The 244,240-nt window shown below is 36.7% G+C and overlaps 17 protein-coding genes, 1 long non-coding RNA gene, 1 other non-coding gene and 2 pseudogenes across 21 annotated transcripts; 13 read left to right on the top strand and 8 right to left on the bottom strand.

Annotated features, from left to right (window-relative positions):
* The first annotated feature begins 993 nt into the window (after positions 1–993).
* Positions 994–5,172, top strand: LOC140828932 (serine/threonine-protein phosphatase PP-X isozyme 2-like). Its single transcript, XM_073191808.1, is given in 9 exon segments — positions 994–1,415; positions 2,996–3,115; positions 3,117–3,149; positions 3,306–3,368; positions 3,444–3,529; positions 3,798–3,873; positions 3,957–4,225; positions 4,301–4,379; positions 4,767–5,172. Coding segments are annotated over 9 exon segments (918 nt in total). The 5' UTR covers positions 994–1,274; the 3' UTR covers positions 4,818–5,172.
* A 1,915-nt stretch (positions 5,173–7,087) lies between these two features.
* Positions 7,088–7,957, top strand: LOC140829881 (uncharacterized). Its single transcript, XM_073193165.1, has one exon. It carries the CDS (start codon positions 7,198–7,200, stop codon positions 7,810–7,812), a length of 615 nt encoding a protein of 204 aa, XP_073049266.1. The 5' UTR covers positions 7,088–7,197; the 3' UTR covers positions 7,813–7,957.
* A 1,180-nt stretch (positions 7,958–9,137) lies between these two features.
* On the bottom strand, positions 9,138–12,337 carry LOC140828930 (protein HOMOLOG OF MAMMALIAN LYST-INTERACTING PROTEIN 5). The gene is made up of 6 exons (XM_073191807.1): positions 12,105–12,337; positions 11,851–11,951; positions 11,346–11,455; positions 10,634–10,709; positions 10,321–10,461; positions 9,138–10,018 (listed from the first exon to the last, which is right to left on the bottom strand). Exons 1-6 carry the CDS (start codon positions 12,196–12,198, stop codon positions 9,290–9,292), a joined length of 1,251 nt encoding a protein of 416 aa, XP_073047908.1. The 5' UTR covers positions 12,199–12,337; the 3' UTR covers positions 9,138–9,289.
* Positions 12,338–13,314: 977 nt separating this feature from the next.
* On the bottom strand, positions 13,315–17,743 carry LOC140828929 (65-kDa microtubule-associated protein 1-like). The gene is made up of 9 exons (XM_073191806.1): positions 17,631–17,743; positions 17,305–17,508; positions 16,950–17,198; positions 16,628–16,843; positions 15,995–16,150; positions 15,589–15,900; positions 15,111–15,198; positions 13,889–14,037; positions 13,315–13,789 (listed from the first exon to the last, which is right to left on the bottom strand). The coding sequence occupies exons 1-9, from the start codon at positions 17,700–17,702 to the stop codon at positions 13,487–13,489; spliced, it is 1,749 nt and encodes a 582-aa protein (XP_073047907.1). The 5' UTR covers positions 17,703–17,743; the 3' UTR covers positions 13,315–13,486.
* A 5,965-nt stretch (positions 17,744–23,708) lies between these two features.
* On the bottom strand, positions 23,709–24,962 carry LOC140828928 (ethylene-responsive transcription factor 3-like). Its single transcript, XM_073191805.1, has one exon. It carries the CDS (start codon positions 24,843–24,845, stop codon positions 24,174–24,176), a length of 672 nt encoding a protein of 223 aa, XP_073047906.1. The 5' UTR covers positions 24,846–24,962; the 3' UTR covers positions 23,709–24,173.
* A 6,875-nt stretch (positions 24,963–31,837) lies between these two features.
* LOC140828925 (small ubiquitin-related modifier 1-like) lies at positions 31,838–34,113 on the top strand. The gene is made up of 3 exons (XM_073191804.1): positions 31,838–32,024; positions 33,622–33,771; positions 33,851–34,113. Exons 1-3 carry the CDS (start codon positions 31,944–31,946, stop codon positions 33,914–33,916), a joined length of 297 nt encoding a protein of 98 aa, XP_073047905.1. The 5' UTR covers positions 31,838–31,943; the 3' UTR covers positions 33,917–34,113.
* Positions 32,131–33,615, bottom strand: LOC140828927 (uncharacterized). The gene is made up of 2 exons (XR_012117370.1): positions 33,275–33,615; positions 32,131–33,148 (listed from the first exon to the last, which is right to left on the bottom strand). It is a non-coding gene; the product is annotated as an uncharacterized lncRNA (long non-coding RNA).
* Positions 34,114–36,232: 2,119 nt separating the features above from the next.
* Positions 36,233–39,982, top strand: LOC140828924 (endoglucanase 11-like). Its single transcript, XM_073191803.1, has 5 exons — positions 36,233–36,492; positions 36,601–36,813; positions 37,280–37,480; positions 37,919–38,179; positions 39,218–39,982. Exons 1-5 carry the CDS (start codon positions 36,235–36,237, stop codon positions 39,887–39,889), a joined length of 1,605 nt encoding a protein of 534 aa, XP_073047904.1. The 5' UTR covers positions 36,233–36,234; the 3' UTR covers positions 39,890–39,982.
* Positions 39,983–52,291: 12,309 nt separating this feature from the next.
* Positions 52,292–53,975, top strand: LOC140829880 (alpha-1,3-arabinosyltransferase XAT3-like). The gene is made up of 3 exons (XM_073193164.1): positions 52,292–52,452; positions 52,544–52,654; positions 52,765–53,975. Exons 1-3 carry the CDS (start codon positions 52,347–52,349, stop codon positions 53,961–53,963), a joined length of 1,416 nt encoding a protein of 471 aa, XP_073049265.1. The 5' UTR covers positions 52,292–52,346; the 3' UTR covers positions 53,964–53,975.
* Positions 53,976–58,463: 4,488 nt separating this feature from the next.
* TRNAF-GAA (transfer RNA phenylalanine (anticodon GAA)) lies at positions 58,464–58,536 on the top strand. The gene has a single exon. It is a non-coding gene; the product is annotated as a tRNA-Phe (tRNA).
* Positions 58,537–59,384: 848 nt separating this feature from the next.
* On the bottom strand, positions 59,385–61,125 carry LOC140828923 (autophagy-related protein 8C-like; annotated as a pseudogene).
* Positions 61,126–66,768: 5,643 nt separating this feature from the next.
* On the top strand, positions 66,769–70,613 carry LOC140828922 (NEP1-interacting protein 1-like). The gene is made up of 5 exons (XM_073191802.1): positions 66,769–67,077; positions 67,393–67,544; positions 69,497–69,580; positions 69,712–69,876; positions 70,249–70,613. The coding sequence occupies exons 1-5, from the start codon at positions 66,930–66,932 to the stop codon at positions 70,369–70,371; spliced, it is 672 nt and encodes a 223-aa protein (XP_073047903.1). The 5' UTR covers positions 66,769–66,929; the 3' UTR covers positions 70,372–70,613.
* A 455-nt stretch (positions 70,614–71,068) lies between these two features.
* LOC140828921 (uncharacterized protein At5g41620-like) lies at positions 71,069–73,871 on the bottom strand. The gene is made up of 3 exons (XM_073191800.1): positions 73,831–73,871; positions 73,512–73,606; positions 71,069–72,462 (listed from the first exon to the last, which is right to left on the bottom strand). Exon 3 carries the CDS (start codon positions 72,317–72,319, stop codon positions 71,243–71,245), a length of 1,077 nt encoding a protein of 358 aa, XP_073047901.1. The 5' UTR covers positions 72,320–72,462; positions 73,512–73,606; positions 73,831–73,871; the 3' UTR covers positions 71,069–71,242.
* A 10,733-nt stretch (positions 73,872–84,604) lies between these two features.
* Positions 84,605–88,211, top strand: LOC140828920 (uncharacterized). Of its 2 annotated transcripts, none has more exons than XM_073191799.1 (5): positions 84,605–85,092; positions 86,137–86,707; positions 86,803–87,025; positions 87,638–87,700; positions 87,867–87,928. In XM_073191799.1, exons 1-5 carry the CDS (start codon positions 84,744–84,746, stop codon positions 87,906–87,908), a joined length of 1,248 nt encoding a protein of 415 aa, XP_073047900.1. In that variant the 5' UTR covers positions 84,605–84,743; the 3' UTR covers positions 87,909–87,928. The 2 variants fall into 2 exon arrangements, with proteins under 2 accessions (XP_073047900.1, XP_073047899.1); XM_073191798.1 differs by lacking the exon at positions 87,867–87,928 and adding an exon at positions 87,996–88,211 and having other exon boundaries at positions 84,606–85,092.
* Positions 88,212–98,394: 10,183 nt separating this feature from the next.
* Positions 98,395–101,306, top strand: LOC140828919 (purple acid phosphatase 18-like). The gene is made up of 5 exons (XM_073191797.1): positions 98,395–98,659; positions 99,103–99,771; positions 100,074–100,262; positions 100,339–100,427; positions 100,854–101,306. Exons 1-5 carry the CDS (start codon positions 98,528–98,530, stop codon positions 101,071–101,073), a joined length of 1,299 nt encoding a protein of 432 aa, XP_073047898.1. The 5' UTR covers positions 98,395–98,527; the 3' UTR covers positions 101,074–101,306.
* A 1,801-nt stretch (positions 101,307–103,107) lies between these two features.
* LOC140830296 (fatty acid desaturase 4-like 1, chloroplastic) lies at positions 103,108–103,856 on the top strand (annotated as a pseudogene).
* Positions 103,857–112,924: 9,068 nt separating this feature from the next.
* LOC140830295 (fatty acid desaturase 4-like 2, chloroplastic) lies at positions 112,925–113,629 on the top strand. Its single transcript, XM_073193581.1, has one exon. The coding sequence runs from the start codon at positions 112,925–112,927 to the stop codon at positions 113,627–113,629; it is 705 nt and encodes a 234-aa protein (XP_073049682.1).
* Positions 113,630–115,777: 2,148 nt separating this feature from the next.
* Positions 115,778–117,582, top strand: LOC140829879 (NAD(P)H-quinone oxidoreductase subunit L, chloroplastic). 2 transcript variants are annotated; one of them, XM_073193162.1, is made up of 5 exons: positions 115,778–115,973; positions 116,108–116,197; positions 116,290–116,397; positions 116,803–116,897; positions 117,260–117,582. In XM_073193162.1, exons 1-5 carry the CDS (start codon positions 115,839–115,841, stop codon positions 117,405–117,407), a joined length of 576 nt encoding a protein of 191 aa, XP_073049263.1. In that variant the 5' UTR covers positions 115,778–115,838; the 3' UTR covers positions 117,408–117,582. The 2 variants fall into 2 exon arrangements, with proteins under 2 accessions (XP_073049263.1, XP_073049262.1); XM_073193161.1 differs by having other exon boundaries at positions 116,108–116,212.
* Positions 117,583–117,937: 355 nt separating this feature from the next.
* Positions 117,938–123,099, bottom strand: LOC140828918 (uncharacterized). The gene is made up of 10 exons (XM_073191796.1): positions 122,476–123,099; positions 122,231–122,368; positions 120,907–121,095; positions 119,953–120,090; positions 119,726–119,847; positions 119,483–119,615; positions 118,895–119,024; positions 118,719–118,798; positions 118,348–118,482; positions 117,938–118,251 (listed from the first exon to the last, which is right to left on the bottom strand). The coding sequence occupies exons 1-10, from the start codon at positions 122,917–122,919 to the stop codon at positions 118,024–118,026; spliced, it is 1,737 nt and encodes a 578-aa protein (XP_073047897.1). The 5' UTR covers positions 122,920–123,099; the 3' UTR covers positions 117,938–118,023.
* Positions 123,100–123,872: 773 nt separating this feature from the next.
* Positions 123,873–126,101, bottom strand: LOC140828917 (probable serine/threonine-protein kinase PBL19). Its single transcript, XM_073191795.1, has 2 exons — positions 125,126–126,101; positions 123,873–124,785 (listed from the first exon to the last, which is right to left on the bottom strand). The coding sequence occupies exons 1-2, from the start codon at positions 125,675–125,677 to the stop codon at positions 124,261–124,263; spliced, it is 1,077 nt and encodes a 358-aa protein (XP_073047896.1). The 5' UTR covers positions 125,678–126,101; the 3' UTR covers positions 123,873–124,260.
* Positions 126,102–145,150: 19,049 nt separating this feature from the next.
* On the top strand, positions 145,151–233,082 carry LOC140830294 (uncharacterized). The gene is made up of 65 exons (XM_073193580.1): positions 145,151–145,500; positions 146,532–146,635; positions 148,179–148,313; positions 148,400–148,450; positions 151,071–151,165; positions 151,293–151,410; positions 152,144–152,245; positions 152,315–152,503; positions 152,611–152,771; positions 152,923–153,093; positions 153,405–153,497; positions 153,592–153,910; positions 154,026–154,130; positions 154,204–154,299; positions 162,740–162,807; positions 170,105–170,225; positions 170,306–170,512; positions 170,612–170,815; positions 170,913–171,022; positions 181,950–182,046; positions 182,134–182,232; positions 183,246–183,401; positions 183,496–183,570; positions 183,638–184,123; positions 184,648–185,046; positions 185,135–185,266; positions 186,722–186,835; positions 186,919–187,103; positions 187,222–187,330; positions 187,596–187,739; positions 187,992–188,285; positions 199,264–199,908; positions 200,008–200,199; positions 200,441–200,541; positions 202,100–202,389; positions 202,494–202,578; positions 202,660–203,001; positions 208,844–209,200; positions 209,296–209,785; positions 210,778–210,941; positions 212,043–212,199; positions 212,394–212,669; positions 213,201–213,398; positions 213,482–213,536; positions 214,708–214,749; positions 217,010–217,131; positions 217,283–217,747; positions 218,051–218,818; positions 218,911–218,984; positions 219,077–219,422; positions 219,500–219,598; positions 219,669–219,824; positions 220,495–220,676; positions 224,511–225,020; positions 225,477–225,654; positions 225,756–225,892; positions 226,506–226,632; positions 227,719–227,940; positions 228,011–228,370; positions 229,317–229,475; positions 229,591–229,872; positions 229,954–230,166; positions 230,263–230,315; positions 230,785–230,893; positions 232,113–233,082. The coding sequence occupies exons 1-65, from the start codon at positions 145,404–145,406 to the stop codon at positions 232,461–232,463; spliced, it is 13,143 nt and encodes a 4,380-aa protein (XP_073049681.1). The 5' UTR covers positions 145,151–145,403; the 3' UTR covers positions 232,464–233,082.
* The last annotated feature ends 11,158 nt before the right edge of the window (positions 233,083–244,240 follow it).

The following is a 244,240-nucleotide window of genomic DNA, read 5'->3' as shown; positions in this document are numbered from 1 at the left end:
TTGACGTAAAATTATGTTATAACGATATCTGGTGAATAAAAAATTATTGAAGATTATAGAAAAGCAAAAATCATTTTATCAAATGAGACAAACCTATAAATTGAAAATACACTAGCAAATTCAATAGACATTTGTTTAACTTTAAAAACATCTGTCATAATGGATGTCATTTTGAAACATTGTACGATGAGGCTCATGATTCTTGCAATGAACATGGATGAATCAGATAGCAATGGCTCGACTTGTGATTATACTACATGATTGCGAAAGATGTGGAACTTAAGGACACAAAATAAAATCAAAATCCATGCTTGGCGGTTGCTATTCGATGCCCATGAGGGTAAATCTCTGTATAATAGGAATGTCAGTTGACATCAAATGTCTCGTATCATGATGATATCACACATATTTTCAGGTATTGTAGATTTGCTCGAAAAGTGTGGAGAATGTTATTTCAATAGGTAGTTGATCATGGACAATGCAAAGATCTTGAAAGTAAAATGAATGTTGATGCAGCCGTAGTTAAATCAATATGAACCAAGTCGGAGTGGGGATCGTGAGTAACGGCATGTTGATATCTGCATAAGGATGACTTCTTCTTGGAGAATTCTCTTCCCATACTGCTGAATTGATTGCTGTCAAGGAACGGCTCGAGAGGACCATCAACTCAAAGTGGTACGAGGTAATAATTGAGACATATGCTATCCATGTTTTTCAAAACATAAAAGAACAAGTCCGGTCTTGTTCAGACAACACGATTGCTGAACAAATCAGTAAGCTAACTTCCAGACTTCAAGGCGTTCAGATATATCATTGTGGGAGAAATGCAAACCAAGTGACGAATGATTTGGCTCGACAATTTTTACGGGTTTTTAGAAACTGTGTTTGCGCAAACGATTCTTTTTTTTTTCGCCTCGTGCGTAAAACAGGACTTGATGAATATGTAGTGTTCATTTTTTTTTTAAAAAATAAACTCATAAATTAGGGTGTAAAAAAACCCATAAATTAGGGACTAAAATTACGGTTTTGTAAAATTCGCACCTGAGCGATTGCGAATCTCGAAAACCCAGACGGAGTGAGAGAGGGGGGGAGAAAAAGAGAGGTCACTCAAAAAAGTAGTGAACCTCACTACTGCTAACGTCAATTACGGATGGGAGTAATATTTGCCAATATTAAGTTATGGGAATCACGATTTCTTCGATTATTCATTAAGGGTCTGATTTATTGAGTGAAATTGTAGAAGGGTTTGTAGTTCGAGGTTTGAATCTGGGAAGATGTCGGACTTAGACCGGCAAATAGAGCTACTGAAAAGATGCGAGCCGCTCAAAGAATCGGAAGTCAAGGCTCTCTGTATGAAAGCCATGGAAATCCTCGTCGAAGAGAGTAATGTTCAGAGAGTTGACGCTCCTGTCACTGTAAGTAACGAAGAAAATTTTGAATATATTTTCTTAGCAGGTTCATGGTATTTATGGTCTGCGTAATTGACACGAAGACAGTGAATTAATATTAGAACTTGAGTAAGGAGGCGAAATTAGTGGAATTTCTTGTAGAAGTTTGATGGCTGCATATGTTCAGCTACCCGTTTCATTTTCTGACAAATATTAGATTGGAGGATTTGAGAATTTTGAAAATTTGAGACTCTGCAAAAAAATAGCATTACAAGTAGATTGCCGCTGAAATTGTGCTGTAATTTTTTGGAAATAAATGAAAGGAAAAGGCTTTATTGTCGTTTCTAGACGTGGAATGGCAAATGGATTTTGAAAAGTAAATATTTTTGGAGGTTTTGCTTGAAAACAGCGGTCCTAACCTACAGAAACGTGGAGTTTTCAGAAGAAAAAATTAGTCCTGACCACAAACCAAGTAACCAACCTCTGCCATGATATTTTTTTTCAGACTACTTTTCTTACAGTTACTGAATCTCACTAATTTTTAGTGTGTTTATGATAGTCGGTTGCTATGAGATGAGTGAAATGGATAACAAGTTGTCAGTCAGCCAGCAACTGTAGTTGTAAGAGCTGTTTAAGTTAATCCATGTATGATAAATCTTGGTGATACGTAAGAAGACAGATGAACACCTTCTAGCATCGAGAAACAAATAATGATAACTCAAAGAATCATGACAACAATAAAGCGATGTCCGAGGGAGGGAGTCTAAGTAGTAGTTTCATGCATGATGCAACCAGAAGTTCTTTTACCACATATATTAACCGCCCAATTTAATGACTATGACATAGATTCACTCTATGAGATTTCCCTAGTTGCTGTAGATTGCTGATTCATATGTGATTTCATACACTTATTGTAACTATTCTCTACCTATTTTGACAAAGGAAGGCAAAGCAATTACTTAAATGGTACTCCAACCATGACCTTACATTTACTTGAGTTCCCACGTAAGTGGCCAGGAGACTGATTAAAAATGCCCACAAATCCACAGAAAGAGATGACAGTAACCTCTGACTATATCATCAGTGGTCAACATCAAATAACTTTGGAGGTTTTAGGTGGCTGATATCATCTGCCAGTACTGTTCAGTTTTGCACTTGAATCTCAACGCTGAATACAATGGCATTCTGAGCTTCAGAATCACCTCGATCTGATTTATGAGACTGAAAATAGTGGAGCTAATACTTTAAAATTGACACCCTTTTGAACTGTTGGATCTCGAGAAACTTAATCTGTGAACTAGGAAATTATTTGGGCATTGGCATCCAAATGTAGCTCTAGTTACGAAGTATCCTAATTAGTTATTTAGTGGATATTGTTGCTATGCATTTGTTTTGAAGTGATTTCATGCCCTAATCATCCAAGAAAATTAGAGAGTAAAAAACCCCTGAGAGACCTCCCTTCCTTTGTTTATTTTCTGAAGGCACAGAGCTATATTTCTGATACACGATTGTAGGTATAAATATGGGGTGATAGCTTTTTCCTTTTAGTTTCGATGATATTTTACCCCTTGCCAGTATTTCTTATCTGGATTGTTGTTTTTATGTAGATATGTGGTGACATCCATGGGCAATTCTATGACATGAATGAGCTTTTTAAAGTTGGAGGTGATTGTCCCAAGACAAATTACTTGTTTCTTGGAGATTTTGTTGATAGGGGGTATTACTCAGGTTGAGACGTTTCTGCTGCTTCTCGCGCTGAAGGTATTGGTTTTACTTTTTTGAGAAGAGCAAAGCATTTGAAATTTACATCATGTTTCCTGACAACACGGACAGTTACTTTTGAGTATCAAATATTTTGTGTTTCCAGACAACAGATACCCACAATCGTGACTCAACTAATAGATAGTGCATTGGCAGGTAAGATATCCAGATAGGATAACTCTGATAAGGGGAAACCATGAAAGCCGGCAGATAACACAGGTTAGGAACTATGTTTTTCCTGAGTTTTGAGCTATTATATGGCAAGATGTCCTTATCATATTCCCCCTTTTCCAGGTATATGGTTTCTATGATGAGTGCTTGCGAAAATATGGTTCTGCTAATGTTTGGAGATATTGCACCGATATTTTTGACTATTTAAGGTTTGAACTTCTCTAATTTCCAGTTAGATCTTTGCTATGAATTTGTTTGCTTGTATCGGTTCAATTTTGTGCGAGGACGGTAGGAAAAAAACTTTGAAAATGTGAAGGTGAATTATCAATTCCCTCAGATTATGCATTAGTGTCGTCAAATTAAGTGTTTAAATTCCTCATACACCAACATTCTTGTCAAATTTGTATTATTCTTGGGTCATTGCCTTGATTTCTTTTCGAGGCATTAAATGATACTTGTGATTCCAACATCTGGCAGCCTGTCTGCGCTTATTGAGAACAAGATATTTTCAGTTCATGGTGGGCTATCTCCTGCAATATCCACACTGGACCAGGTTTCAAAAAATGTTCTGCTTCAGTATTTTTTGCCCGCTTAGTTGTGAAATGCTAGTAAATTATTGGATCATCTGTGTGTCAGATTCGAATAATTGACCGTAAGCAAGAAGTACCTCATGATGGTGCCATGTGTGATCTCCTTTGGTCAGATCCAGAAGACGTTGTTGATGGTTGGGGCTTGAGCCCACGTGGTGCAGGTTTCCTATTTGGAGGCAGTGTTGTCTCTACGTTTAATCGTGCAAATGATATTGATTATATCTGTCGTGCCCATCAGTTGGTAATGGAAGGCTATAAATGGATGTTCAGCGATCAGATAGTTACGGTTTGGTCAGCTCCAAATTACTGCTACAGGTAAATGATTTCAGTTGTTATTGATTCTTTAGTTTTTTTCTCCTTCAATGTTGAAAAAAAAAGGTTATGATGCAGATGTGGGAATGTAGCTGCAATTCTTGAGCTGGATGAAAACCTGGAAAGGAAGTTTCGTGTCTTTGATGCAGCTCCGCAGGTGTGTGCATATGTTGTTTCTTGTCTTTGAATTTCCGCCCTGGCCCCTATCGACTGTTTTTCTTCTACTGTGAGGTATTACAGACTAGGTTGACGTGAGATTGCTATTGAAACTTTCAGAAGCATATGGTTTTTGGCATGCCGCATTAACTGTGTATCAATTCTAAGAAGTGTGTGCTTCTAGTTGAGGCATGTTTTACAGTCTAGTTATGCGGGTATCCACTTCTATGCTACTCCACACTTGACATTAATATAAATGAGGAACATGCATAAGAGTCGAATGAGAATGACAATATCAACATGTAAATCTATATAGTATGGTAGCATAGGAAATAAACCCCACTTTGCCTCGTGAAAGGTGTTTTGAACGGCTTTTGGTGAAATGCAGGAAATAAGAGGAGCACCTGCCAAGAAACCACCTCCGGATTACTTCTTGTAGGAATGAAGTCCACAAACTTTATAAATCGAAACTATTGAAGGAGCAATCTCATACTCGGAGTGGATACTGTGGTGTGGCAGAGGATGAATGTTGCTTCAGCTATATGGATGAGTTAAAACATCATGTTTCAGGGGTTAAAACAACAAGTCACGCAAGATGCTCGCAAGTCGCACTCCTCCTCTATCCATCTGAATGCGTTCTGTATTCTTTAATCCTTTGGCCTCTGTATTCTTGTAATAATAGTGTGCTAAACGCAATGAACTTAGAATTCTGTCAAATTCACAGAATTACTGTATATGCATGCATATAATTTGCCCTCCTGGAGGAGCGAACATTTATAATTTTTTTGATATTCGATTGTGCCAATGCCCAAATGTTGAGATTTTCCGTGTGCCCATTGATCACAATATAGTGCATTCTAGCTCATCCACCGTCACGTGGCTTCTGTAAAATCATTTACCTGTGTTCTTGTTTTTTAAAAAATTTTCATACTGCAAGTCCTTGAGTTGGAGTAAGTGATCCATCACATATCTTTGACTTTTTGTGAGTTTATTCGAGAAGCTACCTTGCATGTTCACATGAACATCCTTCTGTTGGGGGCCGAATAAATGTTTAGCCAATAACCTCGAGCGACTGTTACAATACTTCTAGTCCAAAAATTAAATGGTAGGATGGGAAAACAGGAATATTTCATGCTACCCCTGCAGGCCGTGCCTGCAGGGGTGCATCCAAGGGCCAGAATTTTGGTTCGTTCGACTCTACCCGTGCAGGTACTGTCTGCAGGGGTCGATCCAACGACTCGGATAAATCCGAGCCATTTTTTTTTTTTACAGGGAAGTGGGCCCGGATCACTCATGTGGAGTGATCCGGGCCGTTACTGCCTGCACGGGTAGGGTGAAACAAACCCAGAATTTTTTCTGGCCCATTTTTTTTTTTTTAATTCCCCCCCCCCCCCCCCCCAATGAAATGAAATGAAATCCTGGCCCTTGATATGGTGTGGGGGCATCGAATCAACCGGGAAAACACGTCTCAAAATCCTAGTGATTAGTAAATAATGTACAACCGAATCACTTGGTTTGAGTAGGTTTTTTTTGAGATGGTCTCACGAATCTTTATCTATGAGACGGATCAATCCTACTGATATTTACAATAAAAAATAATACTCTTAACATAAAAAGTAATATTTTTTAATGGAGGATCCAAATAAGAGATCTGTCTCACAAAATACGACCCGTGAAACCGTCTCACACAAGTTTTTATCACTTGGTTCAGCAGTAAAGATGGGACTCTGATTTTGGATTCAAATCTCACTAGTTTTATTAGATTAGATGTTTTTTAGAAAAAAAAAAAAAAAACAAATCAAATCTACGAGAAATAAAACATTTTTACTCGTCTCACAACGACCCTGCCTAGGCCACGTCCAACTTCTAGCGCAGCGCTATGCGGCGCCCCAACATTTATTTATTTTATTTTTTAAATTGTGTTTATTGTTTTAGAAATAATTTAAATAAGGAATAATTAAATAGAATAAAAGAATAAATTACTTAAAAAATAAAGTTAATACATAAATATTTTAACAAAATAAGAAATAAATATATGATAATACTCTTTTAAAACAAAGTTGGAAATAACGGGCTTAAGTTAAAATTTAATATTTGATACAGAAAAAATATAATAATTCTAATATGAAAAAGAAACCACCCTATTTCATCATCCTAAATGATAGGAATTTGGACTTAGTTAAGCTCTACATGACAAGTATTTATTGCAATTTAAAGCCTATATAGTGACACATCCGTATTCATGACTTTTCTATACTTTACACTAAGAAAATAAAACCCATTTGAAAAGTAATATCAACTTATTGGTATTAGTTCAATCTCATTATCATATAGTAGAGTAGGACTCTACGAATATTTATCGGTGGAACAGATCAACTCTATCGATATTCACAATAAAAATTAATATTCTTAGCAAAATAAGATATATGTCTCACAAAATACGATACGTGAGACCGTCTCACACAAGTTTTTGCCTAGATAATAATCTTCTAACAATTCTCAAAAAAATATTCATAGGATAATAAATTCTTATATTTTTTAAAAGTAAAACACATTTCTTCATTTTAACAAAGAATTTGATGTCTGATTTTTTAAAATATGAATCTATCATATTTATTATTAATTTTTCATGCTGCTTTTTTTTTTTATATATATAACAAAGAGTGGTGATGAAATTAGCCAATAATAATTGCTTTCACAACCGCCCATCACCCGACACCTACTACCCACCACCATCCCCACCCCTTAAATCTCCAAATCCACTCACGAAAAAAATGTAGTGTGGTTCTTGAGATTTTCTTAGCAGAAATCTTTTACGCATGGATGTGGAAACACAGCCATTAGCATACAAGAAGGAGCGTAAACTCACCAGAAAGCGAAGAAAGAGATACATATGCTTGTGCTTGATCGCCTTCATACTGGGCCTGGGTCTGCTCTGCCTCATCCTCGGCCTCACGGTTTTCAAACCCAAGCGTCCCACCACCACCGTTGATTCCATCACCCTCTCTGACGTCGATTTCTCCGTCAACCTGCTCCCCCTCCGAGTCTCCATCAACCTCACCCTCGACACCGGCGTCACCGTCAGGAACCCCAACCGCGTGTCCTTCAAATACTCCAACAGCACGTGCTACCTCAGGTTCAAGGGGAACGACGTTGGGGAGGTCCCCTTACCTGCAGGAAGCATCGGCGCGCGGGATACACGCGGTCTGAACCTGACCCTCTCCTTGATGGCAGATCGCTTGCTTTCCAACTCCGAATTCTACTCCGATGTTGTCTCCGGAACGCTGCCGCTTCAGACGTACCTCAGAATCTCGGGGAAAGTGCGGATTCTGTTCAGTTTTCACGTAGTCACCTACAGCAACTGTGATTTGATAATCGATCTCGGGAGCCAGAGAATAGTGAATCAGTCTTGCCATTACAGAAGCAAGCTATAGATGGATTTTTCCTTGGGTTTGTTCTCTTTTTTCGATCACTTTCCATTATTAATAGTGTCCCTTTTGTATAAGCATGGACTCCTTGTAGATATTTTGATCAGTTCTTCAGAAACTATATTAATTTTCTGTTCGTTGGAGTTCATAATATTGTCTTTTAAGTAGTTTTTTTTAGGCCGTTTCATGTGTATATATTTATAAGATAAATCGATTTGATATATATTTGAAAAAAAAAAGTTTAGTAATATTTTTTATATCAAGATCTATAAATAATATCACAAAATCGAGGTTATTATAAGAGTTTCTGCTCATATTTATTATTATATGAAATCATTGTATATTTCCATAATCATATTGTACATTATTTCAAAATTTTCACGCTTATAATATTAATAATAGTAATGTCAGCTAAAAACATAATATAACTTGTAACTTTAGGTTAATCAAATTTGGTCTATTTTATCTGCTTTGTATCGAAATTTCTTAGTTTCTTCCTTATTCGTAACAGTCTTGTGATATTCGTTCGTGAGCTTTTTGACATGAAAAAAAAGGGTAAGGTTTCTGTTTATAAATAATATTCACATGATATGATATCACGATTTATAAATTTCATTAATTTTTTTAATAATTACAATTATAATTAAATATGAAGTGATAATTGTAATATTGTGGTAATGTGTAGTGATATATATCAGACTAATTAATAATATGGCTCCTTTGAGAGGGAGAGCAGTAACTCTACTCGCTATGGCATTAACTGATTTTTTTTTTTGGTAAACAAAAGTTCGTTAACTGAAAAACTAATTAATATCAAACCTAACTGCATGTGTCTGTTAACATAAATAATAAGTTGATGATATGTTATTTTGCTCGAAAGTAGTATAAATTTTTTTTATTTGATTGGTTTCCAAGTCAAATTCAATATAGTTTATTAATTTAAAATGAATTAAATTAATTTGGTACATTCATTTCGAAAATTTTAAATTATTACAATGATTGCAACAATAAATCTGTAAACTCAATTTTACTGTCTGACATACTGTACTTATCATTGTCTCGTGAAAATTTTAATACTTACGACTTCTATTAAACATGTTCACGCAATAAACCCAAAAAATGGCAATATAAACCCAAAAAACGATTTTTTGGGAAGCAAAATTAATTTGAACCAATTTATTGAATTTCGGAAACAAATTCAAACTCGCTACTAAAAAAAAATCACATATTCTATATGTCCATTGGCTTCTGGAAACATATTATCAAACGAGTTTCAAACTTAAATATCACTTTAAAAAAACCTGTCGATTGGGAAAGCAGAAGAAACGACGTCGAAACAACACTACTATTGTGCAATCAAACAGAACTACTCTATGGTTTCACAAGCGTTTTGGCAGTTTTCAAATATATGTTCAATTCCAAGCATCTGGTTCACAGCCAGAACAAGCAAACATCAGTACTAGATCATAAAATGTAACATGATTCAGTGCCCAGATTGTGGATTTGTCAACAATTCAAGTGATTTCTTAAGGTGCTCAACGGCAGTAACAACGTCGTCAAATGCCAATGCCCCAACTGCAAACCTTGCCGCTTTATGTGCCTCAGCGATTTTCTCTGGTGGAGGCTGGTAATTGCTGTCATATTGGTATTTATGTGGTGAAGTTTCTGAAATACTACCATTTATCCCACTCGAATTGTATTGAGCATTTGAGTGATAGTTTGCCGTGCTAGAAGGTGGAGGCGAATTGGTATATGTAGTATCAGAACCTTGATAATAAGAAGGTACATGAGATGGAGCAGTAGGAAGGCTGCTCTCTGCAAAACTTGGGTATGACTGGAAATTTGGATAAGAATACGAGGGGGCATCATGTGAGGAGTAGTGTTGTGGCAAGTGAGGTGGTGGTTCTTGCTGATACGGTTGATGGTGATATGTTTGAGGATAAATAGAATGATCAGGACCGTTGTTTGAAGGTGGTTGATGAAAATTCTCTGATGGGTAAGTGTCAGTGGGATATTGAGGTGGTGGTGGTATGTTCGGGGATGGTTGAGTTGCAACATTAGAAGGTTGTGGTGAGATATTAGGAGAATGATTAAAATTAACTTGAAGGTGTTGGTTAGGTGATGAATCGGAATCTGGTGCAATGCTTGTACTGTGATCTCTTCTGGTTGGGTCAGGTCTGATGGTGGAATCACTCCTGTTTAATTCTAGATCCTGCGCCATAACAGAGCACAACAATTACAAAATAATTTTTTTAAAAAATAAACAATTACATAATCAAACCAGATTGATATGTAGCTTATAATTGCTATAGTTTGAGAAATGGCAGACAATCTGATTAGAAACGAAAATGCAAAAGAACATTGCTGGAACAGAAAAAAGAAATTGTCATAAAACTGGCAGGTAAGTATCTTTAGTTTTCTTTAGAATTGACGAAAGAAGAAAAATATCTTCATTTTGTGACGTGTTAGGAAAGAATGGGTGACAAAACTGAGAGGATATATAAATTCACATACGAATTCACTGCTGGATGCACCAGATGGTACCGATAGATCGTCATCCCCACCAGGAGGACCTGGCACAGGCTTCCTCCCTTCTTTTATAGCCTTCCTTATATCTGCTGCTTTCCATGCTGCATACTTCTGTTTCTGTTCGAGCTGGGGAAGAGGGGAATCATAAAAGAACAAGAGAAGAAAAACGAGAGAAGCTTGAAAGGTTAAAAAGTGAGAAACATGAAGTAGAAGAAATCTACGTGAATAAAGTGTCTGAAAACCCATGCTTCTCAATAACTAATAATGCAGATATTCAGAAATGCAGTGGAAAACTTACATCGGGCTGAAGTTCACCAAATTGATTCAGGATTTCAAAGAAAATGCTTGCAGCATAGAAAGTTTTTGCTGTATTCCTGCAACAAATGGAAGATAGCAACTAAGAAGAAAAAGAAATCTCCAAATCAAGTGCATTTAATATGGAGATGGAGATTCAATAGAAAATAGTTCAAACAAACCAAAATATGAAGTTAGGTAAACTAATAGTGAGCTAACTTTTATACTGATTTCATTGCTATATCTTGGTGCTTTGGTGTGCCAATTACATGTATGACACATTAGAGCAATCGCACGCGAGCGCGCGCGCGCACACACACACACATGGATTCATCGTAATTATGTGAGATGTTTCCAGTGATTAAACTGCAATCACAGACCCCAACCAACATGAACTGATGGAGTGCAAAAAGCATTGAACTGCACACCATTTTCTAATTTTTAACAGATTCAAACAAACTTTTATTTCAAAATCTAACTATGAACCCACAATATTGTGTATCCCAAAATAAATGATGATGAAGGAATCATTTATGCATATCGTATACCAAGAGCCTTGACTTGATGCTAGACCTGAACTCATCAAACAACTCAGGATTGGGTACAAAGAGGACACAATTTTGTCCATGTGAAAATGAGAAAACAATTTCCATTCAATTTCCATAATAAATCCAAAATATAACAAACATATCACAAGTAAAATAGAAATGGAGTACAAATCAGCTCGGTTTGCTCTGTCTTGCTTATCTGCCTTTGCAAAAACATTCAAGCCAAATCCCTCCAGATGTAGCTGATCATCAGGGCCCAGATCCAACGACTTCTTATCCTGAACAAGAACATATGTAAAAGTTAACAAAGAATGAAATCCTTGAATGCATAGTTTCAAGCATCACTGGATTGATATTTCAGCCATGTATCATATTCATATATACCCCTCTGAGGCACAGTTCCAATCATCTAGCACGAAACAGGTTAAGAAAAAGCCAAGTCACAACAACTGAATGATATAAAACAAGCAGATGAAATCTGAATGGAAATTATAACACCCACACCCACACCCAAACCCAAATGCAAAAAATATTAAAAAATGACTTTGTATCTCCATTTCGATCCATCGCATATGATTGACAGGTCTTCCATAGCCACTGAAGTGATCAACCTCCAAAAACTATAACATAATCATTCGGCAACTAGCAAATTTGCTCAAACTAAGAATCGAACCTTTTCCAGCTGTTTCATGAGGGAAACAAGGAGAGCGTTGGTAGTCTTAGTACGCCCGCTCTGAGGAATCTTCAAACCTCGTTCCATCGCGTACAACCGACCTGTTCCAAAAACATTCCACCAGAAAAAAAAACAACAAATTAACGAACTCCGATGTTATCAGGGAGGCACAATCGCTCAATCAAAACCTCGATCATAAACAAAATTAGGGTGGTTCAAAAGAGGAGAGCGTGAGAGGAATAGACGGAAGTTACAGTAGTAAGCGACGAGTGGTTCGTGTTTCTGCAACTCATCGGCCCGCTGTAGGTAAGGCAGCAGAAGCTTCGCCGGTTCGTTGTCGCTCGCCATCGGAATTCAGTTCCCCGATCAGACAATACGACGTCGATTTATTATCTGTTGTGTCGCAAAACAAATTGGGTATTTTCTTTGATAGCTTAACTGTTAAGTAGGCATAATCTCGATTTTGCGTTGCCCAAATTTTATCATAAGATAATTTATATAATACAAGCGTATTTGTTGACAATTGACGTAAATTTCTTGGGCCAAATTTGGATTCGTTTGTGTATACCAACTAAAGTATACAAGTCCATTTTTTATCATATTAATAAAAACATAATAAATAAATATCGATAACTAGAGCACGAAAATATTATTTTCTGATGATCGAAGCAAAAATAATCATCCTTTTAATTTTCCACAATCTGATATTGATATGATGGAATCAAAAAATATTCGACATGAAAGTTATAAATTGGAAATGAGTGAGATTTTTCTTGCTTTGGAACTTGATTTAAATTTAATTTAAAGTATCAGTAAAAAAAAACCACGAAATTTAACATAAATGTCTAAATCAAGGGCAGAAATTTTTCGGTCATTGGAGTTATGTAAATCAGGAATGTGAGATTTTTCATGCGCTGTCGTAATAGTGCTTCGGTCTCCAAGTGTCATAGATTTTACAAAAGATTTTGTCTTTTCATGATTTATAACTTTTGTGTGGAACGTTTCCCAAATTCCAACGGACTAATACAAGATTTTAAAAAACTAAAATGATGATTATTTTGTTTTAGTCATCCGAAAACAATGTATATAGACTCATGTGATAGATATCTAGCTCTTTTAATTTTATCACTATGATAAAAAAAAATAATAATAGTAATCGTATACTCTAGTTGATAATTATTTCTCAAACATCTTAAATAAATAATTTATTTTAATATTTTTACCTAATTAAATTTATTATTGATATTGGACTTAATTGCATTTAAATTAAAGATAAAATTAACTTTTAAATTTCGATTTATCAATTTATAAACAATTCACCAATAGTTCGTATAAAAAATGAATTTTACTCTTTCTATTTCAGCAATCATTTTAGTTTTCAGATAATTTTCGTTGTCAAATTACTTGAATATCAGTCGTATGAACTAGCTACTTATAAAATGTAAAGGATCGGCTAGTAAAACGAGTCGAAAATGTCTGGCTGCATTACTCCAACATCACATCTTTAGACAATCTCAACCCAGAAATCATTCACTCGCTGTCGTGAGCCAACCATAATCGGCCTACATCCAGAATCTCTAAGTGGTAAACAGGTTACAAAGATGTATGATCTAACAAATCTCAGCTTCGAACGTTTTTAGGGTGTACTGGGAGTATGTTCGGTCCCAGAAACATTGGATGCTGCCGCATCATCTTTTGATATTGCTACATAGTTCACAGGAGCTACTGGTCTTGTGTCTCTCTTCACATCTCTATTTATAGATCGCGAACCATTCTGGTGAGCATTGAGAGAGAGCCGTCTGCCGGTTGAGCCATTGGCCCCGCCGTTAGCTTGTGGGCCAACCACTTTCTTGGTACTAATCTGTCTAGCTGGGCTTGGTGTTGAACCAAAGATGGGTTCTTGTTCTTTGCTCACTTGTTCGCTGAACTTTTTCTGACCCTGTATGGTACGTGAATTAAAATTTGAGACTCTGAAATTAGATGTTCCATAATGGCGGCAAGGATGATGAGGTGAAGTGTGCACAGATAATTAACTTACCCTTAACCTCTTTTTCTCCTCCTCTCTGTCTTGCCTAAGCAATGAATACTCATCTAACATGGCAAGGAGAGGAACACCATCATAGGTGAACGTTACACCACGATCTTTCTCCCATGCACGAGTTTTAGCAACCAAGCCGTCAACCAGGGCTGAGTGACCAAAAAAGTAAATATTGAATCAACAGTAATGAATTTATGAGGCTTGTAGAAGCAACTCATGTCTAGATCACTCACAAGTGATGGGCTTTAGAAGTTTTATACTCTTAACAGCTAGACTGCTAAGTATCACATGCTCTCTATTAAGTATTCCACATTTAACCAACTAATATCTGCCCTTTCATGAATTCATTCACTGCAAAAGTCGATTTATAAACTATTACAAATGAATTTCTTCCCGTGGCTTGCATTCTCCAACTTGAGTTCCGCTTGAGATCTCGAATATGAACTCAGGTTTTCTGTTCTACTTTTGATTTCTAAATTTAAGCGGCTTATTTCTGAGTGCCCTGAAATGTTCGACATTCCACAAAACGTTTTCATTCTTCAAAACTGAATTTTTGCCCATTTAGGTTACAAATTCAAGCAGTAATAAATGGAAATTATCTACAGTGGAATTGAACAAGAAACTAACCATGAATTCAAGGACATATTGGCCTTTTATGCCCTACCACCATCCATGGTGTTTTTAGCAGCCTACTGTTAAAAAAATACCTCTCTGGCTTTGCCTGACTCACAGACAACAGTATAATGTAACCCACATATGTGAACATTATGGTCACTCAGCAACGAGGTTCCCTATTTTCATTTCAGTGGTGCCAACGGCAACCTTGTTGACAACTAATTTGAACGAAAAGGATAACATTGATAAACTTGGTTATAGCAACAGAATATTGAATAGTGCATGCTGTCATGGGATTTTTGTGGGCTTACATGTAGTGATGCACCAAATCTTCATGGGTAGTAATGGTGACATAAAACCGATTAAAAAAGCGGGGAGAATCAGTTACGAGCACATGGAGAGGGAAGTTCAAAGTGAGTGCATTGAGCGTGGAGGGAATTAGGGAGGAATTTTGTGAGTTAATGGCTATCATTTGCTTGGGGAGAGCGAATTTATTCTGTTAGGATATTTTCTGCCCTAGAGGTCATTCTGTAATTTTTCTCTTTCGATTAATGACATTACAGTTTTCGTTATAATTGTGGTTTGAGTTTGAAACACATCCATATACCTGGAATTTTATTGACCAAGATACGTGCCTTTTCTGCCCTCTTCAGATTTAAGTGTGCACCTCTGCTCGCATTATACCTGTTGTCATCCTGTTTCACAAATGAAACATCGCTAACATTAGCAAAATCGCAAAGCCACCCCGACAGAGTAATCAAAAGCTATACAAGAGGTCACGTCCACAAAGTCGATGTAGCACATGAATGGACATTAGATAGGTGTGAACGAATTCAACTATTAATAGTTGTTTGATGATGAAAGACCCAGATCTGCATATGGGTGATGTACTTATCAGAAAGAATATTTATGGAAAGGTGGGGGACCCATGCGAAAGAAACTTCCATGGTGATTACAATAAGCATGTTCAATAGTTTTTTTTTTTACTTGGGGGGGTGGGGGTGGGGGGGGGGGGGGGGGGGTTGGGGTGCGGGCCGCGGGGAGGATGGGGGTCGTGTGGTGTTGAAGAAGTAAAAATCCATTACCCGATTGTAATCTTCAAGCCAACTTTCTTCTTCACAAGTCAACATCCATTTCTCAACCTTTTCCAAAATATCCTTCCTACTCAGCGCCTCTTCTTTTGCTTTTGCTATCTGATTATCCATGTCAGCCAATAACTCGACAGGCTCAACTTTCCCCGAATCAATGAGTGCCAATATGTTCTCTCTAACAGCCTCGGTATCAATCTCTATATGAGCACTAGTGAAAATATCCTCGAGTTCGGCCTGCCTCTTAAAAGCAATTTCTTTCATTCTGCTAGCTTTTAGCTGATCAAGTCTCTCAACTTCCACTTCAGCCTTGAAAATCAAATAAATGAGTAATTTAATTAATAACAAATGATGGTAACTATTAAAGCAAAATGACTTCCACAAAATGAAGTATTCAAGTTGCCTGTTCAATGAGATCCAAAGCAAGAGCCCCGGGAATAGTAACTTCATCCACTGATACCGAAATATTGCAAGTGACATGATCAAACAGACTACGTTCTTCTTCTGGTGTATCCATCAAATTCCAAAGATCAATTAGCTGGGTCGCAAGTTCTTGAAGCTATAGTGGTGGGCACAAGTCACAACACAGACAGTCAATTAGCCTAATTAAGTTATAAATTATCCAAAAGAAAATCCTCTCTGTGCTATAGAAAAAGATTTCACAAGAATAAAGCTCTTCGGCAAAAAGTAAGCACCCACGCAAAGCAAATTGTAATTACAAGAACTTCCTCGCAAACAGATATTTACCAACATGAAGAAACTTCTCAAAATAGGAATTAACAATGCAAAATCAAGGGTAAAGAGTTGGACTTGGTCAAGCATTTTCTGAATCTGTAAACAAAAAACTTAAGAACTAGTTTTCAAAAATCCTTCCTATGGATACTATCAGGAAGGTTGTAAAAAATTTTGAAGAGTCATTTTAAGTGATTTGCACGATATTTTGAAGTAATATTCTCCTTAACAAAATAACGAGCATTTCGTTAACATATACAGGTGAAATGTCTCTGGAAAAATCAGCTTGGAACTAGCATAATACCTTCTTCAACCTCTGCTTCTTATCTTCCTTCAGTGCTAAGACAGTCTTAGCCAATCTAGATAATGTATCATTGCTTATGCTTTTCGACTGCATGCCCCTGGAGTCATTTAGGCTTGGGTGGACTTCACTGACAGTAGTAAAGAAGTCCATGCCAAGAACAGCACAAAGATCATGTACGGTGCTCACGAATTCAAGAACCTTGTGCAACCTCTCACTCTGCAAGAAACAAATGGACAAAACCATGCACTTTTCTAATTGCTGAAACAGCCAACAAGAAAAAGGTACCCAATAGTTAATTTAACAAAAAAGTTTAAGGCTCCACCTTTTCTTTCTGAAGATCTTGGAGCTGAGCCTGAAATCCATCTAATTTCTTCACAGAAAGATCAGATTCGTCAACCGCTGGACTGTCCACCTGCTCGCCAGATCCATTGATTTCTGCACTTATTTTCTGTATCTGAGATTGAACGTCGGAAAACTCTTTTATTCTTTCATCCTTCTGTTTCCAAAGCTTTTTCAGCGCTGGATCTATAGCTGCAAGCTGTTCTTTAATTGTTCCCGATGTCTTATCAGGCTGCAAAAGAAAAAAAAACTATTATAACAACTCTCATTATCATCATCTCTAGATCCCTTCATAATGTACAAGTTTGAATCCATACAATTGCATAGCAACCACTCACAATTCCAATATAAGTCTTCTCTCCAAGTGCTGACAAGAGGTTGGTGAGTTCAACTCTAGCATTTGCCAGTGTATGAAGAAGGTTAGCCCTAGATTTCACAGCTTGGTCAACCTTTCTCTTATATACATCCAAGCACTCTTGCTCTAATTGAAGGAGCATCTGGTCCCGTTCCTCATCTCCTTCACCAACTTCATCCCAAATTTGCTGCATTAGAACAAGTATTGACATCTATCAGGCAGAGGACAGTTTCAGAAACATAACAATTAGCTGAAACCATAGGGTATAAAGGCTTTAGTGTCATAAAATTTTTAAAAAATAAAAATTGCCTGCAACTGTTGTAGCAAGGATCCACAAGTAATTTGTCCATGAAGAGGATTTTCCGCTTCAACTGCTGCCATTATTTTGCTATTGGTCGAAGCAAACCTGAGAAAGGAAAATTCTCCAACATTAACCATTATTTTCCGCAAACCACTCGTCGCTCAAATACAAGTCATGAACCAACCTTGATTCGTCAGATTAAAAAATAAATCGACTTCAAAGTTCAGAATACCAGATGCTTCTTATGAAAGTAAGAAAGAAAATCATAATTTGAGGTCATCCCAGGGTGTGATTTATATCATCACTAAGCAATCACAGGCAAAAAGAAAATGCAACTGCAAATAACAATTTACGACCTTCATGCCAAAATCTCATGAAAAAACACGCAGCAAACCACAATCAATTCCACACCAACAAGACCAATTCCCAACTAAGTACAATCAACTCACGGATCTAATAAAAACCCGAAACTGAAATGAACCCACTAACTAAACAGAGCATTAACGGAACAGTGAAATCAATAATAATAAATTCAAAACGTAGCAAATGATAAACTATTTTAAGCACGAAACATTTAACTTCAAAGTTTACATCCTGCATCCAAACCGAGGAATAACTCCATCAAACAACAGCACGCAAACCCAGCCCCGACGTTCACACAAATCCATAAACAACACTCACCACATTCACCGCAAATCATGGATAAAAACAACTCCTACATACTCAGATCTCCACGGAAAGCCATTTTCGACAGGGAAAAGACAATTGCACAGCAAGGAATCAAAACGAACACGTACGACAAAAGAGTTCACATCACACAAATCGCTTCCACAAAAACCAGAGAAAATGCAGCCACGGAGATCAACGCTTACCGGACCGTACTGGTCGGGTCGGGTCGGGGCTCGATAACTTTCCACACAGATCTAAAGAATTACTATATTAACTTTGCTGCAGTGTGTGTTCAAGTTTGAAAGGACGGAGTGTATTAAGTCAGTAAAAGGACAGAGAGAGACGATAGCGTCAGGGTGGAAAATGTTTCGGGGAACGGGATATTGGGACCCACTCGTTCGGCGTCGTTTTTGGAATTACACAATTATTATTATTATTATTATTATTATTATTATTATTATTATTATTATTATTATTATTATTATTATTATTATTATTATTATTAATTAATTAATTAATTATTATTATTATTATTGCTATGTTCAAGGGATAAGGAGAAAGGGGATTACCTTCTTGTCGGGATGAGATCCAAGCAGGGACTGAGCCAACCCCACAGCTCCAGCTGGATCTCAATTTTTTTTCTTAGCTTTGTTCCTTCAAACTTCTTTTATAACATTGCAATTATTATAAGACTGTGTTGTAATAATTTTTGATATTTTAGTAAAAAAAAATAAACAAATTTTTTTTATAAATATATATATATATAAGACTGTGTTGTAATAATTTTTGATATTTTAGTAAAAAAAAATAAACAAATTTTTTTTATAAATATATATATATATATATATATATATATTTTGTACCTCTTACTAATGTAGATCCAAAGGCCCATAACATATACTGGAATTTATAAATAATATCTAAATCCATATAAATATAAATATTTAATATTATTTAAAATATATCAGTTAAATAGTTGAACTTAGAAAAACAAAATCAAAACGAGATTTAATCGATATTTATTAAACCTAAAACCGAATTAACTGAACCAAATTTTTCCGGTTGATCACATTAATGCCCATATCTGACCATTAGAGCAAAGACTGTTTGGTGTAGATTATAAATGGATATTTCGTATCTGTTCTATGCCATGAAAATTTGAAGTCTTTAATAGGGATGTCAATGGATCCGCCCGGACGAGTTTGGGCATATTAAATGTGTCATGGGATAGGTCTCGGGTCCAGTTTTTCATACCCGTATGGATATGGGTATGGGGCGGGTCATAGATCCTATAATACCCGTCCTATATATGTGGATATATTCTAAGATTTAATTTTATTAATTTTTATTTTTTTAGTATCTCACCTCAAGGTCAACCATAGACATGTCTGATTCTGTTTTGGGTTGGACTTTAGTTTATTATCCAAATAGGTAGACCAATTATAAATAAAGCGGTACTGTCCCTGCACCACCATAACTATACGCTAATGCTAGTGGTTCAAGCCTCAAAGTATCTCTCAAAGAAGATTAATGTTTTCATTTTAAAAAAATTCGGGTCTCACGGGTCTTATGGGTCTAACCCGCCCCGTTTCGTATTCGGAGTGGAACGGGTCCAAAGAATATTTAATCGGAGTGGAGTGGGTAATGGGTCAAAATTTTCTTCATGGGGCGGGTCTCATAGCCGTACCCGTCCAATTGACATCCCTGGTCTTTAATGACATATCCCCTAATCTTAAAATATTTTAATTAATCGAGTTAATTATTTGAGATGCTCTATTTCTTGATGTCCCCTGCAACTACAAGACAAATTGATATCATTTTTTTCATTTGGCCCATTTATTATAATATTATCAACAACTCGGGTGGAACGGAGCTCCAAGCACAACGGTACCAAATACACCACTTTTATAGTGCGATTTTTATCTGTTTAATTCATAAATTTTCTTTATGAAATTGTCTTGGGTCTCAATTTTGAGTATATCTCTTATGAAAAGGTCTCACGAATCTTTATCTATAAGACGGGTCAACCATATCGATATCCACAATAAAAAATAATAATTTTAGCATAAAAAGTAATATTTTTTCATAGATAACTCAAATTAGAGCTCCGTTTCACAAAATACGACCTGTGAGACAGTCTCAAACAAGTTTTTGCCCTTCGATTTTATGAGAAAAATTTCGTTAATATTATTATTAATCTAAAAAACATTATTTTTTACATAAAAATATATGTGTGACGGTCTCACATGTTAATTTTGTGAGACGAATATTCACTTTGAGTCACCCATAAAAAAATTGATTTTTATATCAAAAATATTACTTTTTATTGTAAATATAAACACGGTTGATTTGTTATTTTTATTTAAAAAATATTATTTTTATATTAGAAATATTACTTTTATGTTAATTATTCAACATCTTTTCCAAACAAAAAAAAATACTTAAATGATCAAATATTTTTAATATTCATATGGATTTAATTACTAAAAAAAATGAATTTTGATCACAAAAGTAAAAACAATAATTTAATTCGAATTTAACGCAGAATTCAACATAGAATGACTTTTAAATACAGAAATCTAAAATTCAGATATTTCGTTTTGAAAATGAACATGTCGTCCTGAAGCTCTTGGCTTTATGACAATGTCTCATATTTAGAGAGTCGTGTTATGTTCAAATCTTCAACCCATTATATAAAAGAAGAATTGATTTTAAAATCTCGAGTTACATTATTTTACATGTAATTACGAGGTAATTTTAATTTGGATGGATATATATTTTCAATTACGCAATTAAAATATAAGCATATTTTTAAATTGAGAGTTGATATTTACATTTCATTTCGTTTTATCTACGCTTCACTTTATGTGTAAAGTATATGTCGAATATATTCACAAATAAAGTACAAATAACGAGAAATAGTGTAAATATCAATTTTCTTTTAAATTACATTATATTTAAATTGGATTAGCATTTTAAGTTAAGTGGATAATTTTTAAAATTTTAAAATAAGCAGAGTAATTAAATATGAGTAAATTACCAATATGAAAGACTTAAATGTGGACGTAGAAATTGGTGAGAGTCTAACTAAAGTTAAAAGTTGAATGAATCGTCACTTGTGAGGTCTTGATCGAATGGTTAAGGTTGAAATTTTTATACTTGTTCGTCTAAGTTTTAAATCTTATTGATTGCAAGTAGTTTTCCTAATTTATTTAGATAAATTTAATTGTTTATTTGTGATTTTTTTGCCTGAGATAACAAAATCTCATGTCCAAACTCAAGTTTCATACGGTCAATTACGTTATATATTTATAGACTTTTACGAGATCATAATCATCATGCATAGAAATGATTAGCGTTTATTAGGTATTTATATTTATATGCTCAAATAAATAAAAATAAATGAACCACACTGATTGTGGGCTGTTCGAAGCTCGATTCTATAAAAGCTCGTTTGTTGAAACTCGTTAAGATAAAAAAAATATTCGACCTGCTAGTTTATGAACACGTTCGTTGGTATATTGATGAAAATGAAAAATAATAATTTTGATATTTAATTCATTGAATTTGTATGTTACTTATGAAACCAAAAAAAAATCTATTAAATTTATTTATTATAATAAATTTACAAATTTTTATAAAAATAATATATTTTTCTCTAAATATATAATTTATTTTTTAATAAAAATTTAAATTATAATTCATATTTATTAAGCTCATTTAAGCTCAATAAAAACTGACTCGATTACATCCCTAAAACTATCTAATCGAGACATTGAGAACGGGGAAATATATACACCTTCCAATATACATATCCGGACGTAAATTGGACCCTTAGTCCAACGAATAGCCGAAAAAGAAGACTATCCATCCATTCTTGATTTCTTTCCTAAATAAACAATAACAAAAGTCACTCTCAAATTAATAATTATTTGGAATGTAATTAATCATTTATGATCAAACCAACAAGCTGCCATTTGAATAGCTTCGAACGATTGATTTAGGTTTATTGACAAATATTGAAAATGAAACATAAATCACTGATTCTCTCACACCAAGATTCGTCTGAATTTTATCATGGTAGCATCAAAATTCCGCGTCACTCGCTAAAATATTTCAAGAGGATCCTCCATGTACTGCAAACAACAGCAAATTAACTTGGGACAAAATCCGATATAGCGTTTGGAGATTCAGAAGAAATGCATCAGTTACACGGACGAAACACATTCATGCTAAGCACTAATACTCGGGGGATTGGATCATTACCTCGAATGAATCGTTTTTCGGAAGTAATATTTCGCTACCTTGCGATGACTTACCCAAGTTTTGAAGAGATGAGAATATAATTCTGAGCAAGAAAATGAAGGAAAGGAAAAACCCATCACAGAAAAGAGACAGAAGGCCCAAAATCCAGTGAATGGTAAAACAAACCTGCAGCAGCTTCGTGAACAAGCCGCCAAGAAATAAAGATATGGGAGTTGGGAGTCTGTACCGCACAAAGTTAGCAAGGGGAAACAACGAAGCAACACAACCAGATACAAACAGGTAGAAGTAGCAAAATGCAACCGTATAAGTATTTCACTATTCCAATGTGCATTTTTATAAATCCCGTGCGGAAGAATCAATCACCAGGTGATACAGCAACTAGCCATAGATTGCGAAATTGCACGATTTCATGCATAGGTGTATAAAACATGTTCAATGACTAAAAAAATTGGCACTCAATTTTCTAATTAAAAACATGAGAAGACAGTAAACAATTTACATCATGAAACTAACAGTAAATGTATTTCGATTACAACTAATTTCATTTTTGTTGGAGTACAGAAAACATCTATCACAAACAAGTTATTACAAACAAATCACTTAAAAAATCTTACCAAAGTGATCAACCAGTAGTTCAGGTCTTCAAGAATCGGGGGATCTAAAGTGAGGATGCGATTCGTTACGGCTTATTTATGACAATATATAATAAAACTAGCTGTAAACTACACAAAAAATGACACAAAACATTTAAAACTAACTACAAATGCCATCCATAATAATCACAGGTCAGATAGTGTAGATTTAAAAAGCAAAGTGAGAATCACTCGAGCAAGTAAAATGCTATACTAGGAAAAGAAATTATTTGCTAGCCAAATACATAAGGAATCCTTGAAGCAATTTTGCACTTGAACCAAACAAAAGACAGCATCAAAATTTTACGAGGTTCCACACCTTTCATTAATGCAAGTCTTTGAACAAATTCAACGATCTCCGAGAAATTTAAGACATCATCCCACAGTATAGGAAGGCAGATATATATGATAAGATTAAATTATTTAAAACTAACAATGACAAACCATACAAAAATATCTCTAGTGCCGCAAAATTTACATACATATATAAAGCTTAGATTTTTAAATTAGAAACTGGAAAACAGTTTAAGGCAAAGCAAGATTATTCAAAACCATGGAAGAGACGCTAGATAACATATCCGAATTGTTTCCACCCAAGTCAAGTGCCACAAAAGTAGACTTTGACGAGAAGAGGGTTCTGTTTGTATACATTCCATAGAACAGCAAAACAAAAAAGTCAATTAACACCAGAGAAGCACACGAAATAACAACATAATATCCTCTGTCATCCTTATCAGTAAAGATTTTGAATCCAACCAAGTAAGTCTCTTCAAACAACAGAAACCCGTAGACGCCGACACCTTAAGAATTATCTCAGTTAGCGTAACATCTCAGTCCTCGCCATCAGCCAAGGAGAAGAGTCTATCATCTAATCTTAATCTTTCGTTCTTCTTATCTTTTTCCGCCAAGTAATTAATTAAGGGAAAAAACCTCGAGGAAACCAAATAGATTCCATAAGAAACTATCCTAGTCGCCGGAAACTTCTCACAGTCGGAGGTCAGTGCAAGTGAGCTCATTCAATTCGGCGGAGGCGGTGTCCTCGGGTGGCGGCATGTTGAGGTCAAAAGGCAGGGGCTTTTTACAAAAAGAGGAAGAAATGTCACATTCAGTATCATCAACCACTGAAGATGACGAACCGCAATCACTGCGACAGTCATTAGGAACTACGGGCCGCGAGAACGGATGTCTCCTCTTCTGCACGAAGCGAGTACGCCGCGGTGGCAGCTGCCTAGGCCCGCTGCACGACTCGACGGTGTTGCTCGTGCAGCTGGACGTGGGCCTCAGCTGCGTAAATATGCGCGGATCCTGGGGATAAAACGGGGAACCCACAAACGGAACGTTGGGGCCATCATTAATTTGAAGTAAATTAGGAGTTCGAGGGCCGAAATCAGGAAAGGCGTCTCCGTCACGAGTCAATGCGAAGTTAGTTTTAGCCTTTGCCCCGCGGAGAGCGCGCGCAGCGGCGTCGTAAGCGCGAGCGGCTTCCTCGGCAGAGTCAAACGTACCAAGCCAGACACGTGTCTTCTTCCAAGGATCTCTAATCTCAGCGGCAAACCTCCCCCACGGCCTCTTTCTAACTCCTCGGAATGTGAGCTCCTTGGGACCTCCAGATCCGTCAGCTCCGCCGCCGCCCGCCGCTGCTCTGCCTCTCCGCATGGCGCAAATTCCCAATAGAAAATACTGAGAAGGGGAAAGAAATGGCTAAGAACGCATAATTACAAATTACAAACTCTGAAAATGGATAGATCCTAATTCCTATTATTATTTTGTGGGAAAGGGAGAGGGAAACGCCCTCTCATCTTTTACACATTATCGTGAAAGACTAAATTACCCTTACATATAATATTTCATATATTTTTATTCGGAAAAAACTCATAAAAATTATCTGCACTTTTTATACACACCTCCACAATAATATTTTTATTTTGAAACAAAAATAACTTTTATTTTAAGCTAAAGTTAAAATCACAGCACATATACCATAATAATTAAAATTAGCGGTGAACACAAGTGTATAACAGAATATATACGTATGATATATTATATTGTGTAATGTACATTTACTCGTCGACATATATATGTCAAAAATTTGTGTGAGACGGTCTCATGAGTTGTATTTTGTGAGACATATCTCTTATTTGGGTCATCTATGAAAAAATATTAATTTTTATACTAAGAGCATTACTTTTTTATTGTGAACGTGACCCACTCCATATTGAGCAAAAACTTGTGTGAGACGATATCACATGTCATATTTTGTGAGACAAGTCTCTTATTTGGGTCATCAATGAAAAAATATTAATTTTTATGTTAGAAATATTACTTTTATTTTTTGTGAATATCGATAGGATTGATTCGTCTAATAGATAAAGATTCATAAAATCGTTTGGATGATGGATATGTTTGAGTATTATATATAATTTTGAAGATTTCGATATATTTACGAAATTCGACAAAGTTAGATATAATTATTTATTAAAATTTTCAATTTTAAAATTCAAGTATACTCTATAAAAGTAAATATACACTATAGTTAAACGTGTGAAATGACAGTTGTGAAATTATGTTTTATTATCATTTCTATATATTTACCTTTGAATTTGTAGTCAAACTTACGACTGTTGGAAAAATCTTAATCTTAAATATGAGAGTAGAGAAATGAATGGTATGGTTATGAGTGATGTCCTTTTGTATACCCAATTATTAATTACTTACGTGAAGCAATAAAGGGTGGTGTGCACGTTGATCGAGCGTGATAGAGTTATTGCGTGTCCATTTTATATTTAATAATAATTAATAATTATTTAATAAACATTTTTAATTTGTTTATATTATATTTATATCCAACTTACTTTTATTATTTCCAAATGTGGAAATAATATTGTCGTGATTTGATAATTTTAGCATATGTATATTTTTTAATTTTGACTACAATAACTAGAGTTTCAAGACATTGGGCATGTTTGATTTTTTTTAATGAACGATTTATTAATAATAACACATATATATTATAGTATTTTTCATACCACGTTTAAAATATATTTATATATATATATATATATATATATATATATATATATATATTTCAAATTTCATAATGTTAATATACCGAATATTTCGATATCAATGCCATATCGCACTGAAAATTTTGATATTTTCGATATGGTATCGCCGATATACTGAAATTTTGATATTTTCGATATGGTATCGCCGATATACTGAAATTTCGATATTTTTCTCGTCCCTAATTATATAACATATTTATAGACACACACACACAAATATAATGTGTGCGTTGTGTGATTCAGCTGCCAAAAATTCATTTTTATTAGAAAAATAAGGATGATTTAATGGATGAATTGGCGCCAAACAACTTGAATCACACAACGCACACATTAAATTTTCTCGTTACGGAGATAAATGTCATCAAACTTACGGGGTGCATTCGTACTATTCTATTAAATTATTAGATCGTACTTTTTAAACAATAATAATAATATATAAATGTTAATTGATATCGTCCACCATTTATTATATAATATATATGTATATATATAAAAATTAAATTTTAAGATCGTTCAAAATTAAGGATGACAACGAGACGATTCTGAAACGAGTTTGGCTAAACCGGGTTCCTCCCAAACTCACTCGTAGGCCCTTCCCAAAACCCGCTTGGTCCAATCCGGGTTGGACTTGTTAAATAATTTTTATTTTTTAAAAATTATAATTTCTAAATTAATCACTATACAATAAAAAACTTTTAAAATAATAAAATATGGAAGTATTTTTTCGATTTTATAGTAATAATTTTTAGAAGAAATATATTTTCACACGTTAACATCTATTAACTTATGATATCATAATAAAATTATATTATTTCAAACTTAATACATCATTAATTAAGATTAAGGATTAAAATATTTGTTATTCGATAATCTATATAACAAAAATAAAATATATGAATTGCTAATAATTGAGCCGAGCTCGACCTATTTATTTGATTGGATCTATCCTAGTAGATTTGCTAAATCCTAAGACATTTCTCGCCTCATTTGTGAACATGATTGATTATGCTTAAATCTCTATCAAACAAGACATATTTATGTAACTCGACTCATTATCATCTTTATTATAAATGCACGTGATAAGTGAATTTGGAAGAGGGTCATTAGATAATCTAGAAATTGAAAAACTGTGTTTTTCAAGTACCAGGGCTCGTTAGTCTATCAAAATTATTATATTGATACTATTGGTAAATATAGTGTGGGTGCTGTGATTCGAAATCGTTTTGGAATTATTGTTGTTGACTCACCCATAGGCATACGTAAACCGGGATCAGTGTTGGAGACAGAGCTCTCGGCTATTCATTTTAGTTTGATGCTTGCTGTGAGAGGTAACTTTTCTGATGTTTGGGTTTTCGCGGACTCCTGTAATGCTGTTAAAGAGGTGACGTCGAAGTCTGACACTCACAACCACAAGGACCGTTAGTCTTGAACATAATAGATATCTTGGCTTCTGGTAGATTTAAAAAGTTAGATCATGTTAGTAGAAATGCAAACAAGTTAGCGCACTGTTTAATGCATTTTGATTTATCTCATCTTTCTCGTTCATGTTGGATGGAGGGTTTTTACTATCGTGGTTGATGAATATAGCTACTATTGATTTAATTAATGCATAATATCTAATTTCTCTTAAAAAAAAATTATTATATTGATATTTGGGTATTAAAAAAAATAAAAATATATATATATATATATATATATATATATATATATATATATATATATATATCGAAAAAGACACGATAGATAGAAAGCAAATTTGACCATTGACGGGTCAAAATTTTGACTCCTTTAATCTTAAATAAGAAAATATCGATGATGTCATTTAATATAGTATCATAAATAGTCGGTGTTGGCTGAGACAATGTGACCCACGAATATAAATTTTCATAAATTTTGCACTCGAACCCTATGTCGGTCATAAGTAGTAGGTCGATACCGTCTTATATATTTTTATTAATAAAACAAATTAATTTTATTCATATTTACAATAAAAATAATAGGTTTATACCGTCTCACAGATTTTTATGAAATTAGTCGATTTTACTCATATTTACAATAAAAACAATAATTTTTATATAAAAAATAAATTTTTTTACGAGTAGCTCACATAATATATATGTATCACAAAATTGACTTGTGAAACTGTATCCAGTTTTTGTGTTTGAGTATTTAATCTATGGATTAATTCTCTCTTGGCGCATTTACTTAATGAGACGTGATTATACATTAATAAACCATATTGATACTATTAAATTAATTTTATAATATGTGGAATAATGATGGATAAGTGATAATATGCTTATTTAGATGGATCAATTATATAATTGAAATTACGATGAAGTGACGAGTTACGATTTTTTTAAATAAATAATCTTATTTTAGTTTGTATTTATAAAATTCAGATTGTGATTTTATTGAAAAAATGAAAATTATTATTAATTCATGTTTAAGTTATTTTAATTCACCAAAATTATCGAGTATAATTTTATTAAAAATAATAAATAATAAATCGAATAAAATAATAGTAATTAATAAGGATAAAAAATAAAAAGAAATGTATCGGATAATATTTTAAATTATTTGATTTTTTGTTCATATTTTAAAAAAGTTTAAAATGAGTTTTTCATATGTCGTTTTTTTTTTGGAAGTTATTGTATTAATGTAAAATTTATGTTGTTCTATAATTAAATTATCTCAACAAAAAATCTTGTTTTTTTTTTACAAGAAAAATACATTTCAAAGTATCAGATAAAACTAAGACACGAAAACTCATGTGAGAGTGATGAGACGATTTCACAAGTCAATTTTTTGATACAAATATTCTATTTTAGTCAATCATATAAAAAAATCATTTTTTTATTATAAATATGGATAAGATTAATCCGTATTACAAAATCTATAAAACCATATCTAAGAGACGGTTTGTTTCAACCTACCCGTGCAGGCAGTGCCTGCACGGGCAATGAACGACCCGGATCACTCCATATGAGTGATCCGGGTCCACCTCCATGTAAAAAAAAAAAAAAAATTGACTCGAAAAAATCGAGCCGTTGGATCGACCCTTGCGGACAGTGCCCGCAAGGGTAGGGTTGACTTAACCTAAGAGACATACTCAAAATATGCTGTATTTATAATTTCATATCAATCATTAAACGGGGAGATGCTACAATCGGAGAATTTTCGAATTACATGGAAAGTATCCATGGATTCTAGCAAGGCCCGATCGTAGAACTGAGACGCAAATACAAATAATACATTTGTCGGGCCTGTGCCCTTTTCCAGCCCATACTGTAACTTTCTCCCTAGTTCACGGATCATAAGTAGGGGTGTTCAAATTTCGGTTAAAACCGAAAAAACCGGCCGAACCGTAAAATTCGGTTTTTACGGTTCGGTTTTTTCGGTTATTTGACCGGTTTCGGTTTCTATATTACGCATTTTCGGTTTTCCGGTTCGGTTTTCGGTTTTTTTAGAAAAAACCGAAAAACCGAATATATGAGAATTATTTGTTTTTTTTATTATATTGTACTCCAAACATGTCCCAACTTAAAAATTAAAAATAGAACTTAAAAATAAACCAAACATGTCCCAACTTAGGTTTTGACATTCAAAATTTCAGCCGCAGTCGCACACCTTTGTTGAATTGTTGTGCTTGTGTCTTGCTTCACACATTTCCTTTTCAATAAACCAACAACACAAGTCTAGATTGGAGAAGAAGAAACATGTGTTGCTTTGGTAGTTCTCTGCTCTCTAATTTATATATCTCATATCTTTAATGTTATAATTATTTTATTCTTTATCGGTTGATGATACTTGTTTTTAAATTTTTCTAGATTTTATCAATGATGGAAGAGATTCTTGCATTATTGATATATAGTTGTAACTTGCAATCAGGTTTGTTAAGTTGATCTAATTTATATGAACTTATTCTTTTTATAATGTGTTGATATTTTAATTTCCATACACATGAGAATTTTTATTGCAAGAGTTGATAAATCCATTGCTGGAATTATTCACTATCAATATATCCAAATTCCAAATTGCTTATAATTGTCATTGCTGTAATTTTTATTATTTTGATGTTTGTGAGATACTTGACAAATTGGTAACACGAATGATAGCTATGCCTATTTTTGATTACTTTATTTTGGTTTTTGTAAGATAATCAAACAAATTTGATTGTGGTTTTTTATTATATTTTTTTTTTAATTTATAACGTACAACTTTATTTATAACTAAATTTATTACACAAACCGTAATAACCGACCGTAATAACCAAACCGTAATACAAAAAAACCAAACCGGACCGAATTAAAATGGTTTGGTTTAGGATTAGGCATTCGAAAAACCGTAAATCGAAAAACCGAACCGAAGTTTATTAAAACCGAACCAAACCGACCGTTGGACACCCCTAATCATAAGCACAATACAAATTATTTGAAATTTATTTTTTATTGTTAAATAATTTAAATGATGTAAAATTAATCAACAATTAATACTAATTTTAATGGATTTCAAATTATTTCAATATTTTAAAATTTTGAAATTTATTGTGATTAATATACTTATAGTATAAATAAATAAGTTGATGAATATTAATTTTTTTAATATAAACTATCGAAAAATATTTAAATCCATGAATTTCAAATCATTCAATTCAAACACAATCTAGATTTAAAAATCGGATACGTCGAAGACGAAAACTCGTATGAGACGGTCTCACGGGTCGTATTTTGTAAGACAGATATCTTATTTGGGTCATCCATGGAAAAATATTACTTTTTTATTGTTAATATCGGTATGAGTGACACGTCTCACAGATAAAGATTCGTAAAATCGTCTCACAAAAGATCTACTCTAAGTGGAAAAGGGTGGCTGTCAGGCTGTCGTTGGCTGGTATATAAAATATCTCATATTATTTTAATAAGCAAAATCAAAACAGTCGGTTTAATTATTAATTCGGCTTTTTTTATAATAATTTTGAATTGATCTATTTTATATGTCATTTAGATTTAACTCAAATTTCGTAGACCCCTATTTTTTAATAGTATTATTTACTATTATAATTAAATTTAAATTTTTTTCATTATTAATATTATTAATTTATTAGTTGTTATTATTTTATCTATATTATTAACTTTTTTTATTTATACGAGGAAAAACAATAATATTTTATGAAAAAACTTAAAAAATTATAACTAATCTAAGGAGTCAAAGTGTCAAACCCAATACATTTATTTATACTAGTTACTATGCACATGCATTGCGTGTGTTTACAATCTTTTTTATTATTATCGATGTACTAAAATGAAATTTAACAAATCATGGAAGGAATAAATTTATATTTAATGGTTGAAATGAAAAAAAATAAAAATAAAAGTGTGTGTTGAAATAAAAAAAAACAAAAAACAAAAGTGTAATATTAGTATCATATAAAGGTAAAAGTGGGAAAAAAAATTGGTATCCTCTCTAGATAGTTACTATGAGGTTCTCACACTTAATAATATATATATAATATAGATCTTGTATATTTAATTAATTATATTATATAAAAAGAAATTGAAAAAAAAAACCCTTCGAAAGTAAAAAAGACAAACAGAGAACCGAAGGGGAACCACTCGAGCATACTATTTGACTTGGCGTGCGAGGCGAAGGGAGGGTTTGGGAAGATTGACAGGCGGCTGAATCGAAAATGTCTGGCGTGGATCAAGGAGACACCAAGCCCACCGATCCGTCGGGCGGTGGTCACATAAGTCTCAAAGTGAAAGGCCAGGTCTCACTCTGTCTACACTTCCGATATTTTGTTGTTGAATGTGTTTAGCTTGTCACTATCCACTTGTTTTCATTCGTTGATGTGTTTGTGGGATGATGGCTGCTGATTGTTTCGTTTCTAGTGTAACTTTGTGTTTCTGTTTTTTTAGCTTTTTTGTTCAATTTTCCTATTGAACGTTACATATTCAGGGATTCGAGCTTGCCTTCCTTAGTCCCTGTATCTGGTTTGGTTGATTGTAATGTTATTTTTGCGTTTAACTGTACCCGTGTTGAAAGTATTTGTGTTAATCACTCTATCATACGGTGGTGGTTGATGGTTTATTATTATAACTGGAGTTGAAAAAGTATTTTTGGGAAAATTTGTTTCGAAATTTTCTCATAAATTTTTAAAAAATTCCCTCGAGGAATCCGGCTATGGGGTGTGGTTTAATTTCATGTTGATGATCTGTATAGTTATCAAGTGCACAAGAAGGCACGTGGGTGGGTTGATTCTGAGTAGTAGGCGCAGGGTGAGGCATGGTCTCTATCAAGGTGAGGCTCACAGAGGAAAATGTCGCATATAAGTCAGTAACTCGTTACTTGGTACCACAAGGCTTCAGCTGTTATTGTCTAGTTCCCTTCAATAAATCGACGAGTTTTTAATTGGTTCAGAGCCATGGCGCTCATGATCTTTTTTAAAGGACATGCGCCAGTCCTAGGGTGTTTACTTTAAACCAGAGCTTTGCCTTAGCATTTTGTCCATGCCTCGTGCACATGCTTTCCGAGTAATGAATCCGTGTATGGAGCTTTCGCCTCTTGAAATTCAACTGACTAATGCTATCTGCATTATTTTGGGTTTCAGGGTTTTTGATTAACAAGTTCATTACGTTGGTAAACCCAAGGAAATTGTGGGACAATATTTTGTTTCATTTTTTTAAATTTTTGTATCTTGTTTCTTTGAATGATGCTGCTTTTATTGAAGGACTGGTGGCATAATCTTTTCGTTTATTTTTTTGTAGTTTTGTAGTGTTATAGAACTCAGAGGAAGCGGTATATTCTGTGTTTTTTCTCATATTGTTGTTATTATTTTTAATCTTAACGTACTTAGCTGCATGTTGCTTGGGTTGTTGAGTAGGAGCAGGTTCACTACCTTGAGTTATTCTGGCTGGTGCTCAGCAACCCATATTAATCATCTCATTGTTTTGGTTTCTTTCATGTGACTGATGAACTTTTTCGCTTGCAGAAGAATTTTATGCTCCAGGAATTCTCTACCTAATCTAGACATTTTTTATTAACGTGAATTTAGTAAACATGACTTTATGGTTCCCGTGGAAATGTGGGAGTATGTTGTTTCAAATGCTGACTCATCTTCTTCTCTCCTATTCCTGACCACAAACTGAGAAATCCTTGTGCTTTCTCAGTACAGTTCTGCTTTAGTTGAGGCAAACATCTTCATGGTCTCTCGCTATAATGCAGACCTGATTAATTCTTTCAAACTCTTCAGAAGACTCATGCTATGTTTGTGAAATATTTACTTGACAGTCACTTGGTAATTTTGTAGGTAGGTTATTATCTGGAAGGTTTTTAAACACAAAATTTAACCTGCGGTCTTTTTCCAGGATGGAAATGAGGTAATTTTCAGGATTAAGAGAAGCACCCAACTGAAGAAACTCATGAATGCTTATTGTGAACGGCAATCAGTGGATTTCAACTCTATTGCCTTTCTGTTTGATGGCCGTCGCCTGCGAGGGGAGCAGACTCCAGATGAGGTAATGCACCCCCTCTCTCTGTATCTCACATGCGCTCACACAATTGCCTGTTGAACTCAAAGTAAAGTTTTCTTTGCAGCTGGAAATGGAGGAAGGAGATGAAATAGACGCAATGCTGCACCAAACTGGAGGCACGCCTGCTTAGCAAGTACAAGAGAATTAAAAGGGCGTGGACTTGTAATATAAATCACTCTTATTACTCTATCTTCTTTGACTCATAACTAGAAATTCCTTTCACTATTTTTATTGACCCGACTTGATGTGTCGGACTTCTGTCAACTGGTATTAACTTGATGATGTACACCCCATATGCTTGTATTTGCAAGCTTGGCGTTCTTTTTATTTTTAGCTTTTGATTTGTTTCATCGTGTCAGTCGCCTGCTCTTTCTTCCCACAATGTGGTCGAAAAATCTGAATTTACGTGTGTCTGACTTCTTGAAGTGGCTACACGGTTTGAAAAGGTTCCCAAGGAGTACTCGTTTATAAGCATGTTCTGTTGCTGCCCCCTGTTTGTAGAATCTATTTCGAAAATAATTTTCCTGGAATCAGGTTTTCATTATGTAAATCGGCTTCAAACTTTCCCCATTTTTTGCACATCTTAACAGTAGAATCCATTTTTTCTAAGATGAAATTTACCCGTATGAGGTTCCTGCATGATTCTAATTTAGGATCTTGATCGTGGTATGAAACTGCTGTTTGTTTGAATCAACAAGTAACAAATCGCCTTCTGTGACTTGTTGAATAGCTGGTAGTTTGAGTAAATATCATACCTCTTAAAAACACTATATTTTCAAATGGTCGTATGATGTTATAACACTGCTCTAGTAAAGTTTCCATGTACCAGACCGCCGCCCCTGCTTCTTCAGGCGGAACTCCAGGTTGAGGAGTTACTCGGAATGATCCTCCTAGATTGTATCATTAAAGCAAATGCATTTTCTAAATACATACACGGGATGAAAATGAGTTATTTGTCCGGTGTAAAATGACAAAAACTTGTGTAAGAGAGATATCTTATTTGGGTCATCCATGAAAAAATATTACTTTTTATTGTGAATATCGATAGGGTTGACCCGTCTCATAGATAAAGATTCATGAGATCGTATCACAAGAGATATACTCGTTTGAAATTTGGCCTTTGTCACTCTCCTCTCGTTGTTTGTTTCATGAGTCATGGAGTGCCCTGCAAAACTAACTAGTTCATTACTTGGTAACTGGTAAGGTCGTTTTTTATCGATAAAATTTAATTAAATCGTATTTTCACTACACTGAATCCGCCCATATTTTTAAGATGCTAAGATTATTTATGTATGTATTGAATATATAAATTATCTAAAAAGTTTGGTACAACAATACAATAAAGATATTGAAAATGGTAATATTTAGTTGATGTCAAAGTAGAATAGTATAGAATTTTTTTGTTTAAAAAATATTGATTTCTAAAAGTTAAATCAGCTTTGCAAAAAGCAACCAAACTATTGAATTAATATTAATTAACGAACAAATTATCAACCTTCAAATAAATCAACCGGTCAAATATTGTTAGCATAAATGAAAAAGTTCCCACTTATAGATTTAGCAGCTACCTATAATTTATTCAAGAAGTATAATAATAGATAATTAAAATCACAACCCACATAATTTATTTTGAAATATAAATAGCTAATGATTGTGACATCCGCGACAAGTGAGTGTTGATATTTATTAATTATTATGTGCACATTAGTATTGTATTCAATATCTTGGACAACACATACCTCACTTCAAGTTAGATTTATTCGAGTTCGATTCGAAGTTTAAAAATTTTAAAATTTTTGATTATAATTCGGTTCGAATTAAAGCCAGAGTTCAAGTTCGACACGAAAAATTCGAACATATTTGCGAATTATTGCTTGAAAATAAGTATTCGAAAGATTCGAAATTTATTTACTTAATATTTAATTATATTCTATTAATAAACTATAAAGGTTCGCAAGCTATCGAACAAAACTATTAAGTCTCAAGTTCGGCTCGGAAAAAGTTCGAATATGTTCGAGTTCGGCTAAAATTCAATAATACGAATCAAATATTTTTCGAGTCGACTAGAAAATCTACCAATTTTTAAAAGTTAGTAGTCATTAATTGGGTCATCAATGGATTGTATTTTGTGAGATGCAACTATTATTTGGGTCATCCATGGGAAAATATTACTTTTTATGGTAAGAGTATTACTTTTTATTGTGAATATCGGTAACGTGAATCCGTCTCAAAGATAAAGATTCGTGAGACCATCTCACAAAAGACATACTCTATTAAGATATTATCCCATTGAATTACAAAATCATGCTTAAGTTTTATTATTATTCAACCTTGAAAAAATCTTGCTCAATTTAATCCAAAAGAAGTGCTAATCACACAACAAATTTCTCATGAAAAACGGTCACGTGGCTTGCCATGCTATATAAAGAGAGAGAGACACACACACAGATGTTGGTTGCAGAAAATATTACAAAATCAATGGGGAAGAAGACCCAATGCAAATTCCCCAGAACCGGCCTTAACCATTTCTTTCTTCTTATGCTTTCCCTTCTCCCCGCGCTTCCCATCTCTCAATCCTTCGTCTATGGAGAAGCCCTGTCCAAGAGCCTCCTATACTTCGAGGCCCAGCGCTCCGGACGCCTCCCGTACAACCAGAGGGTGCTGTGGCGTCAGCATTCCGGCCTCACCGACGGCCTTGAACAAGGGGTATGCGTTGATTGATTACTTTAGATTTTTACAAGTTTACAAGGCCAATGTGGTCTCCAGGCGGACCACTTTCTGTTGATCACACTTGTGATATATATGTTGGAACAGGTGGATTTGGTGGGAGGCTACTACGATGCAGGCGACAATGTAAAGTTTGGTTTGCCTATGGCTTTTACCGTGACGTTGCTGTCGTGGGGAGTGATCGAATTCCGGGAAGAAATCGCGGCGGCCGGTGAACTCCGGCATGCATTGGAAGCTATCAAGTGGGGAACTGATTATTTCATAAAGGCACACACTCATCCTCATGTCTTGTGGGCACAGGTATATAACTAGTCTATAGATTCATAAATTCTGTTCGATATATATAGTTGATGAATTCATTTTGGTCTCATGTTTGTCAAATTATTTTGTTTTGTCTTCCCGAAATGGGATTTCGATCGATTCAAGAATCAAGACTAAATCAAACATTTATGCTAAATCCCCCAATCACGCTGCGAAATAGAACTCATCGGCCACTTGCAATCTGCCTAGATTTTGTGCGGGTTGGGTCCACAATTTCAAATCTTGTTTCTTTTACTCTAAAGCAACTCTCTTTTGCCTTCGAATCTCAGACACAAATTCGGAAGTCTAACGTAAATCAACCAATCAAGTGCCCAATTTTTACCTCGAGTTCTGTGAAAGCAATCCACCAGCCGCTGAATCTGTGTTTTACTATGTGTCAGCAAATGTAATATTATTGGAATACAAATATAAAACCATTTCAGAAAACATGATATATTGTTTTCAGGTCGGTGATGGTGACACCGACCACCTGTGCTGGCAGCGTCCGGAGGACATGACTACTTCGCGGCGAGCTTTCAAGGTGGATGAGGAAAATCCCGGCTCCGATGTGGCGGCAGAAACTGCAGCGGCCATGGCGGCAGCTTCCATTGTGTTTAGGAGAACGAACCCACATTACTCCCACCTTCTCTTGGAACATGCACAACAGGTAAGTTAAAGTAAGTTAGTTAATGAGGTTGTTAGATAGATGGAACTAGATTTGGTCGTAATCTTGCTAGATATTAATTACTAATATTACATTCTAAATTAATTATTAGGAACATTAGCAGTTCCATCAAACTTAATCAGACAAAAAACAAGTGACCCTTGTCTCGAAATAAATTATTTTAGACATTTCTAGAGCACATATATTACACATACAACATTTGTTTATTATGTAAAATAAAATAAAAAATAAACTAATAATTGATATGCACATGATCTGAGATCTCATTATATTCACTTCCAGAAAACAAGAATTAATCCCATGTTTCTCTTCTTAATTCTCTAATTTCCATCCTACATAGAATTTATAAACCGATGAAATTAATCAAGTTGCTGTTAAAAATTAATTTAAATTTTGATAAAAAAAATGTTTTGCATGCAGCTGTTTGAGTTTAGTGAGAAATATCGAGGGAATTATGACAAGAGTATAAAGGGAGCAAAGGGTTACTATGCGTCGGTGAGTGGATACATGGATGAATTGCTGTGGGCGGCATTCTGGCTTTACAGAGCTACCGACAATAATAAGAACTACTATTTCAACTTTGCTATTCAAAACGCCTACTCTCTTGGTGGGATCACTTGGGCCTTGACTGAATTCAGCTGGGATGTTAAATATGCTGGCCTCCAAATTCTTGCTTCCATGGTATCATCTTTTTCATTTTTTTTTTTATCTCTTTTCCCCACCCCTTACCCTTATATTATATGAAAGAAATTTTTTGCTAGTACGAGCCTAATATGGTGGGAAATAGCTACGCCAACATGGTTTTTTCCGAGACAATTTACCCATTTTTTTTTTTTTAGCTTGGATTGTTACAATTGAATCTTAGATTTAAAATCTTGTTTGTCAGATGAACTATAAGTGATTGATAAGATTGAGACTTAGAGCTCACTCAACCCCAAAAGCCAGCTCAAGAGAAGATGATTGTTCAAGTCCATATATGCAACTCTCATGTATATTATCCAACCGATGTTGGACAACTAACACACTCTTCTCACGTTCAGGAACGAACATTTAGAGTGTGAAGTTTACAAATGACACAACTATGGGCAGAACGGGTGGCCTAATTATAAGCAGTCCAACACATAACGGTGGAACCCGAGCTCTGATACCATGATAATATTAAGACTTGGACCTACTCAACCCCAAAAGCTAGCTCAATAGAAGAGGATTGTCTAATTCTATATATATATATATATATATAACTCTCAAGTACATTATCCAATCGATGTGGGATAACTAATAGTCATCAACGACAACATATATGTTTCAAGTCATAATCACTTATATGGGGTCACTTGGCACCCCTGTACACCCAACCTCTCAATAAATTTGGTATGGGTTCTTCGACAACCTTTTGAGTTCAGCCCGTCACCATCCCTCGTCAATTCAAAATCTAAATACCATTGTACCCTTTCCCTTTTATACCCCTTCTATATTTCTGATTCATACAAATTCTATGTTTAAGATATATCAAATAGGTCCATTCTTTGTAGTAAATGTAATCCGTCTTTGCTGAAACATTAATCTTTAGCTACACAATGTGAAATGAATTTCAAATCTTTTTATTATGGTATGAAAATGAAATTTATTTTAATTAACATAAAACATCGTACATTTGTCGGTGATTCTATCTTCTGTAACAAAATACATGGCATCATTGCATGGTACTGACTACTGCAGATACCGACGGAAGACAAAAGTGAAGACCAGAAGCAAATCCTCAAGCAGTACACTTCAAAATCGGAACATTACCTATGTGCCTGTCTGAACGCAAACAACGCCACCAACGTGCGACGCACCCCCGGAGGGCTCATGTACACCCGCCGATGGAACAACATGCAGTACGTCTCCACCGCGTTACTCTCCCTCACCATCGTCTCCCACCATCTCCAATCCACCAACCAGACCCTAAACTGCCCCACCGGATCGTTTTCCCCCGACAAAATCCTATCATTCGTGAGATCGCAAGCGGGATACATCTTGGGATCCAATCCCATGGGGTTAAGCTACTTGGTTGGCTATGGATACGCGTACCCCAAGAGGGTCCACCACCGGGGAGCTTCCATGGAGTTACAGAAGGGTAAAACGGGTGGGTTCTTGGGGTGTAAGCAGGGGTACGACAACTGGTATGGGCGACATGATCCGAACCCGAACGTGCTTGTTGGAGCGCTCGTGGGTGGACCCGATAGCGAGGACGAGTATAGGGATAGAAGAGGGAACTTCATGCAGACAGAGGCGTGTACTTACAACTCAGCGCCCTTAGTCGGGGTTTTCGCGAAATTGTATTCACTGGAGAGGACTAGTAGTACTACAGGTTCCATTTCAAGTGGAGGGAATGTTTATACTGCATAATCAAGTGTATACAACTTGTTTTTTTATTCACAAATTATATTTACTCATAAAAATTTTAAATTTGAGATGAGATTTGACTGTAACAAACTCTTTCGATTAAAATAAATATACCACAGACAAAAAAGATTAGATACGGGTTACTGGGTTATCTCTGCCGACACTGGAAGATGAAATAAAAAAGGATCAAAAATCGGAACACCTACACGTGTTTTTCAAGAGTAGTCAATCATTTGCTTTTTCGAAAGAAAATCAAAATAAGATTCATTACTACCTTTACATACACAAATCATATCAGAAAATAATGAAGGCGAAAGTATAATACTATTTTCACAACTATAATATGAAATTAGTCGTTTTAGTGAAAACATAGTTCAATCATTTACTTATTCTTTAATAATAAATAACTAATAGAAAGAACATGTAATTGAGTCATATAGACAACTTTATTTTTCCCTTCTAGGAACTCGGTTCGAATCCTTGTTACCTCAATCTTTTGTCTGATTTTTGTAAGCGGTCAAACTAGGAATATCAATGGGTATGGTATAGGTCGGATTTGATATATCCATCCTCATATTCATTTATTAAATTCATCCTCATACCCATCGTGGATTGAATTTCATCCACATCCTCATACCCATCGGATTATCGGATACTTATACCCATATCCTAACCCAAATACCCTATTATAATATACAATTGAATTTTTTCAAATTTAAATTGTTTCAATGAAGTTATGAATATTTAAAAATTATTTAAATGAACAATAAGAAAAATTATTATTGATAAAAATTTACAAAGTAAACTTTATAAAAAAATTAATAAAATACTAAAAATAGTTTATATTAGTTGAACAAAATTACGTAATTTAACAAAAATAAATTATTTTTTAATTTTTAAAGTCAAACATAGAATAAACTTACCAATGAAGAAGATGAGAAATTGGATGAAAAATAAAAAAACGGTAAAACCTTGAAACGTAAACGTGAAAATGAAAGTGAAATGAAAGAGAAAAGAAAAAATATCCATTTACTTGGATTTGAGAAAATGAATCTTTATTATAAATAAATATAATTAATATATATATATATATATATATATAAAGAAAAAAGAAAAAGTATCGATTTACTTGAATTTGAGAAAATGAATCTTTAATATAAATAAATATAATTATTTTATATATAAATATTTATATATATATATATTAATTTAAACGAGTATTCGGGTCGGAGGTGGATCGGATTATATCAAACCCGTCTTCATACCCAAATCCGAAAATCCCCATACCCGATTATCCAATTATTTAATCGGATATAAAAATCCCTCCATACCCTCTTCTATTCGAGTCGAGTATCGGATCTTCCAACAAATTCCGAAGAAATTGCCATCCCTAGTCAAAACCGAAATCAGGCACAACTTGCAAAGTACTACTGTCGGACATGAACGTGGTGTTATGCTGTATGCATGCGTATGTATAGAACGTGGTCCGTTATTTCATAAACGGTAATCCGTCTTCGTGGGCCGAGCCATAAATTCAAGGATTGGACCGTCTACTAGTTACAAGTCCATTCTAGGCTATCCAAAGTGTTTATATATATATATATATATATATATATATATATATAATATATATATATATATATATATATATAGTATTGTCCCATTATTTCGACTTTCTAAGAAAATAATTTCGAATTCCGAATTTAGAACCAAATGAAAAAACAGAACCATTTGTTTTTCAAAAAATATAAAATGAACTTTCTTATTAGGAAAAAATAAAATATAAAGACGATCGGTCAAAAAATTGCCATGAGATTGACAACAGTCTGCCTCTCAGCATTTTCCCTCGTGTATAACCTTATTAACATTGACTAGATTTTCAAGGTTTGAAACGATCATATCATTTTCTCCACAAAACCAAACATCAAAGACTGTACGAGTGAAATTCTTTGGTTAAAAAAAATCCATCCATTTCAATTAGAAATAACTCTCAGACCCATAAAATTCCCGGTTCGACCGCGCTGCTTGAAGTAAACTTGTAGAGATTGGAAAATAAGGCGGGGGATACACATGCTAGCATCACATCTTGTGATTACTTGCAACTGCTAGGATTCTCTCAGGACATTTCAAGCTTAATATTGCTGAAGTTTATGCGGTGTAGCCACAAGAGATGAGTGTAAAACTTGGAATGTAGAAATAGATATTTCTGGTCACTCAGGCTCCTAAACAACCACATCCGAGAGCACTGGAGGCTCCTTTAATCGACCAAATTCAAGCTGCACGCAGGGTATATCAAGGAATTGTAGTTCAACACTGTCCGATATATGCGAATGGAGTAGCTCATGTATAGGCATGAATGTTATATATTTCGCAAAAAAAAAAAAAAACACACACAAACATTTGTCACCTGCCACTGCTAAGGGCCTGAATTCGGCACAAGTTTCGATAATCTTTTGGCCAAAATCTACCTTAAACACTGCTAACAAGTACCTATGTTTCTCTAGAGTGAACCAAGAATCACAGTGATAATATGCAAAAGGCAGCATCACCAGATCTCAAACAATGTGCGAGCCATTCTCCACAAATTCACTTCTCTTCACCTCCCTCTTCCTTCTGCCCATATCGACGCTTGAACTTGGCAATCTGCCCGATGCTCTGGGCCATCTGCCGCTTTGCTCGGAAATGGTACACCTTGCCAACCTGGTGAATCTTGGTCATCATAACGTTAATCAGCCTCCCGCTTGGGGTCACGTACGATATCCATTGCAACTGTGGGTGGATTCCTTTCTTCATCTTTCCCTCCCCAAATCCAACGAACACAATATCAGTAGCTGGTTTTAAGATACTTCAAAACGGAGAATTTTAACGTGGGCAGGACCAAATACTGAATTAGAGTAAAGCTGCAATAGATTTAATATATAATATGTCCCATTCGGAGCACGATTTGATCAAGCACATTTACAAAAGCCCGTGCCGCATTTTACCGAATACTTTCGTGATGTTTGGAACATTAGATTATCCGCACGATTACACGGTTCGAAGATGGAATTGAAGCAACAACAATCTAAGATACGAGCAATAAAATTGGGAGAAAGTAAAATACCTTCGATTTCGAGATCGCCGTGCTGCTGGCTGCTGTCCTGAGAAAACCAAACGAATTACCTTTACCCCCTCGTGAGATCCAAAATAGTACTCAATGACTTTTGGAAGAATTGGGGTTCAGTCCCCAATCCAAACCCATTTTGACTTAGCTACCTCGAGAGATAAAAACAAGTTTTAAAATCCAAAAATACCCTTAACCCTATTTAAATGATAATTGATCCCGCGCTTTCGAAAATGGTATCAGAGCGTATGGTTAATTTATTTCAAACACAAATTTTATTATTACTAGTAACTAAATGTATGAGAAAGAGAATTTCAAAAAAATTATGAATCCGAACTACGGTTCGAGAAAAATAATTTACAAGGGATATTCCAAAATTTTGGAATATAAACAAGTGCATCTAACTATTGTTAGATCTCAGGAGCCGGAAGGGAAGCATCAGCACCCTCAGGTAAAATATCAGGTAAAGTTATGATTCAGAACAATAAGTTTCTGGAGATAGTACCCGATTCCTCTAAGCTATCGTCAGATCTTAGAGAGATCCAGAAAACGGTACAAAGTTATGGCACTTTGCTATATTATGTACCTCAAAGAGTTGAGAAAATCCTAGAGAAACAAGAAGAAATTCTTGTAACCTTAAAGGATATTCAAACAAGAATTCAGAGACTAGAACAACAACCAAGTTCTAGTAGACGTACTTCAGGAGGTTGGTTACCACCATCCTTTGGTACCGAACCTTTGTTACATCAACAAGGGAAGGCCAGAGTGGTGTCAAAACCTTTAACTGAAGAAGAAAAGATGATCAATTTAATCAAGTCTGTCTCAGAAAATAAATTGATCTGATGACAACTTTAGAAAGGATTGGTTTGGAGGATCTACAAGAGCTTGCGGAATCTTTCGCAAATCTCAAAGTAGTAGATCTAAAGATGAACACAGCAGTAGGTGAAACACCACCTGCAATAACCCGGTCATCCTCTCAGGAACCACTAAGGGAAAGTATGGGTTCTCATAATGTAAATATGAGAGAATCTCAGACTGATTTCCATACTGGTGGAGGATCACACCCAGCGGGAACAAGGGCAAGGAGAACTCAAATTCCTTTGCACCAAACACCCTATGAGAAAACAGTTTTAGATCCTATACATCCTTACGGGGTTATGCTTAACCTTGATGTATTGGACTTCAAAAACAGAGAAGATCTCATAGACGATTGGACATCTGCTATGAGAATTGCAGCAGGAACACTTGATCTCAACAAAGAGGGATTCATTAAACTTTTGGAAATGAGTCTTATGGGATCAGTGAAAATTGTTTGGGACATGACTTCATCAGACATGAAAGAGTCAGTCCTAGTTGGGGAATCTCTTAGTGAGATCGCTGGAAAGATGGCTACCCTATTCAAAGCACACTTTATAGGGGTAGACTATTTCAACAGTCAAGATACAGAGAAAAAGAAAAAATACACTCAAGCTCTGTATAGTCTTGAATTACATGATATATGTTTGGTAGATGAATACATTATGTTATTCACCAAATATAGATGAAATTCAGGAGTCGAAGAAGATATAGCTATGCAGCTTTTCTTCGCAAAAATGCCAAGCCCTTGGAGAGAAATGCTCATAAGGGAATACGTACCTGGTAATCCAGATACATTGGCAAGAAGAACCTCTTTTCTTAAAGGAAAACTGGCAGAATGGTGTCATATGGCAGCATTACAAAAGAATTACAAACGACTAAGGGGTATCAACAAAAGAACTCCTTTGTGTTATAAGGAAAATGATCTTCCAACAATCATTGGAAGTAAACCACAGAAGCATAAGAGAAAAAATTTTAGATCTCATCCTTATGCTAGAAGTGGCAAAAGTTCTTGGAAACCAAGAACAATATGGTCTAGACAGAAAGCCAGATCTTATAAATCTGGACAAAGAAGTGGACCATCAAGAAGTAGGATATCATCCCAAGCATCGAGTTCATCTCGAAGCACAGGAAGAACACCTACAAAGAAAACTTTCAGAAGAGCTCATACTAGAGCCAATGAAAGTTTCAAGGATTGTAATTGCTGGACATATGGAGCAAGAGGTCATATTTCGACCAACTGTCCAGAAAATGAAAACAGAGGTATTAAACGCTTTGATCCTACCCCGGATATTGAATAAGCAGTTTATTACCAAGATCTTATTCAAGTATACCGATTTGAGGACATCGCCTCAGATGAAATTATATATGAAGAAGAAGAAGTCTTAAGTCAGGAAGACTCTGATGGAACAGAATCAGAATCTGACTGAAGAAGAGGTGTTTTGACACGAAACACATGAAGATCTGTCTGGGTTTTTCAGTCAGACAACAATATCTCATAACATGGTTCAAAGAATCATGAGAGAAAATCCGAGTCTACAGAGATATCAAGGTTTCTCTGCAGGACAGGTAGAAAAGTTCTTAGGAAGTCTTGGCCTAAGAAACAGAAAGCATCATCTAATCTATAAAGTTTCTAGAAGGGAAATGGCATTCCCAATGGAACTTACAGGAAATAGAATGGAGATGCAGTTAATTCCTTCCGAAGAAATCAAGGAGGAATTACAAAAACTCAAGATAGAAGTAGCAAGGACTATGTCCTGGATTCATATCGGAGCAATCCAAATTATGATAAAAGCTACTTTCAAAGAAGAGATAGATTCACCAATTGATATTGCAATATGCGATAAAAGAATGGGGAATCTACAAGATTCAGTACTGGGAACAATCTCAGGAAACCTCTGTGCAGGAAAAATTGTAGGAGTAATCTATCCAAGGATAGCCTACAACCTGGCAGATCGAGACTTCAGCCGAGCCTTGACATTGCATCAGAACTTCAAGGAAAAAAGGCTGATGAAAGAAGGTAATAGGCCATACTCTATTACCTATCAAATTTCATATGCTCTATCTAATACACATCATTCTGAACTGTTTATTAGAAATGAGTTTATTGAAATCCCTGAGATATTTGGAAAAGTTGCTCAGGCAATTTATCCAGAAAGAGTCGAGTTTCCTTTAATACAGGAAACAGATATCCAGATCCAAGACAAACCGATTGTACAGAGGAATCAAAGTCTTAGACTGGAATCAAGAAGACTATCTTTTCAAAGAGATATAATTACAAGCTATAAATGGGATAAAAGGCCTGTCATAGAAACCCAACAGGAGCTGCAAAGTTTTTCTACAATAGGAAAGCTTAGATGCCCAGAAGGGTGGAAGGAGGTAGAAATAGTATTTGACATTACAAAGCAAAGAAATCAATTTCCTTGTAATACAATATACTATTTGGAACAACCGATGATAGGAACTTACCAAGGACTGATTAATATCGGAAAATTGGAGGTTAATATTCAAGGAATTCCAGGGAAAGAATCAGATCGACTGATTCTTGGACTAGAGTTTCTCGAGGAACACAAACCTTAGAAACGTCTAGAGCATGGAATGGAGTTTATGGCAGAAGATAAAATGTGGAAAATCCAATGAACACAAGCCCATTCACCATATACATTCCAGTAGGAATGTTATATGAACAATATAAGGCGGAATACTTTGCTGCATATATTGATTCAGGTGCTGGAATATGTACAGCAAAACGAGGAGTCTTTCCAAATAATTTGGAAGAAGAGTTATCCAAGATTGCTGGAAGAGATTTTTCCAGAAGAATCTTAATCTTATGTAAAGGGATTAAGATGACTGAAATTATGATTGGCGGTGCGGGACAAACACCTTGGTACAAGGTAAAGACACCACCAATTTATTTTCATAATACAGGAGCTGACATATTGTTAGGAAATAATTTCCTACAAATGTTCAAGTCATATACTCAAGAAAATGAGACTAGGAGATTAGTGTTCACAACACCATGTGCTCACAAAATCATAGTCCAGAGACTTAGAGAGGCATTTTACAGAAAATTGCCAATCCAGTTTCGCAGCAAGCGTGGTGATTCAGGAAAACTTCTGAACCCAAAAATGAAGGATTCTAGACGGTTTGGAGAAACAATGCTCCAGTTGAGAGCAGATAAGGAACTCCAACCAGAAGATATAGAATTCCTTAAGATAACTCTACAGACAAATGAAGTAGAGTTTGAATCTAAGGTATCACTGGAAGATGTCAAGAAAAGGATCAAAGAAAATTACAATGAAGATCCCTTGGCATGGTGGGACAGAAATCAACTCAGGGCTTGCCTTAAGATTAAGGAAGGCAAAGAGTATGAATTTGTCCGTTGTAAACCCATCCCAATGAACATCATTGATCAAAGGGATATGCAGATTATAATCAAGGAACATTTGGACCTTGGATTGATCAAAGCAGGTATGTCACCATACAGCAGTCCAGGTTTTCTGGTAAGAAATCATAGTGAGATTAAACGAGGAAAACCCAGATTAGTTATTAATTATCAAGAAATTAATAAGATTCTGGAGTTTGATGGGTATTTTATACCTAGTAGAGAACACTTGATTAGTTGCATTCGCAATGCCAAGATATTCTCTAAATTTGATTGCAAGTCTGGATTCTATCAGATTCGGATGCAAGAAGAAAGCAAGAAATTCACAGCTTTCTCCACACCTCAAGGACATTATATTTGGGAAGTATTACCAATGGGATTGGCTAATTCACCCCAGATATTTCAAAGAAAAATGGATAATCTTTTTAAAGATTATTTTAAGTTTATGTTTGTTTACATCGATGATGTTTTAATAGCATCTAAAGATATGAATGAACATGTAAAGCATTTAGAGATTTTCTCTAATGTTTGCAAGAAATAAGGACTGGTTTTATCTGAAAAGAAAGCAGTCATTGCTACAAGAAAGATTGAATTCCTCGGAATTGAAATCGATGAGTCAGGAATAATTCTGCAAGAACACATAGTGGAAAAAGTGCATAATTTTCCAGAAAATCTCAAAGACAAGAAACAACTTCAAAGTTTCTTAGGAGTTGTTAATTTTGCTGGGATGTTTATCAAAAACCTAGCAAAACACAGGAAGGTGTTCAGTCCATTGTTGAAAAAAGATGCTAGATTTATATGGACAGACGAACACACAAAAGGACTTATCCATTTAAAGGAGGTTTGCAAGAATCTTCCGAAAATGGCTATTCCTCAAGATGAAGATGATCTGGTGTTATATACTGATGCCAGTGATCATTGGTGGGCAGCAGTTCTTACTAAGCTCACCCCAGATGGAGAACAACCATGCAGATATTGTAGTGGGTTATTCTCAGATGCAGAAGTCATAAGATGGCATATCAACGAAAAGAATTTTATGCAGTAAAGAGAGCTTTTGAAAAATGACCATTATTTCTACTTGCAAAGAAATTTACTTTGAAAGTTGATAACACACAAGTTAAAGCTTTTTTAAGGAATAGAATTGAGTCTAAACCTGAGAAAGCTAGATTATTACGATGGCAAGCACTATGTCAGAATTATATTTTTGATATTGTGATAATTAAATCTCATGAAAATATTCTTGCAGATTTTTTAACAAGAGATGGACAGCATTGACATTGATGCTATTATCAAGATGCAGAGGCATTTGAGGGAACACCTTGAAATGCTTCAAACCGAGTTTAACAAGTTGGCCGTTAACGCAGAAGTTGCGGGAAGGCTACAACAAGCTGATAAGAGAATTGTCTCTGATCGAATTACAGGTTGTTTACAGGCATATACTCAGTTATGGTCTGTAATGCAAATGCCTATCCTCCAAGGCATTGAGAAACCACTGGTTTCCCAAATGGAGAGTTTTCGAGTACATGACTCTAGACCTGTAGCGGGGGATTCAAATACCCCTTGCACAAGTGTTAAGTCGGGATCATCACCAGATGAGTCGGCTGAAACAAAAATTGAGGCTCCTGATCCTTATCTTGAGTCTTCAAGTCAACCCTCCACCTCGGGGATTGAAGAGGGAGAGATCAACCTTAGGCCTCGTATTGACAAAAGCAAAGCTAAGATTGGTAATAACGAAGGTATAATTTCTCCATTTCAGGTTTACCAACAGAATTGGGAGAAATTAAAAACAAGAATTGGCATTAACCCAGCTACCAATAGGGTTGATGTTTCAGGGAAATATCCAAGGGTATGGATGAAACAAAATTCATATCCAAAGGAGGTTAAAGCATGGTATGAATTTGGGGCTCTTGCCTCAGTTTATACTACATCACCCAGCTTTTCGGAGATATCAGGTCTACCAAAATGGATCCAGGAAGCTGTTCACAAAACTTGGGCGAATAATGATTATTTGTCCAGAGGAGATGTTTTGGAGCTACACTTTTTCAGTGCAGCACCAGAACCAGCAGGGAAAGGTTCTCACGAAGCCTTTCACTTCATCAAGCTAAGGAGGCCAGATACTAATGTTCAAAAATTTATCAAGGATCCTCCAACAGAAGAAACACCCCTGGTTGCTTCAATTTCTGATGATGATATGTCTACCAGAAGAGCTTGGGGTCTATGGGTCTGTCTCACTGAGATGGACAAAGTCAAGTTTCCGTTCAAATTTTATAATCATTCAGTGAACGGATCATTCCTGTTAAATACCATGACAGGAAAAACAAAAAGTTTTGCAGAAGATTTATTCGAGAAAAAGAGAAATCTTTTGTGGAATAGCAAGCTACCGGCAAGTAAAGAAACTCGTCGGAAATTCTGTAATATGGCACATGTAGGAAGATGGTCTGAAAACATCTGTCCAGAATGCCAAAACCAGAAGGAACCGGAATTCGGTAAAGGATTCAAGCCGAGATCTGATCGGAAACACTTTACCGATACCAGTACAAGTGGGGATGGACCACATTCACGTTTTCCTCGAGGAAACCGAAAGCCAAAGATTCCTCGACAAAGTTAAATGGAACATGTGAGCATCCCACCAAGAAAAGAAGGACCACCATGTGAAAAATCATGTTAGTGGAATTCAAGGTCCACCAATAATCGGTGGAAAATAGGACAAGGACCACCAATATTAGGTGGTAGGTGACTCGTTAACCACTAATAATAAAAGTGGAAAACGAAAAGAAAACATTGGATACCAAAACTAAAAAGAATCCAATGAAGAAAAGGCAAGATAACTGCTCCCGAAATTTTATCTATAAATAAGAAAGACTGGAACCAGTAAATCACACCCAAGCAAAACTTGAAGATGTATCGAGTATATCTAAAAGTTTTGAAAAAGAGAATCAGTTATAAAAGAAAAGAAGCAGAAGCTCTTAAATGGCTGGTTCAGTGATTCCAGGAAAAGGGAGATCCGATTACCGCAGATATCCTACATACTCATCGACACTGGTTTCTCAACGAAATCAAAGAAGATGAAAAGTTAATTTCTAGATTAATAATCTAGAAAAAGACGGGTCATGAAGGGACCACTCAACCACTATATGGTCCCCAAGCAAGCTGTAAAGGCTTATCAAGATTTGAAGTCCGAGTTTCAAATCCGAAGAAGCCTTCTTTAAATAAGGAAGCAGAAGAAAGATGAAGGCATCGATCAACCTCTTCATTTTTCTTCAAACCATTTGTAATATTTTCTCTTTCAAGTTTATGTGTGTAGGGAGTTCAGCTACTGTGAGTAGTTAAACAAGTTTCTCCTCCTCTACAGGAGGTTACTATGTAATAAATAAATGTTTGTGTTTGAATAAAAGAAATTTTTGCTCTCAGCCCCTCTCATGTATTATTTTCAAAATTTTATATTTTATTATACACTCTAAGGTAGGAAACGAATTAGAGTTGTGCCAAGTATTGCTGAAGGAATCTGCGTCGGTAACCATCGGTTGCGATCGCGTGGTTGGGCTGTGAGGAGCAGTCTGTAAAATACGGTGGATATAACTCGGTGGTACTCCGGTCAAAGAGGTAAAATATTTAATTTTATTTTACGGAAGCATGATGGGCCATTAAATTTAAAAAAAAATCAATTATTTAAAGATATAGGTGAGGGTAAATTTGGAAAGTGGAAACTAGGAGGGAGTTGAGGGAAAGAAAAGGGTCAAATGGGTACTGAAACAAAATTTTCCCATGACTTTTTCCTACAAATTTTCGACCCTACAGTGGACCCCACGTGAGAGTCTAAATATAGGCCGTTGACCGTAACAAGAGTGGATTCGTCCAGACAAAAACTTCTGTGAGACGGTCTCACAGATCGTATTTGTGAGACATGTCTCTTATTTGGGTCACCCATAAAAAAATATTATTTTTTATGCTAAGATTATTATTTTTTATTGTGAATATAGGTAGAGTTGACCCGTCTCACAGATTATGATCCGTGAGACGGTCTCACATTAGATTAACTCATTTGCCAAAGCCCGGACATTTACCAGGACTTCGATTAATGTTATTTTTTATTATAAATATTAATAGAGTTTATATGTTTTATTATGACTATCAATAAAGTTGATCTGTTTTGAGATTAGAGCATCTATTGAAGGATAGATATTTTGTGATATTGAACAGAAATATAAGATTTAGATCCATGTAATCCGAGATTTGATTTAATAGTTATATTATTTAAAAAAAACAATGAATGAATTAAAAACATATATCATTTTTTTATTTAAGTAGATTTAGATTTAGATTTCAAATTTTAATTCAATTTACTTTTTATTTTCGGTGTATTTTTCAAATTATTAAATTTAAATTTACATTTTTTCTAAAATCAAATACTTTATTATATATATATATATATAATGAGTAGAGTACAACTAACCTATTATATTAATAATACAATATAATATGTAAAGTTGACTACCCATTTCAATATAATACAACATGTAGTCTTACGACTAAATCTGGCGTACTTTTGGGCAAAAGCACGCGATACTTTTAATTTAATGGAAAAAACAGTGTTTTCAAAAAAAAAAAAAAAACAAATATTTAGTATAAAATGTTATTTTAGGAATAATATAGCAAACATGGTCATGTGTAAAAATATAAAAATATTAAAAGATTTAAAGACCACGTACTATAATACATATTCCAACGTCGTACCACTTCTCAAGAAAAAAAAAGAGATTATTTTAGAAACTATAAATATATATAACTTTCGATCGTTAGTGTTTCAGTTGACGAAAAAAGTGAATATTTGATAATGATTAAGAGTTCGATTTTTTCTATAAATATTTTTTGAGACGAGTTTGTGCATATTACTTGTCTAACGTGATTTATCGAACTATTACTATCCACTAGCTATTGTATTATTATAGAGATTTACCCGAGTCGCAGCGATTACATCTGCTCTTGATTAATAATGTAGAAATAGCTAGTGCATGAAATGCGTGCCTTATTATTATTATTATTATTATTATTATTATTATTATTATTGCGTATATGGACGGGTTCCAAGAGATGCATTCCAAGACTTGATAACGGAGATGGGGAAGAGAAGACATCGTTTTGCTCTATATCCATTAATCTTATTGCCTATCCTCCTCATAATATACAGTGATTTGCACGTGGGACATCTGAATCTCAATACCTGTAACTATCGAACACTCTTGATTTGTTTTTCTTGTGATTCTCTTCTATTTCTTTGCATGTAATTCACTGTTAAAGTTGACTGAAACCACAGGGATACAGTCGGAATACGCCTTTCATAGCCGTAGAATTATCGGAATCAACATAACAGCAGAAGATGATCATCAAGAGTCGTTCAAAGTCCCTCTGTCAAGACTTGTTAGAGGTTGGTTAATCACAGAGTTTCTTGGATCCAAATATTCATGTTATATATGTGCTACAAATTTTAATTCTTTTTTGAGTTTTTGTGGATTCGTGTGTATGTTTATCGAGCAGGAGAAGAAGGAAGAAATCTTGAAACGAAAGGGTTCGCGTGTCATTCGTCTGAATTCTCTCTACTTTGTGTGGCAAGTCAACCTGTAAGAATTGATACCAGAAGTAGTAATATTACAGTTCACATTCCCTCTGATCAGGAAGTTCAAGAAACCAACGTTAGGCCATATGGAAGACAAGAAAACAACTTCCTTCAACATATCAAACCTGTCAAGATCTTGCACGGGAATCACAATCCAGTTCCGGAGTGCGAAGTCAACCACAGAGTCCCAGCTCTGATCTTCTCCTCGGCCTACATAGGAAACACGTTCCACGAATTCAGCGATTTGATCATCCCCTTGTTCCTTACTTCCAACCATCTCAAATCCCGGGTTCTGATCATCCTGGACGATTACAATTCCTCGTTCGTGGACAAATTCAGACCGGTTTTGTCCAGATTGTCGGCTTACGAAGTCATGAATCCAGCCGAAAATAGAAGCATTCATTGCTTTACAGGATCGATCATTGGCCTGACGTATCACGATGTGCTGACCCTAGATCCCAAGAAAGTTCCAGGAGACTACACGATGACTGATTTCAAACAGTTTCTTAGAGAAACATTCAACCTGGAAAACACCAATATTTCCCAGATAAAAAGCCCCACCCTACTGCTTCTGTCTCGCACAAAAACAAGGAGGTTTCTCAATGAAGACGAAATGGTTGCCATGATTAAAGAAATGGGATTTCGTGTCATCATCGGGAGAGATGCAATGGTCGCAAACATGACTACATTTTCAAGAATCGTTAACTCGTGCAGTGTACTAGTTGGAGTACATGGAGCTGGTCTGACGAACGAATTATTCCTGCCTGCCGGCGGGGTTATGGTGCAGCTGGAATTGCTGGGCTTGGAATCTGCGTCCTCGTATTGTTTCGGCAATCCAGCTCCAGCCATGGGCGTGCATTACGTACCGTATAGCATGGAGCCGGAAGAAAGCTCACTCGTTGAGCTATACGGGCGATATCATGCGGTGATCGTTAACTCCAGCTCCGTGTACGCGAAGGGATATCAAGAAGTGCAAAAAGTGTATCTCGATCAACCAAATGTCAGGGTGAATATTGCGAGGTTTAGGGAGAATAGTCTAGTTCAAGCACTTGAATTGGTAACGGACTCTCAAAGCCAACATATTGTAGGTGGACAGAAAGTCATTCCCAGCTCTAATTGAAAATAGATTAAATTTGTCAGTAAAAGAATATCAGTCTCAATCTGATTGTTATATTTAATACTATTTATTTAATATAAATATAGAAATTATATAAAAACTTCAACAATATTGTTATTGAATGTGTAGGCTTGTTATTTTGATTGAGTCACGTGATCACTAATTGGTATTTTCTTCAAATATCTCAATTTTTAAAAGAGAAATTGTAATTCGGTCTTACATACTTACATTTTGCGATTTTAGGTATTTGTGTTGTCAAATTTCATTTATAATCTGTTATCTTGAATTATCTTACTATATTATATTGATATGTTTTTAGACGTAATAATTAATATCTTGATATTGATATGACATACTATTGATAAAAATCGTAAAGTACAAATCAAGATCAAAAGTTTGTGTACATCGCAAATTAAGAGAACCCTTGTATTTTTTTTCAGTGAATGTTTTTTTTTTAAGGGAAAATTGAATATTTTTAAAAGCTAGTGAAAATTTAAAATGCTTCCGGAACAATGGAAGAAGTCGGCGAAACGGACGCCGAACCTCAGGTGCGATTTCGACCAGTTTAAATCGTTTTACTAAGTTTTATCTGATCCCTGCTGCCTCTGATTGAAAATTTGCCATAGGAATGTCACCAACAATTGCTTAATAAGAAATCTGAAGTCTGATAACGATTATGGAGCTTCCACAGGGAATATTTTTGCTCGATGCTCTGGAGATGTGAAATGCCTGAGTTGGAGTCATTATGTTTGCTAAAATTTCCATTTGTTTTGACTTGCATTCCAAACCTTGGTACATGAATAAAGAACGTTTAAATTTATATTCCAATAATTCAACCAGTAAAGGACAACATAATCCAGTAACTTTATTAAAAGAATTAAGTGTGTAAAATATGTTCTATCAGGCATTAAACGATTGTTTCTGGTGGGCATACGTCTCTTTCTACCCTGCTTTCGTATGTAAGATTCATTAAAATTTTAGCTGATCTAGCTAGTAACAAGATTAGGACATATCATTTCATCTACATGCAGTCTGTGTGGTGATTCTTTGAAAGAATCCATTGGTATCTCTATATTCCTGTTTCAGAATTATCTATATATGATATTTGTTTTTTTCTGCGTAAAACAGACTAATGTACCTGCGAGTTGCTGGAACTGAAGAAGGGCTGAATATCAAAGAAAGGGTCTCCTTTGTAAGTTGAACATTTTGTGCTGGAATCCCAAATCTTGTCCTTGTTTCATTTGAGTTGTCCTTGTCCTTTTTTCATTTGTGTTCCACTATGCCTCTATTTGAGTTGGTCTTTGTGTTATTTTATAGTTTCATTTGCCAAGTGGAACGCAAATGAACCAAGTCGTTCGCAAGCTGCTCAGATTTCGGTTCGGTAAAAAGCTCGTTCGAATTCGTTTGTTAAGGTTATCGAGCCGAGCTCGAAAATTTTATCGAGTCGAGCTCAAGATTAATAGTATTCGGCTCGTAAGCTCGTAAGCTTATTCACGAGCTCGAGCTCAAGCTCGGCTAGCTTATTGGGCTTTGAGTATTGGTCGAAATCGATTAACTTAGTAAAATGAGAGTGATTGAAAATTTTATATAATCACACCCCTTAAATGTAAGAATGCTCGAGCTCCAAAGCGAGCTTGTTTAACGAGCTCAAAAACGAGCTCGGATCTGACTCATTAAACATGATAAACGGGTTTTTAAAGAACCGAGCTCGAGCTATTCACGAGCTTAGTAATTTAAAAAAGAGCCAAGCTCGAGCCCACTCCTCTCGACTTGGCTCGACTTCTGAGTATTGTGCAACAACAATTAACTTAGTAAAATGGGAGTGATTTAAAACTATAAAAGGATAGTGACACCTCGAGCTCGAAAACAAGCTTGTTTAATGAACTCGGATTTGACTCGTTAAACATGAAAAACGAGCTATTCACGAGTTTAGTAATTTCAAAACGAGCCAAACTCGAGCATGCTACTGTCGACTTGGCTCGGCTTTTGAGTATTGTGTAACAACGATTAACTTAGAAAAATGAGAGTGATTGAAAACTACAAAATATTTATCACACCCTTAAATGGATGCAAGCATGCTTGAGTTCGAAAACGAGCTTGTTTAGGTCATCTTCAACCCATATCCTCTATTTTTCATCCTCTATCCTCTAAAATAGAGATTCACGATCTCTATTTTCAAAAACCTTCTCCAACCCATATCCTCTAAATATTACCAAATACTCTATTTCTTTAATTTATTTAATTTTCAACCCATTTCCTTTAAATATTAAGAAATACTCTATTTTTTTAATTTATTTCATTTTCAACCCATATATTTTAAATCTTACCAAATATTTCATTCGACTCGTTTATTATTTAACTAAACTTAAATAATTCGCTAAACATAACACAACTACATGTGTATTCGACTCGTTTATTTAAAACAATACATTGCAAACAAAAGACAACATTCATCAAACAGACATAAAATATAAATCAAGACAAACATAAACGACACATGATTTAAAGAACAACACACAAATTGACCATTAAAAATACTAATATTCCGAATTACTGTACTCCTCCCACAAATGGTCAATATGAGCATCTCGGAGTGCATAGTGAGCCGATTTATCTTTTATTTTACGATGGCGTGCAAGAAACTCTTGAAATCGGACATGCTCATCACGTGCCATTTCAACATCTGGGATGGGTGTTTCGCGATAATCTGTGACTGGCACATTCAATTTTCTTTCGTCTTCAATAATCATATTATGCATTATAATGCATGCTGTCATGATATCATGCAGCACTTGTTTGCTCCAAACTCGTGCAGGTCAACTGACTATCGCCCACTTTGATTGCAATACTCCAAATGCTCGTTCAACATCTTTTCTACAACTTTCTTGTCGTGCTGCAAAATATTTCTTCTCTGGACCTTGTGGATTGTGGATTGTTTGCATTAGAGTAGCCCACTTTGGATATATACCATCTGCTAGGTAGTATCCCATGGTATATTCTTTTCCTTGTATGACATAGTTAGCAGGGGGAGCTACACTATTGGCCAAATTAACAAATGACGTTGATCTTTATTGTTGTGTGTGTTTTTATTTTTATTTTTGGTGATATGTTTATCTTTATTGTTGTGTGTGTTTCTTTATTGTCTACTTTATTATGTCTACAAATATTGCATGTTTATCAAGTTAAGTTAAATCGATAATAAATGTTTGTAGTAAATTATGTTATGTAATTTTTTTGTCATTACATTGTTCATTAATTCTATTTCGTGACTATTATAAATGGTAAATTATAAATAATTCATGCAAAAAAATAAAACAATTAAAATAAATTTTTCAGAATTAAATAATTCGAAATATAAAATATAAAATGGACAAAAAAATTATTTAAAATTAAAAACATTTAAAAAATTCGAAATTAAAAAAATGGCCAAAAAATATTTAACATTAAAAATAAATAAAAAATTCGAAAATAATTAAAAAATTTGCCAAAAATTTTGATAAAACTACAAGGGTTATATTGCAATTTTCATGATGACAATTTTGTAATTAACCCATCCTCCATTTGCATCCTCCATTTAAACATTTATCCTCCATTTTTAGAGGATTACTATTCCTTCCTCTAAAATGGAGTAGAGGAATGAAGATGGGTTGGAGGAGAATTGATGCTCTATAATGAAGGAATACTCCATTTTGGAGTTGGGTTGGAGATGCTCTTAACGAGCTCGATAACGAGCTCGGACCTGATTTGTTAAATATGTTAAACGAACTATTAAAAAACCGAGTTCGAACTGTTCACAAACATAATAAATTTCAAAACGAGCCGAATTCGAGTTGGCTCGGTTCATCTGCATCTCTACCGGTACCCTGAAGAGTATTCTATTAATAAGATAAAGCTGTGAAAGGATGACACTATATTGGTCAATTTGCTTTCAGATTAATTTTATCAGCTGTTAAATAAAATATTATGAATATTATATAGATTTTAATGAATATTATCAATCCTATCTTCTCCAAGTCCAAAGTGCTACAATAAAAATAAAGAAAAAAAAGTGCTTCTGAAACAATACGAAGAAACTATTGATTCACCGAACTAACTTGCGAAATCGTAGACATTGTCGCCTCATTTGTAAACAAGAATTTGATGAATATCTAATTTTGATGATTTTATTCTAAAAATAAAATTATGCAATGAACCAAGTGCGCGGTGCACATATTACGAGTTTCATAAGAGTGGCGATTCATTCGAACTAGTGTATTTTCATTTGTACAATAATTAAATTGGCCTATCTACTTTAGTGAATTTTTTTTTACGTAGAAAGTTAATTAAATTGATTTGGAATAAAATCTTAAAATTTTATACAATATTTTGATTCATACAAAATTCGAAATCTAATATTTTTATAAATATATTCGTACAATTTGAGTATTCAACTTTTCCTAATGAGTCCATCATTCATGTCCTGATATTAATTATAATTTATAATTATACCCCCAATTATCACAAGCGGGGATAGCTCAGTTGGGAGAGCGTCAGACTGAAGATCTGAAGGTCACGTGTTCGATCCACGTTCACCGCAAATGCTTTTCAGTTCTTTTACGATTTGGGCCTATAGGTTTTTCTTAATGGGCTTTGTTCGTTTTGGTATTTACAGATATGGGCTTCGAGGTACTTTTTCTGATTTTATACTTCCCATTTGAGCCTACAGTTTTCTATTAATGGGTTTTTCCCGCTTTTGCAACTTACACACACGGTTTTTATATCCAAATCCAAGTATATTAAAATTCATGATAATAGGTCATTTTCTCAAGTATATGTGTGACAGTCAGTATCATGGATTTATGTCTATGAGACGAGTTGATCTGATTCATATTTAAAAGAAAAATAATAAAAATTTTGGGCATACAAAGCAAAATCTTTCATTTGTTTGTTCGGATAGAAAACTCGTCTAAGATGATCTTATAGAAGTTTGTGTTTTTTTAAAAAAAAAATTAGTTTGGTTTTCCTTTACCTTTTCAAAATTTTGTATTATCTTGATCAAACATTAAATACCATGAAAACATACTTGTTCCTCCTCTAGTTTTTTATATTTATGTGTTACTGCTGCTTCAGATGTCCATGGAATAAGCAAAAGCGTCGAAAATAGATTAGGAAGAAAATAATTGGTTTTTGTATCAATTCTGGAACATTCTTGCACTGATTTTGAGTGGCATATATATTTTCCACAGTCTGACAAATAGCTCGATTTTATTTTTAAAATGCTTGGTATCTTCACAAGTGGAGCTCCAAATAAGCCACTCAACTGAGCATCGGGTTCAATTCAAGCATTGTAGGATGTTCGAGCAAACTCGAGCCAATTTATTGTCATTGAGCTTCAGACATACATTACCTGCGGCGGTCACATTTACGGAGAACTTACACTTACCATTTACTTCAATAAGAGAATATGATTTGCACTGAAAAGTATGTTTAAAAAGTGACCATAATAAGAAACTGAAATTCAATCCAAGTTCAAATTCAGCTTAGCAGAAATCATAATAACAAGAACTTGGACGAGCCGAATGGCACAAGATAGATGATAAAGAGAATATACAAGTTTTTCTTGGACTATACACATAACTCTGGATGTATTTCCATATTTCAGCTCGATCCGAACGTATTCTCACCGCTGTAAGTCATGTACAAGAAACCATCCTCATCTTTGTTTTCCTCATAAATTGCAGACATCATGGAAGCTGCAACATCGCATAACAAAAAATATATATTTAATTAAAAGTGAAAACAAGAAAAGGCAAACAATGATCTATAATTAAAGTTCATAAAAACCTTTGACATTGTCGAAGTTTTTCCTTACCAGTGGGAGGAAGAATGTTCTTGACAAACACAAATATGGCTTCCTCAGCACTGAGCTTAATTCTTTTACGGATAACATAGACAAACTGCCCCACTGTCAGATCAGCAGGAACCAGATATCTGTGGTTTTTGCAATAAAAAATCGTTAAAATTTTAAAAAAAAGAAGCAATCATCCAGGTGCATCACCAAGTAGAGAGAAACAGTGAAAATGGTGTTTTCCTTCTTCCTCCAACAAGACATAAAGATATAAAAGGGGATTATGGCATGTTCATCATTAGCAAAGAAACATTTATAGCTACTAAGTTTCCAAAATTTTAAAAATCCCATGACTCAATGCATGCCAAACTTCTGTAACCGAAAGAAAAAAAACTAAAACAGAAAAGAATCTCCTAAAGTAGATCAAATTTCTAACAGTAATATAAGTCAAACTAGACCCTAAAGAACAAAGTGTTGAAGAAAACGGATGAAAGAAACTGACTTTTTCTTGTCAATAGTCCGGAATATCACTTCTTTCAGCCTTCTCCACAATAACCTACACCAAAATACCAACAGAAACAATGCAATGACACAAGCGGAAAGGCCGGACCCAGATATTTAAACAGGGAAGTTCATGAATTTGGAGGCGAAAATTAAATTATGTGACAAATGAGATATGAAATCTCAAATTTATTTTGTCTATGGTCACGTGATCGGGAAATCCCCAAATTCCACAGAAAATTGTCCAATTCATACCGGAATTCTGTCAGGGTATTTCTCCCTGATACGAGAAGCCTCAGCCTGTCGCCTCTCTGCAACATATTACACGTAAAAACAGCAGTCAGTGTGACAACACGTGCTAGATCAACGATAAAAACCATATAGGTCCGACCATACAGGAAATCGAACAGCCCATAATCGGTAAAACCTAGCTAGCTATATGGATACGACAAAATCACAACGCAACGCGACAAAATAGAATTTTCCAAAGATCGGAGTAGACAGAGTATCGATATCACCGAGGGGGTGTTCCAATTTGAAGGAGCTTTTGGCCATGGCGTCCAGTGGAAGCGTAAATCTGCCCGGATGCGAGTCGAAGAAAGAGAAGAAAGCGAATTTAGGGATTGGTTCTTTGCCCTAAATTCGGCTATTTATTTGATGGAAAATTGCGTATACTACCCGTGATATACCGAGTCAGCGTAGAATACCAAACAAAATTTTGTCCTGTTGAAAGTGCCCCCTTCAAAAGCAAGCTCAAACTGAGTAAGCTTTTGCCCTAAGCTTCTCGAAACTAAGCATCGGAACTGGTAGAGTGCATTCCGCGTCGCAATGTTAACGAAATGCTCATTACGACCTGTGCTGGGTAGTTTTTCTTAGATTATATCAGCAAGTTATTGTTTTTCGATAAAATTTGTGTTTCAATTTAATTTTTTTCCCTCATTGGAGTCGAGAATTTTTTTTTTTTGCCACTTGGGTATGGTAGGTCCTCGTTGTAAATCAATATTTTTCCTTTACAATATAGAGAAATTATGGATGGATTCGATAGCTAGGATTGGGTTGTGGCATGTTGAGAATTTTGATTAGCACCATAATAACTTCTATAGGACAAAAACTTGTGTGAGACGGTATAGAGAAATCATGGATGGATTCGAGAGTTAGGATTGGGTTGTGGCATGTTGAGAATTTTGATTAGCATCATAATAACTTCTATAGGGTAAAAACTTATGTGAGACGGTCTCACGGGTCGTATTTGTGAGACAGATCTCTTATTTGGGTCATTCATGAAAAATTATTACTTTTTATGCCAAGAGTATTACTTTTTATTGTGAATATGAGTAGAGTTGACCCGTCTCACAGATTAATATCCGTGAGACGGTCTCACATGAGACACACTTCTTCTATAGAAGTAGTAAGAAATTTGTGATTTGAGATGTTGATCTTCATAGGTTTTGCATCGATGAATTGTTTGATATGTTAAAAACAGCTGGAAGGCAACAAATGAATTTGCATTTTTTCTTTCATTTGCCCAAAAATGCATTTACTACTGAAATAGTGAAGATTGTTGGTGATGCGGAGATTCGTACGATTTGTAATTGCTTTAGGAATTGTAGTGCTATAACATTATGGTTACAAGAGAATAATTTCACCCCACTGGAAGATGCAATTATTGGTATTGGATGTAATCCGAGTGATAATACAAAGGCTGGGCCACAAGTAATGAAGGCAACTGATGATAATGAAAGGGTGGACAAATGAGTCATTTGGGAGTGACCCGGTAGGAGATGATGACATTGGACTTGATGATGTTTCAATTGGAGATGATGAAGACTCACTAGATGATAGCTTTCATCAATCTGATGAGGATGTTGGTTCAGAGTCTTCTACAGAGATTGATGCAGGAAATGATAGAAGAAGACAACCGGATCCACATAATGAAGAGACCACAGAGTGTTGGTATAGGGACATTGAGTTAAAGGATGAAATAATTAGTTTGGCAAGTTCTGATGATGATGATTCTTGTCCAAAACATCATGTTTTCTCTGAGAGAATGAACATGAAAAGTTTTGAACTGGTAATGGGTATGAACTCAAAGATTTGCATGTAATTTAGAAGTGTTCTTGCTGATTGGACGACAAGATCCGGAGTAAAGCTGATATTTAGAAAGAATGAGAAAAGTAAGGTTACTGTAACGTGCAAGGCAGGGTGTGAATGTAGATTAGATGTCAGTTTGGTAATGGGAGAACCAACGTTTCAGATAAAAACTCTTACTGAAAAACATACATGTGTTAGGGCCAGTATAAACAAGTTGACAACCTATAAATATTTGTCTAAAATGATTGAAATGATTGTGTGCAGAAATCCTACAATTCCAGTGGATAAGCTTGAAGGACTTATCAGAAGAAAATGTAATGTAGAGGTGAGCAAATATAAATCATACAGGGCCACGAAAACTGCTCTAGAAAAACTTGAAGGAAAGTTTAAGAATCAATATCTTAAACTTCGAGATTTTTGTGAGACTGTTAAGAAATATAACCCATGTAGCAAGATTTTAGTGAAAAGGGGTCATTCATTTTCTGTGCCTACATTTCAGAGAATATATTTTAGTCTTCAGGCATTGAAGTCTGGGTTTTTAGCTGGTTGTCGACCAATTATAGGTCTTGATAGATATTCCTTGAAAAACAAATTTCGGAGGACAACTGACAAATATGGAAATGAGAATATTTTCTCAATCTCAATGGCAGTGATGCAAGTGGAGAGTTTTGATAATTGGAAATGGTTCATTAGTGAGTTGTTAGAGGACATTGGATACAAGAGATGGACATTCATCAGTGACCAACAAAAGACACTGTTAGAGGCGCTTAATGAGCTTGCACCAGAGTGTGAACATAGATTTTGTGTACATCATTTGTACCAAAATTTTGCAAGGAAGCATGCTTGTGTAGAATTGAAAGGAATGTTGGGGAGCAGTAGCAAGCACAACAAACAAAAATGTGTTTGCTATGCGGATGAAAAGATATAAGCAGCTGATAGAAAGACTTCTCCAGATTATGAAACTGCAGCTGAATTGTTAAAAAAAATCCCACCTGCTCATTGGGCCATGTCTGATTTCCTTGTTTCTTCATATTCTCATGTTATTGTTAATAACATGACTGAATCTTTTAATAGCTATATTTTGGAGCCAAGAGATATGCCCATAAATGTTCGAATGGATTAGAATCAAATTAATGACAATAAATCAGGTGATGAGGGAGGGGATAGAGAAATACGAGGGTGAGATTTGTCCTAACATTGTTAACGAACAAAGGAGCAGAAATTGTGCTGTTTTCTTTTGTGGAATGAAGGAGCACTAGATTCAGAATCCAAATGGACAAAATGCTGTTTATTTAGCAAAAAAAAGAATGAAGATATGGGAGGTTTCAACTATGTGGATATCCACGTGCACATGCTTGAGCAGCAATCAGAGAACATCGAATTCAAATTTCTGAAATAAAAAACAGATGGTTAAAACTTAAATATACATAAGTTTTTTTTAAAAAATAAAGACGGTTGAATAAAATTATTAGAAAAACATTAGTTAGTGCTTGATTAGATAGGTTTTCAAATTATATATTGGCTGAAATCTGAATACCAAACATTTATTTAATAACTATTATTACTATCGTGACACGCGATGAGTGTCGTATTAAATATTTTTTGTGTTTGATAAATTTTTTTTTGTAAAAAAAAAATCGAAAAAGATAGTGAGACATACAAAATATATTAATAAACACATACCAGCAAAGTTAAACTACAAATATTATGAAAAGTAAAACTGTAACTAAACTTTGATGTCACATTGACATACTAAAATTTGTTATAATAAGATGTTCAGATTTAATAATATGTTCAAATTTAATAATATAATAAATAATAATAATTTTACCATAAGCTCATGTGCAGTCATTGCTTTCAGCTCCAGATCCTATGAATATCTGCAAAGTAGCTACATATGTAATTATGGCCGGTAATAAAACATAAATAAACTTAAAAAGTTGTTATTATGGCCGGTAATAAAAAATAAATAAACTTAAAAGGTTGTAATTATGGCCGGTAAAATGTAGAAATAAAAATTAAATAAACCTAAAAGATTTTGTTGGAGTAAATGAAATTACAACTGAAAGCACGAGATGAAAATAAATTGTCAAGTACAATTCTTGGAAATATAAAAAAATGGGCATCAATTTTTAGACAAAAACTTATGTGAGATCATTTGATGAGTCGTATTTTGTGAGATATATTTTGTATTTGAGGTCATCCATGAAAAGATATTATTTTTTATTATCAATATCGATAGAATTGACTTATCTCACAGATAAAAATTCATAAGACAGTATCACTAGACACATATTCCAACTTTTAACCACTGCTGGCCACATTCAGTCAACTCATATATGCTCCAAGAAAAGCTGACCTTGGCGCTGCTATCCGTTAACCTTTAATACCCACTGAACTACCTACATCCTTTATTAAATTCCATGTCCTTCTATTGGTTATCATTTTATCTTACTTTTATTAGTTTAAGTCACGTATGGATGGATAAACTCTAAATTAATATATTTCTTATGAGATGATTTTACGGATTTTTATTAATGAGACGAGTCGATATTTTTCATATTTACAATAATAAATAATGTTTTTTTTTTGCATTTTTCATATTTACAATAATAAGTAATGTTTTTTTTTTTTTTTGCATAAAAACAATATTTTTCATGGACGACCTGAATAAGCGTTGCATCACAAAATTGAATTGTGCTATCGTTCACAAAAATTTTGTGATTTCAAATTCATCGTAACAAATTCACTGTTTTGTTTAGACAAATACTCTTAACAATGAATTTTTGATATAAAATAGTTATTTTTTGAGTCATTAAATTGAATTTCAGTTCCATCATAACATTAACTTATTTCAAATTTTTCCATCAAATACTTCCTTGAATTTAAACCATTCGATCGAAACGCAGCCTCATGGTGCACTTGGGAAGGTGAATTTAAAATCAACTAGTTTCAATTATAGTTCTGTTATTTACAATGAAACAATATATTAACATTGTATTTATTTACACATTAGTAATATAAATTAAAATGGATTTCAAATGACATTATCAATTGACGAACTTGAAATACATCATAATTAATGTGAAATATTTTGTAAATATCCACGTAATGATGAATTTTGAATTTATGATCTCGCTTATATAAATAACAAAAAATCATTTCAATGTAATGGATTTGAAATTTATAAATCCAAAAACATCCTTAGTAATTTGGTAAAAACTTATGTTAGACGGTTTCACGGGTCGTATTTTGTTAGACGAATCTCTTATTTTGGTCATCCATGAAAAAATATTGATTTTTATGCTAAGAGTATTACTTTTTATAGTGAATATCGGTAGGGTTGACCCGTTTCACAATAAAGATTCGTGAGACCGTATAACAAAAGAACTACTCTAGTGATTTATCTTTTTCAAAATATTTTACATGAATTATAAAACACATTTTTTCCCACAAGTTCAATACGTTTGTAAATTATTGAATTTTTATCGGTTTTTTTATACATACATTGACATATTCCACAATTGGGAGAGATTTACGTCCCTTGTATCATGTAGGGTGACAACAATAATTCGTGCTTACTTATATATGTATATTATTACCTAAATATTTATCAACAATTTTTTTTCCCATTCGAATCATAAAATGCGTTATTAATCATTTTTATATAATTTAAAAGACATAATTAAATATAAATTAAATAAATAGATTTCGAATATTTACGAGAATTTATTTTCGAGCAATAATTCAAATAGATCACAAATATATTCGATTTTTTTCATGTCAAACATGAATCTAAGTTCTAATTAGAATCAAACTCAAACAAAAAATTTAAGTTTTTCAAGTCAATTTGAAACTTAATTTTTTTGTATCATATTCGACTCAATTCGATTAATACTCAACCAGTTTGGTCCAAATTTAATAGATTCTATCACAAAGTAAATGATAGTGAAGGACAAGGAGACCCCAAAATGGGTCGGGGGTGGGGTATAAGCCATAAATGATGAAGAAAAAAGTTTGCACCCCATGTCGATTGAACCTGGTCCCATATCGGATGTGTAAATGAATGGAATTGGTTTCTCCGTTTTTTATTTGTATTCATCGAATTCGGCTATTTTAACGTAATCGAACTTTTTTCAAGTCAATTTTGAACTTAAATTATTTTGTTCGATATTCTGTGATTAGCTAATAATATTTGATATTTTATTAATATAATATAAATATATATTAAATAAATAAAATTTTAGTTTTTTCGAGTAATTATTTTCGAATAATAATTTGAAAACATGTTCGAATATTTTGAGACTCGAAAAATATTAATTGAAGTCAAATTCGAACTTATATTTCAATCGAATCAGCACGCCCCCAACTCCCACACTCCTTAAATGCTCATCTATCTTGCTCCTCCGCTCCTCTACCTTCTATAAAAGCTGACACTTTTCCTACGACTTCTCAAGATTTCTTACAGATTTACAAGTCACTTGCTTGTCGATATTTTGCACCTACATTTCCACTTACATAGACAAGAGGTCACTTAAGTTTCTGCAAGCATGTCGATCAGTTTTTCGGCGGTGAGACGTTGGTTTTCTCGCATTCTGTGGTGGGTTGCGGCTGAGCTGCGTGGTTACGCATCTGGGCTGGTCTTTGTACTGGTGAAGAACTTTGCTGTGGCGATGCTTACTTGCATTTGTGCTTTGGGTACGTTCCTTTGGTGCCAAATTTAGAGTGTATTATTAGTTTTCACCTGCGGATTTTGCTGGTAAACACACTCGAGAGTAAGGTTGTGATTTCTACTTCGTGTCCTGGATAGAAATGGCTTAGCTTCATGAGTTTCAATATTCACACCATATGCTTGATGAATGTTTTTTGCCTTGTCATCGTTTCAGAATTAATTTTTTCCCACTTTCTGGGCTATTTGTTTCAAAATGCTACTTCGGATCAGCTGAATTTTCCATGAACTGTGTTACCGGTGTTCTTTTTTTTTGTCACTATTTTTATTTTGATTTTGTTTAGGCGGAGCCAGTGTAGGTTCAATCAGTGGAGCACTCAAAGGCCAGACTACTGAAACTGGTTTCTTACGTGGAGTGGGTGTTGGAGCAGTGACAGGTGCCTTTACTGGCGTTCAGTTGATGGAAATTATACTCAATGGAGAGCCATTTTCCAAGGTAATACTTATGTGCTTGTTGCTGTGACTAATGCATAAGCAGTGGCTGATGCAGTATTTTAATCGACGGGCTGTGTTAAAAATTATATAATCACAAAGGCTGAAATTTCTTTCATGTGAGACAGTGAGAGTAACGTGACTGTCGGGTGCAATGCCGTAGTTTCTTATTGTAAAATTTGAATTGGAGGAAGAAGTAATATTTCTCATTAAAAAGATGTATTTGTGTGGTTGATATAGATGACTGAAATTCCTAATATTGCTAAGTTTCAGAGACAGATTGCTTAATTTGAAAGACTTTTGGCACATTTGGTTGACTGAAAAGTTTGAAGATCAAGCCAACTCCACAAGCTGTGTCACAATACATGACACTTTTCCCTATACCAATATTCTCAATCTATAGAAAGTCTAGATCATCTTTTCCTAATAATGAGCATTCGAAGAAACTCTGGCATTATTTACTGAATTGATAGAAATTCCGACCCCCTCTTCAACTTCTGTCAAAAGCAAATTTTAGTATCATAAATTCTCCTCATAGTTGGCGCTTCAAGATCATGAACGTTCAGTGCTCCCTACTCTTATATGTTGGTTTATTTGGAACGAGAGGAATAATCAGAAACATAAGGATATGGAATTCCAAGAAAATAATGTTATTTGGAATGTGGAAAAATATCTTATTATCCTAAAAGAAGTAGGATTATTGAAATTTATGCAGCTGAGTGGTGATTGGTTTTTAGCCAGAGGATTGAAAATTCATGTTATCAAAACCTACAAAGAATGTGGTCACTCTTGGGGAAAATGCCCAAGATTGGATGGCTAAAATTGAATGGATGGGTGTAGCAGAAGGAACCCGGTTGAAGGGGAGGACAGTGGAATTCTTAGAACAATGTCAATAAATTGATTTTTTTTCATATAAAGAGCGCTTAGACTGGGCCACCAATATGGAAGCAGAGCTAAATGCAATATGGAGAGGCCTTAAATCTTTATCGAGATAAAGGTATCATAAAATTTGGTTGGAAGTGGATGCTAAAGCCGCGATTAATTCATAAAATGGATTGTGGGGAAAGGAATCTTCTGTAGATCTTAAGGAAAATTCAACTACTTTGTCACAATATGAAGTAAAAGTCTATCACATTTCTGGAGAAGGAAATTTTGATTGCAAATTTATCGTCTAACATTGTTCAACTTCTATCTCATCTTACATTTTGGTGGCCGATTCTAATCCAACCTTCATTAGACAAGCTCCTTTGTGCTATATGCTTGAGCTTCCTGATTTTAAGTTTAGATAGATTGAAGTCTGGTATCAACATATTCTCTTTTATTGTAAACAATCTATTGTTGTACAATTTCTGTGCTGTCTTTATCTCTCACTCTGTCTTTGAGGTTTTCCTTTCCATCACTTTTATTAATATGTTGGTTGTGTCTCCCCCTAGCTTTAAAACAATCTCATTCCAAACGCAATGGAGGAAATGGTGCCAATAAGCCGCTTTCATGCTTAAAACTTGAATTGCTTTCTACTATGAGGGTCTATTGGTGTAAGGGCAAGTTTTATGTTGTCTCAATATCTGCTAGAAATAATTTTTTTGGGGGGTTTACAAGGTCATGCTCACTTATGTTATCACTTGAAGTCATGGCTGATGGTGAGACTTCCATAATTTGGCACCTGAATTCAATGCTAGAGCACATCGGTGTCACTTGTGACAACGGGCACATATACTTGAATTAGCATGCAAATTCGAAATCTGGCACTTCGTTACCATGCACAAGACTGACCAAAAAGGATGTTTTACTTCGTTACCATGCACAAGATACTGACACAAAAGGATGCTTTATTCCTTCCTGAACCCATTTAAGATTCAGTTTCTTAATTGTCAAATGCAAAGTGATCATTTCCTATTGATGAATTGAGGACAACGAATGGAGGCAATTGGTTTTAACTCAAAACTTGTGTTTCAGGTTGCATTTATAAGTAGTCTGGTAAACGGGAAGATATTTATGGAATGGGTGAGTCCTGCTGTGCTAAAAGCTTATCAATGGCAGGCAAGTGATTATTTGATATGCTACATCTCTCACCTGTCAAAGTGATTTTTTCTTTCATTTTTTTTGTTTGTAAGCTCAATGCCAAACTAACAACTTGTACAATAATTAATATGAAACCTTCTTTGTTTCAGATTAGTACCATGGAGACCGGTCTGAGAGAAATATCAGACATTTTTGAGGTCAATACAATAAGAGGTTTGGCTCAAGATACAATCAAGAAGTTACCGATCTACAAATTCTATGCCATAGAGATGACTACGTCTTTTTCAGAGACTAGTTGTGCAATTTGCTTACAGGTTAGCTGTCTATTGAATTGAGTCTCGTCCACCATGAGCAAAGTTAAAAAAAAATATCAACTGAAATATAATCAAATAAATGCTCCACTTGGTTTTGGTTTATTTACAACAATATTCATTTGACAGAACTTAAGAAGGATAAAGTAGTAAGATAAACATAAAGTTAAGTTTCAACTTGAGCTTAGTACTTCTCCTTCATGTTCAAACTCTGTCGTAGGTTTTTTAAGGCTAACAATAGTCGTCAGCCTCAATATTCAATAACCAAGAACCGTATAACGCCCCATGCATGATGATGTTAAAAAAATGAACTGCTTCGTCAATACATTGTCTTATATACTGTTCGAGAATATCATTTCTCGTATCTCATTCTAGGATTTGAAGGATGGGGAATATGCAAAAGTTCTGCCAAGCTGTAGGCATTTCTTCCACCCTCATTGCATAGATGAATGGCTTACTCGGCAAGGGAGTTGTCCGATATGCAGAAAAGACGTCTGATGGAATATGTTGGATGAGATAGTTTGAAAATTTTCCAGCTTAAAGAAAAAATTATGAGAGCAGCAAATAGATACATATGGTGCAACTGTTGTACTCACAACTATTTTGACATGGGTTGTATCGTGGATTTTGTTGATAGTATCTTTACTATTTGTCTTTTCTTGTCTATGGAGAAAAGGGTCTCTCTCTTTCTCTTCTATAAGCAAACGAGCTGTATTTAGGGAAAAATGATTTTGGCTTTCGACCTTTTAAGCTATAGATTTCTTTTACTCAAAAGTCAAGTTTCTGTGCAGATCGATGCCTAATTTATTTACTTTTCAAAATGAACTTTCATTTAATTAAAAAAATCAACTCTCGATTTATATCCATATGATTCTGAATAAACACTATTAGTCAATATGCATATTGCAACCACAAAATTTGTGGCTAAGTCATAGCTTTATTATCATGCAATAATGTTTGAGACGAGAGGGTGACAACCTATCCATGAATAGGTTTCATTAGACGATATCACGGTTTAATTCGATCTCTATTTGGAATGAAAAAGTAATATTTAACAAAGTGATCCGTGAGATGTGATGAGTTTGTATGTTTCATCTGAAATGACACACACGCAAAACATCGATTTTATCATTTCAAATGTTGTACAAATCCAAAGAAAAGGTTTTTCAATTTAAAACAGTGAAGGGACACCATCTAGAACACTTCACGTATCCGTGCCTCAAAAATTAGAAATTTGTCTTGTTGAACACCTTGTAACACTAGTATCTTGTATGCTCGAATCAATCGTACATTCAAATTCTAAGGTAGTGTCAGGTGTGAAGGGATATATTAATTATGTGAAGGATGACCAACTTAGTTTTCAAATTCTTTACCAATTTTCTTTCGAGGCCTTTTTCGAATTTCGTGTTGGCACCCGAGCAACTTCACCGAAGTCCATGATTGGTGTCTCCGCTCCGCTTCTTGAAATATTTCTGGCTTGAAAATGCCTGTCGACAGAAGGATCACTTCCATCGGGGGAATTACTTGAGCCCTGATCCTCAACATGGCTCGCAGTTTCCCACTCATTGGTATCTTCTTCTAGCTCACCACTTTGACTCATAAACACGTTGGAAAGTGCGCGAGCATAATCTTTAACAAGAATTCCCACTCCAGGACTCACTGTGTGAATCTGGGAGTCATGGCAAGGACCGTATCCAAGACATGGCTCAGCCTCCATCTTTTTGGATTTTCCAAAATTATCTTCAAAGACAGAGAAGATCTCATCTGAACTTGGGGGCTCGTACCTTAATTCCTTGACATCTTGTATCTTGACAGAGCCAGCAGCCTGGAAGAGCAATCCTGCTTTTTTTATTTCCCCCATATCAGATATTGTACTTCTCAAATTCAGAAGGGTCTGAAGATCGGCTACTAGCTTGTTCATTTGTGCGTACTTCTCTTCGACCATAACCTTTGCATCGACCAACTTCATTTGCACTCGTTCCTCACGCCAAACCTCAGATATCTGCAACATCTTTATCTCTTCTTCCACATCCTCTTGAACTTTCATCGATTCTCTCTTTGCTGCTTCCACTTCATCCCTATCATCTCCTATTTCTCTAGCAAGCTCATCACAGACCTCCTCGATCAGTTCCCTCGCCTTCCTCTCCTTTTCACTTTCTTGCATATAGCGCTTTGCAGATAACTTAGCTTCAGATAACTGATTTACCAACTTGGAATTGACCATCTCAAGCCGCTGCCTGGTTTTCTTTTCATTGCTTAATTCAACCTTCATATCAAGTAAAATTGCACGGATTTTTTCGTGTTCTCTACTCCGCCAAGCAGCCTTTTCCTCACTGAGTTTCAGCATGAACTGCTCGAGTTTCTTTTTAGAATATCGACGCTCAGTTTCGCGCTCGCTGATTCTGGCTCTAGCATGCTCAAGTTCTCTCTCAAGGGCAGATATCATCGATCCAGAAGTTTCCCATTGTTCAATGCGCTTTGGTTGGCCATATACCTGCTTCGACTCTTTGGAACTTTTCAAACTAACAGGATTCCACTTTGTTACTCCCTCGGTCGGAGAGTTGGGAAATTGAGACGACGTGCCAAACTGCTAGAACCATATTTCTAAATTCATAAAAACAGAAGACAAGTTCTCTCAAAGCATTAAGGCAGTACACAATGAATCTTGCATTGCAACTCATGTAGACTATAATCAAAACTGGATGATGGATCCTAAAAACATTTCCATATCTATCTTTATTGAAGCTATAGTTGAAACAAATACAAGACTATGAAAAACACAAATTAGAATAAACGAAACTGTGAGGACCAATGGACATCCGGATATTCTCCACACATGTATGAATTGTCCACTTTGGGTTTTTTTACCACTCGTGGTTTTGCTTTTGGAACCACCCAAAGGCCTCATACCAATGGAGATATCATTACATCTTATAAACCCATGATCTTTCTCTAGATCTTCTCGAAGCGCTGCCGCCGTCCAGCCAGAGAAGTAGGAATTTCGAAATTCCAGTGCAAGAACTCTAGTTTTTCACGTTTTTCTCAAAAATTTAAGGTAAGTGGGTTGTTTTAAATTTTGGTTTTATGCAAATGAAGTTTTTCGTTTTTTGGTTTTAAAAATACGGTCGAGTACCGTCGTTTTGTCTATACGTTTTTATGAAAGTTGGTACGTTTTTGTTTGACACTGTGAGGATTCCCTGAAAATGGGTGGAATTCCAACATATGGCCCTTAACAGTGAGATAGAACTGTTTTACGGCCTCGCCCCCTTAGAGGATCAAAACTTAGGGACTGATATCAGTAAACCATGAAAGGTGAAAAATCACAGTGTTGTTATGATATGATTATGATGTTACGATTATGAAAAGCATGCTATGTTATGATTCGAAATTGTTATAAAATGTTTTGTGGTATTCAAATCCCCCCCACTTTCTGAGTATTTCCCAAAATACTCACCCCTTACGACTTAGAACCAATGGAAAGGGAATCTAACAACAAGGTATGATGTAACGTTTGTGTTTTAATTCAAAAGAGACATTATGAATAATTTCTTATATGTCTTTCTGTTGTTTTAATGTGAGGACCGGTGCACCCCTGGGCAAAAAGCAAGCATCTGATAAGAATGGGATTAGGACGGACCTTCTAAGAGCAGAACCAGAACACGAGTGCTGACTGCGTACCAAATCCTTGCTGCGAGGACGAGGACCACTGCTTCCACGTGATGGACACCGCCACCTTTTGCTGCAGGTAGAAGCGATGCTATTAAAAATCTCCCATTTTCATCAATACAAACTCATGTAGATAGGTCTTTCAACATGTACGAATATATTGCAGGGACAGTTCAAGAAAATCAACTGAAACCCAAATTCAAATGCGAAAATAAGAAGTTAAAAAGTCGAATTTTTTAGACTCTTAAATCAGAACTTATGAATGAATTGGAGTAAAGAAACTCCTAAAACCGAATACCTGAACTCTCAGATTGTGGCCACCATGACTCGGAAACTCCAGCAAATGCAGCCTCCAAAGTCCCGCGGCTAGTTCACTCGCCGACACGGCGGCCCCAACATTCTGGAAACTTCTCGGGCCAGCATCTAGAGACGATTTATCCTCCACCACCGAATTATTCTCGTCATCAATTGCATCAAACTTCCATCTTCCCATAGGGGTTTCTGGGTGGCTGGCCTGTTTAGCAGACGGGGTGCTGACTCCCCTTTTCAAAAACACACCGACGCCGGAGTTCTTGATTCTCCGTCGGGGGCACTTGCGAGTAGAAGTGGACTCGTGGGAGAGATCAGATGGATGTGGTGAGTCCAGTGAAACTCTGGGAAACTGCATTTCGCGGCCGCTGGCTTCATCGAAGGTTATCTTCATTGTTTTAGCTGCTTTTCCTCCGCCATTACACCTTCCCAGGCGATGGGGTAGAGTCGGGAGCTTGGATTTTCAGTGTAGACTAGACTTGATGTTATTGTCTCCAACGAAATATACGATGTAAATGGAATTTATTACATTACTATAATACATATTCTCTAATTACCTTTTTTTTTTATTACAACACACAGAAATCGAATTCGAAGAACCGACTAATCTGAAGATGGTGAGATCATTGAGTTATAAGTTCCGGTCTCTAAATATCTTACTTTCAAAAATAAATGAAATTGTTAAATAAATATTTTTTTATTTTTATTTTTAATATGTTTTAATTTTTTTACGTAAAATTTATTATCTCATTAAAAAAATAGGGAGGTAAAAAAAGAAGAAGAAAGAGTTGTATTTTTGAGATTTTAAAATTAAATCAATACACTATTTTATCTCTATTATGATTCAAATATTATATATAAGTATATCTCTTGTTATTTATAAATCAAGAGGGTGGTTACAAAAATTACTTTTGGTATGCTAATGTGAAAGCAGCTGTTTCATCCATCTTCTCCAATCTGCCCATTTCTCATCAGGCAAGATTCCATACTCAATTTTGATTTTTAATTCCAGAAATCTAATAAATTTTCTAGAAATCTAAAAATGTGGGAAAGTATATTGGTAATTTTGCAATAATTTTAGAAAACAAGTTAGTTTCTATTTGATTAATCACATATATATTGCAATTGCCATCAATTCCCTAAGATACGGGATAATCACATATATATTGCAATTGCCATCAATTCCCTAAGATATGGGATCGTTCGATCCTACATATGGGGCACTGTCCCACAGGATTTATGTAATGCCCAGAGCAATGATTGACATGTACGAATTCATAGATATGTTGTGAAGATTGTACATAACCATAAGAAATAAGAAATGATATCTATTGAGATTAGATTGACCGATATCGAGAATGTTGGATTATTTATATTTCGGTGAGACCGGAAGGACCGAACCAGGATCGGATCGTCCGATGCGTTCGGATCGTCCGTTCGGCGTTCGGAGCGTCCGAGCCAGGTGGCTGGACACATGGATGGCATGCAGAGTTCGGATCGACCGATCGTAGTTCGGATCATCCGAGACAGTTGGCTAGAGACGTGGAAGACATGCAGGATTCGGAACGTCCGAAGTGAGTTCGGAGCGTCCGAAGTGTGTCAGATCGGAGCGTCCGAAGTGGATCGGATCTTCCGATCATTGTCTATAAATAGAGGCGCGAGATTTCATTTGATTAGTAAGTGTTAAAGAAACATTTCCTAGAAAGTGTTAGACATTCTATTGCAGATTCATCTTCACGACTGTAACAGCAATTCTACGACGAAAGGTATAATACATGTTTTGTTTTGGGGAATCACGACTCAAATGTGATCACATTTGAGTTTCCCAACCAAAACCACATACGAGTTTTATTGTTTATATCTTGATATAGGTATTATTATTATAGAATTGTTTATAGATCTTGTATGCAAATCTCGCTATGCTTTGTTTACAGATCATGTTACATTGCATTAGATGTTTATTAGAACTTGTATTCAATTCTTATTATGCTTTGTTTACAGATCATGTTACATTGCATTAGATGATTATGCTTGTTTACAGATTTTGTATTCATGCATTAAGATAGGACAGTCTGGAGATCAGGCAGACTTCTAGATGTTCGGTTCTATCCCAGCTTAGGGGAAGATCACCGCCCCTTTGTAGACGTGGATACAGATCAGGCCGAAGTCTAGGAATAAGACGTACCGTCACCCCGATTGGGAGGGTAGGTGATAGATCGTCTTATTCACACCGGGATCCCTAGAGTTTTAGTCGAGTCGCATCTAGACATGATTAGGCTCGCATTTCATGATTTTATATGAATGACATTCATATCAGCATGTTTCATGTTTTATAGTATTTATATGCATGTTCACATGTTTATACTGGGATGTGTTCTCACCGGTTTTCCGGCTGTTGTTATGTCTGTATGTGTGCATAACAACAGGTGGGGCAGGATTTGGGTCGAGACAGAGATGATCGTGTTAGCGTGGAGATCTCGGGCCTAGCAGACGGACCAGTAGTTATCTTTTGTTATGTACTGTATTTTATTACTGGTTAGTTGAGGACATACGGAACAGGACATAGATTTTATGTTTGTATGTTGTAAATTAAATAAAGAACTTGTGCTTGTCTAGTTACATTTTGATTTAAATATAAAAGCGAAAAATTGACCCACATTTTAGAATAACAATCCATTTAATCCCAAGAAAAAGATTTAGAGCCCGGGTCCCCACAACAGGTGGTATCAGAGCGGATAGTTCCTTTAGACTAAGATAGGATAGAATGAGCGGGGTAGATCGAGTCTTCTTCCTTGCTTGATGATGTGCTAGCATGATTATTGCTTTCTTATTACATGTTGTTTGGTATTTGATTAATTTCAGCATGTGATTGACTGAATCAGAACCGATTCTAGATCAGAGGTAACTGACTAGATGATGGCTGAGACAGTTGTATATCTTGTTTACTAATCAGTTGGATTATTAGATATGCCTCCTAGAAGAGCAGCCGTACCTCTACGACCAGCAGCGCCAGAGCAGGGGAGTACATCCGGAGATCCTATGGATGTTACGGCGACCCCTATGGAGACGTTGCTGAAGCGATTCCAATCCTTTCGACCTCCCACTTTAAAAGGTACCGAGAATGCCATCGAGTGCGAAAGTTGGCTTGAAGATATTGAGATGCTATTCGACTCGTTGGAGTACAGTGATGAGAAGAGGATCAAGCTAATTGGCCATCAATTGCAAGATATAGCAAAGAATTGGTGGTTGAACATTAGGAGAGCTTTAGAGCAGCGGGGTACCGAAATTTCTTGGAAGGTATTCAAGACCGAGTTTTATCAGCGATTCTTCCCTGTATCCTACCGTAAAGATAAAGGCGCTGAATTCGCAAACCTGAGGCAAGGGCCATTGAACATTGAGGAGTACGTTGCTAAATTCTCTTCTTTGCTTCGTTTTGCACCCCATGTTTCAGGAAATGACGAGGCCATGGCGGATCAGTTTATAAATGGCCTGAATCCAGATATCTTTACGTTGGTCAATACTGGGAGACCCGATAACTTCTCGGATGCATTGAATCGTGCCAAAGGAGCTGAAGCAGGATTGCTTAGACAACGGAGTGCTCCGTATGTTGCACCGAGTCCGAGACCGCCACTACCTCCATCCCAAGTTCCTCCTCCTCGATTCGAAAGTGGTGGTAGTGGTAGTGGACGCAAAGAACAGTTGAAGGCGAAGGGGAAGCAGTTTAAGCGACCTGGGAGCAGTTCATCCAGCTCCAGCGGATCAAGACAGACTGGTTTTGATCAAAGTTCAAGGACTTCAGGTGTATATTGCAATAATTGTGGAGGTAGGCATGCGACTGAACAGTGCCAAGGAGTTACAGGCCGATGCAACATTTGTAGGCAACCGGGGCATTTTGCCAAAGTCTGTCCACAGAGAGGTGTACAGCAAGGCCAGAGTGGAAGAGCATCCGGTTCAGTACCTCAGTTTGAGCGGCAGGCATCGTCGGTTCACTCTTTTCAGCCTCCACCAGCACCGACTCCACCCAGAGGCCGAGGTAGTCAGACTGTGACTCAACCTCCGAGGCAACAGGCCCAAGTGTTTGCGTTGACAGAGGAGCAAGCACAAGATGCACCAGATGATGTTATAGCAGGTAACTGTCTCCTTTATGGTTATCCTGCTTATATCTTGATAGATACAGGTGCATCGCATACATTCATCTCAGAACGATTTGCATTGTTGCATTCATTGCCTGTTGAGTCTTTGTTAGACGTTGTGTCTATTAATTCTCCGTTGGGAAGTGGATTAATATCTGTAACTACGGTTAGACATTGCATTCTACAGTTTGAGGGGCATGAGATTGACCTAGATTGTATAGTGTTGGGTCTAGCTGATTTTGATTGTATAGTCGGTATTGACATGCTAACGAAGTACAGAGCCACCGTGGATTGTTTCCACAAGATTGTCAGATTCAGACCCGAGATGACAGACGAGTGGAAATTCTACGGGAAGGGTTCCAGATCTCGGATTCCCTTGATTTCGGCTCTTACTATGAACAGACTGTTACAGAAAGGAGCGGATGGTCTTTGTTTATGCTGTAGATATGCAGAAGTCGAGCCCGGCATTGGCAGATCTGCCAGTAGTACGGGAATTTCCAGATATTTTTCCAGATGAGATCCCAGGATTACCTCCGGTTCGTGAGGTAGATTTCAGCATTGAACTTGCGCCAGGTACCGTACCTATTTCGAGAGCTCCATATAGGATGGCACCCATCGAACTCAAAGAATTGAAAGCACAATTAGAAGATCTTCTAGCCAAGGGATATATCAGACCTAGTGTATCTCCTTGGGGCGCTCCGGTGCTGTTCGTGCGAAAGAAAGATGGGTCGATGCGGTTGTGTATCGATTACCGGCAGTTGAACAAGGCAACGATCAAGAATAAATATCCTTTGCCTAGGATCGATGACCTATTTGATCAGTTGCAGGGATCCTCGGTCTATTCTAAGATTGATTTACGTTCTGGTTATCATCAGCTCAGAGTTCGAGATATAGACATACCAAAGACAGCGTTTCGAACCAGGTATGGACATTACGAATTTATTGTCATGCCTTTTGGTTTAACAAATGCTCCTGCGGTATTTATGGGCTTGATGAACCAAGTGTTTCAGAGATATCTAGATGAATTTGTGATTGTCTTCATTGATGACATTTTGGTGTATTCGAAGAACAGAAATGAGCATGCAGAGCATCTCAGAATTGTTTTGCAGACGTTGAGGAACGAGCGACTGTATGCTAAATTGTCAAAGTGTGAGTTTTGGTTGAATAGAGTTGTCTTCTTAGGACATATCATTTCTGGAGATGGTATTTCTGTTGATCCGAGTAAAGTGGAAGCTGTGATTAGTTGGTCGAGACCGACTTCTGTACCAGAAATACGCAGTTTCATGGGCTTAGCCGGATACTACAGAAGATTTATCAAAGATTTCTCCAGTATTGCAAAACCAATAACTCAATTAACACAAAAGAATGCACCATTTGTTTGGTCAGAGGAGTGTGAGTCTAGCTTTGTTGAATTGAAGAAAAGGCTGACCAGTGCTCCAGTATTGACGATACCTTCAGGTACAGGTGATTTTGTTGTATATTGTGATGCTTCTCATAGAGGTTTGGGATGTGTTCTTATGCAGCGAGGTCATGTGATCGCATACGCCTCGAGACAATTGAAGCCACATGAAGTTCGATACCCCATTCATGATCTTGAATTGACGGCTATCGTGTTTGCATTAAAGATTTGGCGTCATTATCTCTATGGCGAGAAATTTGAGATCTTTTCCGATCACAAGAGCTTAAAGTACCTATTTTCTCAATCAGAATTGAATATGAGGCAACGTAGATGGCTAGATCTTCTGAAAGACTTTGACTGTGAAATCAAATATTATCCAGGTAAGTCAAATGCAGCAGCAGATGCCTTGAGTCGTAAGATATGTTCATTGTCCTTATCGACGATAGGTGTTAACAAGTTAGTTGAAAATTGCTGTATGTCTGGATTAGAATTTGATACAGATAGTAAGCCACTACGACTCTTTACGATCCAAGTTGAGCCCAATTTGATTATGAGGATTAAGGAAGCACAAAAAACTGATCAGAATGTGCAAAGATCAATCCAAATGGTCAGATCAGGGCATGTATCAGAATATCAGGTACGAGATCATGTGTTGTACGTGAATAACCGTCTAGTTGTGCCAGATGTTGCAGATTTGAGGCAGCAGATTCTGACAGAGGCACATTGTAGTCGGTTCAGCATTCATCCTGGTGGCAGGAAGATGTACAATGACTTGAAGACCCAATTCTGGTGGAAACAAATGAAGTCAGACATTGCCGAATTTGTGTCTAAATGCTTGAACTGCCAACAGGTGAAGGCCGAGAGGAAGAAGCCGGGGGGTTTACTTCAGAGTTTATCCATTCCAGAATGGAAATGGGACCACATTTCCATGGATTTCGTGACGAAGTTACCTCGATCATCCAGAGGTTGCGATGCGATTTGGGTCATTATTGACAGATTGACCAAATCTGCTTGTTTCATCCCTTATAGAATGACGTATAGACAGGATCAGATGGCGGAGATTTATATTCGTGAGGTAGTCAGATTGCATGGAGTGCCGAAGTCTATCGTATCAGATCGTGATCCACGATTCACTTCACACCTCTGACACAGTTTACAGCAGGCGTTAGGTACGACCTTACACCTTAGCACTGCTTACCATCCTCAGACAGACGGACAGTCAGAACGGACTATCCAGACATTAGAGGATATGTTGAGAGCCGTCGTGCTAGATTTTGGCATTAGTTGGCAAGATTCCCTACCTCTTTGCGAATTCTCGTACAATAATAGCTATCAAACAAGCATTGAGATGGCACCGTTTGAAGCTTTGTATGGCAAGAGGTGCAGATCTCCGCTATATTGGGATGATGTTTCAAAAGTACCAGAACTTGGGCCAGATATGATTCGTGACATGACTGAGAAGGTAAAGGTTATTCAGAAAAGAATGAAGACAGCACAGGATAGGCAAGCAAAGTACGCCAATATCAGACGTAGACCGTTAGTATTTGAGGTAGGAGATAGGGTATTCTTGAAAATTTCTCCTTTTAGAAGCGTTGTGCGATTTGGCAAACGTGGGAAGCTATCTCCTCGATACATTGGTCCGTACGAGATTCTTGAAAAGATTGGCGATCGAGCTTATCGACTTGCTCTTCCTCCTTCTTTATCCGGAATACATGACGTATTTCATGTATCAATGTTACGCAGATATATGCCAGATGTTTCTCATGTTATTCAACCGAACGAAGCTGAACTTGATCAAACCTTGAGCTATATAGAACGACCGATACAGATTCTTGATCGAAAGGACAAACAGCTCAGAACGAAGACCATTCCACTTGTGAAAGTTCAGTGGAGTCGACATGGCATTGAGGAAGCGACGTGGGAAACGGAAGAAAACATGAGGCAGAAACACCCCGAGTTATTTATATGATATGAGTATGTATTCAGTTAGATTATCAAACTGTTTTAGATACTTTGTATGGTTACTTCAGTTCGAGGACGAACTTCTGTCTTAGAGGGGGAGAAATGTAATGCCCAGAGCAATGATTGACATGTACGAATTCATAGATATGTTGTGAAGATTGTACATAACCATAAGAAATAAGAAATGATATCTATTGAGATTAGATTGACCGATATCGAGAATGTTGGATTATTTATATTTCGGTGAGACCGGAAGGACCGAACCAGGATCGGATCGTCCGATGCGTTCGGATCGTCCGTTCGGCGTTCGGAGCGTCCGAGCCAGGTGGCTGGACACATGGATGGCATGCAGAGTTCGGATCGACCGATCGTAGTTCGGATCATCCGAGACAGTTGGCTAGAGACGTGGAAGACATGCAGGATTCGGAACGTCCGAAGTGAGTTCGGAGCGTCCGAAGTGTGTCAGATCGGAGCGTCCGAAGTGGATCGGATCTTCCGATCATTGTCTATAAATAGAGGCGCGAGATTTCATTTGATTAGTAAGTGTTAAAGAAACATTTCCTAGAAAGTGTTAGACATTCTATTGCAGATTCATCTTCACGACTGTAACAGCAATTCTACGACGAAAGGTATAATACATGTTTTGTTTTGGGGAATCACGACTCAAATGAGATCACATTTGAGTTTCCCAACCAAAACCACATACGAGTTTTATTGTTTATATCTTGATATAGGTATTATTATTATAGAATTGTTTATAGATCTTGTATGCAAATCTCGCTATGCTTTGTTTACAGATCATGTTACATTGCATTAGATGTTTATTAGAACTTGTATTCAATTCTTATTATGCTTTGTTTACAGATCATGTTACATTGCATTAGATGATTATGCTTGTTTACAGATTTTGTATTCATGCATTAAGATAGGACAGTCTGGAGATCAGGCAGACTTCTAGATGTTCGGTTCTATCCCAGCTTAGGGGAAGATCACCGCCCCTTTGTAGACGTGGATACAGATCAGGCCGAAGTCTAGGAATAAGACGTACCGTCACCCCGATTGGGAGGGTAGGTGATAGATCGTCTTATTCACACCGGGATCCCTAGAGTTTTAGTCGAGTCGCATCTAGACATGATTAGGCTCGCATTTCATGATTTTATATGAATGACATTCATATCAGCATGTTTCATGTTTTATAGTATTTATATGCATGTTCACATGTTTATACTGGGATGTGTTCTCACCGGTTTTCCGGCTGTTGTTATGTCTGTATGTGTGCATAACAACAGGTGGGGCAGGATTTGGGTCGAGACAGAGATGATCGTGTTAGCGTGGAGATCTCGGGCCTAGCAGACGGACCAGTAGTTATCTTTTGTTATGTACTGTATTTTATTACTGGTTAGTTGAGGACATACGGAACAGGACATAGATTTTATGTTTGTATGTTATAAATTAAATAAAGAACTTGTGCTTGTCTAGTTACATTTTGATTTAAATATAAAAGCGAAAAATTGACCCACATTTTAGAATAACAATCCATTTAATCCCAAGAAAAAGATTTAGAGCCCGGGTCCCCACAATTTAGATGATCCAGATTTAGTCACATTTGTGATTTTTTTAAAAAAAAGTGGACTCCATATACTTGTGACTAAATCTAGACCCTGAATCTATGTAACGACCCATTACAGGCCCAGTGGACCGTCCATACGGCCCACTGCCCCAATCGACCCAAGGCTATCCCGATCTTGTGACTTGGCCCGTAGGCCCAGTGGGCTTGCCCACCCTGTGGTGTCACTCACGGGCTTTCCATAGGCGTCGTATGGGTTACTCATAGAACTCTTAAGCCCATGAACTTAAGTTTGTGCCTCCTTAGGATCGAACCTAAGACCACATGGATATATAGGTACTTAGCACAATCCTGGTACCAATTAAGCTAGTAGCTCATACGACGCCTATGGAAAACCCGTGAGTGACACCACAGGGTGGGCAAGCCCACTGGGCCTACGGGCCAAGTCACAAGATCGGGATAGTCTTGGGTCGATTGGGGCAGTGGGCCGTACGAGCGGTCCACTGGACCTGTAATGGGTCGTTACAATAAAAGGCGCCTTTTATTGTAACGACCCATTACAGGCCCAGTAGACCGACTAGCTCAATTGGTACCAGGATTGTGCCAAGTATCTGTATATCCATTTGATCTTGGGTTCGATCCTAGGGAGGCACAAACTTAAGTTCATGGGCTTAAGAGTTCTATGAGTAACCCATACGACGCCTATGGAAAGCCCGTGAGTGACACCACAGGGTGGGCAAGCCCACTGGGCCTACGGGCCAAGTCACAAGATCGGGATAGCCTTGGGTCGATTGGGGCAGTGGGCCGTATGGGCGGTCCACTGGGCCTGTAATGGGTCGTTACAATAAAAGGCGCCTTTTATTGTAACGACCCATTACAGGCCTAGTGGACCGTACTCCACTGCCCCGATCTACCAAGTGACTTGGCCCATAAGCCCGGTAGGCCGTACCCTACCCTGTGGTGCCACATTGATAGTACAGGCTACTCATAGAACTCTTAAGCCCATGAACTTAAGTATGTGCCTCCCCAGGATCGAACCCAAGATCACATGGATATATAGATACTTGGCACAATCCTGGTACCAATTGAGCTAAACAATCCAAATCAAACTAAACAGTATCAGACTTGAACTTAGTTCGTTTAAAATTGATAGAGTCTTGAGCTCGATTTTAGCTTTTATCATCAGGTTCGAGTTCAAATTGTCTTGAAATTATTAAGCTCGTGAAAAAGCTCGAGCTCGACTCGTTAAAAGCTCGTTTATCATGTTAATCAAGTTGAAATCGAGCTTGATTTATTAATAGTTCGTTTATCATATTTAAGAAGCTTGACTTGAGCTTAACTCGTTTTCGAGCTCTTAAACATACAATTGAGCTCGAGTTTGAGCTTGATTCAAGCTTGTTAAAGATTAAATATTTTTTTCAGGTAAAAGTGTGAATTTTATTCGCATTAATATTTCTATTTGTCATATCAACAAACGAGCAAAGCTCAAGCTTACGAGTCACTTATACAAGTCGAGCTCGAGCTTGAGCTCGAACTCGTGAGCCTACTAACAAACACGTTTGCACAAGTCGAATATTCTTAAGTTTAAAAACTTAATTTGATTAAATTATCAAATTTAAACTCGATTTTGAGCCTCACTTGATATAATTAACAAACAACGTGAAACCAACTTTTATCCAACTGATCTCGAACGATTTGATTTGTTTACCTCCCGCTCGCAAACCCAGCAGTCCAGCACTAAGCGCGGGACCATTTTCAATTCCACCGAGTTGATGATATTCTCCCAGGATCCCTCCATTCTAGCCTTTACCCTTCAACAACTACCTTTCTTCCCATGGCGGATTTCGATTTGTTGCCTCCTTCGTTCTCTCTAGGGCTTGATTTGGACATAGAATCGGAACCGCCTTCCAACTCTTCAACCCAGCCAGCTGAACGGCCTCTAAGTTCAACCGCTGTAGGTTTTAGGACGATTGAAATAAGCGAACATGAAGATTTTGAATCCCCAATGAGGATTTCTCTCCAACAGGTTTCTAACCCAACTCGGGTGCTCAAAAGGCTTCGAAAGGGGCCCACTGTACAGCTCAATTCCGAGGCCCGAAACGGAGAAGCTAATGATGCGCGGGGAAGATACGATGTGGATGATGGTATCGAGGGTTTCTCTTCCGAGGAAGATTGCCCTAGAGGTAAAGTTTCATTCTTTTGCCTCTATCAAATATGGGTTTCTTTTGAATGCTGTACCTTTTCAAGCATCCATAGATGAACCCACTTGAAATTGGATATATATTTGTTTATGCTAGTGATTGAGCTGAAATAGACTTAGATGTGACTGTAAATGTTCTTGCTTGGAGTCCTTTAAAAAATTTGGAAGAGTTGTCACGACATATATAAAATGCAAATGTCTCGTTTTTCAGAATGACTTTTGATATTTTGCTGTCCGAGTGCAAGATGGGAAAAACGTGGCTTCAGGCTTATGGAGCTAACCGATTGTATTTTCTTTTTGCTTTTGTTGTAGCTGCAAAATATTTTAATGTTCTAAACATTGAATTGCAGAAATTGGTGTCTTGCCAGTAGAATCTACATGTTACGCATTCTTGGAATTGAAATGGCATCATTCGAAAATTTGGCATTGTAGCTATTATGTGAGTATCATCTGAGTTAAAGAAAACAATGAGGATATATGAAGTGAATTTGTCGAATGCAGTCATGTTAGGGATAAGTGAAGATAGTCTGTTCGATGAAACAACCTTTCAAACTTATCAACTTATTCCACGATTGCTTTTAGAATTAACATAGAATCCTGCTAGGTCATCAAATACTTCAGTTAAAATAGTTTGATTCTTAGTTATGTGCTGCAAATCAAATTTTATCTGAAAATCAACGTAACTGGTTAACTAAGCCGAAGACAGGAGATGGCGCATAATTCTTTAGTGATTTTATGGAACATCAATTTCGGTTATTGCTTGATACATCAGTGTGCTATTTGAAGTTATTTACCCTCAAGACCTATGTTCCTTCGTTTTAAATTTTTTAGTGTTATTTACCCTAGCAATTACCTTAGTGCAGTTGCAATTCTCTTGGCATCAAAATACCATATGCCTGTTGTGACTGTCTTGGGCTCTTGGCTGTCTCACATTATTCTTTGATAGTAGTTTCATTGTAGTGGCTTGAGACTCTGTGGTCGCCCTTACCTTTCATTTCCTCATAATCTTCATCTTTGTTTTATTTAGCTGGAAATCCTCCTGGTCATTCTATATGTAGCAGCTCGAAGCCCTCACTACATGTTCGGCAAGTTTTGACTACACAATCTGGTAGTCTCTGGAAATCAACCAGGAGGAAAGAGGTTTTAGGTGCTTCGACATCTGTCAGTCCTCTTCGAAGATTCCAGCTGATCGTTTCTAGTTCTGATTCTGACGACTCATCTAATGGTGAAAATGTGTGTAAAGTCGGTTGTTCAACTTCATATTCAAGGAAAGAATCTGTTGGCAATCACGAAACTGATTTGTGTAAAGATATCTGCAAGGAGAAGAGTTTTCGCATCCCTACTCCTGCTTTTGATGAGGTCTGTGATAAATTTTTCAGATCCGGGAAATCTGACAATGAAGTGGTAATTAACGGCGAGGACTCTAAAAATGAGAAGAAATTGGATGTGGGTTCTGTTCCTCCAGCTCATCTCTATTTTTTCCATGACAATTCAAGAATTCAGAAACTGGTTTGTGATCGGTTGCCCAACTTCTTCCCCTTGGGAACAGCAAAAAATCAGGAACATAAGCAGCAGAAGGCATCAGTTATTGATTACATGTATTGCCATTTCAGAATTTTTTGCGATTCAACTGTTATTTTTCCTTCTTATGCTATACATGTTTTTTTATGTGAATCTGCGTATATGTTCATAGGCACCAATTCTGCCATGAAGAAAATTCGAAGATAACGTATGAGACTAGCTCCACGAGGACCAAGAGAAATGTTTCAAAATCGAATGCCATCATGCCTGAAGATTCTGAAAACTGGGTGAATCCAAAAGGTTGTGGAATTCCTAAAAAGGCTGGAAAGAGAAAGGTGCACGCAGCTGCCAGTAAATCTAGTGGTCACTGGTACACCAACTCAAGTGGCCAAAGAGTAAGTGCAACTTCGTATATAGATTCCAATTTGTTCTCTTTTCAAACTTTTTGTTTCATTTTTGTCTATGATCCAGTTGCACAACAAAATGTGGACGAGGTCATAGATATATCTCAATGTCTAACTTTACTACGCATTTCTCAAACTTATTCTCTTTGTTGTTTCTTGTTCGGAAGTAAAGAATGCCTAAGATGCCAGCGTCTTTGTTGTGCTCCATTAAATATTCAAGCCAATTTTTTTTCTTTTATTGAATTAATTTTTAGCAATTGATGGATTCTGTATCAAGAATAATATAGTAGTGGAAGACATTGTTATCGTAGGGTTCAGCCATATATATCCTCAGTATATTTCGGCCATCGTTTTCTCAGTTTTTTGTCAATTATAAGAAGCAAAGAACAAATCTAACGATATCTAAACATTTCACACTCAATCTTGATGCCAAGATGAGGTCGAAAATATATATTTAATTTTAATCAAGGTAACCTTGCCAGTGAAGCTGATATCTTCTTCTCGACCAGCCCTGCACCTCTGCACACACATACTCTGGTTTCTGATTAATATCTTACATATATTTGATTTACAGTATTAATCAAACCGCCAAATGATTTTCAGGTTTACGTTAGCAGAAATGGGCAGCAGTTGAGTGGTCAAAGTGCTTACAGGGGTTACAGGAAGGTACTTTTAGAAGATACATACAATTATATTTCAAATGTGTTTATTAATGATATTGCAACGTTCTCCTGTATGTTTAGTGTCCGTTAAATTTTAAGGAGTAAAACCTTTATAAATTTACAATGTTTCTGCTAGTCATCATTCATCACCATTTACCGTATCTCGCGAGGTTGCAACAAATTTCTGCACTTTGAAAACGTCATGTTTATGACAAACTGGATTGTTACGGTGAGACACAAAAGAACAAGAATTCAGTTCCAATTCACGAATTAAACATGCATGTTGATTGTGCTGACAGGAAAGTGGAACGGGGTTAAAAAATCCGAAGAAGAAAGCAGCTGCGAAGAAGAAAACTGCTGCAAAGAAAAAAAGTGCTCCTAAGAAGAAATAAGCCTTGTCCATTTAGGAAAATTTGCTCAGGCATGTATTTGTGGTTAATGAGAACTCTATACAATCTTCTATCTACCGCACGATACTTCTTCGATCAAATTATACAAGATTTTCATTCATTCTACGAGTTGTTTTGACTTCAAGCCATTTGCATAATTGCTTGCGTGTGGCCTGAGATTCTAGCCATCACCGTTGTCTTCACAATTTCTTGAAAACATGGGTTACATTTGCATTCAATGCTGGGAAGCTCTTTCATCCTAGACATTTAATCAAACACGTTATCAAGTCATTTTTTTTTTAAATCGTTACAAGTGAGTTTAGAACCTATCAGTATTTTTTAAAGGTTATATGTATGGAAGTTGATATTTAAGTTTCGTTTCTTATTATTTGTACTTCATTTGTGAATAAATTTGAAACATAATTTATACATAAAGTAAAATGTAGATAACATAAAATGAAGTGTAAATATCAACTCTGATTATGTATTTATGTTTGTATTTTTAAAGCATATGTTATATTTTATATTCTTGATTTTTCATTTAATCTTATCATTATTATCAAACAATATCTCTCCATATGTCTAATCTTTACTATTTTTTTAGTAGAATCTTTTATTTGGACCAAATTAATCAAGAAAGTTTAAGTATCATTTAACTTTTAATGGGAACTAGGAGAGCATTGCATGTATATAATACAACCCATAAATATTATATATTGCCCCTGTGGAATATGTTTTTGTTTTTCAAAGTATTTGACTTAGGTTTCTTATAAATTTAACTGTCTATAAATAATATTTTATGATTGTGAAATAAATAATAAGTTTTAGTTGAAATTTGTTATTAAACATAAAAAATAAAATTAATATGCATAAATGTTGTGAAATAAACATCTCATGCAAGTTAACATTGCACCCGAGATGTAAATTATAATCTTAGACCTAAGTAAATATGAAAATTAATATAATTATACTTATTACATAAAATTTGATGGTAAACTAATAATCATAACATAATGATGTAGGGATGATCACGGTGTGCCACTTTTTTCTTCAGAAAATTCAAACCAAATTGTCATATGCTATTGTTATTATTATTTTTAAAAAAATTGTGGTTTTACGTGTGAAATTAGATTTGAAGCTTTGAGCGGTTTTGGGGAGGTTTCGATCGTTTTGCCATTTTTTGGTGAATGATCAACTATAACGCTAAGATATTAAAATATAAATTCAAATTGATTCGAAAATAATAACAACATTGTTTTTTTCAAATATAAAATATAAGTCAGATCATACAAATACAAATAAATAAAGCAATAATTAAGATTCAAATCAAAGTTAATAAATTCTAATATGTTTGTTTGGGCACAACAAGACAATCACAACAAAATAACATTTTTCAAATTTAATTCATTATTGTTTACATTGATGTTAGGTGTTGTACCGTTATTCATGATTTTTCTATTTTGAGACTAATTTGGAAAATATTTAAGAAAAATAGATTTTTATTATTATTTATAGGAGAATTTTGAATATGAGAGAGACTGAAAATTGAATGTTGTTTATATATTATTATAATTTTATATCAAATATCGAAGTGATCGGGGGATTTTGTCAAAAACTCCCTATTTCCATTCTCAACTTCCTCTTTACTCCTTACCCCATTAAAACTTTGTTTCAACTCCCCATATCCTTCAAATTTCCAAGTTTGCCCTTATATCTTTATTTTAAATAATTGATTTTCCTTTTTTGTAGTAAAAGGCCCATCATGCTTCCGTAAAATAAATTGAATCTTTTACCTTTTTGACTAGAGTACCACCGGGTTGTATCCACCGTTTTTTACGAACTGCTCCTCACAGTCCAACCACACGATCGCAACCGATGGTTACTAAGCAGATTCCTTCAGCAATACTTAGCACAGCTCTAATTCGTTTCCTACCTTAGAGCGTACAGCAAAAGATTAAATTTTTTGAAAATAATACATGATAGGGGCTAAGAGCAAAGATCTCTTTTATTCAAACACAAATATTTATTTATTACATAGTAACCTCCTGTAGAGGAGGAGAAACTTGTTTTAGCTACTTATCGTAGCTGAACTCTTAACACACATAAAACTTGAAAGAAAATATTACAACCTTGTATGAAAGAAATGCAGAAAATATTTGATGATCTTCACTTCCTTCTTCCGGCTTTATTTATAGAAGGCTCTTTCGGATTTGAAACTCGGATTTCAAATCTTCATTAGCCTTTACAGCTTGCTTGGGGACCATGTAGTGGTTGAAGGGTCCCTGTCTAGATTATTAATCTGGACATTAACTTCTCATCCTCCTTTATCTCTTTTAGATACCATTGACGATGAGTTTCCAGGATATCGACAGTAATTTCATCTTTTTTATACTCTTTGAAATGATTTACTAACCATTTAAGAGCTTCTGCCTCTTTCCTCTTGTATGTTATCCTTCTTTTCAAAACTTTCAAATATACGTGATACATTTTTAAGTTTTGATTCTGGTGTGTTAACTGGTTTCCTTTCTGTCCTTATTTATGGATGAATTTTCGGGACCAGTTAATTTACTTTTACTTATTGGATTCCTTTTAGATTGGTATCCAATGCTTTGCTGAGTCATCTACCATTTGTTATTGGTGGTCTATTTGTCCTTTACCACTAATTAGTGGTTGTCTTGATTCTACCACTCACATGGTAGTGGTCCTGCTTTTTATAATGGAGGGTCACATGTCCCTTTTAATTTTGTCGAGGAATCTTCGGTTTTTTGTATCCTCGAGGAAAATGTGCATGTGGTCCTTCCCCACTTGTCCTTGCTTCGGTAAAATGCTTCCGATCAGATCTTGGTTTGAAACCTTTACCGAACTCTGGTTCTTTCTGTATTTGGCATTCAGAGCAGATGTTCTCCGACCATCTTCCTATGTGTGCCATATTACAGAACTTTCGGCGAGTCTCTTTGCTTGCCGGTAGCTTGCTGTTCCACAAGAGATTTCTTTTCTTTTCAAATAAATCTTCTGCGAAACTTGTTGTTTTTCCTGTCATGGTATTCAACAGGAATGATCCGTTCACTGAATGATTGTAGAACTTGAACGGAAACTTGACTTTGTCCATCTCAGTAAGACAGACCCATAAACCCCAAGCTCTTCTGGTAGAAATGTCATCTTCAGTGATTGAAGCAACCAGGGGTGTTTCTTCTGTTGGAGGATCCTTGATAAATTTTTGGACATTTGTATCCGGCCTCCTTAGCTTGATGAAATGAAAGGCTTCGTGAGAACCTTTCCCTGCTGGTTCTGGTGCTGCACTAAAGAAGTATAGCTCCAAAACATCTCCTCTGGACAAATAATCATTGTTTGCCCAAGTCTCGTGAACAGCTTCCTGGATCCACTTTGGTAAACCTGAGATTTCCGGAAAGCTGGGTGATGTAGTATAAACTGAGGCAAGAGCCCCAAATTCATACCAAGCTTTAACCTCCTTGGGATATGAATTAGGTTTCATCCATACCCTTGGATATTTTCCTGAAACATCAACCCTATTTGTAGCTGGGTTAATGCCAATACGTGTTTTTAATTTCTCCCAATTCTGCTGATAAACCTGAAATGGAGAAATTACACCTTCATTAGTACCAATCCTTAGTTTTGCCTTTGTCAATACGAGGCCTAAGGTTGATCTCTCCCTCTTCAATCCCCGAGGTGAAGGGTTGGCTTGAGGACTCAAGATAAGGATCAGGAATCTCAATTTTTGTTTCAGCCGACTCATCTCGTGATGATCCCGACTTAACACTTGTGCAAGGGGTATTTGAATCCCCCGCTACAGATATAGAGTCCTGTACTCGAAAACTCTCCATTTGAGAAACCAGTGGTCTCTCAATGCCCTGGAGGATAGGCCTTTGCGTTACAGACCATAATTGAGTATATGCCTGTAAACATCCTGTAATTCGATCAGAGACAATTCTCTTATCAGCTTGTTGTAGCCTTCCCGCAACTTCTGCGTTAACAGCTAACTTGTTGAACTCGGTTTGAAGCATTTCAAGGTGTTCCCTCAAATGCCTCTGCATCTTGATAATAGCATCAATGTCAATGCTGTCCATCTCTTGTTAAAAAATCTGCAAGAATATTTTCATGAGATTTTATTATCATAATATCAAAAATATAATTTTGACATAAAGCTTGCCATCGTAATAATCTAGCCTTCTCCGGTTTAGACTCAATTCTATTCCTCAAAAAGGCTTTAACTTGAGTGTTATCAACTTTCAAAGTGAATTTCTTTGCAAGTAAAAATAATGGCCATTTTTCAAAAGCCCTCTTTACTGCATAAAATTCCTTTTCGTTGATATGCCATCTTATGGCTTCTGCATCTGAGAATAACCCACTACAATATCTGCATGGTTGTTCTCCATCTGGTGTGAGCTTTGTTAATACTGCAGCCCACCAATGATCACTGGCATCGGTATATAATACCAGATCATCCTCGTCTTGAGGAATATCCATCTTTGGAAGATTTTTGCAAACCTTCTTTAAATGGATAAGTCCTTTTGTGTGTTCGTCTGTCCATATAAATCTAGCATCCTTTTTCAATAATGGACTGAACACCTTCCTGTGTTTTGCTAGGTTTTTAATAAACATCCCAGCAAAATTAACAACCCCTAAAAAACTTTGAAGTTGCTTCTTGTCTTTGAGATTTTCTGGAAAATTCTGCACTTTTTCTACTATGTGCTCTTGCAGAATTATTCCTGACTCATCGATTTCAATTCCGAGGAATTCAATCTTTCTTGTAGCAATGACTGCTTTCTTTTCAGATAAAACCAGTCCTTCTTTCTTGCAAACATTAGAGAAAATCTCCAAATGTTTAACATGTTCATTCATATCTTTGGATGCTATTAAAACATCGTCGATGTAAACAAACATAAACTTGAAATAATCTTTGAAAAGATTATCCATCTTTCTTTGAAATATTTGGGGTGAGTTAGCCAATCCCATTGGTAATACTTCCCAAATATAATGTCCTTGAGGTGTGGAGAAAGCTGTGAATTTCTTGCTTTCTTCCTGCATCCGAATCTGATAGAATCCAGACTTGCAATCAAATTTAGAGAATATCTTGGCATTGCGAATGCAACTAATCAAGTGTTCTCTACTAGGTATAAAATACCCATCAAACTCCAGAATCTTATTAATTTCTTGATAATTAATAACCAATCTGGGTTTTCCTCGTTTAATTTCACCATGGTTTCTTACCAGAAAACCTGGACTGCTATATGGTGACATACCTGCTTTGATTAATCCAAGGTCCAAATGTTCCTTGATTATAATCTGCATATCCCTTTGATCAATGATGTTCATTGGGATGGGTTTACAACGGACAAATTCATACTCTTTGCCTTCTTTGATTTTAAGGCAAGCCCTGAGTTGATTTCTGTCCCACCATGCCAAGGGATCTTCGTTATAATTTTCTTTGATCCTCTTCTTGACATCTTCCAGTGATACCTTAGATTCAAACTCTACTTCATTTGTGTGTAGAGTTATCTTAAGGCATTCTATATCTTCTGGTTGGAGTTCCTTATCTGCTCTTAACTGGAGCATTGTTTCTCCAAACCGTCTTGAATCCTTCATTTTTGGGTTCAGAAGTTTTCCTGAATCACCACGCTTGCTGCGAAACTGGATTGGCAATTTTCTGTAAAATGCCTCCCGAAGTCTCTGGACTATGATTTTGTGAGCACATGGTGTTGTGAATACTAATCTTCTAGTCTCATTTTCCTGTGTATAGGATTTGAACATTTGTAGGAAATTATTTCCTAACAATATGTCAGCTCCTGTATCATGAAAATAAATTGGTGGTGTCTTTACCTTGTACCAAGGTGTTTGTCCAGCACCGCCAATCATGATTTCAGTCATCTTAATCCCTTTACATAAGATTAAGATTCTTCTGGAAAAATCTCTTCCAGCAATCTTGGGTAATTCTTCTTCCAAATTATTTGGAAAAACTCCTCGTTTTGCTGTACATATTCCAGCACCTGAATCAATATATGCAGCAAAGTATTCTGCCTTATATTGTTCATACAACATTCCTACTGGAATGTATATGGAGAATGGACTTGTGGTCATTGGATTTTCCACATTTTATCTTCTGCCATAAACTCCATTCCATACTCTAGACGTTTCCAAGGTTTATGTTCCTCGAGAAACTCTAGCCCAAGAATCAGTCGTTCTGATTCTTTTCCTGGAATTCCTTGAATATGAACCTCCAATTCTCCGATATTAATCAGTCCTTGATAAGTTCCTATTATCGGTTGTTCCAAATAGTATATTGAATTACAAGGAAATTGATTCCTTTGTTTTGTAATGTCAAATACTATTTCTACTTCCTTCCAACCTTCTGGGCATCTGAGCTTTCCTATTGTAGAAAAACTTTTCAACTCCTGTTGGGTTTCTATGACAGGCTTTTTATCCCATCTGTAACTTGTAATTCTATCTCCTTGAAAAGATAGTCTTCTTGGTTCCAGTCTAAGACTTTGATTTCTCTGTAGAATCGGTTTGTCTTGGATCTGGATATCTGTTTCCTGTATTAAAGAAAACTCAATTCTTTCTGGATAAATTGCCTGCGCAACTTTTCCAAATATCTCAGGGATTTCAATAAACTCGTTTCTAATAAACAATTCAGAATGATGTGTATTAGATAGAGCATATGAAATCTGATAGGTAATAGAATATGGTCTATTGCCTTCTTTCATCAACCTTTTTTCCTTGAAGTTCTGATGTAATGTCAAGGCTCGGCTGAAATCTCGATCTGCCAGGTTGTAGGCTATCCTTGGATAAATTACTCCTACAATTTTTCCTGCACAGAGGTTTCCTGAGATTGTTCCCAGTACTGAATCTTGTAGATTCCCCATTCTTTTATCGCATATGGCGATATCAATTGGTGAATCTATCCCTTCTTTGAAAGTAGCCTTTATCATAATCTGGATTGCTCCTATATGAATCCAGGACATAGTCCTTGCTACTTCTATCTTGAGTTTTTGTAATTCCTCCTTTATTTCTTCGGAAGGAATTAATTGCATCTCCATTCTATTTCCTGTAAGTTCCATTGGGATTGCCATTTCCCTTATAGAAACTTTATAGATTAGATGATGCTTTCTGCTTCTTAGGCCAAGACTTCCTAAGAACTTTTCTACCTGTCCTGCAGAGAAACCTTGGTATCTCTGTAGACTTGGATTTTCTCTCATGATTCTTTGAACCATGTTATGAGATATTGTTGTCTGGCTAAAAAACCCAGACAAATCTTCATGTGTTTCGTGTCGAAACACCTCGTCTTCAGTCAGATTCCGATTCTGTTCCATCAGATTCTTCTTGACTTAAGACGACTTCTTCTTCTTCATATATACTTTCATCTGAGGCGATATCCTCAAATTGGTATACTTGAATAAGATCTTGGTAATAAACTGCTTCTTCAATATCCGGAGTAGGATCAAAACGTTTAATACCTCTTTTCTCATTCTCTGGACAATTGGTCGAGATATGACCTCTTGCTCCACATGTCCAGCAATTACAATCTTTGAAACTTTCATTAGCTCGCGTATGAGCTCTTCTGAAAGTTTTCTTTGTAGGTGTTCTTCCTGTGTTTCGAGATGAACTCGATGCCTGGGATGATATCCTACTTCTCGATGGTCCGCTTCTTTGTCCAGATTTATAAGATCTGGCTTTCTGTCTAGACCATACGGTTCTTGGTTTCCAAGAACTTCTTCCACTTCGTGCATAAGGATGAGTCCTAAAACTTTTCCTTTTATGCTTCTGTGGTTTACTTCCAATAATTGTTGGAAGATCATTTTCCTTACAACACAAAGGAGTTCTTTTGTTGATACCCCTTAGTCGTTTGTAATTCTTTTGTAATGCTGCCATGTGACACCATTCTGCTAATTTCCCTTTAAGGAAAGAGGCTCTTCTTGCCAATGTATCTGGATTACCAGGTACGTATTCCCTTATGAGCATTTCTCTCCAAAGGCTTGGCATTTTTGCGAAGAAAAGCTGCATAGCTATATCTTCTTCGACTCCTGAATTCCATCTATATTTGGTGAATAACATAATGTATTCATCTACCAAACATATATCATGTAATTCAAGACTATACAGAGCTTGAGTATATTTTTTCTTTTTCTCTGTATCTTGACTATTGAAATAGTCTACCCCTATAAAGTGTGCTTTGAATAGGGTAGCCATTTTTCCAGCGATCTCACTAAGAGATTCCCCAACTAGAACTGACTCTTTCATGTCTGATGAAGTCATGTCCCAAGCAATTTTTACTGATCCCATAAGACTCATTTCCAAAAGTTTAATGAATCCTTCTTTGTTGAGATCAAGTGTTCCTGCTGCGATCCTCATAGCAGATGTCCAATCGTCTATGAGATCTTCTCTGTTTTTGAAGTCCAATACATCAAGGTTAAGCATAACCCCGTAAGGATGTATAGGATCTAAAACAGTTTTCCCATAGGGTGTTTGGTGCAAAGGGATTTGAGTTCTCCTTGCCCTTGTTCCCGCTGGGTGTGATCCTCCACCGGTATGGAAATCAGTCTGAGATTCTCTCATATTTACATTATGAGATCCCATACTTTCCCTTGGTGGTTCCTGAGAAGATGACCAGGTTATTGCAGGTGGTGTTTCACCTACTGCTGTATTCATCTTTAGATCTACTACTTTGAGATTTGCGAAAGATTCCGCAAGCTCTTGTAGATCCTCCAAACCAATCCTTTCTAAAGTTGTCATCAGATCAATTTCTTTTCTGAGACAGACTTGATTAGATTGATCATCTTTTCTTCTTCAGTTAAAGGTTTTGACACCACTCTGGCCTTCCCTTGTTGATGTAACAAAGGTTCGGTACCAAAGGATGGTGGTAACCAGCCTCCTGAAGTTCTTCTACTAAAACTTGGTTGTTGTTCTAGTTTCTGTATTCTTATTTGAATATCCTTTAATATTTCAAGAATTTCTTCTTGTTTTTCTAGGACCTTTTCAATCCTTTGAGGTACATAATATAGCATATTGCCATAATTTTGTACCGTTTTCTGTATTTCTCTAAGATCCAGAGAGAGCTTAGAGGAGTCTGGTATTATCTCCAGAAATTTATTATTCTGAATCATAAATTTTTACCTGAGGGTGCTGTTGTTTCCCTTCGTAGATCTTCTGTCTATACAGATCCATTGTTCTCTGAAGAATTTCTTCTGAGTAGATTTTGAAGTATGTTTTTACGGTTCTTTAAACCTTGTAAACGCATACATTTCGTTCTGAGTTCAGTGAAGCATGTACTTCGCTGTAATTCTTGTTCTAATTGATTTATTTCCAGGGAAATAAGTTCAATTTCGAACTGGATGGTAGTCCCTGGCATATTTAACAGATCATCGAAGATCTGGTCTTTTCGGCCTGTAAGAGTCTACCTTTTGTGTATGCAAGGTTTTGCAAACACTGCTGTCTTTAATCAGGAGATAAATTTCCTTTGTTCTCCTGTTTCTGATATCTAACAATAGTTAGATAAACTTGTGTATATTCCAAAATATTGGAATAGTTCTTGTAAATTATTCTTCTCGAACTAAAGTTCGGATTCATAATTTTTTCGAAATTCTCCTTCTCATACATTTAATTACTAGTAATAATAAAATTTTCGTGTTTGAAATAAATTAACCATGCTCTGATACCATTTTTGAAGCGCGGAGGATCAATTAAAAGAAAATAGAGAATAAGGGTAGTTTTGTCAATTTTATAGGTTTAGGGAGTTAAAAGAGAGTTTTTGATGGCTAGGGACAAGTTAAGTTTGGGTTTAGGAATTTATGAGCAATTTCCCCAAGTGATCGTGATTTGTGATTATTATTTTTATTCCTGATTTTCATGAAAAAAACAGAAAAAAAAAAAACAATGTGATTCAATTTCATTCGATAATTAACAAAATAAAGAGTAGATCTTTTGTGAGACGGATCCACCCTACCGATATTCACAATAAAAAATAATACTCTTAGTATAAAAAATAATATTTTTTCATAGATGACTCAAATAAGAGATCCGTCTCACAAAATAAGATCAACGACTCACATAAATTTTTGTCAAAAAAAATATTGATGCATCTCTTTAAAGGCAAAAACTTGTGTGAGATGGTCTCACGTGTCGTATTACTTTTTATGCTAAAAATATTACTTTTAGTTATGAATATGTGTAGAGTTGACCCGTCTCACAGATTGGGATCCGTGAGACGGTGTCACATGAGACCTACTCATTATTAAAATATTGTCTTAAAAAAGTATTATTGAAATGTTGCCAGATTGAGGCCGAAGATGGCGGGGTGGTTCAGTCCCATTATAAATATACAGGCAATATCGTGTTGTCCCGCTGACTCCACTTTCCACATTCGAACGTCAAAATCAAGATAACCACATAAAGCAGACAATTCTGGTTCATGTAAACTTCGCGAAGCCATGAATTTTAAATTGGTTGTCTTGATTCTGGTCGTGCTGACAATCGGCGCCGCGGCGGAGTACATTCGACCGCCGCCGCGCAAAATGATTCACTTCCCGTGGAATTCGAGGCCCTCTTCTCATCCTCAACAGGTGAAATTCTTTTCTTTTTCCTTTTAATGTTAGTTTGTCGGTATTTAATTGATCAGGAAAGAGAGTGGCTTGATTGCATTTCACTATTTCTAGGGTGTTCGGCTTTGCAAGATTTAGGTTTTGAAGTTAAATTCTTTGTCTCTAGCGTATTTATTTGAAAAAACAGGAAAAATTAATGGATGCGTTTTTTAGGGAAAATACATTGAATTCGGAGCCGTAGGTGCTTTTTGCTAATATGTCGGAAGTTGGAAGTTGGTTGCTATTGGTCTGCTACAATTGACTTTATGGTTAAATTTATTACACTTGATCTGATTCCTGTTATCTTTTCTGAGAAGTAAAGAAAATTTTGAAAAGTTGCCCAATCCAAATATAATCTGCACTCCGTTTTTTTGTCAAGATTGACCGATTCTGTCACTGTGACTGTGTATTGGTTTCAATGGCAGGTTCACATCTCCTTGGCCGGAGACAAACACATGCGGATATCATGGATAACTAGCGACAAAAATGCTCCTTCAATTGTTGAATATGGAACGTCATCCCAAAATTACAGTTTTAAAGCTGAAGGAGAGAGTACTAGTTATAGTTATATACTGTATAGATCTGGGAAGATTCACCATACGGTGATTGGTCCCCTGGAATATGGCACGTTGTATTTCTATAGATGTGGTGGGGAGGGCACTGAGTTCCAACTAAAAACTCCACCCTCTCAATTTCCTGTTACATTTGCTGTGGCAGGTGATTTAGGTCAGACTGGATGGACCAAGTCGACTTTGGACCACATAGACCAGTGCAGATATGATGTACATATGCTTCCTGGAGACCTTTCCTATGCGGATTATATACAACATAGATGGGACACGTTTGGGGAACTAGTGCAGCCACTCGCTAGTGCAAGACCGTGGATGGTGACCCAAGGGAATCATGAGAAGGAGAACATACCAATCTTCATAGACAGCTTCAAATCCTATAACTCAAGATGGAAGATGCCGTATGAAGAGAGTGGGTCCAGTTCGAATCTCTACTATTCGTTTGACGTGGCCGGAGTTCATGTCATAATGCTTGGTTCGTACACTGATTATGATCAGTACTCCGTTCAATACAGTTGGCTGAAGGTACGTTTAACGCAGCGACATTAGATGCTTCATTTATTGATGTATATCTAGGAATTGCATTTACCAGCATATACGTATCACATGAACTGGCATGTAGATATAACAGCTACGGATGGAGTTGTCTTAAGGAACTTTCTCATAAAGCGTTAGTAGCAGGGGTAATAAATCTCTTTATTTATCTTGAAACAGTTAATGAGCTTATATGGTTACAAATGGGGCAATAATCAGGCTACCGATGAAGCATTATTTTATAAACTGTGTTTTTTATTTTTATATCCTTTTCTACCTTAAAATTTTTGCAGACTGATCTTTCAATGGTGGACCGTGAAAGAACACCCTGGCTACTTGTGTTGTTTCATGCACCATGGTATAACAGTAATGAGGCTCATCAAGGTGAAGGTGATGACATGATGGCAGCGATGGAGCCCTTGCTTCATGCTGCTAGTGTGGATGTTATTTTTGCTGGCCATGTGCATGCTTATGAGCGCTCGGTATGATTTCAACCTATTGCTTTTATCATCTTAATTATCTTTGAGCAGTTGAAGACTTAATTTTTGTTTTTAACAGAGGCGTGTGTACAATGGTAAAGTGGATCCCTGTGGAGCTGTTCACATTACAATTGGTGATGGCGGAAATGGTGAAGGTTTAGCTCACAAGTAAGTTCGTTTTTTAACAAGGAAGAATTATGTTGAGTATCAATAAAAAATCTGTTAATTTAGCTAATTATTTAGGTGGAAGGCTTACCTTAAATTCTTCTGTTTTTTTACATGATGTTCCATTTTTGGGTTACGACTTGACTCATATTCCCCCGCCACCTCCTTCCACTGGAAACAATGATGGAAAAGGAAAATTTATGGCCTAGATCTATTATTGAACGCCTTCACTCATACTTAACGATCATTACTCTGTCTGGCAAGTCCAATAGAGATTACTATTCTTGTTCCTAGATTACATTGTGGAATCCTTGAATTAAGTTATTTTACCCCATCATTTGCCACATCTTTTTTGAGTTATCATTATTGCATGAGACGGAGGATTAATTTGATTACTGAGCTTTTGAATTTTGGAAAATCATCTTATAGGTACCTGGATCCCCAGCCCGAGTGGTCTGTCTTCCGCGAAGCAAGTTTCGGTCATGGCGAGTTCAAGATAGTGAACTCTACCCATGCGTTTTGGAGTTGGCACAGGAATGATGACGACGAACCAGTGAAGTCTGATGAAATATGGATTACTTCTCTACTTGGTTCTGGTTGTGTTGCTGAAAAGAGCCACGAGCTAAGAAAAATTCTACTGGAGCCTTGAAACTGGTGACTTGTTAGAACATTTTACATGTGTATGTATATATATATATATATATATATATGCTGCATGGAAGTTGTTTGTTGTTCAATATCTTTATCAATGTATTAATATACAAATACCTGCCGGCTGCCACCACAGAAATTTTGTATATGATGTAACTTTAAGATTTTTCTTTGTACTATGAATTTTTATACACTTCAATTGATACTAAATAATTTAATCAGTAGTTCACAGTTCTTTGTACTATGAAGTTTTATACACTTAAATAAATTCCAATCCATCTGTAACATATACAAATAATCGAACTGTAATTTCTAATTAGTATAGCATAATGTAAAGGAAAATTCGCCAGCATAGAATTTCTTCAACCTTTGTAATCATCCCCGCCTTGTAATAACAAGTTGCACTGATTAAGTAGGATTTTTTTTGTCTGGATTTTCATCCCACTTCTATAAATTAAATCCCTTTGAATCACAAAATGTACATCAACCGGTAAAAAGCTAGCTTAAAATGAAGGAGTGCATGAAAGTAGCTCTGTTAACTTTCCTTGTGCTTACTTCAGCTGCAGGTTAGCTGGCTTGGCTCTCTCTTCTATATGATCTTCATAAATATAAACCACAAATAATTTGATCGTCGACCTGAATATCGCATATTTCCGAGCTTTCTAACATTTAACTAGAGCGAGTTCGTTTCGGCGCAGCGTTAGCGTTTCCATCAGTTGACACGGCTGATGGAGCGAAGCGTTTCATATTATGAAAAAAGCTCCAACAAATTATATGGTCGCGTTGTCTTTTCTCTTCAAGTACTATTTTTAAATTATCTGAACTTATTTATGCTAATTAGAGGACTATGATTTTGTTATATATATATATATATATATATAAGATGACTAAATAAAATTTTGCGGTTCCAACAACCAAAACCAAACCACCTATTTTGGCTGAGGCAGCTAGGTCCTAGTGCATAAATTAGGATCGGTCCAATTTCGAAAATTAATTAAATTATTGAAAACGAAACTTTTGTAATGAGCTAGGATAAAGGAAAAGTACATTGTAATAAACTTAACACAGATTTTTTCGATGTTTTCATTTATTGAGTGTGCAACGGGTATCCGAATTCCTAATTCAACGATAATACGTGGACTGTCTATTTGTATATATTAATTAAGCTTTCTTATGAAAAAGTAAAAATTTATGATAAAAAAGTAAAAATCTCAAACTCTCAAAATTTACCAAACTACACACTTTATAATATTTTTCTTTTGAGAGATCTATTTATAGAAAATCTTTACCAATAATCCAAAAAATAAATTTATCATTACCTACATCATCACACACTAATTTTCAATATTTACAACTCTTATTTTCAACATTCAAATATTCAATACACACATTTTAAATATTATTTTTCAACAAGCTTGACATATAATTTTGCGGAAACTTAATTTCGTTAATTTTTTTTTGTATCATCGCCATCTTCCACCTGCATTATTTATTTAATTATTCTTGAAAAATAAAATTTCCTTAATATCAGCAGCTAACGAAGAAATACAAATTAAAGGATTATGCTGTAAGCTGTTTCTTAAGTTTCATATCAATTTAATTTGTGTCCCATAAAAATCAATATATCAATATTCTGACGATAACGGATAAGCACCACGTATTACTTGTTAGAAATGATAAATTTATTTTATTAAATTCATAATTTGTCAGAACTTTCATACCCAACAACGTGCTTCAAAATCTCAATTACACGTATATATTATTGTAAAAATTTATGTGAGACAGTATCACGGATCGTATTTTGTAAGACATATATTTTATTTGAGTTATTCATGAAAAAATATTACTTTTTATTGTGAATATTGATAAGATTGACCCGTCTAACAGAATAAGAACGTCTCATCTACTCGTATATTATATATGTATGCATGTGTTTCTTCCCATAAATATCGTTCCAGAATTTCCTTTCTCTGCATAAAACTTGGTATTTTTCAATAGAATTTATTGTATTCATTTGCTCCGAAAACAATTAATGGCTGAATTTGAGCCTCAACAGAAGACCGCTTCAAAAACATCTCCAAAGCGCTTCTATGATGAAGAGAACTGGAAAACACCAACTAGCATTCAGCGTGTTTGGTTATCAATTGGGTGCGCCACACTTGTGATTTCTGTAGCCAAATCCTTAATATTAATTTCTCGACAATCAACCGGTCTCCGATGCTGGATCTATCCAATTTTCGCCGCCGTCATGGGCTACGTTCTAGGGGACCTCGGCACCGGGATATACCATTGGGCCATCGACAACTACGGCAGCGCCAAAACTCTCGTTTTCGGGTCCCAGATAGAAGGTTTCCTTCGTCACCACGAGCATCCGTTGGCGATAACGAAATGCCACATCGCCACCAACCTCTACGTCGGGGGGCGAGTTTCACCATTTTCGTATTACCAATGAACATATTCTGCACCAACACGAGTTTGCTGACTTTTGCTGCCGCTTTCTTCGGTTGCGGTATGTTTTGTCAGCAGCTTCATGCATGGTCTCACACACCAAAAGGGAAGCTTCCGCGGCTCGTGGCGGCGCTGCAAGATTTCGGGATCATTCTGCCGAGGGCTGAGCACGCGGCGCACCACCACGAGCCTTTCGACAGCCATTACTGCATCGTGAGTGGGGTTTGGAACAGGTTTTTGGATAAATACAAGTTCTTCTTGGCAATGGAGATGATTCTAATCTGTATTTTTGGAGTTAGGCCAAGATCATGGAGTGATTTCGGCTCCAAATAAACTGAAGCATCATCAAGTTCAGGGATATAGATGTGAATTCGGCTGATCCTTCAAGAAAATATAATAATCGAAATATACGAAATATTTTGTACTATATACACTTAAAACGTAAAATATACTATTATATTATATCATTTCTTGTTCTGCTATATCATTTATATTATTTGATTTTTTCCCTACAATATACACACATTATCAGATTGGGTTAAAGTTTAGATTAGTGAATAAACTCATTTAAATTTTTTAAACCATGTCAAATAGTGTGACCTGTCTTGATGTTATTAAATGTCAAGATCAGGTTTTCTCAACTCTTGAGCACTGGCAGAGTCAGCATAGGCCCAGTGTGGGCTGGTGTCTATAGTGGATAAAAAAAAAAATTTATATATATATATATATATATATATATATATATATATATATATATATATACTCGAGTCACGAACGTCATATACTTTGATTCACAATCATTCCAATTCATTTTAATTATTGCTTCATCTTTCATAATCTCTAAAAAATCCAAAATGTTACCAAATTTTAGGTTCGTTTTTTCGTTCAATGTTCGTCGATCATTCAATTGTTTTATAACTTTATGATTTTTCCAATAGATAATGAATTCGTGGTTACATATATTTTATATTTTATATAATATTTTGTTTTGAATTCAGATTTTGTAAACGTTGTTGTTCGTTATTTTTCTGAAGTTTTACCATCAATTATCAATGTTACTGGCTGTGCGTAATTTGTGTTCAAACTTTATGATACATTATTTTTAGCTGTCGATTGCTCTTTTTTTCGCTTTATTAATTATATATATTGTTGCCTACACTGAACCAAAATCCTGGCTCTGCCCCTGCTCTTAAGAATGGTTGAACAACAAATTATGTGGAAACGGTCCGATGAATTTTATGACTATTTTATACTCAAATAGGACAATTTAAACAAGATAACTAAATGCAGTAAGGAACTAACACAAGTGATGTTCATGGATGTTCGGAGACTCAAGTTCTTATGTCACAGCTTCTTCCACTTATGGAAGAATTTCACTATAAGACTTTGGTTTTACAAAACTTGTAACAACTCGTTTCAATTTTAGGATTTACCTACTACCTAAATTAAAACTCCTAGTAACTCAAATGATTGAGATACACAATCTAACAACCAATACAACAATTAAATAAGTGAATCTTCATATTCAAATTTTCGAACAACTCTTCAAACGTTCTATACAGAAATGGTCGAATGGTTTGACAGAGGCTTTTGATGATTCTTGAAGATCTGATAAATGTTCTTTGATGTTAGGGCTGAAGAGCAGCAGTGAATAATAATTAGGATCACTAAGAAATCTTTTTAGAGAATGTAAGTTTGAATGTGTGTTCTTGTGAATTTTTGTATCTTCAACTCTTCTTGACATCCTCTATTTGTATTATCTTTTGAATTTTCCCGTTCAACGATAACTTATATTGTTTACTGACAATATTGACATGTCATCATCGGTCGTTACAAGTATCATTTAATACCAATTAATATCTTCTTGTTTTGCGATTTTAAGTCCATATTTTATCAAAAAGTTTGTTGGACCGCAAATTTCTGTTATTATAGAGTTTGTAGGATCTTTTTGCAATATTTCTATTTTAAGCTTCCATCAGTATTGTTGACTTGCCATATATCCTTATGAGAAACATCAAATCCGACCGTGTGAAGTGCTATTGGGAATCAATGGTTTGAACTTTGTGCACTACTTTAAATGCTTTCGACCGGTCAACTGGAGTAAAATAAAACAACGGTTGGATGTCGTAGCTTTGAGACCGATCGAACGTGTATCTACTTAATGTTAATTAGAACGATCGAGTGCTTATAATTTAGAGCAAAAATAGTTTATTTAACACAATAATTTATTATTTGTCATCATCAAAACTAAGGTATCTAGCTAACACTGACTAAAAAGTAAAATATGGAACAAATTTTAACTTTTTATTGATTTGAAAAGATTATTATATATTTTCTAAAAAATATTATTATATAGCGGCAGATATATATGATGTAAAGCCTTATGATCTTTCGCCGAAATAGTGTCTTATTGTTGTATGTGACATGTATTAGATATAATTCTCACGAGTTAGTATTAACCACTGGAATATTGAATTAAATGAGATAAGAAGTTGTTCCACGTTGAAAGTCAAACCAAGTTTTATCTTCTTTATTAGTTATAAGTTTGAACTACGAGATTGGGCACTTAGGAATACTAGAAGTTTTTAAAAGAAGAAAGACACTGATAGCCTGAGTATCGGTGAAACACGCGCGCTTGTGGTCGACTCGGTGCAGTGTCTTGACCTTATTTATAATTTTTGGACAAAATCTATTTGGAAAATAAGTGTCCTTAACCGTATTAAAATTTTTGGACAAAATTTATTTGGAAAATAAATGTCCCTTGGCCTATCACAGAAGGTTGCGTCTGGACCAGGCTGCTTTCGAACCACACACTGCATCCCTTGCCTTATCACATAAGGTTGTGTTCGTATCTAGAAGGTGGTGTTCCTTCTCCACAACTAGTGAACAAGTTACAACAATCCCTCCATCTGCATTTATCAGAATTTTTGACATCTTTACTGATTTTTTGTTCATTTCATGTTTGGAGTTTTCTATATATTATCGTTCGCTTTTATGAAGAGTTATGTAGTGTTTCATTATCTCGATTCGAAGTCGTCGTATCATATGAAAATTTCCATCAACGTAGAGCACTGTATACGGGTAATTTCATCTCGCGGATAAATAATTCATCCTTGCCTCTATTTTAGTGTTTTGTGTTGCTGCAAATTGTTCCAGTGACATATATCCACATGCATAACATGAACCAACATTGATCATGTTGGGATATCAGGGAAATAAACGAGGTAACATCGCAGCGGAACATCATAAGTGATATCAACAATAAATAAGATGGACACCAATATTTATAGTGGTTCACCCCAAGATTGGGCTACGTCCACTCTAAACCTCTCAAGGAGATCACTTCTTTATTAATAACAAAGAAGACAAGAGAATTGAGAATACAAAGTATTTCACTCAGAACACTCTGATTTTAACACTCACTTTCTCTCCACTAATCCTATTCCTTCCAAGGATAAACACTCCTTAAGAAATCTCACACTAAATCCTTTATCTCACTTCTACACTTATGATTGTAGATGAGAGGATTTGTGTTTTTGGTGTGATTTTGAAATGAAGAATGGATGGGTATTTATAGGAAAAGTTTAGGGAAAAAACAAAAAATAAAACCTCATGGCTTACCTCATTATTTTTGACTAATCAACACATGTGTTAATTGTGTTGTTGAATTCCAAAATTGTGTGCTTTGAATTCAAATATGGGTGGCTTGATTACTTAGCAATTCTCCCCCTCAAGCCCATTTTGTGATTCGATCAAACCTGCAACAGTTCTACAGTATTCCAACTTCCATTTCGGCAATGTCTTGGTCATCATATCAGATCCATTTTCATCTGTGTGAATCTTCTCAAGTTTTAACAACTCTTCTCCAATACATCCCGTATCCAATGATAGCGTACATCAATATGCTTTGATCTTGAATGCATTGAAGGATTCTTTCCAAGATGAATTGCACTCTGACTATCACAGAACAACTTATATTGATCCTGCACAAAACTTAATTCCTCCAAAAACCCTTTCATCCATAATAGCTCCTTGCATGCCTCAGTTGCTGCAATGAACTCCGCTTCAGTGGTTGATAATGCTACACACTTTTGCAACTTTGACTGCCATGACACAGCTCCCCCTGCAAATGTAATCAGGTATCCTGATGTGGATTTTCGGGAGTCAACATCTCCTGCCATATCTGCATCTGTGTAGCCTACAAGCTCAAGTCTGGATCCTCCAAAACTCAATCTATGTTTAGAGGTTCCCCGTAGATATCTGAATATCCATTTTACTGCAGCCCAATGTTCCTTTCCCGGTTTTGAAAGGAATCTACTCACTACACCTACTGAATGAGCTAAATCCGGCTGAGTACATACCATGGCATACATCAGACTTCCAACAGCTGAAGCATATGGAACACTTTTCATTTCTTCTTCCTCATCCTCTGTAATAGGACTCTGCTTTGAGTTCAACTTGAAGTGGTTGGCAAGAGGACATCCAACCGCTTTGGCCTGGTCCATGTTGAACCTCTGAAGTACCTTCTCAATATACTTCTCCTGCGACAACCAGGTCTTCTTGGCATACCTGTCTCGATGGATTTCCATGCCAATAATTCTTTTTGCTGGCCCCAAGTCTTTCATTGAAAAAATCTTGCTTAGTTGCTTCTTTAGGCCTTTGATTTCAGAAGCATCTTTGCCAACAATCAACATATCATCTACATAGAGTAGAAGCACCATCAAATCATCATCAGAGGTATCTTTGACAAACACACAATGGTCTGCAGTGGTTTTCTTGAATCCCTATTGAGTTATCACCGATTCAAACTTCTTGTACCACTGTCTTGGTGCTTGCTTGAGACCGTACAAACTCTTCTTTAATCTGCACATGAGGTCCTCTTTCCCCTTCTCTTCAAACCTCTCTGGTTGCTCCATGTAGATTTCTTCCTCCAAATCCCCATGAAGGAATGCGGTCTTGACATCCATTTGTTCCACCTCCAGATCAAGCTCAGCTGCTAACCCTAGCACAATCCGGATGGATGTCATCTTCACCACAGGTGAAAATATTTCGTCAAAGTCGACCCCGTGTTTCTGTCCGAAACCTTTGACGACAATCCTAGCTTTGAATCTTGGTTGACTACTGTGTTCTTCGTGCTTCAATCTGAACACCCACTTATTCTTCAAAGCTTTCTTGCCTTTCGGCAACTTCACCAGCTCAAACGTCTCATTATCATGCAATGATTGCATTTCTTCTTGCATAGCCTCCATCCACTTATCCTTGTGTTCACTAGTAATAGCTTCCTCGAAGCTCTCTGGTTCTCCCCCGTCAGTTAGCAGGATATATTCATTTGAGGAATATCTGGTTGAGGGTCGCACTTCTCTTCCAGAACGTGTGGTCATTGTACCACGAGAACTTTCTGCTGGTGGTTCACTGTGAACACGAATCTCATCATCATCTTCATGATCGTTCTGCAATTCTTCATCTTCAACCGGTTGTGGATTTACCGTTGAAGGCCACCATTCCAGATCTTGTTCAGATCCAGAATTCTCCTTTTCCGCAGTCTCCAAGAATTCATTCTCCTGAAATATGGCATCACGACTTCTTATAGGCTTTTTGAGATCTGTATTGTAAAACTTGTAACCAAGTTGATCCTCGCCATAGCCTATAAATATGCACTTTCTTGTTTTGACATCCAACTTCTGTCTTTCATCCTTTGGTATATGAACATAAGCAACACAGCCAAATACCCGCAAATGATTATAGGAAACTTCTTTGCCTTGCCACACCTGCTCTGGGACATCATAATTGAGAGGAACACAAGGTGAGCGATTCAATATATATGCAGCAGCAACCACGGCCTCACCCCAAAATTCCTTAGTCAGCTTTGAATGTGAGAGCATGCTTCTGACTCTTTCTGCCAAAGTTCTATTCATCCTCTCAGCTAATCCGTTGAGTTGTGGTGTCTTTGGTGGTGTTGTTTGATGTCTGATTCCGTTCTTTTTGCATATCTCATCAAAGGATCCAATGTATTCTCCTCCATTATCCGTTCGAATACATTTGAGTTTAATGCATGTTTGCCGTTCAACCAAGTTTAGAAAATTGTTGAATGTTTCAGCAACTTGGTCCTTGGTTTTGAGTGTCCACACCCAAATTTTCCGAGAATGATCATCGATAAAAGTTACCCAGTACCTCGCTCCTCCGAGCGACAATGGCATCGGACCACATAGATCTGAGTGCACCAGATCTAGAATTTTTTTTGGCTCTGCTAGGAGGTGAACTTTTGAATGATATCCTGTTTTGCTTTCCGGCTAAGCAGTTTGTGCATTGTTTCATATGAACCTGCTTTATACCGGGCAGAACTTGCTTGCTCACAAGGCGTGTAAGATTCTTTTCACTTATGTGACCAAGACGTCGGTGCCACAACTCTGTTGAGTTTTCTTCCCCTGCGTAGTTCACTCTTTCGGAATGATTTTCCTGAACTACATATAGCTTTGACATCTTTAATCCCTTTGCCACCACAAGTGATCCTCTTGAAATCTTACATACCCCATTTCGGAAGGTTGTACAGAAACCTTCTTCATCGAGTCTTTCGACCGATATCAGACTCAGGCGCATATCTGGCACATGCCTGACGTCTTTCAGGATCAGTGTAGAGCCATCCACGGTAGTCAAGCTCACATCTCCTTTTCCCACGACTCTGGATAAGTCGTTATTCCCCATCCTCACCACACCAAAGTCTCCTTGTGTGTAGGATGTAAAGCATTCTCTTCGAGATGTGACGTGGACTGTTGCTCCACTATCGATCACCCAACTAGTTACTTGAGTTGCCAAATTTACGGACTCCTGCTCTAGCTCGTGAACAACATTGAATTCATCAATGGCGTTTGTTTGCTCATCGTCGGTTTCATGTTTGTTTTTCGGTTGCCGACAATATTTTTTAATATGTCCGTTTTCTCCACAGCGATAACACTTTATGTTGGCATATCTCCCTGAGGACTTGCTTCTTCTTGGCTTCTGATTTGTGTTTTTCTTGATCTTGCTTCTCCCCCTTGACTCAGCAGCCAAAACATCTGACTGTGAGGTAGAGGATCCTTGAGATCTCCGCCTCATCTCTTCATTCAAGATGCCACTCTTGATGAAGTCCATACTCACGGCTCCTCCTGGTGCTGTGTTCGTGAGTGATACCTTCAAAGTCTCCCAAGACTCTGGCAATGAAGCTAGCACAATCAGAGCTATCACCTCGTCATCAAGTTTTATGCTCATACTTGATAACTGCTCCACGAATCCTTGAATCTCGTTCAGATGATCTGCGACCAGAGTTCCTTCTTTGTATCGAACCTGGACAAGCTTGCTCAAATAGAACAATTTGTTGTTACCACTTTTGGAGGCATATAGTGTCTCCAACTTTGTCCAAAGCGTACGAGCATGTGTCTCGTTAGAGATGTGATTATACACGTTGTCATCGACAAATTGTCGGATGTACCCGCAGACTTGCTCGTGCTCGAAGTTCCATTCAGCATCTGATTTATCATCTGGTTTAGACTCGCTGAACACCGGTAGGTGCATCTTGGTGACGAATAGAAGATCTTTCATCTTACTTTTCCAAAGTTGATAATTAGAGCCATTAAGGCTAATCATCTTGCTTGTGCGTACCTCCATCTTTTGTGAATGCTACCAACGAATAATCGTCAAAGCCTGAACACAAAAGAACCACTTCCCTAATACTGTCTAGAAAGCCTTTTCTGATGTGGAAGTTCAGACTAAGCTGCAACCACAGAGCATACGAGGACTTCCTATAGTATTTGAGAATCTAGCTCTGATACCAGTTGTTGGGATATCAGGGAAATAAACGAGGTAACATCGCAGCGGAACATCATAAGTGATATCAACAATAAATAAGATGGACACCAATATTTATAGTGGTTCACCCCAAGATTGGGCTACGTCCACTCTAAACCTCTCAAGGAGATCACTTCTTTATTAATAACAAAGAAGACAAGAGAATTGAGAATACAAAGTATTTCACTCAGAACACTCTGATTTTAACACTCACTTTCTCTCCACTAATCCTATTCCTTCCAAGGATAAACACTCCTTAAGAAATCTCACACTAAATCCTTTATCTCACTTCTACACTTATGATTGTAGATGAGAGGATTTGTGTTTTTGGTGTGATTTTGAAATGAAGAATGGATGGGTATTTATAGGAAAAGTTTAGGGAAAAAACAAAAAATAAAACCTCATGGCTTACCTCATTATTTTTGACTAATCAACACATGTGTTAATTGTGTTGTTGAATTCCAAAATTGTGTGCTTTGAATTCAAATATGGGTGGCTTGATTACTTAGCAGATCAATGGATTGATTAACCAAATATAGCTTAATCTTTTTTTTTTTTTAAAAAAACATCTCGATTGATTAATTTGGGTGATACGAAACCCCGATAATTTCCATACAAAATAATGTATCACTTGTAATTTTCAACATGTCCGAATGCAAGCAGCATTCCATAAACCTATAAATTTCGCCAAATAATAAAACAAATGTAAAAAAAAAAATCATTATTGAGTCGATAGAGTGAAAATACCAATTTCATCGATAAAAATATAAAACTGATACGTAGCTAGCCCAGCCATAGGGTGATGGCGGCCAATGGCATGCATATAATATATCTATGTATATATTATACATAGGTAGTTAAGTATTATACATATAATATATATATGGTACTTAAATTTTGATAAATTTTGAAATATCTTGCTTGAAAGAAATAAATTTTCGAGATTGATTATCTCTCTCGAAAATTTATTTCTTTCAAGCAAGATATTTCAAAATTTAACTACCATGCATGCATGCATGACGCGGCGTGCCTTAATTTCAAAATAAAATTGATACGTAAGCCCAGCCATAGGGTGATGGCGGCCAAGTAATTTTCATATTATTAGCGCATTAATTTAGATAATGTTTTTAAATGGAGTGTCATAATTTAGATAATATAAATGAAATAGCGATATGGGCACTATGTTCAATTAAGTACATACGCTAACAATATGAAAATTATTTTCTGATCATTAATTTTGGTTAGTTTAAGATTATGTTATTCTTTTTATTGCTTTAATGCAAAACACATTTAATGTAAAAATGTGTAAAATTCTTATAATTAAATAATATATTATTAGTTTGTTTTTTCAATAAGATTTTATAAGTAAAACTCTTAATTCAAATTACTCAGTCCAAACATATTTGTATAGATATTTGAATTCTTGATTATAAGTAGTTTATATTAATTTAAAAACAATTTTATTTCTTCACACAAAAACAAAATCATCTTTGTTTACTTATAAATATTGAGTCACCCCGTATAGCCTCCATCTCCCAAAACTTCCATTAATATTCGTTTCCTTTTACGACTTCAAGAAAATGCCACCACTACAATTCGAAGACGAGAGTTGGCAATCGACGAGGGTTCAGCTTGCATGCTTTGCAAGTGGGTGCGCCACCGTGATGATTTCGGTAGCCAAGTTCATTTCAATGTTCTTAAGTAAATCAACCGATTTAAGGATCTGGATCGAGTCCATTTTCGCCGCGGTGGCGGGCTACGTACTGGCTGATTTCCTAACCGGAATCGTCCACTGGGCCATCGATAACTATGGAGACCCTAAACACCCAGTCTTGGGACCGCAGATTGAAGCGATTCAATGCCACCATCAGCAGCCGTGGATTCTCGCGAAGCACCACGTCGCCACCAATATTTATATTCAAGGGGTGGCGGCGACTCTTCTTTTCTCGCCGGTTAACATGTTCTGTGAAGACCTTAATCTGCTCGCTTTCACGTCTGTATTCGCATGTTGCGGGTTCTTTAGCCAGCAATTCCATGCGTGGGCTCACACCCCCAGGCGGAAGCTTCCGCCGGTGGTGGTGGTTCTGCAGGATTCGGGAATCATTCTGGGACCATCTCATCATGCGGGGCACCACCAGCCCCCGTTTGACAGAAGATATTGTATCGTCAGTGGGTTTTGTGATTGGTTCTTGGATAAGTCTAAATTTTTCGTGGGGATTGAGGTCGTTTTGTTTCACATGCTCGGAGTCGAGCCGGTATCGTGGGGGACGAAATCTTTGTTGTAATTGGTGTTCAAATCGTGCTTCCCTTGATTTAGATAATCCTTGTTTTTATGAATTATTAAAAATTAAGTAACCATGGTAAAACATTTATTTTTTAAATTTAAAAATCATCGATATATTGTTTTAATCATTTATCGTGCTTGATATACAATTTATTAACGCTTTTTTAAAAAAAATAAAGTAATAAGATGTTTGATCAATTGTTAATTGTATTTTGTTCCTATATGTTGTTTAATCAATTTAATTTTTAATACTTTCTGCAAACAGAATTTGTTTGAACAAATTTTTGCACTTTTAAAATATCAAATATAGCATAAGATTTTGTTCCATATCGTTAGATTATCCAAATTCGAAGTGGCGAGCTGTTGCTGCATATATATATTATTTATATTTTAATGGAATTTGACGGATGTTTTATTTGGAATGTGAATTATAAATCATCATAAGTCTGGAATAAAAGTAGAGAAAGATTACTCATGAACTTTGAAAGCGTGTATGAGCTACTTAAATTAATGAATTAATACATAAATAAAAAGATTTTGAATCTCGAACTTCGACCTCGTCTCAAACTTATAATTTTTATGTTAAATATTAATAAGTTATATGTCATCTAACTTTTTCGATGTTTCTAGATCCTGCTCTAAAGTCTAAACTGGACTCTTATTCCCTATTTAAAATTTTAAAACCACAAAATACTTGCAAGATAAATTTTTTTATTTTTTTTGCCAATTTCTCATCGATTAACTTAATGATTTGTACTTGCCTAACGTTCATATAACTTATTTTTCCACTAAAATAAATTTTAATAAATAATATATATGACGACAATTCTTTGAATTATTTTTGTGTTTTGTCAAGCGAAAGCTGTTGGACATATGATGCTCGGAGCTGAAGAGAGCAGAAAATGATTGTTGGTGTCAAGAGGTTGCACAGACAATAAATGCATCTTGACAGGGTTATAAACGCAGGAAATATGAATAAACCAATATCATACGAGAATGGGAGATATTCCCAGACTATGTAGGTGAAAACTGAACAGTTGTTATTTGGAAGCTTATGACATAAGATTTATTCAAAGGTCAGCGTGATTAACTTCGACAAATTATAAGCTGATTGACCTTTGGGAAGTTTCTCAGAATATGTGAAGAGTGGGCTCTGACCGCTCCTTTGGTTGGGCTCCCATATTTTTTTAATTTTTTTTTGTTTTTTAAATTTAAAACCCTTGTGAAAATTTCAATTTTTTTTGGTGAAAAATGAAAATGGTTGTCAACTTTTTGTATTTTGGCTCATCTTCTTTCGTTGGGAAAAAACCTTTTTCTTCAAAAAAAAAATCTCTCCCTTCTTTGTTAAATTGTTCTACTAGGGCGAGTTAGAATTCTCAAATGAGTTGGTCTCTTATAGACGATCTCACGAATCTTTATCTGTGATGTGGGTCAACTTTATCGATAGTCACAATAAAAAATAATATTATTAGCATAAAAAATAATATTTTTTCGTGGATGACCCAAATAAGATATCTGTCTCACAAAATACGACATGTGAAACCGTCTCAATTGGGTAAATTATATTTTCGTGTATTTTTTTTAATTGAATATGACTTTTCTTGTCTGTTTGTTTGTTTGTTGTGGTTGGTGTTTTATTTTAATTGATTTAGTTTTTGGTATACGAGATTTGGCAAAAACTTGTGTGAGACGGTCTTACGGGTCGTATTTGGGAGACGAATCTCTTATTTGAGTCATCCATGAAAAAGTATTATTTTTTATGCTATGAGTATTACTTTTTATTGTGAATATGGGTAGGATTGACCGTCTCACAGATTTTGATCCGTGAGACGGTCTCACATGAGACTCACTCACGAGATTTTATAATCTGGTAATTTGATTTTTTGACTCTTGAACTGATTTTTACTCAATTCGATCAAAATTATTCATTGTATGTGTCAGTATGTAAATTATAATTTGTATTTACTTGTTAGATCTGTTTTGTGACAAAAATCAATTATTTACTCTTCCTTATTTTGATGATTTTTATTTTTGTTTTACAATGCTTGGAGTCATATATATGACTCGTGAGATTAAACAAAAGAAACGACAAGAAAAGATGGGATGTGGTTGTTTAGATAAATTCCAAAATAATTTTGCACTCACAAAAAATAAGAACGACTGAAAAATAAGGAGTAAAAGGATAAGGAGACGACACAATTGGCTAAAATATGAACTCATTGAGCTCCCACGTCCCCAAGGCTCTGCCATCTCTTCTCTTCCATCCCTGTAATCCCAAATTCCGTTCTTCCTCCATTTCTTGTAAACAAACCCAATCCCATCTCTATCCCAACTCAGCTAATCAGGTTTCAACAATCTTTCAGGACATGACTTTATCAGTTTTTTTTTTTTAAAAAAAGTTAAAATTCGGACATAAAAAAAGATTGAATTATCATTGATATTATTCGAATTTGCGTGTTTCTTTCTGATGATATGACAGGGAAGAACCAGTTTGAGCTTGAAGATAATCAAAGATTCGGTGGCTGAAATTCCTGGTTTGGCAATTCAAGTTGGAGCGCTTCTGGGGACTGTCGGATTGTGTTTCGTCAGTAAATTTTCAGGGTTCTTTTTGTTTGAAAAAAGAAGAAGAAATTATTTATAATTTGATTGGTGTGGGTACAGGTTGCGGAGCCAGCTTTTGCGGTGACGGGAGTGAGCGATGAAGAAGATTTGGTCTGGGTTTTGATCCAGTCGGGAATTGCGGCTTTCCTGTATTTCATTGTCGCTCCGGTGAGTGAAAAATGTTATAAATGTCAATCTTTTCAACCTGATAAATAATCATGAAAGATGCCGACCATACAAATCAGGTGACAAATTGCATTTGAAATTACAAAGTTATCCATATATTTTATTTGGAAAAAAATATTTTCATAAGTACGTTTAAAATAGTTTTATAATTTCAAATACATTTTGTAAACTTACGCGAAAGTCAATTTGTACAAAATTATTCATACAGCTTATTTGGAAAAGAATCTTTTTCATAAATACATTTGAGATCGTTTTATAATTTCAAATGCACTTTGTAAACTGATGTATAAGTCAATTTGTATACGTAGCATGACTCAATAATCATACTAGAATAAATAAAGCTGGGATATTGAGCATGTTGGTAATCAAAAGTACTTGGTGGTGCAGCCCATCATAATGAATTGGCTTCGGGTTAGATGGTACAGGAGGGGCTTAGTGGAAATGTATTTTCAATTCATGTTCGTTTTCATCTTCTATGCGGGGTAAGTGTCCTCCCTAGCTACAATTGGTATCTCTTGATTTGCTATTGTGTCTCTATTCAATGTTACGGCCCGGGCTAGACCCGCACAAGCACCACTACACTGTAAACTCGTATTCATCCTCGATTTAGGAAAATGACTAGTTCAAGTAAGACATTAGCTTACAAAATATATATATATATATATATATATATATATATATATATATATATATATATATATATATATATATATATATATATATACGCCTATGATTTGCTTTCAAGCATGAAACATGGTTGTTGAATAGAAGAGATTGAGTGGAAAATGATATTCTTAAAAATTAGTCAGCTGAAAAATGGCAATGTTTTTTTTGAAATGTGGAGGGTATTGCTTTGGGCACCATTTCTCAACTTCAGAAAGTTCCCCAGAGATCCATCAATGAAGTATCCTTGGTCCACACCGGAAAATCCTTCCGAGATTAAAGGTGGATTCTTGAAGTACCCATGGGCTAAACCAGAAGACTATGACTAATATTACTACAGTTTTGTGATCATCTGCAACATACAAGGACCTTTTTCTCATTTCGCTATATAGTTATGTAAAGCTATGCGTAGATTAATTTGGATGGATTTATTTATAACATGGTGGATTCAATATACAGATTTGGATGAGTTTAATTATGGTGGAGATTGTGATTACTCTCCAATACTGGAAAAACTAATTTGCATTTTTTTTCCACTTTTAATCATGCTAAAAATAAATTTACAATTTTAATCTCATAAATTGCATGTTTTTTTTCTCTTTTTTTACTTGTTAACACTATATTTGTGTTTTTAGTCCTATAACTTGCACGATTTTTTTATTTTTGTTTCTATTATCGATGAATTTGAATTTTTAGCCCGTTGACCTACATGTTTTTTTTATTCTTTGACCAGAGTCTGGTGAAAATTGCTTATATGACAATCAAGAATGCTGACTAGAATTTTGGAAATTAACTTGCATATACGTCGTGATTTTTTTAAAATATTTGAAAAAAACACGACATGCTTTGATTAAAAAAATTATAGCTCTTCCGCCACTTTGTTTCAGGCAAATATTGGAATAGTATTCCAGGGTTCGAAGGAGATCAGAAACTAAACTTCTTTTTTTAATCACCGATCACCATTTTGTTCAATAGGATGGATAACTTCTTCCAATCCGACACATTCAGGCTTGGATAAAACAAGGCGGCTCCCACAGCTAGTATCACAACAGTAACAGCCATGGTTTTCACGCAACCACGGCCGCTTGATAGCCTTCCTAATATTGTCTTACAATATTTATCTGCATCCTTGAAGAAAGCTTGGTGAGCATCGTCACTCCATGCTTTTTCATTCTGTAAATTGAAACGGTTAACTCATTAGTTCAGCCCAAATATAGTATCATACTCATACATATCGAGAGGTAAGAATACAAGTAAAATCATGACAACCTTCTGTCTGAAACTTTTCAAAGTTTCAGTGAGTGCTTGAAGAGAAGACTGTTTAAAAGAAAAATTATTCCACTCCTCGTCAAGCTTTCTCAAGGCAGCTACACTGGCCTCTATGTTATCTACGTAAATCTTGTCCTGTCAAAATTAATTTTATACTATGAATGATGGAGGTTCAAAGGTAGAACAAATACAGGAGTGAATGAAAAAAGGAAGTCCTTTTCTTAAGCAAAAGGACACTGGACCATTGTCAGAAATGGAACAAACTTAGATGACAATTGTGATTAATATAACAATCAGTTTCACGTAGTTTAAAAAATAAACTCAAACATATATTTTTTATCAAACCCCTCATATGAAGCATAAAAGCTTACCCACTGCTTGTAGCAATCAAGATTCTGAGTTAAACACCATATGAAGATGCTTGTTGCTTCCAGAGATAGTGCTGGAATTCCTGAGGAGCATCATTTTTCAAAATTTCTTCAAGAATTCTCAATCACTTTAGAAAGAATCACATATATTATATATACAACTTCCAGTTCAAAATTACCTTCTCCAGCTGCTTTCACAGAAAATGTTTGTATCTGCAGTGAGGTCTGCTTCATGGCTTTGCTTCCAGGAGAACCAGCAAGAGCAACCTCTTTGAGGATGGGGTAGATTGCCTCAAATCTTTCAGTAGCCTATTATACAGAATCAGCGATAAAAATGTGAATGATGGAAAACACAAGCACAAAGAAAACTTGTCAGAACTGCTCGACACCATGCAAATGTCCTTTACAAAGGCTACCCGTGGATTGAAATTTTTGTGCCATGGGTTCCAGAAATAAATGTTAAGACAACTTTTTCTAAAACATTCTGAATTTTCCTTAAAGTGTTTCAAAAACTTGTTTGATACTCTGCAAGATTCAATAAACAAGAGCACTTTACAAAGTTCAAACAAGCTATCCACTAATTTTTATCTTCAGATACAGAAACAAAATTAGCTTTAAATTTGTCAGTGAAAACTGAAGAAATTTGGGTCTCCAATAAACTAATTAGTTTTTCAAACTACCCAGACTTTTGCTTTCACTCACCCAGAAGAAAGAGAAGTATCAGTCATTGAGGTGGAACACAAAGAAAGTTTAATCGATGCAACTACCTTAACTCGCGCGGGAGATGCAGGAAATGTTAAATGTAACAGAAAGTCCAGGGATTCTGGTGGCATCAAACGCTCCCCTTTCCTAACAGCATTGTTCACTAATACAACGCGAGCTTTAGGTGCAGCCAGTATCCTAAGGCAAGGATTAAACCATTTATTAATTCAAAGCAAAACATTATCGACCCAAAGCACACAGTTGAGCATCAATTGCAGCAAGTTTTGAAAAGAATCATGACATTAAACCTTTCAACTAGCTGCAAAATCAATTCCCTAATCTGTGGGTTAGACCCCGATTTTCCTCCAAGTATTGGCAAAATATGATGTGCCCATAGGTACAATCCAACAGCCAGATCTCCTTGACAGGCCTAGACAAAAGAGTTAAACTTTAGCATGGAATACAAAAGTCACAGGGAACAAGGAGCAGCTCTGATCAGAACTAATTTCAAAGAGGATAAACATGATTTACACACCTGAACTATCATCCATATAATAATTGGAAGCTTATCTTGTCCTTGATATTTCGAATTTTGCATGAATATCGGCAATACATTTATTAGTACATCAGGTTTCCGCCGTAATACCATTGCTAAGACTAAAAAGATGGCAACCTGCAATATCAACAATTAGTATGCACCAGAAGGCTAGATGAGATGGCAATGCTCAGAATCAACAATATGTTATGGTATGCTGTTATTAGGAAGTAGTCCATGCGAATAAATTGAGAAAATAACTGGAATACTGCTTCTCAAGAAAACACTATAAATAACATTTCCCTTGATAGAAGTTACGGATCTTGTACAAAACTGATCAGTCGGATGTACAAAGCAATATTAGATAAAAATAGGAAAGTAGTCAATGATATGAAGTTTAACTACCTAGCAAAAAAAAAACCTTCTCGTGAGTTAAATTCCTTTTTAGTTCAGGAGGTAACACAACGGATAATGATGTAGGTACATCTTTCTGCATGCATGTGCAAGTGAGAAATGTAATGCTCTCTCGTAATCATCAATATAAATGCGCTTCAAGTAAATTTCAATATATCGCGTCACATTCAGACAAATTTTGTTACAAAATTTGGAACCTTTTATCGCAAAAGAACAAGTAAACTATTATCAAGCACCATCTAAAAGTTATTTATCAACAATAAATACTCCTTCAATAATCCATCCCATGTTGAATAAGCATATGTACCTCCAGATGAGTGCCGAAAAATTGAAATCTTGGATATATTTGTTTTTGCATTAAAAGTAGTGTTTAACGATGTCACATACTGCAACTTTTAGTACAGATGGTACTTGCAGAAGAAATTGTCATGTAAAACAGTAGTTACAAGGAATTTCCACAAAACAGAGCTTTGTAACTGACATAAGAAGAGAAGAGTTCATTGACTGAAATACAGAAAAAGGAAAATCAATCATAAATACCTGAGACTTTGAGGATGATGGCTCTGCTCCTCTCCTTGAGCCCTTAGGCCCCAACAATTGGGTTACCAAGCCAGTAAGAAATCTGTCAAATGACCATAACACAAAGGTCCCTAATGCATCATAGGAGAAATGATTGATCCAGTCAACCGAGGTCTTGTAAACAGCTTCAGAAATAGAAGAAACAGGTACCTGCTTGTAAGAAATAAAATAATTCGTGGACTTAAATACCAATAAAAAAAACTTTAAAATAAAACCAAAACAATGCTATAAACGCCAATACCACACAGATCACATCGTAAAGTTCTCACCCATACAACCACGAAAAATATTAGCAGGCAAATATGATCGGATACCACAATAAAGAAAGAATTTCGATTTTAGAGAACACCTTAAGTTTTGTCATCCAGAAAATATGTTCCAAAATGCTTCTGTCAATTGCTTGTCCAACAAAGAACAAGGAATCTCATTGTTCATCGAAAGAATTAGAATCATCTATGACAATTTTGAAAGCTTATTTTACCTCTCATTAGTTCCCAAGAATGTACTAGTGATCCGTGTGAGAAAAAAAACCATCTTATAGCAAAGCAAGAGATATTAAGAAATGCAAGTGAATCATAGTAACTCGTAAATTGTTATCTGGCTCTCGCAATCAAAATTTTCAATCAGGAATCCCAAATAACGTCACACAATCAGTTTTTGAGATAAAGATATCATATTCATAAGCATGATGGAACACAAAACCATCCAAATTTTACAACCAAAATTGAATATTTTGGGGCATATATACTAATTCAGAAAGTCAAAATCTAGGATTTACAAGAGAAATACTAAAACTACATAATTCACCAAAGCACCAAAAAATACGAGAAAGGCTCCCCCGGAGAGAATGGAAATAAATACCGACACGTGCCATAAGTTGTTTCCGGATTTTCATATAAAATATAGTAAAGAGGGACTAGAAAACTGAAATGTCTCAAAATATTGTATTTTACTTCTCACCATTCTCACCAGAGAGGGTACGGGGCCATCGAGGTTTCAGACTTGAGTGAAAACAAGTTATTGTGGGATCATGAATGTAGCTTCATTTTGCAATTCAAAACAATTCAATATTCTTGTAGTTAGTAGCGTCCTAATACAAACATTTCTTTCCCCTTTGACCAATTAGTAAAGCTTGCGAGATTTGAAAAATTATCCACGAAAAAGTTCTCAAATAATCGTCATATCACCAGTACGATACCATTCCAATGAGATTTTTGTTAACTCACAGTACATAATATTGTAATGATCTATTAACAGAGATCACATGAATTTCCGACTCACTCACATCAGCTAATTTAGCCACCGCCGATTCTCTAAACATCTTCAGCCACGGGAACTGTGATGCGCTGACCCCCGAAAATGCACGCCCAAAATAATCGGCAAACCTCATCAATTGTATGTCCTGCTGCCCTTCATACGATCCCTACACATAAAACATTCCAAATAACCAACTGAAATTATCCAATTCCACAAAGAGCGAGAAGAAAATAAGACGAAAAGGTGTTAACAAAACAATAAATTAAAAATTACAGAAATATCGGAAAGAAAAGCTGCGAGATCAGAATCGTCGATATTGGCAGCGGCCTCCGCCACCGTCACCTTAGGCTTTTTAAGCTTCTTGAGCTTCTCCTTCTTGTTCGCCTCCGCAGCATTATTCTCCTTCGAATTGATATCAGTATCGCTGTTCTCCTCATCATCTTCGTCTCCTCCAAAATCCTTCCTCGATCTCAACGGCAACTTATCGTCGTCATCGTAAATCGAGGCAGCAGCGCGCTGTGCGTCCAATTTCCGGCGCCGTTCCTCCGAGTGCTTCTCCAAGCCCTTAAAAACGCTACCTCTTTCAGGTAAATCAGCGGATCCGTTCTGTACAGCCTGCTTTTGCCGCTGTTTTTTGGCGTAGGTGACTTTCTGCCAGCCATGATTGTTTACTTCTTCTCCTTCGTATGGGAGGGAAACTGATTTCTCTTCTTCCATGAATGCAAGAAAAATAAAAGTCGGCGCAAACTGAGAGGTAATCGGGAGGAGAAAGAAAAGGATAGTTTGTCGGAGTGTGGCGTAGCAAAATGGATGGGTTTGACTGCGAAGGAAACTGGCCTCGTCGTTTCGTTGGAGAAGAGTTACGCGAATCCTAATGTGTTAGATACAATATCCACTACTAGCTGGCACAATGCACGTTGCGATTATTGTGTATAATATGTATTTCTTCTTACGTTTTGATTTAATTATGATATTTATAAAATATAATATAATGTAAATTTAAGTATACTTTAAATGAAAATATAAAACTAATAATTTTGAAAAATAAAATATATATTTTTTCAAAAAATTTAAATTTAAGAACAAAGTAATAAACATTATTATATATAAATGTATGAGGTGTAGAATTTATTGTTGTCTTCTAAGTTTAACTGATTATGAATTATTCTTACATATTAACTAGCAATAATTTATAGATGTTGTGTGTTTAAATATTTGCATATTTGTTTGTAAGGTTCATCATTATGATCAATTAATGGGACTTGGTGGGAAGGTGTGGTTGTCTCTATTATTAGCTCCAGCAGTCGTTATTTATTGTGTTTTAGTCATCTTTTTATGGCTCTCCTGATTATGTGGAATGAATTGCTTTATTGATTAATAGGAAGAGGGCTATTCCCCGAAAATGCCTAAAAGTAGGTGGAGTTTCATATGGAAAAAAGATAGAGCACACAAAGAAGACGATTCATCGAGCAACTACTTTGACAATGAATAGTGCAAACCATTCAACCTCTTTGTTGTTCACTCACATGAATAATAAGATTATAAACTCAATTTTGTGCTTAACATGTTAAATTGGAATACAGTAATTTAATTAAAAAAAAAACATTAATGTATTCAACTAGAGTCTATAAATATAAGTTGATTACATGACTTTATTCACTCATCTTTCTGTGTATACAAATGACTCAAACTTAATTTAGTAAAAATGAAAAGTCGAAAAAAACTACTCTAGCTTCAATTTGTTTATTACGAAAAGAATTTTAAGAATCTTATGTGAAAATAAAGCAAAAGACAACCTCCAAGTTCTCGTGAACCCATCGAGCTCTAAGAGGTGGAACTTCTTGCACATCAGAATTTTCACATACTAAGCTGTTAAAAAGGTCGCTAATCTTGCGCATCAGAAATGTGCCTTAATTATGGAACATTTGAAGAAATGGAGGACTATATATGGAGTCCAATTGTACTTATTTATTTCACAAAAACTTATTTGAGACAATCGGACGTGTCAATTTTTTTAGACGAATATTCTATTTAGAACACTCACGAAAAAATATTATTTCAAAATTCTAATAAGTGATTTGAAAAATCATTTCTGGTGACTGATTCTTCTTGCATTATAACTTGATTCAAGATCTCCACCACTTGGCTCATCGCCGGACGATCTTTTGGGTTCTTGTTGAGACAGCTATCAGCCAATTTTGCAATGGTTCTAGCCGAATTCTGGGAATGCTGTTTTTGCAGTCGTTGATCAATTATCATGCCAAACCTTTTGGTCTGGGGAGGAAACTGTCTCACCCATTCAATAAGCTTTTGCTCTGCCAGTGGAAGGTTTCTTTCCAATGTCCGCCTTCCAGTGATCATCTCATAAAGCACGACTCCGAAGCTCCATACATCACTCTTGCTCGTCAGACGCCCCGTTTCTACATATTCTGGGGCCGCATACCCGCACGTCCCAATGGGCGCTGTGGACACGTGAGACCGGTCCCCTGTGGGGCCTTCTCTTGCGAGACCAAAGTCTGAAAGCTTGGCATTGAATTCCTTGTCCAACAGGACGTTGGAGGACTTGAAGTCCCTGTATATCACCTACATTACAGAGCACAACTATCATAAAAACGAATTTTGGACCAACAACAAACATTGCAACGAGGAAAAGGGTGATCAAAGTCAGATATATTGTGGTGATGGACTGGGGCATATCAAGAAAGTCCGTCGAAGGGGTAGCGAGTGAGTGATGGGGGGTCACACCAGTTCGAATGATGTCTATCTGATTTTACAGTGAACCATAGGATTAATATGCATTACAAACCGATCCTTGTTTTAATATTATGTACCAAATAGTGCTTCAAAATGCGTATACATTTCTTAATTGCGCAGGGGCGACAACCCCCGGTCACGCATGTTCGGTATGCCCGGATGAGTGTACCTGTACTTGCAAACCTTCGTGCAGATAAGCCATTCCTTGAGCTGCCCCGAGAATAATGCGTAGTCTAGTAATCCAGGGTATTGTGGGCATTGCCTTGTTGAAAAGATGATCCTCCAAGCTTTTATTAGGCATATACTCGTAAACTAATAATCGTTGGATTCCTCTTTCTCCATCCGAGGAACAGTACCCGAAAAGCTTTACCAGATTAGGGTGATCTAGAACTCCAAGGAATTGGATCTCCGCAATCCACTGCTTGTGGCCCTGCCAACCTTGTGGATCGAGTTTCTTGATGGCAACAATAGTAGTGGGTTCTTCCCCGCCATTTTGTGGCTTAATCACACCTTTATACACAGTCCCAAAGCCACCCTCCCCGATCCTGCGCAATTTGTTGAAATTTTGGGTTGCTTCCTTCAGTTCAGGAACAGAAAATACCCTTAAATCTGCGATGCTCCGATTCGATGGCGCGGACGCAGTGGATTTTCTCAACTTTGAGGCTGATTTCCGAGTTCCACCATTGGTATTTTCTTTGAAGAATATGCAGAAACGCTTCATTTTTCAAGTAAGAAAACACGTGGGAAGGAGAAAAAAGCCAGATGGGTTGTCAGAAATTGGCTGCTGTGAGACCAAATTAACTCGAACCCAAACCAAAAAATGGAGCTTATGGTAATGGGAAAACGCACAGGGGATTAAAATAGCGGTAATTAAAGTCTCGCCTTTGACTGATTTGGAAGGCATGGAACTACTATCCTAAATAGTGTGAATCAAAGAAAAAACCAAGATTAATTCATCGATGAAATTGTTTCGAGATAACGAAGATCACAGTAGCAATATTGATGATTGGCAATGTGAAAAGAATGAATAAAGCGGACAACGCAACCAATTATCTTATGCGGGGGCTGCGTGTGAATAGAAATTCATGAACAAGACGCCGACGCTTGACAAATCTAAATCCTTTACATTTATTAATGACGATACCCATTGCTTTTATATTATCATGGAACTAAAATATATATGTATAGTTTAGCAGTTCGAAGGGTTTTTTTTTAAAAAAAATGTTAGAACATTTCATGTTCGTAATATTGATTTTATGATTAATGTAACTTGCTATTTTGTTTCTAAAGATTGATAAAAACTTGTGTGAGACGGTCTCACGGGTCGTATTTGTGAGACAGATCTCTTATTTGGGTCACCCATTAAAAAGTATTACTTTTTATGCTAAATGTATTACTAATTATTGTGAATATGAGTATGATTGACACGTCTCACAGATTATGACCTGTGAGACGCTCTCACATTAGACTCACTCCTAATGATTTTATCTAAGTGTGCAGAAACTGGAATTGATCAGGATTCGAATTGATCAGTTATCAATCCAAAACTGAAGCTATTGAGACGCAAACCGAAAGCGCCAACTGATTGCCCAAACTAAACTAGTTCAACTGATTGTACAGCTGATAGGCAGATCAGCAGAAGACTTTCAGAAGCCCGACCAGCTGATGAAGAGCTAAACTGATGAAGAGTCCACAGCTGACCAGTTCAACTGAAGCAACGAAATCAGTTCAGCTGACGAGCCAACTGATTTCACCGAACCAGTTCAAGATCAGTTCAACTGACCACTTCAGAACATCAATTAGGAAACAATCAGTTTGCAAAACACAACAAGCTTATTCAATGGAATTCAGCTGTACGCATTGAGGAAAAGCTTTCGTCAAGTCAAAAGACAATAATAGACGTTGCACCAGTGTTTAAAGCCAAAACGTTCCAGAATGGCTGTCAGAAAGTACAAGACAAATATCGAGGAACGAACAAACTGCATTGTTCATATTTGATAAGTCTTGTTGTACTGTCACATTGTTTCTATAAATATCAGACCAAGATCATCAATATAAGCGTGTGGAAAACACACAAGTGTGTGAAGATCAAAAGAAAAATAGGGCATGCCAACTGCTTAGTCTAGAAGCAAAATTCTCGGTGTGTGATAACACTTTCGTGTTGTATTCATAGATCAGTTCTCACACACGCACACACACAACCACTCACACATATACAAGAGAGTTGAACTTCAAAGATTAGTTGAGTAAGTCTTGCACAAAAACAACAAACTTGTGTATGTAGTCTTTAACATAAAGACGTTAAATAAAAAAAAATTTTGTTCTTATAATAACAATAACAACACTAAATACAAAAATAATTTAAATATTAAGAACAAAAATAATAACGTTACCTTTTAAGATTCTCTCGTATAAAATAAATGATAAAATCAACAAACAATATTATTACTTGACAATGTTAAACATTCTTATAAAAAATAACATTATAAAACAAAATTATTTCAATAATAATACAAAAAATTAACACATGTCAAATACTTCAAAAATACAATGATGCTTGATAACAAAAAATATTATCAACACAGCGTCGGACTGAGAAGAAATAAAGCAACAAAAAAGCCGCGGAAAAATCGAAGCAAAGAAAGAAAACATAATTTGCGCAAATGAATCATGGATACATATTCAGACTTCACTCGATGCAATTTATAAGCATGAATTCACGAATTTCTAGAATCTGTGACAGTCTGCCACATATTCATAGAATGCGTGACTTTTTTTTTTATAAAAAATTGAATCCGAGAATTTGAATCACGGATTGCACTACTTTTACAACTATTTCAAATTTGCAATATTTTACTATATTCTTTTTAAAATTATATTATTTTTTTAAAAAAAAAACCTAATTTGGAACCCACATAATTAAATAAATCTAAATGCTCATGAGAAAATAAGTGAAATCAGCGAATCTATAAAATATATGGTATAAGACTGATACTTATTACTTACTATGTATCTTGGGTGTAATAATTATATATGTTGGGAAAGAGATCGAACGTAGTCTTTGGGTGGCTAAACAATTTTAAAAATTTGAGTCGCACTATTACCACCAACTATAATTTTTAACAAAACGGCAAGCAATCAGTCCAACAATTGGTATCTGAGCTAATGTAACGAGTTCGATTCTCAGCACAATTATTGGAATGGAAATTATTATATGTGTGGGGACCCGGACGCTAACTCATTTATCTTTGAGATTAAAAGGATCAATTATAAAAAAATGTAGGTCAAATTTTTTCTTTTTATTTAAACATCCTAACTAAAAGTATGACATACAACGACTTATATATCATCTTATTCAAATTTAAAAGGGATCAAGTTCAAAATCTTAAACAAAAACAATATACAACTAGTGTTTAGAATCTCAATGCATGTCTAGTGATAAACAACTAGTTCTTCTTCCAAACCCGTAATCACCACGCTAAACTCGATCTTCTATCCTCTTCGTGAACCTGATCCTGTCCCACCTGTTGTCTTGCACACATACAGACGCAACAACAGCCGGAAACTCCGGTGAGAATAAATCCCAGTATAAAACATGTATATATGCAATGCATAAAATCATATACAAAAGCATAAACCATGTATCAAATAACATGAATCATAATTTATGACACATTAGTGAATACAGATAAAACTCTTTGACTCGACTCATATCTAAGTCTAGGGATCCCGGTGTGAATAATACGTAACAAGTCTCCCACTACTCTCCGAATCGGGGTGGCGGTACGTCTTATTCCCAGACTTCATTCCTATCTGTATCTAATATCTACAATAGGAATCAATCTTCTCCTACGCACATCGATACCACCGAACATCCAGTAACTTGGAACATCTGTCAATGACTCATCTATCTCAAGTGCATTTCTATAAATCAATAGAAAAAACATATTATATCAAAGCAATAATAAGAAGTATGTGGTTTGTTTAGGAAACTCAAATCGTATCTGATTCGAGTTGTTTCTCCCAACTAAACATTGAATTATACTTTTTTCGTCGTTAGGAAAAGTCGAAGTCTCGATATCGAATCTGTCAATACCAATCTGAAATAACATGTATAGGATGCACTATATCAACCTCCAACTCAACGTAAGAATATCATTATGCAATCTCGATACATTTCGACGGCATAACAGCGTAGTCTTGATATACCGGCAATATAAATAAGATACGACCAATCTCAACAACTCATAATCAATGAACAACATCATGTCAATACCAAATCTGTATATTCTAAATCACATATAGCTGGAAATTTGATAACAATAGCATATACAGCCCGTTCTTCAATTCGATTTCGATTATACGACTTCGAAAATGTCCAGAACACATAATATCAAGCATATCATAATTCCTCCAACATATAAAATCTGAATCATGTTGGAAATCAATAAAACTTACGTCCTTTAATAGCCAGTGACAAGAGGATCACAAATCTGAGCTCAGATCGATAATTGAACGGTCAGATCGTTCGTAAGCACAAATTCAAGCTAAGATGAAACTTGAGGAGTTTCTGAACTTTTGCTCTCGGTTTTTTGCTGCTGGAATGGCTGAAAGAATGAATCAAATACATGGTTTATGTGGGGGCCCTTAGCTCCTAATCGTTATTATAACACAATTTGATTAGGATTAAGTAATCACAGCGGAAAACGGGTTTAAAATTTCTTTACGACGAGCCCAAAATATCTCTTCTATAATTTAAATACTAAAAATAGTATCTAAATTCAAATCATAAAACACGCCCACACGAAATCAAAACCAATCACATACAAACATCTCATATCCTCGGGACATGTCCCGGTATATAGATACATATACATATATACTGGGAACAAGACATAAATATAAACCTCAGCCCAAGCTGTGGCTCCCTCCAGAAGTACCCTCTCTGGTCTTCTGATATCCTGGAGTACCTGCAATTGTCCACACACAAAGACAACAACAGCCCCCCCTTGGGGGTGAGCAAAGCTCCGTATGGAACAACCAATCATATATACCACAGATATCTAAACAATGATATATGGTATGCAATGCATGTATGTCGTGGAGGTATCAGGTCAAATGCCCATCCACTGAGCACATGTCAGAATCAATCGAATCGCTATCAAATCAAATCAATGCTCGAGCTGGCACACCGGCCGATATGGGAATACACATATGACAACGTCGACGAAGCGTCGTCAATCCCACATCTCATATCCAATCATATGGGGCCACAATTGTCTATGCTTTACGGGTCATATAATACCGGCATAGCGATTGTGTTCACAAACCCCGGAATCCAATCAAATCATATCAGGGTATCCAAGGATCATAGCTCAACGTGCATGTCATGTATCGATGTATGCATAAAATGATGTGTGTTAACAAAACATTTATTTTATACATCGATACTCCAATCCCAATGTCATGTATGCCACATCAAATCGTCAAATAGGCACATAGACACGTATTCCAATCCAATCCAATCAAATCAATCCAATCATATATCATATAATACAGATACCTGTCGTATGTTACCCGGTCGCAACATACCTCAACTCTTCGTTTCCAATTGATGTAGCCTGAAGATATTGATATAACGCTTTATCTACATCAATTACATACTCATTTCAATCAATAACATATTCCAAAATCATTAATATGAGTTTCAAATATCATTTGAAACTTCAAATATTCATATCAAATCAAAATCATATCATAATTCAATTCCGACTTCGAATATGAGTTTCTTGTCGGTTATTCTACTACATATCAGAAATTCAACTTCAAATACATGCTATTCCAGCACTTTGATATTTAAAGCTGCTGAAACTAGAAGAAAATTACCTCAGTCTGAAGCCCTCGACGCGCAGATTACAAATATATAATTTGTTTCGCGTTTAGACGGCGTTTCAAAGTCGATTCGGACGATAGAATTTCGAAATCTCGAACTTTCCTCTCGATTTACGGTGAAGAATGAAGAAAAATAAAGCAGAAGTCTCGTACTTATCACCACCGTTCTCGCGCTCGGGCGGTAGAATTCTCGCGCCCGAGCGCGAGACATTCTGCCCCCGGTTTCAACTTACACCGCGCTCGAGCGGTCAAAAATTACCGCTCGGGCGCGAGGTGTTCTGCCCGAATATCAAGTTTTCATTCCCTGGCGCTCGGGCGGTCATTTTCTACCGCCCGGGCGCCACATGTTCTGTACAAATTTTAAGTTTGTACTAAATTGGCGTCCGGCCTCTCAAATCAATTCGTACAACATCAATTCATATTCAATATTCATGTTCCAATTTCATTGTCATAATATACATCAAATGTATAATCACATGACAAGTTCATTAATTATCGATAATCATATGAGATTTACGATAATACGATACACGGTCCTTACATTTCTCCCCCACTTAAAAGATTTCGTCCTCGAAATCTCAAACATCTCTATATACATAACATTGGCAAACATATATATGTCACCAGTTATAGTACATATCAAAACTAAAATCAGAATAAGGATCAGAATACATCGAATACAATGGAACAGATGTCATAGAATCAAACAAATGTGGATACGAATCTCGCATCTTGCTCTCCAATTCCCACGTCGATTCTTCAACACCATGTCGTGTCCATTGCACTCGTACCAGAGGAATCGATTTATTTCTCAATATCTTTTCCTTTCGATCCATAATGCGAATAGGTTGTTCAACATAGGAAAGAGAAGGATCCAGCTCAACCTCATCAGGTGCAAGTACATGTGATGGATCAGGTTCATATTTCCTCAACATAGAAACATGAAACACATCGTGAATAGCAGATAGAGCTGGTGGCAATGCCAATCGATATGCAAGATCACCAACTCGATCCAGAATCTCGTATGGACCAACATATCGAGGAGATAACTTCCCTCGCATGCCGAATCGAACAGTGCCTCTAAAGGGAGATATCTTCAAAAACACTCTGTCACCTTTCTGGAATTCCAAGGGTCGTCTTCGTTTATTCGCATAACTTGTTTGACGATCCTGAGCAGCTTTCATCCGCTGCCGAATTAACTGAACCTTATCGTTCATTTCCTGTATCATTTCAGGTCCAGTCAATTGTTTCTCACCAATCTCATCCCAGAATAACGGTGATCTACATCGTCTCCCATATAGAGCTTCAAACGGAGCCATACCGATACTCGTCTGAAAGCTATTGTTATAAGAAAATTCAACCAATGGTAAGGCATCTTGCCATCCCATTCTAAAGTCCATCACCACAGCACGCAACATATCTTCTAACGTTTGAATCGTACGCTCAGTTTGGCCATCAGTTTGAGGATGATAAGCAGTACTCATAGCCAAACGCGTACCCATCGCTTCCTGAAAACTACCCCAGAATTTAGAAGCAAACCTGGGATCACGATCAGATACAATTGAGACTGGCACCCCGTGCAGTCTCACAACATTCTCAATGTATAAACGGGCCATTCTCTTATAAGAATAAGTCCGTTCATACGGAATAAAATGTGCAGATTTCGAAAGCCGATCAATAATCACCCAAATAGCATCACAGCCCTTGGGCGAACGAGGTAAATGAGTTACAAAATCCATAGCGATATGCTCCCAATTCTATTTCGGGATTTCAAGACTATGGAGCAATCCTCCAGGTTTCATTCTCTCGGCTTTCACTTGCTGGCAGACAAGACATTTTGAAATAAACTCAGCAATGTCCTTCTTCATACGTCTCCACCAGAATTGAGGTCTCAGTGTCAAATACATCTTTCGACCTCCAGGGTGAATACTGTATTTGCTACAATGTGCTTCTCGAAGAAGGGTAGATCTCAAATCAGAGTCGTCAGGAACTACCAGCCGACCATTAAGTCGTAAAGACCCATCAGAAGAAATCTGAAATCCAGACTGATGTCCAGCAGATATAAGTTCTTTCGACTTTTGAATCTGAGCATCGCTTCGTTGGGCCTTCCGTATTTTCGATATCAAATTCGGCTCAATTTGCAATGCTGAGACAGTGACAGAATTCCAATTCGAGTGAAAAGTCCAGCCAGAAGTACAAATATCCTCGTGTACTTTGGCGACATTGACAGAAGCTAAAACGGAGTCATGAACTTTACGGCTCAGGGCATCCGCAGTAACATTCACCGATCCAGGGTGATATTGAATCTCACAATCAAAATCCTTCAGGAGATCCATCCACCTGCGTTGCCTCATATTCAAATCAGATTGAGAAAAGAGATACTTCAGACTCTTATGGTCCGAATAGATAACAAACTTTTCTCCGTACAAATAATGGCGCCAAATCTTCAAAGCAAACACAATGGCGGCCAATTCGAGATCATGAACAGGATAACGAGTTTCATGAGATTTCAATTGACGAGACGCATAAGCAACCACTTTGCCATGTTGCATCAGAACACAGCCCAAACCTTTACCAGACACATCTGTACACACCACAAATCCTCCGGTACCTGAGGGAATAGTAAGCACAGGTGCTGTAGTCAATCTCGTCTTCAATTCAAGAAAACTAGTGTAGTAGCCCGAATTCCAATTGGGTAATTAACGGAGTATTGGTGATTAAGAAGGTTTAATGTGTAATTTTGACCGAGTCATGATCGGACGGACCGAAGATGGTTCGGAAGCAACGAAGAGTTCGTAAGGTCCGAAGTGAGTTCGGTGGATCCGATCATTAGGTGTCAAGAGTTGATCGACACGTGGGAGTTCGGACGTTCCGAAGTGTAGGTTCGGTGGATCCGATCATGAGGTGTCAAGAGCAGCTGGACACGTGCATGTTCGGACGGTCCGAAGTGTATGATCGGAGGATCCGATCATGAGCTGTCAAGAGCCAATGGACACGTAGCGTTCGGACGTTCCGAAGTGGTGTTCGGAGGATCCGAACATGGCCTATAAATAGTGGTCGGATTTTCCTCATTTTGACTCGCCAATTCAGAGAATTCCATAGCATTTCAGTCGTTTCTGACAGGTTCTAGTCTTGTTCCGAGATTTGGGCACTAGCGGGGAGCTGCTGGTCTTGTAGCAGAGCTGTGCTCTAGTTGGGAGCTAGCGGCATCAGCGGGCTAGCGACGGACGAAGGTTTGGAATTTTATCAGTATTTATCTCAGGATTATCTAGTCAAGTCTGGTAGATAAGTTTAGTGATGGTTTTCACTTGATGAATAGGCTTGGATTAGACCTGTTGTCTGGTTGTTCCAGTGGATTAGGATTGCTGTGATAGAGGTACGAAAGTACTATCCGAGATATCCTGGTTGAGTATACATTCATATATGTGTTGCATGATTATGTGGTGCATTGATATATGTCATATGATGCATGCTATTATGTCACGTTTATTACTGCACGTTGCATTTCATGTTGAGCCGTATTCTTCTTCGAGATAGCCTTTACTGTTGAGCTGTATCTCTTTCGAGATAAGCTATATCTTGGGGCCGCTCAGCCCTGTCTTGTGGACGCATGGACACCGAGAGTACACAGTGGCCGACGGGTCGGGAGGGCTTCGGTGGTCCGGGACATTTTAGGTCCACGTCTGTCTTGTAGTGGATGCAGTGACCCAGAGGTTGGACCGCGCGGCACTATCCACTTGGCGCCTCTAGACTGAGCATTGTTGAGATCCTTTTGTGATTCCTGTTTCTTGACTACCCCGGTATCATGATCATAGCATGTGCATTTCATATAGGTCTGTATACTCATACTTTTGTACTGGGCGTTCTTATCTCTCACGTCCTCGGTTTTGTTTATTCTTGGACACCCCATTCCCTCGGGGCAGGCCTCAGGTTGGACAGCTCAGGAGGAGCAGGAGGAGGACGTTGAGTAGCTGGTTGGTTTAGTTTATCGGTATAGTTGTTGACTTTTTCCGCTGTTATCTCTGATTATTAGTAATTATTAAGTTAATTGCATGCTTAGTTTTCAATTAGTAGGTGATTCTGGAACGGGTCACTACATTTATGGTATCAGAGCATGCGTACGATTTTGGGATATAGATTTTTGTTTTGGGATTTCCGTTGACCAATTTACTAGTTTCCCTATTCTATGTTATAGCAATGGCTGACCACTTTGGTGATGAGGGTAGTCAGGGAAGTGTAGGTCGTTGGGGTGACCAGGACGATCTGTTAAGCGTCATAAGTTACCGCATGTTTCTCTAGACGTCATTCTTTCTGTTTCTACTCCGATGGGTCATTCGGGGTTAGCTAAGCGTCTAGTGATGGGTTGTTCCTTAGATTTGGAGGGTAATGATGTTGTTATTTTCGTTTTGTTCATTCTCTTGCCTAGATTTCGAGGACGAAATCATTTTTAAGGGGGGGAGAATGTAGTAGCCCGAATTCCAATTGGGTAATTAACGGAGTATTGGTGATTAAGAAGGTTTAATGTGTAATTTTGACCGAGTCATGATCGGACGGACCGAAGATGGTTCGGAAGCAACGAAGAGTTCGTAAGGTCCGAAGTGAGTTCGGTGGATCCGATCATTAGGTGTCAAGAGTTGATCGACACGTGGGAGTTCGGACGTTCCGAAGTGTAGGTTCGGTGGATCCGATCATGAGGTGTCAAGAGCAGCTGGACACGTGCATGTTCGGACGGTCCGAAGTGTATGATCGGAGGATCCGATCATGAGCTGTCAAGAGCCAATGGACACGTAGCGTTCGGACGTTCCGAAGTGGTGTTCGGAGGATCCGAACATGGCCTATAAATAGTGGTCGGATTTTCCTCATTTTGACTCGCCAATTCAGAGAATTCCATAGCATTTCAGTCGTTTCTGACAGGTTCTAGTCTTGTTCCGAGATTTGGGCACTAGCGGGGAGCTGCTGGTCTTGTAGCAGAGCTGTGCTCTAGTTGGGAGCTAGCGGCATCAGCGGGCTAGCGACGGACGAAGGTTTGGAATTTTATCAGTATTTATCTCAGGATTATCTAGTCAAGTCTGGTAGATAAGTTTAGTGATGGTTTTCACTTGATGAATAGGCTTGGATTAGACCTGTTGTCTGGTTGTTCCAGTGGATTAGGATTGCTGTGATAGAGGTACGAAAGTACTATCCGAGATATCCTGGTTGAGTATACATTCATATATGTGTTGCATGATTATGTGGTGCATTGATATATGTCATATGATGCATGCTATTATGTCACGTTTATTACTGCACGTTGCATTTCATGTTGAGCCGTATTCTTCTTCGAGATAGCCTTTACTGTTGAGCTGTATCTCTTTCGAGATAAGCTATATCTTGGGGCCGCTCAGCCCTGTCTTGTGGACGCATGGACACCGAGAGTACACAGTGGCCGACGGGTCGGGAGGGCTTCGGTGGTCCGGGACATTTTAGGTCCACGTCTGTCTTGTAGTGGATGCAGTGACCCAGAGGTTGGACCGCGCGGCACTATCCACTTGGCGCCTCTAGACTGAGCATTGTTGAGATCCTTTTGTGATTCCTGTTTCTTGACTACCCCGGTATCATGATCATAGCATGTGCATTTCATATAGGTCTGTATACTCATACTTTTGTACTGGGCGTTCTTATCGCTCACGTCCTCGGTTTTGTTTATTCTTGGACACCCCATTCCCTCGGGGCAGGCCTCAGGTTGGACAGCTCAGGAGGAGCAGGAGGAGGACGTTGAGTAGCTGGTTGGTTTAGTTTATCGGTATAGTTGTTGACTTTTTCCGCTGTTATCTCTGATTATTAGTAATTATTAAGTTAATTGCATGCTTAGTTTTCAATTAGTAGGTGATTCTGGAACGGGTCACTACAACTAGCTTCACATTCATCTGGCCAAATGAATCGCTGATTCTTCTGTGTCAGTTGAGTAATCGGTTTAGCTATTTTCGAAAATCCTTCAATAAAACGGCGATAATATCCAGCTAAACCCATGAAGCTACGGATCTCAGGAACATTCGTAGGTCTTGGCCAATTCAATACAGCTTCGACCTTCGCAGGATCAACAGATATGCCATGTCTCGAAATGACGTGGCCCAGAAATACCACTTTGTCCATCCAGAATTCACATTTGGACAACTTGGCATACAAATGACTAGTACCAAGAGTTTGAAGTACCAGTCTCAGATGTTCAGCATGCTCCTTTTTCGATTTCGATCACAAGAATATCATCAATAAAGACGATAACGAATCGGTCTAGATAATCTCGAAAGACCCGATTCATTAAATCCATAAAAATAGCAGGAGCATTCGTAAGACCAAAAGGCATAACCAGGAATTCATAGTGGTCATACCTCGTACGAAAAGCAGTTTTGGGCACATCTTCGTCTCGAACTCGTACTTGATGATACCCAGAACGAAGATCACTCTTCGAGTAAACAGAAGTACCCTGAAGCTGATCAAATAAATCGTCAATACGAGGAAGTGGGTACTTGTTCTTCACAGTAGCCCGATTCAGTTGCCTATAGTCGATACACATTCGCATCGTACCATCTTTCTTTCGAACAAATAAAACTGGAGCTCCCCAAGGTGATACACTCGGTCGAATATATCCCTTGTCAAGAAGATCCTGTAATTGTTCTTTCAATTCTTTCAATTCCAGGGGCGCCATGCGATAAGGAGCTTTAGAAATAGACGCAGTCCCCAGCACAAGATCAATAATAAACTCAATTTCTCGATGAGGAGGAAAATCAGGAATCTCATCGGGAAATACATCCGAAAACTCTTTCGCAACAGGAATCTCAGATAAGGAAGATTCCTTCTTCGAAATATCAATAGCGTAGATAAGATAACCCTCATCTCCGCTAGTCAACAATCGGGACATTTCCAAGGAAGATACCAATGGAATTTTGGCTTGGGAACCCTTGCCATAAAAATTCCACTTGGGTCCATCAATCGGTCGAAATCGAACCACTCCATGACAACAATCAACAGTAGCTCGATTCGTCATCCAGATATCCATGCCAACAATACAATCAAAGTCGTGCATTGGGAGGACAATCAAATTCAGAAATATCACATTATCCTCGTATATCAATACACAATTCTGTAAAACTTGCTCAGACAAAATAATCTTTCCTGCTTCTGAGTCGCAGGGCAGGCTGCTGAGTTGACACTTAAGGTGGAGGAACATACTGAGGACCTCCTCGCCTTAATCCAGCATCAGCTGCCTTGGCTCATTCAACTACCTCTGCGTAGCTGGTAGGCAATCCAGAAACAACATAAGCATATATAGCAGGATGCAATCCATTTAAAAACCTGTTATATTTTGCCCACGCATTCTCAGCTACGTGAGGTGCTTACTTCAGTAAAGTAGAAAACTTCGAAGCATACTCTGCAACAGACATCATTCCCTGCTGCAGATTATTGAATTCATTCTCCTGAGCAGTATAATAGGAAGGAGGAGAATACTGCTCCAAAAACTGGGCCTTGAAGACATCCCATGTGACTTCAGTCCCGGCCCCTTTCAATCCAATCTCAGCGGCTTCCCACCAAGATTTAGCTCGCTCCTTCAACTGATACAAAGCAAGTTTCAGTCTCCGAGCCTTAGAATACTCCACAATATTAAACAAGTGCTCGATATCCTTTAGCCAGGCCTCAGCTCTTTCAGCACTCTCAGTGCCAAAGAACCTCGGTGGTAGGGGTGTTCAAACTTCGGATAAAACCGAAAAAACCGAAAATCCAAACCGAAAAAACCGAACACTAAACCGAACCGAAAACCGAATTTTATAATTCGGATATAAATGTTAAAACCGAAATTAATTTGGTTCGGTTTCGGATTATAAATGTCAAAACCGAACCGACCGAAAAAACAGAAATTTAATTAAATTAATAATGTTATTTTTATTTTATATTATTTATTGAGATGATATTAGTGAATGAAGAATTATTTTGAATAATACTTAGTTGATTATTGTTTATGTAATTCATTTGTACTTTATATTTAAATATTTTACTAAGAAATCATTTAAAAAGATAACGTATTATATTTTATAATATATTTATATTGTTAATTTAAATAATTGTATCAAAACCGAATAACCGACCGAAATAACCGAACCATTTCGGTAAAAAACCGAACCGAACCGAACCGAAGAAAAATGGTTCGGATATCGGATTATATATTTGTAAAACCGAAAACCGAAAAAACCGAAATAAAAAACCGAAAACCGAACCGAACCGACCGATGAACACCCCTACTCGGTGGTTTCAGATCCTGGAATCGAGCCATCACAACATCCATGGACAATCCTTCAAATTGCCCAACAATCCTCTCAGTACTGCTACTCGCAGTTTCATTTGTGTGATCCATCTACAAATCAAAAGATGAATATCACAATTTCATATCAATTCATAATCTCATCGTCTCATATCATCATCTCATATCATCAATCTCATCAGATACTTACTCAAACCAAATCAAGTAGGAGCAAGTAATACAAATAAATCAAACACATACGCACAATTCATTTGTGCCTATTCACGTGTACACAAGACTCAATAGAGCATTCCCAGCTATGCTCTGATACCACTCTGTGTGGGGGCCCTTAGCTCCTAATCGTTATTATAACACAATTTGATTAGGATTAAGTGATCACAGCGGAAAACGGGTTTAAAATTTCTTTACGACGAGCCCAAAATATCTCTTCTATAATTTAAATACTAAAAATAGTATCTAAATTCAAATCATAAAACACGCCCACACGAAATCAAAACCAATCACATACAAACATCTCATATCCTCGGGACATGCCCCGGTATATAGATACATATACATATATACTGGGAACAAGACATAAATATAAACCTCAGCCCAAGCTGTGGCTCCCTCCAGAAGTACCCTCTCTGGTCTTCTGATATCCTGGAGTACTTGCCATTGTCCACACACAAAGACAACAACAGCCCCCCCTTGGGGGTGAGCAAAGCTCCGTATGGAACAACCAATCATATATACCACAGATATCTAAACAATGATATATGGTATGCAATGCATGTATGTCGTGGAGGTATCAGGTCAAATGCCCATCCACTGAGCACATGTCAGAATCAATCGAATCGCTATCAAATCAAATCAATGCTCGAGCTGGCACACCAGCCGATATGGGAATACACATATGACAACGTCGACGAAGCGTCGTCAATCCCACATCTCATATCCAATCATATGGGGCCACAATTGTCTATGCTTTACGGGTCATATAATACCGGCATAGCGATTGTGTTCACAAACCCCGGAATTCAATCAAATCATATCAGGGTATCCAAGGATCATAGCTCAACGTGCATGTCATGTATCGATGTATGCATAAAATGATGTGTGTTAACAAAACATTTATTTTATACATCGATACTCCAATCCCAATGTCATGTATGCCACATCAAATCATCAAATAGGCACATAGACACGTATTCCAATCCAATCCAATCAAATCAATCCAATCATATATCATATAATACAGATACCTGCCGTATGTTACCCGGTCGCAACATACCTCAACTCTTCGTTTCCAATTGATGTAGCCTGAAGATATTGATATACCGCTTTATCTACATCAATTACATACTCATTTCAATCAATAACATATTCCAAAATCATTAATATGAGTTTCAAATATCATTTGAAACTTCAAATATTCATATCAAATCAAAATCATATCATAATTCAATTCCGACTTCGAATATGAGTTTCTTGTCGGTTATTCTACTACATATCAGAAATTCAACTTCAAATACATGCTATTCCAGCACTTTGATATTTAAAGCTGCTGAAACTAGAAGAAAATTACCTCAGTCTGAAGCCCTCGACGCGCAGATTACAAATATATAATTTGTTTCGCGTTTAGACGGCGTTTCAAAGTCGATTCGGACGATAGAATTTCGAAATCTCAAACTTTCCTCTCGATTTACGGTGAAGAATGAAGAAAAATAAAGCAGAAGTCTCGTACTTATCACCACCGTTCTCGCGCTCGGGCGGTAGAATTCTCGCGCCCGAGCGCAAGACATTCTGCCCCCGGTTTCAACTTACACCGCGCTCGAGCGGTCAAAAATTACCGCTCGGGCGCGAGGTGTTCTGCCCGAATATCAAGTTTTCATTCCCTGGCGCTCGGGCGGTCATTTTCTACCGCCCGGGCGCCACATGTTCTGTACAAATTTTAAGTTTGTACTAAATTGGCGTCCGGCCTCTCAAATCAATTCGTACAACATCAATTCATATTCAATATTCATTTTCCAATTTCATTGTCATAATATACATCAAATGTATAATCACATGACAAGTTCATTAATTATCGATAATCATATGAGATTTACGATAATACGATACACGGTCCTTACAGTTTATATATATCATGACATGTGTCAACTCAAAATTAATGCTGGACTTCTCGCGCATATGCGCGCCCTCACGCCGCGCATGTGCGCCACAAGTTCTGTCTCGGAACTTTGGCTCCACACCTCCTCGCGCTGCCTATCTCGCGCATATGCGCGAGGGGTACTGTCCTCGCACATTTTTCATGTATTTTTCTCGTCTTTTCCGGTCTGATCCTTTCTGTCTATAATCACATCAATTATCAATGAATAAATCTCGGATTACCATATCAGTAATTTCAAGCCTTACAATGTGTAATAATTGTCCCTGATAGAGGTATAAACCAACCGAGCCGAGCTAAGCCAAATAGTATCAGGCTCCAGCTCGGCTCGTTTAAGATATAAATATATAAATATATATATATATATATATATATATATATATATATATATATATATATATATATATATATATATTTCAGTAGTTTATACTTCAATAAAATAGCAATGTGATACACAAACTAATTACCCAAAAAACAAGTCGAGCTCGAGCTCGCAAACAAGCTCGCGAGCTTATGAGCTAAACAACCTTAATCTCGAGCTCGGCTCGATACGCTTAACGAACGACGTCGAATAAACTTTTTACCGTGCCGAGCTCCGAGTATCTCGCGAGCAACTTGATTCATTTACATCCCTATGTGCTAGAAAAACGATCGAACCGTGGTGCTTGTAATGTTATACGACCACTGTAACTTTTGATAAAAACGACAAACGCTCGATCATATAATATATTTTCTACGTACGACAAAGTTATCTTCATTGTCTTACATGTAAAATATGAGTAATTAATGGCAGTAGTTTTCTATTATAAGTCTAATAACATTATATATTTTTGAAAAGTTTATAAGACGTAATCTCTTTAAAAAAATTAATAGACATATTTTTTTAGTTTTTATAGCAAACACATTTCATTTATATGTTATAAAAACTCAAGCATATTTGCCATATTTAACAGGGGATTTATTCATGATATTTAAAAACATACGATCTACCTGTCAAAAATTTAACCATAAATGTTGATGCAATTAGCCCTCAGATTATATTTGGGCAATATTTTCCATCTATCTTATATGTTATTTATTAAGTCAAAGACCCTAAAGCATTTCATTGTTACACCAATAAGATTTTACAAAATATACATATAAAATAACAAAAAAACTTGTAATACGGAAAAATATATTTTTGTAATTTTGAAACTCAAACATAACTAATAATATTTCATCCATTTTCGAAAGTTATAAATTTACTTTTAAAAAAACTAGAATAGCTATTTTTTTGTCATTGTCTTTTTTGTTGAAATTAGTAAAAAAATGTTGTATATATTAATCTTAATAATTTTAAAAATTAATCCAGTTGAGCCAATAATTGATTAAATAATGATTAAAATATTTGAAAGGCCAATGTACGAATAAAATAAAATTAATAATTTAGTTTCATTTATTTAAGCGCTGTCGTAAGATGTTTTATGGAATAATATTGTCAATAATAAAATTTACATGTATACTCATTGCAAATTCTCGCTTAATGAAATGGCGATAGATTTGTTTTATTAAGAAATTTACTTATCCTGGGCCAAAGCAGTCCTGCCACTTGCCATAGATAAATATTTCGACTGTGAAATGACAATTACTTTTGAAAATGTTTGTTTATTTCATTTTTATTATATGATAATAAATACGTTTCACTATTCGATTAGCAAGTCTTTATCAAATGGAAATGATAATATTTTGCACTTAATTATTAGAATGGGTCTCATGTGAGACTGTCTCACGGATCTTAATCCGTGAGACGGGTCAACCCTACTCATATTCACAATATAAAGTAATACTCTTAGCATAAAAAGTAATACTTTTTCATGGATGACCCAAATAAGATATCCGTCTCACAAATACGACTCGTAAGACCGTCTCACACAAGTTTTTGCCTAATTATTAATATTGGTCATTTTAAGTAGATAATTGATTATGTTGTTCATGTATGGGAATTTTGGAGTTATCCAAAAGTGGATGATCAAGAATTCATCTTACATTATAGTTACTCACTGATTAGATCTCTTGTAAGACGAGCTCGCAGATTTATATCCGTGAAACGAATCGATCTATATTTGCTGTAAAAAAAACAATACTTTTGATATAAAACAATATTTTTATGAGTTGGGTCGAGTCGAAGATCTTTATCACAAAATTGACTAGTGAAACGGTCTCAAATGATTTTTTTGTTTTACTTATATGTGGTGATGTCACATATACTCTTTTTTTTTTTGTTACAAGATAGGGGTTCACCCTCCATTGAACGATTAACATACTATAATTCTCCACAAATAACATATTCCCATCTTGTCTTCTTCTATGATTTCATCTATGCCTGCTGGAGGGGTCCGGATAGTTCTGTATCCTCGTTGGTACTTTAGTGCTTCCAAAGCTAAATAATCAGCTGCCTTGTTTTGTTCCCTGTAGATATGGTTGATCCTGACTTCCCAGTCTCTAGTCAAGATGGTCATTCAAGATATCAAATTAAGAATGGATGAACAATGCATTTTTTCTTTTTTCAGTCATTTCATAAATTTTTCTGAATCGATTCCAAGTAAAATCATCTTGTATCCCGAGTTCCATGCTAATTCCAACCCTTTACAAAATGCCCAAAGATTTGCCTCCTCGACCGAACACCGACCAATGTTTTGTGTGTGAAACCCAAAATCCAGTCGCCAAGTTTGTCTCTCAAAATTACTCTTCCACCAGCTTTTCGAACTTAGTGTTTGCACTTTCCATTAACATTGAGTGATTTCCACCCTAAAAGCCGGGTGTCTATCTTACTATGCAGTTTTCATATATCACATATACTCTAATAATATATAATATACCAAATATTTTCGGGATATGTTGTAAATAAAATTCTTTTGCGAAAAGGACAAACTATGATTTTTTCAAAATTCGGGTTTAACAAAATACAAACCCGAAATATTTTTAATTTCAAACTCCCCAAATTGTGATAAAAAACAAGTAGGCCTCTTATGAAACAGTATCACAGATTTTGATTGTTAGACAAGTTGATATAATTCATAATTATCATGAAATAATACTTTCGACATAAAAGATTATATTTTTCCATGAGTTGGATAAGATCGAATTTCTTTCTGATAAAATTGATTTATGAGATGATCTCAAAAGAGTTAATAAGGACGCAAAATAATCTGAAGCTAGGTTGCACCATATGTTTCGCTCCTCTTATGACTGTACTATTAGCGTTTTTACGTGAGCTAGGCAAACATCCTTGCTTATCTATCAACTTGAAAAATCGGGCAAGGAGATTATATAAAAATAATCGAAAATGTTTCAAAAGTGCTAGAGAGATTGTTCTCAGTGGATTGTCCGAGTTGATGAAATATGTTAATATTTATTTGATCAATGATTAGGAGCTCGATTTCTCATACCAATATCTTTTCATGCAAAATTGTCATAAATAACTTGTTAAATATGATTTACTTAACTATCATAATTTGTAGATTATTAAGCTAATTCAAAAATTTGAGAACACCAACAAATTCATATTCTCACGTCATTAAAAAAACAGAGCCGGAAAGATCAATTTTCTGTATACAAATAAACTAAAACTCGTGGTTTCCTAGAATTTGTCATCGAGACTAAAAATAAATTGCTCCTCCGACTGACAATCTAGTCGCCTCTCTTTCAGAATTGAAGTTAAATTAAATTCATTTCCAAGAAATCGGAGGAGTGCTGCGTGCGTAAAAGTAAAACACGCGGCAGGCAACTGCGAGATTAGGGCCCAACTATTTTAGAGTCGTAGCAAGTTACAATAAAAAATCCATGAAATTAATAAACCAAAACAAATAAATATTAAAAAATTAATGGGGCGTACCGACGTGGAACCTCGGAACCAGTAAACAATGGCACAAAGAAGAAGTTCCACGATATTCTTATTGTTTCCCGTTCTTTCCATTTGCACGAAATCCTTTTCTATTCCAATTATTTCAATAACAAAATAAATGAATAGTGATCAGTATATGTGCTGCGTTGGTGGGTATATAATCTTGTGTGGAGGCGTGGAAATCAGGTGTTTCTGTTGTCTGGTTTAAAGATTTGAGTGATTGAGTAGAGATGTTGGAGGATCAGGTAGCGAATCTCTTGCAGAGGTACTTGGGGAACTATGTCCGAGGACTCAGCAAAGAAGCCCTTAAGATCAGTGTCTGGCAAGGTGGTGCTCAATTTTTTTTATTTTTTTTGGCTGCATGTTGTCATCGACTTGCTTAGTACTCCAATTTTATTCTCGATTCAAGTAGAATACCGGACAGTATTTTTCAACGATTTAGGGCTCGGTTTCTCGTTAAGAATGAGTTCAATATTGCATCACTGTTCCAGTTGTCCATGGCTTGAGGTGACGATTGTGGTGCTTAGGCTAGTTTATACTTCGATGATGATTGTGCTGCTGCTGTATTCTTCTTGCTGCAGTGGTAGAAGTGATTGATATAAGTGTATGGTTCACTGTCATGTGACATGGGCTATACTTTTTCTCGAGATAAAATTGCCACTCAGTGGATTAGTAAAATTGAAATTTATTTTGGTTTTATCGAACACGAATCTAATGCTGAGCCCCGTGATGGTTTTGGGCCTAAATAATGGTGGCTCATGAAAAGAGTTGTTTCTTTTTTCTTCTCTGGCTGGGAAAAATCCAAGATCTGGGAAAAACCAAAGACGTACCGGATCTTTACCATCACTAGAAAATTAGCATCTATTTGTGAGATAATTATAAACAAGTGGCATCCAAGTGAAAATCTTAGGAGGAAGATACATCTTAGATTATTCCGCTGTTGGGAAAATACTTCACTAAGAAATTCTATGACCTTGAGCTATATAATTTCAAGATGCATTAGTTTCACAGCATTACAAGACTAACCGCACAAGTCTTCCGTCTCAAAGGATGTTAACCCTTCATCTTTTCTGGAAGAAGAATTCCATTGGAGTGTTCCATATGACTTGAAGTCATATTTATACCAGTGCCTCCAAGATAGCAAATGTATATGTTGATTGCTTTTTAAATTCATTCTTACTATTTTGGAGTGGTTTGTCCTTGCTCCTTGATTATTTTACAGGTGGAGTTTGATTACAACTTACGGTGGGTTGGTCGGGAAATTTTTTGTTACACATGGAAATGGAACCCATGCTTCTCCCATTTGAGGGAGAGGTTTATGCCAACTCACCTAACAGGTGGTGACAATTATTTTACAGGTGATGTTGAATTGACAAATATGCAACTGAAGCCAGAGGCACTCAATGCTCTGAAGTTGCCAGTGAAGGTTAAGGCAGGTTTTCTTGGATCAGTGAAGCTAAAGGTTATGGCCCTCCACCCTCCTAGTGATTTTAACATAGTTTCATTCGGTGGTGTTCTAAAACCTTGAACATTGGATATCTGTCCTGGGCTGGTACCACTGTTTTAACAATTAGATGTATTTGCTGATTATATATGCAACAGACAACCATTATCGGAGAAAACTGAATGCTTATTTCTGCATTCTACACTGGGGCTTTCCCTAATGGAGAATACCTTGAGAAATTCAAGAGATAGAGGCATTTCATCCTCTTAATTTTTTATGCAATGTTTTTATTATAATCGTATGGGAAGTGGAACAAATGTTATCCTGGTTTTCTTCAGCACACATATTCCATTAGTCAAAACTCTCATGATAGTTTTGTAAGGTTGCTTGAATGTGTCCATTTTCCATTTGAAAGGTGAATAACAAAGGTGCTGCTATCTTTATGGTTTTCTTCTCTTATTTTTCTATAAACTTGTCCAACACGTGATAGATTTCATTTCAATACCTATAGCAAGATAAAGATAAGTTAAACTTTTCTTAATAACCCATAGGGAATATGGATTCTGTATCTCATCAGAAACCAGACGGCTCAAGGTCATGTTTGGAACGAAGCTGATATCTTTTGGAATGACTCAGTGCTTTGAACTTCATTTTTTTTTACCTTAACAATGGAAATAGGAAATTAAGTTTGGAAGTCCACCGTTCTTTCTCATGTCAGGGTTTTTAAATAAGAAATGCAGTTGCAGTGAGTGAAAGAAGATATGATGTGCAACGGGTTGCAGGGAACCAACACTGTTTTCTGATCTATTATGTTATGGTGTTTAGTTTACGCGTTTAAGACTATCATCTCTCTTGTGCCAGAGAAAGCGTTGAGAATGGAGTCTACTGTCCCAGAGTCCAAACTCAGACCTAGGGTCGAATTAATTGTCTACAAGTTTCAGGGAGTCCACGTTTCTAGGATCATGTGATGAACTGTTCCTGACCTTCCTTTGGAGTAGGCTTCATTTTAATGTCCTTGAATTCCTATTAAGAAACTTTATCTAAAAAAAATAGAAGAATCTTTAGTTTTTATTTTTACCTTTAGTTTCAGGGAGTCCACGTTTCTAGGATCATGTCCTGGAATACAATTCTAGAGTACAAGAGGGTGATATGGATGGTTCTGTGTGTTGAGTGAATGAATCTTCTCTGAGTATTGATATGGTGAAAATAGTGTTTGCTTTCAGCTGATCCAATACTTAATGTGCCTTTGGAGTATATCGCTGACCAAAATTGTTGGTGAATCTTGGGCGATGTTCTAATGCACCAGTTATCTTGATTATGCTATTAGAACTTTTCAATGCCAACATTTAATGCGAAGGCACAAAAAACGAAGCCAATGCCAATCTGCAATATTTTCACTATAATATTTATTAGTTACACATTCTTTCTTTCATCAACTGTTATCGTGTGGCGAATTCACATATGATTGTGATGTACTTGCATATTTAATGGCTTGGAGGATTTACGTAATTGTGACCTTTCCGTGTTCACTTCTACTTATTTCTGTTGTTCGGAAAACCAGGTTCCATGGAGCAGGCTTGGCCAAGAACCAGTTCTAGTTCACCTGGATCGAATATTTTTATTAGCTGAACCTGCAACCCATGTCGAAGGATCTAGTGAGGATGCTATCCAAGATGCTAAGAAGACTCGAATACGAGTAAGAATTGCATTTTGGTGTTTGATTATCTATAGACGTTTTTTCTTCTTGTTTGTTAATTATGAATTGAAATTGTTGTTCAATAGGAAATGGAATCGAAGCTCTTGGAGACTCGACAAAAATTGAATACAGAGCTGGTAAGTGTAATTTTTTAGAAGTAAAACATGCAACGAATTTAAGTATTTCATGCAAGAATTCTTGCAGGACCATACTCATTGGTGATCTATTTGTTATTTTGAGATAATTTTTAGTCTATGTTAGATGGCTTCTACCAATTAGGTTGCAGAATACGAGTTATCATAAATTTTAAAATATTTACTCAATTTTTTTTTGAAGGACTTTGAAAATTTAAGCCGGATGTTTTAAAAGGCTAGAGTTACGAATACTCATGTGATTGCCTAGTTACCACCTGAATCATGGATGCAAACAGGAAGGTGATTCATGCTGTAGCATATGTGCTTTATAGTTTTTTATCAAAAAAAAAAATAGTTTTTGCTTATGACGGCTTCCACTTAATCACTGAATAGAGCCCCCTTTACTTCCCTTAAAGAAATATGCTTGAAAGACGAAAAGTGATCAGGGATTGAAAAAAAGTTACCAGTGACACGAAGGATATACATCTTGGAGTTCATGCTATGTGGTCCAAACTTTAATAATGCCCAAAAAATACTCAAATACTTGAGACCAGTGCTGGTGATGGATACTCTTGAGATCACATTGTTGATTATCAGACATATGTAAATAGAGCTACCTTTACCTCCCTTAAAGAAATCTGCTTGAAAGACGAAATTTGATCAGGGATCGAAAAAAGTTATCAGTGACATGAAGGATATACCATCTTGGTGTTCATGCTCCGTGGTCCAAAACTTTAATCATGCCCAAAAAATGCTCAAATACTTGAGCCCAGTGCTGGTGATGGATGCTCTTGAGATCACATTGTTGAGTATCAGGCATATGGAAATGAACATGGCTAGAACACGGGTGTGACATGGCTTCAAAGTGTTTAAAAATTGACAAGAAACAAGGGAAAATGTGACGTGGGTGGCTTGTTTAATATTTTCGTTAAAACACCAAAATCCTTGATGTATTTACCCAGATGATGAGATTGTTATGACCTCTTTAGGTTTTTAATGTAACTCATAGTTATTAGAACGCAAGGTGAACTCCGAGCTGCTTAGCTGTTTAAAAAACAACTAAAAAAACAGTGAACTTCTAGTCCACCGATGTAATCATTTTTACTTTATTATTAATAAATTATCGTGTCCTATATAAAAAAAACAATTTAAAAAACAGCCATCATTTCGTAAAGACTATCTCATCATTTATGGCGTGCTTAAAAGGCGACATGGGCCAAATTGCACCAGAATTGGACTTCATGGTTATGCATAATCAAAGAGTTGCATCTTAGCTTGGGTCGAGGCGGAAGAATTAAGCCTCATGAACATTGAGCCTCTGTGCATAGATTTACGGTGTAACAAATTATTTATTTAAGTTGGTACTTAACATCACCAATGTGTGTAGCTAGGTCAAGCATTCAGCTGTGAACTCATTGGAGTATCAAGTGCTTAGTAGCCACAATGAAGGTCTTTGTAAACTTGATTGAATTGGGTGTCTATACTTATGTGCTTCCTTCAGGATGACTTAGTGGTGTTTGCTTGTATTTTATTTTTGTGTGCTTAGCAATCCGTTTTGGTTGGTCAATTCCAGTTATTGTGAGGAATTGGCAGGTCTCATCCCCTCTAAGTTGTCTTCTAGTGCTAAATAAAGGTTGTCTTGTTAATAAAAAAATGACCAAAAGCAATTAGAAACTTACTTGGAGCAGCCATGATTGTGGTGGTCAGTTGCATGTGTGTATACATATGTGCATATACCAATCTATATGCAAAGTCATGTATGTACCCATAGTTGTGAATTATGAACATTCTCCCTATCCGATACTATAACATATGCAGAACCTCTAGCATGATCAGATAACATGACATTAACACACACACAAGGACAAAATAAGATTCCTTTTTGCATGTTGATGGATAAATAGAATAGAGAGGTGGATATGTCTTACATAGATATTTATATTTGGGGGTGGCACAGAAAGAGAGAGAGAGTTCTTCACAAACAAAAATACAAGCTTGAAAAATTTTGAATCCCATATGTGTTCTCATGTCTGTGCTCCGTGAAATATTTTCACTGTCTGAAAGCAATAACGCGCAAAGTATAACATCGTTTAGAAATAAGAATTTTGTAACGATCATTTTTATAAGATTTTGCTCTTGACAGAACTGTTTTGTGAACTACAACTGCAAACTACAATTTTTTTTGTTATATTAACACATGCATTCATTATTCTGCTAAGGGATGGTATTTTTTATTCACTCTTTTATTTTGTGAATACATGAGGAAAATGTTTCTTCCTTTTCAAATCTCCTTTTAAAATTCAAATGCTAAAAGTATATATATCTCAATAAGATAAGTTTATTTCATCAGATTTGAGATTAGCTAGACTCACATTGCTAATGATTATTGCAGTCCTATAAGCTCCTTAAATATATTTTGTATTGATCTTTTTTATACCATTCATTCTCAAATGAAATTACAGATGGTACAGATATGCAAAGCACAACGTTGAATTTATTTTATTCATATTGGAGCAATAATCATCATTTTTCAAAGCAAACTAAGACTAATTTTTCGAGCTCTTGGTGAATTGTTTTGATAATGATTTCATGACCTTTTTTTTCATACTTTTCTTTCTGTAAGAACAAGTCTTGGCTTGGATCATTAATCAATACGGTGATTGGGAATTTAAAGCTTTCAATTTCAAACATTCACGTCAGATACGAGGATCTTGAGAGGTATGCCGGTTTTTATCCCTGGATTAATCCTTCCTCTCTGCCTCCTCTGCCCCACTTCTCACTTCCTTCTCCCCTGATCTCATAATGTAACCGAAAGCAACCATTTCATAGTGCCACTGTTTGCCAGTAATCCAGGCCATCCATTCTCAGCTGGTGTGACCTTGGACAAACTTTCAGCGATAACGGTGGATGATAATGGGAAAGAGACTTTTATAACTGGAGGTGCATTGGAACAAATCAAGAAGGTTCATGTCCCTATACATCTTAATTAAGGAGAAACAGGATTGTGTTTCTTCAACTGCTCCTATTGAACAATCAATTCCTTATGCTTGAGGTTTTACGGTATTTGTTATAATTCACCTGTTCACAACTTGATCCTCGTGAATCCAGGTTTTTGGTGTCCTCCATGAATTTTGATTTGCTGATAAGCTGCTATCAGACAATGATTTATTGCTTTTTCTGTACACTATAATGATGAAATTTGCTTTAGTGTTACTAACATTAAAATTATATGTTCTCCTAAAAAAAATGGTATTGCAATTGATTGTAGCAGATTATATGTGACAAGATAGATAAATTCCATTTATGTCAAAACCAATTTGACTTGTTTAATGTATTTCGGAAAGTGAATACTTGAAACTGCACCAATTTCGCAAATTAGATAGGAAAAAGACATTGATCAGGTTCATGGGAATTTTGGTAGTAGTGTATTCTGATTATCGAACATGATAAGCATTCCCAAAATTCAGTCATCAACATTTGTGAATGCTAAGAAGCCATTTATTTTCTTCACAGTAATGCTTGTAGCCGAGAAGGTCCTTTTGTATCTGCTTGACTTTTGGTTATTTTAGGCATCTTGTCCTCCTGAAGATCTCCTTCCGTTGAAATCTACAGACTGCTATTGCTTGTTTTAGCTCTTTTTTTGGTCCAGATTTAGTTTTGTTTGACTATGTATTTGATTCCTTTTGTGATGTTTAGTCTGCAGAACTTGAACGATTGGCTATCTATTGGGATTCTGATATCAATCCATGGTATCTTGAAAAACCATGGAAGGATTTGCTACCAGTTGAGTGGGCTCAGGTATGTTAAATTTGTTTAGCAATAAATGTTTTCTGTAAGTTATGTTTGTATCTGATCCATTTGCTGTAGGTTTTCAAGTTAGGTACAAAGGATGGAAAACCTGCTACTAGCGACATCCCTAAGCACTCGTACATTTTGCAACCAGTGAGTGGAAATGCTAGTTATTTAAAAGACCGTCCAAATATGTCCGGGAACAGTAGTCAACCTGTGCAGAGAGTTACCGTAAATCTAGATGATGTGACACTATGTTTGTCAAAGGTTGGTTTCTACAGTCCCTTTATCTAGGTTTTTACCCTATTGCAAACCTTGGAATATTATCCACTCAAATCTTAGAATTTTATCCTTTCCATCTCTACGTATTGCAGAATGGTTATGGGGACTTGTTGAAATTGGCAGATAACTTTACTGCCTTCAACCAGCGACTAAAGTATGCTCACTATCGCCCAGTGCTTTCAGTGAAAGCAGATCCAAAGTCTTGGTGGAAGTATGTTTTCAAAGTAGTTTCAGATCAAGAGAAGAAGGGCAGGTATCCGGCTAGTTATATTTATGTCATAGTAATTCCTCGCACCCCAGTCCCTCCAACCCACAACACACACCCCCAACCCCCCCACACAGTATTTTCGTTAAATCTTTACTTTCTTCTCAGAAACTTTTGTTTTATTTTTATCGTGCTCCAGTGGAAAATTGTCATGGGAGCAAGTCTTACGCTATGCAAGTTTGCGTAAGAAATACGTTTCCCTGTATGCTGCATTGCTCAAATCAGATCTTGACCGAAATGTAGTGGATGACAATAAGGACATAGAGGAACTTGACCGTGAACTTGATCTTGAAGTAATCCTTCAGTGGCGGTATACTCTTCTGATTCTTTCATTTGATGATTGAATAAATATGTTGGTATATGGTGTTGTGGAATTGATAGGATGGTGTATTTTATTTGACTAGTATTCAGATATTACATTTAAGTTCATTGTACTCCTTTAAGTGATGTCTCTTGTTTGTTTTCTGTCACCAGCTTTTGCTTTGTGTGATTCCATTGGTGGTCATCGAGTCTACCATTGTTGCTGAATTTCAACTTACTTGAGCACGTTATAATTGTGGTTTTATCTTCAGAATTTTGACAAGTATATTTTTTAATCACTACATTGCTTTCTTCAAATAGGATGTTGGCTCACAAATTTGTGGAACAATCAGTGGGTTCAGAACTTTACAAAAATAAACAAAAAGCAAAGAAGTCATGGTGGCCATTTGGAGGGTAAATAAGTCTTATGTTACTCTTGTTTCGCCCATCCAAAAGATTTTTGGGGTCAGTATATATTTATTTCAATGTTATTCACTCCCTATCTCAGGACGAACCAGCCTGAAAAAGATGAAAACGAACCAGGGGTTCTGACAGAGGAAGACTGGGAGAGGTTAAATAATCTTATTGGATTCAAAGAAGGGGATGATAAACGATCATCGATCCCCGAGAGTGGAGACTTGCCATATATTTTGTTGAAGCTTCACATGAGACATAATGCTTCAAAGCTAATAGATTTTCAGGAGTGCCTTGCTGATCTATCCTGTGAAAATCTTGATTGTTGCGTGAAACTTTACTCAGAGGCCAAAGTTTTTGACATAAAGTTGGGATCATACAGATTGTTATCCCCAAATGGTCTTCTTGCTGAGGTAGGGCGTCTCAATCCATCTTCTCTGCATTTTTACTGGCATGATTATGAAAAGTTACTTTCTAGTAAACAGATCAGTAATTGGTTACGTACTTTTCTGTTCATTCTTTCTACAGAGTGAAAGTGCTACTGATTCATTAGTCGGTGTCTTCAGCTATAAACCTCTTGATGCTGATGTTGACTGGAGCATGGTTGCCAAAGCTTCACCTTGCTATGTTACTGTAAGATATCAGTATTTTTACTCCAACGTTAGTTATTTTGTACGGCTTTGGACTGATTGATACCTTGCCTCAGTACTTGAAGGATTCCATTGATCAAATAATTAACTTCTTTCAAAACAATGCTGCTGTTAGTCAGACTCTAGCCCGAGAGACTGTTTCTGCTGTACAGGTCTGTTTCTCTCCTTTTTTTCACCTGCAGAACTGGTTAACACACAGTTATGCATTTACTAATTTTTTTCTTTAGGTTATTGTTTCTTTTTTGAAACATTGTTCGTTAATGTTAGGTTTCATTAAGAAATAAACATTTTCATTTCTTGGGAAGGTTTAAAACTTTCCAACTACTAGGAAATATCATCTTTTGGTCATGACAAAAAGGGGATCAAATATTTCTTCTCTACCTTTTTTTGGGTGAGGGGTTTTTTTTTATGTATCAGAGAATCAATTGTGTTATCGTTGAACGCTAATATTATGAAATTTATATTTGGATGATTAGATTTAGTTATTTAGCAACTAGGGCTTTATTATGTAGAACATTCAAGTTCACAAGGTATGTTGGTTATCTAGGCTCGATGAACTCTTCATGTTTTGAAAGCGTACTAAAACAAGTGGAAATTTTGTATGCATTCACTAAGTATACCTAATTTTACCTTCTTTATCTGTTGGCCTAGATTATTGAAGTTCCTTTAAATTCTCATATGTCAGAATAATAATTCAAAATATTGACTATTGCATACATTTTTTCCACTTCTTCCTAAAATTACCTCCATGGTGAGATTGGAAAGAAAATGTTGTTCTTCATCACCCAAATAACCCCTCTTGATTGGATTTTGTTAGAATTACTATTATTTCCTAGTCAGATTTGTATTTAGGATTTTATTTTATTTATTCTATAATAGGAAAAGGTGCTAAATCTGGAATTAGTTATTGACAACTGATTCCGGATTCTAAGCCTAATAGAAATAGAATATTTTATTTTAATAGGAGATTTGATAGAATATTTTATTTTAATAGGAGATTTGGAAATTCTTGTATAAATACAAAGTGTAAGGAATAAAATATTCATTCAGCCAAATTCACATGGTATCAGAGCTATAATCGATCCGATACTTTAACACTACGACATTTTTTTCCCGATTGCTCTTCTATTATGAGCAACCTGGAATTCCTTTTTGGAAGCTTTATGGCTGATTAATCTTCCCCGAGCACCCCGATTGATGGCGAATCTACCACAAAACCCACCCATCTTAACCAGAATGAAATTTCCACCAATTTTTTGATCACTATCCATAAGCTTAATGGTACCAACTTTCTGCAGTGGTCTCAATCGGTCACCTTGTTCATCAAAGGACGAGGAAAAATTGGCCACCTCAATGGTACCACGACTGAACATACCAAAACCGACCCTGTCCTACAATGCCTGGAGATTGAGAATTCCATGGTTATGTTGTGGTTGATCAATTCCATGGAGCCCTCTATTGGTCGCTCCTATTTGTTTCTACCTTCAGCACGAGCTTTGTGGGACGCTGTCAAGGATACGTATTCAGATGTTGGGAATTCGGCTCAACTCTATGAGGTGACTATTAAGATGAGATATGCTAAGCAAGGATCCAAATCTGTCACCCAATATTTCAATTGATCTAATGGCCTTGTGGATGGAATGCGATCTGTACTATGACTTTGAATGGAAGTGCTCTGCGGATCATGCTCGGTTCCTCAAATTGATCGAGAAAGACCGTGTCTTCCAATTCCTTGTTGGCCTTAATAAGGATCTCGATGAGGTTCGTGGTCGGATACTTGGCCGGGATCCTATCCCGACTCCGCAGGAGGTCTTCTCCGAGGTTCGTCGTGAAGAAAGCCGCCGTACGGTCATGCTTGGCCCCGACGTCGCCTCTTTCGAGCCTTCTGCCATGGCTACCCAGGCCCCTGCCCCAGCCAAAGTTCGAATCAACGACTTCCGGAAATCGGGCAAATCTGTCTATTTTGAGTGTGATTACTGTCATAAACCGTGGCACACTCGGGAGAAGTGTTGGGCCCTACATGGCAAGCCCCCAAAGTTACCATCGAGCTCGAAGACTACCGGAAAAGGTGTCGCTGTGGCTACTAAAACCTCTCCACGGTCTTCTGCCTCTGCCCCTACGACTTTTTCCACTGATCAAATTCATCAATTGCTGAGTCTCCTCAAGCCTACTCCTGCTTCCTCATCGACTTCCCATGTTCGTCAAGGTAACATCCTTTGAGCTTTAGCTTCGCTCTTACACCATCGGCCATGGTTTATAGACTCCGGTGCCACCGATCACATGACGGGATGTTCCGAGTTGTTTTCTTCTTATACTCCTTGTTCGGGTCGTGATAAAGTCAAGGTTGGGGATGGCTCATTTTCTTCCATTGCTGGCAAAGGCTCCATTACTATCTCACCCACCTTAACCCTTACCTCTGTTTTACATGTCCCTAATTTACATTGCAATTTACTATCCGTCAGTAAAGTAACCACTGATCTAGATTGCTCCTTACACTTTTCCCCTGATGTCTGTGTTTTTCAGGACCATCGTTCGGGGAGGATGATTGGCAATGCTAGACGAGTGGATGACCTCTACATCTTTCACCACGAAGACGGCGTTGGTCCCATTAAAGATCGACCTTTACACTTAGGCCTCTTTTCTTTTTCTAATGTTTGTCCAATTAAGCTTTTACATTTCCGATTAGGTCATCCGAGTTTTCATTATTTAAAACATTTGTACCCTTCTTTGTTTACAAATAAAAATCCGTCTTCTTTTCAATGTGATATCTGTCAATTAGCAAAGCACCACCGTGTTCACTATCCACCACATCCATATACACCTTCTGCTCCATTTTCCCTTATACACAGTGATTTATGGGGTCCATCTCAGGTCCCGAGTTATACCAATAAAAGATGGTTTTTAACATTAATTGATGATCATACTCGATTTTGCTGGGTATTTATTCTTAAAGATAAATCTGAGGCAGCCCTCACATTGAAAAATTTTCACTCCTTTGTCAAAACTCAATTTCATACCGATATTCAAGTCCTGCGGAATGATAACGGCCGTGAATACTTTAGTTCCATCCTGGGGGAATACCTTATCTCTCACGGAATTCTTCATCACAGCTCTTGTACCGACACCTCCCAACAAAATGGTGTCGCAGAGAGGAAAAATCGCCATTTACTTGATATTGCCCGCTCCCTCGTGTTCCAATCTAAAGTTCCTACTCGTTTTTGGAACGATGTCGTGTTAACCGCTGCCTATTTGATTAATCGGCTACCACAAAGCTCTAGCCCACAAAGATAAAGAGAATGGACAATGTATGAGTAAATGATCTTGCGTCTCCGATTCGATTCTGCATAAAACACACCAATTGGGACTTATCATAATACCCGGGCATCTTTGTTGAATCATCTCCGAGGTCGGTAGCTTACCCAGAGCGGCCGACCAAGAAAAAATCTGGATTTTGATTGGGACTGGATGTTTCCACATAGCATGGAATAGATTAAACGGTGGGGAAGAGCATCTGGGAAAAAAATTGCATAGAAAGAGCTGACTGAAAAAGTACCTGACGAGTCCTCACTCCACCTAACCAAATCGTCTACTCCATCGACTAATCTAACCGACTCTAGTGCACCTAGTAACTCTGCCAAACTGTTCAACCTCGAAATCTCTCACCGCCCTTCTAAAGTGAAAATCCCATGAAATATTGGACGTTAAACTATCAATAATGGCAAAAAAAGATATGGGCAAATTGTGGAGTTCTGATAAACGAAACAAAGCTGGAAATGACTCTTTGAATGATAATTCCCCCCCACCATCTATCCTCCCAAAATCTAACTTTGTTTCCACCTCTCACGACAGTTGAAATTTTCATTTTAAAAGTTGGGTATATTCGGGAAATAAACTTCCAAGGGCTTCTAAACGTGGTGTTCCTAGCCAATCCCGCATCCCATCCATTATCTTGTAACCCATACTTACTAACAATTATCTTCTTCCATAAAGTCCCATCTTCATTAAAAAATCTCCACCACCACTTTCCAAGCAATGCCTTGTTTCGGTACGTGATTTTCCCAATTCCGAACCACCTTTATCCTTCGGCTTGCACACTTTTACCCAAGAAATCAAATGCATGTGCGCTTCTCCCTCCGCACCATCCCAAAAGAAATTCCTCGAAATTTTGTCCATTGAATCAGCTATTTTTTTTGGGACCTTGAATAAGGACATGTAATAATTCGGGATAGAATTCAATACCGATAATATCAATGTTAATCTTCCCCTTTTTGACAAGAAAGATTTCTTCCATGTGGCCAACCTCTTCGACATTCTGTCCATGACAGGCTGCCAAAAAGAATTTTTGAACGGGTTGTCTCCCAAGGGAACTCCCAAGTATATGATAGGCCATTTCTCCATACCACAACCCAACTCTACAGCTAATCGTTCCACATCTCCAAGTTCCTGACTAATCCCCAACAAAGAGCTTTTTTCCCAGTTTATTTTTAATCCGGACATATCACAAAAAGAACTCACCACTTGGACCATAAATCTTATGTGATCTTCGGACTGCCCAAAAAAGAGTGTGTCGTCCGCAAACTGAAGATGAGATATCTCGATTTTATCTCCACCGACCTCTATTCCCCTTATGTAATTCATTCCCTTAGCTTTGTCGATTAATCTTGACAACACGTCCACTACTAAATTGAAGAGAAAAGGAGACAAAGGGTCTCCTTGACGTAGTCCTTTTACATATTTGATTTTACCTCTCGGTCTCCCATTAATAAAAACCGAAAATGAAACATTTGTTACACATCCTTTCACCCAAGATCTCCATCTACTTCCAAAACCCTTTTTCATCATAGTGTAGTCCAAAAATTCTCAACTCACATTAACGTATTCTTTTTCAAAATCCACCTTCAATGCCCATCCCTTTTTTTTTTTCTCCTTCCCTCCTCAAGCAGTTCATTAGCTATAAGGCCACAGTCGGTAATCTGCCTCCTCTCCACAAATGCATTCTGAGAAACTGAGATAGTGTCTCCTATCACTTTTTTCATCCTCTCTGTTAAAACCTTTGCTATTATCTTGTACAAGCTTGTGATTAAGCTTATCGGTCTAAAGTCCTTCACTTTGTAGGAGTCCACTTTCTTTTTAATCAAGCATATATATGTCTCATTAGTTGCTCCATTTATGATACCGCTTTGAAAGAACTCCTCAAAAACAATCATAAGATCACTTTTGACTATATCCCAACACTCTTGGAAAAAAGCCAAAGTAAATCCATCGGGCCCGGGACTCTTGTTTCTATCACATTTGAATACAGCTGCCTTGATCTCATCTTCAATGAACTTTGTTTCCAATTGACGGCTCATCTCTTCGTCGATAGGACTCCATTCAACTCCCTCTATACCCCAACATCTTGCCTCGTGTTGCCCATACAATCCCGTGAAAAACTCTGTAATAATTGAAACAATTTCATCCTCACAAGTTGTAATTGACCCATCTTTTCTCTCCAATCTTTCGATGGTAGCTTTGCTCTGTCGATGAGGCCATGGAGGATCCGAAATGGAAAGAGGCTGTTATGTCGTAGATGGATGCCTCGACTACTAATAATACGTGGGAGATGGGCGTGTTACCCGCGGGGAAGCGTGCAGTTGGCTGCCGCTGGATATTTACAATCAAGTATAATTCCGACGGTTCAATAGAGCGCTTCAAGGCTCGGTTAGTTGCCAAAGGTTACACCCAAACTTATGGGGTGGATTACGAGGAGACCTTTGCCCCGGTGGCTAAGCTTAATACTGTCCGTGTTTTACTCTCACTTGCCGTTAACCTTGATTGGCCTCTTTATCAACTTGATGTCAAGAATGCTTTCCTCAATGGTGAGCTTGAAGAAGAAGTTTACATGAAGCTCCCTCCGGGCTTCCTTGTAGACTCTTCTCCGGGTCATGTTTGTCGCCTTCGTAAGGCTATTTATGGCCTTAAGCAGTCTCCCCGGGCTTGATTCGGGAAGTTTACATCAGTCATCACTACCAACGGTTATTCTCAGGCTCAATCGGACCACACCCTGTTTTTTAAGCACTCTTCTCAGGGTCTTGTTTCGATTTTGATTGTGTATGTCGATGATATTGTTCTTACCGGCAGTGATCTTCCAGAGTTAGCAAGGCTTAAAGGAATTCTCAGTTCTACCTTTGTTATGAAGGACTTGGGACCCCTACGTTATTTTTTGGGGATGGAGGTCGCGTGCTCATCTGAAGGGATTGCTCTGTCCCAAACCAAGTATGTTCTCGACTTACTTCGCGACACAGGTCTCCTACATTGCAAACCTGTTAATGTTCCAATGGATCCTAATGAGAAATTGTGCGACGTTCCTAACGCTGTTCCCGTTGACAAGTCTCGGTACCAACATTTGGTAGGCCGCCTCATTTACCTTGCACATACTCGCCCCTGATATTGCTCACGCCGTGAATGTAGTCAGTCAATTCATGCATGACCCTTATGCACACCATCTTCAGGCTGTTTTTCGCATTCTCCATTACCTTAAGGGTACTCCAGGTTCGGGCCTTCTTTTTCGCAAGAATTCCTCTCGGAATGTGTCGGCCTATACTGATGCGGACTGGGCAGGTTCGGTTCATGATCGCCGCTCCACGTCGAGTTACTGCACTTTTGTTTGGGGAAATTTGGTCACCTGGAAGAGCAAGAAACAATCTGCTGTTGCCCGAAGTAGCGCGGAGGCAGAATATCGAGCTATGGCTAACGGTGTGTGTGAACTATTGTGGCTACAGATTCTACTTCGGGAGCTGTATATGTCATTCATTACGCCTCTCCGGTTATTCTGTGATAATAAGGCTGCTATCAGCATTGCTCATAATCCAGTTCAACATAACCGGACTAAACATATCGAGATTGACCGTCATTTTATCAAAGAAAAGATTGACACCGGGGAAATTTGCATTCCGTACGTCCCGTCCGATGGTCAACTTGCTGACATTCTTACGAAGAATCTTCATCGACCTCAGTTTTACTCTTTTAAATCCAAGTTGCGCATGATCGACATCTATGCCTCAATTTGAGGGGGTGTGTTAGAATTACTATTATTTCCTAGTCAGATTTGTATTTAGGATTTTATTTTATTTATTCTATAATAGGAAAAGGTGCTAAATCCGGAATGAGTTATTGACAACTGATTCCGGATTCTAAGCCTAATAGAAATAGAATATTTTATTTTAATAGGAGATTTGGAAATTCTTGTATAAATACCAAGTGTAAGGAATAAAATATTCATTCAGCCAAATTCACAAAATTCCCATATTTGATTTTTGAAATCATGTTTTCCGTCTCCTATAATTTTTTTTGATAGGAAACAAATTTTATTATAATAAAAGGTTGTTTCACAATAGAAGCAGAAGAGTAATCCGCAGAACGCGTGACAATATATACCTAGAAATACTACCGTACTAGTATCCTGACCACACAAATTTCCAATCCCTGAGAATCTTCATGAGAATCTCCGAAAAATATATTTTTCACCTTATATTCATATATATGAATTAATCATTAAAGTTAGCTCTTCATCAATTTATTAAAATACTCTTTGATTACATTACAATTATAATTCAGATCAATATATTGTATGTTAAAAGTTGTGAATGTCATATATATACTATAAAAAATGTAAAAAAACACATTTTCAGGAAACAACTATCGGAAACATTTTAAAAAACTGAACATGGCACTGTTCTATAATCCTTATTTTTCATATGTCAAATTGTCATCTTAATACACAGCTATATCCTTTTCTTTAGTCAGTTTTCCACTCGCTGCTGATATTTTGTGAACTTTGTTACCCTATAAATCTTTTAAGATATTTTTTTGCTTCAATTACGTTCCTCATTAGGAAAGGTTGTGTGAGATCTAACTTCCCTACTGACGACATCAACTTTTTTTTGGGATAAGAAACAATATTTTATTAAATATTAAAAGGTTTTACATTTAGCTCTAAAGCCATGAAGTTGCTATATTAGTGTTTGCTCTTTTTGGTGAGTCAATCCTCATCACTAGAAATTTTAGTGGTTGGAGCTTTATTCATGCCTTGTCCTCCGTTCTTTGTTACTGAATTCTAAGTTTATTTTGCTTTATACCATTTTAGTATTGTAAAGTAGAAGTCTAAAAGTTTCAATTATTGAAATTTTGGTGTTTTTTTAGAGCAGAGACATCTTTATACGGAACACTAGAAAACCACGTACATGTGATGGGGACTAGGTTAAGACCTCCCAATAACTGAAAATACATAAATCTACCAGTACTAGAAAATGCATAAAAGCATACATCTAAAAATCATCAGTTGATCCTAAGAGATACATAAACATTGATGTCTTATCTTAAACTTCGTACAAAGAGTTTTGACTGGTACCGGGAAACCTATCTTCTAAGAAGAATTGAAACCATATTTGTTCGAAAGCACACTAGGGCATGGTATACCGGTTCATCACCCATTTATGCTTTGCTTTTTTTAAACTGTTAGCTCATTGTGCTGTAATTTACAGATGTGATAAAATGATTCCGTAAGAGTAATTTGATTTTTTCTGGTGTTAATGTTGTGTGTATTCCTTCCAGATGACATTTGATGAAGTCAAGCGCACGGCAGCTCGACAAGTGAACAGGGCACTGAAAGAGCGCACCAGGTTCTTATTTCCATTCAAACGTACCCTCGTATAACTTGATATGTATAACTTGATTTATAAATTGATTATAGCCAATAATTAATAAATATTCTTTATTTATTATTATTACTGTTTTTAATATAAATAATTATGATTACTGCTAATAATATTTCTATTTTAACAAAAATACTTATCAATAATATTTTGGTTATTATAGTAGTAAATTAATATTACTAATTATAATTATATGAATAATAACTATTATTATTATGTATATTAATACTATCATTACTTTACAAATAGTTTTTAATGATAATTATATTATAGTTATATAATTATTAAATAACCAATTAATTATCATTCTCATTATGCTATTATTATTAATATTGTAATAATAATTGATTTTATTAATTGTGTAGTTATAATTATATTAATAATAATTAATATTTATTATTGTTATTATTATTACATGTATTATTTCTACTTATAATAATACTATTATACAAATAATAATAATAACTATTATTCTATTATTCTAATTATATTATTTGATGATATAAATTAATTACTAATTATTAAATTATTATTGTAAAATTTGTTATCATTCTTATAATTTTATTAATAACAATTATTATTATATTAATCAAAATATAAAACTATATATTACATGTACATGTTAAAAATACAGTGTATATCAATTTCATGGTGTTATGCTATTTGGTAATTATCATAACAAAAAAATCTTATTCTTATAAAATAAAATATATCAACAATTTTAATTTTCATTATCGTATTTTATCTAAACAATTTAATAACTTATTTTTAAAATAAGACATACAACTTATAAGTTCATAAAACAACTCAAAGACATTGGAGCTTATAAGCTGTTTTAAATAATTTTAGCCACAAACTCTTCCAAGTGGCCAGAGGAAGCATCCTTGCATTTGTAGTAGATATAACTAGAGTAAGAAGTAATTGAAGATAAATCTCAAATAATTAGGTAATAAAGATAAAGGTTTTAAGGTATTTTGGTAATATCAAAATATTTGTTGATTTTGTACCTTGTATTAGCCAGGTGAGCGAAAAATAATAAAGAAATGAATGGAGGGAACTTACCATAACCAATCCTAAATGTAGCGTCTTTCAGAAGACAAAGTAGAATTGTCAGACTGCTTGAGATATTCTTTTATAATAGTAAGGTGAGGTGTTTAGTAGAATCTAATTTTTGGATTTTCAAATGACTTGGTTCATGACCATGTTTTAATATTCCGAACTTGCTTTACTTTCATAGTAATGAAACCATAGACCACCTGGCTATCTAGAAATGCATAAAAAAAGTATTATAAAGTACATGAGTTTTTTTTAATACATAATAGCTAGTGAGGTATTCTGGCAAAGGTGCAAGTTATGATGTTTAATCGAAATTGGTTGGTAAATGTGTTTTGAACTGCAAAAAAGCTTCAAAGTTGCTATGGCTTCACACTTAATAGACTTTAGTTTGATACTCGATTTTTGTCTGGAAAAAGACAGCGAAAATGAGTGCCAGTGGGAGGGGAGCAAGGTACAACAGATAGGGGTAAAAGAAATTTGTAAAAGGGGGTTAAGCCAATATTTTTTCTAAAATAAATGCTTGACATGCTAAACAATGCTTTTAAACAAGGCCAGAGCTCTAATATTTGAATAGATAAATTCTCTAGAAGGAACCTCAGTTAGCCAAAACATTTGCTCTTATTTTCCCAAAAGATATAAAGAGAAAACAATGACAATGGGTGAAAAATGTAAGGGGACGTAGTAAATGGTTCTCTAAAGATGAGAAATAGGACCCAATCCTACATAAGGATCTTCTCCATGCAAAGCTGAGAAATCCTATATACAAAACCTCTATCAGCCAAATGTAACGGGCAATAAAATTGCTCTTACACAAGGCTAGCCCAACCAAAGTAACTCTAATTAGTGCACCAGCGCACGCGTTGCTGTTTTTTTTTTGATAAGAAACGTTTATTTATTGCAATAGATTAAATTTTTACAACAGAAGTGGATAAGCAATCCACAAACAAAGAGAGATTACTACAGCCCTAATGTTAAAACCAAATAAACTTCCAATCCCTATTTAGGTCAGAAATTCGCAAATGTCGATACTTCTTCAAGTTGATCGTCCAAGTCGCAACTCTGAACCTGATTTTGTCCCATAAATCTCCCTCCGAGTCGTGTTTGTCGTTGAAAATCCTGTTATTTCGTTCCAACCACACTGACCAGAAAACGCAGTGAATCACTAGATACCAGAAATCCATAAAATCTTTCCTTTGATGAATGATTGATCCATTAACAGCATGTCTATCGATCTGCATGGGAAACACCATTGGAATTCCAAATGCTTCATGACCCTGTTCCATATTCCTCTCGTGAAATCACAATGAAGTAGTAAATGGTCCTGAGTCTCCAAATTGTTCTTGCATAAGCAGCACCATTGTGGACATATAATCATGCACGGACTTCTTCTCTGTAATTCATCGTTAGTCAGTAACTTCCCCAACGCCACAATCCAAGAAAACACTTTCACCTTTTGTGGTATCGGTACTCGCCAAACGGTGTTGTGATGTTTGAAAATTGGGAAAGTTTGAGAAGGAAAGAACGACGAATAAAAAGATGACACTGAAAAGACACCGGAAGGATCCCCCAACCACACACGAGCATCCGTGGCTTCACACGACAAAGTAACTGAATCCAAGACCCCTAGAAGCCTACTGTCTTGCAACTCACAATCATTAAAATCTCTTCTAAACTTAATGTCCCAATTTAAGCTAGACTGACCCTCACTAGTATTATTCGAGTAGAAATGATTAACCGGTTTGTTAGTACTAGAGGAGAGACGGTAAAGACGTGGAAAACACTCTAATAATGGCAACTCACCTACCCAACGATCCTCCCAAAATCTAAGGATGTTCCCCCCCTTAAGCACAGTGCCAATGAGATTATGACAAGTCGTCTGAGTGCTAGAAATGAACTTCCAAGGGCTTCTCAAGGTTGTTGTTCTTGCCGACCTAACATCCCACCCATTATCCTCAAACCCATAAATGCTTCCCAAAACTTTTTTCCATAAAGAGTCTTTTTCTACCGCACACCTCCACCACCATTTCCCTAGCAAAGCTCTGTTTCTTAATCGAATGTTTCCCAACCCAAGACCCCCCTTATCTTTTGGCTTGCAGACTTGATCCCAACCAACAACATGGCAATGCAACTCTCCATCTCCTCCATCCCAAAGAAAGTCCCGCATCATTTTTTCCATGATCTTGGCCACCCTAACTGGAACCTTGAAAAGGGACATGTAATATGTTGGCAGTGCGCTTAGAACCGATTTTATCAAAGTCAATCTTCCCCCTCTCGACAGAAAAGACTTCTTCCAACTTGCCAATTTCCTCGAAAATTTAGCCATCACAGGTGCCCAAAATTCCAGTGTGTTTGGATTCCCACCCAAAGGTGCTCCCAAGTAAGTAATCGGCCAAACTTCCTTCTTGCATCCAATATGCGTGGCCAGAATGTCCAATTCATCATCCGAGTAATTTAATCCTAGGACAACACTTTTGTCGAAATTTACTTTCATACCCGATCTGCTGCAAAACAGTGCTAAAAGCTCGACCACCTTCATCATATGATCCTTGGATTGTGTAAGAAACAATGTGTCATCCGCGAATTGAATATGCGAAATCTCTATGTTATCTTTCCCAACCGCAAGTCCTCGCACCAAATCTGCCGACCTCGCCTTCTCCACCAGCCTTCCCAGCCCATCTATCACAATATTGAAGAGGAATGGGGATAGAGGATCTCCTTGTCGGAGCCCTCTTTCCCCTCTGAACTTGCCCCTCGGCTTGCCATTGATTAGAACGGAGAATGGAACACTTGACACGCAGCCCCTTATCCACCTCCTCCATCTTTCTCCAAATCCCTTTTTTCGAAGCACAAATTCTAAAAATCTCCAGTCAACATTATCATAGGCTTTTTCGAAGTCGACTTTGAACAACCATCCCTTTTTCTTTTTCCTTCTATGCTCCTCTACAACCTCATTGGCAACGATACAACAATCAATTATCTGTCTATTTCACTTTATTCTCTTATAGTTGAGTTGCTTATCCATGTAAAAAAGATTATTTGTGAAACAAAAAAAAAAACAAGTTATTTGGTTATTTAGAGGGGTTACAAAGATAAAGGAATCAAATGCTTGACGCCAAATATGTTGTGCGTGCTGATATGACTTTGGCGGATTAGAGGAATAATCTTTTTTATGTTGGAAAACAAAAAAGTAAGTTATTTGGTTTTTTATTTGCTTAATCTTGTCCCAACATCTGCCCAAATTTTGTTCCAGTCCTTCATCTGCCAAAATCCATTAATTTGGATACTTGCCTTAATTGGCCTTGGGGGTGATTCCATCGTGCTAGAAGGCATCTCGCTTTCTGATAGTAACACATGCTACAAGCCTTTCAATGTTGTAAAAGGGCCACAAAGGTATACTTCCCAGGTCCTAATAATACAGGTCTATAATCGAAAACCACTGTAGTGTTTGAACCATTTAACAATAACAGGTGGGTGCATGGTGGGATCGGTTGAGCCTTCCCTAGGGACAGAAGATAACTTGCTTTTTTGTTTTCCAATTTAACCTTGTCTACATGAGCAACTAGATACTGATATTTAGACACAGATAAAATTTCGATAAGCTAGGTGCGGGTTTTTAGCTATTTCTAAGAATATGAGCAGCACCTAGCTACCCTAGAACCCATTTATCCCTTACGAAGGAATAGACCTACGTTGTTGGCAAGTCGCAACAATCCAAGAGACTAGCATAATGTTTGGATTAAAAATTAATTTGGAAAAAAGTGCATTGTTGGGAATCAACTGTGAACCAAGTGAGGTTGAGTTGTTGGCACAAGAAATTGGATGTGGAAAGGAGAGTTGGCCTATTAAATATTTGGGAATGCCTTTAGGTGGAAATCCATTGAAAGTATCGTTTTGGGAATCCATTGTGACTAAGGTGTCCAAAAAATTAGCAAGTTGGAAAAAAGCTTTTTTGTCAAGAGTGGGAAGATTAACTTTGATAGTTTTGAATTCTATTCCGATATATTACGTGTCTCTCTTTAGAATACCTAAATCTATTGCAGAGCTGATTGAGAGGATTTCAAGAAATTTTTTATGGGATGGTGCGGATGGAGATGTTCATAGCCACTTGGTCGCATGGAAGCAAGTGTGCAAACCTAAGGATAAGGGGGGGGGGGGGGGTTAGGCGTTGGAAATATCATCTTGAGAAATAAGTCTATGTTGGGGAAGTGGTGGTGGAGATTGTGTGCCGAAGAAGGAACACTTTGGAAGAAAATTATTGTGAGTATATATGGGTTACAAGAAAACGGGTGGGATGCGGGTTTGGCGAGAAATGTTACGTTCAAGTGCCCTTGGAAGTTTATTTCACGAATTTATCCGACTTTTCAGCGGCTTGTGTCGATAGAGGTGAAGGAGGGTAATAAGGTTAGATTTTGGGAAGATAGGTGGTTGGGGGATTCTTCTTTCAAAGAGCTCTTTCTTGCTTTATTTCAATTGTCATCAGTTCATAATATGCCAATTTCTCACTAGTCATTTTTCGATAACGACTTGTCTACTCAATCTTGGGACTTTCATTTTAGGAGGGCAGTCAGAGATGAGGAACTCATTCAGTTGACCGAGTTATTAGGGTTGATAGAGAGAGTTAGGTTGATAGAAGGGGTAGAGGATTTCCGAGTGTGGCGAGGGGATTCATATGGGGTTTTCACGGTCAAATCATTCTTCGAGTCTTTTTTTCCAAGTTCACACTTTCCACTTTTTCCTCTACTCGACCACATTTGGAAGGTTCCGGTCCCGATGTGTTCTCATGGATAGCTACTCAGGGTAAGTTACCGACCTCGGAGATGATGCAAATAAAGTGGCCCTCGATTGCTATTTGTCCAAGTTGGTGTGTTTTGTTTAGAAATGACTCAGAAAGTCAAGATTATATGCTCATCCATTGTCCATTCTCGAGCGGTTTGTGGGCTAAGGCGTTGATAGAACTTGAGCTAGTTTGGGTGATGCCGGAATCAACAAGGGAGTTATTTGCTATGGACCTAGGCCAGCAGACAGGTATCAGAGGAAGAACTTTTTGGTGGGTCGTGGTTCAGTGTATCTGCTGGTACGTATGGCTGGAAAGAAACATAAGAATTTTTGAAGAAAAGGAGAAGTCACGAGAACAATGCTGGGAAAGAATAAAGATAGCGGTGGCTATGTGGATTGGCACTCATGAAAATTTCAAGAATGTTTCCATATTTGATTTATTGCGAGATTGGGCTTTTGTTTATCATTAAATATTAAAGTATTGTGTAGTTCATGATTTAGTGGATCACTAGTCCACTAATGTAATTTGACACTTTATTATTAATAAGATATCGTTTCTTATAAAAAAAATAGTGACTTCCCCATTCACATTTGATTATCTTGCCTCTACCTTCCACATTGATTTCGTGTAACTATTTCTCATACTACCTTGTGATCCTTTTTTCATTAGAATTTGCTTGTCGGTGGTCTGGATTGGAAATATATACGGTCATGACGATAGTGTCGTAGTAATTTTCGACTTCCCTTGTCAGGTGTTTTGCGGATAACTCATCCGCTTTTATACTATTAAAAAAAAGATATAATTTGCGATCTTATCTTCCCATTCTGCTTTTGGATGGGTAGTGTCTGTTAGTCTTTGCCGGAGACATCCCCTTGTACTTTGACACTGAGCCTCTTCACATGTTGGCACAAATTTTTGTAAACCTCTCATCTCAATCATGCTCAATAAACATTGATTGATAATCCCTGCAGAGTTATAAATGTTCCTAATTGTACTAAGAATCAAGATATAACATCAAATATTGATGTTCACCCGCAGTTTCATTGTGAAGGTATTACATTTTACAAATTTGGAGAAATAGTTGTGATTTGCAAATGTAGAAAACTGGATCAGATCGGTGGTGCTATACGAACCACGTATTACACATGAAATGGATTTTAATGTGCAAACTACCCTTGAGAACCGTATGATGAACTAGAAAAATGTATCATTTCATAGTGTTTTAATTAAATTAAGATAGGTTCTGGATATAATGGTTATTTCCTTCCTTTTCTTTTGTGGTACTACCATGGCTTCCGATTCTGTGAATTTATCACAGATGGGTAAGCATGATGCAAAGATCACCTAGAGCTAGATTTATTTTTTTTGCTATGCTTTTTCTTACGTTAATGCATCTCATCTTTATGGACTAATTGTTGACATATGTTTCAGGTTTTTTTTGGATTTCGATATTGCAGCACCAAAAATTACAATTCCCACTGAATTTTATCCGGATGGTGTCCACCGTACTAAGCTGCTGCTTGACTTGGGAAAGCTAATGATTCGTTCTCAGGTCGATTTTACTATTTGGAAGTTGATTTATTTAATACTTCAGCCTAATTTATCAACTAACATCAATTTGTGCTTGTGCAGGATGATGCTGAGTTTGCTTCACCTGATGAGAGGAATATATACTCACAGTTTGATCTGGTCTTGAGAGATGTATCAGCATTTTTAGTTGATGGTGATTATCATTGGAGCCAAGCTTTCTCGGATAGGAATGGCGTTGTATCCAACCACAACTTCATTAGTTTGCTACCCGTTGTTGATAAATGTGGTGTATTTCTGAAGCTTCAGCAGGTAATTACCATCACTCTCATGTTTGAATTTTAATAAAAACTGATGTGGCTGTCTATTATTCTTTGGTCAAGTTATGATGCTTTCAATCTGGATTTTCAGATTAGATCACCAGTTGCCTCCTTTCCCTCAACTAGACTTTCTGTGCGGTTACCCTCCATAGGTTTTCATTTTTCTCCTGCTCGTTATCATCGTCTAATGCGAGTTGCTAAGATTTTTCAAGGAGAGGATGCCAATCGTTCTGACGTTGTTCGACCTTGGGATCAATCTGATTTAGAGGGATGGTTATATCATCTGACATGGAAGGTTACATTTAATTTTCTCAGTTTGGAGTTCCTTATTATGATAGCCTAGTTTATTCTGGTATACGGCCTAATCTTTATTAATTATTTTGTTTTTTTAGGGTGTAGGAGGTAGAGAAGCTGTATGGCAGCGAAGATACTTCTGCGTGGTTGGACCTTTTCTCTATGAGCTAGATTCCCCTGAGTCGAGAAGTTATAAAAATTACTTCAGGTTTGGACATGATTGTTTGATATTTTTTTTACTGATATAAGCATAAAAAACTGTGGTCTCGGAACGAATAAATCATGGCCTCTCTGCTTGAGCAGTTTCCATGCAGAAAAGCTAGTTGAAATTCACTTTCCCCAATACCTATCATGTGTTTAATGAGAGAAGAAGAAATAAAGTGATTTTTTTGAGTTAGGTGGTGAACTGAGGTTTAAGATATCATGAGACGAGCATGTTAGAGCTTCTTCTCCAAAGAGTGGTTTTAAAATTCCATTTCCATGTCTCTATCTTGCATATTCTCATTCATCTTAATACTTAGATGACTGTTCTGTAGATAGGATGTGTACTATGACCATAGTTGTCAAGGGCACAAGGCGCCAAGAGCCATGGAGCCTGAGGCGCAAGGCGAGGTGCGAGCTTTACCGAAGCAAGACATATTTTGAATTTTAAGAAAAAATATATTTATGTTAGAATAAATATATTAAAATATGAAATAATTTAGTTAAAATGTCTCTCAAAACAAAAAATAATTAATAAGTTCATAGTAATTAGTAAGTAGTAAATGATTAAAATTTTTCAATTATCCAAATCAATTTCATCTTCTTCCATCAAATCGTTAGATTCTCCAAAACTTTCAGAGTTGTATTTTCTTGGTCTTCATAATTTTCTTGATCGACATCAATTTCTCTTCCTCTTCATTCAAAAGACGTGGAATCGGTTACTCTTCCTCTTCATTCAAAAGACGTGGAATCGGTTTTTTCTGGCTGTTTTAGATGTAGATGCCCTCACCTTGTTCTTCTGTTCAGTACTCTTTCTTCTTAATCCAGCATTGAAACGTTGGGTTGCTAGTGTTCGGGTTTTGGCTTTTTGCTTTAAACAATTAAAGTGAACTTCCAAGACTAGTCCAGACGGCGAGCGCCTAAGCTCGCCTGAGTGAATCGCGGCGCCTAGGGTCAGCGCCTGAACTCGCCTTAGTGAATGCTGTGTCTGGGGTCAGGGTGCTCGCCTCCCAGGCACATGGTCCTCGCCTGGTGGCGCTTATCGCTGTGCTCGCCTTTGATAGATATGACTATAACTGGTTAAATTACGAGGTACACGCGTGGAAGGTTTGCATAACCATAGCTACCTCACATATTCTCATATATAAGTAGTGTTCTAAACAATGAATGTTCATCCGACTATTCTGCTGAAAATTTTCAATTGTGAATGCATTCTCTTCGCCAATGGCCATATTTGAAATGATAATTTCGCTCCTTTATGAGCTAGACGGAGGGATATCTATAAGATTCAGACTCAGCGTGAGAAGTTTGAAAATTTTGAACCACCAATCATTCTGAATTCATAATTTTAATATTCATTAGCAAAAAAAACAATGATTTCCCATACTTAATATTAGGGATGTAATCGAGTCGAGCCGAACTTTTGAATGTTTGAGCTTGGTTCTTTTATAATCGAGCCGAGCTCGAGCTTTATTTAACGAATATATGCATGGCTCACGAGCTTATTAAAGTCTTTATCGAGCCTAAACAAGCTTAATAAATATTAATTATACATTTAAATTTTCATTAAATTAATTAAAAAATAAATTATATATTTAAAGAACAATATATTATTCTTATTAAAATTTGTAAATTTATTATAAAAAATAAATTTAATAGATTTTTCTATATATTTCATAAATAATATACAAAATCAATAAATCAAATATCAAAACCATTATTTTTCATCTAACAGATTACTCATGAACTTATCAACGAACATGTTCATGAGCTAACGAGCCGAATACTGTAAAGCTTGAGTTTGGTTTGTTTATCTTAACGAGCCTCATTAAACGAGCTCAAACGAGCTTTTATCGAATCGAGCTTCGAATAGCTCACAAACGATTTGGTTCGTTTACATCCCTACTTAATATGGGCGCAAAGCTGAGACTTATGTCAACAAAGCATTATGTTTTTTGGTAACAGAAAATTTAATATTTTTGTGAAAAATAGACAAGGAATCAAAGTACAGGTGTATAAAAACAGGAATGTGTAATGCTAAAAAAACAGTAATATATCAATATTAAGGGAAATAAAATTAATATGTAACTTCTATATTTATTTTTTCATATTCCAATTTTTTTTTTTTTTGATAAGAAGCATAACAATATTATTAATATTAGAATTTTACAGTACAAAAAGTGGTCTAGTGATCCACTGCCATGAATTAGCTATATTCTAACAATACACGTATGACCAATCCCTCAAAAAATCAAATGTAGACAATCCCTGAAAGTTTTTATCCCGCCCGAATCCAGTTTGCTGTTGTGAACTTGATTTTTCCCCAACATTCTTCAGTTGTTTCTTCCAATTCTTCAAAAATTCTTCTCTTTCTCTCCAACCAAACCGCCCAACTAATTCCATGAATCACCACTCTCCAGAAAATTTTTCCTCTTTTGCCAAGCATATGACCCAAATCCGTAGTAAACAAATCTTGGGTTGTCTTGGGCCAACCCAAACCAGTTGCATTTCTTTCAAAGCCCGCGACCGCAATGCATGAGTGAACTTACAATGAACGAACAAATGATCTTGTGTTTCCACATGCTTACGACACAACACACACCAGTTGGGACAAAGAGAACAATTAGGATATCTCTTTTGCATCATCTCGGATGTCGGTAATTTTGCAAGAATTGCTGTCCACGAGAAAATTTGAATCTTGGACGGAATATTTATTTTCCAAATGATATTGTGAAACTTGAAATCTTGTGGGCCATTAATATCCGTGAAGAATGACTGGAAAAAGATTTTACTGAAAATTTCCCGGACGGATCCCCCTCTCACTGTTGATAATCATCAACCCCTTCCACCAATCTAACTCCCTCCAGAACTATTAAAAGCGAAGATATCTGATTGATCTCTTCCTGACGAAGAGATCTACGGAAATGCAAGTCCCAAGAGAGATTATGTGACGAAGGATCAAAAGAAGCAAAATAGGAAATAGGCAAATTACGAGCCAAAGAAAGCTGAAATAAAGAAGGGAACATTGAAGTGGATGCCCTCAAATCTCAGCCCCAACTCTATGCCCATGACTAAATTTGATATATATTTTTTTTGATAGAAAACTAACTATATTATAAATTAGAGCATTACAAAGTTTAACGCGGATGAGTAATCCGCAGCAATATTACAAATCAACTAAAAATTTCACGAGTAATGCAATGAAACCAGAAACTCAGAACCCTACAAATTTCCAATCCCTAACTAGGTCTGCAATACACAAATGGTTAAAACGTTGCAAGATGGTAGTCCAAGAAGCCACTCTGAATTTAATTCTTTCCCACACTTTGTCGATAGATTCTGACGTTTCTTCAAATATTATCTTATTCCTTTCCATCCAAATAGACCAGTAAATGCAATGAACTATCAGAAACCAGAAGTCAGTGAGATTCTTCCCTAACGGGCAGTAAGAGTCGGAAATGAAAAGATCTTTGGCATGTCTCGGAAAAGGCCACTGAAATCCCAACTCTCTTAAGACATTAATCCAAATACCCCTCGAGAATGAACAATGTAGTAGTATATGATCTTGGCTTTCTTCATTTTTCCTGCATAAGCAACACCACTGCGGGCTTAGCACACAATCCTTCCACCTTCTTTGCACCGCGTCACACGTAGGCAACTTCCCCAAGGCCACGATCCACGAGAAAATCTTAATCTTGTGTGGGACTTGTACTTTCCAGATATTATGAATTATGATAGGAATCGAACAACGGAAAATTTGAGACAGGGAAAAAAGAGTTGTAAAAAGATTTGACAGAGAAAAAGCCCGAGGGTTCCCCCACCCAAACTCTATAGTCCTCAACACCCAACTGTGGTTTGACACTCTGTAGTACTCGTAGTAAAGCAGTGAACTCACAAATTTCACTCTCAGTCAGATCTCTTCTGAACCTCACATCCCAAATGAAAGAACTACCCTGAGAAGTGACGACCTCTAAGAAATGACGAATTGGCCTATTGGTCACAGTGCAAATACGAAACAAAGACTGAAATTTGGACTGAAAAGACTCCCCCCACCCACCCAAACATCCTCCCAAAATCGAATCAAATTACCCTCTTTAGGAACCAGTCTAATGAGATGATGAAAAGCCCGGTAAGATTGAGAAATGAACTTCCAAGGACTTCTATAAGTGACTTTATCCGCCAACCCCAAATCCCACCCATTATCCTGAATCCCGTAGATACTTTTAATTACCTTTTTCCGCAACGGATCTCTTTCCACCGAGCCTCTCCACCACCATTTCCCGAGAAGAGCCTTATTCCTTAGACAAATATTTCCCAACCCCAGGCCTCCTTTTTCCTTTGGTTTACACACCTGTTTCCATCCAACCACGTGGCAATGTTTGTCCCCTTCAGCACCATCCCACAAAAAATCTCGCATTAGTTTTTCCATTCGACTAGCCACCGCTCTTGGCACTTTGAACAGTGACATGAAATAAGAAGGCATCGCACAAAGCACAGACTTGGTTAAGGTTAGTCGACCTCCCCTGGATAGGAACGCTTTCTTCCAACTTGCTAGTTTCTTGGACATTTTCGATAGCACCGGTTCCCAAAATTCCAGCTTATTGGGATTACCTCCCAGAGGTATCCCAAGGTATTTGATAGGCCACGATTCTTTTGTGCAACCAATTGCAATTGCTAAATCGTCAACTTCCTCATCCGAACAATTCAAACCCAATACTACACTTTTTCCCAAATTGATTTTCAACCCTGAGTTAGAGGCAAACAGATTGAGTAGAGTAACAATTTCCAAAACATCCCCTGTTGATTTTGCAAAGAACAAAATGTCATCCGCGAATTGTAAATGCGAGACCACAACTTTTTCTTCCCCAACTTAGACCCCCATCGCCCCGTTAACTGCCCTTGACTTATCCACCAGTATTCCCAACACATCGACGACTAGGTTGAAGAGAAACGGTGACAATGGATCCCCTTGTCTTAACCCCCTCTCCCCTTTAATTTTCCCGCAAGGTCTTCCATTAATAAAGACCGAGAAGCTTACATTGGATATACATCCCGTGATCCACCTCCTCCACCTCTCACCAAATCCTTTACTCTTTAAAACGAAGTCCAAAAATTTCCAGTCAACATTGTCGTAAGCCTTCTCCAAATCGATTTTCAGAACCCAACCTACCTTTTTCTTCCTACGAAACTCTTCTACCAACTCATTTGCGATGAGACAACAATCCAAAATCTGTCTACCCTTGATGAAAGCGCACTGGTTCTCCGCAATTGTGTTACACAAAACTTTCTTCAGTCTAGTCGTCAAGACTTTAGCCAATATTTTATACAAGCTCGTAACCAAACTAATTGGTCTGAAATCGGTGATTTTTCTCGCATCTTTTTTCTTTGGGATAAGACATAAGTAAGTTTCGTTTGTAATTCCATTAACAATCCCGTCGACAAAGAATTCAGCAAACACCCTAACCAAATCCACTCTTACTGTATCCCAATTTTCTTGGAAAAAAGCCAAAGTGAAACCATCCGGTCCTGGCGATTTAGAACCATCACAATCGAACACCGCCTTTTTGATTTCTTCCTCGTCGAAAGGTTTTTCCAACTCCTCCGCCTCATCCCTTCGTAAAGGACTCCAGTCCAGATCATTTAGCCCCCTCCCATCCTCTTGAAAACTATCCCCTGTACCCTCCGATCTCCGAAACAACTTTCTGTAAAAACTTAAAATCTCGCATTCTCTCTCTTTTTCGTCAGTGATCACACTACCATCATCCAACTCCATTTTCTCTATCATTGCTCTATTCCTTCTGTTATTAAGTAACGAGTGGAAAAATTTAGAGTTTTGATCCCTTCTTTGAGCCATTTTACTTTTGCCTTTTGACTTTGAATTTGATAGCTTCGAAATGACACATTGTACAGTTCACACCTTAGTTCCTTCCTTTCCAAATTAAGATTTTCCGACCAACCTCCAGCAGCCTCGACTTCGTCCAGCATCTTAATTCTGTTACTCAACTCTTTAAGCCTGACCCCCACATCGCCAAATTCTTCCCTGTTCCATTTGGACAAATCTGTTTTAACCATTCTCAATTTCTGCATGAACCTATAACCCTCCCACCCCTGAATGCCTTCCTTGTTCCACCACGTCTTCGCTAATTCTTTGAAATTTCGATGTGAAAGCCATGCATTTTCAAATCTGAACGGGGCTGGCCCCCAACGCAGCTTAGCGGTATCGAGCAAAATAGGGCAATGGTCCGACGTTATGCGTGGAAGCACCGTTTGTCTGAAATTTGGAAATAAGATACTCCAACTCCCCGAGAAAAAGTATCTGTCTAGTCGACAGCAAATTGGGTCCACTCTAAAATTCGACCACGTGAACTTGGCATTCAGAAGGGGCGGGTCGAGGAGTTCCAACTCCTGAATCAAAGCATCGAAGCAAGACATGCTTGTAGTTACGGATTGGCTATTCAACTTTTCCCCCGAATTCCTAACTACATTAAAATCACCTCCAAGCCACCAATAATTCCCACAAATGACTTTCAGGCCCGCTAACTCATCCCATAACAATTCTCTCATTCGTGGCTTAACTGGTCCATAAACCGCTGAAAACCACCAAACTATCCCGTCATTCCCCGTAATCTCAATAGACACCGAAAATTCCCCAACCAAATTATTACTGACTAAGACCACTCGGGGATCCCACATCACAAGGATTCCCCCTGATCTCCCAACTGATGGCAAAATAACCCAATCGACAAAACTCGACTTCCAAACGCTTGCCACAAATCTTCTGTCCACTATTTCACGTTTCGTTTCCAACAGTGCCACAATTTCCGGTTTTTCATTTCGAATGATCGTCCTAACCAGTTGTCTTCGTGTCGCTGCTCCTCCACCTCTGATATTCCAACAACAAATCTTCATGAGAACAAACTTGAACCCTTCGAAGTTGATCCTCTCTCGTAGTTTACTCCACTCTGTAATCTATACAGTTCTCTCTTTAAACACTCATTCGACGTCCTGTTCCTACCTCCACAGTTACCCACAGTACCAACTCCCACCACCTCACTTTGAGCAAAATCATTTTCCCCCACCACATTCCTTGTTTGAATACTTCTCTCAATACCCGGCTTTTCATCATCCCTTCCTATCCCACCTCCTAAAATACCACTAGACAAACCCAGGGCTGTGAAAGACGACAGAAGAATAGCATTTAACAAGAAAGACTGATTAAGAAAAGTTGATTGAATACCGTTAAGTACCTGACCCACAAAAGGTTTCGAATTTACCGATGGAGTGGGAAAAGGGTTGTTGGTCGTGTCTTTAACTGGTGAGAATATCCCTTCCAGCATCGCTTGTTCTTCTTCCATTGGCATTGAATTTTCAGAGCCGAGATCTCCATAGCTATCTGAATCCGAGGATTCAAACTCCACTTCTAGTAAATCATCTTGTGATTCATCAAACTCCATCTCCTCTAAATCTTCTAGATCGTCAACCCCTGATTTCCTGCACACCCCTATATTGTGAATGGTTTTATCAGAAGTTCCCCTTGAATCTTGGTCTGCCTTGTCTTCCTCATCAATCTTTTTTTTCCTTCTACAGTACATCTTCCCAAATTTAGACTCAATATTTGTTTTCCTTTCAGATCCCTCCCTATTATCTTGAAGATCATCTTGACTGCTGTTCATTGAATCGATGGAAGAGCAAGTGAAATTAACAGCAGCTTTTGGATCAATTTTCCGCAAAATCTTCAAAACCTTTTTCTCAGTTGGGATTTTCTGTGAAGCGTTATTTCCTTCGAAACTTTGTGATTGGTCTTTTGATGCTAGTGACTCTCTTTCCTCTGCCTTATCCTCCCTCAAGCACCCTGATTCACCTCTAGCACTGAGTTCTACCGCGACATTTGCTTGTACCTTTCTGATATCCTGAGATGTTTGTGCCTTAATAACTTGAACGGTTGGTTCCTCCTTCCCTGATAGTGTTTTTAAAAGGTTGCTATTTCCCCAACCCTTGCCATTCACTACGACTTGCGCGTAAGTCTGGCGATGATACTGCTCGTAACCTTTTGAATCAAAAGTTTCGACCTTAATTCTTATCTCAGTCAATCTCTCTTGCAGTGGAATATTCATCTTGGTCTGAATAAAACCTCCAGCAGTTCCTTTCACCTTAATCTTCGCTGCTCCAAGCATTCTGAAGTGTAAAGTATCAGCGTTGATTGCCAACAATCCCCCACAAAGGTCACCAATTGTTTGAAAAGTAGCTGGTGACCAAAGATCCCACGGTAATCCATAAATCCAAATCCAACTATTGCAGCAAGTATCCACTAGCTCCCTCGTATTAATGTCTGATGCCCATGCTTCAAACTCCAAGGAGACACCAAAATCGAAGTACCCTCTTTTCAAGTTGATGTAGAACGACGCTTCAGCCGCATTGAACGGCCACCATACGGCTTTGTTTGCTTGAAAAGGGAAAATTTCAACTTTCCTATTAGTAGCTTTACCAAGGACTCCTTCAATTAGCTCCCATGAAGAGTTCACTCTACCTCTGGTGATAACGAGGGCATCCTTCCATATTTTCTGAACATGGGTCGTATCACAAGCTGCCGATTGTCTCTTCATCCCACCAAAAGCAGTCCACAGCGCAGTACTCTCCTCCTGATTACCCGACTTAGATTCCGTCGGGATTGGTCCTTGTTGAAAATTGAGCTGAGCAGACCTCTTCTGGTAATACCCAGTCATCAACTTATCCAAGGCTCTTGAAATATTCCGCCACCCCTCCGCATTGTACCCACTTGGCACAATAGTAGTGTACTTCCTGCCCTGCTTGTTGTATTTAGTCATCTCCATTAAGCTTCCACGAGTGTTAACAAATATTTGGATTGTAAAGACTGCATTCTTGCCTCTGTAACGATGAAATACCGAACCTCCATGGGATGGGTCACTGAGATCCTTAAACCTTTGGCTAATCCAGCGCGCTTCTTCGAAATTGAAATCCAACATGTAGCTTGAAGTCCTAGTCCTTTCAGACCACCAAATCGAACGGCCGTTTATCCCCAACCTTAGATTAAAAATTTTAAATTCAATCTTAATCGTTACATCCCTGTTTGCTATCCTGGCTACCGGTTGGAAAATTCCTTGTGTTGTTTGCTGCCATTACGGATTCGAAGAGAAGCTTTGGCGCCAAGGCCCAAAGAAACGGAACAGAACCTAAGCAACGAGAATAGCTAGAAAAACTCCGGCTAAAACTAAACAGAGCGGTTCGGCGGAAGTCGGCGACCAGCCGGCAGTGCCGTCCGAAAATCTAATAACGGTCGACGTAGGTGGACTCTCGAAGGGAGGTGGAATGAAAGAGGTTGAGACCGAACGAAAGGTAGCCGTAGGGGGGAGAGAGCATTTTAAAAAATTCTCTCTCTAACTTAACAACGAATTTCAAAGATATGACTAAATTTGATATTAGAATTTGTAATGACACTTGGGTTGATTATGAGAGGCTGCTGGGCACGTCTCCACAGAGAGAGACAACTTCAATGTAAGTGTGGCTATATACTTCTGCAAAATCGAGATCTGACCCAAGAACATATTTAAGAATCATGGCTGCCTCAAATCGAGATTCATAAAATCCACACAAAAATCTTAACTTGTAACTCCCCGATTAAACGAATGTTTTGACAAACAGTTTCCCAAGGGGTCACCCATCCTAGATTTTGTTCAAATCGTGCTCGCTTAATAAGTCCTAAACTTCTGTATATCTTAGCTATACGTCTCTAATAAGTCAAAAACTGTCTGCTTTGTGTCTATTTCCCTTGTGTATCGAAGTTTCTATATATAGTTGTGCTAATTGTATGCTGACCAGATTAGTGCTCACTGTTTCTTCATTTTGATATTGTTAGTTGTCCTACTTCGGTTGGATAAAATACCTGGGAGTTGAATATATGGTCTTGGACAATCCTCACCCTTTAAGCTAGACTTTGAGGTTGAGTTAGGTTCACATTCCAATCTTAACATGATATGAGATCACATGTTCCACCGTTATGTGTTGGATTGCCCATAGTTGGGTCACCCGTTCTGCCCATAATTGAGTCATTTGAAAACTTCACGTTCCAGATATTCATTCCTGGGTGTGAGGAGGGTGTGTTAGTTATCCCACACCGGTCGAAAAAATACCTGAGAGTTGTATATATAGTCTTGGACAATACTCCCCCCTTGAACTATCTTTTGGGGTTGAGTTATGTTCAAGTTCCAATTTTAACAGATATTTTTGAACCCAAATGAATTTTAGAAAATTAATCTCTCTTTCGTCTTAACAATTATTAATTATATATTGAAAGATTAACATACTTGGAGTATGATGAAGAATTTTATTGTTGTTGGTCATTTATATTTCGTTAAGAGGTGATGCATTATGTTTGCTTGATCATTTATGTATCTTATGCTTGTCTAACACAATATGTATACCGCGTGGCTGCTTATATTTTTACATTTTTAAGGTATTTTGGTATTTTCTCTGTTGTGGCTTGTAATTGTTTTGACATGTTGGTAACTATGCAATATATATGGCAAGGGGGTTAGAACTATGACACATTCTTGAAGAATCAATAGAGAAGCTTGGTGTAGGAATGAAAAGGTTTAAATCCAATATAAAGAAACATGTAAACAGTGAGAGCGGAAGAAGTTTATCTATAACTTGATGTTACAAGCCAACATGACAGTGGACATTTTTCTTTTGCTTTTATATTGGAAGAAGCATGTAGACAACTTTTCTCTAGAACTCGAAAGACACATGTTGAAAACCTATTGTTGGGGTTATTGCACATCAGAACCATATGATTTAATGATAACTTTTCTAAGCTGTATCTTCGTTTTGATTTTTGTATTATGGTTACATGACAGCGTACATATTTCTTTTGCTTTTATATTCCTAATAGAACTTCGAATTTTTTACTAATCTAGTTTACGAGGTAAACAACTCCTCCAAATACCTGCTGAATCGGTTGGGGAAGTGGAACATGTATTAGCTGTATGTGATGCTGAACGTTCCTCCTCTAAGGTTAGCCATGGGAAGAGCCATAGTAAACACATTATTGGATTGTCTTTACTTTCTAGTTTGTATTTGGTCATCGTATTGTTTCTTTAGGTCGTGGAAGATGCAAACGCTCTCATTTTACGTTGCGATTCTGAAAATTCAAGCAGGACTTGGCGAGGCTATATTCAGGGTGCCATTTATCGTGTATCGGTACACCCGACTTTCTGCTCTAGTTCATTGCTTTCTAAAACTGCACTATCTGGTTATTAGCAGTCATTGAAAATGTATTGCTTTGTTGAAAAATATGAAATCTAGTTTGATTTGATTTTAATTTTATTAGAATTAATATAATTGTATCAGGATTTAGTTCAATCTAGTTGATTATAAGTTTAGGTCTGCTAGTTTATATTTAAGTTTTTAAATGTAAATACTGATAGCATGCGATTCCACAAGATTTTTTGTGTTTCACATTTTAGCCGTGATGAAATAAGAAAAAGTTTCCAAACACTAAATGTTGCCAACAACTGGTCATTTGTTTTGTTTTTTTTTTGCCAAAGTTTATTTCTTCGAAAAAAAAAGGAGTAAGAAAAGTTAATTTTTTTTATCTCCTTTTGTACATGACCAGTCTATATGTGTGATTTGAAGTATTTTTCATCTCACATATTACTAAACCTTCTCCAACGAGTGTTAGAATATAATAGATGTAGGAAGTTTAGTTGGCTTTCACTGAGAAACTTGTAAGCATGTTAATCTAACCTTGTTTTCTATTTTTTCTGCTTCTGTGGAAAAAATGTTGGATAGGCACTTTGCCGTCTCCTTATTCTGTCGATATATTGCATTCTTGTTGTTAAGATATCTAGTTCGGTGTATAGATTGTTGGTAAATCGATGGTAATGTAAATCTATAGAATCTTATTGTTGAAGACTTATGTGATATAAGGGATTGATTTGAAATCTCATCATATATGGATTGTATTTGCTTTCTTTTTTTTTTTTCTTTTTTTATATTCCCTTCAAAGTCTTGTATTGTATAGAGATAAAGTATGAAACAGTAAAATACTAGTTCTCTCATTTCATTAATCACATGAATATTATTGTTGAACAGTGTGCAGCATTATCTGTCAGGTTATTTTTTCACTGCTGGAACCCTTTCTCTTCCTAGCATGCTTCATAATTTCTAATAAGAGTTTCTTATGCGAAAGAATCCTCATATGTAATTTGCAGGGAACTGCTCCTATCACTGGACTAATGGAAACCTCATCAGATTCAGACGACTCCGAACATGGTAATAATAACTTGGCAGATCTAACAAGGGTGGAACAGTTATTTTTCACTGGTGTACTGGATGAATTGAAGATATCTGTCAGTTACAGCAGCCAGGTAAGAATGGTTTGGTTTTTGGACATACTGTTGCGTAAAAATGTTAAAACTTCAACTATTACTCACTGAATTTGTGCTTGTGTTTTATGTATAGAGCGATCAAAGTTTTGTGAAGCTTCTTCTTTCTGAGGAGAGGCGCTTACTTGAATTTCGTGCAATTGGTGGACAAGTAAGATCATATAGCTGATATAACTCACAACATATTAGACCTTTGTTAAGATGAATCTTTTATGCAGATTGAAGTTTCGATGAGAGCAAATGATGTTTTTATTGGCATGGTTCTTAAAGCCTTGGAGATAGAAGATTTAGTTTGCAGTAAAGGCACATCTCGGACATGCTACTTAGCAAGATCATTTATCAGGAATGAAGAGACACCTTTCTCTTTGGGCAATACAGAGATTGCAACTCATTCCAGTAATGATGTCAATAAATATGATGGAGACGATGAGTTTTTTGAGGCTTCTGAGAGTCTTCTTGATTCAGTTGGTAGTCCGCTATCACCAGCTGATGGATTGGAGCATATGAGTTCACGGATTACTACTCCATCTCCTAGCTCAAGTTTGACAACACCAAGTTTTGTTCGTGTTCCTGGATTACTGCCTGGTGATACTCATCTGGATGCTGGTCAAATGGGAGTTACTGATGCATTAGACAGTTTTGTCAAATCTCAGATGATTATCTTTGATCAGAATTCAACTCTTTATGCCAATGTTGACAAACAAGTGAGCCGGACTTCATAGTGTTTTTTTTAGAGCTTTACTGAGACCCAAGATTTCATTCTCAACAGCATCTTTTGGTATAATTTGGGCATAGCTCTAAATGATACCAAATATGGGGGTAAATTGCATTCAAAGTCTTTTGAACTTTGAAATGCACTGAAACTACCCACCCCATGAGATAAATAACTTGAAGTTAATCAGTCCGTGTCGAAATCATTGCTAAAGGCGCACATGCATGCAAAACGCTCGAATGGAATATATATGCCTCTTGAAACTAGTCGAATAGTCATTTTGACGAGATTTAACTACTTTTGAGTTTCTGGTTAGGGCATTTTATAAGTTTATTTAATGGAGTCTAGTAGAATAAAAACATACAAACATTTTTATTTCTATCTATATATTTAGGGTATTTGTGATATTTATGATGATCTTAGTCAACATACGCATAAGTTTTGGTACTCTTGCTCATGTATTTATTCAGCAATAATTTGTATTTCTGTTTGTTTATCCCATTTTTCTTTCTTCAGGTGGTTGTTACTCTCTCTACCTTGTCATTTTTTTGTCGTAGGCCAACCATTTTGGCCATTATGGAATTTGTAAATGCCATTAACACTCAGGATGATAGCTGCGAATCTTTCAGCGATTCTTCTTCAACAGCTCCTGCACCTCGTGATACATCTATCAGTGATTCTTCTTCAACAGCTCCTGCACCTCGTGATACATCTGAGGAAGCAGTCGATGATTCTTTACCTCATTCATCAGTTCCACGGGAAGAGCCTGTAACCAAATCTTTACTAGGAAAGGGAAAATCCAGAGTGATCTTTGATTTAGCTTTAAATATGACTCGTGCCGAGATACTTTTGATGAAGGAAAATGGTTCCAAGCTGGCTACTGTATCTCAAAATAATTTTCTTACTACAATAAAGGTTTATATACATCCTTTTTCTTAAGTAGAAAATTTAGGAATGTTACGCTTGCGTGGATCTGATATTATCTGCTCTCTTCTCGCGGCAGGTTTTTCCTTCTTCTTTTAGCATAAAAGCATCCCTTGGAAATCTTAGGATAAGCGATGATAGTCTTCATAGCAGTCATATGTATTTTTGGGCGTGCAATATGAGGAATCCTGGTGGCAGTTCGTTTGTGGAGGTATTTTACTGTTTGACAATTTTATTGTCACATTTCAGATTGCATGTATATTTAAAATTAAAGTTATGCTCCTAAAACTCCCTGAATGTTGGCAGATTCACTAGTTTAAGCCTAAGTAACTGAAATTGTAAATCTTTGTTTATTATTTTTAAAATTTTGTTTGGAAACATTTGATTGCAAAGATTAGAGACCGTTTGTGGAGGTATTTTACTGTTTGACAATTTTATTGTCACATTTCAGATTGCATGGATATTTAAAATTAAAGTTATGCTCCTAAAACTCCCTGAATGTTGGCAGATTCACTAGTTTAAGCCTAAGTAACTGAAATTGTAAATCTTTGTTTATTATTTTTAAAATTTTGTTTGGAAACATTTGATTGCAAAGATTAGAGACTAGATATTATTTTCTTCTATCTTATTATGGATGTAACTTTTTGACTTAAAAGTTAAAAGAATTTCATCATTTGACCTAGAAGATTAAGCATCAGTATGTGCTGTTACCTGACCAAGTTGATTCTGGGAGCCTCTAGCAAAATTTGAAGATGTTTGTGATCCAGATACTTATAACGCATGTATACAGAAAAATCTGTTTGGGACATGGCTCTAAATTATTAATTTCTAGTGAGATTATTCAATAGTTTTGGGTTAATGATTCTATCTGGAAAACACCGGTCCCAATCAAGATTAAGATATTCTCTTGGACAGCTTCTTTGGGTAAGCTTCCGACCTCGGAGATGATTCAAAAAAGATGCCCAGGCATTGCACTTTGCCCCAGCCGCTGTGCCTTATGCAGAAATGAAGTAGAAACTCAAGACCACATCTTCATCCACTGCTCATTCACGACAAATTTATGGGCTCGAGCGTTACAAGAACTTCAATTGGTTTGGGTTATACCGAGGTCAACGAAGGATTTATTACAAATGGATTTGGGACGGCTTACTGGGACTAGAGGTAGAACTTTTTGGCAAGTCGCGGTTCTTTGTGTTTGCTGGACTGTTTGGTTGGAAAGAAACAGAAGAATCTTTGAAGACATTGAGAACAAGACCGACAGTTGTTGGGAGAAGATCAAGATTAACGTTGCCATGTGGATTGGAAACCATAAAGATTTCTCGAATGTATCAGCTTTAGATTTGATAAGACATTGGGAATATGTGTATCACTGAACTAGTTTACCATTTGTTGCAACTCTAAGACAGTGAACTTCTAGTCCACTGATGTACTTTTCAGCAAGTTATATTAAATAAAATAATATCGTTTCCTATAAAAAAAAAAATAGTTTTGGGTTAATGGAGTTTTATATTTTTCATTTTCAGTTTGTCTAGGTTTGTAAATCCCATGTTTGCATTATCCTCAATTATTATGTATAAACAATTGCATTATTTTATTCAGTTGACTAAATTATTTTGATGGTATATGGTGCACAAATGAGTTAATTGTTTTTTCTGTGAATTTACAGTTGGTATTTTGTTCGTTTAGTCGTGAAGATGAAGATTATGAAGGTTATGACTACAGCCTCCTTGGGCAGCTATCTGAAGTTCGAATAGTCTATTTGAATCGATTTGTGCAAGAGGTAATATTTTTGGGTTTGTTTCACAGTCTCTCCTTGCTTGAACGTGCGGTTGCGTTAATTTCATCATGTCAAATTACTTGCAGGTAATAAGTTATTTTATGGGCCTAGTTCCTAGCAATCCCAAGGATGTTATCAAGGTAAATGATCAGGCAGCAAACTCAGAAAAGTGGCTTACAAAAGATGAAATCAAAGGATCGCCTGCTATGAAGTTGGATCTTTCTCTTAATAAGCCAATTATATTAATGCCTCAAAGAACGAACAGTAAAGAGTGAGTTCGAAATTTCATTGTCATCTTGATTATGATATACATGCACAATCAGCTAATTGTATATTGTTTAGTTACATTAAACCAAGTGTATGATATACATAATTATGTCGTCTTGCAGTTATTTGAAGCTGGATGTAGTTCAAATTGCTGTTCAGAACACCTTTAAATGGATTGGAGGGGGAGAAAATGAAATGAAGGCATTACATGTGGACATTTTAAAAATTCTTGTAAGATACTTTGACCTTGATGCATCTTAGCTTAAAGCATTGTGCCTGATTGTTGTTTGGCCCACCAGAAATTAAGTTTCCTTTGTTTTATTTTCTGGAGTAGGAGATGTAGCTTCATGGTTTCTTATTATGGGTTATCCTAATCTCTTTTCATTTTATTTTATTGCATCATTTAACACTCTGTTGCTTAAATTTTTTATTGAATTAAATTTTGATGCCATTTTTGACTTATTTCCTCTCCTAATCTACATTTTATCATTTTCAGTTTGAAGACATCAACCTAAATGTTGGTTCAGGATCAGAATTGGGTGAAAGCATAATTCAAGATGTCAAGGGTGTATCAATTGTCATTCAGAGAACACTTCGTGACTTGCTCCATCAAATTCCGAGTATAGAGGTTTCCATTAAGGTATTGAACCTACATTTAAAGCCTGAGAGAGGTTAGATGTACATTGTTGTATCTCATTATCCTTTATCCATATAAATTTTTTGAATGTCATGTCCTACCTGTTTTAAGTGCTGATAATCTTGTGATGCCACATCTTTCATTTGCAATGTGGTCTGCGACTATAGGTTGTAATATTAGTATGATTTATCTGCTTGTATGTGCAATTTCTGTTTCTCTTTCATTCATAATTTGCTTTCTTTGTTCGGAATCCAGATTGAAGCTCTAAAAGCAGCTTTATCCAATAAAGAGTATGAAATAATTACGGAATGTGCACTGGAAAATATTTCAGAGACCCCAAATATCGAGCCTCCTTCTAAAGATGAAGGCTTGTCCCGTTCAGTTGATGTGTTTGAACATTCAGGTACTCTAGATTCAAATCCTGCAAAATCTGAAACGGAGAACAAGGAAAAAACATGGGTTACAACAAAGATTTCAGTTGATATTGATCTGGTTGAACTTAGTATTCACTATGGGATCACAAGGGATGCGCCTCTTGCCACTCTACAGGTAGTTCATGAGCTACACTTTGAATTTTCACGCTTAGTCAATTATGAGATCACATAAAAGAAATATGTCACATGTCTGTATAGTATTTCTTGAAACATTATGCCAAGCAAATCAGTCCCATACTCATCAACTGTACCACCTTCTTGGTCATAACTCAGATCATAATTTTCTATGGGCGTGTTGACTGGCTCATACCCTGGTTTACCTGTATTCTTTAGGAAATCACTAACATACTTTTGTTATGATATGAAATTCTCTTGTTGAGAGTGGGTCAATACTATACCAAGAAGTACGTTATTTTACCAAGCTCTTTGATATCGATTTCTTTCACCTAACACTCGTTCAACTTTGAGGCCTTGCAGATTGTCGTAGCCGCTATTTTGTCATGCACATAAACCGATAACATTTTGTCATTCCTCTAAAGCTGAATGTTTCACGAACAAGGTATCCAAGTCTCACCACAACTTTGATTAATTTTCCAAACCGGACCGCCGTGAGGTTGTTTGAGTTCATGCAATGTTTTCTTGAGGCCTATTTTGCTTCCGCAAATGCACCTCATATCTCTTTATTTCCCCTCCCAGGCCTATATTCACAGAAAACGTTCACGTACAACCCACTAACTTCTTCTCTTTAGACAGGTTTTACTTCTCATGTATCATGTTATTTAGGGCCTTTATTTCTTCCAAAGCTGCAACTATTCATTTTGAATCTCTCAAGGTTTCATATATATATATTCGTCTAAATTGTTGCACTATCAAATAGCAATATAAATGTCCTATGAACAAATCTACAATATGAAAAATACTTGGAAATATGATGTTGTGTACAAAAGCTTACCTGTTTTCTGTTAACGGGAATACACATATAAACTCTAGTAATCTGATAGGTTCCGAGGACAAGTTTTACAGAATGATACGGGCCTCCTTCGGTAAACAATTGGTTCACTTTGTTGGACGAATTCTCCCCCTTGGACTGGTACCACTTATTGTATCTTCTTGTAACAATATTGTCAGAGACTCGGAGGGTAGGGATGGCATAGTTGACTGTACCATGGTGGGTCAGGAACTCAGGTTTTTTGGTATTCCTTGGACATTATGGACAATAAAATGTTTCGTATAACATGTGATCAGTGTGGGGGTCAATTGGAGATTCATAGGGACACTGCATTGTTTAAGGATCCCATGGCAGCTAAAGCAAAAGTCAAAGGTCCTGAAGATGGTTTTATTAACCGTTCGTTACAAATTCAATTGCAATCCGGACCAATTACAGTTAGATTAGTAATGGGCTCAATTCGATTACCGACGAACCCATTTCAAGATCTGCGATCCTACGCGCATGTGGTTGGTGATAAAGAGATAGATAGTAGAGGATGAGAGAAGGAGCTCGGGGCTTTCTTATAGAAACCAAAGGGGAAAAAGCATGGGGAAAAATTCTTCGGTAGTGAGAGAGTCTTGTGGAGTCGAGGGGAAGTTGAACTCATTTGCAGGTAAAGATATCGATGGTATTGATGGGGTAGTTAAGGAGGTTCACAATTCCTTGCCTCATAATCTTAAAAAGTCGAACCATATTTTTTTTGGTGAAGTATGCAACTTAGGAGGTGGGGATTTGATCGTTAGTAACAATTTCATCAGGGACAAGTTCAATTTGACAGTAAGTAGCTCATATGCAATCTTGGGCAGTTCAGCTTCTTTCCTCGGAGTTTAAACATTTACTTATTGCGGATGTGGTTAGGGATTGGAAGTTTGTTTGCTATTGATTTAAGCTTACAGATTTAATTTTCTTTCTCTTATTGTAATCTAGCTTTTAGGATTACGGCAACACATCAAATTTTGAAAATATAAAACACGATACGGCTAGGATACGACAATCATTAAAATATAAATATTATATATATTTATATAAGTATTGAAAAGTAAAAATCATAGAGATAGAAGTAATATTTCATTAATCATAATATCTTAACTAAAATATTAAATGCAAAATTCATCTTAAACAAGTAAAGAGAAATCAAACATCCATATCTGTTGAATTGAGAGCCGTTTGAGCAGAAATGGAATTAAAGAGATGGACAAATGTATTTAGGGATTTAAAAGCCCGGCCCAATTTATTTTAAATTATTTTCCTTTTAAGTCCGTAGAAATTTTAATTTTTTTTAATTAACCCCTAAAACTTTTAAATATTTGCAATTTTGCCTAAACGTATCCGAAAAACGTATTCACGTCATATCCATGGCGTGTCCTCGTCGTGTCCAAAACGTATCCGGGTGGTCAACCCTAAACAAAGTCAACGATACGGATTTTGAGGTATCCTACACGCGTATCCGCCTGTCGTATCTGTATCGGTGTCGTATCCGTATTCGATACTTAAAAAAAAAAATTTAAGCTATCTGTACTACATAGACCCAAGGTATATGGAGGATCAGCCTCATCATGCTTTGATAAAAGATATCTTTGTAGAATACTTTGATTAATTTGTATCCGATAGTCTGCAATCCTTGAGTTCGGAAGGCTTAGCACTAGCCCCCTTAGCAGTGGAAAACATTAAGAGTTTATTTGCATCATCTTCTAGTCTTTTGCAAAGCAGCAGTCTTGCGGAAAGAAAGGCCAGACAATTGTAGTTATGCAGGAGATTAGACACGATTTTTATTGCAAGTATTCGGAAGTCTAGGTTTGTGGAGTGGATAGTTTTACAATCTATCGGTCAATCGTCTTCTAGTCTTTTGCAAAGCAGCAGTCTTGCGGAAAGAAAGGCCAGACAATTGTAGTTATGCAGGAGATTAGACACGATTTTTATTGCAAGTATTCGGAAGTCTAGGTTTGTGGAGTGGATAGTTTTACAATCTATCGGTCAATCGGGGGGGGGGGGGGGGGATTTATTCAGTTTCACTCAAAATTGTGAAGGACAACAAAACAAAATGGTGGTTTTCAGTAGTGTATGAACTATGCAAACCAAGAGAAACACAAGAATTTTGGGATGTATTGGCATTGCTGAATTTCTTGTGTGTAGAGCGATGGTGTGTAGGGGAATTTTAAAGTGGTGTTATCTTTGAGTGAAAAATTTAATAATAATTCCCCGACTAGCAACATGGTTTTTTTTTTTTTTCTTAATACAGAAACTTGAGTTGCGTGATCCACCTCTTTTGAATGCAAAATATATGGTCCAATTTTAGAGCATCACCCATTTGTTGCAGACTCGACAGTTTTTTGTTCACAAAAGAGTGGATGGAATATTTCCCATTTTCCAACATAGTGTTTTACCTAGATGGGGATTGCAATTTATTTGCTCCTGACAATAGTGTAATTGTAGTTTCCTTCCCTAAATTGTGAGGTGTCTTGTGGATTGCTCATCCGCTTTCCTTGTAAAACTAGCTATCATTATAATAAAATCGTAGTTTTCGATAAAAAAAGGACTTAGGCACATGCTTGTTAGCGAATGAGAGAAGGGAGGTATGATGTGCCTTAAAAGATTTAATTTGCAAAAAGAACCAAATGGTTGGTCAAAAGGCTAAGGTTAAGTGGATTAACTAAGCGTATTGCAACCCAAAATTCTTTCATTCATTTCTGAACCAATGCAGGAGTAGGACCATCATTGATAAATAAGAAAAGGACGACGGATCGATTATTTCAAATGAAGAACAAATAGTGTCTCATATAGTACGGGTTTTTCGAGAATTGTGTAGGAAATCAAATAGGGACGGTTGGGGTTGGGGTGTAGAAGGAGTGAAATGTAGTTCTATTGGTAATGAGGCTAGAACAGAGCTTGAAAAGAATTTCTCCGAGGAAGAGATAAAAGAGAACAATATTTGAAAGTGACGACGCAAAAACACTTGGATCGGATGGGTTCATAGTTGCAGTCTTTCATGAGTGTTGGGACGTAGTCAAAGCTAGTTGAATGTTTTCAATGAATTCTATGAAGGGGTTTTTTTATTAATGATATTACCAATGAGACATACATATGCTTACACCAAATAGACAAGAGTCTGTTAAGATCAAGGACTTTCGGCCCATAAGTTTGGTAACAAGTCTATACAAGATAATTTCAAAAGTGTTGGCCCTTAGATTAAAGAAGGTGATCCCTATTACAGTTGCAGACTCTCAGCATGCTTTCATTGAAAGAAAACCTATTCTAGATTGTTGTTTAGTTGCACATGAGAGTGGAGGAAGTCACGTTAAAGAAGAGAAGTGTTTGAGTTTTCAAGTTAGATTATGAGAAGGCCTATTACCATGTCTATCGGAGTTTAATGGATTTTGTGCTTCTCAAGATAGGATTTGGAGAAAGATTAGAAGGTGGATCAAGGGATGCTTGTCGAATGTTTCTCTTTCGATTCTACAGGGGTAAATTTAAAGAAGAGACAAGTCTTAGGCAAGGGGACCCGCTCCCACCTTTTATTTTTAATAATTTGTTGGTAGATGAGCTGGGTAGATAGGTTGCCAAGATGAAAGAGAAATCCTTATCGGGATCTCACAGTTTGCAGAGAGAGGATCAAAATTTCACATATTCAGTCTATGGATGACCCTCTGTTCTTCGCGAGGACGAAAATCATTTGAGATTTTTGGTGGAAATTGTGCAATCATTTTGTGACATGTCCAGGCTGAAGATCAATTTGGAGAAAAGTGCCTTGTTGGGGATTAATTGTGAAGTGAGATATGTTGTGGGAGAGAATCTTGGCCCATAGATATTTGAGAGTTCCCTTAGGTGGGATTCCATTAAAGAAATCCCGACGAAAGGCTGCACAGCAAGCAGTAGTTGTGGCGTTAAGACCGGAGCTTTTTGTAGTGCTAATAAGAATGCAATTGAATGAATCCCATCCCCTAGCGAGTGAAGTGCTCACGCCCCTTTAGAGATAGGGGCGCTCAAAAGAGCTCGTTCTTCCATTTTTAGATCTTTAGATTCGATAATAGAGTCCCTTTACTTTCTATTATATATATTCATTCTATTAGTGAAGCGCTAGCGCTTTTATGAGGTTAGTTTTTTTTTTTTTGATAAGATACATATTTTATTAATGATGGAAATGATTTTAGTACAAAATGCGGACAAGACATCCGCCAATTAGAAAGAAAACGCGTAGAAAGATTAAAAACAAGTACATCCCATGCTAATCAAAAACAAAAATCCAGTCCCTGTAAATTTGTGAGACACTTAAATGATCGTATTCTTTCTGCATCTTCGCCCAACAAGCCGCTCTAAATTTGACTTTGTCCCATAGTTCTTCAACCACATCCTCCTTATCTTCAAAAAGTCTTTTGTTTCTTTACATCCAAATGGACCAAAAAATGCAATTGACGATGCTGAACCAGAATCTCAAGTGTTTCCTTTCTTTATGCAAACTGGGTTCGACTTTGTACATATCCTTAGCCTTAACAGGTATCGCCCACACCAACTTAAGCTCCTTAAAAACTTTGTTCCAAATCTGTGTAGTGAAAGCACAATGAAGGAGGAGATGATCTTGACTCTATTCATTGCAGCGGCATAGACAACAACATTGAGGGCTCAAAGCATTAGTTTTGGCCATTTTTTTTGTAATACATCAGTAGTCTGCAGTTCCTCTAACGCCACAATCCACGAGAATACTTGAACCCTTGGCGGTACAGGTATTTTCCAGACATTAGCAAAGTATGGGAAGGAAGATTGATTATTCGAAGTGAAGAAAGAGTTGTAAAATGATTTAACTGAAAACCTCCCCGAAGGATCCCCCACCCAAATCCTATAATCTTCTACCCCCATCTCCAAGCGAACATCTGTTAAGATCCCTAGTAGCTCACTGAATTGAACCTCTTCTTCCTCGTACATATTCCTTCTGAAACGTATGTCCCATTGTTGAAAACTCAATCCCTCCCTACTGACGTTATCAACAAAGCTTGAAATTGGTTTGTTGGTAAGACTCGAAATGACATACAATGAAGGAAAACGAATAGAAAAAGGGACCCCCCCGCCCACTCATCCTCCCAAAAACGGATAAGATTCCCCTCCTTAAGCACCCCCCTAACCAAACGATGAAAAGCCGGATATGATCTAGAAATACCTTTCCACGGGCTTTTAAAAGTAGAATTTCCAGCTAGACCCAAATCCCATCCATTGTCCTGAGTACCATATATCCCTTTAATAACTTTCATCCACATATTCTCCCTATCCACTGAGCCTCTCCACCACCATTTACCAAGGAGAGCTTTGTTTCGTAGACAAATCTTTCCACTCCCAAACCCCCGCTGACCAACGGTTTACACACCTGTTCCCAACTCACCACATGGCAATGCTTCTCACCATCCGGCCCATCCTACAAGAAGTTTCTCATCAATCTTTCCATCATTATCCCCACCTTATTCGGAACTCTGAATATGGACATGAAGTAAGACGGCAATGCACTCAAAACAGCCTTAATCAGTGTTAGTCTTCCCCCCTCTAGATAGAAAAGATTTTTTCCAGTTTGCTAGTCTTCTATTCATATTCGAAAGGACTGGATCCCAGAACTCCATCTTCAAGGGATTCCCTCCCAACGGGACACCTAGATATTTGATTGGGAAGTTTCCTTTCTTACAGCCGATGGTGCTAGCCTTTTCTTCTGTTTCCACTTCTTCCATGAGTAAACCCACCACCATACTTTTTTCCATGTTGATCTTCAGCCCCGAGAGAGTGCAAAATCTTGTTAATATGTCTACAATTTCCAGCAAATGTCGATCTGATTTGGCAAAGAATACAGTGTCATCAGCAAATTGTAGGTGTGAAATCTGTACTTTCTGTCTTCCTACTTCGAATCTTCTAACTTATTCCTCCACCTTTGCCTTATCGATCATTCTTCCCAAGACATCTACAACTAAATTAAAAAGAAGTGGCGATAGTGGATCTCCTTGTCTAAGACCCCTCTCTCCTTTGATTTTACCCCTTGGCCTTCCGTTAATAAAAATCGAATAGGAGACGCTCGAAACACACCCCAATATCCACTTCCTCCACTTGTTCCCGAATCCTTTCTTCATCAATACCCAATCTAGAAAATTCCAGTCAACATAATCATAGGCCTTTTCGAAATCCACTTTGAACACCCATCCACTCTTCTTATTCCTGCGATAAAATTCTACCGCCTCATTTGCCACTAAACAAAAGTCCAATATTTGTCTTCCCTTAATGAAAGCACATTGGTTCTCAGATATTGTGGAATTAATTATCCCTTTTCAATCTATTCGTCAAGACCTTAGCCAAAATTTTGTATAAGCTCGTAATCAAGCTAATCGGTCTGAAATCTTTTATTCTCATTGTTTTTTTTTTCGGAATAAGGCAAATATGTCTCATTTGTAACACCATTAACAATTCCACTTCTGAAAAACTCAGCAAAGACTCCGAGTAGATCATCTTTGACCGTGTCCCAATTATGTTGATAGAAAGCCATTGTGAATCCATCCGTACCCGGGGCCTTGCACCCATCACTCTCGAAAACCATTTTTTTTTATTTCTTCCTCCGTAAAAGGTGCCTCCATCTCTTGTGATTGAATCATATCTATTGCACACCAATCCAAACCTCTTAAGGTTAGTTAGCTGAGAAGCTCTTGCTTGTTGTCTACTTCGCGAGCCTTCACTGCCCCATTCTGTAACTTCCCTTCTTTTGTCCGTCCAAGAGGCTGTAAAAAAAGAGAAATTCCTATTTAGAGGGAGATTGACTTTGATATTAACCGTCTTGAATGCTTTACCATTGTACTACATGTCTTTGTTCAGAGTTACTGTGTGGAGTAGCGGATTCCATGGAGAAGATTATGTGAGATATCTTGTGGGATTGACCCAATGGGGAAAACACCATAATCAAGTGATTGCATGGGATCAAGTTTGTAGACCAAGGAAAGAAGGGGTTTAGGTATTGGTAACATTCGGTTGACAGAAATCGAGTTGACAGAATACACTTCTCTCCTAGGGGTTTTAGGTTCAGTCTCTTTGAGTGTGGGTTCGGAGGATGTCAGGGTTTGGCTAGGGGATTCGTCCGGTGTCTTCTCTGTCAGTTCCTTCTACTCTTCTTTCTTTCCGAGTAATTCTAATTCTTCTTTCCCTCACTATTACAACATATGGAAAGTACCTATCCCACAAAAAGTGAAGGTATTCTCATGGATAGTGGCTTTGGGAAAATTGCAAGCATGTGACAAATTACAGAGAAGAAGGCCGGATCAGGTATTAAACCCACACTGCTGCTATTTGTGCAAGAAGAACGAGGAGAATCAGGACCACATTTTACTTCACTGTGATTTCACGAGAAATATTTGGAGTAGGGTGATGCAACATTTGGGATTCGAGTGGACATTTCCAGAAAATTCTAGAGATATGTTTATCTTAGAGCAGGGAAGTCTCGCTGGAAAGGGGCTGAAAGATTTCTGGTTCATTAAAGTTCATTGCGTCTTTTGGTCGATTTGGTTGGAGCGCAATAACAGAATTTTCGATAACAAAGAAGCTTCCACAAGTCACCTTTGGGAAAATATCAGATTCAGGGTTGCTACATGGACGACTAACATACCAATGTTTCGGAATTTTTCCATTTCGGATCTAGTTAGGGATTGGTGTTATATCTTCTATTGACCACATAGTAGATTTTTGGTAGTAGTGGTATTCCGTGGATGACTTATCCACTAGCCTTGTACGCCAAATATTTAATATTATAATAAAGTCTTAGTTTCTGATCAAAAAAAAAAAAATCAATGGGACGCGGGTTTGGCTGATTGTAACATTTAGGAGTCTTTGGAAATTTGTTTCTAGGATCTACCCGGCTTTTATCCGGCTATGATATTAAGGTGGTGGTTAGAAGGGCTATAAAATCAGGTTTTGGGAGGATAGATGGTGGGGGGATTCATCTTTTCAAGATCTTTTTCGGTCGTTGTTTCAACCATCTTTGCTTCAAAATCAGCCAATTTCTCATTTCGTGATTCGACCATCAGGTTTTGGGATGATAGGGATTCATCTTTTCAAGATCTTTTTCGGTCGCTGTTTCAACCATCTTTGCTTCAAAATCAGCCAATTTCTCATTTCGTGATTCGACTACTTGCTCAATAATTCTAATCTTTCTTGGAATCTTCATTTTCGGATGGATCTCAGGGACGAAGAGGTGAATAACCTGAGTTTATTTCTTGGAATTCTAGAGAAGGTTAAGTTGTTATAAGGATCTGATGATGGAAAGAAATGAGTTTGGGAGTCATCGGGCAGTTTTCTATTAAATATTCTTTTGAGTCTTTCAATTACCCTTTGTTTTCCCTGTTCCGAGCCATTTCGAAAGCATCTGTTCCTTCCAAGGTTCAAGTGTTCTCGTGGACGGCTGTGCTTTACTGGCAAGAGACGAAAACTCTAGATCACTTATTTATTCATCGTTAGCGATCTTTGGTCTAGAGCGTTGAAGGAGCTGACTTTGGTTTGGGTTTCCTCTAGATCGACTTGGGATCCATTTGCAGCAGATCTTGGGCGCGATTTGGGGAAGATGAAAAAGATTTTTTGGAATATGGTGGTTCATTGTTTATGCGGGTCAACGTGGTTGGAAAGGAACAAAAGGATTTTTGATGACTTGGAGGACTTGATGGAAGAAAGTTGCGATAAGATTAAATTTAAGGTCTCATGTTGGAGTTCAAAGAATGTAAAGTTTAAATCATTATCGTTTTCAGATCTGTATAGGGATTGGACTCTCATATTTTGTTAAGTTGACTCTGGATCTTTTCTCGCTAGGCATGGACTTTTGGTCCGCTTTTTGTAATTAATATTTTTTATTAATATAATATCGTTTCAGCATAGAAAGAGATATATTTAGCCTTGGAGAGGAATTGGTGAGATAGCAGAGACCACATTATTTTTAACATTGCCAATCATCTTCCCTAAAGATGCATCTTGAAAAATACAGTGACTACAAAGAAACTTAACTTTAAAATTTTGATTCTTAGTTAACCTACTAGTAAAAAAGAGATTTCATCTTTTAAGAACATAATAGATTTTAAATAAAGTCCTCAGACAAAACATCTCTGAATCGAGCCACAATAGCTGTATTCCCATTCGCCACTTAAAGTAGCACAATATTATATTTTTTATAATTCAAGAAGGCTTTATGAAGTCTCATCATGTGATCTGATGCACCGGTGTAATCAGTACATCCATTGAGATCATTTTTCTATGTGATCAAAGATGGTGGGATATATCTTCTTTTTGGGCAATTTCTGTTGAAGGTGTGGACATGATGTGAAGTTTCTTGGTGGTGAAAAGTGGTTTCAAAATCTCCATTTGCGCAGGTGTAAGAGATGGGTTTGGCTTGTCTTAGCAACTTTGGCTACATGAGCTGAAGGTTTATATGTTTGCTTTTCCTCTTATTTCGATCTTTCAATCTTCCATCGATGTCTCAGCAAGTCTCCTTTGCGAGATATGACTTTTTGCAGTGTTCACTTTTTGCAGCGTTCACGCTACAAATGGTTTTCTTTTTGTTTTTGAGTCTAAAAGAACAAGTAGAGCTTCAATCATTCTTTCCATCAAACCAACCACTCAACAGCGCTATAGAATCATATACCGAACCATGAACCAGGATCTCATCACGAATCGAAATGAGTTTCCCGACAAAATAAGAGTCATTCTTACGTACCTTTCCGAGAGATCTTGATATACGTAATTACTGCTGTTGAATCCACAGTTTAAAACAATTTTTTTAGGTGTGGAGTGGAAGCCTCTGTGGTACCATGAAAGCAGAAACAAATATAAATCTTTGCACATATATGTACAGAACTTGAGAAATAATTTTGGAGTCATTCTAGGAATTCTACCACTAATATAGCCTAAAATAAGAAACTAAATTACAACCTGAATAAACAAATTAAATTAAGAAGATTCTAATTCAATTCTACATTGTGTGTTGATCCTCGAGACTTTTCCAGCAAACTATCGATATGTTTTCAATTACTTTCATGGTTTGGTTATCTTTCCTTTCATTTCTGTGTTTTTTAATTTTTTCAATTTACTCGACTTATAGTTTTTTCTATTTCAGATAAGCGGGGTGTGGCTTTTGTACAAGTCTAATACTGTGGGAGAAGGTTTTTTTTCGGCTACACTAAAGGGTTTAATTGTAGTTGATGACCGTGAAGGTACAGAACAGGAGCTTAGGTTGGCAATTGGGAAGCCTGATATGATTGGATACAATCCTTCAGAATCCCCAAGTGGGAATAATGATACTGTTGAGGCCACTCCTCTACTGGACAGCACTAGAAAGTTTGTTCCAGCATTGCTCATTCTTGATGCTAGATTTTGTGAGAAGAAAACATATGTTGTCTTGTGCATCCAAAGACCCCAATTGCTTGTTGCAATTGATTTTTTACTTGCCATAGTTGAGTTTTTTGTTCCCACAGTCCGTGGTTCACTGTCAAATGAGGAGGACCCTAACTCTTCGCAATTTATGGATGCACTCATACTTGACAATCCGAATTTCTGTCAACCATGTCCTGAATTCTCGATTGCTCCCCAGAAACCTTTGATTGTAGATGATGAAAGATTTGATCTTTTCACATATGATGGAAGAGGTGGGATTTTGTATTTGAAAGATAGACAAGGATTGAATCTCTCTGGTCCAAGTAGGGAAGCTTTATTTTATGTCGGGAATGGGAAAAAACTTCAATTTACAAATGTTACTATCAAAGTAGGTACTCATGCATCTTGTTTTATTTATTTTGTTTTTACTTCTAAAATCAATAGTTTAATTGCTTGCATACTTTCTGCCTTCATCTTATTATTATAGAGTGGGCAATGCTTAGATTCATGCATTCAACTTGGATCCAACAGCAGCTATTCAGCTAATGAGAATGATAACGTCATTCTGGAGGAAGAAAATGGAAGCCCATCTCCTGGTTCTTCAGGAAAAAATGCGACTACTGCCGCATCACAAAATACTGTTTCTGAAAGCTCCATGGAATTGACATTTGAATTACAGGCATGACAATTGATCGAGATACTTTAATTTATGCATATTCCAATGAGTGGTGGTTGACATTTTAGGTTGTTTCTTAACAAACAGTGTTCCTGCAATATTTCAGACTTAGAACCTATACTTACAAATGGAGAAGGCTTTTAGAGAGGCTACTTTGTTTTTATTTGATGTACAAGAACATAGAACGTGCATGCATCTGATCATGAAGTTTTTCTAGAGATGTTGTTTAATTATTGTTTAACAGGCTATCGGCCCAGAGCTCACCTTCTACAATACATCAAAAAATGCTGGTTCACTTAGTCTGTCTAACAAACTTTTGCATGCACAGTTGGACGCATTCTCCAGGTATCTTCCTACCTGCTGTTTGTCCATTCCCTTAGTTTTAGTAGAGCTTGAAAAATTCAAATAAAAAATAAAGTATTAAATATGATCAAAAAGTTAGTGCTCTAGCAACTTTAATTATTATTTTATCCTTTTATCACGAACACTCATTTCATATATTATTATATTTAATATCAGCATTAGAATTATATCACATGTTTTGATTTCTTAATGGTTTTGCCTTTTTGATATTGAGTATTGATCTATAATACTTTTTTTACCTCTTTATACTTCCATCTATATATCATTATTCACCCAAAGGTGTGTGATTTTTCGCTTATGACTGGATTTATGATTTTAAATAATGGACGCAATGAGTCAATAACTTTTTGTCTATTTCGTTGAATCTTGAATTAGATGGTAATGTATTGAATCTTAAAAATATGTGATATACTTTACAACATATATAGAAAAATATTAAAGAATTTGCGTACGAAATAGTGAAACTAAAATAGAAAATTTAATATATTCATGTAAAAATTAGAAAATTGGTGGAGACGTTGATGACTAACAAAACATAGACGTCGAGATTGAATATGGTGAACAGATAGTTACGTTATCAAGAAAAAGAAAAAAAGTGTATAGAAAATATACAAAAAATTTGAAGTAAAAAAATAATGAATTTGAAAAATGTATTTATGGCTATATTTGTTTTGCCATCTCTTCATTTCAAAATATTTCATACGATCATTATCTTTAATTTAATTTGATAACTAACTGGTCACATACGAACTGGTCTCACGTGCGAAACATGTGTTCTTTACTAGTATATATAAAAACTTGTATATTTCATTATTGACACATCTAATATGAGTTATCTTTCATATATTCTATATTTTCAAAGCCCTCTATATTTTAGAAGCCCTAGGATTTTCAGGAAAGCAAAAATAAAGTTATACCTTTGTGTCCTGGTGGTGGTTCTATTGTCACCTGAGGCATCAATAGTTTTCAATAACAAAAGTTAGTTTTCAAAGCATAAGAGTCATATGCTGTTTCAGTCCAGTTATGCTGGATGCCCCATCAATTACTTCTGACCAACAAGAATTTCTATACTTGTTTATGTTAATAACCTCCGTCTCGTTAAATTCAGGTAAATTATCTTTTCTTTACATTCTAGTTTTTCAAATGTATTATTTTGATTTGATTAGACTTGTACTAATATTGATAGGACTTTGATTCGATTTTCCCCCTCATAAAGTTAGCTATGGATGGCTGATTTTGGTCTGTAATGGGTGCAATTCATTACCTAGGCTTAATCTTTACAGAAAATTTTGCTTTTATAATCTAAATTGGGCGTGCATACACATCTGGTTTTCAAGCCTACTTTCTGGATTTTTTTATTTTTGTTTTATGATGCTCGAGACCTTGTTTATGTATTATTTATTTTATGTTCAGTTTTCAATAATCAGGTCAATAAAACTTATCATTCTCTATAGTGGCATTCCCAATATTCTAAAACACATCTCCCTCATCACTGAGAAATGTTTGATGAAGACATGTTCTTTTACTATGCATCTTGCAGGGTGGTGTTAAAGGGAAATACAGTCCAAATGAGTGCAGATGTTCTTGGTTTAACCATGGAGAGCAATGGAATCACTATTTTGGAGCCTTTTAATACATCTGTAAAGTTCTCTAATGCTTCTGGAAAGATGAGCATACAGTTGGCTGTCTCAGACGTATTCATGAATTTTTCATTCAGCATCTTGAGACTTTTTTTGGAGGTTGAAGAGGATATTTTGTCATTTTTAAGAACAAGATCAAAGAAACCAACTGTATTTTGCTCTGAGTTTGATAGAATCGGAATAATTAAAAGTAATTTACATTGACTATTGTCTGCTTCTTACCACTTTATTTATAGTAAATATGTATCTATGAGAAATCCGAAACATTGAGTTGACGTTTCTTGTACTTTATAGATCCAGTCGCTGACCAAGTATATGCATTTTGGAGACCTCGCGAACCCACTGGTTTTGCCATACTTGGTGACTATCTAACACCAATGTCCGTAAATGTCAAATCCCCTTGATTTTGCATCCTTAAAATTTGCTTTGGATCCAATTAATTATATTTCTTATTTTACAGTGACAGGCCACCAACAAAAGGTGTGTTCGCTGTCAATACTAGCTTACTGCGAGTGAAGAGACCAAAATCATTCACTCGTCTGTGGCCTCCTTCCTCTTCTGATGATGACCATCTCGCTGAAGGTGAAGATACTATTCAGTTGGCCTCAGGAAAAGGAAGTTCTGAGGGAGACACTTTTTGCTCAATTTGGTTGCCTGAACCTCCTAAAGGTTATGTCGCAATGGGTTGCGTGGCTTCTCCAGGAAGGGCTCAGCCTCCAATTTCCTCCGTTTTCTGCATCTTGGCGTCTTTGGTCACTCCGTGTGGGCTTAGAGATTGCATCATTATCGGACTCGGCTCTAGGTATGTTGAAATTTTAGTTCATAATATTCCTCCTCTGTAATGAGATCATTTAGTTTGTTTGACTTGCAACAGAATCAAACCTCCTTTGATGCCTAATGTAACTCCTGTTCCATTGCTGCGATGAGTTTCTTTTTGGAGTCATAGTTACTTGTTTTAGGCAATTTGACTCACTAATCATATTATTTGCTATGTAAAGGATTTTGATGACATTCTATTCCTTCCAGGAAGGTGAAGTTAGAAAAAAATGAGGTTGTTTTGATAGGCTGTTTCTGATTCATCTTTCTCTATACGTGGCTCACGATGATTGTGATTTATACGTGATTGAATCAAAAGTTTGATGCAAATTTCCAATTGCTTCAAATTATAACTATCATGAGATCTCAGGTTATGAGTTTCCCTCGTCCCTTACTAACCATTTGTCAAATGCTTAGGTACTTTGGCAGATGATGGGGAATCAAGTAGAGTTTTTGTACATGTTGAATAAATTATTCTAAGAACATATCAGTTGATAAACTTTCAATTTATTATATCTCCAGAAATGTAAAATTCAGACTTGGAATATGTGAGAATCAACTGTAGTTGTTGTTAGTCAAACTAGCGTTCCAGCGTATATTTTATCTTTTAGACTGATTTGTTAGTTAGCTTTTATCTTTTCTTGTAGCTTAGGTTGTTAGTTGGTTCCTATTTTCTGGGGATCTTGCTGTATCTTTTCTATAGGTTTAGCTGTACTCTTTTATGTATTTATGTACCTCTTTCGTGGTTAATGAGACGTGAATTTTTCCTCTCAAAACTTCATGGTATCAGAGCCATGGGTGATGAATCTGAGAAATCTCCAAAGGGATCTATTTCATTTCCCTCATCTTCTTCTTATCCTTCTGAAAACAGTCCTATAACTAGTTTGATTACCAGTCATAAATTGACTGATAAAAACTATCTCCAATGGTCCCAATCCATGATGATGTTCATTAGTGGACGAGGACGAGATGATTACCTCTCTGGTGCTGCTGTTCAGCCTAGCCAAAATGACCCGACCTTCAAAGTTTGGCGTTCTGAAAACAATCTTGTCATGTCTTGGTTAATCAACTCGATGACCATAGACATTGGCGAGAACTTTCTGTTGTACCCTACAGCAAAGGAAATCTGGGATGCGGCCCGTGATACTTTCTCCAGCAGTGAAAACACTATTGAACTATTTCACATTGAAAGTACACTGCAAGATCTCCGACAAGGTGAGCAATCTGTCACATTGTACTTCACCACACTTACCCGATATTGGCAACAACTGGATCTCTTCCAGTCTTATAATTGGAAATGTGCGGACGACAGTGTCTTCTTCCGTCAAATTATTGAGACCAAGCGCATATTCAAGTTCCTTATGGGTCTAAACAAGACTCTTGATGATGTGCGAGGCCGTATCCTCGGGACTAAACCTCTACCAGCCCTTCGTGAAGTATTCTCTGAAGTTCGCCGAGAAGAGAGCCGTAAACGTGTCATACTCGGCCAATCAGACAGTCAACTAACCATCGAAACCTCAGCTCTCATCTCTACTAGTGATACTCCCACCAACCCCACTGCTCTTGCCTCCCGCAACAACAGCAACTATCATCCTAAAGGTCGACCTTGGTGTGACCATTGCAAGAGGCCAGGCCATACAAAAGAAACGTGTTGGAAAATTCATGGTAAGCCTCTTGATTGGAAGCCAAATCGGAACCAAGACCGAGAGGCACGTGCAAACACAGTCACACAGCCTGTCCATTATGCAACCACACCTTTCACCAAAGATCAAATGGATGCCCTACAGAAGATGTTCTCTCAGGTGGGAACTCAATCTACTGCTGCAACCAACAGCCCTAGTGTTGGTCTTCATGCGGCACAGTCATCCTCTACTCCATGGATTGTCGACTCCGGAGCTTCGGATCACATGACAGGTGACAGATCCTTATTTTCAACGTATTCTCCATGCACCAACTACCAAACAGTGCGTATTACAGATGGCACTCGCACCCGAGTAATTGGAGAAGGCCAAATTCATATATCTGAATCCATTGTCCTTCAATCTGTGCTGTTTGTTCCCACCATTGACTGTAATCTTATTTATGTGAGCAAACTCAATTGTGACCTTAAATGTGTGACCACTTTCCATTCGAATTGTTGTGTATTTCAGGATATGAGCTCGGGGAAGACGATTGGCAGTGCTAGACTTTGCTCCGGCATTTATCTCCTTCAAATCAAACCTAAACCGAGAAGGTGTGACAGTCCTCGGTGTTGGTCAATCAATAAATTAGAAAGCCACTTAGGAAGTCAGTCTAATAAAGATAGTGCAATCATGTTATGGCACTATCGTCTTGGCCATCCCAATTTTTCTTATCTAAAAACATTGTATCCTTCTCTGTTCATCAATAAAAATCCAAACTCATTTCAATGTGATATTTGTCAATTTTCCAAACACACTCGTGGCACATATTCTCCGGTGCCATACAAACCAAGCACACCCTTCTCTCTCATTCACGGTGACATTTGGGGACCAAATCGGATTCCAAATATCACCGGGGCTAGATGGTTTCTCTTGCTTATTGATGACCACACCCGTTTAAGTTGGACCTTCCTCATGAAAGATAAATCTGAAACTATAGCGATCTTTAAAAACTTTTATGCCATGGTTCAAACTCAATTTAAAACAAATATTCAGGTAGTAAAAACCGATAATGCTAGGGAATTCTTTAACAGAACTCTCAGCCCTTTCTTTCAAGCCCATGGTATCATGCAACAAAGTTCATGTGTGGATACTCCACAACAGAACGGTGTTGCGGAAAGAAAAAATCGCCACATACTCGACATGACTCGTTCTCTCCTCTTTCAATCTAATGTACCTAAAAAATTTTGGGGTGAAGCAGTCCTTACAGCTACATATTTAATCAATCGCCTTCCCTCTCGTGTTCTCAAATTCAAGAGTCCATTAGATGTGTTTTTGTCCTTATACCCTAGTAATCACTTAATCACAAATATACCTTTCAAACTTTTTGGGAGTACGGGTTCGTTTCCATTCCCAACATCGTGGTAAGCTTGATGCTCGCTCAATTCGTTGCATTTTTCTAGGATATTCTCCTTCCAAGAAAGGGTACAAGTGCTTCTGCCCTACTACACAAAAATTCTTCCACTCAATGGATGTTACATTCTTTGAGGATAAGCCCTATTTTTCAAATAATGTTATTCAGGGGGAGAGCCACACTACTTACGAGTCACTCAATTGGGAATCCCTTCTTGAAAACACTGATCACATTCCTCTTCCTAACACTACTCCGGTCTCTGTTCTTATTCAGATGGCCACTGCCACTCCTGATCCTGACTCACCCACCATATCTCCGTGTGATTATCCCAAACACCTTTCTCTTCTCGATTAACCAATAAAAATGTACACTCGAAGACAACGAGTAGAGGTGCCTGAACAAAATCAGCACCACCAATCGTCTGCCACAAGCGCTCCTGAACATACTAGCACTTCGCCTACTCTCGAACTTGGTACCGATCAGCAACCAAGTCCACCAGGAGATGATCATAGTCCAGAACTTCCTATTGCTCTGAGAAAAGGTACTCGGACCTGCACCAATCACCCTATCCAGAGGTTTGTATCATACTCAAACCTATCTACCAAATACAAGGCTTGTGTGACAGCATTAGATGAGATTTCCATTCCTAGATCTGTTCACGAGGCAATGAAGACTCCGGAGTGGAAATCAGCTACTCTAACTGAGTATCGGGCTCTGCAAAATAATGAAACATGGATCCTAACTCAACTTCTTCCAGGGAAGCAAACCGTAGGGTGTAGGTGGTTGTACTCGGTGAAACAAAAGGCAGATGAAATCATTGATCGGTACAAAGCTCGTCTTGTGGCACGAGGGTACACACAAACGTATGGAATTGATTACCAAGAGACTTTCGCACCTGTTGCTAAACTCAAAACTATCCGGGTCTTGCTATTCATTGCAGCAAATCAAGACTGGTCATTGCTCCAACTTGACGTAAAGAACGCATTCTTGAATGGCAACTTACTTGAAGAAGTTTACATGGATGTTCCCCCGGGATTTGAATCTGAGCAAACAACGGGTAAAGTGTGTAGACTCAAGAAAGCCTTGTATGGACTCAAGCAATCTCCGCGTGCATGGTTTGAGAGGTTCACCAAGGTATTGAAACTGGATAACTACTCTCAGTCACAAGCTGATCATACGCTTTTTTATAAGCACTTTGAGGATGGACGTATCACCATCATTATTGTGTATGTAGATGACATCATACTCACCGGGAATAACAATGATGAATCACGACGATTAAAAGGACTTCTCGCAAGTGAATTTGACATCAAAGATTTGGGGCACCTAAGATATTTTCTCGGCTTAGAACTGGCTCGGTCTACTAAGGGTATTTCTGTGTCTCAACGTAAGTATGTGATGGATTTGCTCAGTGAAACAGGAATGAGTAGATGTAGGCCAGTTGATACTCCAATGGACCCAAACACTCGACTGATGCCTCGATCTGAAGAAGCTGCAGCGGATAAAGGTCAATATCAGCGCCTCGTAGGGAAGTTAATCTATCTCACTCACACACGTCCGGACATTAGTTTCTCTGTGAGCCGAGTTAGTCAATTCTTAAGTGATCCTTCAGATGTTCACATGGAAGCAGTATATCGTATCCTTAGATACCTCAAAGCTGATCCGGGGAAAGGCCTCATGTTTACAAAGTCCCCTAACAGATCTATCGAAGTATGTACTGACGCTGATTGGGCCGGTTCTCCAAGTGACCGAAAATCCACTTCCGGGATTTGTTCATTTGTTTGGGGAAATCTTGTTACTTGGCAAAGCAAGAAGCAACACGTGGTTGCAAGAAGTAGCGCGGAATCTGAATTCCGTGCTTTAGCTCAAGGGATATGTGAAGGAATGTGGTTGGATCGTCTTCTAAAGGAGATGAAAATCTCAACCTCAGGCCCTATTCATCTAATGTGCGATAACCAATCTGCTATTGCTATAGCCAAAAATCATGTTCATCACGACAGAACTAAGCATGTCGAGATAGACAAGCACTTCATCAGTGAGAAGATCGAGAGCAATGTGATAAAATTGACTTATGTTCCCTCTCGACAGCAAGTTGCAGACATCCTTACAAAAGCTTTATTTCGTCCCAACTTTACCGAGCTAATGATAAAACTTGGTCTTACAAGCATTTATCGGCTAGTTTGAGGGGGAGTGTTGTTAGTCAAACTAGCGTTCCAGCGTTTATCTTATCTTTTAGACTGATTTGTTAGTTAGCTTTTATCTTTTCTTGTAGCTTAGGTTGTTAGTTGGTTCCTATTTTCTGGGGATCTTGCTGTATCTTTTCTGTAGGTTTAGCTGTACTCTTTTATGTATTTATGTACCTCTTTCGTGGTTAATGAGACGTGAATTTTTCCTCTCAAAACTTCAGTAGTTATTATTCTTCCTGTTATAATTTTCAGGATAGGAGATTTTGGGATAGTGAAAATTATTGACAATGTATCATTTTATTTATTGGCTCAGATAGATATTAGAAATCTGTTCCTTGAATTTTCTTGGAAACACTGAAACTGAAGAGTTAATTTTTTACTTCACAATTATTTATGCATTTTGTCACCGATTTCCTCGCACTATGGTTGTACGGAAATTGCATGACCATATGGTGTCTTGTTTTAGGGCATGACAAATGTTTGCTCTCTATTTAATTTCTGTTTGAAATAGCATTCTTCATGCTAACAGTTCAGTTGCCATATGAATCTGCTCTTGTTTGAGCAGTGTTGGCTTAGATATTTTATTGATTTTCGTGATTTAATTTACAGATATCCTGACTTGGCATTTTGGCGTGTGGATAATACCTTTGGAACTTTCCTACCTGCCGGTCCTTCTAGATTGAGTTTGTCTAATAGAGCATATGAATTGCGACATATATATTTTGGGTTTGGGGAAATTTCTCAGGAATCGAAGGTCTTTGAGAATCAAGCTTCCCCATCTGTTGGTAGTGAAGCGATTCAATCAGAAAGGTCATCAACACCACATTCGAGGAGGAGGTTTGAAGCAGTTGCGACCTTTCAGTTAATATGGTGGAATCAAGGTTCTGGATCAAGAAAGAATTTGTCTATCTGGCGTCCTTTGGTCCCTGAAGGAATGATGTATTTTGGAGATATTGCAGTCCAAGGGTAAGAGATGGCTATTTTACTGTTGGATCACTGAAATTTACTAACTATATCTTATTTCCGATCAGTGTTATGTGATTATGAGTTCTTGTTTATAGGTATGAACCTCCAAATACCTGTGTCGTCCTTCAAGACTTGGAAGATTATGATGTTTATAAAGCCCCTCTAGATTTTCAACTTGTACAACATATAAAGAGACATAGTAGAATGGACAGCATATCTTTTTGGATGCCTCAGGCTCCTCCTGGTTATGTGTCTTTAGGTTGTGTTGCTTGTAAAGGCATTCCTAAGTTATCTGATTTCAGCTCCTTAAGATGCATCCGCAGTGATATGGTGTCAGCAGATCAATTTTTGGAGGAAAGTACTTGGGACACCTCCGATTTCAAGTTTACAAAGGAGCATTTTAGTATATGGACAGTTGGAAATGAATTGGGAACCTTTATTGCCCGAAATGGTTTGAAAAAACCTCCGAAAAGATTTGCTTTTAAACTTGTTGATCCAGATGTACCGAGTTCTTCAGATGAGACTGTGATTGATGCAGAAATAAGAACTTTCTCGGCGGCACTTTTTGATGATTATGGTGGCTTGGTAATTTGTTTTCTTGCTTGGCCATTGATTTATTCTGTAAATCAATCTTGCTTTTGTGAAATTTATTTTGAACTCATGGTGGGGTTATGTAACGTCGATAAAAATGTGTTACCACCATTGACAGTGTAGCACTGCCACTCTCAGTTATTGTGTTTGTGGCATATTTTGATAAAGTTTGTATTGCTTGATTGGATAGATGGTAATCTAGTGCAGGTTAGACAATCAAATTTTTAAAGGATTCTAAAACGACCTGAGATTTTATTCATCGACATTAGTTTCATGTTGTTAGGGTGAGTGGTATAATTTTCACCACAAGTTTCATGTTGTTAGGCTGAGTGGTTTAATTTTCACAACATTATGTCTAGCTTTCACGTGCTGCCCTGTTTGCATTTTCCGGCTGTGTTGATGATACTCTGAATGTTGCTAATGATTGTCTTCAAGAATGAAGTTGAAGCAGGGTGGAGAAAGAGCTAGTAGGCAGTGGCAAATAATGATTTAGGTATATAGTGTTAACACTGGCTAGGTTAGGCTATGTGCCATTATAATTTGGGTAAATCATGTCAAAACCTGCTGAGGTTAGGCTTTGTACAGACACCAACCGACCGTGTTCGAAAGAAATTAATGACCTTACCAGCCCTTGAATTAAGCCTAAACGCCCATTTTATGGTGGTTGTAATAATGTGCAATTATTTTGTTGTCATCAGAAAATTCTTACAAAATTTCATTAAAATCTTAAAATAGTAATAAGAGGTCTTCATGATGTTATTAAAAATATTTCAGATCGAGTTACTGTAATAAATATGTGTCTGTATTTTACAAATCAATGTATGAAATAAATTTAAACCTCTTATCAATGTATTGCTGCTTATCAAAATGTGATGCTAGAAATATTTCCCTTATTGATCTGCAAAATGTTTTCCTTGTTTGTGTGGATCTTTGGATGATCATTCTTTTGAATATCTTTCTCTAACTACTGGGTTGGCTCTCTGTAGATGGTACCACTCTGCAACATATCTCTGAGTGGCATGGGGCTCAGTTTGCATGGAACACAAGATAGTTTAAATTCTAGTGTTGTCTTCGCTTTGGCTGCTAGGTCGTACAATGATAAATATGAATCATGGGAGCCTTTGATTGAACCAGTTGATGGATCTTTGAGGTATAATTTTATGAAAGCGAGTCATTCTGAATCTTATTATAGTTACGGAGTATGCATCTCCATTTCATTCCATAAATGCATAATATAGTCACTAATGTTACATTTTGCATCTCAGATATGGTACTTCAATGTATGAAATTATTTTTACATCAACTTCTGGATGATACTTTTGCATGGGTTTAAGCATCTCCCTCATTCAGTGGATATGAACTTGGTATCTGCTGCTTTTGCTTTAAGATTTACCCATTATGGAAACATCTTATGAAATAATTTCAGGAATTTCAATTTATATTTGATTCCCGGGAAATTTTAAATATGCGCGTATGGTTATCCCCAAAGATCTCAGATTCGGAAAGAGTAGTAGAATTGTTTGTACCTGGAGTAGAATTTATTGATTTGTTAGTAAACAGATAATTTGATTAAGTTGGCCAAAATCTCTCTCTCTCTCTCAACTGGACCATGTTTTGCATCTATCTTGTTTTGCCATTAGATGATTTAATTCACTTGAGAAACTTATCAACTCACTAGTGTATTAGTTTGAACTTTCTCTTGGGGTCAACACAAGTTGCCAAAATATTTACCGATGTCCTCATTGTGTTGCTTCCACAGTAAGAACACCCTTTGAGTGCATCTGGAATCACTTTGTCAATAGTTCCCTCTTGGTCATATCTCATACTACTTTTTCAATTTTCATGGTCTCACATAAATCTTGTTTCTGTGTGCCAAAATTTTTATCCCCAGTTGCTACATGACTGATTGGACAAATTTATTATCCCGTATAAACTCTCTTGCAGAATCCTTGTGTGACACACATAGTTATGACATAGAAACACCCTATATTACTTGATTGTGTATTCCTCCAATGCATATATTAAGAAAGATGTAAACATCTACCTAACAGTGAAGGATACAAGCTTTTATTATTATTATTATTTTTTATGAGAAACGAGATCATATATGATTTGCCTATAGCAAGAGACACAAATACAAAAGCTATACTCTTAGATATTTGCCTCTAGTTCTCTCTCTGTTTCCGTACTGAATAAGCATAGAAATGTTTGTGCTTGTGTGATTATATGACAAATTGCTATTTGTATAAAGGTACCATTATAATCCTAATGCGCCTGGCATAGCTTCTCAACTAAGTCTCACTTCTTCACGAGATCTGAATTTAAATGTGTCAGTCTCCAATACAAATATGATTTTACAAGCCTATGCAAGCTGGGACAATCTTAGCCATGCCCAAGAAGCACGTGGGGTAAACTCTCTTTCACCTATTCTCTCGTACATATTTTTAAGCCGCATGTGTATATATTTGTATATTCTCATGTAGCATATGCATGTTCTTCTGCTTCTGCTGATGGTCTCATGTACCTGCTATATTAAAAGTCATTCTGTGTATGATATTTAAGAGTGTGGAATATAAAAAGGTGCCTCTTCTTGTAATTTCAGCAACAGGAGGCAAATTCTCCAGTGGGTAATAACAGACATAAGACTACTGCTCACAAAAAAACAAATTACTTCATCATTCCTCAGAATAAGCTTGGGAAGGACATTTTTATCAGAGCTCCTGATGTAGGGGAATTTCCTGGCATAATCAGAATGCCAGCAGGAGATAATAAGGTGGTTAAGGTGCCAGTCCCAAAAAATATGCTGGATTCTCATTTGAAGGGAAGACTTCTTCAGCAACTCCAAGTGATGGTCACCATAATTGTAGCTGAGGCTGAGGTGTGTTCTTTTGAAGTTCTTGTTAATTTGTAAGCACAATTTTTGTTGTTTAGGACGTATGATGCACGGACACTGAGACGGCAATATGGACGTGGCGACGTGATTCTTCGAAGATTTTTGACATGCACAACCAGAATATACCTATATGTAGATGCGAATATATCTAAATTACTGATGCTAAAAATATAAAACCAAAAATTACACACACACAAACTCAAAAACATATTTATCATTGAACATATTTTGGTAGACTAATGGTATTTCCTTTCTACCTTGAAAGCATGAACTTTCCATGTTTTAAAACTAAAATCATCATTTTTTTACTCTATTAATCCTTCAGTGTCCCAAATTTGTGTAACATTGCTCACTCATGCTCATGTCATTCTTATCTTTATTTTTCCTCGTTTGAAGGGACAATGGTAGTTGCAGAATATTGCAATTTTTTTAAAATGAAACTACCTTCAATTCTTTGTTTCATTTTGATATTGATACTTAACTTTTTACATTTGTGCCCTTTGCTTGACCGTGCAGCTCCCGAACTCTCAATGTGTGTCCTCTCCTCAATACAGTGTTGCGATCCGTCTTTATAAAGATCAGAGTTCCTCCACCCACTCATACCTAAATGAACAAAGTGCACGAACCCGTGGAACTTGCTCATATGGCTCTGAATCCCGTGATGTGGATTTCGTGATATGGAATGAAGTGTTTTTCTTCAAAATTAATTCAGCGGTGCGTGTATATCTATCCTGCTTTGTGAGTGCATCACGTATTTGATCCATCTTTGTTTGTTTGAGATGTATATGTCGTTTAAGATGAGAATTGCACGAGAGATAGGAAAAGTATTGTTGTGTATTAAAAATGACAAAGGTACACAGTGTATTTATAGAGTCACTTGTTTACCTGACTCCAATAATTGGTTTAGATCAAGATTTGATTTCTCCCACTCTCGGAACTCAAATCTTTGAAATTTGGTCAGTGAAGAGCTTTGGTTAGGATGTATGCAACTTGTAGTTGAGTGACATTGATGTTATAACTTACTTGTATATTCAAATTATGTTCAGGATCTGAAATTGATTTGAGCATATAAAAGTCTTGAGGTATTTTACCGTCGTCTTATGGCATCAATAATGATCCTTTCGATATATTTAGATATATGTTTTTTTTTTATAAGAAACGATATTTTATTAATAATATGATAAGAACAGTTACATCAGTGGGCTAGTGGTCCACTATCACGAAGAACATCGCATGAAATAGATTTAACAAAAAACAAAGGCCCAATCTCGCAATAAGTCAAAAACGGAGACATTCTTGAAGTCGTCATGAGTTTCAATCCACGTAGCTACAGTTATCTTGATTTTTTCCCAGGCAATGTTCTCTATTCTCTTCTCTTTCATCAAAAATTCTTCTATTTCTTTCCAACCATACTGTGCAGCATATGCAATGAACCACGACTTGCCAAAAGTTTGTATATTGCACACTCGTATTATTAGATATATTCAGGTTTAAGTAATATCTTAAATTTTTTTATGAAGTGTGTGGAAAATCTATTGATGTATTATTTGGTTCAGCCGTTCAGGCTTCATGAAGTTGCAGAATCTGCTATGTGATAGCTTTGAGAACTTGTCCTGGTTTTTGGGAAAGCGACCCTTATTTTCGGTTTTTGGTCTCACGTGTATGTTATAAGTCTAATTGGACACTGAACCATTCAATGGTTTGGCGCTTACGTACCAGTCCCTATTTGGATGCTGTCAAAAAATTTCCTAAATAGCTTCAAGAGATGCAGCACAGTTGTTTTTGTTGAAATTCATTATTGTTTTATTTTTTATTTTTGTCTTAGCACACTTAAATTATTGTGTTAGATGCTCATTTAGGCTTTCACAGCCAAACTCCATGCTTATGGTCATAATCTTTGCAATGGATGGCCCGTATAATCTAAGCATCTTCCCTTGCCATCATTGTTATTTTATTTGCTTTCTGTAGTCAACAACATGTGATACCTTCATTCTGTTAATGATCTTAGTTCTATTTATTACAGGAACATTGGATGGTGAATTTATTGTGACGGAGACAGGGAAAGGTAATTTTTTTTGTTTCGTTATGTGTATTTTGCATTGTCATGAAGGCGTTTAAAGGTTTCCTCACTCATGACCCAACCCAATCCTCATCCATATACATCTTGAAAATCTTAACAGGAAGCAAAGGATGGTAATACAACACTTGTGTCATTTAGTAATTTTGCTTTTCAACAAAGAACTTGTGGGGAATTTAGGAAAATAAGAGCATGATCTAAAGCAAGGGAAGAAGATGGGTAACAAACCCCTCCCCTAAAACACAATAGTAAGATCATTAGTAGTAGCCATGAGAGAGAGAGTTGAAATAGGTGTGCTCACTGCAACGAAATTTCTTTTATGCCTGCTATGTGAGATGATACTCCTGAACTGACTAGCAATGGCATATAAAAGAAGCAAAGAGTGCACTGGTACTTGACATATCTTTTGTGACCTAAACAGAAAGAGGGGAATGAAAGTGGAGAAACTTTTCATTCTCTTCGAGAGAAATCTAAACAATTTGCGTAGTTTGAGCAACAAAATGTGTTTTCCACTAATTTTTGTAACATTTACGTGAGCCCAATCTGGTTTCCCTAGTTTAGCTCTTCACTTTTTAGACGCCTGATTTTTATGACCAGGATAAATGTAAGATCAAGATCCTAAATTGAAGCAAACACATCATCCATGATTTCTTACTCAATCTATATGTGTTCTCTATCGGAAGCAGGTCCATGTCCATGGCCAGGTCCGCTTACAATCATTGTTAATTGATTAGACAATGTCTCAAGAGATGTCATAGATCTAGTATTAATTGACACTCGGTGGACCACCGATAGTGTAGAAAGTTACAATTGTACCTGACCTATGTTTGCTTCTGACTTAGAAATCCAAGTTAGTATAAGACTTTTGAGAAAGCAAGACCTTCATGATACTCCTTGAGAACTTGCAAATCCAAAACCAGTGGCTGATACAAACCTACACGTGAAAATTACTGTTGGGCAATTAGTAATTATCAAGCTCAGATTTTTCGCCTTGTTATAGCATAACAAGTTTTTCATAGAACATAAATAATTAATAGATGTTTTATTATTTAGCATAATAATTTATAGATGTTTCTCACCATGGTATAGCATAAAAAGATTTTCATAGAATTTAAACACTCGATATATGTTCTCTCACCTTGGTATAGCGTAAAAGATTTCGGTAGAATTTATATGCTTTATAGATGTTTTTCTCATTCCATATGCGATTGTAAAGATAGAGATTTTTTCGTAGAATATGGATAACTGATAGATGTTTCTCACCTTGGTGTAGTTTAAAAAAAATTTCTTAGAATTTATACACTCTATAGATTTTTTTTTCTCATTCCATATATGTTTGTTAGTGTATCATAAATCTTTTTTGCAGCAAGTAGAAACATAATTCTAAAAATTTTTGTATTTTTGTAGCATAAAAAGTTTTTCATAGAACATAAATAATTGGTAGATGTTTTATTTTTTAGCATAATAATTGATAGATGTTTCTCACCTTGGTATAGCATAAAAAGGATTTCATAGAATATAAACGCTCACCTTGGTATAGCGTAAAAGATTTTCATAGAATTTATACACTTTATAGATGTTTCTCATTCCATAATGTTTGTTAGAATATCCTAAATCTTTTTGGCAATTAGCAGAAACATCATTCTAGCGCTCACCCTATCACCCATGTTGTTTAGAAGTCAAGCCATAATGCAGCTATCACCCTCATCCCAAATCTTCATATGTAGCATCATTCAAATGAGTGGTAATTGAGATGAAATGTTTTGTCTTCAATGAAATACCAAAAAATAATTTAATATAATGCATACAAGAGAGAATTTGTCCCATTCAATTTAACTTTTTGTTGATGAGGATTTGGCATGCTCGTGAAGCTATAGATTTACTATAACCAGATGATAGCGTAGTTGCCACACTAATAAACATCAACTGCATGAGATATTTCATACATGCAGAGGAAAGTGTAAATCTGAAAGATTGATCTATTAGTGGGAATTCTTAAACTTACAAACAGTCACAGTTTATGGAGAAGGCAATATGAGATTGCAACAAAAACTTGTTGATAGCAGTTGATAATAATGATTAAGTAATCTAGATTTAAAATTAGCATGAATGAGAGCTTAATATTTTTAATGTAGAAAATAGAGAGAGGTTTTAAAATTTATTGGAGTTCGAGGGGTCATTCTTACATATCTGTCCTTCTATTCTTATGCCTTTCCCATTGCTGACATCCATTTTATTTGTGTGATAGGTGAACTTATCGGCCACTCTTTATCTTCTTTGAAACAGTTCACTGGGTCTCAAAACAACTCTGATCCACATAATCATTTAGATCAGTTTATGTGGCTAGAGTTGTCCCCAGGAGAATCCGAGGTGCTCATCTCTTTCTAACTCACACACTCGAGCAGTCACAAATTTATATGTGCTTGTTTTCTTGTGGAACCAGTAAGAATTGAAGAAATAAGTTGTAGCTAAATGGAATTTGCTTTCTTTTACCACTCTCACTTTAAGATTTTCTCTGCAGCTGGATTTGAGATCCGGAAAACTCGGTAGAATTAAATGTGCTGTGTTCTTGCCACTCAGAACTGAATCTGAGATTATTGAGAAATCAGTTAATGAATATAGAAAATCTGGTTCGGTTCAGATCAGTCCCGCTCGAGAGGGGCCATGGACCATGGTGAGGCTAAACTATGGTGCACCTGCAGCATGTTGGCAGTTAGGCAGTGATGTAGTTGCAAGTGAAGTGAGTGTACATGATGGAAATCGATATATTGCCATCAGATCTCTCGTGTCGGTTCAAAACACCACCGACATTACCCTAGATTTATGCCTCAAACTCAAAGCTTCAAATGGAAATGCAAAGCAAATATTTGATGAGAGAAATCGGGTTTCTTCTGATGACAATGAAGTTACAACAACAGACGAGTTTTTTGAATCGGAAAAGTTCAATCCTGGTATTGGTTGGGTTCCTTGTAATGATGACAAGGAGGTAAGTGAATAAACTGAAACTGTGTTAAGAATTGGACAAAAATGTAAGAGAAACGGCTAAAATTAATGGCATTCTTCCTGTTACGCTTGCTTGTTTCTGAAACTGTAACAAATGAAAAAAAATTTCTGTAGTTACTTTTTCAGTTTGCAATGGAGAGAATTTATTTGAAGATGAGAATTGAAATTATTGTTACAATGGATTCGCTTATTTTTTTTTAATATATTTACTTCAACAATCTGCCTGCATGATGTCAGTTTTTCTGTTTTAGTTGGTTAAATATTTTATCGATATTTTTATCTTCAGGGAGTAGCTGGAGTTCAATTGCCCTCAGGTTGGCAGTGGCTTGAGGAGTGGTCTGTTGATAAATCCGCTGTCAACACTTCTGATGGATGGGTTTATGCTCCAGACTTTGAAAATTTGGGGTGGCCAGAATCTTACAATCCATTAAAACATGCAAATTATGCAAGGCAAAGGAGGTGGACAAGGAATAGGAAACGAGTATTTGAGGACTTTAAATCAGAGATAGTTCTTGGTCCCCTAAAACCTGGTGAAGTTCTACCCCTTCCTGTACCTTGCCTAGCTTCTTCGGCGTCGTATGTGTTGCAGATAAGACCTTCAGAAACTACTGAAAATTATTTATGGAGTTCTGTAATGGATATGTCAACTCAGGCTGAGGATATGGATAGGTCAAAAGAAGTTTCCGAAATTTGTGTGTCAAATCTTGTGGAGTCTGAAAGCTTATTGTGTTGCTCAGAAATAGGTGAAAGTTCATCACATGGATTACGTGGTATGTGGTTTAGTTTGAGCACGAAAGCAACTGAAATCATGAAGGACGTTCATTTTAATCCAATTCATGATTGGGCAATTGTCATCAAATCACCAGTATCAGTTGCCAACTATCTCCCTTTTATGACTGAAATTTCTCTTCTTGAGATGCAAACCAGTGGACATTTTCTTTCCAGCTTTAGAGGGGTATTTAGTCCTGGGGAAACTGTCAAGATGTATAATTCTGACATAAGAAATCCTCTTTATTTCTCTTTGCTTCCGCAAGCAGGGTGGCTTCCACTACAAGTGAGTCTGAGAATATGTTGTCTTAGCAAAATTTTAATTTTTTCAATAGCATGATATGTAGCCAGTCCTTATATGTAAACATTCTGTTCTAGGAGGCCATTCTTATATCACAATCTTCACGTTCGCCTTCAAAGACAATGAATTTTAGAAGCTCTGTTTCGGGAAGGTGTGAATTTCGGCATATAAATTATGTTTTTAATTTTCTTGGGAAATTTTTGTGTGTTTTTGCATTCTTGAGAACATAAGTTATTGGTGCAGGATTGTACAAATAATAATTGAGCAAAACCATTCCGAGGAAAGGCCTCTGATTCCTAAGATCATCAAAGTATATTCGCCTTATTGGATTAGGGTTGCGAGGTGCCCTCCACTTAGTTTCAGGCTTATTGACTCCAGCTTTAAAAGATCGAAAAAGTTTCAACTGTCCTTTCAGACTAAAAGAACCAAAGAAGTTATCCTCGAGGAGATTACTGATGAGGAGATGTACGATGGTCATACAATTGCATCTGCATTAAATTTCAAGGCATTGGGCCTCTCGGCATCTATAAACCACACTGGAGTAGAGCGGTTTGGCCCTGTGAAGGATCTTTCTCCACTAGGAGACATGGTAAATAGCAGCATAATTTTGCATCTAATCCATAAGCCATATAATAGTTACGTCACATTTTGACGTTTGGATTTCAGGATGGTTCCCTGGACCTTTTCGCTTATAACGCAGATGGAAATTGCATGCAGCTTTTTGTATCTTCCAAGCCTTGCCCTTACCAATCTGTTCCAACAAAGGTAACTGTATTTTGGGTTAAACTCAGATTTTTGGATTGTCGATAGTGAACTTTTTTGTTCCTTTTGTCAGGTAATTTCAGTCAGACCATTCATGACTTTTACAAACAGAGTGGGTCAAAATATGTTTTTGAAGTTCAACAGTGAAGATGAATCTAAGGTTTTGCGGGCATCTGACACTAGAGTCTCCTTTGTGCATCAAGAAATGGATGGACCTAATGAAATTCAGGTGAATAGAGCAGTTTTCCAATGCATCAAGATACCTTGTTTTGAGAGGAGAATCCACAAGCTTTGCAAAAATTTTAAATAAGCAATAGACTATAAGTTTACGTCTGAAATCCATTTTATTGTTTTTTTTTATACTTGTTATTCTAAATAAAAAATGAAGAAAATTAATTTCCAATGTTACTATAAAGATATTTCTGTTGAAGTTTCATTTTTGTTGAAATAGTATTGGTGATTCCGCTACTAAAAACATGGTTGAGGGTAGAGCAATGAAAAACAAATCAGACTTAGAGCTCTGTATGCATATTTCTCTTACTGATCAAATTATTTTGTTTTCTGGTTGTTTATATGCGACTTGATTTTCACTAATAGAATAGTTGTAAATGTAAGATGGCCAGTATGTTACTCATGTTATTTGTGATATCCATATGTACACAGTACACGTCTTTGGAATTATAGTGTCCTTTAATTTTTGGACTCAGGTTACGAAAGTATTTATGTACAACAATTTTTAGTGGCCGGAAACAATTGTGATAAAATAAGAGGAGAAAAAGAAATGATTAATGTCGGGAGAATTTGTATGAAAATTGTGCATTCCTCTTGTAAACATATATGTTTCACCTCACCTTCTGGTACGATAAGTTACAATAAGTGAACTCTTGTTGCTTGTATAGGTACGATTGGATGATACTGAATGGTCATTTCCTCTTCAAATAGTGAAGGAGGACACTGTCACTCTGGCACTAAAGAAACATGACGGTACACGGAGTTTCTTACGTACAGAAATTCGAGGTTATGAGGAGGGATCTCGATTCATAGTAGTATTCCGTCTTGGATCTTCTAAAGGCCCCATTAGGTACTCATTATTTCAGATCCCTTCACTGACTGATCTAATGCCTTGCATTGTTCAGAGTATTTCTTTATGTTACCGATTTTTTCTGTAATGCCTAGAATGACATTTGAAAATTGGCTTTAATATCACGGATCTTGCATGAAAGCGTTTTGCTAACCCACTTTCTATAATTCATAAAAATAAACAAAAATAAACGTGACACCACCCTCCACTCCCAGCACCAACTAGTCACATAGACCCCTCCAACCGTGTCCCTCATCAGCAGCTCCTTCTTCTGCCAACAGAGTGGAGATCTCAATTTCAGTGTTTTGTGCTAATTAACGTACCGAATATCTGTCGGGAAATCAGATTATTTTCTGGGGTCAAATCGATGCTTTTATACAAATTAGAGTTTGAGATTAAACATATTCTCTACAATTAAAATTGTAGAGAGAATCTTTTCAAAAAAAAATTGTTACAAGTGGTAGATGGCATTTGAATAAATGGGTTAATTTTCTCGTTCCACCAACTCGTATTTATAGTTTAACCAATACAAATTATTGTACTGATAAAATCCCTAATTGCTACATATACTAATTTACATGATTACGTCCTAATTAATTCCTAAATTTATGTCTATCAACATTCCCCTCGAGATGGTGTATGTGTATCTGTCATACACATCTTGTATACATAAGGATGAAACATATTACCAAACAAGCCCAAATACATTTGTTAGTTTGTCTTCTAGAATTTGTGTAGCTGATTCGTAGAATTTGATTATCCAATTTTTCCTGGATAAATAATTGATCGATCTCGATATGTTTAGTACCATCATGCTGAATTGTGTTATGAGCAATACTAATGGCTCCTTTATTGTCATAATGTAGCAATAAAGGTTTTTCTTGAAAAAGGTTAATTCTTGCATCAACCATTTAATCCATAAAGCTTATAAACTCCTCGTGTCATAGGCATATATTCTGCTACAGCACTTGATCTAGCAACACACTTTGCTTTTGACTACTCCGAGCGACCAAATTTCCACCAATGAAGACACGATATCCAGAAGTAGACCTTCGGGAAATCTTACCCAATCAACATTAGTGAACGCTTATATTTGCGAACGACATTGTTTGAAAGGAGTAGTCATTTCCTAGGGATAGATCTGAGATACCGTAGAATTCGAAAGGATACTTCAAGATGTATATTTCATGGGCGGTGCATAAATTGACTCACCATGCTCACTGCATAGACCATGTCAGGCCGTGTATGAGAAAGATAAATCAATTTTCCAACTAGTCTTTGGATAACGATCAATGTCAAGTTGTCAACTAATTCCCCACCATCTTCTTTCAACTTATGGTTGGCCTCAATGGGAATATCTACTGGTTTACAGAATACAGCCTAACATTCATACTTTCTTTGTAATTCTAGGATTATTTTCTTTGAGAGATAAATATGCCCTTTTCTGATTGAGCAACCTCTATCCCAAGGAAATATCTCAGTTTGCCAAGGTCTTTGAGCTCACACTCAGCAGCCAAACGTTTCTTCAGCCAAATCATCTCTTCTTGATCGACTCCTGTCTCATCAACATATACAATAATGATAGTAATCTAACCATTGAGATGTTTGATGAGCATAGTATGCTCTGCATTACTTTCTTTGTAGCTAAAAGTAGTCGTCGTTGTATTGAATCTACCAAACCATGGCCGATGTGATTGCTTCAAACATAGATAGCCTTTTTTAATCGAGAAACTTTTCCTTCAGTTTTCTGACAAGAGAAAGTAGTACTTTCTATGTACACTTCCTCTTTTAACTCACCATGTGGAAGGCATTTTTAGTAGCAAACTGCTATAAATCCCATCCAAGATTAGCCGCCCAAGATACGAGAACCCTTATCGTATTCATCTTGGCAATTGGTGCAAAAGTTTCTTGGTAATCGATACCATGGATCTGGGTGTAACCTTTTTGCCACCAATCGGGCCTTTAACCTTTCAACAGAACCATCTGCTTTATGCTTAACTGTGAACACCCACTTATATCCTACCAGCTTCTTGTCCAATGGTAGTTCAACAACCTCCCAGGTTCTTTTTTTGACCGAGGTTTTCATCTCCTCCACCATGGCATTTTTCCATGGAGGATCATTGACAGCTTCCTTCTATCTCTGTGGAATATGACTCAGAAGACAAAAAAAACTATGTAGGAGGGTGACAAGGAGACGTAAGAGACAAAGTTAGAAATGAGATGTTTCATACATGATTGATTCTTTTCCTAATAGCTATTGGAAGATCAAGATCATTATCGTGAGTATTATGGGATGATGGTTACTCAAAAAAGTAAATCATGAACAGAAAGAGAAGGTGGATTACTTGATTCCATTGGAGTTGAGCCCGAGTTTGATTGGCTAGGCAGAGTGTTACTCATGATAGCTTTCTCCTTTTTCTCGTGAGCTTATCTTATCAAATTAGGCCGATACCTTTCCATCACTTCCATGCTCCCCCCGAACACTTCATAGGTAATTCACAAAGCGTTTGACCAAAGGAGGTCACCTGTTCCATCTGGCCATTCACCTCCTAAACATGTGATGGGAGCCAAGGGAAAAAATCTACTAACATAGAACTTTCTAGTGGGTGGATGATAACATTTTTGCCCATTCTGTATAGCAAACACCCAATCAAGATACATTTCAAGGCTCTGGATTGAGTTTACCCCAATATATACATGCACAAAGCAAATACACCTAAACACTTTTGGAGGGATAACAGAAAAATGACTACCTGGAGTAAACCCTGACGTACTTCTGAAAATTAAGGTCCTTAATTGCATGAGGTGAATAAGATAGGCAGCGTTAAGGACCTCATCACCCCAGTATACCTTCGGAACATTCATGGTGAACATACAGGTCCTAGCAACTTCAAGGAGATGTCGATTTTTTCATTTAGACACCATTAGGAGCAGCAATATTAACACTAGTATTTTAGGCAGTATGAGCAGATGTTCAAGGTTTATCTGAATGTGCAAGATGAGAAGGACAGGACTTAGTATCTGTGGTGGAAGGAGATTCCATTTTTTCCTTAAGGATCGGGAGAGTTTGTAGTCCTCATTAGACAGTCCATCAGAGGAATGTGATTCTCTTGGTTGTCCGGTTTTTAACATTTCTGAAATGTGAGCTCGATGTCGTGTACCACCAAATCTTTTTCCGGCACGATTTCGGACGACCATGGAGTCTATAGCAGAAATATATATTTTTTTCTGATCTTTCTTAAAGCCATTTTAATAGTTTTAATCCTATAAACTCATTGCCACTTCTAGTTCCAAATTAGCAAACATCTGACTCCATACATGGGCTTTCTGCTAGGAAGCCGTTGGTTGTTCCTGCATGCTTACCACCCATATCCTCCCTAGTAACTGTACCATATGGTCACTGCTTGGAAATTATTCCTTGACCTTTGCCTTAATGACATGAATGAAGACGCTATACACTATAATTTTTTTTGTTCAATTTAAATTTTTTGAAGGAATTACTGAAGTCCTGATAGCTTGATTATGACCTAACTCCTATCCAGTCATGCACTGCGAGGGCAATTGCCATTTTACAGAAACCAACAAGTTTCTTCATGTATTGTCAATATCTCATCTGTCTTGGTTATTTTGCCACATTGCATAAAATTTAAATGTTAGGAATTTCAATCAGGTGTATGATCGATCAAATAAATACATCAAATATTACTAATTTAAGATTATGGATAAACCTCTTTTTTTATTGTTCTGGCATTGCAGAAACTTAACACTTAAATAAGGTAGTGTGCTTTCTATCCATTTCTTTAATTTTAATTTATTATGAATCTTTCCTAACAGGATTGAGAACAGAACAAATAATTGTACCATTAGCTTTCGCCAAACTGGATTTGGGGATGATGATTGGATTCAGTTACAGCCTCTTTCAACGACGGCTTTTTCTTGGGAAGACCCATATGGTCAAAAAATTATTGATATCAAAGTCCATAGTGCCAGTGATACCGCGATCTGCAAATATGATTTGAATAAACTGGGGTTGTCCTGTCTAGATGGCAATTCGGGTTTGTATATCAATGTGAAAAATACCAGTGATGTTAAAGTTGTTAGCTTTCTGGTTGAAAGTATGCTAGTGACAAGATCAGTAGATGGGGGTGGATCTCTAAGGCTGGGGGATGGTTCTCAAATCCACGGTAAGTTGCAAGAGGAGAGGTCTGCACTGGAGCTTATAGTCGAGTTAGGAGTTGTCGGAATTTCTGTTGTGGACCATAAACCAAGAGAAGTTGCCTACTTGTACATGGAGAGGGTCTTCATATCCTATTCGACTGGCTACGATGGTGGAACTACCAGCAGGTTTCAGTATCTTCAAGTTATCTTTTGACACTGTTATGGCATATTGTGCTTGGACTCTTTAAGACAAAGTTTTAGTCAGTATTTGGGGCTCCTTCCATTGCTACATTGACTCGATATGTTTTTATTTTCATATTTTAAGTTTTTACGGTAGAAAAATTGCATAGTATGTTACTATTTGTTTATATTGCCATCTGGTTTTTTATATCAATTTGTTTATCTTTAGAGCATGGTACTTTTCTTTTCAAAGAAATTAGATGGTCAAAGTTGGAGCTAAGCATGCTACCAGGTTTTTCGATGCATTCCTCATCCACATCCTTAACCAGATACTTCTGCATCTCACCACTTTCTCCAGTTAAAATAAAATTTCAAGGATGGGCAGAATATCTGATTCTATGTAACGGACAATTTACATATTTCTGTCTTGGTTTGATTCACTGATTGCTTTTGCTTTGACAGGTTCAAGCTTATGTTTGGTTACATGCAGCTAGACAATCAGCTCCCTTTGACTGTGATGCCTGTTCTTCTGGCACCTGAACAGACCCCTGATATGCATCATCCAGTGTTTAAGATGACCTTAACCATGCGCAATGAAACCCTTGATGGTCTCCAGATCTACCCATATGTTTATATACGAGTAATGTCCTCCTACATAATTCAGTTTCAACACTTAACTGGGTACTTACAAGAAGAGTATTACTCACAATTCATGTTGCTAATCTTTTTGTATTATGGCAGGTGACTGATAAATGTTGGAGGGTTAACATCCATGAACCAATCATCTGGGCTCTGATAGATTTCTACAGTAGTCTTCAATTAGACCGCATTCCTCAAAATTCCAGTGTCTCTCAAGTTGATCCTGAGATACGTGTAGAGTAAGCACCAGTTGAATGTGATACAGAATTTCTCCGTACTAATATAATGGTTAAAGCCAGATGTTGGTATGGTCCATAAATAGTGAATCTGTGCATGCTCTTTATTTATGAACATGACATAGCTTCCAAAATTTCTTCTCGGTGTGAAAACTTGATATAGTTTCATATTGTTCTCTTTTTCCTCCCTTTTACAGGACTAGCCTGTTTTTCTCCTCTGACACTTACAAATCGTAGCAGTTTTTGTTTCAGTTTTTCTTTCAGTTGTGAAGATTTTGTGGTGTTCGTCCTCTTGTATGGAAAGGAAATTGAGTTAAAGAGAGATTAAAAAAACATCTATTTTGTGTATATTATTCAACAACATTAGTTGAAGATTTATATGAAGGAGTGGGAAATACTAACAAGGAAAAACTTATCTAGGAAATTTTGAACCTAATCTGAGGGGTTTACAAAAAATAAAAAGATACGATTAACTTCCCTAGCACGATGAGGAATATTCACTTTCCTTTGTATTCAAGATTTCCAACTGGAAATAGGTGTTATTTCTGCAAACTAAGCAAAACCTCCTAAATCTCTGAGAAGAGTTCTGATCAGTTACTTGTCCATATCCTTTCAGCTTGATAGACATTTCCGAGGTGAGGCTAAAAGTTTCTTTGGAGACTGCACCAGGTCAAAGACCACACGGACTACTTGGTGTATGGAGCCCTTTACTCTCAGCTGTTGGGAATGCATTTAAAATCCAGGTGTGAGCTGGTTGTTTGTGGGTGGACAACACTGATAGTTTTTTATTTACTGGGGTGTTTTCCAGAGATGTAACTTTTCTTTTTGGCTGCGATCTTTTTTTTCATTGGCTTCGAGGTATAATTGAAAATTCAATTAACTTTGCATTTGGCAATATCAAAACAATATATTGTTAATCTCAGCTCCTTTCATACTTTTTATATCATTTATGTGGTAGAAAAGAAGTTAGTTTTTGGATTGTTAACCTAATTTAGGATAAAATATCTTTGTTTCACCATTTGATTCTTATCAATCATGGGGATGTGGTTGAGCTATTTTTATTATTTTTTACCCGCCTTTACGTCATATTCTGAAATTAAGTTTTTTCTAGAGTTAATTTTTATGTTGAATTTGTTTGGGTTTTTAGTGAGATTGTTGTTTTACATATTGATGAAATTTGACTTCTTACTGTTTGCATAAAAGATTAATGCGTTGCTTTTCATTAAGGGGCATAGTCATGAATAATTACACGTGTGATTTTGTCTCCTGCAATAATTGGAAAGTAAAAACAGTACATATTAAAAAAAGGATACTTCTATATGTTGAGTAATTTTATGATGGTATTGTAATTGAAAGATGTGCTTACTGTGTAGAATTGCCTTTTAAATTAACGTTCTATATTTTCCTGATATAAACTAAACTTGGGTCGTAACATATTGTGGTTGGTAAATTGATTTATATTTTCAACGTTTTAGAGAAATAGTGATGAGTTTTCAGGATGTTTTACTGATTTTGTAAAAATATTATTGCATTATCAACTTTTTGTTTATTAAACATCGTTATCATAATATGCTACTTACACTTGTAAACTTCTGCAAAATTAATATATACCAAAGTTGTCTACACCCTATCTGTTTATTTTATTTGTTTCAATGATAATCTTGTAAATTGTAATTTCTCAATCTGAAGTTTATTCGGACAATATCGTGACTGCAACATCATCTTCTATCTAGATCGTTTCTTTATTTGGTAGTATAAAAAAAGAAATTTCGTTCAAATCATTCGATTAATTAGAAATCCTATAACCTCTATGAAAATACCTCTTTCAGGTCCATCTTCGAAAAGTAATGCACAGAGACAGATTTCTAAGGAAGAGTTCTATTATTTCCGCTGTTGGAAACCGTATTTGGAGAGATCTGATCCATAATCCATTACATCTCATTTTTTCAGTAGATGTACTTGGTGTGACAAGCTCCACTTTGTCTTCACTTAGTAAAGGTTTCGCTGAGCTATCGACTGATGGGCAGTTTTTAAAGCTTCGTTCAAAGCAGGTAACTATGCTTCCATTATTTCTCAATCATAGTAACTTCATGTTTGTATGACGCTTAGTAATGATTCCAGGTGTGGTCGAGGAGGATCACAGGTGTTGGTGATGGACTTGTTCAAGGAACGGAAGCTCTTGCACAAGGTGTTGCTTTTGGTGTGTCAGGGGTTGTGAGGAAACCTGTGCAGAGTGCCAGACAAAGCGGTCTTCTTGGCCTAGCCCATGGGCTTGGACAAGCTTTCCTGGGATTTTTCGTACAGCCAGTGAGTGGAGCATTAGACTTCGTCTCTTTAACTGTTGATGGAATCAGTGCAAGTTGTTCCAGGTGCTTAGAAATTCTCAACAACAAGAAAAACCTCCAGAGAATACGGATTCCACGGGCATTTCATGTGGACAATATACTTAGAGAGTACTCAGAGAGAGAAGCTGTTGGGCAGGTAAATCATTACATCAAAGATGTTTCATTAAATATTCTATTCGGTATTTTCTTGAATGCTTTCAACACTTAGTTGGGATCAAAATTTTACCAAGGGAACTATAAAAATGTGCAATTAACCAGCGTCGAGGACTCTCATAAGCCTCAGTATCATGTGGAGATGCTTCAAATTTGTTAGGCAAAATGCACTAAACCATCTGTATAAATCTCAAGTTTAAAAGGTGAGAGCACAATCAGGATGAGGAAGCATCTCTTTTGAAACCGAACTCGAGATTGTGGTGTTAAAATGGTCATAGCATTGTGCGTGATTCTCTGGGTTTGGGTTAACCCTAAAAATCCCTGTTGTGCATTTCTAAAGGTTATACCTGGCTGCAGCATATTTGTCCTGTTGTAATGTCCATGACTGATTTTTGCCATGTCTAGCACCGGAAAGTCCTGGTTCTTGAGCTGCTTGGTCTGTGTCTCATACCCAAACCAAAATGAAATCATTCCTACAATTGATAACACGTTTGTGTGTTTCCACACAAGAACAAGACAAAAGAAGTTATGGAACCCAAAAAAATTATCATAAATCCTCCATATAGTATGTCATTCAACATGATAACTTTCTTCTTTACGATTTCAGCTCTCAAGAGTATAATGAATTCAATATATTTCCTCTAAATATTGGTGTGGTGCCAAATGAAATGACTAGTTCTCCGGTGGTTCTTTTTTCAACCATGATATATCAAATGCTCCAGGATATTTTTGAACTTTCTGGGGAGATGTGTGGAATATTTTGTTGTGCAAACTGTTGTTGAAACTCTGATGAATAGTTTGAAGCTATCAAATCCTGCTGGAAGGTTTATTTTTTAGAGCAGGATAATGTATTTAGTATTCTTGTGAATCTGTCATGACCGTTTCGTTGAAAGTGGAATGTGGATGGTTTAACTTGTTCTCTTTTTCAGATGGTACTTTACCTTGCAGAAGCAAGTCGAAGTTTTGGGTGCACAGAAATATTCAAAGAGCCTTCAAAATTTGCCTGGTCAGACTGCTATTCTGATCATTTTGTGGTACCCTACCAACGGATTGTGTTAGTGACTAATAGACGAATAATGCTCCTGCAGGTTGTTACTAACTCATTTTTATTTGTTATTATTATTTTTCTTTTGGCTGAGTTTCCTTTTCTTCCACTTGTATGTTTTACTTTATTATTGACTCCATGCTTTGCCATGTGAGAAGTGTGCAGCTCCTGATAGGATGGAAAAAAAACCGTGCAAGATTATGTGGGATGTGCCATGGGAAAATATTTTGGCACTTGAGTTGGCGAAAGCTGGTTACCCGAGTGCTTCTCATTTAATAGTCCATCTAAAAAGCTTTAATAGATCTGAGAATTTTGTTCGAGTGATAAAATGTAATACAGAAGAAACTTCAGAGGGAGAGCCACAAGCAGTGCAAATCTGCTCAATTGTGCGCAAGATGTTGAAGGCAAATCAGAATGACATAATGAGGTTAATGGTACTGGTCTGAACATCTCCTTAAACTGGTATATAAATTAAAGAAGTAAATGAGTTATTATATATAATGTTGTTTTCCTTGCTTCAGGTTCCTTCAGTCCAAAAACCCGAATCTTCTACATGGAATGAAATAGATAGTAAAGACCCGCAGAAACGAAAAAGAGGCATTATCACATCAACAGAGCTTTCTTTCGGATCTGTTTCAAGTGAGTGGAGATTTGTGAAACATTGTATCAACTTTACCAAGGTATGGGGCAGTGAGCAAGAATCGAAAGGTCGTTGCACACTTTGTCGGAAGCAGGTGATTATCTTTGATCTAGATATTTTTACAGTCATTTTCCAGGTAGTGGCAAATTGGCAAACTGATTCTGTTCTAAATGATTTTCCTTTATTGTAGAGCTCGGACAGTGAAGAAATTTGTAGTGTCTGGCGGCCTGTTTGTCCAGAAGGGTAAGTACCAACGAATCATTACTCTCAGTTCCACATTTCCTGCCCACTTTACTAACTACGTCTTTGTTTGAAAGATTTGCATTTTTCATTTCTCTTTGAATTTGGTTTGCTGGAATCTGGATTTAGTCTTCCAAGTCAAATACAAAATGTTTAGATGCAATTTGCTAATTTTTTTTTATATTTTTCCATGGTTGAAAAATTGCTTGTTAGAGACCAGGAGTTCATTACGAGTCCATATCTGTAGATAGATTAACAATGTAGACAAGTTCTGAAAGAAATTATCCTACTCTTTTCTTAGACAGTAGGTGTGAATATATTTTAAGTTGGCTGAACCTTCTTCTTTAATCTCTGAAATCTAGTTTCTCTTATTCTATGATTAAAATTGAAATTAAAATTCTTCTGCATGCCACTGATGCCATCAATGTTATCATTTATGTCTCTTGATCTAAATACAGCATAATTACTTTAGGTACATTGCAATTGGAGATATAGCTCGTCGTGGCAGCCATCCTCCTAATGTTGCAGCTGTTTATTGTTTTTCTGATCAATTCTTTGCTCTTCCGGTTGGTTATGACCTGGTAAGACCTTTATCAGATCTTTGTTTAGTTGGCATAAATGTGTGAAAACTGTCTTAAGGTTCAACTTGCAGCAATGCTTTGGCAGTTTCTCTGTACAGTCTCAGTTTCCTGCTTTTCAGTAGATGTTTCAGCATAGAGGCGTGCCTTTTCTGGTTTGTCCTTAGAAATGATGTTATTAACCTACCCAAAGGAGGTTTTAAAATTTTTATTCCACATTCATGAAGTGGTATCAGTAGAAACATGTATCAAAGGTTCAAAATCTCTGGTGCTTAGATCTCCATATATTTTCTTAAGGTTATATTAGGTGGCCTTTGTTACTTTCCGACCAAATGCTTCACGCATAGATTTTGAATATGAATATTAATTTTAAGAATATACTCGCCAACCTTAGGTTTATAGATGAGGGGGAGTATTAAAGTATAGGCATGATTGGGCCATCTTCCATTAGCTCAAGCTTTTGGGATAAAATGGTTTTTATCAATATTTTTTGAAGCATGTGACCATATTTCTTCATTTGTCATAATCTTGAATCATCTCTAAACGGCTTAATGTAATCTCATTGGTGTGTATTCTTATCTCCCAGCCTTATGCCAAGCATCATGTTATGGCCTTAATTACCCAGGGAAATTCCATGCTCAAACTTGAACTGAATAGCGTAATATTTTAGAATATTTTGTTTGTTTTCACCAGCTCCTCTGCATTCAGGAGGTCACATAAGGTAGACTTTTGATTAAGATTAAATCAGTTCTTTCTGGTTTATGATTTTATTTGTCTTCATTGTGTCGTTGTTTCTCCTGTTCCATTATTATCTTTTCAATCTTTTTTTTTAAACATCTTGTCAATCTTCTAGTACACTTAGTTGATGCATATTCTGTCAATGACTCTGACACGTGGGTAAATATTAGGACAACTGGCCAACGTTTAAACTGGGTAGCAGTAGACTGTAGTAGAAGTGGTGTAGCAAAAAATTCTTCGATTCATGCTTAATTTGGGACACTGGAAATTTTATAAATCTATAAATCTGAATATTTACATAATTCAGGTTACCATCTATCTCTGCTTAATTTTTTCGCAATACTAATTATTGACCTTAACAAGGAATATTATATAGGCTAAAGATTTGGCACCTATTTATTAAGAAAGACTGTTCGAGGAGTTTCTTGAACATTTGATTTTCATTGAATTTAGCTTTACAGTTACAAAAACCTTCTTTGTGCAGGTGTGGAGAAATTGCTTAGATGACTATAAAAGTCCTGTATCAATTTGGCTTCCGCGTGCGCCTGAGGGCTATATATCACTTGGATGTGTTGCCGTACCAAATTTCATAGAGCCAGAACTGGATTTGGTGTACTGCATCTCTGAACATCTTGTTGAGGAAACTGCATTTGAAGAGCAAAAGGTTTGGTCTGCACCTGAGTCATATCCATGGGCATGTCATATATACCAATCATGCAGTGACGCTCTTCCATTTGTTGCCTTGAGACAACCTAGGGAAGAATCTGACTGGAAGCCAAGAAGGGTTGTTGATAACCCTCTTCCGTCGAGGCTAGAAGCATCTGATGCTCAGTGATTTTCTGGTTTGAACTGTATTTTAGCTTACAATTAAACAAGTTAGCAAAAATCAAAACATTACAGTTGGAAGGTTCCGGCCTGCTGGCTATCAGCGTGCGTGTTAACGGCATTTTCCTGTCGGTGATTGCCCGAGTGAGAAATTTGAAAGTATGACTGGTGCATGTCAAAGTATTCTTTTTTGGTTGTACCAAACTTAAGGAGGCAAAATGTATATGGCATGCGTCTAGTCCACAATTACATCATATGGAAGCTCTCAACTCAGAAAGCCAAGGATGAGATATGCCATGCCTTTGGACAAGCCTCCAATATGGATTGTATACCAAATTTCATGACCCACGAGAAAGTCAAAAATCCAAAGTATCATGACTCAGGAAAAACAGGACGTGCTACAGCAGAAGACAAAACACGCAAAAATCCAGAGAGTGATTCGACGCCGAGTACAATATACAGATACGGATTAAAACTATTGGATTGTATATATATATTTGTACGTGAGTTTACGACGTCAAGCATATAGATCTTCAATTTGGTGTTCCACGTGAGGGTCGTACATTAGATTCTTGAGCCTGAGTAAAATTTAAAAATTTGGGATCCTACGGTAATATTTGTTTACGTTTTCACACAATTTTAGATGAGACGGTCTCATGGGTTAATTGTACGAGATGAATATTAAATCAAATTTTATCCATAAAAAAATATTATTTGTGTAAAAATAGTACTTTTAAGTTATAATTTAAAAAAAATCAAATTTAAATTTGAGTTTATGTTTTGTTCAGTTTTAATTTGAATAAAGAACATAATAACAGATAATTCATAGATTATATTTAAATTGAAATAAAAATGAATTAAATTCAAATTTAAACTAATAAAAGAACTGATAAAATCAGTTCAAACAATAATTTAAATAGTCTTTCAATTCACATTTGAATTTTTTTAAAAAAATTCAAATATCATTCTTTAATATAACAATATTAATAAAAATCGCATAAAATTAATTTTTTCAATTATTTATTGTAATTAACATATTTCTAAATTAATGTATATATTTCTTTTTTTACAATTATCATTTTTAAAATTAGTTGTTTTCAATCAAATTATATTCAGTACAACCTCGTTGATATGAACTGTATGATGAAACCAAGATATTAGATCATGTGATGGAATCGATGTCAATGTTTAATTTATATCATTAAATTGGTGTTTAATTTTTGTTTGTTTTATTGTGTGTGTTAGATTTGTTTAAATGTTTACTTTATTGTATTTATTTTTTAGATTAGATTACTATTAATTTTAATTTCTTTTGTTTAATTTATTGTTTTAATATTATTTTTAAAATGATTATTTATTTATGATTTGTGTATTGTTTCAATTGCCAATGTGTTTAATTTATTCAGTTTATTGTTTGTGTTTTAAGTGTTTAATTTATTGTGTTTGATTTATTTATGGGTAAATATTTTTTTAGATCTCTAAATCCAAACTTAAATTTACAATTTCAGAAGAAGAAAAAAATAGTTTGTGCTCCTCAATAGACAAAAAAAAAATGTTTCTCCATTTTTTGAACTCATTTGTTTTTTCGCATGAAAGTTGGTATTGAAGATTGAAATTATGGTACTATATCTTTTTCTTTTTAAGTGGGGTGTACTCAATTCAGAGTTTTGATGATTTTTAATGACTTTTTCAAATGATAGATTTTTATTGACTTTTACAAAACTTTACAGATTTATGTAGATTTTTTTGCAAGATTTTTATAAACTTTTCTACACTTTTTTTTAATAGAATTTTATAAATTTTGTACTTAATTATAACATATTATTTTTTTATTAATATTTTTGAACCAATAATTAATGGACATATATAAGATATTCAGTTTGAAATTATTTTCAATATTTATATTAATAAATAAATTTACTTATTTAAAATTAAATCATTTAATCATTACATGTGTATATATGTGGGTTTGTATGCATGTTTGTAAATTTTTTAAAATACATCAATTGATTAACCTGTAATCATTTTTTAAATTGATAATATGCATGTGAAAAGAATATTATTTATTATTGTGTGAATATAATTTTGTATAAAAATATTATAACTTACATATTAATTGAAAATGCTAAAATGAATTTAAAAAATCATGGTTGTTACGAGACTATTCAATTATTAAGAATTAAGCAAAAAAATTTGGATCATCTTTTATTATTATTGAATATTACATTAATATATATAAATCATAAATTAAAAATCACAAAATCAGTTCTAGAATTCAAAATTTTTCAATCTGGCAATAACAATATCAATATTCTAATCAAATCACAACATCTCTGTTTCATCAAATTCTGATGATACAACAGTACAATCTTGCGATACTGATAATACTATATCAGTCTATATCAATTCCAATTATTTACAATCAACCACTGTACCAATCTGATATCAATTCTATTCAATTTCATTCTGAAATTCATAACAATTCCATATTCAGTCTGTTTCTTAATCTGACTTCGATTCTACGCTGTCTAACATGTCAAGAACAACATATATGACGTGTATTCAATTCTAACAACATCATAATTTCCAAACATGTCAAAACGTAATAAAACTTACGTCCAGTTGTAGTCTGCGTTGATAGGAACTCGGTGCCGAAGTCGGATTTAAAAGCTAACGGACGGATTGAAATATAAAGGCGTAAGGATTTTCACAGAACTTCCTCGACCCTTTTCTTATTTTCCTCCGTTAACTTCTGAAGCAATTAACTTATATATATCAAGTTTGCATGCAATTGAAACGTGGCACCTTTTCTCAAATCTCGGTCGGCGCTCGGGCGGTAATAATGCACCGCTCGAGCGCGGCCCTCTCGGCTCAAGCCCTTCAGATTGCACCCTTGGCCCTCGGGCGGTAATAATCTACCGCCCGGGCGCCACATCTTCTGCCCGCGACGTACTTTTCAGGGACACTGGCGCTCGGGCGGTCGATCTTTACCGCTCGGGCGCCAACACTTCTGTCCCAAAATTATATCATTGAATTATTTGGTCAAATTGATCTCGTAATAGCCCGTCTATACTTATATCAATTCAACTTCACTAATCTTTACTTAATATGATATAAAATCTAGGGCATTACATTTCTCCCCCCCTAAGATACGATTTCGTCCTCGAAATCATAGGCATTCAATCATATCAATAAGGAGTATATACAGAACTGTATAAACAAATTTACATCATCGAAACAACTCTGGGAATTCTTGTCTCATATCTGACTCAGTCTCCCAGGTTGCTTCTTCTACACCATGACGAGTCCATTGCACTTTCACAAGTGGAATCATCTTCGTTCTGAGCTGTTTTTCTTTACGATCAATAATCTGAATCGGTTTTTCAACATAGCTCAACGTCTCATCCAGTTCGGCCTCGTCTGGTTGAATAGCATGTGAAGCATCAGGAAGGTATTTCCTTAATAACGATACATGAAAGACATCATGTATCCCAGATAATGAAGGCGGTAAAGCAAGTCGATAGGCACGATCTCCTATCTTCTCGAGAATCTCATAAGGCCCAATGTATCGTGGAGATAATTTCCCTTTCTTGCCAAATCTGACAACTCCTCTGAAAGGTGAAATCTTCAAAAATACTCGGTCTCCAACCTCAAATACCAATGGTCTACGTCGAACATTGGCATATTTGGCCTGTCTGTCTTGTGCTGCCTTCATTTTCTTTCGAATTAGCTTCACTTTTTCTGTCATATCTCTGATCATATCTGGTCCAATCTCAGGAACTTCAGAGATATCATCCCAATAGTGAGGGGATCTACACTTCTTTCCGTACAACGCTTCAAAAGGAGCCATCTCAATACTCGTCTGATAGCTGTTGTTGTACGAAAATTCACAAAGCGGCAATGCATCTTGCCAATTAGTGCTAAAATCTAGCACTACTGCTCTCAGCATATCCTCCAGTGTCTGGATAGTCCGCTCTGACTGTCCGTCGGTCTGTGGATGATATGCGGTACTCAGATGTAACTTCGTACCGAGAGCCTGCTGCAAACTCTGCCAGAAGTGCGAAGTAAATCGAAGATCACGATCTGATACAATCGACTTCGGCACTCCATGCAATCTGACCACCTCTCTGACATAGATCTCTGCCATCTGGTCAAATCTGTATGTCATCTTGTACGGAATAAAACATGCGGATTTGGTCAATCTATCAATCACGACCCAAATCGCATCACAACCGTTGGAGGAACGCGGCAACTGTGTCACGAAATCCATGGAAATATGATCTCATTTCCATTCAGGAATGGACAAACTCTGTAATAAACCTCCTGGTTTCTTTCTTTCTGCTTTCACCTGCTGGCAACTCAGACATTTGGAGACAAACTCGGCAATGTCAGTCTTCATTTGTTTCCACCAGAACTGTCTCTTCAAATCGTTATACATCTTTCTGCCACCAGGGTGAATACTAAATCGACTGTTGTGTGCTTCTGCCAATATCTGGCGTCTCAAATCTGAAACATTTGGCACAACCAGACGATTACTCACATACAAGACGTTATCACGTACCTGATATTCTGATCGATGTCCTGTTCTGACCATCGATACTGATTTCTGTACATTCTGATCACTTCGCTGAGCTGCTTTAATTCTCGTAATCAGCTCTGGTTCTACTTGCACCGTATAAAGTCTCAACGGTCTATAATCTGTTTCAAATTCTAATCCAGACAAACAGCAGTCTTCTATCAAATTTGAAACACCAATCATCGATAAGGATAATGAACATACCTTTCGACTCAGTGCATCAGCTGCTGCATTAGACTTTCCTGGATAGTATTTGATTTCACAATCAAAATCTTTAAGCAAATCAAGTCATCTTCGTTGTCTCATATTCAATTCAGATTGTGAAAACAGATATTTCAAACTCTTATGATCAGAATATATCTCAAACTTCTCACCGTAAAGATAGTGTCGCCATATCTTTAATGCAAAGACAATGGCTGCCAATTCTAGATCATGAATTGGATAACGGGTATCATGTGGTTTAAGCTGTCTTGAGGCATAAGCGATAACATGCCCTCGTTGCATCAGCACACATCCCAACCCTCTGTGAGAAGCGTCGCAATAAACCACAAAATCACCAATACCGGATGGAATAGTCAACACCGGTGCACTGGTTAACCTCTTCTTCAACTCCATAAAACTGGTCTCACATTCTTCAGACCAAACAAATGGAGCATTCTTCTGAGTCAGCTGAGTAATTGGTTTGGCTATACTCGAGAAATCTTTAATGAAACGACGGTAATATCCTGCTAAACCCATGAAACTGTGAATTTCAGGTACTGATGTCGGTCTTGGCCAAGAAATCACGGCTTCCACCTTACTGGGATCCACTGATATACCATCTCCAGATATAATATGACCCAGAAATACTACCTGTCTTAGCCAAAATTCACATTTCGACAGTTTAGCATATAATTTCTCTGCTCTTAAAATTCGCAACACAGTTCTTAAATGCTCAGCATGCTCACTCACATTCTTCGAATAAATCAAAATGTCATCAATGAAAATAATCACAAAATCATCGAGATATTTCTGGAAGATACGGTTCATCAATCCCATGAATACAGCTGGAGCATTCGTCAGACCAAACGGCATGACAATAAATTCATAGTGTCCATACCTTGTTCTGAATGCTGTCTTTGAGATATCAGAATCTCTGACTCTCAGCTGATGATATCCCGATCTTAAATCAATCTTGGAATATACTGAAGAACCCTGCAACTGGTCGAATAAATCATCTATACGAGGCAAAGGATATTTATTCTTTATCGTTGCCTTGTTCAGTTGCCGATAGTCGATGCAGAGTCTCATCGAACCATCTTTCTTTCTTACGAATAATACTGGAGCACCCCAAGGAGACACACTCGGTCTGATGTACCCCTTGGCCAGTAAATCTTCCAGCTGGTCTTTCAATTCTTTCAATTCAACCGGTGTCATTCTGTACGGAGCTCTAGAAATCGGTACTGTACCTGGCATCAGTTCAATGCTGAAGTCTATCTCTCTAGCTGGAGGTAATCCCGGGATCTCATCTGGGAAGACGTCAGCAAACTCACGTACCACTGGTAGATCTGCCAATGCTAGACTCGACTTCAGTAAATCTACTGAATATACAAGGAATCCTTCTGCTCCTTTCTGTAATAATTGAGTCATAGATAATACGGATATTAAAGGAATTCTCGATCTAGAACCCTTCACGTAAAATTTCCACTCTTCAGCCATATCTGGTCTGAATCTCACTATCTTGTGGAAACAATCAACTGTCGCTATGTAATTGGTCAGCATATCAATACCGATAATACAGTCAAAGTCAGACAATCCAAGTACGACGCAATCTAGTTCAATCTCATGCCCGTCATAATGTAGTATACAATGGTTAACCGAATTTACGGATATCAAACCCATCCCCAACGGAGAAGAGACAGACACTACAGTAGCTAACGACTCTACAGGCAATGCATGACTCAATGCAAATAGTTCTGAAATAAATATGTGTGAAGCACCGGTATCAATTAATACGTAAGCAGGATAACCACATAAAGAACAGTTACCTGCCACCACGTCATCTGGTGCTTCCTGGGCCTGCTCTTCTGTCAAAGCGAAGACTCTGGCCTGCTGTCTCGGAGGCTGACCAACTGTCTGGCTTCCTCCTGGCCTCTGTTGTGACGGAGCTGGCGCTGGCTGGAATGTATGAACAGCAGCGGATCGTCTCTCAGTCTGTGCTGCTGATCACGATGACTCGGCCCCCTGCGATCTTTGGGAACCTCTCTGGGGACACACTTTCGCAAAGTGTCCCGGCTGTTTACAGAAATTGCAACTACCAGTCACTCCCTGGCATTGCTCAGTTGCATGTCTTCCTCCGCAAGTCTTGCAATAAACTCCAGTGTAACTCTGGCTCAGTCTGGAACCACCGGAGCTGGAAGAACTACTGCCAGATTTCTTGAATTGCTTTCCCCTGGCTTTCAAAAATTCTTTCTTTCCTCCACTACTGCTGCCACTCTCAAATCTGGGAGGTGGTTGCTGTGGTCTCGGTGCTGGAGGCACAAATGAAGCCCCTTTCTGTCTCATCAGACCGGCTTCTGCTCCCTTAGCTCTGTTCAGGGCATCAGTAAAATTATCCGGTCGCCCTTTGTTCACCAATGTGAAAATGTCGGGGTTCAGGCCGTTGATGAACTGATCAGCTGTAGCTTCTTCGCTGTCAGCCACATGTGGAGCAAATTTCAGCAAGGAGGAGAACTTTGACACGTACTCTTCTATGTTCATCTGTGTAGTGACCCGTTCCAGAATCACCTACTAGTTGAGAACTAAGCATGCAATTAACTTAATTAATAAAAATCAGAGATAACAGCGAAAATATGGTTAACAACAATAGTTTATACAACCCAATCGAAATCCAAAATACTCAACTAACTGAAAGTATCTGCTACAATCATATCAAATCAAATGGAAAACACTGAAAACTAAACCAACCAGCTACTCAATGTCCTCCTCCTGCTCCTCCTGAGCCATCCAACCTGAGGCCTGCCCCGTGGGAATGGGGTGTCCAAGATAAACAAAAACCGAGGACGTGAGCGATAAGAACGCCCAGTACAAAAGTATGAGTATACAAACCTATATGAAATGCACATGCTATGATATGATACCAGGGTAGTCAAGAAACAGGAGTAACAAAGGATCTCAAAATGCTCAGTCTAGAGGCGCCAAGTGGATAGTGCCGCGCGGTCCTACCTCTGGGTCACTGCATCCACTGCAAGAACAGACGTGGACCTAAAATGTCCCGGATCACCGAAGCCCTCCCGACCCGTCGGCCACTGTGTACTCTCGGTGTCCATGCGTCCACAAGACAAGACAGGGCTGAGCGGCCCCACAAGATATATAGCTTATCTCGAAAGAGATACAGCTCAACAGTAAAGGCTATCTCGAAGGAGATACGGCTCAACATGAAATGCAACGTGCAGTAATAAACGTGACATAATAGCATGCATCATATGACATATATCAATGCACCACATAATCATGCAACACATATAAGAATGTATACTCGACCAGGATATCTCGGATAGTACTTTCGTACCTCTATCACAGCAATCCTAATCCACTGGAATAACCAGACAACAGGTCTAGTCCAAGCCTATTCATCAAGTGAAAACCATCACTAAAACTTATCTACCAGACTTAACTAGATAATCCTGAGATAATACTGATACAATTCCAAACCTTCGTCCGTCGCTAGCCCACTGATGCCGCTAGCTCCCAACTAGAGCACAGCTCCGCTACAAGACCAGCAGCTCCCCGCTAGTGCCCGAACCTCGGAAAAAGACTAGAATCTCACAGAAACGACTGAAATGCTATGGAACTCTCTGAATTGGCGAGTCACAAATGAAGCCTCGCGCCTCTATTTATAGCCAATGTTCGGACGATCCGAACCATTTCGGAAGCTCCGATCCGGCCCCCTTCGGACGGTCCGAACTCTGATCGGACGATCCGATCCTTGCATGTCTTCCACGAGTACAGCCACCTGTCTCGGACGATCCGAACCCCAATCGGATGATCCGAACCTTACCACGTGTCCAGAACCCTTACACGTGTCCAGCCACCTGTCTCGGACGGTCCGACACCTGGCTCGGACGATCCGAATTCATCGGACGATCCGAACTCATCGGACGATCCGAACTTGTTCGGTCCTTCCGATCCCACCGAAAATATAATTAATCCGATAATTAACTCAAATTAGGAATCGGGTTACTACATTCTCCCTCCCTTAAAAGATTTCGTCCTCGAAATCAAGTTTATAGGATGAACAAAACTGAAATAACAACATTGTTATTACATCTCAAAATCTAAGGGACAACCCATCACTAGACGCTTGGCTAAAACCGAATGACCCATCGGAGTAGAAACGGAAAGAATGACGTCTAGAGAAACATACGGTAACTTATGACGCTTAACAAATCGTGCTGGTCACCCCAACGACCTACACTCCCCTGACTACTCTCATCACCAAAGTGGTCAGCCATCGCTACAAGATAGAATAGGGAAAATGGTCAACGAAAATCCCAAAACAGAAATCTATATCCCAAAATCGTAAGCATGCTCTGATACCATAAATGTAGTGACCCGTTCCAGAATCACCTACTAGTTGAGAACTAAGCATGCCATTAACTTAATTAATAAAAATCAGAGATAACAGCGGAAATATGGTTAACAACAATAGTTTATACAACCCAATCGAAATCCAAAATACTCAACTAACTGAAAGTATCTGCTACAATCATATCAAATCAAATGGAAAACACTGAAAACTAAACCAACCAGCTACTCAATGTCCTCCTCCTGCTCCTCCTGAGCCATCCAACCTGAGGCCTGCCCCGTGGGAATGGGGTGTCCAAGATAAACAAAAACCGAGGACGTGAGCGATAAGAACGCCCAGTACAAAAGCATGAGTATACAAACCTATATGAAATGCACATGCTATGATATGATACCAGGGTAGTCAAGAAACAGGAGTAACAAAGGATCTCAAAATGCTCAGTCTAGAGGCGCCAAGTGGATAGTGCCGCGCGGTCCTACCTCTGGGTCACTGCATCCACTGCAAGAACAGACGTGGACCTAAAATGTCCCGGATCACCGAAGCCCTCCCGACCCGTCGGCCACTGTGTACTCTCGGTGTCCATGCGTCCACAAGACAAGACAGGGCTGAGCGGCCCCACAAGATATATAGCTTATCTCGAAAGAGATACAGCTCAACAGTAAAGGCTATCTCGAAGGAGATACGGCTCAACATGAAATGCAACGTGCAGTAATAAACGTGACATAATAGCATGCATCATATGACATATATCAATGCACCACATAATCATGCAACACATATAAGAATGTATACTCGACCAGGATATCTCGGATAGTACTTTCGTACCTCTATCACAGCAATCCTAATCCACTGGAATAACCAGACAACAGGTCTAGTCCAAGCCTATTCATCAAGTGAAAACCATCACTAAAACTTATCTACCAGACTTAACTAGATAATCCTGAGATAATACTGATACAATTCCAAACCTTCGTCCGTCGCTAGCCCACTGATGCCGCTAGCTCCCAACTAGAGCACAGCTCCGCTACAAGACCAGCAGCTCCCCGCTAGTGCCCGAACCTCGGAAAAAGACTAGAATCTCACAGAAACGACTGAAATGCTATGGAACTCTCTGAATTGGCGAGTCACAAATGAAGCCTCGCGCCTCTATTTATAGCCAATGTTCGGACGATCCGAACCATTTCGGAAGCTCCGATCCGGCCCCCTTCGGACGGTCCGAACTCTGATCGGACGATCCGATCCTTGCATGTCTTCCACGAGTACAGCCACCTGTCTCGGACGATCCGAACCCCAATCGGATGATCCGAACCTTACCACGTGTCCAGAACCCTTACACGTGTCCAGCCACCTGTCTCGGACGGTCCGACACCTGGCTCGGACGATCCGAATTCATCGGACGATCCGAACTCATCGGACGATCCGAACTTGTTCGGTCCTTCCGATCCCACCGAAAATATAATTAATCCGATAATTAACTCAAATTAGGAATCGGGTTACTACAATCTGTCCTTGCTTTAGATTGGCAAACTCCGCCCCCTTGTCCTTCCGGTACGACACTGGAAAGAATCGTTGATAAAATTCAGTTCTAAATATATTCCAGGTAATCATCGTACCTCTATGCTTCATCGCTCTCTTTCTCATAATCCACAAGTCCTTTGCAACGTCGTGTAACTGGTGTCCAATTAATTTCACCCTCTTCTCATCCGTATACTCCAAGGATTCGAACAGCATCTCAATATCATCGAGCCAACTCTCACACTCCACAGCATTCTCTGTGCCTTTCAAGGTCGGCGGATGAAATGACTGAAATCGTTTCAGTAACGTTTCCATTGGAGTCGGTGTGACATCCATTGTAGGATTGGATGTACTTCCCTGTTCTGGTACTCGTCTCGGAGACATATCTAATCATCAAATAGATTAGTAACAGATACAACAATTCTGTTTCAATCTTCCTCTGATCATCTTACTGCTGATCTAGAATCAGTACTGATCAAATCTCAATAAAACATATTACTATATCAAATCAGATAAACAAGTAACATGTAATAGAGCAGTAAGACATGCTAGCATTTAAAAGCAGGAAAGAAAACCTCAATCTACCCCGCTCACTAGCCTCTTCTATCTCAATCTAAAGGATCTATCGCTCTGATACCACCTGTTGTGGGGACCCGGACGCTAATCATGTTCTTAATCGTTATTGGGACTAAATCAATTATAATAATTAGGGTCTAAATTTTTTTTTAAAATGCGGAAGTTAATGGAATCAAACTCCTATACATATCAGTATAAAATTTTAAATCTCAAACATCATACAATAATTTACATCTCAGGTTAAACAACTACTATCAAGTGTTCAAACCCTAGCTCTAATCCAAGTCCGGTATCACCACTCTAATCTCGATCTGTCTTCACCTCTGTGACCCTGAACCTGTCACACCTGTTGCCATGCACACATACAAACAAGACAACAGCCGGATAACTCCGGTGAGATATAAATATCCCAGTATAAGCAATGTATTAAATGCAATCATATAAAGCATATATAAAAGCATACACAAACATCAAAACATGTATCTAGTTTGACTACATGAATCAATGACTCGTGATCTACTCTTATCTTATCTCAATTCTAGGGATCCCAATC

Source organism: Primulina eburnea, chromosome 4 (genome assembly GCF_022965805.1).
Source record: "Primulina eburnea isolate SZY01 chromosome 4, ASM2296580v1, whole genome shotgun sequence".
NCBI classification, from domain to species: domain Eukaryota; kingdom Viridiplantae; phylum Streptophyta; class Magnoliopsida; order Lamiales; family Gesneriaceae; genus Primulina; species Primulina eburnea.
This window is presented reverse-complemented; position numbering and strand designations above follow the sequence as displayed.

Bases quoted from the DNA above. Each gene is read 5' to 3' on its own strand.
- LOC140828919 (XM_073191797.1), top strand. From the start codon at position 98,528: ATGAATTTTAAATTGGTTGTCTTGATTCTGGTCGTGCTGACAATCGGC. The intron at 99,772-100,073 runs GTACGTTTAACG...AAATTTTTGCAG, and splicing joins TTCAATACAGTTGGCTGAAG to ACTGATCTTTCAATGGTGGA. The intron at 100,263-100,338 runs GTATGATTTCAA...TGTTTTTAACAG, and splicing joins TGCATGCTTATGAGCGCTCG to AGGCGTGTGTACAATGGTAA.
- LOC140828917 (XM_073191795.1), bottom strand. From the start codon at position 125,677: ATGAAGCGTTTCTGCATATTCTTCAAAGAAAATACCAATGGTGGAACT. The intron at 124,786-125,125 runs GTACACTCATCC...TCTGTAATGTAG, and splicing joins ACGAAGGTTTGCAAGTACAG to GTGATATACAGGGACTTCAA.
- LOC140828924 (XM_073191803.1), top strand. From the start codon at position 36,235: ATGTTGGTTGCAGAAAATATTACAAAATCAATGGGGAAGAAGACCCAA. The intron at 36,493-36,600 runs GTATGCGTTGAT...ATGTTGGAACAG, and splicing joins CCGACGGCCTTGAACAAGGG to GTGGATTTGGTGGGAGGCTA. The intron at 37,481-37,918 runs GTAAGTTAAAGT...TTTTGCATGCAG, and splicing joins TCTTGGAACATGCACAACAG to CTGTTTGAGTTTAGTGAGAA.
- LOC140829880 (XM_073193164.1), top strand. From the start codon at position 52,347: ATGGGGAAGAGAAGACATCGTTTTGCTCTATATCCATTAATCTTATTG. The intron at 52,453-52,543 runs GTAACTATCGAA...CTGAAACCACAG, and splicing joins ACATCTGAATCTCAATACCT to GGATACAGTCGGAATACGCC. The intron at 52,655-52,764 runs GTTGGTTAATCA...TTTATCGAGCAG, and splicing joins TCTGTCAAGACTTGTTAGAG to GAGAAGAAGGAAGAAATCTT.
- LOC140828928 (XM_073191805.1), bottom strand. From the start codon at position 24,845: ATGCGGAGAGGCAGAGCAGCGGCGGGCGGCGGCGGAGCTGACGGATCT.
- LOC140828918 (XM_073191796.1), bottom strand. From the start codon at position 122,919: ATGGAAGAAGAGAAATCAGTTTCCCTCCCATACGAAGGAGAAGAAGTA. The intron at 118,483-118,718 runs GTAAGCTTTTAT...TAATTTTGACAG, and splicing joins TTGATTGCTACAAGCAGTGG to GACAAGATTTACGTAGATAA. The intron at 118,252-118,347 runs GTTGTCATGATT...TTCAATTTACAG, and splicing joins TGAAAAGTTTCAGACAGAAG to AATGAAAAAGCATGGAGTGA.
- LOC140828929 (XM_073191806.1), bottom strand. From the start codon at position 17,702: ATGGCAGCAGTTGAAGCGGAAAATCCTCTTCATGGACAAATTACTTGT. The intron at 16,844-16,949 runs GTGGAGCCTTAA...TGTTTCTTGCAG, and splicing joins AAGATCTTCAGAAAGAAAAG to AGTGAGAGGTTGCACAAGGT. The intron at 15,199-15,588 runs GTAATGGATTTT...TTTGTGAAACAG, and splicing joins GGCTTGAAGATTACAATCGG to GATGACAACAGGTATAATGC.
- LOC140828920 (XM_073191798.1), top strand. From the start codon at position 84,744: ATGGCGGATTTCGATTTGTTGCCTCCTTCGTTCTCTCTAGGGCTTGAT. The intron at 86,708-86,802 runs GTATTGCCATTT...ATATGTTCATAG, and splicing joins GCATCAGTTATTGATTACAT to GCACCAATTCTGCCATGAAG. The intron at 87,701-87,995 runs GTACTTTTAGAA...TTGTGCTGACAG, and splicing joins CTTACAGGGGTTACAGGAAG to GAAAGTGGAACGGGGTTAAA.
- LOC140828925 (XM_073191804.1), top strand. From the start codon at position 31,944: ATGTCTGGCGTGGATCAAGGAGACACCAAGCCCACCGATCCGTCGGGC. The intron at 32,025-33,621 runs GTCTCACTCTGT...GTCTTTTTCCAG, and splicing joins GTCTCAAAGTGAAAGGCCAG to GATGGAAATGAGGTAATTTT. The intron at 33,772-33,850 runs GTAATGCACCCC...TTTTCTTTGCAG, and splicing joins GGGAGCAGACTCCAGATGAG to CTGGAAATGGAGGAAGGAGA.
- LOC140829881 (XM_073193165.1), top strand. From the start codon at position 7,198: ATGGATGTGGAAACACAGCCATTAGCATACAAGAAGGAGCGTAAACTC.
- LOC140828921 (XM_073191800.1), bottom strand. From the start codon at position 72,319: ATGATATCTGCCCTTGAGAGAGAACTTGAGCATGCTAGAGCCAGAATC.
- LOC140830295 (XM_073193581.1), top strand. From the start codon at position 112,925: ATGCCACCACTACAATTCGAAGACGAGAGTTGGCAATCGACGAGGGTT.
- LOC140830294 (XM_073193580.1), top strand. From the start codon at position 145,404: ATGTTGGAGGATCAGGTAGCGAATCTCTTGCAGAGGTACTTGGGGAAC. The intron at 153,911-154,025 runs GTAGGGCGTCTC...TTCTTTCTACAG, and splicing joins CAAATGGTCTTCTTGCTGAG to AGTGAAAGTGCTACTGATTC. The intron at 202,579-202,659 runs GTCCGTAAATGT...CTTATTTTACAG, and splicing joins GGTGACTATCTAACACCAAT to TGACAGGCCACCAACAAAAG.
- LOC140829879 (XM_073193161.1), top strand. From the start codon at position 115,839: ATGAACTCATTGAGCTCCCACGTCCCCAAGGCTCTGCCATCTCTTCTC. The intron at 115,974-116,107 runs GTTTCAACAATC...ATGATATGACAG, and splicing joins ATCCCAACTCAGCTAATCAG to GGAAGAACCAGTTTGAGCTT. The intron at 116,213-116,289 runs GTCAGTAAATTT...GTGTGGGTACAG, and splicing joins GGACTGTCGGATTGTGTTTC to GTTGCGGAGCCAGCTTTTGC.
- LOC140828922 (XM_073191802.1), top strand. From the start codon at position 66,930: ATGTCGATCAGTTTTTCGGCGGTGAGACGTTGGTTTTCTCGCATTCTG. The intron at 67,078-67,392 runs GTACGTTCCTTT...GATTTTGTTTAG, and splicing joins TACTTGCATTTGTGCTTTGG to GCGGAGCCAGTGTAGGTTCA. The intron at 69,877-70,248 runs GTTAGCTGTCTA...ATCTCATTCTAG, and splicing joins GTTGTGCAATTTGCTTACAG to GATTTGAAGGATGGGGAATA.
- LOC140828930 (XM_073191807.1), bottom strand. From the start codon at position 12,198: ATGGCGAGCGACAACGAACCGGCGAAGCTTCTGCTGCCTTACCTACAG. The intron at 11,456-11,850 runs GTTCGATTCTTA...GTTCTTGTTCAG, and splicing joins TCATGAAACAGCTGGAAAAG to GATAAGAAGTCGTTGGATCT. The intron at 10,019-10,320 runs GTATGTGAATTT...GTTATGGCGCAG, and splicing joins GTGCATCCAGCAGTGAATTC to GATCTAGAATTAAACAGGAG.